Below are 288,358 nucleotides of genomic sequence, written 5' to 3'. Positions count from 1 at the left end.
TTTATGAGTTAATATCGTGTTGTCCAGACAGACGGGCGGACGGACGGACAGGCAACTCAAAATGGACTAATTAGATGATTTTATAAATATCTATACCAAAATTATGTTCGTAGCATCAATATTTTAAGGTGTTATAAATTTGGGACTAAAGTTAGTATACCTTGATACATTTCATATATACATGGTATAAAAAAAAACAACTATTGTTTCAAACATTTTTTCGTAAACATCACTGTTTACCCGTGAGAGCGCAAATTATATAATATATCATATATGAGAATATCAGTAATGTGTGTGTGACATGTATGTATGCCTGGCTATCTAAGAGTGGTTATCTTTCTTTACTTACATGACGTGAAAAACAAACAATTACATAATCAACACTATCTAAACTTGATATTTCAACAATTAACTCAGTCAATTCTTTGTTTGTTTTATATAAAAATAGTTAGTAAAATTGCCTCTTCAATTTTGACTTTAATACGATTCGCCTATTGAGCTGGGCTGTGTGAATCCGCTATGATGTACCTTTCAATGTTTGTATATGTCAAATTCTAGTTTTCAAGAATTGATGTTTCTAGATATTTTTATGCCCAAGAACGGAATCGTCGGAATTGAACCGCCTTTTTCGAATTCTGTTGTGAAATGCCTGATTGAAGGGTACATGCTGTTTAATTTATTAAGATCAAGTGAAAAAAATAACAATTGACTGAGTTAATTATTGAAATTACATGTATTGACAGTGTTGATGACGGAATCGTTTGTTTTTTGACGACACGTAAGTAAAGAAAGAAACTTTTTGATTTAGTCACACAGTCATAACTGATATTCCCATATAATACATACTATGTATAAAATTTGCATCTAATTTCCGCCCTCGTGGGTAAACAGTGATGTTTACGCAAAAATGTTTCAAACAAAAGTTGTCTATTTTTTTAAGGAACATTTTTTACATTTAAACTTTTGTTCTATCTCTAACGATTTACAAAATGGGTCCTACGGACCCAAGATCTAATTGACTTATATTGCTCATTTATGAACTCGAACTCACTTTTTACGCCCTGGGCACGCTGTAAGTTATCGCAATGACAGACGGACAGGCGATAGACAGACAGACAGACAACAGGAAATGGGCTAATTAGGTGATTTTATGAACACCTATACCAAAATTTTTTTCGTGGCATCAATATTTTTAAGCGTTACAAACTTGGGACTAAATTTAGTATACCTTGGTATATTTCATACACATGGTATAAAAACTTGTAGATTTAGCGCAATCTTTTTTAACTTATCGTAAAAAATAGCATTTAACGAAAATTTACAGAATTACGTCAACTAATTTTGATAACCTTTTTATGAACTACAAAATAGGTTCATGAACTTTCGGTTAAAGGTATTCCTTTTTTCCGTTATAATAAAGTGGAATGAGCCGACTTGAGTTATCGAAGAATAAATTACGACATTCAATGAACTATATCCCGGAAACTATTATTTTTACAGAATCGAAAAATAAATCGAATTTCTGTTATTTTATAAGCCTTATAATGAAATCATACTTTTTCGGTTGAATGTACGGTTTTTGAGTTATCCGCAAAAAACTGTTAGAATTTAGAGTTTCAAACATAACAGCCTACAAAATAACATGAAAAAAGGACTTGTCGTAAAAAGTAGCATATCTCAGCTAATTTTGATGCTACATAGTCGAATAAAAAACCAAAATGTGTAGGATTACGCCAGCTACAACTTTTATATGCAACTTTTTCTTAATTAAAATACACTTTTTGTTTCTATGCGGAAAACCGATTTTTATCATTATTTTCATTTTCCTAATTTACAGGGTCATTGATATTGTTGTAATAAATTTTAACAAATACATAAAATCCAATTAGAAAGTTCAATAAAGGACCCTGCAAAATTAGATAGGAAAATGGCATTCTGTGAAACTTTTTCTAAGCCACTCTAAAATGTTCTTTGGATCATTCTGATCAAAAGCTTTCACAGCCATAAAAATTTATAGCAATTTTCTTATGACTAGAAAAATGGCTTTCTGTGAAACTTTTTCAAACCATCCCCAAAATGTTCTTTAGAATGTTTTGATCAAAAACTCTCATGGCTACAAAACTTTTTAACGGGTAGTTTTCGAGCTATGGGCTATATAACTATAATGCTTGTGTAGCTTTGATCGCCCGTAGCCGTGGGAACTTTTGATCAGAACGACCCGAAGAAAAAAGAAAAAGTTTCACAGAAAGCCGTTTTTCTAGTCATATACTAAAACTATAATATATTCGTAGCTTTAGATCGATCGTAGCCCAGAATAATCTAATAAAGAACATTTTAGGGTGGATTAGAAAAATTTTCACAGAAAGCTATTTGCGGGATCCTTTTCAAGCTCAAAATTTCTATTGCTTAGATACAAATCTTCAATCGTAATTTACTCAATTTCTATGAAAATTTTTACATTCTTCAAATTGATTTTCTATAATTTTTTACGAACGTATCTTGTATGAAAGATAGATACTTTGTATTTTTATGAAACGTCGAACACTCTGAATGTAGGGATGGCAACATTTTAAATTATTTTATCTACAAGAAACGTTACATGCTAGCATGGATTTCAGTTTGTTCTTAATTTTAAGAGGAAAAAACTTAAATGACTGTTAAAATCCAAATAAGTCAAAATGTCGATTTTGTATGTTTTGAAAATACTTAACGTTTTTCAATAAAAAACAATTTATTAACGTTTAAGAAAAGTAAAGTTTCGATTGGATATTTAAAAATAAAAACAAAACAACAACAATAAATTTTGAATCGATATGTAAAGAGAATGGAAAAGTTTTTGTAACAAAGAGATAATTAAATATAAATATAACCTGTATGTGTTCTAAGATGAGCTTGTAACGACTTTTCTCTTGGAAACACTCTTTTACAAAAATCACATTTAATAGCACTGGGTGATGTTGATCCAACGATCATTAAGTTCGTTAAAGCTTCAGCCCTAGGTCTTCCACGGCGATTTTCACTTGTTGATCGCGCGGTAAACTCTGGACTACTACATGTACTTGCAGGACTTGGAGATTTGTCATCCCAATTCCAACTACTTATTAAATTATCACTACGAACATGATTTTCTTGTATGAAATTATCTCGTTTACCATTTTCAATACTATCATTACATTTATTTAAAGGGCTTAAAGCCATTTGGAATTATTTTACATTGCACTAATTTTAATGTAAGCAAAAACAAAACTCCAATGGCATTTTTTACATCAACACATGGTGCCAACTTAATATAAAAATATTTATATTATGTATTTAAATGTCGCACGTTTATCAGTTATTCCAGTTTTTTCAATTTTTCTCGAATATATTTTTATTAAAATTTGTATGATCTAAATTGTATGTTGTAATATTATAAACATAACTACTTTTGGTACATTTAAATTAACTTCTTCGAATAATACGTTATAATCGACTCTTTGGAAGAGAGTCCATTGCCCTTTAAATATTTTATGTACAAATTGTACATAAAAAAATGACCACTATTATAGCAGTACAGTCACTAAAATTACAATAATTTTCAAAATTAGTTTTTTTTAATTACAAGTATTTTCTATGTGTGTTGCGTCTACATCAGCACTGCTCAAAGAGAGGTATGGCCGCACGGCTCTTCCATTTTAGATTTCAAAGAGCAATATATTGCTCAAAAACGAAAAAAGATCGCAAGCTGAAATTTTTATAGCGGGACCCATCTTGTAAACCGTTAGAGATATAATAAAAGTTTAAGTGTAAAAAATGATCCTTATAAAAAAATTTACAATTTTTGTTCGAAAAATTTATTCGTAAACATCACTATTCCAACAATTAACTCAGTCAATTGTTTGTTTTCACTTGTCATTTTATAAACACCTCATCTATACCAAATTTTTTTTCTGCCATAAACATCTCTAAACGTTTAAAACTTTGTAGTAAAATTAAAATATTTCTGATATATTACATACATACATTCAGGTCATGGTAAATAGAGTGTTTGTAGGTCATTTATACGGACCACTCTGTTTATAAATCTTAAAAAATTGTACCTAAAGTTTTTTAAAAATCTTACGTCACATGTGTGTATGCACTGTATAGGTATAGGTAATATCATGCATGTATAAGTTACATTACGTACAGTCAAAATTGATTATAACGATATCGCTTAGAATGACGAATTGGCAAGGTCCAATATGTGAATATACCGTCTACCTCTACACCAACATTGGATAAAAGTATAAAACGGCAGAGCGGTATTATCCAATAGCAGCAGTAACGACCAACATTTACTATTTTGAACTTAGACCAAAAGGTCTAACTGTTGTAAATGACAATTGTTCTTTTTTTTTTTTTTGTTAAGAACAACTTTACAGTATTCGTCGAGTTCGTAAATGATCAACATTGGTCAATTGAGTCTTCGGTCCGTAGGACCCATCTTGTAAACCGTTAGAGATAAAACAAAAGTTTAAATGTAAAAAATTTTACTTATTCCTTATTTGTTTGTTTTTCGTCCTCTGATGGTGAAAATTATTAATTCGAAAAAACTATATATCCATATTGATTTTACGCTCTCAAACTTTGAGCGAGTGTGTTTTTTCCCTAAAATGCATATTTTTGAATAAATTCTAAAAAACTGCGGAAATACGCGGAAATTTTAGTTTTAATATTGATTTTTCCGAAAATGCGACAGATTGGGAATAATCAAAATATACAGATCGGTAGGAAATTTTATGTTTAACAATTTTTATCAGAAGTAATTTTTCCCTAAAATGCATTTTTTTTAAAAACCACCAAAAACATGAAAAATTGTACATTGATGTAAATTTTTCAGTAAAGGATGAAAGATAAGTAAAAGTTTATCCCTATATATTATAAATGTGAAAGTAAGGATGTTTGTTTGTTTGTTACGCTTTCACCCTAAAACTAGCGAATGGCGAATGGTTTTTAATGAAACTGTACAGCAATATAGCCCATACTTCAGAATAACACATGAGTTATAATTTATGAAGATATATTTAAAAAAAATCTGACATGTACCAAATATTTACCAAATTTACAAAAATCATTTTGAACCATTAATTACAGATTTCTGTAAAAATTTAAAATAGTAAATGTCAAACCATTCTTTTCCAACTTTTCTGATATACTCAATGAATTATGAGTATTTTACATTTAACAAAATTGAAAACTGTGTCCATCAAGAGAGGTGAAAGGTATAAAGCGGTATTTTTTACGTTTAAGCCCAGTGAAACGGGCATATATCAAGCTAGTATATACTAATTGTGCGTAAACTTGATGTCCGAATAACTTATTCAAGAAGTAAAAAGCTAAAATTGGCAAAGATGTCATTGCTGCCTTCAAAACTTCATTTTTTAATTTGATGGGAGTAATCGTTAGAACCGGTTTTGACTATATTTATATTATTTTGTATACAAACATACCATAGGTACAAATCTATGATATTTATTTCAAAACACTTAACAACATACTAAATCATATTACTTAGAAATTTATCTGGATCGAAAACATTAGTTTTACCTATAATTCAAAAAAGTTTCAAGAATTTTCAACACAATTTATTTTATGTGCTATTTTCCATATTCTTTTTATAAAAGTTTTGTTTTTTTCATGATAAAAAAAAATTTAGTGCAAAATCTGCATTGTAGCCTCCAAACATGTATTCCGGGTATAGTAAAACTAGAGAACAAACAATTGACTGAGTTAATTATTGAAATACCTTGTACAGACTGTGCTGATTACTCATAATCACATTACACATATACCTATACATGTCACGCATACATAACTGATAATTGGGGCGGAGGCCCAAATATAAAGAGCTACGTAGCAGCAACTTTTGTTTGCAAAGGTAGTTTGCAATCAGTCGGTTACCGTCATTATTTGCATCAATTTCATTTTTATACCATGCATATATGAAATATACATAGTATATTAAGTTTCGTCCCAAGTTTGTAACGCTTAAAAATATTGATGCTACGAAAAAAATTTTGATACAGGTGTTCATAGAATCACCTAATTAATCCATTTCCGGTTGTCCGTCCGTCTGTGGACACGATAACTCAAAAACAAAAAAAGATATCGAGCTGAAATTTTTACAGCGTACTCAGGACGTAAAAAGTGAGGTCAAGTTCGTAAATGAGCATCATAGGTCAATTGGGTCTTGGGTCGGAGCTGAAATTTTTACAGCGTACTCAGGACGTAAAAAGTGAGGTCAAGTTCGTAAATGAGCATCATGGGTCAATTGGGTCTTGGGTCCGTAGGACCCATCTTGTAAACCGTTAGAGATAGAACAAAAGTTTAAATGTAAAAAATGTTCCTTATAAAAAATAAAAAAAACTTTTGTTTGAAATATTTTTTTGTAAGCATCACTGTTTACCCACGAGGGCGTTAATTAGGTGCAAATTTTATAGTATGTATTAATATAGGGATATCAGTTGTGTGTGTGTCTATTTAAAAGTGAATGTCTTTTGTTATTTACGTGACGTCAAAAAAACAAACGATTGCGCATCACCACTGTCTATACATGGTATTGCAACAATTAACTCAGTCAATTGTTTGTTTTCACTTGTTATTGTCAAATTGTAAACAAAAGTTGTGGCCATGCGGGAAGGCAAAATTTAACCAGTTTTCCAATATCTATACAAGTGTGTTTAAATCAAAATCAATTTTATTTAACAAACATACAAAAAAGATTAAATTTTCATGAAAAATCATATTGAACATTTAATCATTTCCATAAAATGAATTAACAAAGCTTTTTTTTATTAATTGTTTATGCAAAATATGTAACATTCATATAATAACATTTTACTTTTACTTTTAATAATAATTAACACTTATTTTTAATAATAATAATAATAATAATAATAATATACACAATCAAAGTATTAAAAAAACAAAATTTTACCTAAATTTCAAACAGCTATATCTCTGCGAAAAATCATTGAAAACTTGTATTTATAGAAAATATTGTTCATAAAGTTTATCATCCCTTGCCGCTTTGCACGGATAGTTGAAAGGGTGAGATATGTTCAAAAAAATTTTAAGGTGATAGTAAACCTAAAGTATTGTAAACAAGTTTTGGTTTATTGCACGGTACATACATATAAACCAAATACATGCTTTGTAGTCAAATAATGTATTAGTTTTAGCTTTACAATACCACGCAACTACAAAAATATGTAATATATTGTGTGCAAGTGCTCCTTATAAATTTTATAATATAGATATCGCTCTTCAATCATCAATACTCTAGCTAGAGTCGTCTCTGTTCATTAAATGGTGGATCTTCGATGAACTCATAATTAAATAAAAATTTTGTTTTTATATCATCGGCAACCTTATATTTTTTTGATGTTATTATAAACTACAAGATTGTTTAAATATTTTACATAGTTTTTTATCACACTCTCTAGATTTTTTGATATAGAAATATCCAATTGAAAAGGGTAACCTATATGATTTTTTCATAAAAAATGTATTTATAAAGTTTTATTGAAATCCCTAGTATTATTCGATCCTTGCATATCTCCTTAAAATATTAAACAAAAAATTTTTTAAGAACAATCGAAAGTTTGCTTATTTTCCTTGAAAATGAGCTCTAAAATCTTCTCGTACAAGCTTTTTGTACCAAGATATTCGCTTTCCAAGCAAAATTAACACTTCTGGATTTAAAATCCTGTATCTTTTGAAATAATCATCACACTGAAGTATTTTTGATTTCATTTGAAAACTTAAACTGCCTTCTTTTAAACCATGAGATTGTTTTTTTTAATTGTACCATTCCCCTACTTTTCAAATCAAATTTTTCCATATTTTAAGCGTTTTTTCACCTGGCCGTTATTTTTTAAAAAAAGGCGTTATCAAAAATCTAGTTTTGGAATATATTGCTTAAAAAATTGTGCCACTTTGATTGGTCACAATCGATTTAAAAACTGGAATGTAAAAGTTTTCAAACGAGCTATTGCGGTTCCAAATTCGAAGATTTTTCGCAGAGGTATAGATGTTTAAAATGTAGATAAAATTTTGTTCCCTTAATTTTTTGGTTGTGTATAATCATAATAATAATCATATCTAATAAAAGGTATTATAAAATTAACAGTCATATGACAATAAAAAAAGAACTTAACGCTTTAGGGTTTTTAGGGAAAACAACACATTGTCTCGCAATTTTCATTCAAATTATGAAAAGAATAGTGATTTAACTTCATTAAATTCAAAGAAGTTAAACCATAATTATGTCCAAATCATGTGTCGTAATAGTCGTCTGTTTTTAATTGTTATTATCGTCACAGTCAATTTCTACACTTTCTAATTCACTTAAATTCGCGTTCATTAATATATTAGTTACCATATATGTACCCAGTATTTCGTCCTCGACTAACGATGTTTCTGTAGTAATTTTTTTTTCATTTTCCAATTGTTGAAATTTTTTTACAGTCATATAAATTTTATTTGTATTTTTTGTTTCTTGTTCCACCATTTCCCACGCCCATAAGGTAAAGGGATTCGTATCGTATGCCGTAATATCATCGTCATCTGTTTCATTTTCATCAACTAAATCAGTTATTATATTGTTATTGATATTAGCGACATTATCATATTCAATTTCTTCAGGGAAATAAACTGGTGATATGTTACCAAGCTCACTAAAACTTTTTTCTGGTGTTTGTTCCACCATTTCAGTCGTCCATGGGGTAAAGGCATCCATATCGTATGCTGTAATATCATCGTCATCTGTTTCATTTTCATCAACTAAATCAGTTATTATATTATTATTGATATCAACGACATTATCATATTTAAATTCTTCAGGGAAATAATCTGGTGATATGCTACCAAGCTCATTAAAAATTATTTCTGATGTTTGACTGATTGAATCTTCGTCGTCGTCTATAACGATTTCTAAATGTTCTTGATTGGCAAATGAGTTTTCTTGATTATAGAATGATGTTGAAAATTCCGATTCAGACATCTTTGATTTTCTGCCTGGCGTTGAATATTCTCTAAAATGATGACGATGTGATGATTCATTCCTCCGACTTTCTCCTGAAAATATCAAAAACAAATGAAAACAAACAATTGACTGAGTTAATTATTGAAATATCATGTATAGACAATGTTGATTATACTGTCACATTACACATACATACATGTCACATACATAACTGATATTCCCATATAATACAAACTATACAATTTTTTTTTTACGAAAAAATGTTTCAAACAAAAGTTTTTTATTTTTTTATAAGGTATACGTTTTATACCTAAACGTTTGTTCTATTTCTAACGGTTTACAAGATGGGTTCTACCTTCTACGGATCCAAGATCCAATTAACCTATGATGCTCATTTACGAACTCGACTTCACTTTTTAAGTCCTGAGCACGAGATAAAAATTTCAACTAAATATCTCTTTTCGTTTTTGAGTTATCGTGATGACAGACGGACAATCGAAAATGGACTAATAAGGTGATTTTATGAATACCTATGCCAAAATTTTGATCGTAGCATCAATATTTTCAAGCGTTACAAACTTGGGACTAAATTTAGCATACCTTGATATATATTACATATATACATGGTACAAAAATAGTTACTTTCGAAAAAACGTGACATTTTCTTTGTTTTCCATGGTCATTTTGGGTTTTACTTGGATTCAATATAAACGTCAAGAAGTCGACTTGAATGGAAAAAATGGTCTTGAATTTTTAATTGTCTTGACGACAATTTTGATTTAATAATATATGAATTAATATTTTGAACAGGGATATCTTCAAGTTTATATATTTGACCTTAAGTCGAGTCCTAGAAGATTCAAAAAGGACTAAGGTTAATGCCAAGTCCCGATATAGCTATTTAGCCACTCTGGACAAAAATATTTGCCGCCCTCTATACTCATACCATATACAGGATGTCTTTTTAAGATGACATATGCTTGAAACTCGATAAATAAATTTCATCGAGGAAAATGCCTCAAACGAAAAATATTAGTTTTCAAGGGACACATCTGATACTGGCATCGAATTTAATCTTAGTTTCTAGGTTCAATTAAAACCTCACTCTGATTCATAACTGACAAACATTAGATGAACACTTTAAATTAGAAAGTTGTTCTTTATAAATACGCAAACATATTTTTGTAAATCGAATAGTTTAGACAATAATTGATAGCAAAAAAAGATAGCTTTTTGTGCGTTTGTTCATTCAATTTGATCTAAAATGGTCTTTATAGAAAAACGAACCACTTTTATTGAATTAACAAGAATTCGCAGAAACAATTATAAGAAATGCCAATTCTGATATGAACAAACAATTTTGGGTAAAACTTTTTAGTCCGTTTGTGTCTAAACTGTACGGTTTGCGAAAAAATGTTTGGAACAAAAAATGCTACTTTTTTTAACCATAACAACTTTCTAATTTAAAGTGTTAATCTATCGATTACCAGTAATGGAGTAGAGTTAGCTTGAAAGTAAGATGTGCGCCTACACACCCAACATTTTTCGTTTGAAATATTTTTATCGATAAAAGTTATTTTTCGAGTTTCAAGCATATGTTCACTTAAAAAAACATCCTGTGAACAGTCATCATATCGACAACGGTAAGATTAGGTAAAAAAATATCATGAATCAAAAAGTGTTAAGAATTGTCCAAAATAAAAAGTCATACAGGAAAAAATACAGCGGGACCAAATAAAAAAGGCGGTTTTTTGGGTTTTTTTTGGGAGAACTATTGATTTTAGCTCATAACATTAAATGGGAAAGTTGAAGATAATTCATATTAAATAATAAAATACGTATTTTAAGCTAAATTTCGACCCTTTATTTTTCCTGATTAATAGTTTAACAGAACACATCTATTATTGTTTCTTCCACAAATCCTGCAGAAATATCTAATAAAATGTAAGTAATTATCGAACCAATAAATTTAACGTAACGTATCGTGCGCAACGTATGTTTCCGCACATGCACTCTACATTTCAACATATTTATTAATATTCCAAAACTAGATCTAGCAATAGATTCCAAAACTAGAAAGTACAAGTTTTCAAACGAGTTATGAACTGTTTGAAATTTGGGTAAAATTTTGTATTATTAAAATAAAGGACATTTCAAGTACTTTGGTTGGAGTACTTAAACTTTTATCAAAATCTCGCTATCCATTCTAAAGTAATGGAAATTTTGAAAAACGATTCCAAAATCTCAAATTTTATAGCGTATGGCGCCAAAACGGAGCAACTTTTACTAAGACAAGTTTAGATAAATCGACTTATTTTGATCTAGGCTATAAGTGGTAGTCTAGATCGTGGGTGGACACTCTATATTTAGCACTCATAATTCGGCACAATATGTATAGACCGTGAGACAGAAAGGGTACTTTGTTAAATGATTATACATATTTGAAGCTTCGTGAGTGACTTCCTTTTGACAAGCCTACCAAACTTCTCTCTATGACTTTTTTCGAAAGTGCTGCGATTTCAAATGAGCATGATAACGTCATATTTGAGCGATCGATCTGAAAAACGCAGCTGGGTAAATAAATTATTAAACAATAAAATATTTTGTCCGATAAAAATACTGCAACGATGAACTAGGGCTACCACCTCCAACATGCCGTACTTAAGTATTTTTGTTTTTGAATACAAACATGGTTCACATTAATGTTATCAAGTGATCATAGTGTCCGACAAATTCCATGCCGCGTTTTTTCAGACCGATAGCTTAAATATGCCGTTATGATGCATTCACTTTCGTTTGAAAACGCATCATTTTCGAAAAATGTCGTAGAGAGAAGTTTGGTAGACTCGCTCGCCAAAAGGAAGCCACTCACGAAGTTTCAAGTATGTATTAGTGACGGGACGAATATTCGCTTTCGCATTCGCGAATATTCGCACATTTTTTAACATTTGCATTCGCATTCGCAAAAAACGATACGAATGTTTTGTGAATGTTTTTGACAAAAAATCCAAATTTTGTATCATAAATTGCAAAATAATCCCAAGCTTAACTAATATGTACTTTACTCAAAATTTTATCTCACTTTTCAATCAAAGTTAAATTTGACTGTTGGACAAATGTAATTATAGCAAATAAGCCTTAATAGGATTTTAAATAGGGTTCCACACTAAAAGTTAAAATCCATTAAATAGTGAACAAAAGGGAAATTAAATGAAGGTAAAGAAATTGAATGCTATAACGTGAATAGATAGTTCTTTACATTGTTTAAACAATATTTGTGCAACTTATATATACAGAAGTTACTCAGTATTTTAACTAAATAACAATAAAATTAGATTTTAACTTTGGTGCGGAAACCTATTAAAAAAAATAAAATAAAATAAAGCCTATGTTATTTGCTGATAATGTAGCATTCTAAAGGTGGAAGAATTTTCAAAATCAGTTAAATAATGAACTCAAAAATGACGGTACATAACAATTTGCGAGCGCTTCATTTAAGACTTAACATTCGCATTCGCGAATATTGGAAATAATCATTCGCATTCTCATTCGCGAAATTACAAAATACAATATTCGCTCCATCACTAGTATGTATAAATCATTTAAAAAAGCACCCTTTCAGTCCCATGGTCTAGTATGAGACTAATTTTGGCGTTCGTTAATGACCTATCTTATCATTACCAAAATTTTTACATACACACAGCCAGGTCTGGATTTATATATTGGACCACATAGGCCACGATCCTAAGAGGCATATTAATCGAAATATCTAAATATATCATCTGATTGATGATATTTATCGTATTCAAAGTTGAGTACACAAAAAATTCGTATTCAGATTTTCGTATCCTTAAGATTAACAATTTGGCGGCTTTTATTGCATGTCAATATCAATATCAATATTAAAGGCTCCAACCTCTGACATAAGCAAGAAATAAAAAATGAATTTGCTAGATTTTTTAAAATGATTTAGATGATCTTTACTTACTTGTAAAATTCAAAATAGATTATGATCTAAATCAATTCCAAACTTCTTTAATTTTATAGAAATTCCTTTGAAAGCAACTCGACGTCCATTAACTTCGTATGTTGTATAAATAATTCTTCTTAAACATCATAAAAGACTTAATTCTTATGATCTAATAAAGTGAATTTAATTAATTTCACACTTTTAACTTAAATCATTAAATTTTTCAGAATTCAAAACAAAACTTGTTTATTGTTTGACTCACGAAGTATAGATACAGTTACACAAAATTATTTATTTCATTTTTGTTTCGTTCTTCTCACGCCAGTATCATCAGGATGGTGGCCATCTCGCGAGAGGAACACTTAAGGCTTTAGACTGCTGGTTTCCGATACGGGTTGTGTCGTAATCAGATTTTTTAATTTTACTCCACGTTACTCAATAGACTATATTTATCCCTATATATTTTAAATGTGAAGGTAAAGATGTTTGTTTGTTTGTTAGTTTGTTACGCTTTCACGCAAAATCTAGCAGATGGATTTGAATGAAACTGTACAGCAATATAGCTCATACATCAAAGTAACACATGAGCAATAATTTATAAAGATATATTTAAAAAAAAACTTAAACAAATTAAATTTATGCTGAAATTTTACTGCTCCATCTATGATAATCATTTTAAACCAAAAATTAAAGATTTCTGTAAAAATTTATAATAGTAAATGTCAAACAATTAATGGCCTTTTTTTCTGATATACTCAATAAATTATGACTATTTACACTTAAAAAAATTGAAAATTGTGCAAATATTTTAGCTGTATCAAACAATTATTTTGAGTGCTATGGAAGGGGAATAAGTGAGATCAAAAGAGGTGGAGGCTATAAAGCGGTGGGTTTTACTCTTAAGCCCAGTGAAGTGGACGGGTATCAAGCTAGTATAATATCTTTCCACAAAGAAAATTTCGGATGAATATCATTTACGATAACATCTCCGTTTTCTGTAATAGTATCCTATTTTTGAACGCAAGGGCTAAAAATTTCAAATCACTGAGGCTACTATAAGATATGATATTTATTCAGTATACTTCGAAGCCTTTCATGTTTAGTCAGCTATACTGGTTACTGGTTAAAACTGAACGCAGTCCAGTATACTGTTATCCCGTTTTTGAAACTGTTGTCAAACGAAAATAATTTTCATTAAAAAGTACTCTATTCAACGAATATTTGATGGATATTTATAGGGCGTGTTCCGTAATATTCACCAGTATACTGGCCAGTGCTCATGATGTCAGAAATTGACGCCATATTGTTCTGAAAAAACGGACATGATAATGTACATATGTTCGCTGAGTGTTGTGCAAGAAATTTATTTTTTTATTCTTCATTAAGAAGGAATAATGGCGTCTGAAAAAGACTTACTCGTAATTGACGAATACAATAAGAAATTTTATACGCTCAAAGTAGCTCCTGAAGAGTATCATAGTGCAAATACATTTAAGTTATTTTGTTGATTAACCTAAAATATGAGGTCAAGTACTGGCCAGTATATTTTGGAACGATTCACCAGTATGGCGTCGGCTTATGACGTCATAGCACTGGCCAGTATACTGGTGAATATTACGGAACACACCAATAATATATTCAAGATTAATTAAAAAAGTAAATTTCATTTTACATTATAATAAAAATATACCAATCTTTATTTCGTTAAAATGTTATATTTTCATTTAACATAAATGCAATGCCTAAAATTTTTATTAATAAAACAATATTATTTAAGATTTTATAATTATGATGAATAATTTATTTACATCAAGAATTGACGTGAAATATTATAAAACTGGTGCTATTTGAATTTGATCACGTGACCAAAACACTGAGAATACCTTACCTCTAAAACGCCAGTGCTTGCAGTAAAAAGTTTCCTTAGAGTACTGAGAAAATGCACTGGTAGTCTGTATCGGAACGATTTTCTCTACAGTAAGAGCACTGAGTGCTCGCAGTGTATATCGGAACGTAACCATAGATGACACCACGCTGTTTGTTATGTTTTGTATAGTGAAGCAAAGCCATACCGGCAAAACGTAAAATAAAAATAAACTTTTTATAATTAATTAACATTTTCGAAATAAATAATAATTCAATAATTTAAATAAAATAAATTAAAATATAAAGACAATTATTTATTAAAAAAATAATTATTAAAATCATTTGGCGAACAAATTTTCAGTTGTGTTTGCTAACCTAAATCTTCCATCATGTTAAAACTTGTCTGTGCAATAAATCTATTTTTATCAAAGAATTGAAAGTATCTACAATCAATAATACAAATTATTAAAGAAGTATAAATTTTAAATATAAATTCAGTGTATAAAATTGTTTGTGTAAATTATTTACATTATTAATGAACGTGATATTCAATGACTTCAAAAGACGTTTTGTTATAAAAGGTTTATTAACCAAAATAAAATGTTCGAATACTAACTTCTACATTTCAAAAGTCGAGAAATAAATTCATTTCGTACACTGTGTGGAAATTATTTAGTTGATACCACTTCCAATATGTCGTGCATTGATTGCCAAAAAAACAATTTCGGCTTAAGTGATATTTTGGGTATTGGAAAAAAAAATGGAAGTAATTTTAATAAAGAAATGGTTGTCATTTAAAAAGAATCGAAATTTCATCGGAGATTTATGCATCACCTCTATTTCACATTCGTGTCATTATGTCATGTAATGGTGAACAAAACTATTTGCTGGAAAAAAAGTTAAATAACGGTTACTTCAATATTTAGCTATTTTGCTGTTGATAACAATAATCACATCACGCAAATTGGTTTACACAACTGAAAAACAGGCGTTATTTCCTTAACAAAATAATTCGTTGCTAGTATTTTCGGAAAATATAATGGTTGTGAAAATTATTAACACAAATTTGGCAAATAGAAACTTATGCATCGATAACAAACGCAGAATAAACTTTTCTATATTCAAATCAATTTATTCATTCGTGGATGTTTGTAGCTGTTCGATTAATACCATTGTGAAAATAAGCTTACAAAAAAGATAATGAGGAGTTTAAAAGAAAACGGGCGGGGACGTTTTTGTGATCAAAAATCGAGATATATTTCTTCATTTTCTTATTTTTTATGGAATTATGGATCGATGTATGAATTAATTAAAGTTTGTATGCTTTTAACAGAACGCATATAAAATACACTGCGACATATTTGAAGATTACCATGAATTGTAAAAACTGAAAATAAAGTTTCAAAAGCAAAATATCTTTTGAAAATTAAAAGGGGGGAGACGTATTAGAATAAAGTTTTTTTGGAAATGTATACAATGGTTGAAAAAAATTTCGATAATTGATATTATAGATCATTAATTTCGATTTCAAATTGGGATTGTTGAAAATTGAAAAGGGGAGGGAGACTTTTTAGTTTTAAATTGAGAATTTTTGTCTTTCATTTTCGCACTTATTGATAAGAAATTTGCTGTTTGTGTTTTGGAAAATAGAATGGGAATACAAAGTCGGAAAGGAATTTCTAGATAAGCGTTTCTCAAACTTTCTTACCACTGTTTTTAACTTTTTCGTGACTCACCTTATGAAAATAAAAACCATTATTTGCAAAATAAATTTTATTTTTTCATAGAAATCAAGTTATTTGTTTGTTTATTTCATACACAAAAATTATCGTTTCATGTGCCTTATGAAAGTAAATAATTTTTCATTTTCAAAATCTATTATTAATTCTAGAAATTCAATCTTGACTTTCCAATTTTTATTAAACCCGAGTTTGGAATAGTTTCCTTATTCAAGTTCATTGTTTCATTAATCAGTTTTTTAATGTTGATAATTCATAAGCATCTAATTCGCTAGGTTGGTTATTGATTTTTAAATTAAATTTGTCGATTTTATAATCATTTTTGATAACGTGAGCGGTTACACACGCTATCGAAATTTTCGATATCGTGTTTTTAGTCTTCCATCTACCATGGTTTAATTCTTCCATGTTTTAAGTGTTGCTGTTACATGCTCTTTAAATCTTATAACAAATTGTCATCTACTTTAGCCCACATATTTTACCATTTCCGGTTTTGATGTTGTTTGAACTGTTTCTTAACATTCTGAATTTTGTTTTTCGGAACATATTTTTTTATTATTTTTTGATTAAAACCAGTGTTTATTGCGATCTGCTGGTACTTTCATTAATCTGTTCACTAAGAAATTGGAAATAGCCAATTTGAGCTGTGGTGGGTTGTTTGAATTTGCTTTAATGTACCTTGTAGTGTGTGTTGCTTTTCTGTATATGTCAAATTCTAGTTTTCTAGAATTGAAATTTTTAGATATTCTTATGTCTGGGAACGGGATTAAACCGTCTCTTTCGATTTCTGTTGTGAAATCGATTACGGGTACATGCTTTTTAATTTAATAAAAAAAAAATTGTGGATTTTCTTTACCTGTGTCAAAAATTGTAAAGATGTCATCGGCATACGTATACTAGATAGCTGAAAAGTAATTGATAGTCTGTTTTAACAACTACATAAAATCCAATTAGAAAGTTGGATAAAGGACCCTGCAAAATTAGATAGGAAACATGTTGTGTTATCCTAAGACATTATTTGTTATGTGTTACACAATTTAACCCCCCGCCCCCGTACTTATGTTAATATATAATTTGATACCTCCCACATATAAGTGTCACTGTATTGGTGAAATAATTTTATAAATAGGTATGTATTTTTTTTTTTTTCTTTATAGATAAAAACAACAAAATATTATTTTTAGTATTCGCTACCCAATTAAATCAATTTACAATAAAATATTGTTTTATGATAGTCCCCTCTATATTCTAAAGTGACACCTACTAATTTAATGAATTTGATAGGTTTGTGAATTCATAAATCTTTCTATTTTTCCCAGAGCCACATTTCCCGAATCAGGCCTCACATCGAAATTTGCTAAAGAGCTTTTCCATTTATCTTGATAAGCTTAATTTACTGGTATAATTTTCTGCTATCAATAACAGAACACCCTGTATAAATTTTCTCCGGCTTCGGTTTGATTAAAAGTATGTTCGTAGAATGCATATTTTCGGTGGGTATGTATGGTAGCATGCCCTTAAAATCTTTTAATTTTTCTTTTGAAATATTATTTCGAGCTCCAAGTAATGCAAAGTGTAGTTTTTAAATTGGTTTGGAGACAGCTGATATTTTTAACTTTGTAGTATTTAAGAAATCAATGGAAGCCTTATTTAGGTCTTAATAATTTTGGTTCATGATTCTCGTATCATATTTTCCACATCCTTCTGTTAAGAACATTTAACTACTTTCTTTTTGCAATTTGAACAAAATCCCCACATAATAGTGACCACTGACCAAGTATTTATGATCAATAATATCATAAATGCTATAATAAGCTGTTAAATAGATCAAGGCAAAAAGACCCATTTTGTTCTTGTTTTGTCCTATGCAGTTATCATTCCAAATAACTACATGTTTTTTGAAAGTTTTAGATGACATCATATTTAGTACCTGGAATATGGAAGAGTCAACTTCGTTCTCACATATGTACTCACCTCTTCTCGCATATGAAATTTTGTTGATTGTCAGCAATATGACCTCATAGATCAGGGGTTAGCAACCTTTATTGGCCGCGAGTCAAAATCAACTAAAATGCGAGTATTAAAGAGACATTTGAGTCAGAGTTATTTTCGTATTAAAACAGCATTTTAGTAAATAATAAGATATATTTTATTAAGAAAATAATTAAAAAAATAGTTGAATAAACATTATTTATAAACTTTCTCTACGATATCAATGGCTCCCCTGGTGTTAAACTTGTGACGACAATTCAGTCAAGTTTGGTTTATAGTTAGTCGTTTTAAGTCGAACACTAGCATCTGAATTTTCAATAGTTAATCTACTCCTGTCTTTGCTTAGAAAAAATTTCATTTGTGAAAATATTTGCTCACATTTATAAGTGAACCCGAATGTCGACAAAATGGCAAGGCCAATTTTTTTAAATGATTAGAACTTCGTAGGAAGTGATGTCCAACATGTTGATATCATGGGAAAATGATTATCTTCTGTATTTTCCAAATTATCTTTGAATTTATCCGTCCATAATGTTGAACTTTTAAAATCAATCATTTCTAAACTAAAATTGTCAATTCTTAGATATTCAAAATATTGCAAATTTATAATATTTTTTTCTATTTCATCTGGCTTTATTATAAATGTAAACATTTCTCCATGTTTCTTAAGACTTTGAAACCGACTCTCATATTCACTTTTAATGACCGAAATCTAACTTTCAAACATATTTAGATTCCGTTCATCGATATTTTCGTTTTTATGTTCCCCTTTTAACAAGGGAAAGAAATGAAATTCTTTAGTTCTTATGTCAGTTTCAAATAATATCAATTTTGAAGTAAAACTCTTTTATTCCTCATATATTTTTAAAATTGTGTGGTTATCTCCTTGGAGTTGTACGTTGAAATTATTATAATGGTTCATTATGTCTGTTAAAAACAAAAGTCTTAAAAACCATTGTTTATCATTGAGTTCGAGATCATTTTCACCGATTTCATTAAAAATTTTAGGTTAAGTTAGGTTAGAGTGGCTGTCCTGGGGTGGGACACACTTAGACCATAGGGTCCGTTGTGATACCGATGAACCATTTGAAGCTGCTTAAGAACAGCAGGGAAACTTAGACGTCGACGGACTTTAGGTGGGAGAGGTCGTCAAAGAGAGGCTGGCTCAAGTGAGTCCATTTCCTCATGGCAAGAGCTGGGCAGTGACAGAGAAGATAAGACATTGTCTCCTCCTCCTCACCACTGTGATAGCTCCTGCAGCAGTCGTGATACACTGCCAGGCCCAGGCGTTCAAAATAGTTTATGTGAAATTACTAAATTTCGACGAAAAAAAAATGTTATATTTATGTAAACCTTTTATCAGTACAACTAATCAACACTTTAATCTTTATCTTACTTATTAATCAGACTTTAATCAAATCACAATTTGTGAAGATATTAGATGATTTCTAATAACTCACTTTGGTCCGTTTTACCTTCATGCAGAAGGTAAAATGGACCACCCTTAAGGGCAAAACGGACTATCACTAATCAGAGCATCTTTCGCACACAAATATGACTTCATCATCGTTGTCGTCTACTCCAGCGCAACCGCAATGTGCTCTGGATTGGCAATCTTGACATTGCACCCACCCATCTGTTGATTCCGAATACATGTGGCCACAGTAAAGGCATTCCGCATCATCATCTTCGGAGGAACTGTCACTTCTGTTCTTTTTAGTTGCCTTTATATCACTTTTTTTACTAGCTTTGCCTTTCGATGATATTTGTATGGTGTCGTTCTTATATTTTGTCATTTTCTTCTTCAATCCCTTTACTAAAGACTTCTTTCCTTTGGTTGCTGCTTTTCTTTTCTTCGGTGTTTCGTCATCTCCGGAATATTCCATTCCGAACAAATCAACTTCAACTCGTCTCCAATTTTTGCCGCAGTGTGTCGCTCTTCTAGCATGAAAACTCCGATTGTCCCACTAAATATGAACTTGTCTTGATCTTCGTCATAAAAATGCACTGTCAAACTTAGAAAACTTCGGGTTTGGGGATCCACCCAAATATCTGTAGTTAATGTGCATTTCTTTTTACCTAGTTTTTGTCTCATGATAGCAGCAAGAACGTTTTGTCATTTTCTTCTTCGATCCCTTTACTAAAGACTTCTTTCCTTTGGTTGCTGCTTTTCTTTTCTTCGGTGTTTCGTCATCTCTAAATAGTCCTTTTTTCACCAGATCAGCTTTTTTATTTTGAGAAGTTTCTAATTCTAGACGGTACGGTGATGAAGTGATAATTGCTGTTTTACCACGTCTGATGTTGGCCCTTTTAGTCTTTGTTGTTTTTGGAATTGGCGTTATATCTTTAGGTCCGACCAGAAACGCACTTTTTTTAACATTTTAACAACATTTTTTGTGGCCATTGATGTAGAAGGTTGGGGCTCATCTACAATGTCTTCTGCATATCATATTGCACTTGCCGTGAGTGACGTAGAAGATAGGTTTTCATGATGGCTATCATCCAACATGGAGGGCGATGATACTGTTATGTCAGGGTCTTTAGCAATCAGTCTTGTTACATTGGTATCTTCCAATGGTTGGGTTTCATTAATGTTTGTGGCCAATACATTGTTTGCTCTTAAAGTTGATGGCTGAGGTCTTTGGATACTTGAATTATTATCTTCTTGGCGGGTATCAGAAGTAGACGCTACTGAACTATCACACGCAACTGCAATGTCGGTGGATGCTGCTGCTAAAAAGTCAGCTTCAGTGAAAATGTCACGATTCAGAGGCCAAATTCCTGTAGCGCGAAAAGCATTAAATGCTGTTGACATCGTAGCAGCCTTTTGAAATGCTTTATCAACCAATTCTGGAATCTGAAACTGTGTTATGATCCGACCACAGTTGGACTTCAACCAGTTTTGTGACGCTTCTGTATAATATGTTGACAAAGGTTTCATAAAACCCACATCTAACGGCTGCAGTTATGCTTATGATGGGCATTGAGGTCCCCCATCATAAAGAATCTTGGAATATTTGTAGGTTGTAACGAGTATTGTGGATAAAAACGTGGCTTACTATCTTTTTAGAAAAACAAAATGTATGTTAGACGTTTGATAATTTTTATTCAACTCACTGCTAGACGGTTACGGAAATTACAATTATTTTTACAAGAGTGACATCTGTTACTTAAACTGATTATAGTGACATCTATTACAAAATTATTTAACAAACAATTGGTTGATTATTCAAAATTCAAAACATAAATTAATTTTACTAGATGTTGTAAATAAAAGAAACTTAAATATAAAAACTAACAATATTGTGTGTTATTATGTAAAGATCAGTTTTATCAAGTACCTGTTTTGGAGTGTAGACAGCATAAAGGTTTGCTTCTAAGCTGTTGATGTAGATGGCGACGCATTCAATTGTGTTGACCTCTGGTACCAAGAGTTGGTGGTGTTGTATGGATTTTTTAATCAAAATGGCTACTCCTCCACCATTTCCTACGGCTCTGTCATTTCTATAAGTTTTGTACCCTTGGACACCGAACTTATGATAAGGTTTTAACCAGGTTTTTGTTAATACTAAAACGTCCACTTTTTCACACACTAACATTTTTTTAATTGAGTTTGTTTTGTTTAGTACACTTCTTGCGTTAAAGTTTATAATTTTCATTTTTCATATTTTGCTGCAAAAATGGCGAACGCTTGAATTTGGGTCGGTAGTTTTTTTCATAATGTTGATCAGTTCTCTTACGGCACTGATCATTTTTTGATATCAACTAGTTTGTTCAGCTCGTTCAGCTCCTTCATTAAAGTTGTGAAATCACTGCTGTCGACGTTGGAATTGTTTTGTTGTATATTTTCTTGTTGAGTTTTTTCACGTTCTTGTTGGATCATTCTTTGTTGCCAAACGTTTGTTGTAGGTGCAGGTGCAGCGATAAATTTTGGTTTGAAATTTTTTGCTTTTCTTTATTCAAGTTTTTCGATGTAACTGATGTAAGCTGGACATTTTTTGTAATTTGCTGGGTGTTCACCTTGACAGTTCGTGCATTTTGGGGTTGTTTCAGCCTCCTTTTTGCATTCATTGGTAATGTGATTTTCTAGGCATTTTACGCACTTTGGTTTCAAGTAGCAATTGGTTGCACTGTGGCCTGGCATCGAAAACATTGAGTTGGGCCATCACCCTTGCGGTATTTGGCCCAGTATACTTTTGTGTTAAGTATCGCGTACACTTTACGTACTTGTTGGTATGTTGTGGTAGCTGGAAAGTCTACTTTGTATAAGTGCCTACCTCTTGATTTGATGTTCATTTTGTATATATTTGTGACTGGTAGATTTTTTTTCGGCCAATTCGGCTTCGATATCTTCAATAGTTGCGTTGTACAAACCATGTAGTACACATGATAAAACCTTATCTTCTTTGGAAGTGAATGTATGAAATGGTAGTTTTTCGGCTATGAGTTGATTTTTAACTTTTATATAGTCTTCTTTTACGTATGCATGGATTTGTGTTGTAGGTCCAACATTTTTTAGATGAAACCCTCCTGGGCACAACGTTTTTATGTAATCTACGAATTTTTTCGGCTTTGGGACCGTTTTGTGCAAAATAATCGGTGGTGGTCTAGGTGTTTTTTTTGTAGTATTTTCTTGTTGTATGTTCCTAATTTTAAATTAAATAATTTAGTACAATTAACAATATAAATTACTTTTGTGAGTGAACTATTAAGGAATAATTGGAGAATTTAAGGAATATCTTTTGAAAAATAATAAAAATTATACAATTTTTTTATATATTTTTATTTTCCTTGAAAAAGAATGACTTTATTTAATAACTGGCGTTTGCCATCTTTTAAATTAAATTTTTTTGTTAAAAAATGAATTCTTATGTCTAAATATTTTTCACATATACTTATAATTAGTTGAACAATGTGATTAACATTTTGTGGAAAATGGTCAAATTGGTGAGTTTCTAAAGATGAAAAAATATTTTCATCGTTTACAAATGTTTTTAATATTTTCGTTGTGAAAAATTCTTTGCTGTATTTATGTGGAATCATATTATTTTTACTTTCTTTTAGTACATTTTTTATTAATTTTTCCATTTTCCAACAAATGTTTACTACATCAGAAGATGGGTAAACTAATCCACCTTTATCTCTCTGCATAATAAAATTATGAAAATAACTTTTTTCATCCGTTGACAAACTACTCACGCACTGCTCGCATTTAATTTTGTTCAGCAACGTGCGTACAACAAACCCAGCTATATAGTTTGTAATTTGTTTAGAAAATTCAGACAACTCGATATCATTAAATGGAATACACATTTCAAAATGAGTGTCCATATTTTCTGAATGTTCTTCGACATCTAAGCAACGAAAGTTTTCGGAAGTTTTATTTATTTTTTCAATAGCAGAACTGCAATCCATTAAAGAAATTTGTTCTAATGGAATGCAGTTTCCGCTAAACGAATCTCTTAATTCCAGATGTACTAGTAATTTTTTATAAATGGCTTTGAATTGAACTGATGTGGGATTATTATTTAATCCCCCGTGTGATCGTATATTGCCAAACAGTAATTCTAAATGATTACTGACTGAATTTAAATGTCGGGAGGTAATATAGTTTATTATTTTTTTGGATCAAATTGAAATACAATTTTTGCACACTTTCGATGCACACACATAAACCTAAAAATCCTGTTTTTTTTTTTCGTATTTACCATTAATTTTTGGTCATTCCCATTTTTCAATGTTAGTAGATAATGTTTTGCATCAGCCAAGAAATTTAAAATTTCTGTTTCGTTATTGGAATTAAGTGGTTTCTTAAATCCAAATTGTCTAATATTCTTTGAATTCATTATGTCAAAAAGATTATTAATGATTTTTAAAAATCTAATAGTACCACTAGCTCCTTGAAATTCGCGTAATTTTAAAATGTCTTGGCAAAATATTAAAGCCTCAGCCACGCTATTGCTTAGTAATTGGGTGGCATATTTTACTTTCATTTTTTTGTTTTGAAAGTTTATATGCTGCGATTTTAATTTATTGGCCAAATTCAACCCTTCTGCTTCTTGCAAATTGTGCAGTTTAAGAATGTAGTCCCATTGAATAGTGTTTTCTTCGTTATCTATAAAACATTTTACAGATTCAAAACTATTCCTAATTAACTTAACCATGTGGCAAGAATCCAAAAACACTACTACATTTTCTTTGGTGGTTGGGTGTGGAAAAACAGTGTTTATATTGTCTGGCTTTATAGAGCAGTTTAAATTTTCCAGCATGCTTACATTAGCCGGACAGGCATCGCAAGTTAATGAAACAACAGTTACGCCAGTTTTTGCCACTTCCTCTAAACACTGCATTATTAAGTTTGCCCGTTGATCTCCTCTAACACCAGCTACTAAAAAATATCCTAAAGGTATTTTCCAGCTCCCATTAATGGAATTTAATAGAAACACTAGCGCATCATGAGCAACTGTTTCAGAATCTCCACCGGCTTCGTTCCCAAAATCGACGTATCCGTGATACTTGTCCCGTCCCATTGTACATGTTTTCTTATGGCCATTTCATCTACCATTAATGCAGCATAAATAGGGTAGTTTGTGTTTTCTTGCTTTAATTTTAAAGCCCTTAATGCTTCTGTAGTGAAACCTGGATTACCATCTATTGTTTGGTCTTCTAGATATGATTTCAAAATACAATAATATGGGCTTGGAAGATGTTGTTTTAATTTTTACAGTAAGCCAGGGTGCCATACTTTATCGAACGCCTTGCTGACGTCAAGAAATGAAGCTGTACAATATTTTTTTTCTTGAAAGCTTTTGTTTATTGTGTTAACTATTCGATGCACTTGTTCTATAGTTGAATGTTTCTCACGGAACCCAAATTGGTGGTCTGGTATGATCTGCGACTCATTCAGTATAATCTTTAATTTTTGTAGAAATAATTTTTCAAAGAGTTTAGATAGTGTTGGTAATAAACTGATAGGTCGATATGATTTGACTTCGTTGATTGGCTTCCCTGGTTTTGGAATTAGGATTATTTGTGATATTTTCCAAGGACATGGAAAATAGCCCAGTCTCAAAATCGCATTGAAAATATTATGAATCATTTTTTGGTAACTCATTTAAAATTCTAGTTGTTATAAGATCAAAGCCTGGTGATTTTTTTGGGTTTAGTGTTTTAATTACCGCGCTTATTTCGTTTCGAGAAAAAGCCTCTATTGGTAGGGATAATTGTAGAGGAGCACTCAGGAACTGTTCAATTTCTTCGTCGGGTGCATCTAGTGAATTGGAAAATGTTTCTTTCAATTCTTGAGCAAAAAGATCAGCTTTTTCTTTGTTGCTCCTTGCCCATGAACGATCTTGATTTCTTAAGGGTGGAAGAGTTTGTTGCGGTTGATTGCAACGTTTTGTAGCTTTCCAAAGTGAGTAATCCGTCGCTTCTGTTGAAGGTAGGTTTTCTAGATAGTCTTGAATACAATTTTCTTTTAATTTTTCAAGCAAGCGTTTTAAATTTTTTTAAAGACGCTCTGTTGAAGCTGTTTTTGTTATTTGGAAACCTTGTTTGCTGCCAGATTCTTCTTAATCTGCGCTTTTCTGAGATTAGCTGCCTAACGTTTTGTGCAGCTAAGCTCTGGCTGCTTTTTGGATAGTTTTTGTGAGTTATTGTACAGCTAGGTCAATATCCTCTTCTGATTTTAACAGCATTTTTGGATTTAGGTTATTATCGAAATGTCATCGAAAATAGTCCCAGTCTGTGTGACGGTTAGTTAAAGACGCAGCACCTCCTCTTTGAATAAATTCATTGTATATTGATAATAAAACCGGAGAGTGGTCGCTGGAGAGTTTGTCGCATGATTTAATTTGCATGTACGCTTTAGACATATTTTTCACCACAAATAAGTCTAACAAATCGGGTAACTTATTTAAATCGGATGGCCAGTAAGTTGGTTCACCAGTAGAAAGCTGATCAAGATTGTTGGCTTGAATGGTTTTTAGTAAGTTTCGTCCTTTCGGATTTATCAATCTCGACGCCCAGAACGTATGTTTGGCGTTACAATCACCACCGGCGATAAATCTATTACCAAGATTACTGAAGAAAGTTTCAAAAGTTTCTTGGCTAATTGAATGCCTCGGTGGACAATAAACGGCTTACACTGTTATTGGACCAACCCAATCCTCAACAGTAACGCTTGTAGCTTGGATTTGCTCAGAAACATGTTTTTCCATTTCATGATGTTTTAGACTTTTTTTTTATAATAATTGCTGTTTCCCCTCGAGCTTTTCCACTTGGATGTTTGGTGTCATAAACGCGGTAATTTCAAATGCTTAAAAAGCTTTTCGCAGTGAAACGTGTCTCAGAAATTAGTGCTATGTCAATATCACGATCTATGAGAAACGCTTCGAGTTCAAGGCGACGGTTTGTTAATCCGTTAGCGTTCCAAAGTATAAGGTTGATATTTTTAACCATTTTATTTCATTTTACCAATGAGAGCTGTTAAGAGATGAATCATAACACTATTCTGTTTCATTAAGTCACGAAACATTTCTTTGAGTTCTAGAAATGATTCTTTCATGAAAGTAACGAGATTTTGTTCTTCGTTGCGAATGGGGTGGGGTTCTTCAACTGCTGACCTTTGATTATTTTGATTAGCATTTTGGGCTGCTGGCCTTTGGTTATTTTGATTGCCATTTTGGACTGCTTGGGCAAACGAAAAATTTTCCCGGGTTAAATTTGGTGTAGTTGCCCGGGAAATAGTAATGGGTGTGTCAATTTGTCATTTTCTTAATGTAGGATATTTCTTTTCTAATATTTTTTTGTAGACCTGACAAGCTTTGTAGTTAGCCGTGTGATGATCACCACAATTAACACAAGTAGCCGGTTCATCTCGAGTTTTCTTGGGACATTCACTAGTGGGATGATTACTAGTGCACTTCACGCATCTGAATGTCCTTCCACAGCTGTGAATTTTGAACCAATAAATCAAAATTAGTTGTAGAACAAAATATGTCAAAGGGCGTCAATGCTATCTCATCATCTTGGCAAATTTTCACCTTTCCGAACTCATATTCCACATCGTGAAAAATATTTGGTACATAACTTCGTTGGCTCCATTTGAAACTAGACTGCTGGTTACCATCTGCTTGAACTACTGGATCTGCTCTAGAAGTCGAAGGTTGAGGTGAAATATTTCTTGTATTCTGAGGATTAGGTGGTCCGTCATCAATTTCGACAGAACTAACTCCTTGGTCATCATCGTGTGTCAGAATCCTTTGGTCTTCTTCGTCAAGAAGTAAATCAGATTCGTCATCACTTTTGTCGCACATAATGATGAAAACCTCGTAGGAAGTGATGTCCAACATGTATTATATTATATAGTTAAGCCTAGTAGCAACGGCCCCCCCAAACTCTTTTTCGCGCACAAAATTTAAAAATTCATTGTTCTCCTCCTGCTGCAAAAACACATTATGCTTACACACCTCACACTTTTTTATTTTAATGTTTTTTAAAATCTACCCCCCTACATAAGCAATGGCATTTTTCTCTAAATCATTTAATATGTTACTCAAAACTTCAGATGGAATCTCAACCGCTGTAATCTCCGCTTCTCCTCTCTCCTGATTTTCACTCCAATAAGGAAAAAAAATACATTAATAAAAAATAAAAGTAATTTTTTGTAACTGTTTTCAGAAAATTTTAAAAAATTTTAAAATCGATAAAAAAAACAATATTCTAACTATAATTTTTTAGAAACGTAGAAACATAATCAAGTTCTTAAATAAATTTAACAAAAGTTATCAATAATTGTTAATAATCAAAAGTTATTATTTACCTGTAGGATAAATGTTTGCAATGGAATTAGCAAATCCGACCCATCATCTTCACAATTACCTCCCACAGAATGTTTACTAACTAAGTTAGTGACCAGAAGAGATTTGTAAAACGGTCCAAAAGCATGGCACGATGGATTCGACCACCGACTTCCTCGTTGACGAACTTTCCCGAAAAAATTCTCTAAAGGATCTTGGTTCAAAAACCTGGGAACCAACGTCTCAATTCCAAGACCCTTTAATTTATTCGTCAATAAATTAAATTTTCCAATGTAAAGACCCAATTTTTGAAAGTCGGTGGGCGTGTCATTCGTTTTCCACTCGAATCGAGGCATTCCATGCTTTTGAAAATGGGGATAGCCTCTCTCCAAAACTTTACTTGTAAGCTATCCCCTTCCTTAAGATCTATCTGAGTTTTGAGTTTTTTTCCTCCTTCGTTGAAAGGTCCGCAACCATTGACGCTATCGAACACATCATCCATAAATTTTAAAAAAACTGCCGTTTCTGTAGCGCGCCTCTCCATTTTGGTTTCACCAATAGTGAATTCTGAAAAATAAACCTCATTTAAGCTTTGTTTTATATTTACACTTAATTGGCAATAAAAGTTTTACGCAAACACTTACACACTTTGCTAGTGATGGAATGTAGAAAATCAAATTTTAAAAATTATTGTCCATTTACTGAAGAATTAAGAATATTTGTAAAAATGTGAATCTTTAATAAAATAAACTTTAACTTACCACTTTTGGCCATTAAATTGATTCCTGCCGCAACTGAACGACTAAAAATTTGGGCACAAACAGAAACTTTCATTTTTTTTTAAATTTGTGGATTGACATGATGCTCCGTCAACTTGTGCATAAACCTAAGATCGCCACTTGGAGAGTCCAATATCTAAGCCTTCAGGATATCGTCCCACTTCGCCACTTTTTTTTACCGTCTTTTTGGAATAAAATATTTTTTGATAACAAATTATTTCTTATTCCTTTTAAGAGATGGGGAGTGTCAAAGACAGGAATTATTATTGATTCCCCAATTTCAAACACTTGATGCCTGAGTTCCTCACCTCGGGCCAAATATTTTCCCCGCGTATCCTCTAGTAATCGATGGATCGCGTTGATATTATTTGACCCTTGGTCACAAATAGTACCGACAACATTAAATCCAGCATTTTGTGCAGCCAAAATAATTTCTTTAATGGCCTTTACTATTTGTGGCCCTTTTGCGGCTCCATTTACAAACTGGTATAGCACCGGCTGTTTCCAATTTTTGACAATTCCTCTTAACATAAAAACCTGTAATAATGAAAAAAAAAGTAAGTTTGAGTTAATAGATATCATAAAAAAAATTATAATATAAGATTTTTAGAATAAATGAAGAGTTGTGGGTACATTGATTAAATTACAATAATATAAATCGGCATTTTTGTCAACAAATTCGATCTATAAATATATTTTATTATATGAGTGAGTAATAAAAGAGATTAAAATGTATACAAATTACTAAATGACAACATAACCAACCCTTTGTAATTCTAAACAATTCGGTATTATTTGTACTACCTAAAGTTTTTTAATTTTTATTTTTACAAAATATTTTGTTATTACAGTTACCTTTCAAGTAGGCATAATTTTATTACTAAAACTGATGACGGTTTGTTCAGAACTATAATCAAGGGACAATTTATGGTTTACTTAAGTTTATCTGTCTTTCAATTTCTTAAATTCCACACCCATTTAAAAAAAATTATGTTACTATACTTTCCAAAACATAGTTAAGTAAAAAAGTGGGCGGGTGATATGAAAGAGATTAAAATACAAATTGGGCGGGTAAATTGTTATCATGATTATTATTTAAATATTATAACATATTTTATTTTGAAAAACAATAATTTAGAATAAAAATGTGTGTTAAAAATTTGTATAACGCGAAAAGTTAAATGTAATTGTAATATGAATAATAATGTAAACTGTAATTTTAAATAGCAACTTACTTGTACATGATCCGCAATCTTATTGGTTTGGTGGTCCCCAAAATCCTCAAAACCTTCAACGCAATCTTTATGGACATTATACGTCAAATTACGCGATAGACTCATTTCGTCAAAAAGTAAGACGCATGTCCGATTTGAAGGATCGAGTCTCTTCAACATTCGACTAAGTCCATTAAAGATTTCCAAATTAAGTCCTGGTGACACGGGTAAACGGTTTAAAAATTTCATCAGTGTGACTCTTGACGGAAGCGCAAATATCTTTGATAACAATCTGTATCCACTTGGGCTCTGTTTAAACAAAGCCAGAGACATAACCTTGGCATCTGTGGAAAATCGACGCCCCTTCATTTTCTTTTTTGAACAATTAATCTGACTCAAAAAAAACTTCCTGCAATTCTCGTTCAGAGTTTCTGTAAGTTTCTTGAAACTTGCTTGCGACGAGAATTGTTCTGCTTTTTTTAGACGAGCTTGCGAAGCTGGTATGATGCCCGCCGTTGAAATTTCCGTGCTGTAGTATACAATCGCTTTTTCTGAGGCGACAATCTAACTCTTCTTAATGAGTCCAAATACTCTGCACCTTAAAAATGAGAATATCATATAGCCACGACAAATTATTTTAATGGCATAATCTTTTAGTATACCTACTTATAAATTAAATGCGTGTCGTAACGGCATTCATAATAAAGCGATTAATTTTCAAGGTATTTAAATTTTGTTTTATTTATTCATTTCAAAATTTATGGAACTAGAATTTGAGGTTACTATTAAAAAAATTGTTTGAACTGAAAAAATGCTTACCATGTAGAGACACAGGTGTTTTAGGAGGTGATTTTTCTTGAACCAAACGACTCGGACCAGGAACGGCTAATTCTTTCAAACTGGCAGGCTCTTGAACCAATTCAATTGGCCTTGAAACATTCACCTCCAAAGAAGAATACGCCTCTTCTACATCTGCATTTCTCTGGACTTCTGGGAGAGTAAAAATAAATATGATATAAAAAACCATTTTTTGAACTCGAAACCTCTCCTTGAATCATAGTTTACTTGATTCGAGTTAAAAAGTCGGAAAAATTGTATTGATTTGGCCAATACTTCACGAAAATCCATTAAAAATGTAGAGTAAAAAAAATATTTTAATAATGAAATTATAAATAGACTGTATTCTTAAAAACAATTGTCAATTTAAACAAAAATTGAAATAATTGTTTTATTTTAGAAATACCGTTTTGTAATTTACTCAAAAATGAATTTAAAAGCTACATATTCTTAACTTAGGCGGTGTTTCAAAATGTATTTTATTTCTTTTAGGATACAACAAACAATACTCAATGTACAGATAAAAATAATACAACCCAAAACAATATGCAGCAATCCAATGTCTGTGCTACTCCATCGTGTTCTTCAAAAGTGGTCATACTCAGTGATGTTCCCTATCACGGTGATTTGTTAAGTCATAAAAAACGACAGAACAAGGCGTCAAAAGACCCAAAGAAATATAAACGCAATATTAATAAAGAATTACGGATGAAAGGTGAAAATTATTTGGGATACAGAAGAGACAGAAAAGCAAAGATTAATGAAACATTTAAAGTGAAACAAGACGTATTTAAGCCTGCAAGATCCATGAAACCACCGTGCACTTCTGAGTTTTGCAAGAAATCTAAACTCAGGTCATGTGACAACATAAATGAAGAACAGCGGAAACATTTGTTTGAAAATTTCTGGCAGAATATGAACTGGGAGCAGCGAAGATCATTTATAACTTCACACGTTAACAAAATACCAAAGAAAATTACTAAAAATCCAGAATCATCCAAAAGAACTGATAGTCGAACTTACGTTTTGACGATTGATAACGTACGTCACCAAGTCTGCAAAAAAATGTTCTTGGCCACTCTTAGAATTAAAGATTGGTTTATCAGATATTGGTTGACAAAAACCGATTGTGCTATGCCTCCCGATTCATCTACTTCAACCAGTAATCGCAGAAATCCAGAGAAAATTGAAGACCACAAATATATTGAAAAGTTTTTAGCAGATCTTCCAAAGATGCCGTCGCATTACTGTCGTGCTAAAACATCACGAGAATATTTAGAACCAGTTTTCACGAACATGACACAGCTTTATAAGACATATAAAGAGAATTGTGAATTAGAGGGTAGAGAATGCCCTGGCCGTAAATTATTTGACAAAATATTTTTGAAACTCAATCTGAGCCTATTCCACCCAAAGAAAGATCAATGCGATGTTTGTTGCAGTCATAAAACTGGAAACATTACGGATGAAGAACACGCTGAACATGTTCTGAAGAATGATCGAGCTAGGAAAGAGAAAAATACTGACAAAGGAATTGCACAGTCCGGAGCTTGTCACGTGTTCACACAGGATGTTGAATCGGTAAAATTGGCCCCGTATCTTCAAGCTAGTGCAGTTTACTATAAAACTAAATTATGCGTCCATAATTTTACACTATACAATATAGCAACTAAGGAAGTAATGTGTTATTGGTTCGATGAGTCAAATAGCACGCTTGAAGCCTCTGTGTTTGCTTCATGCTTAGTAGACCATTTAGAGAAGGTTTTGAGTCAGAAATTATTGCCTGTGATTTTATATTCCGATGGCTGTTGCGCTCAAAATCGCAATGCTACCTTAAGTAATGCTTTATTACGTTTAGCGATTGAAAAAAATATTGTGATTACTCAAAAGTATCTGGAAAAAGGCCATACTCACATGGAATGTGACTCGGTACACAGTGCAATAGAGTGCAAATTAAAAGGTAAAGAAATTTTCCTTCCACAACAATACATGGCAATAAGTAAAATTGCTAGGAGTGATCCTATGCCTTACGAAGCTCGTTATTTGGACTATAACTTTTTCACAGACTTTTCGAAAGAATTGATTTATAAATCTATACGTCCTGGTAAAAAAACAGGTGACCCAGTCGTCACAGATATACGTATGCTACAATACAGACCAAATGGCACAATTTGGTACAAAGTTGATTTTGATAACGAGCTACAGCCGTTACCACATCGTCCCACGCCAATTAACAACATTAAACAAATAAATGGCCTGCAGATATCTTCTTATAATATTAAATATATTTCTATCTTGAAATCAGTATTAGTGTGATACAAAATATTCCGTTAAAATACTTTCATGTGCAGTTGTTAGGATAGAGGGAACCTGTAAACAGAGTCTGAATAAGAGGCTGGTAAATGTTACGTAACCTGATAGTCTATATTGGAACTACTGAACAAGCGGCCCATTTACTGTTTTAATTAGTACGAATTTTTATCACCAGCTGGCGAGATTTATCTGATGGACATTTGAATATTTTGATTGGCCTTTAAAAAATGGTAAGTACAAGTTTCCCATCTGGCAGTCTAAATTTGTACTATCGAAAACGCGTCTCCTTCCTGTTAGTATCAATAGCAAGCTGTGATTGCTACGCCATGTTCATTTTGTAAAACCGAAAAGGAGAACAAACTACATTGTTATCTAAGTGTATGGTTACTACAGTAGAAATACCCAACCATTTGGACTAACCAACCGCTAGACATTGGCAGAAATTATTTCTGCCAATGTGTTTACAAAATATTCTATGAAATTACATCTAATTTTTAAGCATGGCTCAGTCATCAACACCTGGACTCGAAGCAGATGCAGGAGTGACCCCAGAAGCTGTACCTGGAGCTACCCTCCAAGCGATCCCAGAAGCTGCCCCCAAGCGGGTTTGGAAGATGCCCTCGAAGAGATCCCGGAAGCGGTCCCAGAAGCGTCCTCTATTGCGATGTGTCATCATTGCAGGAGTGAGTATTATTTACACAAAATTTACTGACAAAAATGATAAATTCCATTAATTAATTAATTAAACTTTATTTTTACAGGAACAACGAGTTGGGCATAAGTGACGCCGACGTGGATGGCAACGAATTGTCCGATTTTTGCCCAGATTATATATATATTATCTGAGATAATTGAGTTCAGTTCCTCCATAATACCGAACGGCTTGGGGCATTATCTTGCCTATACTAATTCAGTAAACGATAGATGGGTACAACTAAATGACTTGGAACCACCTCCAAAGATTTTAGGATCTAAGTAACCTAGTGTAAGAATAGCCATGCTGTTATATGCATTTTGTTAAAATATATCCCCTTAAGGACCCACAATAAAAATATTTAGCTAGATTATAAAATTATTAATTAGCTAGACCGGTTTCGATTGCTTTGGCAATCCTCTTCAGTAGCATTAAAACCTCTTAAAATTAAAAAAACTTAATTTTAAGAGGTTTTAATGCTACTGAAGAGGATTGCCAAAGCAATCGAAACCGGTCTAGCTAATTAATAATTTTATAATCTAGCTAAATATTTTTATTGTGGGTCCTTAAGGGGATATATTTTAACAAAATGCATAATACAGCCCACAGAAATGCTCATATTAATTTGAATAATGCTGTTATATGTTTTAGTTTAAATGTAAAATTTAAATAATAATATGTATATGTTTGTTTTAATAAATAACTTACTTTTTAAATAAAAATAATTTATTTTCAATAGATTTATATAATATGATTTCCACTCTTAATTTATGTAATAAAACATTAAACAACCGTAAAAAAAGATACATATGTGTATATGATTATTTACTTTCTATTATTATTTAATTAAATAAAACAAATATCACAACCATAGATAAAAACTACAATCTATAACTATATTTTTTCATTATTACATGTAAGATAATTTTTAGACAAATTCAAGCAAAACAACGCCAGGACATGAAGAAATGTGACAAATACTTACTTCCTGAAAGTGAACTTGGACATACTTATTATAGATTAAACACTTTACACAAAATTTAATCTGAACATAATGTTGCTCAAAGAAAAACTTTAAAATCAAATTGAATCGGTCATTTCAAAAACCACTTAAGTCAACATTTTTTCCAACATGCTTTTTTTACAGAAAATGATTTTTCAAAGGCAGATGTGTATTCTGGGTGAAAACAAATTAAGTCAAAACATTCCTTCCTCTTTTAATAATACCGCGTGAAAGACGTTCATTGCATAAACAACATTAGTCAGTGACTTAAGAGGTTTTTGCACGCACCACTAGAGAGGTTTGTTCAATGTTGATGCATTATATAAAAAATAATATTGGGCCAAATATTAAGTATTTATATCTTTTTCCCGACGGCTGCCCTGGTCAAAATAAAAATAATACATTGTTGAGACTTATGTTGGCTTTGACTGACCCTAAAAGATTTGAAAAAGTTTATCAGTATTTTCCCATACGTGGTCATTCCTTCTTACCAAATGACCGTGATTTTGGAGTCATAAAAAAAAATGTTCGAAAGCATGATCGTATCTACGTCCCAAGAGAATACATTGATTTAGTTTCGAACTCCAGCTCAACATTTACAGTCATAGAGCTTAAAACTGAAGATGTTTTAGAATATAAAAAATGGTGGCCAAATTTGTACAAAAAAACATGTTTGTCAACTGAATCTTATGGAAAAAAAGTCCCAAAGGACCAGAAAAAGTCATTTGCACCTTCGACATACATGAGTTTTTCATATGATTCAGATCGAAAAGGAACTATAATAGCCGAGGAATATATTGATGGATTGATTGAACATTCATTCTCATTATTAAAGAAAATAACAACTTCGTTTCACTTCCATCAACGAAAGCCCATAATTTGAAAGTGCCCATCAATAAAAAAAAAAATATACGATTTAAAACAAGTTCAAGATAGCATTCCGGAAGAGCATATGCCATTTTATAACAACATTTTTAGCTGGCCAACTGCAAATGTTGAAGATAATCCAGATGAGAATGATGGAGAATATGACTATGTACCATAAAGATATTAAAACATGACAAATTAATACATGTAAAATGTTAATAAGATTATTTTTAAGTGTAATTCTTAATTATAAGCAATAAAAAATATGATTACTACAATTTTTTTGGTTAAATTATATACCACTAAACCTATTTCTCGCTAAAACAACATAAGTCAAGTACTGTTTATCAGGTTTTTTTCATTATTTCTATTAATAAAGCGAAAAGATTATACGCTATTTTAATTTTTTACCACTCGAATACTAAATTAACCATAAAAAAGTCCTTCAAAACTCATTTGTTTGTGTATGAAACAGTTTTTATTGATTTCTGAAAAATTATAATTTTGTGACTTATGAGGTTTTTGAAATGACCGATTCAATTATATTTCGGATTAATATTACATAATTGCAGTTTTTATCACACAATACAAAGATCAGTTCATTCAACATAATACATTCATTAGCTTTGCAAATTATTTTGCACATTTATTGGTAGAGAAACGACGAAAACTGTTGTATGTTTTTTAATTGTATTTTTTAAATAGAATTTCTTAATATACTTTTTATTTGGAGTATCGTTTTATTTATTTCAATAACTATAATTAGAATATATAACAAAATTTTGCATGATCATGTATCTCAGTATCACAAAAAATGCACGGATTACATATAATACTATATGTAATCAGTGCAATTTTTGTGACACTGAGGTATACATATATATAAATTAAAATGATTTTAGTAAGGCACCGTCTCTATAATTTAAATTGTAGAGGCGGTAATGAGCGAGAATGTTTCTATAAAATCACATAAATCTGAGAAAAGTATAGATTCGACTGTAGACTTAAAACCATCGATTTCCACACGCGATTCCCATCATAAATTACAATGGTAAATAAGAAAAACAACAAAATTAAATGAGGAAACTAAAACAAACAAAAAACGTAATATTCACGTACATTGCCTTGGATCGTTTTTCACAACAACCGAAAATGACCCTACAGCAAATTACGTGTATAAAGAATTATAAAAAAAAATTTTCACTCAGGGATTGACAAAAATTCCTTGCACATACCATTTACGCCTATAATGGTGATGGGCGCAAAAACAATGAGGACGGTAAGATAATTTTTACACAAATTCGAGCTAAAAAACGCCAGGACATGATGAAGCTACTCAAATATTGTCCAGCGAAAAGTAGTTAAAGAACGAATAGAAATGTGACAAATTCGAGCTTACAAACGCCAGGACATGATGAAGCTACTCAAGTATTTTCCAGCTAAAAGTAGTTAAAGAACGAATAGAAATGTGACAAATTCGAGCTTACAAACGCCAGGACATGATGAAGCTACTCAAATATTGTCCAGCTAAAAGTAGTTAAAAAACGAATAGAAATGTGACTTACTCCCTGAAAGTGAACTTGTACACACTTATTATTGATATCTATGAACTTGATTATCATTATATTAATACAGTCGTAAACCGTAAGAAAAGAAACTCCCAAAAACAATGAAGACGGTAAAGTTAAATAGATTTGGCAAATAGTATTTTTATGGGTTCAAATAAATAATATTTGTATTTATTCGAATTTATATTGATTGTAAACATGCCACATGTTAAACATATAAAGCCGGTATTAAGTCTAAGCGGACATTTAAAAACGACAAAAGACGGTAGATTTTGTTTATTTGTGGATACTCCTATAATAAGTAGATATTATATTACTGTTAACTGTAAGAACAAATTCTAAAAGAACGTACATGGCAATCATTAAGAAACCATTTTAGAAGAACAATCTTAACAGAACCAGCATTTAGTTTACTTGTGAAAAAAAGGACAAGAACTATTAACTAATAAATAAAAAATAACTATCAAAATAAGTTGTTGCATCGTTTTAACACAATACTGCCCAACTACCGGCTACAGTTCACCGAATAAGAAAAAATCAAAGTAAACCATCTAGAATTTAAAATATTTTCAAATCTTTTTTTTTATAATAATTTTATTAAAGCAGTACGGAAAAAAATAGTGCTTTATGGAACCACTTTGACGAACCTCAGCCCAAGGTTGCGAAGTGTAACTACTGTACACAAACAATTTCATTGTCTGCAGGAAGCTTAGGAAAATTAAATCGACACCTGACGCGAAAGCATCCAACTATTATCATAAATGATCCTAATGACAAACAAACTACACCTACATCTTCGACTTCAAATGATTCCTCAACAATTACTGATTTAAGTTTACAATAACCAGTGTCACAGTCAAGATCGACAACCTCCAGTACCCAACTGAAAATTGATAATTTTACAGAAAGTAGTAAGCCTATGCCTCTAAGTAAAAAACAGCAAATAGATAACCAATTGATAACCATGATTGCTAAAGAATATCATTCATTTAGCTTAGTAGAAGAAGTTGAGTTTAAAAAATTGGTCCATCTGTTGTGTCCATCATATAAATTACCTACGCGTAAGACGCTTTCAGAAAATATGTTGCCACAGCTTTATTTAAAATTAAATCAAGATGCGAGAATAAAAATGGAAAAAGCGCAATCTATATGTTTAACAACAAATAACTGGACTTCAAAAAACAATCAAACCTTTCTTGCTGTCACAGCACACTACATTGATACTGAAACGATGAATATGAATTCATGTTTATTGGGCTGTGATAAAAATTATGATAATAGCCATACAGCAGAAAATTTGTGTAATTTAAAAAAAAAGTATAATCAAAGAATGGAATATCGAGAATAAAGTGAGGGCTATTGTTAGTGATCACGCAGCTAATATTATTGCAGCAGTGAAATTAAGAGGCTGTCGCTCGATCGGTTGTTTTGCTCATTTATTGAATCTGATTATACAATCATCAATAACACAAATTTCCAGTTTAATTCAAAAAAAGCCCAAAGCATTGTTGAATATTTCAAGAGAATTATTAAAGCTTCAGAAAAACTTCATGAAATACAAAAGCAGATGGAACTGCTTTTACTGAAATTGAAACAAGATGTACCTACTCGATGGAACTCGACATTTGAAATGCTGGACCAAGTGTATCAAGTGAAAAATTCAATTATTGCAACCCTTACCCTGACGAATAATAACTTATCTTTATCTACGGACGACTGGATTGTGATTGAGGAAGCACTACTTACAGTAAAAGTTTTTTACAATGTTACTGTTGAAATACGCTCAGAAACAAATGTCAGTTTATCTAGTGTTATTGGATGCTAAGATGAGAATTGAAAACAAATACACTTTGGGAATGGTTGATAATTTACTAAAGTTATTACACTTCGAAATGAATAAACGTTTAAATGGTTTCGAAAAAAATTTCCTTTATGCAGAATAAACAATTCTGGATCCCAGATTTAAGAAGAAAGAATTTCGTGACGAAATTAATTCTGAGAAGCTATTGAAGGCTAAAAATCACAAAAAAATTAAAAAAAAGAATATGGTATCGACAAATTTAGAATTTCTTCGTATAATTTTTCACTTCCTCTAAACTCTATATCTTCCGCATTGGGGGACAAATTATTTTTTTTCCAAAATGCCTTTTGGTACTTCATTTTTAGATTTTTCATTATAATTTTCTTTTCAACGTTTTGATCACCAAGTGTATTTGGCGCTTCTCCAGAACACCCCGGACCTTCCTCAGCATCGATCAATTCATCATTATCGCAAGACTTATTGACTACTAATTCATCGTCGATCATTTCCATTTCGAAGTCAGAGTCTCCGTCGTATTCAAACTCATCTTCGCTGCAATCTTGCCAATTTTCCAAAATACTTTCCAATTCTTTGTTGGTTGAATCATTATCGCAAGACTTATTGACTACTAATTCATCGTCGATCATTTCCATTTCGAAGTCAGAGTCTCCGTCGTATTCAAACTCATCTTCGCTGCAATCTTGCCAATTTTCCAAAATATTTTCCAATTCTTTGTTGGACAAGCCTTTGTTGGTTGAACCAGAACATAACAGAAATCTGAAAATTGGTTGTCCACCATAACTGCTTGGGATAAATCCACCTAAAATGTTTTCCGATTTCTGACACTTCCAGTTATAAAGGAAGTTGATCCTAAAATCGTTATTTCAAATGGAATGCTCTGTTTATTTTTACATAACTCGCTTAAGTCAATAATTCTGAGTATCTTTTATAATAAAATGACTCCCCTTAATCGTGAAGGTTTTCGAGATAAACGATATTTATTAGAAATTTTGCAGCAAATAGAAGTGTTGAAAAAGGCTTTAACTTTCAAACTAAATTAGATAAAAGGTTCCAACCAAGCTCATTCAAGAACTAAAGAATGGTGGTCCTATTTTAAAAAAAATGATTTTTGGCACAATTTAACACTTGTTGAATGAAAATGATATTTCAGATATTTCAAAGAGGAACTTGATACGTGGTTCGTACATGTGGCAGCACTTTTAAGCCCTTTAATAAGCCGAGTATGAACGTTCTACCTAATTCAGAATGGAAGTTACAGCCTTTTTCCACACGTCAAAATTTCCGATAAATATCGTTTACCTCGAAAAACCTTAGATTAGAGGGGGTCACTTTATTACAAAAGATACTCAGAATTATTGGCTTAAGCGAATTATGTAAAAATAAATAGGGCATTCCATTTGAAATAACGATTTTTGGGTCAACTTTCGGTATAACCAGAAGTGTCACAAATCTGAAAATATTTTAGACGGATATATCCCACGCAATTATGGTGGAATACCAATTTTCAGATTTCTGTTATGCCTGGTTCTCCGGAAACTTCCAATGGACGGTCACCGTGGGCATTCTGTATATACCTTCATTCAAATCTCCATGTGAACAAATCTGTAACCACATCAATTTGATTAATTTTTAGCCCATCTTTAGCTACGTAAGCCGTGAAGAATCTCTTGGAATTATATCGAACAACTGGTGAATAAGTCATAGCCTATTCCATATTTTTGACTAGATCCCTTAGCCACCAAACGCGCCGCATATTTTGTAACGTTTAATTTTCGTTACGCTTACCCTGAAATACTCATTTTGATTTAATTGCGGTATCGCCCTTTCGTAGATCCACTAACGTTCATTAGTTATTTATTTCCTTCAAACTCAACTCATCAATGTTTCCTTTACATTCCTCGGTTCCACAGGAAAAGCGAAATTAATAAGTGTGGCAAGCCCAGCATAATATTTTTATATTTTACAATATCTAGTTAGCATGATTGCCATACTTGTACAGAAAAAAATCAAACATTGCATCCCAAGAAAACAATCAATGTGATGTAACTCCAGGTAAAATTTTTAATGACTATCGACAAAATTCATAAATAAAGGAGCATAGGCGCCACATAATATATTTTTAGCAAAAAGTCATAATCAAAGCAACATAGGCCATGACTTCCTTTACTCCACACGTTGCTCAGAGAATCACATATTGTTTTAAAACCTAATAAACAAATATTTATGTCCTCTTGTAGGTCCAAGACACACCACTAGCAAAGACTCTTTCCCTAGTGGCAGCGAACTTGTCAATAAAAAATTATAATATCTACAATACAGGGATACAAGTAGGGCACACTAAATTCCGACAGAGCAGCCGTAGGCCTTATTACGCAACAAGATCATTCAGAAAGAAAGTTATTGACACGCTTCATGCGTGGTATTTTTAAGAAACGCCTAGTAGGGCAAAATACACAACAACCTGGAATATTGACGTCGTCCTCCAATACGTAAAATCCATTCCAGACGCAAAAAATTTAAAGAATTGACACAAAAAACAGCAACCGTCATGATCCTTGCAACAGCACAGCGATTACCAACTATGGCACTAATCACTACGGACAACATCAAAATAACCGACTCAGTAATTAATATCAAAATCCCAGATTTAATCAAAACATCAAAACCAGGAAGTTATCAACCTGACTTATTTCTGTCGTTCTTCGACGAGAATCGAAATGTATGTGTATCTAGATCTCTTATTCAGTACCTTAAATCGACCAAGGAGTTTAGAGGAAGCTGTAAAACTCTTTTCATTTCGACGATCAAACCACATAGAGCCATAGGCGCTCAGCCACTTCGGTATTGGATAAAGTCGTTCCTCATGAAAGCTGAAATCGGCAAGAACCAGTTTAGCGCGTATAGTGCTAAGAAAGCCACCATATCGAAAGCAAATGCTCGGGGGGGGGGGGAGTGATATAGACACAATTAGGCGAGCTACAGGATGGTCTAACCAATCGTTAGTCCTTGAAAAATATTACAACAGACCTATACGGAATCTAGGCGATACTTTTGCACGTAGTGTTCTTATATAAAGAAATACTACATACTTGTGTACATGATTCAAACAAAGAGAATACAAAAATAACAAAACTGAAGAGAAAAGAAAATTAACTTGAGAACGAGTAGCATAATAAACCGCGAAAACGACGCGTTGGAAGAATTTTGTTCGAAGAAGACTTTCCCAAAGCTTTTTTTTTTTGAAAATGAAACGGATGAATGTTTACTTCCATGTCACGAAAGATGGGCGACACATACGTTGCATTTGTTGTCAGTACAGATATAAAACAAATCCGATAACAAAATTATTCTTAGTGCCACGCATTTCGGAATTTATGCTCCAAAGCGTGTGAAACGCGATACCACAAGAAAACCATCAACCATCCTTTGTGCAACTCGAAGAAATTCCTGTTATAATTCGATTATAGATCTCTTGGCTGTGAAGGAGAACTTGAATGAAGCAATAAAAAATCTAAAATAAGCGATTTTCAAAGACAATGAACTGGGATTTTTTGAAATAAGTTAACCTTTTAAAGTCTCAGGTAGAAGCCATACAAAGTTTGGATAGTGATGAGGATACGTATTATAGATGGTTAATGCCAGAACTTAAAAATTTGAAATATTGTAGGGTTTTGATAGATATTATTGAAGCCAATATAAACAAGCGCTTCAAAAAATGTTTACAATTACAGCCAGCGTCAAGTGATTCAATATTAGCATTAGTGTCTCACCTACTTTTTTTTTTAATGAAATGGATTCCGAAAAAACATAGAGAAGATGTAGAAGAACTTATCCCAACTAGAAAAATTAGACATTCAAACGATGAAAACAGAGATGAATCATATTACATAGTTTTAGCAGATTCAGACTCTTCTCCTACTGACAACAATATTACTTGCATATCTGATCTGAAAACTCTGCAAAGTAACAAAACGTCTCTAACATGTTTGAATTCATTTCCAACAATCAACAATATACCAAGTCTCGTATCTGTAGAGCGTCTTTTATCTTTTGGAGGAATGATACGGAGATTCCATCGGAGAAAAATGAGTAACCAAGGTTTTGAAGAACTTTCCTTTTAAAATCATTTGAATCTTAAATATATAAATAACTTTTTTAATAGGAAAATCCAGTTTCAATTTGATTTTTATTAAGGTAGTTCTTTTCCAGCACGAGTTCGATTGACATCTAGGCATATAAATATCACGAGTATGACAAAATACATGCGTTAAGCAATGCATCTAAGTGAGAGGTATTATATACATGTGTTGAAGCTTCGATATGCGTTGATATAGTTGTAAGACGCTTGGAGTTTCTTAGTTGAATAGATGAGCTACAACAGATTAGCCATAATACAAATCACTTGCAATTTTATATAACACCTATAATACCTTTTACTTAGATGCATTGCTTAACGCATGTACTCTGTTATACTTGTGATAGTTATATGCCTAGATGTAACTCGAACTAGTGGTATATAAAGCTATACAATTACGACCAAGTTTTTTTACTGCTTACTATAGTCAAATGCAATACAATTAATACACACATATACTCCTCCATTAGAAATAATACTCTAAATAATAATAAGTGGGTTTAACCTCCGTTTTTTCAAATAACAGTCTATAACAGAGGCCACCCACAAAATTATTTTTTTAAATCTTTATTTATTTTATTTTAAACTACATTCAATATGCAATTAAATTGTCATGATGTGAGTGGAGCCGGCTACTTCGTTCTTATCCAAGCGACGACAGTGTGATGTAATTTCTCACACTGTCACTGCCTGGATTCGAATCCGCAACCTCCCAGTCAGTAGCCAAACAGTCAAAGACTAACGAATTAGACCGCTCGACCACTGAGCCGGTCTAAGGCGTCTTTAACTAGAAGATACAAAAAATTATAGCCATTTTCAACAAGGGTCGAGAATTCCATTCTAGCCATGCGGAATACGATTTTCCTTTATCCTCGAAAATTCGATGAAACTATAAGACGAAATGTTTCATTACAACAATTATATTTGCATGTTTATGATTCTTTAAAAGATTTTCATCCGTGAATATTTTATCACAATCATCACATGAAAATGGTGATTTTCCATAATGATTTCGTTTATGTTTGATGAAATTGATTTTCTTGATAAATGTTTTATCACAAGCACTACATGAAAATTGTTGTTTCTTACTATGGAGTCGTTTATGTTCAGTCAAATTATGTTTGTAAGTAAATTTTTTATCACAAATTTCACATGAAAATGGTTTTTCTCCAGTATGAATCCGTTGATGTCGAACTAAACTACTTCTATCAACAAATCTATTCTTACATGTTTCACATGAAAATGGTTTTTTACCACTATGTCTTTTTTTATGTGATATTAAACCGGTTTTTTGGGAAAACTTTTTATTACAAATATCACATGAATGTAATTTTTCACCGATATGTGTATATATATGAGTATTTAAAGTCCATTTAAGAGCAAATTTCTTATTACAAATATCACATGAATATCGTTTTTCTTTAGTATGAGTTAATTGATGCCTCTTTAAAGTACCTTTTTCGGTAAATTTTTGACTACAAATATCACATGAATAACGTTTTTCACGATGAATTTGTATATGTTTGTTTAAATAATCCGCTGTAAGAAATTTTTTATTACATTCATCACACGAAAATGGTTTCTTTCCCGAATGAGTTAGTTTATGAGTTTTTAAAGCGCTAGATGTAATATATTTTTTATCGCAATTATCACAAGAAAATGGTTTCACATCAGTATGGATTAATTTATGATGGTTTAAACCGCTGTTGTTCCGAAATTTCTTACCACAAACATCACATGAACACGGTCTCTCTTCGCTATGAGTTTGCTTATGTCTTTTCAGTTTATTTCGACCACTAAATTTCTTATCACAGACATCACATGAATATGGTTTCTCTCCGGTGTGTATTCGTTTATGTTGAGATAAATTAGAAACATAAGTAAACTTTCTATCACAAACATCACAGGAAAATCGTTTTTCTTCAGTATGAATTTCTTTATGCCGACTTAAACTGCTCTTTTTAGGAAATTTTTTATCACAAACATCACATACATATAATTCTAATTCAATTGAATGAAATCGTTTGCCATGTAAAAATAAATCTTCGTCTTTGTGAAATGTTTTATTACAAATATTACACGGATATCTTTCTTCGTCAGTGTAACGTTTCAGATGTCTACCTAAATCGAATTCTGTAGTAAATTTATTGTCACAAATATCACATGAAAAATATTTTTTAACGATATCAATTAATTCATGCTTGATTAATTTATGTCTTTTTAAAAAGCTTTTAAATCGAAATTTTTTATCACAAATATCACATGCGTAAGGTTTTTGTCCAGTGTATTGTTTTCCGCCATAAAATTCATCATTATCTGATGATTCTTCTGAAATTTCATCGTTATCTGAATAATTTTTGTCATCGTCGCTTGAACACGCATCTTGTTCTCCAATTTCATCACTAGTTTCTTCCATTAATTCATCATTGTCTTCATCTTTGATAATTAATTCGGAATGTAGTTTTTCAATTTTAATGTCATTGATATGTTTTTTTAGGTTTACTGTTTTCTCATTTTTATTTATATATTGATCATCAATATCCATCATTTCATCACCATTTGAATAATTTTCGATTTCATCAATATTTGAATAAATTTCATTGTCCTCAGTATCTGACTCATTGCCTTCATCTTTAATTAATAACCCTGAATGTAATTTTTGTATGTCCATTTTTTTATCAATATCATTATAAAATTCACCATCATTGGTATTTAAATCTGTAGTGAAAATAAATACGAAAAAAATATTAAAAACAAATAATTATAAAAAAAAAAGTGCTTCTATTGCCACCCGCTACGGATATCCGTGCCTTTAAGGATCACAGAATGGATGTCAACACAAGGTGAACGCAAAGACCAAAAAATCCTCAGACCTATGCTAACTCGACCCACGATGAGACCACGCGAGAGAAAATTCTCAATCCGTGACTCTAATTGTATAATCACGGATATCCGTGTCTGAAATTATAGACATGGGTTTTATTTTAGTTATATGAAAGGATATCAGTTGCGGTTGGCAATGGACACTCCGAATTAAAATTGATAAATAAAGTCTTGAAAAAGAAATTTACCAAAAAGTGACTGTTGATTGGGTTGGTTTAAATTAACAGGATCCATTCTACTTTTTAGATATTATATGAAATTTAGACAGTAAAGAATCCAATTTAATTCATAAATTTAATAACATTTTCACTATGTAAAATTTATTTTGTAGATAAACTCTTTCTAGTTTAACTTTATTTTTACATTCACAAACACTCCAAACTTAACCATAAAACTAAATACATGCATGACTCTTATTTTTTCAAAAAAACTTAATATACTTGTTTTTAAACTAAACTAAGTCTCATAATCTGTTAATATATATGAATAACAAATTGAAAAAGAAAAATAACTTTTATTTAAATACTTAATTCGTATATTTTTCAAAACGTGGGATATAAATATGTACACCATTTTTATCATATTTGTTAACAGAATGGTGCGTTCCGTTATGCACTGCGAACACAGTACAGTGCTCTTATCATGGATGTTAGAGAGAAGGAGAACGATCGCTACGCGCTAAAGCATTAGCGCGCCTGTCCCTGAAAATTCATCGGTAAGTAGTATCTGCGAAGTTAGCTGTTTATGAGTATAAGTAGAGGAAATTACTTGCATAATGTACAAATTTAACAATAGCCCGCTTTTATTGAGATAACTTAGCGATCGCAGCGCCTCACTTATTTTGTCCGTATTTCTGGGACACTATTTCCTACAGCCATCGTTCTCCTTCTTTTTAACCTCCATGGCTCTTACTGTAGAGAAATTCTTTCCGATATAAACTTTTAGTCATAGAGTGTATTATCTTGGTAAAATTATCATTTAATAAAATATTTTCAAAAATACAATTTTTTTTTCCTTACATCTCAGTAAATTGATAGTTTTTTTTAACGTTTTTGGCATCAATAAATGGCTTCCGTTTAGATCTTTCGGGATCTAATGATTTGGGTCGGGGTTAATGAGCGGCTAAGTAATTGAAGTTCAATACTCGGTATTAGATGGAGTACCCGAATCCGTTACTCAGTATGCGTTACGTATGGTTTGCTACAGCTGTAATCATAATAAATATCACTTTTTATTGATTTCACAATTTGCGAAAACTTTATTTTCATTTGAAACTGATAAGCCCTTAAGTAATTTCTGATTTAATTTTGAGTTTATGAATAGAAAAACATTATTTAAAATCCCATTCCTCACAGGAAGTTGGGAGTTGTTTTATGCGATCAAGACGAGACTAAATTAAATTTATTTTCGATTCAAATATTTTTATTTTCAACAATATTAATATTATAATAGTACTTACGACCCCAAGATTTCCTGTCGATTGAGTATCTGAAAGTCTATCTCCGATCAATTATAAATAATGTTTGGTAATCACAAGCTCATAATTAAAACCATTAATTTCTTTTTAATTAATTAGTCACAAACGAATCACAGACGATAGATGTCAATAAAATATTCAAAATTTAACATTTTAAATTTTATACCGCTGATCACATGACGGTAATTCTATGTATTATGGTATATTATACAGAATGTTCGATTTACATCTAGGTATATGAATATCATGAGTATGACAGAATACATGCGTTAAGCAATGCATCTAAATGGGTGATATTATATACATGTGTTGAAGCTTCCATATGTGTTGAGATGGTTGTAAGACGCTTGGAGAGTGGGAGTTTCTTAGTTGAATAGATGAACTACAGCAGATAAGCCACGATATAAGTCACTTTTGCAATATAACACCTATAATACCTCTTACTTAGATGCATTGCTTAACGAATGTACTCTGTCATACTCGTGGATTTTTATATGCCTAGATGTAAATCGAACATTCTGTATATTATAGTATATGTATAATTGATATTTGAAAAAAATATCAATTTTATTTCATCAAGTATGTTAATTTTCGTGTAACAATGATGTAATAGATAAATTATTTAAAAAAAATTACCTTAATTTAAAAATAGTATTTGAGAACATTCTATTTGGCGTTTGCATCAAAATGGCGTACAATCTTACTATTCATATATGTAGAGTAGACCTTAAGTTGAAGAATATGAAGATAAGCAGGGATATTTCTTGTGTAAATTTTAGGGGAAATTAAATGTTGACCTTTCACATAATTGTTTAACATGTAAAAATCAAGGAATGTAAAGACACTGCTTGTTATATTTTATATATCTTTTATTTATTTTAAAATATGAAAAACTTAATTAAAAATATGATTTTAAGAAAATGTTAACGATTTATGTTTTGTGATACTCAATTAGTTTGTATTTATTTTAAAAAAAATTTTAAGTGTTAAAACGTCAGGTAGGTAATTTTAATTTATGGTTAATTGATTTTGAAGTTGAACTAATTTTTAAAAAAACATTATATGTTTTTAGGTTTATAATTATGAATACACCAATAAAGGTGGAAATGTTAAATGAAAAATCCCGTAGCTCAGGGAATACACATTCATTAATTGTTGTTGAATTATGTGTGGTTTGTGGTGACAGAGCAAGTGGACGACATTATGGGGCAATCAGTTGTGAAGGTTGTAAGGGTTTTTTTAAACGATCTATTCGAAAACAATTAGGATACCAATGTCGTGGATCGAAAAATTGTGAAGTGACTAAACACCATCGTAATAGATGTCAATATTGTCGTTTGCAAAAATGTTTAGCCTGTGGAATGCGTAGTGATTGTGAGTATATTTTTATTATTTCTAAAATGCTAGTATTATTATAATAACAATATAGTGAGTCTTGAAAGGTCTGACAGGTCTGTTAATAATTTTTCGAATTTTAATTTTTGTCTCAATTTTGCTGCTACCAAAGATTAAAATTGCAAATTTTGAGTAAACTATGAGAATAATCGATGCTTATGCACCTTTTTTTGTAGTAAACAGTTAGGCTAAATCAAGTTATATTGGCTGTCCACGAAGGACACACTTAGGCTATAGAGCCCATTGTGATACCATATATGTGTTTTACCACCTTTACGCTGATAATTCCACTTATCAGCTGCTCAATCACAGAGGCTGAGTGCACCTCCTTCATGCATATACCATGCACTACACCAGCTCATCATAAATATTTATTTAATTAATCGAACCCGCTACCCTAAGCATACCGCAGACGGAATTGGTTACGCCTATACCAACTGAGCTAATAGGACGACTATTAAACAGTTAACTTCATCTAAATTCCATACTAAATTTACGCCCACGAATTGATATTATATATAAGGTTGACTTGAGTTGTTTTGTATGAAAAATAGTGTCACCACACCAAATTTTATCAAAATCGCATTTATGAAAGTTATGAAAGAATAGGCTATTTCAAAATTGCAACTTTAAGAGCGTATACCGCCAAAATGGAGCAATTTTTACTGGTGCATGTTTAGCTAAATCGATTTATTTTGGGCTAAGCTATATGTAATAGAGCGTTGTAAAGATCCGGTAGATAACACACGGTGACATCAGAGCTACCTACCTTTTAGTAATATGTCCTTCGTTTTAAATTTATAAAATTTTTTTTTTTGTAAATGGTTACTTTAAAATCGCCTGTCGCTCGAATGAAACAACTTTGTATCAAAGTAAGTTCAGCTTTAAAGCCTATTTACAACTGGAGTCGTATGTTGGATAATAGGAACATGCGCAATATAAATCATTTTTTACATTTATTTAACGTTTTCTACGTTAATGGTTGTATAAATGTCTAAAATAATTCAAGTAATTTACAAGAATCTGTAGATACTACTAGGGTTTAAATATCATTGTTTTCCCATAAGGGCTCTAATTTCTAGGTAGCTTCAAATAGAAAATCATTTAATTTTAATTTCATACTAAACCTATCCGTTAATATTAAACGAATCAATCAGCGGAGAAACATTAATTTGTTTAAAAATTAAGTTCAAAGCATTTAGATTTAAAAAATACAAAAATAAAGGAAATTTATAAAAAATAGTACGAAGAGTGATTCAAATATCAAAATGGCGACCGATCCTATGTAGATGTTTTTAAAACTTATGTAATTTATAAAAATTAGTACAAGTACTGATATTCTACATTGCCTATAAAGGGTAATGGGTATTTCAATAATTTATTAATCAGTCAATTATTTATTTCCACTCGTTTTCTTAATTATATTAGAAAGGTTGATTATTTTGATACAGTAGGTAGTACAGGAGTTTCACGAATGAAAAATTATGCCATGGAATTAACTAAATTCTTGCCTAGAAGATGCAGGAGAGTAAAATAAAAAGTGAGTTGTTGACGGAAAACTTCGTGACGTTATCGGAATGTGCTTCAAAAACTTAAAAAGTTGTGCATCGATTAATTTCAAATATTGACAAAATATACAACCAGCGTCAAAGATTGTTTTTAATATATCACCCAAATGTGTACATAACAAAACTGCAACTCCTACGCAAGGGGATATGGGGAGGAGGAGTGAAAGTAGAGATGCTGATGACAGCTAACACTACTGAAATTTAAGTAAATTTTTGCGGCCATTTTATTTATTGCTGGGGGAAGGGGGTGCTACGAAGTAGAACCCATTTGATTTTTAATTTTTGATTGTTTATTTTCTGTTTATTTATTTATTTATTGTTTTGTTTAATTTGCCGTTTTGTTTGTTTATAGCTGTTCAACATGAACGAAAACCTATGCCCGATAAAAGAGAATATCAGAGTAATAAGAACGCACTGTCAATGCCATTTTCACAAAATTCATTAAACAAAATATTCATTAGAAAAGATTTAGGATTGGAAAATGTTCCCAGTGTTATGTTTTCAGCGTTCAATTTGAATGCATTAGGTATGCTTTTTGTTTTTAATTTTTGTTTTTTTTTTTTTTTGTCGAATTTAGTCTAAACGCTAGTCTATGTTACGTGAGCAGTTATATGTCCCCAAAATTTAAATCGCAGAGCTTTGTCATAGATCTAAATTTAAAAAAAATACATTAATCACATGATCCAATTAATTTTTTTTAATAAAGAAACAACTTCATGGTGAAATTGGCTTCTAATGTCCTGTTAAATAAAGTGTATTTTTATTAACATATAATCATATTTTTAAAATTTAAAATTTCTTTGGTCTCTGTTTTTAATTATAGTGACTCAAACGGCTGTGATCTGAACAAAGCCCCGAAACAAAATTTAGAGGACATAAGACTGCAAACGTGACGTGGGCTAACGCCTACACTAATATTATTTATTTTATATATTTTTAATTTATTGAAAAATATCAAAATTTAATCCTATAATACATATATTGAAAACAATTGTCGCTAATAAAATACTAACACTGCAAAAGGGATTAGATAGGACGCAAAAAAACCAATATGTCATAAAAAAATAAACAGGCTTGAATAGTATTACCAGCCATGTTAAACGATACAGAAATGAATAATAATAATAATAAAACAAAAGAGGGGTACCGCAAGTGGGTCCTTAGCACCTAGACCTAGAGTTCTCTGTACCCTCCTTGAGAACGACTTGTCACACGAAGACGAGACTAAAAGATTTTGTCGAGGCCAGACGCCACGCAGAAAGCTCACAGCTTCTCCGTCGGGATCTCTCTCAGGATTGACGAATCCAAGGTATCGAATCCATTTTGAATCTAACACCCTGTAGATTTCTGTATGTGCAAACGACATCTATGGAGGTTTCGTCATCGTTCATACAGGCTCTACAAGTGGGATCATTAGAGATCCCCATGTTATGAAGGTGATAGTTCAATCGACAGAGTCCTGTCAAGAGTCCCACCACTCTTCTCACTTAAGCTCAGTAAGTTTCAGACGAGTACAGTCGAATTGCCTAGCTGTGATTATACTCAGTTTGTCACAGTTTATAAAGTTAGAATAAATTTAAGGTCACCAAAAATGTCTCTTTCGATCAGTTATAACCTTTGTTTCTTACATAAACCTCTAGCTTCCGATATTTTCATAGGTTTCCAAATTGTTTTAACGCCGTATTTGCTTCTTCTAGGTACGCTTTGATCCAATGTTGTGTAAAAAATTACATTTTTAACAATTTTTTCAGGTACCATACCTCGTGATATGCCTTATAATGTATCTCCAAGTCGCGTTGCTGTGGAAGATGATGCATCGATGGATAGCGAAGTTCAATGGGAAACTGCTGATACAATAACTCGAAAGAATATAATATCAAAAGCGTTAGAATCAATGGCCCGTGTTCAGGGATATACAAACAATAATTTACCGCAAGTGCCTTCTGAAATTGAATCAAATATTGATGGACCAATATTTACCGATCAACATGTATCATTTAATTTACAAACACCTGCCCCAATGCCTGCTTACTTAAATGCCCATTATATATGTGAGAGTGGTTCTCGTCTATTGTTCCTTTCTATACATTGGGCAAAAAATCTTCCTGGTAAGCAAGCTAGTCATTTATAAAAAATTAAAAAACTATATACAGTCGTAAAGGATTGTAACGACATAACTTACAACAACAAATTGTCAAAGTACAAACTGAATCAAAATTTAAACGTATATATAAACATATATAGCGTTTAAAACAATATCGGACAAAACGACATAACGGTTATAGTGACCCACCATTTTGAAAATTAGTCTTCTATAACGAACAATATCTGTTACGTATTCACTTTACTTTGAACCTTATAAACAATGAGTTCTCTCACAATTTTACGAATTTCTATTTACAATTAAATTAAATTATTATAATAATGGAAAGGAGGGGTTGTGACTTTTTCTCTAAAATAATCCTTTTCCAAGGAAAAATGAAAGCTCGGTCGTCATAAAATAAGCTGAGATATCAAAAGTCGAGAGAACGAAAAGTTTTGGAGAAAATGGACACCGAAGTTATGTTCTAATTTGCGTCCTCGCTGATAAACAGTGACGTTTACGAAAAAATGTTTCTAACATAAGTTGTTTATTTTTTTATAAGGAACTTATTTTTACATTTAAACTTTTGTTCTATCTCTAACGGTTTACAAGATGGATCTTATGGACCCAAGACCCAATTGACCTATGTTGCTCATTTTCGAACTTAGCCTCGCTTTTTACGTCCTGAGCACGCTATAAAAATTTCAGCTTGATATCTATTTTCGTTTTTGAGAAATGGATTAATCAGGTGATTTTATGAACACCTATACCAAAATTTTGTTCGTAGCATCAATATTTTTAAGCGTTACAAACTTGAGACTAAACTTAATATACCTTGATATATATTACATACATACAGGGTATAAAAACAGATTTGTTATAAAACTGATATGCAATTTTTCCATTTTTGTCAAAAATATAAATTTTGATCAACTCAATTATATTTGAATCCATTTTGTTCATTGACAATTCGTCGTTTTAAGTGATGCCGATTTTGACTGTATTTCATTTCTTCGATAAATGTGTAAACTTTCTTAACTAACCCGAATTTTGCAGCATTAAAAACATTAAACTCGGATACACAAATCACATTATTACGAAATTGTTGGACGGAATTATTTGTATTGGGTTTATCACAATGTGCTTCGATATTATCATTATCATCAATATTATCATCGCTAATGACACAATTACATTCAACGGTATCGCAAGATAAAGTAAAAATAAAACAAGTGACTGATCACATATGTAAGATACAAGATTATGTACAATCGATGAACACGTTAGAAGTTGATGATCATGAATATGCATATTTAAAATCATTAGCCTTATTTCAAACAGAATTATCGGATTCAACACAACGATGCTTTTTGGAGAAATTACAAGATAAATCATTTCGTGGTTTACGCAGTTATGTACAAACAAAATCACCTGACAATATTGATAAATTTCCTAGGTAAGCTTTCTATTTTTTTTAGTATTTTAATTTGTTCGGCCCCAAATGACTCACCACGGTAGGACCAGTCAAGTTTTAGTGTGAGGTTGGTTGAAATTGGGAGGTTATGGATTCAAATCCCGGCAGTTTGTCAATTTGAATTAATGTAGCGGTTTATTGAACAAACTGTCTTTATAAGGATAAGACGAACTTGTGCTTTTTCGATTTGCGCCCATAAAGTGAGCCAAATGACTCCCTTACCAGGAAGAATTTTGATATAATCATTAAAAAAGTAATTGTTAATGTACATTTTTTTTTCAGATTGCTATTACGATTACCGCCTTTGCGTGCCTTTGATGCAACTGTACTGGAAGAATTATTTTTTGTTGGATTAATTGGAAATGTAGAAATTAATAGTGTAATACCTTATATATACGCAATGAGTATGTATTTATTTTTTAATTCTTAGACTTTTTTATGTTTTTATGTGATCTATTTTGAGCCAAGACTCGACCCTGTATCTTTATCCGTTCTCTAATTATAAGGAAAAAAAATTTTGAAATTGACATAAATTTTTCTCTAGGATTGGGGGAGGGGGGTAGTTTTATAATAATAGTATGAAAAGGTAGTACTTTTTTGGTACTATTTATATTTTTTTCGAATTTGTATTAATAATAGAAACGGGTCTATACCTGTTTATTTTTGAAAATCGATGGACCGTCACTGATAATTGAGGGGGCCTCATTATTACTTCGGTCTGAGGGGGTTTATTTTAGTTGCTGACCCCCTCAATTGTCGGAGGTGTTCCATCAATTTTCAAAAACAAATATAGGTCCGTTTGTACTGTTAATTCAAAAAAAAAGTATCATAAATAGTACTACATTTTCATACTATTACTTGACACACTAAGACCAAAGGATTCGTTCAGATACCGACAAGGATTGAACCATCATCGGCCACTACTCCATGAATGATTTTGAGCTGTTTAAGAACAGCTGATGTCAACGGACTTAAGGTCGCAGACGTTTTCAAATAAAGGTTGGCTTATAAAGGTTGGCATTAATTATTGAACGCCGATAAAGGTTTTTGTGTTGTTTCGTTTTAAGCGTTGAAAATTATAAATGTTTCATTAAATATGATGATGGGGTTTTACCTCCGTTCATCAGACATTTATCAGAGGCCACCCACATCATTATGTTTTTAATCTTTATTTATTTCAAATACATTCGAATATATACAATTACATTTTCATGATGTGGATGGAGTCGGTTACTTCGTTCTTACCCAAGCGACGACAGTGTGATCAATTTACCACCCCATTAACTATTTTTGTTCACACTGCCGCTGCCTAGGTCCGAACCAGCAACCTCCCAGCCATTGACCATAGCAAGCTAAGACGCCTTAGCAAGCTCGACCACTTGACCGGTTTCATTAAATATGTTTTAGAGCCTTGAAAAAAGTAATAATGAATAATCAAGAACCTAATAACTGTCATTTTGAACATGTTACGCCAAATGTTATTTATTATATTCTACAGAAAAGTGTTGAGCTAGCCTTTCTTGGACAAAAGTCAAAGCACACTTATTGTTCCTTAAGGTATTTCCAGCATGGTATTTGCAGTTTCTATGTTAAAGCAATGGTACAATTTTTTTTTCGACAGAATTTAACGAAAAATTAAATTTAAGAATTTAATAATGCTTACTATTAATTCCCAAAGTTTCAGAAATTTTGACCGTTTAAAATGGGAAATAATTATGCCAACGTCCCAATTTCGATCAATTTACGTCAAAATTAATATCTCGAAAGTGAAAATTAATTTCTAATTTTTTTTTTTAGAATTGTATTGTATAAACATTTTTTTCTACTTTTTCTTCAATATATAATAATATCATAAAAAATAGTTGGAGAGACCGGACATTTTACATGCTTTAAATGGGACATGACCCTCAAAATCGCGAACTTTGTCTTTAAATATCTCGCGATCTAAACGGTCAAAAATTATGAAATTTTAGGAATTCATAAATAAAGCTATTATAAACCCGAGAAAAAAAATTCGGCCAAATCTGTCGAAAAGTGATTTCATGCTGGTACTACCTTAACAGCTCCAAATGGTTCATGAAGTAGTGGTCAGAGATGGGCCAACTCTCTTTCGGTATCATAATGGACCCTGTGGTCTTAGTGTGTTCCACCCCAGAACAGCCACTCTAACCTAACCTAACGTAACCTGATGTGCTACCTTAAATAATATTCATTTATTTAAAAAAAATTCATAATTTCCTTAAATATAAATATGTAATATGTTTATTTTCTTTTTATCAGATGTGATGGCATCATCGTATGCAGCTGGTTGTTCAATAAAAATGGAACAAACTGGACAAAGTGAAGATGAATTTATATATAGTAAAAAATAATTTTATAAAATAAAATAGGGATGGATGCATATTGTATAGGTTAATAAAACAGGAAAAGTATAATAAAAATGTAAATTATAATTATTATTATTGAGCGCGTTCAAAATAACTTGACCATGCTAGTTAAGAAACTCAGCGAATCGGTGGAGTATCTAATCAAAATGGCATCGAATTTACCCTTAAGCTATGTAATAAAGTAATATTCATTAATACACTTACCGAAAAAAAATCACAGTTTTTGAGAAATCACATCTTCAAATTTTAAATATCTGTATCTCAGAGAAAAATATTCGAATCGGGATGATCTACAGCCTATTTGAAAGCTTGTACTTTCATTCCCTACCACTTTGTGTCGACGGTTGGAAGAATAAGAAATTTCATCCCATAAATTTCCATGCTGAGTGTCTGAGCTAGGTAAAATAGACTTGAGTTAGTTTGAACGCGTTGATTATATATTTTTAATTTTAAAAGAGAAGTGGTCGGAAAGTTATTTGTTATGAATGTTAAAAATTATTGAAATTTCTACATTTTAAAAATATATACAAAGTATTCAGTATTTTTTATTAGTAAAAGAAAATATAAAATATTTAAGAATTTTCTACTTATTTATTATTAAGTAAATCAAAATAAAATTATAAATATGAAATTTAGATAATCATATTTTTTAAATATATTTTTTGTTTTTATTTATCTACCATATTTTTTCCAGATCTTCCATTTGGTGGACCATTCATAAAACACGTTAATCAAAATGTAATCTTTTCTGATCCTCCCTTTTGCTTCGCCACCCTGTGTCACATTTTCTGTAACCTCTGCAAATGTAACGCTGCAATTGCTATTTATAGATCTTCCTAAAATTATATTAACGGTAAATATTTTTTTATAAAAATTATAATTTCGATGAAAATTGGCAGCAAAAATTTATCTGTAATCTGTTATCTGTAAAGTATTTTCAGATAGCTTCTGTAAAGTATTTTCAGATAGCTGTACGGAATCGAATTAAGCTTAAAAAAATTTTCCTATAATAATGGTTGGTTTTTTTAAAAAGAGAAAATTTTTCTCCATCTCTAAAAATTACAAAAAATTTAATACATTGCAGACTTTATGTAGTCTAAGCAACAAGTTCTCATTGATGAAATATAGCAATAGTGGCCGTAAAAATACGTGTGATAACTCGCTGGATTCGGAACACTGTGCCTAATTCCGGGACCAGGACTCCAAATTCTTGAAATTTATTAGAGCTAGGTTAATTTTGATCACAAATATGAAAAGTATGGCCCAAATTTAGTAGGATTACATACTTGGTTTATCAAAATTGGATAAAATTTGGATGTGATCGAGCAATATTAAATTTTTTCAATCTGATGATGTCATAAAGTTTAAAAATTTAATACTTTCATAAATGTAATACTTTTATGTGGAACAAGCCCTAAATGTGGTGTTAGCTGCCGGCTGGTGGCACATACCTATTGTTTATGTAGTAGTTGTAACTTGTAATAAAATTGACATAAAAATGTAAACAGCCATTAAATACATAATTTATTATATTAAATCAAAATGTTTTTGGACATCAATCAACTGATAGACTCAAACGTTTTTCATGCGAAGCCTGTGAAAAAACATTTATGCGTAATAGTCATTTTCTTCAACATAAAGCCATTCATACGGGAGAAAAATCTTTTTAATGTGAAATTTGTGATAGGAAATTTACTCTTAAACAAAGTTAAATGTAACATAAATTCATTCATGCTGGTGAAAAATCTTTATCCTGTGAAGCTTGTGATAAGACATTTAGTCAGCAAAAAAGTTTAATTGTGCATAAACTTACTCATTCTGGAGAAAAACTTTTTTAATGTGGAATTTGTGACAAAAAATTTACTGTGAAACGAGAGTTTAATACAGCATAAATTCATTCATTTGGAGATTTTCATACTGGAGAAAAACCTTTGTCATGTGAAGTTTACGATAAAAAATTTAGGGCTCCCCAAATTTAACACAAAACAGAATTTAATTCAACATAAACTCATTCATTCTGAGAAAAAAAATCATGTATGTGAATTATGTGGTAAAACCTTTACACAGCAATGTAATTGACATTGTTACGAGTTTTTTCATGATGTATAAATTACATGAACAATTCATCCCTTATACATATTATAACGCATCATAAAACGAATTCACAAGATCAGACGTCGACGTCGAAATTTTGTGGCTAATTTTGAGGACTTCGTTAGGATCCACTTATAATCCCAATGTATTGACAGTATGACAAGTGCTCTTAGTCTTTCGTCGATCATAACGCTGCGCAGGAATCTTTCTGCTCAAATCTGTAAGATTTTATTTTGGATTTGTAGGCTCAAATTCGTAACATTTTTAGGACATCTTGGGCTCTTCAATCCTCAGCCGCAAACATTTCCATCTTTTTTCTGGTTGCGTCAGCTCTATTCACTTCTATTTCTCTTGCTCGATGAGGATCCAACGCAGACATAATATCTTGACTTTTTTTCGATTTTTGAAATTTCGAGAAAGTTGGTGGCTAAAATATAATCTATCATTGTGGTATTCTTTATTCGCATGGCTGGTGAAGATTTCTTTAGCTTTCGTCCAATCTTGAAAAGACCTGGTGACCAATTTTCATGACTTCCTTTACCGCCTCCTTTGTGAAAGAACATCCAACATGGCTTGCAGTAAACACCATTTTCTTCTTTAGAATAGGCGAGAAAAAGGAAGTCCTTGAGCCATTTTTTTGGAATCATCTCTGGTTATTTCCATCTATCGTTGGGTAAGAGAATGGTTGTTTGGGTGACAAAATTGAAGTTTGTATCAGCCTCTCCACGTAGTCATTAAGATGGATTTGTCCATAATTCCAATGTCGAATTTATCGGCTTGCCAAAGTGCGAATTTTGTTGAAAACGCTTTTATCATCAATTATTTTTTATTAAATATTTATACGTATACCGATTTCACCTTGTGCAATTTCAAAATGGCATCTTTTGTAATTAATAATTCAAAAAATTTTAAAGAAATTTCTATAAATTAAAAAAAGTGAGAAAATTTTTTAATACCTGGTACATTTTATAGATTTTGAGAACATTGGAAAATTTACCAATTGTTTATAACAATTTAGAGACTGTCAATTTCAAAAATCCAACGATTATTTGGAAAAATTGAGTTTCAAGAAATTTATTAATTCGAGAAAATTGATCTTTTTTGAAATTTTATGGAATTTAGAAGATTTACAAATTTTAAATCAAGATTTCCAAAATTTTTAACCTTTTGTTCGGGTGCATTTGACGACTGTATATTTGCCATATACATTGGTGTACACTGAAAATAATTTCCAATTGTAGTGTTGGAGAGGTGAAGTAGAAGATAGATAACAAATTTTTATGAATTATTGCAGGATTCATTTTGTGAAGATAGGATATTGCTCTACTTATTTGTAAGTTGATGTAATAGTTTTTTCTAGGGAATACCATCACTGGGAGTAACGCTACTCCACTCACACTGACATCACTTGCTACTTTGCCTATATTTTTACGATCTTTTGGTACAATTACTTTCTGCGGTTTTTGGACCTTGGTTGTAGAAGTTTCTTCCCGATTAAATATTCTTGTTCCCTCTGCAATTACTGGGCTTCTTTTCATTAGGTTTCTAAGTTGTTATAGAATTTTTCTACATTTGTTAAATTGAATATCGTTGATCTTGCGAGACTGCACGCCTCAAGTTTTTTTAAAGTAAGTTCTGGATTTATCTTTTTAAAATTTAAATGCCAATACTTTCCCGCCAATTCGTTTTTTTCATGAATCTGGCATTTTTAAATTATTGCAAAGAGCCATTTGATACGCTATCCTTCGGCATTCCTTCATACTCAATCCGTAAAGTAGTAACGCACAATATTTAAAATAATCTTTTAACATTTTTTCTTGCTCTTCACTGAAAAGTTTATTAACGCTATAGTTTGGCGTTAAACGAGCCTCGTCGACATTTAAATTTCGGGTTTTAAGGTAATAACGTCTCATTGAAGTGAAAGGAATGCCTGAATCTTTGGATGCTTTTCTTACTCTCATACCATTTTGTATTTTCTTTAAATTATTCATATTTTCAGCAGTATGTTGAACGATATGCTTTGCACGACGAGCCATCTTAGAAAGGAAAATTAACAAAAATTTAGCATTTTGTTATTATAGCATTATTATCAGTAGAAATAGTTGATATAGTTGATACACAGTGGATCATGAACCACTGTGTCCTCAAGTGATTTGAACTACTGTGTACAAAACCGACATTTGGTATTAAACCTATACCACGCACCACAGTTTTGCGTGAGTTGAAGTTCAGTATTTACCAAAATGACCTCAATTAAAAATATTCACCAGTAAAACTATTAACAAAGTATATCCTACCTTAAAACTCAATTTTTCTTTCGTCAAAACAAAAAAAACGATCATAACACGAATAAGTAAGAAAAAAAAGAAGATATATATTTATTTTTTATAATGATTTAAGTAAAAAATTTTATAAAAGTATTCATGATTAAAATATTTAAACAAGTGGGCTCATATCTTGCAATTTCATTATCACCAAAATTATCCAAATGGTCTCTTCCAAGCAATCTTGATGAATGATACATCTTTAATACCAAAATCCATTAAAAGCATTCATATTGAACGCTGCTCAAATTTTAATTTGACGCAAAAATAAAAAATCAGGGTAACTCGACACGATAATGCAAAAATTCTCAACAATAACCGCTTAGAAGGTGATTAAAAAGTGAACCACCAGATTTTATCGCTGTTCGAAAAACGACATACACATTGTGTAATTTTTTAATATCAATAATTTAGCTCAAATACTGGTTTAATGCCTCTCATTAAAATTTTAAAGCGAAGATGTGTAGCCGTGTCTCTTCAATATGCTGCATCGTATAGACATAGCCGTTTTTCAGGACTTGAACCAATCAAATTTTTTAAAAATGACTGGCTTGTATATAGTCAATTTTAATCCAAACTGGTGGGTTCCGAAATCAACCAACTGTAGATTGGCAAACGCCTTTCACATGGGTATGAATTGTTTTGGATTTCAAAAAGAATGCATGAAAGAATTGTATCGATTGAAAATTTTACAACTTTGTATTGGAGTGTTTTTTCTCTAAAATGCAGTTTTTGAATCAATTTTGTATTATTTAATTGTATTGTGTTAAAACGATGCAAAAACTTATTTTGATAGTTATTTTTTATTTTTTAGTTAATAGTTCTTGTCCTTTTTTTTCACAAGTAAACTAAATGCTGGTTCTGTTAAGATTGTTCTTCTAAAATGGTTTCTTAATGATTGCCATGTACGTTCTTTTAGAATTTGTTCTTGTTCCATTCGTTGCCATATTTTGTTATCCATTACTTGGTTTTCATATTTTTTTATAAAAATATATTTTAAAATTTCTCTTTGTCCCCACATTGTGTATGACTTTGATTTTGTTTGTCGCATATCTTTCATTGCATAATTAACTTTACATTCTTCTATTATTAATTCATCCATTATTTCAATTCTATCGTTTTTTTCTTCTATTTCATTTCTATTCTGTGTTTGTGAATTATCTTTATCTCCATCATCAACAAAACCTTCTTTATAATCTAAATTGGGTTCTGTATGATTTACCCATTTTCTTATCATTTCCATTTTATATTCATCTGTTGTTTGTTCATTATTATTATTAATATTAATCATATTTTCTTATTTATTTAAATATTCTTTATAATAACGAATAAAATAATTATTATAATTATGTCGTTTTTTAATTAAATTTGTTTTACATGATTTATTTAACATTTTACTTGAATCCATAATTTATTTAAAATGGTGACTGATTCTGATTACTTTACAGATTCACAGATCACAACTCTTGTTTGTATGAATCCAGAGAATATATCGGTACAACTACGAATAAGTAACATCTCAGACGCAATTGAACTGGAAATGAAATCTACCTATAGGGAGGCCGTCTTAAGCATAAAGAGATACGCCTTCTGCCTTCTACGCAGAAGTTGCCGCTATAGTCACTATTGCCGCCTTAACCTTACCCTGAAAATGACTTCCAATTGTAGTGTAAGAGAGGTGAAGGAGACGATAGATAACATATTTTTGTGAATTATTGCAGGATTCAATTCGTGAAGATTGGAAATTGCTCTACTTATTTGTAAGCTGATGTAATAGTTTCTGTTATGCTTATCTTCATATACAATTTTTACATTATTATTTAAAATGAAATTTCTCAAATTAAAACTTTGAAAATACTATATAATAATATAAAGATTATCATAAGTTTTACATGTAGCCATGAGTGACACAATATCAGCATGACTTACTTGACTTAATTCCTTTAATCCCTATGGGGGCACAGAGCCGCAACAAAGGATCTCCAGCGGGCACGATTGATGGCCAGACTCTTGTCTTCACTCCTTCCAGGTCGGTTTTACCTTCCTGCCTCTTTTTCTACGGTTCTTCGCCAGGTGATGCGAGGTCTTCCTGATTTTCTCCTGCCAATATCAGTATGGCGAACTCTATCTAACGCATTTAATTCTCTAACCGAGTATTTGTGATTTTGAAATACTGATATTTTTTAAACTCAGATCCATTCCGTTTTCATTTTGATAATATCACGCTTCCAAAAGATCTTTTACCTAAAACATTATCAGTAAATTCTAGTTCATCTATATCGATGAACTGTGCTGATCAAGTGACAGTCAGTTCCTTTTCAGATTGTTAGCAGATGATGTCAACTGCTTACTACTCCGATCTTCATTTTGTGACTAGCCATTCCTTCCCTGATCGAATTGTTTGGTTTCTCTTTATTGTGTTTGCAAGATAATACAAAATTATTTTTACTTGCAGATGAAATTTACATAACTGAATGTTTATATTTGTTGCATAGTACAAAATTATTTTAACTTCCAGATGAAATTGACTGCACTGAAGGACTTCAAAACATTTATTGGGAACTTCTTTACCAACCATGCTTTTAATCGTGTTGGTTACCTCCAGCGCTCTAGTATGTAAATAAAGACGTAATTGTTCATTCTTTTGAAAGAATTTTCGTCTTTTAAATTCAAAGTCGTGAACAAATTGAAATTACCAAATTACCCAACGAGTTTATTTTTGTAATATATTTTTGATTGTAATTTTTGCAAAATATATACCCACGTACTCTATGTGTATCTAATTTTCTTCTGGAAAGTCCCAACGATGTATCGGTACTTAAGGTGGATTTTTTTCCTTTGCGCAATTTTCACAAGATTTTACTAATCTTTCGATATCTTTGCCAATGCCGTGCCAGAAGCAATGACGTCTTGCTAATTGATTTATTTTCGTAATACCTAGATGTGTTGAATGTGTAATTCGTGAGGATTGATGGTTAAAGAGGTTTTGTTATGCCACTCGATTGTTCCTTAAAATTATGTTGTTCAAAGTATATTCACTATTTATATTTATTGACTGAAGTTTATTTTTCAGATTTGATAAATCGGCATCTGTGTTTGTCTCCCTTATTTTAATTTATAATCATAATATATTTTTTTTCTACATAATAAATTTCTGTATTCTGCTATAAAGCTTTACAGTGGTTGGTACAATTAAATTTTGCAACAAAACATGCCATGAATATAATAATTTAAGAAAATAATCATAATAAATACTGATCAACGAATAGCTAAATCAGTCAATTAGCGGGTATTTTTAACAACAATGTTATTCTTTTATTTACTGTATCTTCGTTTAAATAAACTTCAGGTTTTGTTATTTTGTTTTGGAGTTTTTTAAAGTATAAAATGGTACTGTAAGAGCTTGTTCTTACATATTGAAGTTGGAATATGGAGATGAAATAAGAATTCTGGGGGTTATTGGTTGTTTGTGTAACCAAAGTAATATGTACGAGATGGCAACCATGGATCTCATTGATCTTGCATACGATTAATAAGAAACAAGAATCGCCAGCCCGTTACAGTACCTAAGTAAGCAGAGTTTGTTGTATGATACTATCCCCTTTAACTTTTTACTCTTCCTCGGAGGATTGTGCAAATGGCTTTCTATGTCACACTAACAGAGGTAATTCAGTGCCAAAATGTAGGGATCTCAGCATGAGTTCCAGTAATGGAGGTTTCTCACTTATCCAGATCCCAATGTAATATAAAAGACATTAAGTCTGAAAAAATAATTCAGATCCGTGTACTCAACAGTGGAACGCCTGAAAGGTCGAATACCAACATGGCAACATATGAAACATATTTAGTCGTTCGTCGAGTAAATACTGTTATATAATAGCTTCTAGTAGTTGCCCCAATTTTAATTTGGAAAAGTACTACATACTACAACTTAAATTAAAAGAACCTGATTTGAAATTCGTAAATGTTAATTAAAATTTTTGTTTTAATGAAACAAATATCTTACTGAAGCGAATGATTATATTTTTAGTAACTTTAGATACCTAATTTAAAAGTGATTGAAAACTTTTTCAAGTAATTTAAAAGGTTTCTGATATTTGAGTGCATGTTAAAATGTTATTAAATATAAGTACTTGATTGTGTCAGGTACCATACTTGTCATAAATCTGCACCTGTTGGAGTGATACTATGCATATCTATATTTAGTACAAAAATTTTCTACCGCACTGTTTTTATCAGATACGGCATTAACGTATTGTATTTGTTGGTCAGAGTTTGTTGGTCATCAAAAAAATCAACTTCCAGCGCTTTATGTGACCTCTCTTCCTATGTTTACAATTTTATAGTATCCATGGGCTACACCTCTGTGGGAACGCATTTGATTTATTATCGATACATTTACAAGCCCAGTTCCATTAAAACTTTTAGCCTTGAATATAATATTTATGATTTTATTACGATCGTAATAAAATTCGAATTAATTTTGAATTTCTTCCTTAGGATCAATTAATTTTTAAAATTTTACGTTTCATACCAAGCTGGCATATACGGATTAGTACTTTTTCCAGCCATTAATCACTTTGGCTTCTATTTGATGATTCTGGTAAATTATATAATTTTTTTCTAAATTCTTATAGTGTCATGATCTAGACATCGTTCAAATATGAATTAACATTTATTTATCTTCAAACAATTCATTTGTTCATTCAACTGATTTTCACTAAACAATTATTTTAACATATTTTGTGTAGGCCAAATGTTTTCAAAATATTGGGCCTTGGACTGCTTGGACTGCTTTCGTTATGTTCCACTTCACAACTTTGCATGGAAATCTATGACCGAAATGTAGCATTTTTGCATATTATAATAATTGTACTAAAAGACTTGTACATTTCCAAAAAAAAAAAAAAAAACTAAAAATAATCCTTCAAAAACTCCCTGCAAAATTAGTTTCAAAGACAGTACAACAATTTTTGAAAATTTATAAATTCATAGTAATTCAACTCTGTATTATATACAGGTTGATACATCAACCAAAAATATTAAAAAAAAAAAAAAACTGAAAACATTTTCGCTGCAACCGGCTCTCAAGTCTTTATTCAGGCTAGCCTGAGCAAGGCTTGAATACTAATTTTCATTAAGAGCCCTCAAGTTTTGTATGACATTATATTAAATTTTTTTGTATTTCATAGTAGTTCCTTAAAAATGGTAACCACAACTTCGCTTAGCAGCGAAAGAAAGTTGTAGTTAGTTCAGGTAGTTTTGTTAAAGTTTGCAATATTATAATATTAAACGTATTAACAGAGCAATAATCGAAAATATTTTTAAAAAAATGCGTAATTCATTCAATCTTAAAGAAATTAAATGGCAAAGAACATAAGTTGAAACTGTCTTGTAATGATAATATGTAAATACGTCATCCATAGATGTTGCGATATTTTTCATATTGGTATTCGCAACAAAAAGGGTGATCCAACTGTTAGTTTGCTCGTAATGTGTATATTAAAGTAGTTCGGCCGTCACATGACTAATCAAGTTGCCAACTAATTAATATTCATTGATTTAAATCTAAGTTATGAATAAAATCAATGAACACTGACAATGAAAATATACGTATCACAGAAATGTAATAAAATGCTTTAAAAATATCGTAAACGATGAAATTTATATGTCAATTTGCCTAGTTAAGTGACTGAGCCCACCATGATTATAATAATCTTCGGATAAAGTCGCATAAAAAAAGTAATATTTCAAAGGATTATCGATGACAATTTCTTTGAAAAACTTCATTCATTCATGAAAAAAAAAAAAACAAATATCGATTACTTTGAAAATTTCTCGAGAAGAATTTGAAATTCTCGCGATTTCCGACTCTGCCCGAAGCTTCATTCAGCTGTTTTTAGCAGTGACACGTAATATCTGACATCCGCTTTAGAAACGTCAAAAATCTTAGTTTTATGTTTTCTTTTTGGAAAGCGCCATAATGATTTTTTTTTTTGCATAAAAAGAATCTGTGATAAATTTTCTTCACGATAAAAACTTTTTTGAAGCTCATTCACCGATCAATTTTTGTACAATTAACATTATTGTGAGTTCTTCCATAATGATGGAATTAATCTTCCCCGCTATTGCTCAGATAAAATTCCAAATTGATGGAATTAATTTTTTCAGGGACGATGCCATGAAAAATAGTATAGACATATGTTTCAGACATGTATCAGAAATAATTTTTTCATAAAAGAAAGCATAACTTTTTCGATGGGAAGCCTGTATATAAATATTATATATATCTTCCTTTGAACTGATACTTAATAGGTTTACATCCACACAATCAAAACATAGTTTTGGAAACATTTAAATATAATAAACAAAGTGTTCGAGATAAACATCACAATAATTTATTTGCATTCACATAAAACAAGACTTTAGATTAGATTGTCATCCAAATATAGAGATGTAACCCTCAATAACTTTTAATACTCTGAATATTTATCATTATACCTTTTATATATGAAATATCTCAAAGTATACTAAGTTTAGTCCCATGAACAAAATGTTAATATAGGTGTTCAAAAAATCAATACAAATTTAATGATTTAAAAAATTAAATACTATAATATAAAAATTTAATTAATTAAATACAATATATTCGTTGTGTGTGTAGTCATGGTAGAGACAATAAAATCGATGCCAGCGTTTCAGAGAAAAATTTTAGCGTTTAAGGAGGCTATTATGACTAATTTGCAATTCTTTACATGTTAATGTTATAGAAAATGTCAAATTAAAATTATTGAAAAACACTAATTAATTAAACTTAATGCATTAAAAATTGTGAAAATAAGAAATCAAATTGCACAAATATTATTTTTCAAATGTAAATTATCATAATTATTTATTTAAATTTGTGAGACAATAATATTAAATTTTAAATGTAAGTCATAAATGCAATCCATACAATTATATATGCATCCATACAATTCTATAATTAAATTAGTGTATCGTTACCATGGAAACGACTTCTATAAAACTCACATGGTGCGAATACATTAAAGTGTGAAAACCTGAAGTAATAGATGGTATTCTTTACAAATGCATCGGGGTGGCACATAAATACTGCCATAAATTTAGCAGCATATTACTAAAACTATTTGTAACTATGATGAAAAACAAAAATTTTCCGAAAGTTTGGAACACAGGCCTGATTTTAAATATTTACAAAGGCAAATATGAAATAAACTGCCCTGATAACTATCGAGGACTTACTCTTTCGCCTAATATAAGTAAATAATACACCAAGCTATTGGCTAATCAAATACACCAATAGTGCACAGGTCATGGATAATATATTAGTTTTGAAAACGATCATCGACAATAATTTATTAATCAAAAGACATTTCAAAATTTATCTCTGTTTTATAGATTTTAAGAAAGCATTTGATAGCATTGATCGTGTTATGCTGTGGAAAAAACTGGCAAACATGGCCAGTAATGCTACAGCCATACTCAACTGGCCAGTAATACTATAGTCGTACTCAATCAATATACTCCAACTCAAATTGTTGCGTTATATCGTGGCTTAAAACAAGGCTGCCACTTGTCTGCACTCTATAATTTTGCGCCTAATTTACGCCCTCACGGGTAAACAATGATGTTTACGAAAAAATGTTTGGAACAAAAGTTGTTTATATTTTTTATACTTAAAGGAATATTTTTATACTTAAACTTTTGTTCTATCTCTAACGGTTTACAAGATGGATCCTTCGGACCAAGAATCAGTGGACCTATGTTGCTCATTTATAAACTCGACCTCACTTCTTATTACACCTATACCAAAATTTTGTTCGTAGCATTAATATTTTTAAGCGTTACAAACTTGGGACTAAACTTAATAGTATATTTAAATCTATATATGATATAAAACTTATTAGCATGAAGTGGGAACTCTTGCAAATAATTTTCTAGTCAACTATCAAGTAAATATTTACATTAGTTAAAGAAAATGATTTATTTGGTACAAATATGAAATGCTTTTTAAATTGCCTATTTAGAATGTAGAACATCTTATAGAAACACTTTATGAAGGTGTTATTTGATTTAAACATAGCTTTAGATTTTCACACGGCAACATATAACTTATATTTTTAATTGTTTGATCGTTGAAAATGTCGGTAACCATTTTGTTAAAAAAACACGCTCAAAATTTAATACCAAAAAATACTATTTTTATTTCTCTTTGAGGTATAAATTTAAAATTTGTATGAGTGAGCTTTTACGGAGTGCGTTTTGTTTTTTGTGAAAAAAATTATGTTTAGTTAAAAGTGCTTAAACTTTGTATGTTTGCTGAACTGCATTGGGATAATTAAATACATACCATTTGGTACGTAAAATGAGCCATATTTTTGAGAGCTTTTATTGAATTTGTCTGCTTTTGATACTAGACTGTCTTTCCGGTTATTATTTATAAGTTGAAACTTGAAAGGATGTGTAAATTGGGTGACAGTACAATATTTTGATAGACGATTAATTAGTACAGTAAAAGATGTTACAAATAAAGGAAAATGGAAGAAACCGCTCGCATTTTGCTAAAACCTCATGGAAAGTGTTTCTTAGGTGTCAAATATCACTAGCAAGGCATGAGTTAGTGGTACAAATGTTCTATTTGTTAATAAACACTAAATTGTTAATTCAATGAAATTATCAATGTTAAAGTTGACTTACAAAAATTAGTAAATAGGCAACTTGAATTACGTATACGTTATACATATATAAAAGTTTTTGATTATATGACAAACACTTAACATTTACGTAATTTGCCTACTTACTGATTTTTTAAGTGAATTTTAAAATTGAACGTTTCATTGAATTAAAAATTGTTGATTAAAAAATAGAAACATTTGCACCACTAATTCATGCGTTACTACTGAAATTTGACACCTAAGGAACACTCTCCATGAAGTTTTAGCAAAATGCGAGCGGTTTCTTTCATTTTCCTTTATTAGCCGATTTTTATAACATCTTTTACTGTAAAATAACTATTTATCGTTGAAACGATAAATAAATATTTATTATAATAAAAGTATAATGAATGTGTTGTTAAATTATATGAATTATATTAATGAAAATTAAGATACTTATGATTCCTATTAGATAGATAGTTCGGACATAAAAAATAATAGAAATATGATGTAAGTGTTGAAAAAAGAAATTAAAAAGGTGATGCAGGCAAGTTAAGTAAAAAAATAAGGGCTTTGGATAAAACTTGCGGAAATTGGTACATCGCACAGGGTTTAGTCAATAAAAAGTATAGTTTGAGTCAAATTAAGTTTTAGATAAAATATTGTAAAAAATGAAATGTTAAAGGACTTCACACTTAGATAAGTTAAGGTGCAATTAAACTAAAAATATTCTTAATTAAGTGGCGATTATATTTTCACTTAATTTAGGATATTTTTAGTTTAATTACACCTTAACTTACTTTATAACAGAAATAAACTTAAAACCCGTGTAGTACAAGTCGAATTTAGGGATTGCTCTAACACTAGCTAGAAATAGGAATAATTGAAATTTCAACATCCATAAGACATTTCTGATTAGTATTTTGAGATCTACACAATCCTGAAATATGAGCAAATTTGATCGAAATCCAATTACCATAAGTATGAGGTCCTTAAACATTTCATTTTTTACAATATTTTATATAAAATGTAATTTGACCCAAACTATACTTTATTGATTAAACCCTGTGCGATGTACCAATTTTCGCAAGTTTTATCCAGAGCTTTATTTTTTTAATTAACTTACCTGTATCACCTTTTTTATAGTTATCGTGAATCGACCCTTTGTTGTTTATGGAGTCCCGTTACAAAAAACTTGTCTGTACAATCTTTCTTTAGGTCAATTAGTATCTTAAAAGTATTTTTTAATTATCATTAATCCACCGTCTGCCTTTTTATCGAATATGACCGCCCTCATCAAAACTCAATATCAACTGTATATTTCTATCATAATAAGCGGGAAATTTTAATGATAAAAAAGCACCATCATGTTATTAAAAATTGTATTGTCGAAACTCCAATACTGTTTAGAAATTGCTGTGTTTTAAAATTGACTTAGCTATCGTGGTTAGTTTTGTGGCTGCGAAACTTTCACCATTTTGATAATCATTATTCATAATGAGAATTTGTCTGGATGAATCACTGCTTTTTCTGGAGACACGAGTTCTTGTGATATTTCTGATTCTAAATTTACTGCTTCTTCTGGAGAAATAATTTCATACAGTGTACGGAAATACCCGAAACCGAATTCAAATTTCAAGAATGAGTATTTACCTAAAAAAAAGTCAATAAAGGGATTCTTTGATCATAATCTTATTATAAAGATATTTATAGTCCGAAATATAATAAGTTCATTATAAAATTTAATAAAAATAGGATCTTACATCTTATTTTATGATGTTTAAAAGTTGTAAAAACGAGCGCCAAATCACATAACATTTATTCATACCAAAATGATTACCCTTAATAACACAATAACTTAAGAGGCTACACTAATACTACTGCGCTAATGATTGAAACCAAGCAAACGCACGCAGCTCAATTCCTTCAGTATAAACAGTGATGTACGGAATTAGCCGCTGTACGGTATTAGCCTCCGCTCCCCTACGTTTTTTAGTAATTACAACTTTTGTTCAAGTAAAAAATGATGTTTTAATTAAAGTATACGGATTTTTTTGATATTTTGTATAGAGTCATAATTGTTAATTGCTAGCAACTTTTCTTAGTAACATGTTGTCAACTTATAAAAAGGAAGGGTAGTTAACCAAAAATAAAAATAGTGATTCCAAATTTTTGGCTATCCTGTACATTATTTAGAAGTTTTAAACATGCCTATATACTTTACAGAATAAGAAAAATTTGTTTTAAACAATTACTTTTTTTCTTAAAATGCAAAATAAGAAAATTTACAAGTATAGTTACCTCTATGCGGGAACACACTGTATATGGATAAAAGATTCATGTATATTTATTATGTGGTATATGGTTGTTATGGTTTTTCAGTGCTGCATGTCATGCTATATATCCCCATCGTATATGCAGACATATTAGCCACTTATATAAGAGATGAAAGATGAGATATAATTAACAAAATGTTGTTGATGATGATAGATCGATTAGGTACTATTTAAACTAGTGGTCGAAAGCGAATTTTCTAAGTGGTAGGCTAAGCGAGAGTAAGTGATTTGAAGGATATTAAACGAATTAATGATTCACTAAAGTAATCCATGACTCAATAAAATAATCATTGATTCATTTAGTCATTAATGATTCACTTACTGAAAGGACAGACCTTACACATTTTACTACTATTGTGAATTGTTTCAATATACACATTTTACCTGGTTACCAATTAGTAACCAGGTTGGAATCATTGTATCAAATAATAATCAAAATGTATATGATTTATAATAAAGAATACTCATTAAATAATGATTCCAACGTGTTAATTAAATCTTCTTGATCACGGTATTTACTAGCTCTTGTTACTGATAGAGCAAAATTTGAATTCTAATGACGTCATAAAGTTAACACAGGCAAATTTGATCCGATCTGTTAAAAATTTTTTCTGAAACCCACTAACTTTGGGTAATTTTTTTCAGTTGTGATGTCAGTTTTTCGCTAGCTATCACTTATGTGCGTAATTCCGGGACCAGGACTCCATATTCTTAAAACTTATTAAAGTTAGGTTTATTTTGATCACAAATATGAAAAGTATGACCCAAATTTAGTAGGGTTACATACTTGGTTTATCAAAATTGGATAAAATTTGAATATGATAGAGCAGAATTAATTTTTTTGATTGTTATGACGTCATAAAGTTAAAAAAATTGGAATTTTTTTTTAACCCACTAATTTTGGGTCATTCTTTTCAGCTGTTATGTCAGTTTTTCGCTAGCTATCAATTATGTACTGAATTCCGAGACCAGGACCCCACATTCTTGAAACCTATTAGAGTAAGGTTAATTTTGATCACAAATTTGAAAAGAATGACCCAAATTTAGTAGGATTACACACTTGGTTTATCAAAATTGGATTAAATTTGAATGTGATAGAGCAAAATTAAATTTTTTGATTCTGATGACGTCATAAAGTTTAAAAAATTCGATTTTTTTGATAACACAAGCAAATTTGATCCGTTCTTCTTGGAATTTTTTTTGAAACCCACTAATTTTGGGTCATTTATTGCAGTTATGTCAGTTTTTCGCTAGCTATCACTTATGTGCTTAATTTCGAAACCATGACTCCAAATTCTTGAAACCTATTAGAGTTAGGTTAATTTTGATCACAAATTTGAAAAGTATGACCCAAATTTAGTAGGGTTACATATCGTGTTTATCAAAATTGGATAAAATTTGAATGTGATAGTCTTGTTATACAAATTTAGTTGACCGTAAAAGTCTCTGGATTGTAATTTTTTTTTTTTTTTTTAAATACAAATAGTGTAAACTATACAGAGTGTTCTATAATTGACTACGAAGCCCTTCAATTTCCTAAATTGAAGGGACCCCTTCGTTTCCTAAATTAGATGAGAAAATGCTCTTTATTAGGTTTGGATATGAGGCCTAGTTTACGAGATAGCTAACACCATCAAATAATAAAAAATACATTCATCAAAATAAAATTCATTCAATAAAACAGCACTTAACAGAGGATGTCTTTTATCATAATGCGAAGAAGTGACCTACATGCAAAATTACTACAAATCTACTGGAAGCTTCTACAAAATAAAAATAAATAAAAATGAAGCTAGCAATAAAGATTTTTAAAAAATTTAGATTTAGTTATGTAGAAAAAAAATTTTTCTTAAACCAAGAAAAAATAATTTTTAAAAGAGATGTCAATCAATCATAGTTTATTCGAGTCTCAAATGTTTTCATAATTTCTTAGCCAATTAAAAATTTTTATTTCATGCTGATGGAAAATATTTATATGTTCCCCATCATATCTGGATGTCGGGTCCCACTTTTTTTTTAGACACCACTCATTTACGGAACCAAATGTTTTCTGTATCATGTATTTCAACACATTATAGTACAATATAGTTTAGCAAAGCATTTCTAAAAAGTTTAAATTAATTAAAAGTCTGTCTTGGATAATACATTTTGTTAATTGTTTATGTTACGAAAAATTTAGTTTTAATTCGTTGAAAAAATACGTAATGTTTTCAAAAATTATAAAGTCCATCACCAATGAAGGCACATTAAAGACAAACGTTTATTTGCATTTATTGTTGTAATTATTTAATGTAAATGTCGCAGGCAACTCTTAATTAGCCGTTCAATTAACATCCTAGCCTTTTTACTAAACGGCGCCGTTAAACAAGGGGTCTGAATGATGCTCAGTCATAGCGTCTAATACAACATTAAATGAACTGGCTGATTGATGCTTAGGCCATTCATAGAATAGGGTGACCTTTTAACAAAAATAGATTAAATATCTGTTTATTTAATTTATTTAGAAATGTTTATTTACGGCAAGTATAACATATTGTTTTTTGGAAAGCATGAGATCAAACAACTCAATAACAAAGTACACATGTAAGTAATTAAAATATTATTTGTTAACGCAAATTAAACTCTCATAACTCTCACTTTTAAAACAATCACATGATTCAAAGCAGGCGTACAACTATATTTTTTGGAATCCCTGACCACCAAAAGATAATTGATTTACCGAAACCACTTTCAAAGAAATTAGACCTTCTGAAATTTGGTCACCATTGCTTGTATCTGAGTACTGCAACTTTGGCTGTGAAAACCAGTTTTAAATAAAAATTTTCTTTTGCGTAAACTTAATCAAACTGTGAGAAATATCAACAATATTGTTTCTAGCTGACGCCATACTCATAAATCTATACAGTGCAGAAATTACAGTACCAGGTGGTAGAAAATGGAACTAAATTGAAATGACTAGGCAAGTAATTATACTCACCCATTCAAGTCATTTGCCTAACTGTTTGATTGAATGACTGAATATTGTTCAGGCCAATAGTCATTGGCGCCGTTTAGTAAAAAGGCTAGGCTGTTAATTAAACGGCTAATTAAGACTTGACTGCGACATATATACCACATAAAATGAATTTTGTGCGTGCAGAAATTATGTCCCATATCTTGAATAATCTTTACAGTCATTCGTTCTTAACTATAATATTCGGTCCAAGCGCAAGCCGGTACACAATAACAGTACATTGATTATATCCCCTATCCTAGTTCATATCGGCCTAACCTTTGTTAAATTCAATTTTATATTTTAAGTATAATATACATGTTTAATCATGACCAGTATTGATTTTAATGTATTTAATGAGTTTCATTATAGTGGAGGCGCTGAGTGTGTTTCATGTGCTTTTTCAGGTCCTACTGAACAAGAAGTGTATTTCGACGTATTTTTACTCGCTGAATCCGAATTTACAACTTGCTAATCTCTCAAAGAAGGGATAAATTGACTATAAACATATTTATTTTTTATACGGCCATAGCTCCTAAACTATTGAAAATTTACCAAAGGTCTCAAACAATGTCTAAAAACAAAAGTTTTTTATTTTTTTACAGAGCACATCTTAAACTTCTGTTATGTCTCTAACGGTTTACAAAATGAAGTTTTGTGAAAAATCGTATATAACTTGAAAAAATAAACAAATTTTGAAAAGCTGTATCTCCGAAATTATCGGTTCTATAAAAATCGGGTTGATCTCAAATTGTTACCTTCACACCTTCTTTATAAATAAATACTACAGTTTCTGCTGAAAAACCAGTTTTTCCAGATCACAACAGGCAAAAACTGAAATAAAGTGAAAATGATCGAGGTTTTTCTTATTTTTCGATATGATCCGGTCGTTTGCCGAGGTCAAAAACTTGGATTTGACATTGCCTTTACATTTCAAACAACATACCAAAAGACAATCATATCTGATTTGATGCAACGTTCATTGTCTTTTCATGTTTAATTTGATTGAATCAGAATTGATTTATGCATTCGCGTTCGTTTGCAATAACTCAAGTTTTAATAGAGATATTTGAAAAAATGAAAAAGATTCTTAAACAAACAAAAAATTTACAATTTTTTCATATATAATTATATCGAGTTTTTTTCGCTAAGGGCTCGGTTTCGACTTGATAAAACTGAATACCTAAAATCGTGCTAGCTTCGTTGTTATTGCATAAAACGTATTTTTATGTGCAATAACATTAAAATATAGACTCATTACCTTTAAAATGAGTGGGGCCTTACAAGCACAAAACTATTAGATATTGGCCAATCTAGGGACTTACAGTCTGCAATATCCTTTTTATTTACTATTTTAACCATATCTCCGGTTCTATTATTCGCATCAAGACGAATAAAAAAAAGTAATTTTTGTTTTTTCTTGTGGGATAAAATTGTTTTAGTAAATTTTAAATAGTTTTGGAGCTATGGCCGTATAAACAATCAATTTGTGTATAACAAATTCTTCCCACTTTTAGTGATTTGAAATACACTTCTTGTTCAGTGGGGCCTGAAAAAGGATACGAAATCCACTCAGCGCCTATACTATTATCTATCCATCCATTACTCAGTTTTTACTGATTTTTTTTTTTTTTTTTACCATAGGTAATTTTTGACTAATTTAAATATAATAATTGTTTTGCATCATAACAAATATTTTAATTGGTTTAAATGCATTTGGATTTAAAATATTAATCGTAGGTACAAATCAGTTGGATAAAAAATAATCTCCTGTAATCAATTTAAAAAAGAAAAAAAAATTAAGTGCATTAAATTAGAAAAACAGTTTTGAATGTCATGATTAAATAAATGTATTTTTTTAATAATAGTAAATAGTTTGTTATACTAAATGTCTTGCAATATGCAGTACAAGATATGTATATGTCACCGTTCTATTGTAAGATTGTAAACTGTGGATAAATTGTGAACGCACAATAACATTTAAAATTTATCGTTCTTGTTTTCGTTAGATAATAAATAAACAATGTTTATCAATCAAATTGTAATTTAGTGTTGAAGAAGTTATTATTCTAGAATAAAGTGAATGATAGATACAAAAATAACGTTCAGGGGGTCACCAAAGAGGGTCAGATAAGGGCAGCTGCAAATAATATCACCCAAAGACCAAACAACTAGAGAAATCAACAAATGAATAGCCTGTGGCTAGCGAAAATATTGGTCGCTAAAAGAGGTCATGAAATCTAGAGACTAATATAGAAAAATGGAGCAAAATAGTGACAGAATGGTACTCAAGAAATAGTAAAAGGAGCAGAGGGAAACAAGTGAGGAGATGTGAGGACGACCTTAAGTTTACAGCGGGCCCTCGCTGAAGAAGAGTGGCTCGTAACAGAGCTCAATGGAAAATGCTAGAGGCGGCACACTGAATTGAGAGACTTTTTATAACAACATATCCAAGAACCAAAAGCAATTCAGGATACAAGGGCATTATTATTATTATTATAATGACTCTTACAAAAATTCGGTAACATATACATGTTTGTCTTTACAGAGTTTACAGAAACAAATAGTATTACATCATTTTAACAGATATAGGTACTGATAAACTGTAATCGAGAATTGATTTTATAACTCATTTAAGATTTTGCTCCAGCTTTTCAAAATATATAACTCTTAAAAAATTAAAAAGGGCACTGTCTATTTGAGCTTTCAGAATAAGAATAGTTATTTTCGAATTTTCTTATATAATTTAGTTTGGTGGACACTAATATTATTCTAATGTGCATAATTGCTCGAACGATCAACATGAAATGCCATTTTCGTTGTGTTCATGATGACAAATCTTCATTGCGAGCTATTTCAGCTCGATTCCATGGAAGCATTACTTTTATTTTGGATACCGAATTGAATAAACATATTATAAATTCTTTTATAGTAGTTTCTTATTAGTTTCTAATCCGCATACAAGACCTGCTTGTTGTAATTTTTTGTTGCCATTTTTAACTCTTCCATAGTAAGCCAAAGATAGTGCATGATGCTGTTGCATGATGATTTTGCTATCCCTAATATTTCTTTATAATATTTATTACAAAATATTTCATTTTCATATTCAAATTTTTGTGCTCGCCAAATTTGGCTGCCATACGATAGAATTGGCATCAGGTATGAGCGCATTAAAATAACATCAGAATAATCTTAACCGGTTTATAAATATACTTTCTCAGAGATATGAGGGCTTGTTTCGATTTAAGTATCATTTGCTGTTGATGAAATTTCCAGCACCATTATATGATAAAAATACTCCTAAGTATTTAAATTTATTAACTATTTCGATTTTCTTTTCTCCAATGAAAAACATTTCTTTTATGCTGATCCTGCTTCCTTTGCTTATGATTAGCATTTTGGTTTTCTGGGCGTTTATTGTAAGACTCCACTTACTGCAATATTCAGAAACTGTATTTAATGCTTGATTCATACCGCCTGGCGATTCAGAAAATAGCACTATATCATCAGCATACATTAAAATTTCATAGTTTTTAATACAAGGTGCTAATGTATCAACTTCTTCTAGGGCGTCAGGTAGGTCATTCATAAACAAAATGAACAAAATCGCTGAAAGTTGGCATCCTTGTCTCAGCCCTTTTGGGGTTTCGATGCTTTTTGACACGGTGAAAGAGTTTATTTTAGTACAGCAGCTCGCACTATCTCCTATCTTCAAGTAAAATGAAGTTCTCATATTTAGTTATATAATACATGCCATTTATTTGCAACTATGTATATGAATATATTAAATAATGAATGAAATAATAAATATATATCGTGTATTAACAAAATATTTAGTTAGTTAACTAATATTATAATAATAATAGTTATATATATTATGATAGTTCATCATGGAATATTATAAAAATGTAGTTATATTATTATTTTTAATATTTCTCTAATGTTTTGAATTTCAGACATTCTATATCTTATTCCTATAGAAAAAGGTGTAAGACAAGGGGACACTCTCCCAAACTATTCAAAGATGTACTAGAAAGCATCTTTAGAAAACTTGACTGGGATGATTATGGCATTAATATCAATGGCAGACGTCTGAGCCACTTGAGGTTCGCTTACGATATAATATTAATGGAAGAAGATCCCAAGAAACTAGAGCAAATGATTCAACTACTTGATATGAAAAGTAGAGAGGTCGGCCTAGAAATGAACCCTAGTAAAACAAATTGATGATTAACTTCACAATGGTACACATAAAAAAAAGATGATATTAGTTTTGAAGTTTAGTCCAAGGAAATCGACGAACGAATAGCAAGTGGTTGGCGAAAGTTCTGGTCACTTAAGGAAATAATAAAGAGCAAAACACTAAGCAGTAGAATTAAAAGAAAAATATTTGACGCGTGTATTCTTCCTTGCATAACGTATGGGTGTGAGTCTTGGGCACTGACTGAAAAGCATCGCCTGAACCTACTAAGATGCAAACGAGCTATGGAGAGAAATATGCCTGGAGTAAAGCTCAAAGACAGAATCAGATAATCTGAAATAAGAAACAGAACAAAAGTAACCAATATACTCTACCGTATTGATAACCGAAAATGGAGTTTTACCGGCCATATGTAAACAGCTACAGAGATGCAAACTATAGTACGTTTTTAAGAATTTTTTAATTTTTTTATCACGACCCTATTTTTTGTTTCTGGGTAGCATCAAATTCTATTTTATCATTGGTTCGTTTATAGAATTATTGGACTATTCATGATTTTTCAACGTTAGATAAGTTGAAATGGTAATAATTAATATTTTTATATTTCTATGTGCCCAAAAAATAAGGTGACATTGTATTTATAAGGTGAAAATTCTTTATTTATTCTTCCAAATCAATTTCATCCCCTTCAAAGTAATTCCCTCCCGATGCAATGCACTTATTCCAACGGATTTTCCAATCTTCGAAAAACTGGTTGTAGTCATTTTCCGTAATTGCCTTCAGTTTCGTCTTCGCTGCGGCTTGAATCTCCTCTATCGTATCAAAACGGTGTCCCCGGAGCGGTCTTTTGAGCTTGCTGAACAGCCAGAAGTCGCACCGCGCTAGATCAGGTGAATACGGTGGTTGCGGTATGTAACGATATGTGTTGAGTTTTTGACGAAATGATCACGAATTATGAGTGCAGTATGGGATGGTGCATTATCGTGGAGTAAAAACCATGAATTGTCTTTCCATAATTCCAGCCTTTTTAGGCGGATAGCGTTACGCAAATGACGTATAACGTTCAAATAATATTCCTTGTTGACTGTTTGGCCGGGCGCAAGGAATTCATAATGCACAACAAACGCGCGCAGTTTAAATTAAAATGTTACCTTATTTCTTGGACACAGTATATATTAATATGAATTTTGAATTCCTATTGTTTTCATGACTTTCACAAAAATCCATTTTAAAAAGAGGTAAAATATATTCGCAACAACGAAAAAATAGTCATTGTCATAGCTTTACAAGTCTTGCGAAACCAAGGTCACGGCTGATTTGGCCCATCATTAATATTATTGGACTGAAAGGAAATATGAAAAATATATCACAAATTATAAAATTTATAAAATAAAATGTAAAACATTTGTTTGGTACTTATTTATTTATCTACAATATCTATAACCTAATCATGATAATCATAACTATTTATAAATTTGAGTTTTAGAGTTTGTTATAATCTATGTTTTATACAAATCTAGACATTTGTATGTATCAGTGTTTATTTTTTAGTTACCTGAAACTTTTGTTTACATTCATTCATTTATTAAATTTCAAATATTATTATATACATTAGCGTTAATTAATATTACTACTAATTATAATGATTATCTAAATTTTATAACAATTTAAAATATTTTAAAGTATCATTAACGTCAATTACTAAGTGATTTATAGTTTGTTGTGCTACTATCTACTAATTATCTATATATTTAACGCAAAATGGGGGACGCTACCGATGAGATACTTAATAAGGTACGTGTGCTAAGTATTCCATCTTTTACAGTGGCACTAAACGCTTTATAGTTCTTGTTATTATTTCGAGTTCCAATTTTCATCAATCATTAGATCACTTCCACATGAAGTTCTGAATTTTTTTGTTAAACAGGTTGCAAACCCACAGCTCAAATCATCGAAAAAACTAAAAAATTTCTCTTGCGCATTCATTTATCAATTCATTTTTCTACAAGATTTAATTAAAATATGTTCAATGTTCAAAAATTATTTAAGAATACAAGAAAACAAACTCCCAAATTTCATTTTAACATTTTTTTAAATTTTGGAAAACGTATATTTATTAAAGGAATATTTAGTCTCGGCAAAATCCGCCATTGAGCATGCTTAATTTTCGCGTGGAAATTTTTGCAGAATCTCGTTTAAAACATGCTCCTCCTGAACGTAAAAATGCAGGTTGTCAATGGGTAACCCGGTAGGATATTGTTAAAAGTAATTTTTTTTTAAATACAAATAATATTGACGGAATCGCTTTGGAAAAAATTTTATCTTATAATTGGGGTCAAAATTAACAAAAAAAGTTCTTAGAAATTTTCTCTAAACCATCCAGTTTTTGAGCAAAAAAATCGTAAAATTTGAAAAAAAAACGGGGTCGAGTGTGTTCGAATATTTATAAAAATTAACTGCTTTTTTAACAAAGATACGAATGAAACTAAATTTATTTATTAAATTAGATTGACTTATATAGTATTTTAAATCGATTTTGTGTTAACGAGTAATTAATGATTTTTTTACATTTAATTTAAAAAAAAATGGTATTTAAAAATCATACACTTAATTTATTTTTATTTAATTATTTTTTTGCAGAAATGACTATTAAGTATTTAAGGTAGTATGGGTAAAATATAAAAATAAACTTAGAACAGTCAGCCTTTTATTATATTAAAGATAAGCATCTAAATAATGTTTTATTCAAGTTTGAGGATGCCTTATCGACTTTTTTTAATGAAATATTGAAAATTAAAAATTGTAGTTTTTACATTGACTCAATGGGATTCCGTGCGTTATTCTTTATACAAGACCAGAATTCTCATATTTCCAAAAAACTGTGTTCACATAATAATGCACCAAAAAAAGCTTAAAGTTTAAAGAATTAATATATGTATATATAAAAAATACATGTTATCGATCATTATCAAAAAATATTAACGATTAATCATAATTCACATTGTAATTTCCGTATGTTTGATTATGAGTATGATAACTTTAAAAATCATTAACAGATGTCGTTGACATCAGTTGACAAGTTTAATTAATGTGTCACCAAAAAATTGTTTTTATAAAGTAGACAATCAACTCCGAAAATTTTAAAGAACCATAACTCTGCGCTTTAAACCGTTTAACGTTGCCAAATCTATTAATTTCATTATGCCACAGAATATTTCTAGAGTATAATTTGTCAATAATATAGGAATTATAAATACAATAACTAATCAAATTAATGGTCAAAATACTATTTATTTTTTTTTACAGAATTAAATTTTGTACGCTATTTAAAATTTTGAAATAAAAGATGGTCTGTTGACTACCCATACTACCATAATTACCCTATTAGATGGATATCTTATTTCGTACCATGCAATTTTGTACCTTTGTACAACCATACACCGTCGATATACTAGTTGTTTAATTTACATCTTTGCATAGTACATCTTCTACGAGTATGAGAGAGTACGTATGTAGTATACACTAATCAATGCGTACAAGAAAGAGGAATGTGGCTTTGATCGTACAAGAATGTAGTTATATACGCCTTGAGTTATCCGTAGAAACTTCGTACAGCTACAACACTTCCAAGAAACATATAATACCTATAAAACCTCTTTTTTACACGCATTGCTTAACGTATATAGAGCAAAATTAAATGGGTTTTTGATTCTGATGACGTCATAAAGTTTAAAAATTCTATTTTTTTGATAACAGAGGCACACTTGATCCGATTTAATTGGATTTTTTTTTGAAACTCACTAATTTTGGGTCATTTTTTTTCAGCTATGATGCCAGTTTTTCGCTAGCTATCACTTATGTGCTTGATTCCGGGACCATAACTCCACATTCTTGAGAGCTATTAGAGCTAGGTTACTTTTGAAAAGTGTGACCAAAATTTAGTAGGATTACATACTTGGCTGATCAAAATTTCCAAAATCGTACTTTTTGATACATTCTAATAAACAGTGAAAATATTAATAGTAACTACAATTTTAATCGAATTTTGTTTGTATTACTCTATATTATTTACTCTATTTATTATTTCAAAATTTTAATTTTGGAGATTTATCAGTTCCTTATACAAAATACCCCAGTATTATTTAGGAAAGTAATGAGTTCCTTAAAAATATGTTTTGCTCGAAAACGTAGAGAGAAATCAATTCTTTAATTTGATACTCTATCATTTGAATAAATTAAAAAAGTTTATCCATTAAATGTTCACAGATTTCTTTAAGGTAAAATGACACAGTTATGGCCTTTACTCTTATGTTAAATTCTATCAGTATACGAATTTTCATCAAAATCCTTAAAGCCGATCCTGATATATATACGACGCAACCTAAATACTTGTCACCGGCGCTTTGTACCCTTGTTACGGCCCTGAACACATGTACTCTGTCATGCTCATGAGAGATGCCTATGCCTAGATGAAAACTAAACGTATTGTATATAATCAGTCGATAATGAATTTCTTACTTTGTAGTTGATTTGTAGTATTTTCAGGAGATTTCATCTTCCACCATAAACCTCTACTACATTGTAAAGTGAAAATTGCTTTTTTGGGAGTAAAAACTTTACTTTGCGAGTTAAAACTTTACTTTGAAAAATTCAAGTTTAGGATGCCAATTTAAACATATTCGAAGTCGCATTAAACTCGATTAACAAAAAAAATTCTAAAATTTCTTAACTGAGGAAAGTTATTTTATTTTAAAATGGTGTGGTGGATTTTGGAGCATCCTTTTTTATCAAGATTGATAATTGATATATTTTTCTGAACGGCTGACATTTCGATTATCGATAAAGTTCATTTTTATCTTCAAAACAAAAAAGGAGGAGGTTCTCAATTATACTGTATTTTTTGTTTAATATTTGTTACATCAGAACTTTCGAATAGGTGAACCAATTTTGATGATTTTTATTTGAAAGCTGGTGCTTCCTGTGTGGTTCCATTTTATTTTGATCAAGTTCTGACAATCACATCCATGAGAAAACCATATATGTCTGAAATTTGCACAAAAAACTTTTAACAAAAAAAAAAACCGAATCCAAAAAAAAAACTTTTCCAAAACAAATTAATATGATCTAAAAAGTAAAAAAAAAAAAAAAAAAATAACGATAATATAATGTAGTTACTATTTAATATAAAGTTATTATATTATCGTTATTTTATTTTTTTAATTTTTAGTACATATTAATTTATTTTGAAATAGTTTTCTTTTTTTTTAATTTTTTTATATTTTTGATTTCCAAATTTTGTCGCCATTTACATATTTCTTTAAACGTATTCGGTTTTTTATGTTTGCATAAATATATGTTTGCTTCCCGCGTTGGGCTTCGGCCTTGACTCGGCATCACAAAAAATAACATTCCATGAATTTATACTTAGTTTAAAAGCTCCTCAAAAAATCTCTTGAAGAAAATTTTTCTCGAAAAACCTATAAGGGCCGGACGTTTAGAACTCTTCTCAATAAAGAACCCAACTTAACTCTCCTATATAAAATCTTACTAACCTGAAAGTATCATTCACTCCCATTCCGAAATATAGCATTGGGGGTTTCGACGAATTACGTATAAATACGTATAATAGATGATAAGCGACGTATTTCTTCTCAGTATTGGAAAAGTGTGTACATGTTGTTTTTTAATAACGTATGTAACGGTTTATCTTACTAGCAAAATTGTTTATATCCAATTATCTCATAGCAACAGTTGTCATAGAAATCTTCGAAATACGTGTGTATTTTCAGAGACAGGGTTTATCAAATTTATAAATTTTTCGAGTATTGAAACTAGTAAATATTAATTTTTACTAATGATAAAACTGTGCACACGAAATAATGCTAGAGTTGGTTAATTTGATGGTAGATTCTAAAAAACTTATTTAAGTCAATTTTGTTTGTATATTCGGATAATTCTCCTCCGAAAGAGAATAAAGCCTATAATGATTTTTTAATTTGCTCATCCATGAGCACGAAGCCACTGCATTTGTTATAGATGTTTTTAAACTGGTTACGAATAGTCAACACGAATTCTGTAAGGGAAAATCGACGGAAAATGTGTGTAACAGCTTATAAATGGTTAGGAAGCTATCTTAGTCGCAAATATTAGTATATAAATATCAAAGGTAGTAACTCAAAGCTACTTAATCTCTCAAATTATTCTGTTCCACAAGGATTCATTCTAGGATCCATCTACTCATGGTGACTTATGTGAATTTCTTTGCAGAAGCTCGATCCAAGCTTGACGTAACAATTAATATACTAGACAATTACTGTCATTCAAATAGCTTGAGATTAAATCAGCTTAAAACAAAAATTCTACCCTTCTCTTTGCGGGGATCGATCAGCAGTCAAAGCTTTTGGGATTGACTTTCAAGAGCAATTTAAGTTGGAACCTGTACATAAATTATATCTGCAGCACAATTTCAAGATATATTGTACCTGTTCAGTCTGTTTTGATCACTTTCTATTATCCATATATTTATTCTCAATTAAAGCATTCAGAATGCTTTAATTAAACAAAAAATAACCCTCAGATATATTTATTCCAAGGACTTTTTTGTAGGATTTGTTTCATCAATCCTAATCTTTAAATGTTGCAAATAAATTTGCGATTTTTTGCGTTTTGGGTGATACATAATTTTTTTCAGACACAACACTCCGATTCACGAGGAAGAAATGTTTTGAAGAGTGAGCTAAGTTTCCCAAAAAAAAAACCGCCATGATCACTTGCTGAAATTTGTTCCTACTTCCGCTTAAATTAATAGTCGGAGATGTGGAGATTGGCCTTTGAAAATTAGAATTTCCCGTTTTAGATTTTAACAAATAAATTTAATTTTTGATAACTGTGCGCTCACCAATCGTGTCAAAAGATGAATTCTATTTTATTTTTTATTTTTTCCGTTATCTGGAACCCCAAAGGTTAAATATGGATTAAGTTTCAGAATTTTGTCCACCTAAATCGGTCATATTTTAGACTGTGCGCCCCTTGGACCGTAGGCTCAAACCTCGTTTATCTTCCGTAACCTGCCACTGAGTTGACTACATATAATATTTAATAGTTTTGGTTTTATTTAACTATTTACTATACGTTTGATCAACCCTATCATATTAAATATAAAAAATAGCTCAATGTATAGATTTATAGATTATACAATTTATAACACCTTATAAATAAATAAATATTTGTAATATTTAGTATATGTATTTCTAGTGTTGCTTGTGAGTTTGTGTTATATTTACAAAAAAAAAAAAAAAAAATTTTAATTTTGTTTATAACAAATGGATAGCGATTTAACGAACATATCATCGGATGAAAATGAATTTTCTGAAGATACAAATACAAACACTGATACTAATTATAGTGAAGTAAATGTTAAGTACAATAAAAACGATGAGAAAATTAAAAAACCATTAGCTCGTGTTTATTCGCGAATTTTACATTTGGGTGAATTGCGCAAGTTAGAACGAAATGAATCTACTCAAGTATGCATAATTTATTATCTTATATATAACTTTATTAATATTATAACTATTACTTATATTAAAATTTTAAAAATATAGTATACTTTGACAATTTTTAATACGGCTAGCTTTTTTGTATGATTTACCGACAATGGTCCTAATAATTATCCGGTCAAATTAAATAAAACAAGTGTAATACAAAATTTAAAAAAAAAAAAAAAAACGACAAATGCGATTTATTCCTTTAAAAACCGATTTTTGGAACCTTAGCTATAAAATTTTCTCAATCAAGTCGATTTGGCCGTTTAGGGGCTAAGATGCCACTGAGAAACACATAGACGCACAGATAAACACTTTAAACTTATAACACTCATCATTATTAAAGTGATGGTCAAGGACATCAGATGAGATGAAAACGATACTTAGAGAGTATCATTTTTTGGGACAAATTTTTGGAAATATTTTAATTGAAATATTTGAGTTGAGTTTGTTCTTTTGAATTATTGTTTTAAATTAGATAATTATTTTACCATTTCAGTTTTCAAAATGAATTGAGCCAGGTTTATTTAACCATTCATTTCCATAGTAGTTATTTATGCGTTAAAATTATACGTCATTCCTTTTCCAAATTTCCAACGGAGTTCCAACGGAACTATAAGCTCGCACTTGAACATAGCTAAGAACAATTAGAATCGGTTCATCCGTTTAACAGACATAGTGATCAAACTTATAACACCCCTTTTTTTAATTCGGGGGTTAAAAATATGAGTCAAGGTACTAACATTTGCACCTGACTGAAATTTGGTAGGATTGTTCAAAACATCATCAAATGAACTCTCAAAAGTCCTCATCTATCCGAGACGTGGAACAAAATTTACGTTGGCTAAAGGTCACAAAAACGGGTTTTTCGTGATTTTCAGCAAACGGTAAGTTTTATCATAAAATTAGTTCAGGCGATAATTGTAGATCAGATAATTAAATATAAAAATGCCTCAATACTTTTTTTCTAAGAGCCACCGTTTCTGAGATATAACGATTCAACAAGTTGGAAGAGTTGCAATCGTCATAATAAGCATAAGTACGCCACGTACATCACTGAAGCTGTAATAAAAGTAAAATATTTTTCAATCGGTCTGTGTAACTTACATATATACAATTTTTACTTACTTATATCCGTTGGGTGCGCAGTCATAGTAGGGACAATCAAATCTGCTGTTATGACTAATTTTCAATTCTTTACATGTAAATGTCCAGTTAAAATTATTGAAATATAGTAATTAATTAAGCTTGTTGTATTAGAAAATGTGAAAATAAGATATGAAATTGAATAAATAATATTTTTTAAATGTAAATTCACACAATTACTGATTTAAATTTGTTAGAAAATATTATTAAATTTTCTATGTAAGCCATAGAATTTTATGTCCATCCATAAAATCATATGACCATTACAAGTCTTCCAACTTTTTGAATCATTTTGGCATTTTTATATTTAATTATATACAATTTTCCTCTGATCTAAAATTATGATTAAACTTAGATACCGTTTGGATGAAAATTTCCAAAAACTCGTTTTTGTGACATTTGAATCCGGATAAATTTGTTTAAACTCCTCAAATCGATGAGGACTTTTTAGATTTCATTTATTATTAGTTTGTTATTCAATCCTACTAGTTTTCAGCATGGTGCGAATTTTTGAATCCTTCCGAAAGGGAGGGGAAGACCCTCCCTTGACCTATTTATTGATTTAACATTTTGACCTTTTTAAAATGTTTCAAAAGATATCTGATTTACTATACCATATAAATCCTCTTCACCACAATGGCGCGAGGGCTAAAACTAAATAGTACCGCTTTAAACCATATAGACTTTTTTTTAGGATAATTTTCTGAGGCCATTGCAAAACACCGCAAGTCTATACAACCAGCAAACAATTTTTTCGTGATAATAAAAAAATTCTAGGTTCATTTGAATATTAAAAGAAAATTTTAAATACAAAAACCATTCTTTTCCAAAAAATAATCAACATTTTTAAACATTTTTTTCGTTTAACATTTCTGTAGGTAGTCTCAAACCAGATTATTTTCAAACCAGACCAGTCGGATATTATTAAGGATGTCAAACAGTCAATGTTTGTGGAACCATTTTCTTTTTCACAAAACGAAAATATTCCTAGAAAATGTTAAAAATTTTTTAATATACATGTTTATTTTAATTTTTTAAGGTAGTATGGGTCGTCAACAGACCATCTTTTTTTTCAAAATTTTAAATAGCGTACAAAATTTAAACACACATTACCATAATTTATCATAACTGATTTCATAACAACTAATAATACATGAAATTCTAGTACAAGAAAAAAAAAAAGTATTTGGACCATTAATTTTATTAGTTATTGTAGTTATAATTCCTATATTATCGACATATTATACTCTAGAAATCATCTGTATCATAATGAAAATAATAGATTTGGCAACGTTACAACGGTTTAAAGCGCAGAGTTATGGTTCTTTAAGGTTTTCGGAGTCGAATATCTATTTTTTTTAAACAAATTTGTGACATATTAAGTTATCATACTCATATTATTTATCGTTAATATTTTTTGATAATGATCGATACAGTGCAACCTCGATATAACGAATCTGAAGGGAACCAGTAAATATTCGTTATATCAAGTAATTCGTTGAACTGAGGTTCGTTATGTTGAGGTTAGATTGGTCTAAAATTCGTTATAAAGAGGTAAAAGAATAGTTTTATTCACCTCAATATGTATTACGTACTTATACTAATAAATGATAACACATTTTTATCAAATTACTACATATGTATATGTATTTGCTATGTATTTATACTATTTCTTGATAGTTGAAAATTCGTTATATAGAGGTTGTACGCAAAGAATATTCGTAATGTAGAGGTATATTTTATATTGACTCTTATGGACAATTCAAGGGGATTACGAAAAATTCGTTAAATCGAGGAAATCGTTATATTGAGGTTCGTTATATTAAGGTTGCACTGTAATAAGTATTTTTTTTTATACATATAAATTCTTTAAGCTTTAAGCTATTTTTTGGTGCATTATTATGTGAACACAGTTTTTTTGGAAATATGAGAATTTTGGTCTTGTATAAAGAATAACGCACGATATCTTATTGAGTCAATGTAAAAACTACAATTTTTAATTTTCTTTATTTCATTAAAAAAAGTCGATAAGGCATCCTCAAACTTGAATAAAACATTTTTTAGATGCTTTAATAAAAGGCTGACTGTTCTGTTTATTTTTATATTTTACCCATACTACCTTAAAAATTAAATAAATACTTTGAACACTTGAAACAATCCACAGAATAAAATATAAAATGTAAATTACAGACAGTATTAATGCTAATTACACCTTTACACTACAGTTGCCACTTAAGCATTGTTCAGAACTGTTATACAAGCAAATACTGTTCATAAACTTTGTTTACAAATAAAATTGTTTATGGATTGGAATATCTTTTTAGCAACAAACATAACGTAATATAGATCATATGACATACGGTTTAAGGAAGGAATATGTTATTAAATTTATTTGTTTTTATTCATATTTTCCCCAAAAATATAGACTTATACACGATATTGAATATCAACTAAATAAAACTTATTAAATTTCGACTTTTTCCTTAATTTCTCATATCAATTTTGTATTATATAAATACGTATTTCGACCATGTTATCTTTATCTTTATAGTCTGAATCGAAATTTAATTCGAAATATCTTTCAGAGTTTTCATTTATTATCTTAGGTAATAAAAATAAAGCTTATTAATAGCAATTATATCATTTCTTCATTTACTTTGGAACGATTATTTTTCATTTGATTACTCTCAAACGTTGATAATTTATTACGTATAGTCTGTAGTTTAACACTTAATACATCAAAATATATACAGTGGTGCATCGTTCTCACAGAGTGTCCAATGATACCTTATATACTTTTTATACCCTATAATATACTAAATATATTTAATATATATGAAATATATATATTCAATTTAGTAGTAGCGTGTTTGTAACGCTTATTTAGTAGTTTTTGGTCATTTTTAAGATTTTGTGATGACGTAGGACGGGCGGATAGAGAAAAAAATATGAACTATATATAAATATTTATATATATATATATACAATGAGCAGACTAGCAACTGGCAAAAATGAATTCAGGAGACATGAAAACATCAAGATCCTCGACAAAATCTAACTCTACCTTTTCCATGGTGGCAAATCTTAAATATTTATTTTCTTTAAAACGTTGATGCTGCGCGTGCTTTCTGCCAAAGCACCAATCAAAAACAGATACTAATAAATGGTCACTGTTTCTAAAGTTCTTTTGAAGATTTCGTGTAAAGATCCTTGCGAATAAATGGCTACATACACTTATTTTTAACCCCCAAACCAAAAAAGGGGTGTTATAAGTTTTCTGTCTGTGGCATCGTAGCGCCCAAACGGATGAACCGATTTGAATTTGTTTTTGTTTTTTTTGAAAGGTAATTTTAAGCTTAGGGTTCCGTACCCGAAACAACTATAAAAAAGGCAATGATCCTCAAAATCAGTTCAGTATGGAGAAGGCTGTAAGGAAACATTTAATTTAATGAAGAGTGTTTTTAGATACGTTTCAAGTGCGAGTTTAGAGTTCCGTACCCGAAAACTTTGTCGGGGGTTTTTTAAATTTTGTAAACTTCACTTGTTTTTAGGTAAAAATGCTAACATTGATAGCTATTAATTGATAAACTAATTGTTAAAGTTTTGGTATCGTTATCACTTGTCATGGTTAAAGGTATGTACCTTCCGGTATGGATGAAAATATAATATTTCTATCTATGATTTGTTATTAATAAAGAAAGAAAATAATAGTAACGGAAGTTACTATTTTATTATATTTCCGTTTCATTTCTTTATGTTCAGCAAAGGGCCAAGATATGGGAAGATAATTCACCTTCACCCAACTGTGATAAAAATTATGTCGATATATGCTTAGAAGTAGTAGTTGGAAAACTGCACAAAGCCTCCACGAACATACTTAGGTTAGGTTAGGTTAAACTGGCTGTACACGAAGGACACACTTAGGCTATAGAGCCCATTGTGATACTATATATCTGTTTTACCACCTTTCCGCTGATAATTTCATTTATAAGCTCCTTAATTTCAGAGGCTGAGTGCACCTCCTTCATGCATATACCATGCACTACACCAGCTCATCATAACTATTAATTAAATTAATTTTGTTACGACGGCGGGAATCGAACCCGCTATCCTAAGCATACCGCGGACGGAATTGGTTACGCCTTAACCAATTGAGCTAATAAGATGACGAACATACTTATAGCTCCACAAATCATTTACTTCCCTCTTTCTTCCCGTGTCTCAGTCAGTGTAACTATTCAAGTTAAAAAAGGCCATCCGGTAGAAATACTGCCAATATGTATAAATACAATATTTTTTAGTATTTATGATTTATTGTTTTTATTGTTTATAAATATAAAACTTTTAAAAATAAGTATTGATCATACATTTTGAATGATGTTTACAATAAATACTTTTTATAAAGTTATACATATGAACATTGAATTATTTTTATGTATGTAACAAATTTTTTTTTTTCATAGGCTTTCGTACACAATATATGAGGAGGCTGTTTCTTTAGAGCAGTCATGGGCAAATATGTCTCAGAGAAGTCTCTCGGACTCCTAACTTAAAATACTAGTAAGACAGTGATAAACCAAAATACGAGTAAGATAGAGAGACAACATTTTTTTTTCTACCTATCTCATTACTATAAGAGAAACTGAGATAGGTATAAGAGTCGTATACCCGTCTCGCTTCCTCCTCTATGAGCCATGTGGACTTGAATAAAGAGACACACAATAAAGTTTATAACACACAATAAAGTTATAAAAATGGTGACTTTGACTTAAGATAACTCGCCCATGCCTGCTTTAGATATGCAAATATTGACAAAGATTTTTTACTCTAAATTTGGAGAAACATAGTAACTATAAATGTGAAAATAATTTAATTTATTTTATCGGTAGTAAATAGAGAGCATTCATAAAGAGATTACCTAATATTTAAATCGTAACATATTATGCTATGACTAGATCGAGCCGTGCGGAATTTCGCTCCCGTAGGTACCGTAATCGTGGCTAAAAACAACAAACAATAAATTTCGCAGAAAAGTGGTGAAAAAAATCAAAAGTTCTTAAATTAATATTAGGAGAACTTGTATTAAAAATAGTAATTATATGTCTAGAGTATTAGGAGAGCATCTGTAAAAACTAATATGTTTGTCTAATAATGTTTTGAGTATTATATGCCAAGAGTATTATGAGAGCATCTGTAAAATCTAACATGTTTATCTAATAAACTTATTATTTAAAATTATGATATTTTTTCGTTCAAGTTATTTGTCTAGCGTGTTTTTCCCTAAGCGGTACATTTTTAGACCGTGAGTATAGTTTTCGTCAAACCTAGACATAATAAGCTTGAAAATGAGAGATGAATCATGGAATTTTGATAAAGGAATAAGGAAGATAAGGGTAGGACAGAAAAAAAATTGCTAGAGTAATAATATATAAGATTAGAAAATCAGAATCAAGAAAAGGAACCAAGGAAAACATTTTTTTGATGGCTACGATGGACAACTGAATAAAAAAATACCACCACCCTAAATATTCCGTTCCCGGTGGACTGGCCTTCTACTCTTAGTCTCCTTGGACACCATACAGGCTTTCGTTATCAGTACCAATATGGTATAGACATTTAGGTTTAAATCCCTTAAAGTCAATAAATCAACACTTTAATGGGAAACTTCGATTTTAAAAATAATGCGTGGCGTGTTTTATCCTTCACCTTCATTTCCCCCACTTTAAGACCCCCTCCTCTATCCATAATACTCAATATAGAGAATGCTTATTTTAAATACAAATTCACTTCATGCTTCTGGAAGTTTCCCGAATATTTTCAATTTTCCAGATTATGGAACCGTCTATACAATTATATAATTTTCCAAAACATTCGGGACCGTTCTCTCGAGCTTTTGGGATGATTCTATGATATTCAGACATATTCTAGCATTCAAGATGTAACGTTCTGACCAGGAGTCGAAACTGAATTAATATCTGCTGTATGATTTTCCCTCGGAAGAGGGTTGAAGGAGCGGGCCAAGGTAGGCCACGGACTGGCTTGACTATGCGGCTAAAGACGCCGCTTCGTCACATAATGGTTAAGATGTCTAGATTAATCCACGCTGATAAAATTGTGTTGTTACCAGCCGATGTAAATTACGTTAATTCCGTTTACATATTTTTTACTAGCGATGAAGAAAATTAGACTTGATCTTGGTCCAACAAAAAATGTAGACGTGTAGTAATAGGTATAGCCTGACAAAAGAGTTGTTTTCCAGTGCTAGATGCTTTTATATTTAAGTTAATTGCTTTTAAAGTGTTTCCAGATATTCAACACTTTGAGAAATTAATAATTTTTAGAGAAAATGACGGTTTGAGGTCGTTACATGATAAAACAATTAGCATTAGATGATATGTTGGGTTATTTAACTTGTAGGGGTTATTGTTGGACTACATGCAAAGATCCCAAAACGAAACTTGCGGTTTTCTCGAAGGTGCAAACACAAGATGTCCTCCCGATACATAAAAAAATCGTTGAGTAAGTAACATCCTTGAGATATCTACGGGCAATAGTGTGTAATAGTTGCGATTCGACGAAAAAGGAACAATTATCAAGAATTTAACAGGCCAGGAGGACGTTATCGACATGAAAAACTTTTTTATTAAGCGTGTACTAGACTTAGGTCTTAGAATTCTAATGCTACCCTGCTTTGTATTCTCCATCCACCATTACGACTGCGAAAACTGGATCGTCAACTCCTCGCTAGAAAAACGCATTGAAGCTTTCGAAATGTATCTATATCTGGATCGAAAGAGTAAGAAACACCGAAGTTCTCAATATAATGCAGAAAAACAAGGAGATGATGCTAACAATCAAAGAGCGCAAACTAAGGTATATTGGACATATATTGAGAGGAGATGTATATGAAATACTTCGGTTGATCGTCAAGGAAAAGATTCAGGGGAAAAGGTCAATAGGGAGAAGGCAGAATTCTTGGCTGAAGGATCTACGCCGATGGCTCAGTAAAACATCATCCGAAATCTTCAGAGTAGCTGTGTCACGAGTAACTATTGCCAGTTGGATCGTCAACCTTCGAAGGGAGACAAGTAGCATTTGGGATATCGTTTATATAATACCAAAAAAAGCGGGGGCCAAGGAGAGAACCTTATGGTATACCCTCCTTGACAGATATTGATTAAATTTAATTTGACGGAGGTGAATCTGGGATTCTGTTTGATAAATAAGGCATGAAGCATCTCAAGAGTTAGATGGGTATGTCATATTTGTGAAACGCCAATGCTTTTATTAAAAATCTGAACTTTTTTTTATATATGTCAATCCAAACAATAATATTTGTAATTTATTTGTTTATTAAAAATGAATATATTGTGGAATTGCATGTTTTGAGGTTTTACATCTGTTGTCTCTATAAAGTCTTAATACTACTAAATATATATAATATATATGCATACCTTCCGGCAAATCCTACATTGTTTGGTCTTCAATCAGAGTTAGTGTCATCGGCAAACATCACCTTTAAAGTCAACTAGACCACATAAACAAAATATATTTTAACAAATTGAATATATCTATATATAATTAAATATATAACAATAAAAATTGAAAGGAGTTAAAAATATCGCTTTTGGTGCATCGTAGTGCTACGTACCCCACAAATATATACATCTATCACCTTCTTAGTGTTAAAGCTGCTACATAAATAATATAATGTCAAATATATTATAAATAAATTATTCAAGAAATGATCTGGTTTAAATTGTAATAATTCTTGTACACATTATTCAAAAAGTTTTCTCAAAATGTTTTTAAGTGCAAAAAAAGTTAAAAATAAAGGTGTTTCTTTTATATGTTTGATCTAGATTAAAATTTAATACACATAAAGTGATTACTTAGAATCTTTAACTTATTTCTATTAAGCAGTATAATTATAATTTTTGAATCTCAAATAAAAACATGTGAAGATAGAGTTCTATCAAAACTAAGTGGCACCGAGCAAGAGAGAGTGTATGATGTATATGTATGTGCACTCGTATCTATACTCTCTCTTGTTCAGTGCCACTTAGTTTTGATAGAACTCTAACAACTAGCCCAATAAATTAGTGAAATAGCTTGTATATGCTTTGACATGAATGCTTAAACTACACTAAGCAAACAACGCTTTTTAAAAAAAAATACACAGTCATTGCAGGCATGTAACTTTGTTATACTAGGCCCTTTTGAGCTCTGCCAGGGTTTATTTTAAAAATATATAAGTGAACTGGAACAATTTGTTCACAAGTGATATTCTAATTAGAGTAGCTTTTTTCATAAATAGAGCATCACACGTCTGTTAGGATTACCATGCTAATAAATAAATAAATATTTTCCCCTGAAATTTGAGTATATTGTGTATCTTCAGTTCTTAAAATGAGTCCTGGTACAGGATCAAGGAAAACAAAGTTGCATGCCTGTAAATGTTGTGTTAAATAGGGGAGCAACGTGCGTTCTGTGTAAATTATTTTTTAATCAAATAATGATTTTTTTAATAATGATTTTGTTCGAATTTTCAATTAATTCAATCAAATTAAACATTGGACCTTGCATCAAATCAGGTATTTTTGTTGTTGTTTTTTTTTTTTTTTTATATGTTGTTCTGTGTAAAGGCATTAAGTCCAAGTTTTCGATCTCGGGAAACGACCGGATAATGCCAAAAAATTAGAAAAATCTCGAAAATTTTTACCTTATTTCAAGTTTTGTCAATTGTAATTCGGAAGGACTGGTTTTTCAACATAAACTATAATACTTTTTTTTGCAACAAATGGAGATCAATTGTTATTATTACATATAATTGAGATTTTCTTATTCAATTTTTAATTATAATATTAAAAAAATTATACACCGTGTTCTGTTATTGACTGCAGAAACTCGGCTTGCCCAAATAAGCTCATCAAGAGCAACAAAAAAACTATTTTCCAAAATTGATTTATTTGTTCATTCACTGACTATCATTCGATAACCAGTAGCCAATAATAATCAGTAGATATTAGTAAATTTCACCTAATAATGGAAGGGATTTTAAAAAAGTATAAAATTATTTAATTGATTTGAATTGGTCAAATCCCACTTTTTATATTTTTGTTATATTTGTGCGAGAAAACATTAGATTATTAGTAAATAAACAAATTACGACACAATGGGCGTGGTTTGTTTGTTTACGTCCAATGATACAATGTTAACTCAGAATTGTTATTGTTTTCTCCCAAAAATATAATAAAATATAAAAAGTGAGATATTTTGACCAGATCCAATTAAATCATTATTTATTTTTTTTAAAATCCCTTCCATTATTAAGTGAAATATAGTAATATCTACTGATTATCATTGGCTACTGACTATCAAATAATAGTCAGTGAATGAACAAATTTATCAATTTTTGAAATATTCGTATCTCCCAAATTAGGCCTCAGATCCAAATTTGGAAGAGTTTTTTTGTTGCTCTTGATGAGCTTATTTTGGTAAGCCGAGTTTCTTCAGTCAATAACTTCCATAAATTAATGCTCACTGAAATTTATAGAATCTACGAGAGTTCAAATATATTTGATTTTATGCATAAAATACATCAAATATACTTTTGCACTATTTTTTTTATTCACAAAGTTGGTTTAGCAGCCATTAACCTAGTGTTATACGAGGTATAAGACGAGGCGAGATTTTGATATCTCCTCGCCTCGTCTCGCCTCGAATCCACCTCGACCGAGGTACAATTTTCAATACCCTCGCCTGGTCTCACTTCGGCCAAGGTAGAATATTGACTAGCCTTGCCTAGTTAGTAAAATTTTTATTAACTTTGACTTATTTTGTCGGAATAAAAGTTACTTTTTCTCTAATTCTCTAAATTTTTATGACCCGTCGAATGAAAACAATAAATTCAAAAAAGGGCTCTCTTTTTGTCTCTTTGTTTCTCTGTTTCTCTCCCTGTTTCTTTTATAAAATCTTAATACTAAAATGATATTATCTTTTGTTTGAAAATAAAACAACAATTCTAATTTCCATTTCTGTAAATATTTTTCATTATATAATATTTTTCATTATATATGATAATATTGTAATAATTAAATTATATTATAAAATTATAAAAACAAAAAATAATTTATATAATGAGATTTGAAAAAACTTTGTCATGAGTATTTATTAATTTTTGTATCATTTACCATTTATTTAGTATTTTCTATTTAATTTTTAATAAATAAATATCCTTCCTGAAATAATAAATGCAATTTGGAGAGAAGGGTTCGCTTCGACCGAGGCGAGGTTTTTGGGACAATTAACCTCGCTTTGTCTCGGTTTTAGGAACAATATACCTCACTTGGCTTATTAACGAGGATTAAAGTTTTGAAACCTCACCTCGTCTCGTTCCTCGGCTACGAGGCGCGAGGCTACCTCGTAGCTTGGGTGAAACACTACATTAACCAAAAAAAGATAAATATAAACATTACGAATATTATATTTTTAAAATATAAAAGTAGTTGAATATCAAATTAATTATCATGATACGTTGTCAAATATTAAATTGATACCAATTAGTTCATTATAATTATTATGTTCGCATGCAATCGTTTTATTTTAAAATTTTAATTTTAAATTGAGTTACAAGTTATTTAAAAATGCGTGTTTTAATTATTCTTTTTAGAACAAAATTGTACGCTTAAATTTGATAATTTATTCGAAAAAAGATGACACCAAAAATTAATTTATTGAAATTCAGCCTAATTAATTTCAACTAGATGAATCTTGATGATTTTTATGAAGGACACAGAACTTGAGAGACTAGTGATGAGCAAAACCAAGACCATAAATCTTAGTGTTTAACATTTTATATTGGGTCTTGTTTACTTAGACTCGCTGCCAAAAATATTGAATCATCTAGGCTCCTCGTAATTTTATTAAAAAATTTAAAAGGTTTCAATGGGAGGGATTTTTTGAAATTTTTATTTTTAAATTTAATAGTTCAAATAATAATTTCACAGAAATTAAAAAAGTTCTAATCACTTTCACAAACCTCCAGAAGATCAATTTTTAGGATTCATTCAAAATCTGTCTCCTGTAAGATTTTTTGGAAACTGCGAAATGGTCTTATTATTTCTACCGTAAGTGTAATCAAGACTTACCTCTTTGGCAACACTAAGACTAATTTTGCTCATCAAAAAATGGCGCTAAATGAAAAACAAATTCAAAAATCTACCATAAAACATAAACGAAAACTTGAAGGAAAAATTGTCTTTCAACTTTTTCAACCAACAACTTTTTTGAGACATTTTTTCATATACCCAGTAGTTAGAAAGTAATGTCTTCGTATTTTTTGCTCTAAAAACATGATCATTAGAATAAAGATTTTAGTAAAGTTTGTGAGAAAAAGAGTTAAAGAGTTTATGAAAATAATCCTTTTTATGAAAGATCTCTCCATTATCAACAATTACGTCTATAAGAGCTTCTTTTCGTATTTTAAAAATCTACAAAATTTACATACTAAAAACCATTAAATTGAATTTAGAAAACCATTTATTTTGTTCATCATTTTTAATGACCAAAATAAAGTCAATTTATATTTGAATATTATACACTGTTAAAAATGTTTATGCTTATTTTGCAACTAAATAGAAATACATCAAAGCAAAATATTATTTATATTTTTATTTCGATTTATATTGACGATTTGTTGGTAGCAAAGGTAATTGCTAGCGAGATAGCAAGAAAAGGTGCTGTCATAAATATTTTTACTATACCTTTGAATTCTTCTTGAATTTTAATGAAATTTATGTTTTATGGTAAGTTAGTATAACCTTCGCAATAGGGAATAATCCGAGTCTCGTCTCCGTGAATTCCCGACCCCGTTGCCGTGATTCCATTCTTTATTAACCATGGTACGGTTAGGTTACATTAGCTGTCCACGAAGGACACATTAAGGCTATAGAGCCCATTGTGATACCATATATGTGTTTTACCACCTTTTCCCCTGATAATTTATTTATCAGCTCCTCAATTATTTTCAGAGACTGAGTGCACCTCCTTCACGCATGTACCCCTTAAGAACGAGTTCTTATCATCAAAACATTCAGATTGCTCGTCAAGAATTGACTAAATTGAGTTCTCATAGCAAAAGTTGGGCTGGTCTAAGCTAACGTCGCTATTGCTTTCTCTTTGCAATAGATATAATGTTTAAATGGACATGATGTTTAAAATTAAAACCCACTCGGACCATTTATAACTTGTAATACCGAAATTACGTTCTCACCTCGATTTTTTAGCTAGTTTCAATCACTAGTAGCTTGCAGTTCACTAAGGCTGTGATATTTAGTGAAAATGGGGTACGATAGCACTTCTAAAAATTTCTCATTGATATCTCTGTAACGTGAAATGAAGATCATTCTCAGTCAAGTCCCTATGGTATGGAGTCCAAATACTTCACATTAATCGGTAGTTGTATGTTTCTTTGGAGGGTACATAGACTGAGTCTAGGGATTTAGATGATATTCGGCATTACCATCACATTTTAGAGCATGTGTTTAGAGTTAATATTTATCACTTCCGCTTAATAATAAGATAATTAAAGAAAATAATTGTTTGACTGCTCAAAATTTAATTTCCTTGGATCTAGCTTTATTTAAATCATTATGTCTCAAATAAAATTTACTGGAAATAAGAATTTATTCAATGTAGTAAAAGACTTTCACACCAAGTCTGAAACATGCATATCTAACTCTGCGATACCTACAACAAGTAAAGCGCTTCCATCAATATCATTTAAAGCAATCTTAGAATTGTTATTTTCGGATGTGCGACATTATTTTTTAGATTTAAAATTTGTAACAGACTAATTAATTTAAGTTGCGAAGATCTCACATTGACGAGAGGCCGTTAGACTAGCATAAATAATACTTAAATAATACAGAATTTTAATCAAATAATAAATAAAATAAAAAATATTCTTGAAACAAGAATTTACTGATTTTTCTAACCAAGTAATTTACACTGTACTACGTTATTTCTAGCTCAAGTGTTACTTTGGCAATGAAGGTTCAAATAAAACTAACGATTTAATAAATAATCTAATAAATACATATAAAATGTTAATGTTAGTACGTGAAGACAGGGTTTTTTCTATGACCACCAACTCCAATCAACTTCCCGTTGGGGCGCTAAATACCACTTGGTCTCCCGGTGAAAGTAAGGGAGTTTGGTTGCGGTGGGTGGCAAAAATGGGGAAAAATATATATCTGTCTTTTTCAACTATAATCATGATCAACTTTAAACTGATCGCCGAGAGCTGTTAGCGCCTTCTCTAAACGACCAGTAGAACTATAAAGCCAGAATCGGGCACGAACTTTCTGGGCCTTCTTTCGAAATTTAAATATTTTAATTTCAACTAAGTTTAGTGTCTTTTCAAGGGTTTTATTGTTAAAAGTAAGTGATTTATATTAAAATATTCTGTCTGGATATAAATTTTATTAAACTAAACGATTTTCTAACAAGAAAAAGGATAATAGAAGCTATTAGAATAGAATTAAACCCTTATCTCGAACATTCTTTTAACCATAAGCCTCTAGAACAACCTCATGGTATAAAAGGAGGCTCTCTCGGCGACTTGAGTCAGTCTTTCTTGAGAAACCACAGAGTTTGGATTTAAAAAGAAGCGAAAGCAAGAATAAATGGAAAGCATATTAATCAAAGAGTGTTCTGATACTAGAAATTTCGAAATTCGACGATACATAAACCAAAATCCAGTGACTTTCCGTTAGCCTGATCGTGTTTACAGTCTAGTCGAGAGAAATTAAGAGTGAACAGTATCAATATCTAAGATAGAAATCTATAATATTTACGTTAAAAAATGGATCCTTAAATATTATTCATACCATTAAACATGATATATTTATTTTAACCCGAGCAACGCCGGGTTTGGCTGTTATAACTAAATAATTAATTACATTCTTGAATTTTTTGAATGATTAATTATCGTGATTGTTAATCTAAACAAATATATCTTTAGAATTCAAAATTAGGACAAAGTTAAAAGAGTTGAATCAAGATATAAAATTTTGTAACAATGTGTACTTTTTAAAATAATTACCTATACAAATCATTTTTATAATGTGTTTCATACTTACAGTATATATATGTTATTTTGTGGCTTTGCTTTTGTTCCTACTTTATCTATTCGAGTATTCGAATAGAAACAGTACCCCTAGTTTGTTTCTAGTACTCTTTGTGTAAAGACCATGACTAAAATTTTAGTCTAGATCTTAATAATTTTTTATTTCATTGTTTTTATATTTAAAATACAAACTCATCATAATAATTAAAAAATGTTTGTTCATGTAGAAGCTCTTTTTGGAAGTGAGTCATCTTCAAGTGAAGATGAAGAAGATCTTGTGCAGGTGCTCATCTCAACTAAAAGAATTCAAAAATCTTAATTCATGTGTTTTGATTGTGTGTGTTTTTGCTTACAGAGGCGTCGAGAAGAATGTGAGCGGAAAGCTCGCCGTGGTGAAATGGATCCACGGCTCGAGTATACCTTTCAATTATTAATTGATGCAACAGGACTTCCTAGACATGAGATTATGGATCATGTGTTTGAGGGAAATATGTTGGATGAAATCAATCAGCTATTTTTACCAAATATGAGGAAAAGATTAATATGGTTTTATCAAGAAGTTCCTGACGAAGATGAAGGTGAGAAACTTATTGTGTAAACAACGTCAAGAAAAATATTTTTTGACTTATCGTACCTTATGAGTTGACTGATTTTGATTCTATCCGGTAAATTAAATTATTCTGAACATATTCTGAACTAGCGCATTTACTTATTTAAAGGTTAAAAGCTGAATTTGTTGACGATTTTTTTTTGGCTTTAAGCTTATTCAAACGTGGGCGATGTAAAAACTTTCGAAAGTAGTTATTAAAATGTTATCAAACACAATTGATGAAAGATATTTGGAATAAAATTTCAAATCTACTCCAATTCGGTTACAATTTACCCCTTATCATTATCAATTAGTTAATTCGTTAATTGGAGCGCTATGAATCTCCTAGCGTGAACCAATCAGTATTTTATTTGACCAACTAGTGTTAAACAAGTGATTTTGTGTAAAAAAGTTCAATTCAACAAGTGAAAACAAACAGTTGACTGAATTAACTGTTGAAATACCATGTATAGACAATGTTGTTTACTCTGTCACAATAAACATACACACATGTCACATCTACATAACTGATATTCTCATATAATACATATTATATAATTAGTGTCCTAAAGTAAACAGTGATGTTTACGAAAAAATGTTTCAAACAAAAGTTGTTTATTTTTGAATAATATTCTTTTACTTTTATTTTGAATAATCACTAACGGTTAACAAGATGGGTCCTACGGACTCAAGACCCAGTTGACCTAAGTTGCTCTTTTACGAAGTCGATCTCACTTTTTATGTCTTAGGTACGTTATAAAAATTTCAGCTTAATATTTCTTTTCGTTTTGCGACAGACAGACAGACAATCGGAAATGGACTAATTAGGTGATTTTATGAACTCCTACACCAAAATTTTGTTCATAGCATCAATATTTTTAAGCGTTACAAACTTGGAACTAAAGTTAATATACCTTGATATATATACATGGTATAAAAATACATGATTATGAACAGCATAATATAAGTATCGGTTAGTATCAAAATTAGATATTTGTAATAGTTAATTGATGACTACAACAAAAATACCTATTACTCATCTAATATAGATGACTCACCCGGAGATAAAACGAAAACATTGCCATCAATAAGGGGACCTGGAGTACCTGGATCATCTGGAATACAAGCAGTAACATCACCAACTACTTCGGGAGCGGTGTCATCAACACCCCCTGGTGTGGCTTTATCAGCAACACCAGAGGAAGATACAAACACAGCACATAAAAAGCTATTTTTAACTGATGGCTATGATACAGCACTAAATGGAATTTGTATTTATATGTTTCGTATTAATACATCTAAACAATTGCCAGAAGAAGGTTTTCAAAAAGATCTATACTGTGGTATATTGGATGCAGAGAAAATTGGTTTAGTCACGTGTATTGAACGTATTATGGAAGTGGTATTTATGGAAGCATTAGCATATCCAGCATTAGATGTTGACGATGATGACTGTTCATGTCCAATGATTAAAAATCAGTTATTACCTGGATTAAGATCATTTTGTAGTGCGTTAAAAGGTAAGTCTTTATTATTATAGGTAGAAAATTTCAGGAACAACTGTAACCCGATCATCTTAGGCAAAAAAAGTGGTCAATCTCGTAATTTAACGGAATAAGCTGAATTTTTATACAAACCTTTATTTTGATAGTACAAATGTTGTCTCAAAAGTCACATATGGTCACGTGTGCGCGTAGATATTCAAAGTCAACGGTAGCGAAAATCAGTTTTTCTGAATATGTCCTTTCTTTTTCCTTCAAACGTATTAACATTTATTATAAAAGTGCTAGAGGATAAAATTTTCTACAAATTTTGCCTGAAACTTTTTTTGTACGTTGAACCGTTTTTGAAATAGAGGGCGCAGAAGATGGAGCACTCAGCTTAACGTACTTCAGTGCTGGATCAATATTTATAAATATAAGGTATTCAATAATTATTTAAGTAGTATTTAATGAATAATTAAGGAAAAAAACTGCATAATAGACTGGGATTCAAGATTGACCATGTCTATTATAGGGTTTTTTTACTTACTGATTGAAGCTACTGGCAAATTTTCAACTGTCTATCTTTTATAGTTTTGGAGAAAAAGAATACCAAAGTTTTGTCCTAATTTGCGCCCTCACGGGTAAACAGTGATGTTTACGAAAAAATGTTTCAGGAAATAGTTTTTTTATTTTTTATGGGAACATTTTTTACATTTAAACTATTGTTCTATCCTTACAGACCCAAGACCCAATTGACCTATGTTGCTCATTTACGAAGTCAAACTCACTTTTTTCACCCTGAGCACGCTATTAAAATAAGCTTAATTAAAATATCTGTTTTCGTTTCTGAATTATCGTGTTGGCGAACGGAAAGATAAACGGAGGGGGACTAATTAAGTGATTTTATGAACATCTGTACCAAAATTGTGTTCGTATTTATCAATATTTTTACAGTTAAAAATACTTGGAACTAAAATTAGTATACCTTGATATATATGTCATATATATCAAGTATAAAAGTACAAAATATTTACCTATGATTTATTTTAACAAGAGTTTATATATACAGGGTCAATCAGGAAAATTAGTCAGGGCGTTTTTTTTAAAGGAGTAGCCTCATTGATTTATACAATATCAAAAGAGCTGAAACAATATTCTTATTTAATCTATTTAAATAAACACTTTTATATGATGGGAGATTATTTTATTTAATAAGCAATTAACTTATACAAACAAAAAAATATTCTCTATCACCTCTTTATTAGTTTTTTTAATACTAAATTTGTACAATGAGTTTATTGCTATAAATAAACAACAAAATGATAAACTTGTTTAAGGATGTATGAGCATGACAGCAATGTTTGATTTAAAGGCTCAAAATTTGTTTGTAGGTAGTCTTTTACTCAAAGAATATGTGGTTAAAATTTCAGCTTAGGTATCCGTGCAAATTTTTAAGAAAAAAGTCATTAAAAATCGATATAAAATACATTGGCTCTTATGGAGGAATCTCAAAAAACGACATATTTTGGAAGTTTTTGATAATTTTCATTTGGAATGAATGATTAAGGGTTGAAATTATTTTTATCTTATTTTCAACTTTGATGATGAATTTTGTTATAACTTCATGAATGTAGACGAAAAATAAGAATAAAATTTTTCGATATGTGTCTTGGTTTTCGAAATATCGAAAGCTAAATAATTAAACAAAATTTTCAATTTTCGATATTTTGAAAATTAAGCCAGATATCGAAAAATTTTATTCTTACTTTTCGTCTTATATCGTCAAGTAATAATATAAATTTATCATCAAAATTTTAAAATATCTATTTTTAAATTTGTGCCCCCACTACCATGCTCATACATCCTTAAGTATTAACTCCTACATTAAAAAGTGCCTATGACGTGCTTTGCCGAAGGACCCGGTATATAACTATGTACATAGTAAAATATGAATGTATAATGAAATATATATGTTTGTATTTTTTAAATAGAGGTTTACAAGAAATATAACTATTTACTGTAACATTTATGTGAACTGATTTTTTGTGATTAAAATAGAGTTGCACACATTGCGGGTTTAATCCAAAATAGGATGCCATGTCTCGAAATTGATTCTATGCAACATTGGTGATCAGATAATTTGTTGGTAAAAATTTACCAAGCGACAACATCCGAAAAATGTTTTTGCTTACTTTACAAATCAAGTGAACAACGTGAATCTTAAAATTTAGATTTTTATCATGAAAAAATACCAAACAATTTGATCTCCCTGTTTAATGCTTACCAAATACGTTAGTGTCAAGGATTCATATATTTCGCTTATATTACTCATCTATGTTACTCCAATTATTGGCTAGTAGATAATAGTTGTATCATCGGCGAAAAGATAAAGAAATATAAACTTAAAACAGTAGCGATTCCAAAACCGAACCTTGTGGTACTCCTCCGAAAACAGTAAAAAAAAAATTAAGCATTGTCATTTTTAAAGTTTCCTTGAATAACTGCTCATATTAATTAACTGTTTATTGTTCTGTTTTTGAGATAGTAATTTTTAAAACATTATGCCACATGCATCTAATTTCGTAAGATCTAATATCCATCTCATTTTGTAAGTAGAAAATTAATAGCGACACAATCAAATGCTTTGATTAAATCTAGGAAAACTTGATTAAACCATTGCTCGTGAATAATTCAGATGTTACGTAAATATACCCCAATTCAGAGGGGGTGGTTGAAAATTTTACACCTAAAGTGGAGGAACGTGGCCAAGGAAATTTGATTCAGCTTGTTTGAAACAATAATTCCTCTGCATTTTAAATACTTTGACTAAAACACATTTGCCACCATAAGAATTGTGTAAGAGCTTTAGGTACATTCAAAAAACTTCCTAATAATTTTTATTTATATCGCACGCACATTGATGTCAGGTTGCAATTAATGCACTTTTTTTTCAGTTTGTGAAGAAGTTTGCAAAGAAGAAAATGTCTTAGAAATTGAAGAAATAATTGTATCAAATTTAGATGGTGAACAATTACGCGAAGCTGCATTCACACCAGAAACAATTAAACGTTTAGAAGAGCGAGTAATGAATTGGGCAAAACGCATATCAGATTTATTACATGAAAGTGAACAACTACGACAAGAAAATCATTCTTCTGGGCCACAAGATGAGCTGGAATATTGGAAAAAACGTGCTGCGCAATTTTCACAATTAGTTAAACAATTGCAACATTTAGAAATACAACGTAGTTTATTATGCTTACATATATCTAGATCAAGAGTTTTCAAATATTGGAAAACATCTATTGATAAGAAAATTACTCTTTGTTATAATGAAGCCAAAGATAATGCTAAATATATTGAAGCAATGGAGAAATGTTGTCATTCATTATATTTAGATGAACCAGTAATGCAAAAATATTCTATCAGTTTTATCAGGGCCGTAACGAGGGTACATAGCGTCAGTGGCAAATATTAAGGTTTCGTCTTATATTTATCGAGATCGGCTCTAACGATTTTGATAAAAATTCGTATACAGATAGTATTTAAAATAATAAATTTAATAACAAATATAGCAAGTTAAGTCATACACCACAGTTTACTTTCGGCTTAGAGTGTTAGCTTTCATTTATTTTTTATATGTTTATAATTTTATTTTCTATAGTATGTTTTTCTACAAATTATGACATTTATAATATTGTAAATTAATAAGCGCATTTTACATGATTCTTTACTAACTTTTTGTTTTGGGACTCAATTTCGGTTGTGTCAGTGACGAGTGCCTCCTTTGCCACGCCCAAGTTACGAACCTGAGTGTTATTATTTTTAAAATTTTTAATTGTTTCTAAAATTTTTAGACAAACATGAAAGATTCAATTTTGGGTATGTTACAAACTGTTAGACTTATACATAGTGTGTCACAGTTCTACAATACATCTGAAAGAATATCCTCTTTAATGGTTAAAGTGAGTATGTATTCTTTTATATTAATGCACCGGAAACGCGTAACAATAAGTATGAACGAGGAGTGTTATTCTAATCAACTTTATTATTGTGATTTCTTATACAAGCAAATTAAAAAACAAATTTACCCCATTACAGTCATTCTGAGCAACTTTGAGCGATGCCTGGTCAAACATTTTCCATTCTTAAAGCCGAACAAAATATAATAAATGCATGTATCGAACAAAAAGTAAGCAGTTGATAGACAATAAAAGCATCGGATGGTCGCCATATTGAATTTTCATTACTGCCATATCTGCAAATCGCGTTTGGATGCGTTTGGTCTCTAGTGTGCCACATAGGAACACACAAGTATTCTTTTTCACAATATGTTGTCTGGAGGTCGCCAGATTGTAGGAACACAAACTTTCACAATATGGCGTCTAGTGGTCGCCATATTGAATTTTCATTACTGCCATATCTTCAGTAGGGGGGTAGATAATATTTGTTTGTGGGCGTATATTATTAAATTTATATTATATCCGCCAAAAAATATTATCTATTCCTTCTCTAAGTTTTTTTTTTCAATACTAAATCTATACAATGATCTTATTGACAAGAAAATGAGCTTGTATAAACATGAAATTTGTTTTTTACACATTGCAATGTAAAAAGATGATTAAAAATATAGTTGTATGTTATCTTATTAATCTTCCTTAAAAAAAAAAACGTCTTAGACTATGCTGAAAAACCCTGTATATGGTATAAAAAATAATTAAGGCATTGGGGTAAATTTGAAGTTTTACCGTTTACTATATTTAAATTAATAAATGTTGTTGTATAGATTACAAATCAAATGATCGAAACATGTAAACAATATATAACATCACGTGGCAAAGATACTATTTGGTCACAAGATCGAGATGTAGTACAAGAAAAAATATTACATTGTATCAATTTAAATCGAGTAAGTAACGAATATATATTTAAAAGACGCAATTAGTCTAAGTGTTGCCGTATTTATAAACATCAAAATACTAACCACCAAACTTTTGATAATTAAGTTGTAGAGAGAAAAAAGAAAGGGTCATGGCTAGGGATGCGATTTAACCCGTAAAATATATATTTAACTTAATTTACCAATAAACTAGAGGTAAATTAACCGGGCCATTCACCAATAAGCTTTTAATGCCATCTAGAATATCTACAACGTATTATCGGAGCTATTAAGCATAACGCGGGATATATAAATTATAAATATTAAATGAAATTTTGAATTCCTATTATTAAAAAAACGGTTTCGAAATCACGGGTGTAACACATCAACCGCGAATGCCTTTCGCGTGGTCCTTTTGCCCAGTCAATCTTCTTTGCCCGGTCAATATTGAATACGCGAAAGTCTTTTTTTTTTTCTTACAGCCAATCATTAATCGACGGAAACCGTTTTTTCTCCAGACATTTTGAAATCCATGACATGTTTCTTACAATATACTTTTTTTTCAAATCTCCCGAAACGATGTATTTTTTTGATCCGTGTTGCTTAAGAAAAAATATCTTGGATCTGCACAACGACCAAAAACACACGGTTGATATTTTGATGTTTATGACCACACCAACTCTCAGATTAAATAATAATAAAATTAAATAATTTAACAGGTGTACCGACGTACATATACGATTGTCAAATCTCAGCCTTTTATTCGTGGAGCAGAACCATTAAACTTCTCCGAAAACTACGTCTTTGGAAAATTTGATACATTCTGTAATCGTCTATCAAAAATTATTGCTATGTTCAAACTAGTTGATGATTACACAAAATTATTTGAAAAGCGTGTTGAAGGCCTCCTTCTAGGTGAAACATTGGAAGATGTTTTACAAATCTTTGATGAAACCAAAAAAGTTGTTACATCGAAACAATATGATTATTTGGATCAACGTAACACAGAATTTGATAAAGATTTTACAACGTTTACAAAACGTATCAATGAATTAAAAGATAAATTATGTGATTTAATTGAAGTGAATTTTTCTACGGTTTGGGAAACACCACAGGGATTACGCTTTTTACCTCGTTTTGAAAAAGTTAGTGAAAAAGTTCCACTAACTGATATGAATGATAAATATGATCGTGTTTTAAGGTAAATAGATCAATTACAGTGGAATCTGGTAACTGCGACCTCAAGGTACCCGAAAATTTGTCTCACTTATAGTGATATTCCATTTACCCAGTGTCTCAGATATCCACGTTTAGCATGTTTTCCTAAAAACTGTTCTTTAATCACAATTTTCTTTTATTCAGGTATTGCGATCACGAAACAGATCGTATATTGAAATTATTTAAAAAACAACGTGATAATCCACCACTAGCTAGAAATTATCCACCAATAGCTGGACGAATTAGATGGTGTCGATCATTACAGATACATTTAAAAGAATTAGTGGACAGTATAAGTTCCCATCCTGTTCTGAGTACAAAACCTGCAACGTCCGATATTTTAAAACGTTATGACGTAACGTCAGAGACATTAAAAAATTATGAGAATGAGATGTTAGCCATTTGGATGGATCAAAATGTTTGTGAAGCTGATGTATGGTTAACACAACCATTGTTAAAGCTAGATCAACAAACAGGATGTATACGTGTCAATTATTGTACTGGAATTGCGTTAGTTATACGTGAAGCTGATTGTTTGGCAAAATTGAATTTAGCAATGCCAATTGTTGCACGAACGTTATTAACAAAGCGTGAACATTTTGAAAAAATTAATAATTATTTACATGTAAATATATTGCCATTATTTATATTTTGAGATTTCAAAAAAGATGAAAATATTGAGTTTGCCAACAAAAATAATATGTTTTTATAGTTAAATAAAACAAGAAATTCACTTACCGTCGAAATTAACCACTCATCCCCCATTCACTTTGTTAATATTAGTCAAATCGCGAAGAAAAAGAAGCGTTTAGAAGTTTGAAATGTCTAATTTTAATATTTTGAAAGAACAAATGCTTTTCAGCATAGCGACCAAAAGCAATATTGGGTACAAAATTTATTTTGTATTGCCGTGCAGTCCGACACCAAATTAACAACGAGAAACATACATAATAAGAGTAATTACGATTAGCTAATTCATATTGATGATGACTACTTGGTAGTCGAAATACGTATTTTTAAAACACAAAAAACTTATCTAGGAAATTGGGGCAAAAATAGAAGTTTATTTCAAAATATCCTAGAGTTCTCATTTAATATGTTCGATAATATTTATAAAGTCCTATATACACTAAAATAAGTCCCATAAACACTAAAATCATGAACAAAATCAATCCTCACTACTCTAGTTACTGAGGTCAAATCCATCGTGGTTGGAGTTCAGCAATCATAATGCTAATTTTTGCTTTTTCGACCCTGATCACGCGATAGCCCGGCCGCCCTGCAAAGCCTTCTAAGCCCGTCATTACCGGGCGAGCCCGAGCAGGTGGCAACCCTAACTTTAATTGAAAATGAAATACATTATTTTCAATTTTATTTGAAATCCCTTATTTGTTATAATTATTGCAATTTTTTATTACAATAGCACAAAAATATAATTTAATTTTAGTACATGGTAAAAAGATTTTTAACAACTGTTAAATCGGTAAAATTAGAAGTACGTCCATTATTTTTACCTCATTTGTTACGCTTGTCTTCAATGTTAACACCTGCATTTCAATCCTTAAATTGGGCTGGAAGGAAATGGGAACCTTTTGTTGAAAAAACTATTGAGGCTATTAATAATTTTGAAATATTGGTAAGTACTTAAAGATGATACTTGGATTATAATTTTTTTTAACTAAATATTTGACATTTAAATTTGAATAAATAGATGAATCGTGTTCATGATGTCTACTCAAATCGAATACTCGAAGTTCTAGCAACAATGCAAGAAGTAACATTACATGCATTACCTGCAAATGGTGAACAATGGACTATTGAACAATTTATCGAACAATCTGAAGTCATAAGCCGTACATCAGCATCTACATTACACCGTAAAAGTTTAATGGTAGAAGAAGCAGTTGAAGAAATTTTACAATTAGTGAAAAATGCAGCAAAATATTTTGAAAGTGAACAACCTTCAGAGCTTGATGCATTGTTTCAACCAGATGCAAATCAAGATAGCAATAAATCAATGGATGTTGATAATAATCAGACGTCTAATCAAAATCAAGATTGGAGTCAAGTTTATCAATGTTTTGAACAACCACACATTTTAGGTGAGGAAATAATGGGCGTCGCCAAGAGAAGGGGAGCAGTTAGGGGCAGCTGCCCCCTCTAGAGATTCACAAAAATGGTTCAAAGCACCCATTTGCTTAAAAAAAGTAAAATTCTACTGAATTCAAAATTTCAGTTATCGGATGAGTTTAGTGAGAAATTAGAATCAGTCGGCCAATCTTAGGTGGACGGAAGAACGTGGTACTACAAGACAGATATCGTCTGAGTACAATCGTATGCGTACCGAAGATCACTTTTAAGGGCCTCTATTAGCAAAATTGTTTTGGATACTACAGGACAGTGGCTACGTGGCAGGCATGCTGAGCGCCTGGGCTGGACAGTGTACCATGACTACTGCACTTGTCACGAGGAGGTGGACTCGCTTGAGCCTCAAGTTCGTTGACGTCAAAGCACTCTTGTTGTTCCTAAACAGCTCCAAATGGTTCATGAAGTTGGCCGGGGATGGGCCAACTATCTTTTGTTATCACAACGGACTCTTTGGTCTAACTGTGCCCCATACCAGGAAAGCCACTCTAACCAAACCTAACCTAGCAATCAAGCTACCTACAAATTTTCAACTTACCATCAACGAAGTAACCGACTCTACCCACAAAAAAATTAGCTGGTTAGCCATCCGGCAACAACTGGTCACTAATTCGTTTTGTTTAATTTTTTCTAAATTTTAAATTTGTTCCTAATCTATTTTAGTAACTGGTGGTGCAGGTGTACCAAAAGCTATACGTGATTTAGTTCGAAATGCAGCAAATGAAATGCGACGCTACTACAGTCGTAAAGTTATTGATGTATTAATAAAAGTTACACGAAACTCTTTGGAGATCATACGTAAAAAATTTTTACCACCTGAATCTATGTCGGATGGTGGAGGAGGGATTGGTGGAAATGGCGATGGGAATACCGAGACTTCATCTGTATCATCGAGTGTAGTCGGAGATACATCGGATTCAAAAGAAAACAGCGAATACAATGAACCGTTATTTATTGTACATGCAATATTAAATATACCAAATATATGCTTAAAACCAAAATTAGACGAAGTGCAGGAAGCTTTAGTGATTGCTAGTAAACATATTACTGGAGTATCACGAGGCGTAGGTCAATGGACCGGGGCTAAAACTAAACAGGTATGTTTATCAATGATTTTTTGTTTTTTATACTATTATAACGTATAGAAAATGTCTAAGCAAAAGAAGAGATGATGTTTAAAACTGCCTTATTCATATTTTAAAGTGCTTCGGCCGTCACGTGACTAGTCAACTTGGCAATTTGTATGGCGTAAATGTAATCAAATGCTCTAAGAATATCGTAAACTAGGTAATTTGTGTGACGTAAATGTAATAAAATGCTCTAAGAATATGGTAAAAGCGTCAAAAACGAAAGTTTTTTTATATTTTCTTTTTGGAAAGCGCCGCAAGGCAATGTTTTTTTTTTCATAAACAGAATCTGTGATAAATTTTATTCATGATGAAAACTTGTTTGAAGAAGAATCACCGATTAATTTTTATACAATTAACACTATTGTGAGTTCTTCCATAAGATACTGTGTTAAAAATCCCAGTTTTAAAATGAAATAATTCAAAATTTTGTCCCACAAGAAGCCTCAAAACTGTGTTTATTGTGATCACATGTATATAATTTAATAAATGATAAAAAAGTAATCGTTTGTAATAAGTACTTGCTAAATCATCTCTTCTTATTAACCAAAGTTGTAACACAATGAATGTCAGTGGTCTTTAACATTAAGTTGTTATTAAGTTTTAAATTTTTGTGTTCTACAATAATTATAAAGTATAACTATTCAAGAAATATATAATAATAATTTTCACAAGCCATAAACATTTTCTGGGTCCGACAAAAGATATTTGTCTCAATCAACATATTTTCTATGGGAATTATTTTTTTATATGTATCTTCTACTGGGCGTTAAAAGTGACAAGGAAGGTGGATCATAATTCCTTTTTCCTTCCGACTGTTAAAGTTTCTGCAATAGTCCTACTATACTGCTTCAAGTATTCAGCATGTTTGCCTCTCAGCTTTTAACTTCTCAAAAAATCTCAAGAGTCAAAAACTCTTTAGAATGGCTCAAAATACAATTTGGGCAAAACACTCTTCTTGGGACACTCTTCGAGAAAAACATCTTCCACCAGCTCCTATAAAAATCTACCGGCACGGAGTTTTTTCCTGGGTTGGACTGATTTCTCGGTTTCGTTTCCTACATTATTTGGGGAGTAAAAATTTTGAAAAATTAGATTTTATCCCACTGACATTCATTTCTTATTTACTTAGTTCTAGAATAATTATTAAGTCCATGTTTGTTTATTTTTTGTAAATACAATACACAAAACTAATTTATTTAGAGTGGCTCTGTAATATTCACCAGTATACTGGCCAGTGCTAATGACGCCATAAACCGACGCCATACTGGCGAATCGTTCTGAAATATACTGGCCAGTGCGTGTAATTACGTCAATTACGAGTGAGTATTTTTTACAATATGGAGCCGACTTCTGACGACATGAGCACTGGCCAGTATACTGGTGAATATTACGGAACACCCTTAAGTTCTACAAATAAAATATGAATGAATGTTAATCCCACACATTGTCATGTACTTACTTTTATTGCTGATCACATATAAATGCAATTAAAAAAAAAAAAAATTGTGTTCGTCCACTAAGTTCAGCATTCAACCTCTTGTTTAAATTGTTTAACAGCATGTAAGTTATGAACGGTTATGAACTAGGAATGTTTTTTAATTCATGTAATTTGATTCGCACTATATTTAAATCTAAAACAAATATTTTTAAAACACGATGGTAATGTGAATTTAAAAGGTAGATTTCGAAGTTGAAGTAGAGTAAAAATCAATAAATAATATATACAACTGATATTGACATGAAATTGACGTTAGAAATTTAACTCGTGATATAACTTCTTTTTCAACAAAAACAACTAAACTTTATTTATTAAAAATAATTACAGAAACTTAACAAAATAAAATAAAATATGTAGAAAAGGTTTATTTTATGTTGGGTCTTACAAACAAAGAGAGTAAATAATAATACATATATACATGTAATAATATTTATTCTCTTTGCTTGTAAGGTCCAACATAAAATAAACCAACTCTACATCATGTTTTCTGTCAAATGTTATTAGCACATTGTGCTTTCATCCTTATATTATTCTTTTTTTGCTTATGCTTTAGAAAATTAAGGATATATTGATGTTTTCGGCATATCAAAACACAACACGCGTTGTGTTGAAGAATATTCCCGATTGCGAATTGTGTATTATAAAGTATTACAAAATTTGAACATTAGTATAAATCGGGAATATTCGTCAACACAATGTGTGTTATGTTTTGATCTGTCGAAAACATTATAAGTATTGCATTATTTCAATTGGAATGTGTTTATGGGATAAGGTTTGGTTTGTTTTACAAGAAAAAATGGAGGGAAAACCTGTTTTACTTATTGTGGATTACTTTATTTTATTGCGAATATTGAAAAAAATTATAACACTCTTTCTACCTATAAAGCTAATCACGCTAATCGCGTTAAATCAGTTTTCGAAATCTACCTAAAATTTACCATTGATTAATAATATTAAATTGATTAGTTTTACCATCCTTTACCTTCAAAAGCGATTATTACAAAGAATTATAAAAAGAGTTTAAGGTTTTTGAGCAAAAAAGTCCAAAACTTCAAAGTACTAGTTTTCTAATGAGCCTGATAAGATTTTAGATAACGTCTTTTTTTTTTTTTAAATGGCGGCCAGGTGAAAAAACACCTAAAATACGAAAAAATTTTATTTTTTTTTCATGTTTTAAAAACGAAAATTAGGGGAGTTATACAAGTTTTTACAAAACAATATGCCAGGGCTTAAAAAGAGGCAGTGTAAGTTTGCGAATGATATAAAAAAATTTTTAGTGCTATGATTATTTCAAAAGATGGAAGATTTTAAACCCAGAAGTGTCAATTTTGCTCGGGAAGTCAATATCTTGGTCCAAGCCCGTACGGGATTTTGTTTATATACTCATTTTCAAGAAAAATATACAAGCTTTCCAGTGCTTTAAACAAATTTTTTGTAAAATGATTTAAAAAATTTTGGTACGCTTTTAAACTTTACATAAAATTTGGAGAAAACATTTCTCACCCTTTCAACCCTCCGTGCAAAGCGACAATGGGTGCAAAATTTTTTACCAGTAGATGCCAAAACTAGATTGTACAAGTTTTCAATTGAGCTATTGAAGTTCTGAATTCGATGATTTTTCGCAGAGATACAGCTGTTTGAAATTTAGATAAAATTTTGTGTAAAAATTTTGTTCTCTTAATAAATTGGAGCAGTTTATTTAACAAATGACAACTACCCGTGTTTAACCTTCACCATCTAACAATTACATGTTTCTTAGTACCTATATGTACTTGCGGCATATTGGACGACTTTATTCTCTCGATTATTCTATCAACCACCATAAAAGCTAAAAATAGGAATAATTATTAAGAACAAACTTGGTTAATTCACTTTGACCAATATATTAGCCTTTGCCCAGACATGGGCAAAACATTCTAAACTTTCGCTTCATTCATTAGACTGGTTGTGGCTTGGGTAATGATTGGTAAATCAAAACTGGGAGAGGCTTGGGAAAAAACTGGTAAACCAAGTCTTTATTAGTTTTAGTTGGAGCTTAGCCAGCAGTTGAAATTCTAATGCTATATTGGATTGTTCAATGGTGGTAAATCTTGATCCGGACACCAGTCTTGTGATTCCCAATTTGTTTGCCATAATGGAAACATTTTAAAAATCATATGGCTTGTTGATTTTGATTCCTAGTCAAAAGTTTATAAATGAAATTGTAGCTTCTGACTACTGAACAGCAAACAGAGGGAAATACTTTTTACCTCGTAAAGCTATAGGTATCTGCTGATATATTCTAAAATTGTATAGTTTGTTATTTTTTTGAAATCAAATATTCTTTTGCTTGTTTTCTTCGCTTTGATTTTAAATCCCGGGCTTGGAAAACTATGCAAATAATAGTACCTCTTAAAAAAAAAAAAAAAAAAAAAACTGGGATGGTAAAGTTAATTAATTACTACAAGATATAATCAAAAATTTTCCTAAAAATGATATTCACAAAATGAATTTTTATGTTTAATTCCTGAACCGAATCCTGTTATTCCTCGTAAATCCAAAACACACATGTGTACATATCACCCCAAATTAAATAACTACATTTTTGGGAATTTTAAATATTTTTTGCACAATTGCAACTTTGATTAAAACAATTTTAATCAACCGGCTTGTGTTTATTTTTTGAACGGATATTTTTTTTTATTCTTGATTTTTTGAATGATTTTTTTGTTAAACATCTATGAAATCGTTCGAGTTAATTCCTTATATCCTTGTCACATTGCTATCCCTGATTGTAATCCCTAATTCATATCATATGCATGCGGAATGAACTGACTGCAATCTGAATCAAATAAAAACCTGCATGTGGAATGCAACACGTACAGCGTCCAACTTGGAAGAAACTTGCTGGACGCAAATCTCAAGCAATATTAGAAGTTGTCTCTCGACTGGAGCAGGCTAGTGAAAATGTTGGCGGCGTTCAAGGCGGCGGCCATCATCATCACCGTGTTCATCAACAAAACTCTCAACAAATACCACGTGAAGGAATTCGTGTGTTTCGTAAACGCTTTTATCGTATGGCAGATGACAAAGAACCAGAATTTCCATTCCAACAACGTAATTTTTATAATCAAATTATGGAGAATAAGGAAATTTTAAAGTCAGTTACATTAATTACAACATGTACTGATAATATTAAAAAAGTAATTAATTATCTATATATATTTAAAGCACATTCAACAATTACGTTTAACAATTATACCTCCGAGAAAGATTGAACTATGTAGTTATAGTAATTACAAAAATTGTTGGCCCTTGGCGCAGGATATGGCGGAAAAATGAAATTGAGTGGGGCTAGGGGTTTGTTTAATATTCAATAATAATTAATGCATCATACTTAAATGCATCATAATAATCTCTAAAATAAAAATTTTTTACGCAAAGGATGTACTCTGAGTTTTATTCCTTTATAGAGATAATAATTTCTAAGCAATTTGTAGAGAAAGTAACGCTGTTGATGTTAACAAATGTAGCCAATGGATTGAAGACATGCCAGTTCTTCTGCGAAATTATTCTGCATATTTTTTACGCAGACGAAGCGGGTTTATTTCATAAGTGTCTACCCAATAAAACTTTCACTTTCAAAGGTGAGTTCTGTCATGGCGGAAAACTTAATAAAGAACACGTTACAGTACTACTAAATGCTTACATGTCAGGGACTGAAAAGCTGCTTATTCTATTAATCAGAAAATCTAAAACTTCAAGATGTTTGAAAGGTTTTAAAACATTGCATGTGAATTACCAAAATAATAAAAAATCATGGATGCCATTTTTTGATTCGTAATTAAGATTAAAACTCATTACTTTATACATTATTTTATTTCATAATCGCACCTCTATAACTGAAATAACCTGTATTCTGGCCTCTATTAATAGAACCCTCTGTAAATGACACAGATATTTATTTATACCTGATAACTAAGACACTGGTTAAGTGAAAATATCTTTAAGTAAGGCAAATTTGCATTTCAATTGATGTCTCACTTAACTAGGCTCCACTGTATTGGTAAAAATCATGTTGCCAAATACGCCAAAAATTGCAATTTTGTCGATATGAAAAACAGTTTAAAAAGACTTAACGCAATTGTTGAATGTTCCCTAATAAAAATGCATAAAAAAGGAATTACAAAGTTCTTGGGCACTCGAAATTTATTTAAGTTTAAAAGTAAAAACCAAAACAATTCAGAAAAGAGAAGGAACATTGTTTTGTCCTGAGTCTATTCAAGAAATTTGTATACAATTTCTAAAACAACCAGTTTAATTTATTTAGTAATAATAATTTTTACATTTTTATTAGGATATAAATGATTTTATGAATCGTTTCAAACCATATTCATTTTTATGGCGTAATGAGAAAAATAAACGCGAAATGTTGGCAGCTGGTTTAGCTGATTTTGATCGTTGGTTACGAAGACATAGTGAACTTGAAGCACGTTTAGAAACTGAACCACAAACAATTGGATTTTATAACAGTTTAAAAGTATCTGCAGATAAATTAAAAAGTGCATTATTACTTGAAATTAAAAATTCCACGCAAAGGTTAGTTTTAAATGTTATATGTTTATAATAATTGACACAATTTTAAACAATCTAAGAACAATGTGTCGCATTTAAGATGAAGACACCCTCATATTTTCCTTATTTAACTCATTAATTTTTATTTCTTGTTTGCAATGTAAAAGCAATGTCAAATCCAAATTTTCGATATCGGGAAACAGCCGGATGCCGAAAAATAAGAAAAACCTCGAAAATTTTGATCTTATTTCAACCGATTTTGACCCAAAAAGACTGATTTTTCATCAAAAACTGTAATATTTCTTTCTAAAGAAGGCTTAATTTGCAACAATTTGAGATCAAGCCGGTTCTTATAGGAACAAAAATTTCGAAGATACTGCTTTTCAAAGTTTGTCTATTTTTTCAAGTTATACGATTTTTCGTCAAATTTTCTTCTTGTAAACCGTTAGAGATAGAACAAAAGTGTAAATGTAAAAAATGTTTCTCATAAAAAAATAAACAACTTTTGGGTGACTCGTGAAGGCGCAAATTAGGACTAAATTTTACATTTAAACTTTTGTTCTATTTGTAACGGCTTACAAGACGGATATTTTTTCATTTCATTGAAGCTGAAAAAAATTCCATTTTAAAATTGGCATATCTCGGTCAATTTTGAAGCTAGTAAGTCAAAAATAAAACAAAAATGTGCACAATTAAATAAACTAGATCTTTTATTTTAACTTTTTTTATTTATTAGTTTTTTTTTTGTAATTTGTAAAAAACTGTAAAAACCAAACAACTACCCCACCCCCCTCAAAAAAGGGGTTAGGCGCACCCCTGAGAGGTCAAATGTAAAATAGCTCCACATGTATTTTAGGATTGGTCTGGTAATGAAGAAAAAATATCGTCGCGAAATGGATTACGTCTATGCAGTAATGGGTGAAATGCAACGTAAATTAGAACGGCAAATAAAAGATTTAGATGATGTACGTGTAATTATGGATACATTAGGTAAAATACGTCAACAAGAGGTTGATATGGAACTACGCATTGATCCAATTGAGGTAATTATTCCACTTATTGATCCAACCTTTCCATAAGCAAGTTTTTATATAGTAGTCGACTCGTGCGTAATTCTGCAGCTCACGGAAACTTCTAATTAGTCAAAATCGAAATGGATGGCTCGACAAACGGAAGTAGACTAACTAGATTAATTTTATGAACACCTATATCAAAATTTTGTTTGTAGCATCAATATTTCTAAGCGTTACAAACTTGGGATTAAACTTAATATACTCTAATATATTTCATATATAGGGTATAAAAACTAAAAAAATCATTTTTTACAAGTTTTTAGGAAAAGAGCCGCCATACGATAAAAGGGGGAAAAGGGGAATAGTAAAAAAAGAAATTTTTAGGTAAATCCTCCACACGAAAACACAAAAAAAGACCACGGGTCTCACCAGTATAAATCCGGGTTTCATTGTCTGTGACCCCCAAATGGTAAAATAGGTCTAATTTTAAAATAAAAATGTATTTTCGCGTTTTATATATACCTACAATTCATACTCTTGCCATTCTTCATAAAGCAACTTGCTCCCCTCTTTGATATAATACAAAGATATATTTTTCAAATATAATTTTAAATTTTTAGGAAGCATTTAATATATTATCGAGACATGATATACAAATTGAACGTGAAGTAATGGAACAAGTGGATAATTTACGTTACTCATGGCGTACATTACAAAATCGTGCGCAATCTGTACATGCAGGTCTATTAGCAATGCAACCAGGATTAGAACAAGAATTGAAAGATAATTTAGAATTGTTTCGTATTGAAAAAGAAACATATTGTTTTGAATATGAAAATGCTGGACCAATGCAAACAGGTTTATCGCCTAGAGATGCATCTGACCGTTTAATACTATTTCAAGTGAGTTATTTATTGTCTTTTTTAATTTGTATATTCAATTCTATTCATTCTGATTTAAAATTTTGAATCAGTATCAATCGGAATGAATACTTTTTTCAAATTGTTTCTAATTTTCCTTTTTCATTTCTATTAAACTAGAATCGTTTTGATGGTATGTGGAGAAAATTACAAACATATCAAAATGGCGAAGAATTATTTGGTCTGGATGTGACTGATTATCCAGAATTAGGACAAATACGTAAAGAACTAAATTTATTACAAAAATTATATAAATTATATAACGATGTAATCGATCGCGTGAGTAGCTATTATGATATACCTTGGAGTGAAGTAAATATTGAAGAAATTAATAATGAATTAATGGAATTCCAAAATCGTTGCCGTAAATTACCAAAAGGTTTAAAAGAATGGCCGGCGTTCTTTGCATTAAAGAAGACAATTGATGATTTTAATGATATGTGTCCATTATTGGAATTAATGGCAAATAAAGCAATGAAACCACGTCATTGGCAACGTATTATGGATGTGTTACATCATACGTTTGATTTAGAAAATGAAGGATTCTGTTTAAAAAATATATTGGAAGCTCCATTATTAAAATACAAAGAAGATATTGAGGTGAGTATTTACTCCAAATTAAAACAAAACTACCAAATTAACCGTTTTTATGAAAGACACACAATTAAAAAGCTTGATTTTTGATATGAAGTTGGACTAAGTCTAAATCAATTCTGAAAATTTTAAGGGCGGGGGGGGGTAAATAATCCCTATATATTATAAATATGAAAATAAGGATGTTTGTTTGTTTGTGTGTTTGTTACGCTTTCATGCAAAAAACAAAGTAATGGATTTAAATGAAACTTAACAATAATATAGCTCATAAATCAGAATAACACATGAGCTATAATTTATAAAGATACATTTAAAAAAAAAGCAAAAATTAAATTTAATTTGATATTTAAAATAGTAAATGTAAAACAATTCATAGCCATCTTTTCTGTTATACTCAATGAATTATGACTATTTTATTTTAAAAATATTTAAAACTGTACATAGATTTTACGTGTAAAACAATAGGACATTCTAAAATGTTTGAAAAAGTACTTCAAAAGGTTGATTTTCCTAATAAAAAGCCACAAAAGTTATATTCTGGTAAAATTAATACTCTTTCTTGCCATATATTTAAATTAAATTTTAAAACTTTTTATTCTATCAAAAACGCTGTCATCCATTTTGGTGATAAGAGAGTTGGGTGCGTTACATCACCGCTTCCAAAGTATGAAAGACGGAACCCTAAGGTTATGCGTGACCAACAAGTACTTGTCTCATTTTTACTCTTATACTGGAAGACAAAATTATTTTCAAACACTTAGACCAAATTTTGTTTATAGCTTAAAATTCCTTACCAATATTTCTATTGTTTTAAAGGATATTTGCATATCGGCAATGAAAGAAAAAGATATTGAAGCGAAATTACGACAAGTAACAACAGAATGGACAAGTCACGAACTAACCTTCATGACATTTAACAATCGTGGTGAACTGCTGTTGCGTGGTGATACGACCGCTGAAAGTATTGGCCAACTAGAAGATAGTTTAATGATATTAGGTTCTCTAATGTCCAACCGTTACAATGCACCATTCAAAAAACAAATAACACATTGGGTACACGATCTGTCCAATACAAATGAAATTCTAGAACGGTGGTTACTTGTACAAAATATGTGGGTATACTTAGAAGCCGTATTTGTGGGTGGTGATATTGCAAAACAATTACCAAAAGAAGCGAAACGTTTTTCAAAAATTGATAAATCTTGGCAAAAAATTATGCAACGAGCACATGAAACACCCGGTGTTGTATCGTGTTGTATTGGTGATGATATGTTAAAACAATTGTTGCCGCATTTGCAAGAACAATTGGAGTTGTGTCAAAAATCTTTGAGTGGATATTTGGAAAAGAAACGTACAATGTTTCCACGATTCTTTTTTGTGTCAGATCCAGCTTTATTGGAAATACTTGGTAAGAATTTCAAGTATTTAATATACACCCATTGGCATAAAATTGCGCCGAAATATAGGGTTTCCCATTAAGGGTATGACACTTTCATAAAACAATTTATTTATGAAATATTATTTTAAAAATTTGTATTTGACGAGTATTTCATTTCATTTTTTGGAATAGCTATAGAACAGTAACCAAATGGTCTGCGGCGCAGTTTTGTCGGGCACTGAGTATAGGTTAAAGTGGCTGTTCTGTGCTGGGACACATTTAGGCCATAGGGTCTATTGTGATACAGAAAAGAGGGTTGGTCCATCCCCGGTCAGTTCTCGATCGGAGAGATTGTCAAAGACAGGCCGACCGAAAAGAGACTTTCTTTGCATGGCAAGAGCTGGATAGTGACAGAGAAGGCATCGTTTCTTGTTCCTCCCCACTGTGACAGCTCCTGAAAAAATTTGATCTACTGGTAGGCTTAGTCATTCAGCGTGCCTGAAACCTACTCAGTCTCCTTTAAAAGCCGAAACGACTTTTCTTATAGAGTCCCTTTGAAGCGATAAAAGATATCCTCATTTAGGAACAGTTTGCAGGTCGCAAATTGAACTCCCGGATGCCTATTCATTCTTATGTCCGACAGCCTCGTGCAATTTCTAGCAAGTTCCTCAGTTACACGAATAACTGGAATTCCACGGCGTCCCTAGACCCATTGCAGGTTTTCATTCATTTGTTTCGCCAGCTGAACTTAAGGACATTCGGCAGTCCTGTGGTACCTTTGAGGTTAAATAGGCTGAGCTTTAGGTTATATTGGCTGTCTATGAAGGGCACACTTAGGCTATAGAGCCCATTGTGATACCATATATGTGTTTTACCATCTTTCCGCTGATAATTGCATTTATCAGCTCCTCAATTTCAGAGGCTGAGTGCTACTATTGCAACCATTAATTAAATTATTTTGTGCATAAGCATACCGCGGACGGAATTGCTTACGTCTTAACCAACTAAGCTAATAGGGCAACTAACTCAGTAAATTGTTTGTTTTCACTTGTTTTAATGTTAAATTTATGTTTAGGTCAAGCATCTGATTCACATACAATACAAAACCATTTGTTGTCAATATTTGATAACACACGTTGGGTAAAATTCCATGATGCCGAATACAATAAAATGACTGCAATTATCTCATGTGAAGGAGAAACAATACCATTAGAGCGTGCTGTACGAGCTGAGGGTTCCGTTGAAACATGGTTAACAGCGTTATTAGTTACCGCTCAACAATCATTGCATGGTATCATTCGGACAGCGTACACAATGATCAATGATCCAAATTTTCAATTGTTAATATTTTTGGACAAAATGCCAGCACAAGTGGGTTTACTTGGCATACAAATGATATGGACTCGAGATGCTGAATTAGCATTGATGCAAGCACGTGGAGACAAAAAAATTATGGCTGATACAAATAACAAATTTTTGGAACTGTTAAATACGCTTATTGACCAAACTACGCGTGATTTAACGAAAATTGAACGCACAAAGTTTGAAACATTGATCACAATTCATGTTCATCAACGAGATATTTTTGATATATTGGTAATTATTGGATATAGAACTCTTCATTACGGAAATAATAGTCCCGACAAAATTCGTCATTGAGCATTTCACATGATTCCGTTTAGAACTTGCTCCTGAACGTAAAAATATAGGTTGATGATGAAAAATGTTGACCGAAACGCTTCGGAATCAATTTTATCATATATTTGGGGTTAAAACTAACAAAAAATTTTCTTAAACCTTACAATTTGCGAGTAAAACATTCGTAAAAATTGAAAAAAAACGCGAATTTTTACGAATTTCTTTCAAATTCTATGAAAAATCAAATTTTTAATATGTATAAAATTTTTACTTGAAGTGTAAAGCTTACTCAACAACATCCCGCAAAATTTTTTGGCTTAATTGCATTTTTAGTGCTTGGTTGTTAATTGTTAAGAGAGCACGCGAAAAACCGCCCAAAAATAACGATTTTCTGTTCCCTGTTACGAAAGCGGTGCAAAGTACTGAAATCGCATTTAAAAAATGCCAAAATTAGGTACTCTTTAGGTATAAATTTCGATTTTTGCCCCAATTGCCTAGATCAATTTTTTTATTATATTAATACGTATTTCGACTACCAAGTAGTCATCATCATTATGATTTAGCTAATCGTATTTACTCTTATTGTGTATGTTACTCGTTGCTAATTTGGTGGCGGACTCCACTCAGTGATTAGCTAATTCGAGTGAATTTTCGGCATTCCGCCCGGCAATGCTTTTTCACCAAAGTTGAACTTTGTCGATCCAGATGTCATGGGAATGAATATTCTAATTCAAAAAGATGAGCAAGAGTTTTCATCACAATTTTTCATTTATTGAGGAACAGGCAAGCTAAATTAGATAAAATATTTCGATGATTCAAAATTCGATTTATAATCTTCAACTGAATCAGTCTGTATATTCGAGCATAGAATCTGTTATGACGCGAACCTTGGTTTTGGTTTTGAAAATTTTCCTAAACTCTTCTCCAACGTTTACTCTTCTTTCAATCAAAATATGTTACGCAACATCAGTTAGTTCGATAGCCTCGCCAAGACTCAAAGACAAAGTCAAAGAATGTACCACGAGCTCAAAATATCTATGGATATGTGATTCGTCAGTGAAATGCATCTCATAAATAGATGCATTTACAGAACTATATTGTCAGTTCAAAATTTATGTGGACAGATTCTTAATGGAAGGGATTTTAACCCCAAAAATCCTCCTTTGGACACGGGCCTGAGTTGCGGATTAAGTTACACAGTACCTAATTTAAATGCGATTTCCGTACTTTGCGTCGGTGGCGTAACAGACGTCATATACTTTATTAAATATTTAAATTATAGTGTCGAATGAATATCCGCTCTGCAAATGACTTCGAATGGTTAAAACAATGTCGATTCTATTTCAAAGAAGAATTGGATAAAACTTGGATCTCAATAACAGACGTAACATTCATTTATCAAAACGAATATTTAGGATGTACAGATCGTCTCGTAATTACACCATTAACTGATCGCTGTTACATAACATTAGCACAAGCTTTGGATATGAGTATGGGTGGAGCACCTTGTGGGCCAGCTGGAACAGGTAAAACTGAAACAGTCAAAGATATGGGAAAAACACTAGCGAAATATGTTGTGGTATTCAACTGTTCCGATCAAATGGATTATCGTGGTTTGGGACGAATATATAAAGGCTTAGCGCAGTCTGGTTCATGGGGTTGTTTTGATGAGTTCAATCGTATTGAATTACCTGTGTTGTCTGTGGCTGCACAACAAGTTGCTGTCGTCTTAGCTGCGAAACGTGAAAAACGTAAAGAATTTCCATTCACCGATGGTGATGTTATTGAAATGTGCCCTGAATTTGGTATATTTATTACAATGAATCCTGGCTATGCTGGACGAAAAGAATTACCAGAAAATTTGAAAATACAATTTCGTACAGTTGCTATGATGGTCCCTGATCGACAAATTATTATTCGTGTGAAATTGGCTAGTTGTGGATTTTTAGAGAATATTACGTTGGCTAGAAAATTTTATACTTTATATAAATTATGTGAGGAACAGTTAACAAAACAGGTAAATTTTCTCAAATTTGAAATCCGCCAACCCAATATGAATATGTATACTACCATACGTAGATCCGGTTAGTAGCCGAGCTTGTTAAGGCGTATTAACTTGCTTTGACCACTGGCAGAGAGGTTGCGGGTTCGAATCCAGGCAGTTTCCGTGTAAAAAAATAGTTAATGGGGCGGTAAATTGATCTCACTGTCTTCGCTTGGAAAAGAACAAAGTAACCGACTTCACCCACATCATAAAAATTAATTTGCATATTAGGATGTAATTTAACAAAAGAGAGTGAGAGTGAGTGGTCTCTGTTATAGACGTGGTCTGGGAAACGGAGGTTAAACCCCATTGTTATTATTATTAAAATACGTATTTTAGGCCAATCAAATTAAACATTGAAGGTTGGTTGCATCAAATCATTTATTTTTGTTTTTTTGCCGGGAAATAAAAAAATCTCAAAAATTTTGACTTTACTTCAGTTTTTGCCGATTTTGAACCGGATTGAAATAAAACCGGTTTTTATAGGACCAACAGTTTTGGAGATACAGCTTTTCAAAGTTTTTATATTTTTTCAAGTTACAAGATTTGACATTTTTTGAAAATTTCATCTTGTAAACCATTAGAGATAGAACAAAATTTTAAATGTAAACAACTTTTTTGTGGAAAATTTTTTCACTGGTTTTCGGAATTTAAAAAAAAAAAAAATTTTTTTTCGTTTTTACAGAATATTTTATAAGACCACTATTTGAAGCTGCCTGAAAATTTTCAACTCCCAATCTTTTATAGTTTTGGAGAAAATGGACACCGATTTTGTACTAATTTGCGCCTTCACGGGTAAACAGTGATGTTTACGAAAAAATGTTGCAAACAAAAGTTGTTAATTTTTTTATAAGGAATATTTTTTATACTTAAACTTTTGTTCTACCTCTAACGGTTAACATGGTGAAAATTTGCGAAAATCCTATAACTTGAAAAAATAGACAAACTTTGAAAATCTCCAAAACTATCGGTCTTATAAAAACCGGCCAAATCTAAAATTGTTGTAAATTTAACCTTCTTTAAAAATAAATACAACAAATTTTTGATGAAAAATCAGTCCTTCCAAGTCAGAAAAAACTGAAACAAGATCAAAAATTTCGATGTTTTTCTTATTTTTCGGCATGATCCAGTCCTTTTCCGAGGTGGAAAACTTAGATTTAGCATTGCCTTTACATCACAAACAATATATCAAAAAAACAAACATATCTGATACCAGGTTCACCCCCTTTTCATGTATAACTTGACTGAATTAATAGTATACTTTTTAAAACTGGTCTAGGCCATAGACATATAAGAATACACCATGCTAGTAAGGGACAATCGTGTAAGTGGGATTAGAGATTCGGTAAAAAGAGAACAATGCTCTGACTCACGTTTTGTCTCCTTTTTTGGGCGTGACTTACTGGCGCACTTGTCCACTTACAGTAAGCACTTGTCCAAGACTATTAATGTGCAAACGCAACTAAAAAGAAACAAAACGTACGTCAGAGCATCGTTCTCTTTTTATCGAGTCTAAGCTGATCACGCCCGCTTCTTTAGTCTATTCTTATATGTCTATGGGTCTAGGCAGTGGGGTGGATTAGAAATCCCTTTTCAAATGTGTCCCATTTATAGTTTTCATTGATCATTTTATATAATTGAATAGGTGCATTACGACTTTGGACTACGTAACATATTATCAGTTTTGCGATCACTTGGTGCAGCGAAGCGAGTGAACTCCAAAGACACAGAGAGTACAATTGTGATGCGGGTATTACGTGATATGAATTTATCAAAGTTAATTGACGAAGATGAACCGTTATTTATATCTTTGGTGGCTGATTTATTTCCAAATCAAGCATTGGAGAAAACAGCTTATCCACAACTGGAAGAAGCAATTAGTGAAGAAACTGAACTTGCTAGTTTAGTTTATCATCCTCCATGGGTGCTAAAACTCATACAATTATATGAAACGCAGCGAGTTCGTCATGGAATTATGACATTGGGACCAACTGGTGCGGGTAAAACAACATGTATTCAAGTATTAATGCGTTCATTGTCAAAAATTGGTAATTTTCATCGTGAAATGCGAATGAATCCAAAGGCAATAACTGCTGCACAAATGTTTGGTCGATTAGACGTCGCAACAAATGATTGGAATGATGGAATATTTTCAGCACTTTGGAGGAAAACTTTAAAATTGAAAAAAGGTTAACATGTAAACTTGAAAATTGAAAAAAGCTAAACTAAAATCATGGTTTTTCTTTTCCATTTTTATCTATTATGGGGTTATATCTAGCAGGGGCGTAGCTACCGCCGTATCAGCCGTATCAATGATACGGGACCCCCGGGCTAATTTTACGCAATGTATATATGCCCATGAAAACTCACAGGAGCATATTGATTGCATCCCTATTTATAATAATTGGTTACAAGTAAATACCATCGATACTTTATTAAAAAGTGAAATCAATAGTCAATTACATTCTGGATAGCTATGCAATCTACCTTTAAGGGACAATGATTCGGATTTTACGAACTATCAATTTCTGATCCTGTTTTTAAAGAAGGTGTTTTAAAACCGAAGGGGCCCAAACCTTCATTTGGGCCCTCAACTAATTTTGATACAGGGCCCTTCGAAGGCGAGCTACGCCACTGATAATTAAGTAGAATTTTCAAAGAATCGATTTGTTTTCTTGCATTTCCAGAATGTACCAAAAAAAAAAAAATAATAATAATAATAATAATTTCACGTGTAAACGTCTTTTGAAACTTTAAACGCATTTTTTCCGAAACAGCGTTTTCAAAGTCGGTGAGCAAGATTTCTCTAAAACGGCTGAACCGATCGGTTTCGAATTTTTACACATTTTTCTCGGCTATTTTCTCCAGGTATTAGTCGATAAGGACTAGCGAATAGATTGAATCATGTTTATAAATTAGACAGATTATGATTTAAAAAGGATCAAATTTATCTTATGTAAACCGTAGAACTTATTGTCAAGCATAAATTAGAGATATTATGTTTTAATTTTAGAGATATGGTCTTCCAGTTAAAACTGTAGTGATCAGATATCAACGAGAATCGTGCGATAATCGATCCTAGTTGAGTGGGTTCTAATCATTATGATCATTTCCCAATTTCATCATTTACTACAGTGTGGATCAGTTAAGACCCTACTGAAGACAAATTGTACACAATAATCTGAATGTACTTATATAAAATGTTTCAACATAGTACTATCAAGATAATACTAACATAACGAACATTTTATGTACTTTCTGTTAAACAATGAATTTTAAAAAAAAAATTTTTCAGCTAAATTGTGTGCGTTGCTTTGCTTTTACTGACGCTTAAAAAAAATTATTTTTTATTAATAATTTTATCTAGAAATAATCGAGAGATTAAACTTTTCTATTAAATCTACCTGATAAAATGTTTCAGTTTGAAGTGATTACGTGTTTTAAATCTCCGAAAAAAAAGGAATGCCATACTTTTGTACACTTTATTCACTATGTATATGTGGAATTGTAGTTAATTATCGGTGTATTATATGATTAGGAACAGGTCCGTGCGTAGGAATAATCCTTGGGATGGGTTCAAACCTTTGTTCGCCACGTTAGGTCATAAAGTCATTAAAAACAGAAGGAATGCTTTGTTCGAGTAAGAGAACATTTAATTAGATCAAAATGTGATATTCAGTCACTGTTATTCAATTAGTTAATTCTGCGAGGCACTAATAACGTTAAAATAATATGCTATTTTGTGATACAGGTGAACATGTATGGCTAGTATTAGATGGCCCAGTGGATAGTATATGGATTGAAAATTTAAATTCCGTATTAGACGATAACAAAACACTAACACTAGCCAACGGTGATCGTTTAGTAATGGCACCTACCGTCAAGATAATCTTTGAACCGCATAATATAGATAATGCATCGCCAGCTACAGTATCACGTAATGGTATGGTTTATATGAGTTCAAGTGGTTTAGATTGGGAACCAGTTGTTGCTGCATGGTTAAAAACACGTGCAAAAAATTCTATTGTTCTATCACCATCTACAATTAAATTACTACAAGATCCTGATCCAGAACAAACTGGGTTAGATGCAACTATTCCAGATATAACGACACCTGTTTCAACAACTGCAGTTAATATCAAATCTGAAGCTGATGTTTTTCGAATTTTGTTTGAGAAATCATTTGCACAATTGTATTCGTATATTACACAAAATTTAACATTATCGATAAATGTGTTACAATGCAATATTACGTTACAAATTATTAATATATTAGAAGGTGGGTTTCATGTTTTAAATAAAGACACTGCAAATGATATTTTCCATTCCGACCAACTTCTATATTAATTTAGCATCTTCTCTTTCTTAGAAAAAAAATTTTTTTTTGTATTTTGATTTTTGGTTTCGGTTAAAATTTTTTGAAAACAAAGGATTAAGGTAGTTTTGACACCCAAAAATTCACCCCTTCCGAGCTACGGCCCTTCAAAGGTTATGCCTACATGAGATATTAATTTTTGATTTCGGTTAAAATTTTTTGACAACTATAAATTAAGGTATAGACTAAGGCACTGAGAATTATGTTAGAAATATAAAATATATATAGGTTAGTTACTAAAAATATTAATCTTAATACCAGTAACATACTATATTAAAAATATGTTTCAATCAATAAAAAAAAATAAAGCTAATAATCACCATCATATTCCTTGTCATTTCACTCCCATTCAGTAGAGTCTGACAATAAATAATCCTCCTCATTAAATTCGCGTACCGATGATTCTGATGGTATTGAAAGTGGGACAATTAACTGCAGAATTTCCGCTTTCAAAGAAGTAAAGTTCTTCCGCACTCTATAAGTGCGTTGATTACATAATCGGAAGTAATCAGAAGCATTCTCAAAAGATATTATAAAAAGGTATTCGTAGCATTACGTGGTCGCTTTCTGATGTGTCGTTCTCTCGAAACTCGGTACGAAATTTACGAGTTACTTCAACTGTAGAATGATAGATACTAGTAGATTTGGAGTCTACATAATAAGCTAACGCTTCCTCTGGAGTTAATTGACTACTTTGTTCAGAACACGTATTCTTTTTTAGACGTTCATCGGCTTCTCTAATTTGTTTAGCAATATTTCGATACCCTTCCTTTATGGTGATTAATTCTGCAGCTGTAATTATAGCTCACTCGCAGATCGAGTTTCCAAAAGATCTACTATTATCCGTTTCTTCGATCTCATTGATGAGCCATCAAATGACTTATTGGGTCGGCCTATAGGCTTACCTCCTGAGGACGTTGAAGGGCATGGCTCTTTACACATACTGTCAATTCTATACTGCTTCCGTCATAAACTTTAAAGTTTAATTTACGAAAAAAATATTAAGTATATCTATCATAATACTCTAAGTCATGGTACACTGAAAATATGAGATGATTTAATATAGAAGAATACATAAAAATAGAGTACATACCTTTAACAAAATAATCCATCACGAAAATTACTTCCCACTGTTCCACAAATTTTGAGAGATGATATCGTAGGTGTGCCAATAATGCAACTGATTTTAATGCAAAGAAATTCGTTCAATTTTGTTGGTTTTAGCTAGTTAAAAATGAAATTTATTTTAGGTGTTATTGCACAACAATTAATAAAACCAACGGAAGAAGAACCGAGTTCTGCACGTTCACCACGTGATTTTGATGATGAAGCTGGCGACGGTGAAGATGAAGAAGCTTTACGTATTTTAACATCGGATCATTTAGAGAAGATTTACATGTTTGCATTAACATGGAGTATGGGTGCATTATTAGAAACCAATGATCGTTTAAAATTTGATCAGCATTTGCGTGGAAATTTTCAATATTTAGATATACCACCGGATAAAATTGAAAATGATTCTAGAATTGTACGTATACTTTATTACTATTTTAAGGTGCGCGGCGGCGAAATTATCGCAGATTATCGAGCTCTAAAAACTTACGTTTTTAGAGCTCGAAAAATGAATTATATTATTTTCAGAAAACTATTTTTGATTATGTTGTAAATTATAATGGTATGTGGGAACCATGGTCCGCATTAGTACCAGTTTATGCGTATCCAGAAAGTAGTACTCCAGAATTTTCCACAATATTGGTGCCAATTATGGATAATGTTCGTATTGATTATTTGATAAATATTGTATCGTCAGAACATGTTTCAAAGCCTGTATTGTTAGTCGGTGAACAAGGTTCGGCTAAAACTGTTATGATGAAATCATTTATAAAAAAGGCAAATCCTGATTTATATTTAAATCGTGCCTTTAATTTTTCATCTGCAACAAGTCCGTATCAATTTCAAAAAACAATTGAAAGTTATGTGGAAAAACGGATGGGTAGTATATTTGGACCTCCGGGTGGTAAAAAAATGTTAATTTTCATTGATGATGTTAATTTACCGGAAATTAATGAATGGGGTGATCAAGTAAGTTACAATAAATATACACAAATGAAATTTATAAAATTAAAAAAAAAAAAACCCGAAAAAATATTCGAGTACGGAACCCTAAATTCGCATTGGAAACGTATCTAAGAACGCTCTCCATTAAATTAATTTTTCCTTAATTTTAAATATTATCAAGTTAATCGATTTGTCTATTAAATAGCTATTCAATGATACCCTAGTGGACATAGTTCTCCGAAATTAATTTCTTCTTTTTCACAATAAGGCGCCTGGTGGTCACCATATTGTATTTTCATTACCGCCATATCTTCAGTAGCACTGGTAAGACTAAAACAAATCGATTGATGTCAGACTCAGCAAAATCGGCCACGCGTTTGGTCTCTACTTTGCTTGATAGGAACACACATAAATTTTCACAATATGGCGTCTGGTGGTCGCCATATTGAATTTTCATTACTCCCATAGCTTCAGTAGCACTCGCAAGGCTATGGCAAATCGATTGACGTGATGTTAAAAAAATTTCCTTAAATTGGGAACAATGCAATCGATCGATATGGAACTCGTGTCCTCTCAGATATGTTGTACTTGCACAGTGAGACGATCAAATAAAAATTTAATTTTAAAAAGAATTCTGAATTTATGTATATCATTAATAATATTTGGTAATTTGTATTATAATTTTTAAATTATTTAACAGATTACAAATGAAATTGTGAGACAAACAATGGACATGAAAGGGTTTTATAGTTTGGAAAAACCAGGTGATTTTACCAGTGTTGTTGATATTCAATTTATGGCAGCGATGGGGCAGCCTGGTGGAGGACGTAACGATATTCCACAACGTTTAAAAAGACAATTTGCAATATTCAATTGTCCATTACCTAGTAACGAATCAATCGATAAAATATTTAGTGTGGTAGGCGAGGGTTATTATAATGCCAAACGTGGTTTTACACTTACTGTACGGCAATTGGTAAAAAAGATGGTTAGTTCTGGTTATGGTGACGTATTTTGATTATTTAATGTTTTGTTGCATTTTTAAGACCTTATTTTTAAATCACAAAGGGTGAAGAAAAAATGGAAATTCTTATCTCTTGTTACAAAAATTAACATGTTCAAAATAAGGCTATTTCAAGGAATTCACCTGGTCTTCATGGCAGGCATGGTCGAATTATTTTAAGTCAACTTTGGTTTTCAAATTCCAAATTAACCCGTATATGTCTCACTAACTCTGGACTTATCTAAACGTAAAATTTTTCCCTCTTTCTAATTCTCTAACTTCAAAGTGGCTTTAAAAATGAGGTTCAAATTCGTGTGAGATTTCTAAAAGTTTTATACTTTCTTCTTACCTTTTAAGAACTTTTCCATAAAAAAACTATCACTTCTCACTAACATCCGAATACGAGGGATTTATTATATAATAGCTGTATCCTGGGAATTTGCAATTTACCCCGGGAGTTTAGAGTTTCCTTTTTCGATTACCATGTCACATAATAGCTAAGCGAATGCCGAAAGTAATTAATCTAAATCTTATAATACGCTAATCACAATTTCATGTCAATTTCTCAAGTTACGCCTTATAACATCAGCTATCTGCCTGTGAAAGTCTCGTCAAAATTAATCCAGTCGTTTCGGAAATTAGTAGGATTGCCACCTGCTCGGCAATGAAGGGCTTAGAAGATTTTACCTGGCTGCCGCGTTTTTTAAAAATTTTCCGAGCCACCGCAAGTGTCGAAAAAGCAAAAATTATCATATTGCTGAATCGCCACCACGATGGATTTGACCTCAGTAACTAGAGTAGTGAGAATTGATTTTGTTCATGATTTTATTGTTTATAGGACTCTTCAGGTTATTTTGTTGGTATCACGATAAGAAGTAAGTTTTAAAACTTTTATATTCGCTCTATTTAAGTCACGTTCGTGCAGAATTTTCATGTTTGTTCGTTTTGGTCGAGTCATGCTTGTGTAAAATTTTTATGTCTTGAAAGATACTTAACGTCTAATGCCAAAACAAACTGACTGATAGTTGTGCGAATTTCTGTGCAAATTTCTAATATATTTATATTACTTCATACTTTTCCAATTTACCTTAAATTTGACAAAACTACAGAAGTTCCAATAGTTTTAAAAATATTTGTCAAATATTTTATTTATTTAGGCACAAACGTTAGTTTTAAAAGTTAGTTTTATTTATCATCTTAGAAATGCAACGAAACAAGAATTATCCAAATTCGATCCGAGGTTTAAAACATTTCTCATTTATAATTTATCCCAACTAGGTTACCCTAACACGAATAATATGGCAACAAACACGTGCAGTTTTATTACCGACTCCAGCAAAATTTCATTATGTATTTTCGCTGCGTGATTTATCACGAGTATGGCAAGGCTTAGTCGGCACACTTTGCACAGTTATCGAATCTGAAGCTTGCTTGTTAATTTTGTGGAAACATGAATGTATGCGAGTATTTTCCGATCGGTTTACGACCCTAACAGATCGTGACTGGTTTATAAAGAATCTTTTGACATTAGTTGAAAACGAACTAGGTGTCAATTATAAAAATTATATAACTGAAAAAGATCCAGTATTTGTAGATTTCATGCGAGATGCACCTGAACCAACTGGAGAAGAAGGCGAGGACGCGGATGCTGAGTTACCTAAAGTTTATGAACCTGTGGAAGACTTACAAATATTACGTGATCGCTTGGATATGTTCTTAGCACAGTTTAATGAAATGGTACGAGGTGCGGGAATGGATTTAGTATTTTTCCCAGATGCTATGCTACATATTGTTAAAGTATCACGAGTCATCCGACACCCTCGTGGTAATATGATGTTAGTTGGAGTTGGAGGGTCTGGTAAACAGTCATTAACAAAACTTTCGTCGTTTATAGCTGGGTAAGTACTTCATGAAAACTGGCCATCTGAACAAGTTTCATAGTGAATATTATCAATTTCTCTACATTATCAACGTTAAAATCTTAAACACCTGATAATAAAACCAGAAACAAACCAAAACAATCAATTTTGGCGACTCGACTCAGATCAGTCTAGATCAGGCATGGGTGAGTTATTTTAAGTCGAAGTCACCATTGTTATAACTTTATCGTGCGTCATAAACTTTATTGTGTGTCTCTTTATCCAAGTCCGCATTGAAGAGGAAGCGAGACGAGTATACGACTCTTCTACCTATCTCCGTTTCTCTAATAGTAATGAGATAGGTAGAAAAAAATGTTGTCTCTCTGTCTTACTCGTATGTTTGGCTGTCACTGTTTAGGTTGTCACTGTCTTACTCGTATTATAGTTAAAGAAGTATGAGGGACTTCTGTGAGTCCCGTTTGCCCATGCCTGGTGTAGATCACTGATCGTTAAATGAATTATGAAGATCAACTGATCAATCAAACTTGTAGGTATAGGTACTTAAGTGAATAAGAAACGAAGTTACTTCGACAAATGTCGTAATTTGTCGTGTTGTTAGACAGTGACCTTTTTAGTGGCATTTTATTGTATTTATACGAACGCACATACACTTAAGTTACAAACACGTATGGCTATTGCTATGGCTCACATATAAACATTTAGGCACGATTAATTTTTGTCTTTCCCGAGGTATTCTCAGCAGCGCTAGTGCAGGGAAAAGCGAAGTTACTTAAAATTGAATGAACAAGCTTGCATAATCTGTATGCCGTATAGAATTATAGATGATACTCGTTAAGATTTTTAGTACTTGTAGATAAATATTATTAGATATCAGAACAAGATTATACATTTTTACCTGAATTATGTAGGGTAGGCCCGACACCGCCACTGATATATTATGATATTATCATACGTAACATGTATGTAGAAACAGAAGCTAATTGAAATCTGATGATTTTAATTTTTTTCTATAGATACAAATCATTTCAAATAACATTAACCCGTTCATATAACATTGCAAACTTTCTGGAAGATTTAAAAGCTTTGTATCGTACATGTGGTGCCTCTGGAAAAGGAACAACTTTTGTATTCACTGATTTGGACATAAAAGAGGAAGGTTTCTTAGAATATTTGAATAACATTTTATCATCCGGTGTCATCTCGAATTTATATACTCGTGATGAACAACAAGAAATTATAGCTGAATTAACTCCCATCATGAAACGTGAGAATCCAAAACGTACACCCAACACTGAAGTAGTTATGGAATATTTTATGACTCGTACCTGTCAAAATTTACATGTATGTTTTTGTTTCTCACCTGTTGGTGAAAAGTTCCGAAATCGCGCTCTACGTTTTCCAGCATTAGTCTCAGGCTGTACGCTGGATTGGTTCCAACCATGGCCACAAGATGCATTAGTTTCGGTTGCTAGACATTTTCTTGCAGAATTTAAGATTGATTGTACTGCTGAAGTGAAAGAGGAACTAGTGAACGCATTGGGATCAATACAAGATATTGTGTCTCAAACATCTGGAGAATATTTTCAAAGATTTCGACGTGCAACTCATGTGACACCGAAATCTTATTTAAACTTTATTGGTGGTTATAAAAAAATCTATCAGCAAAAACAAACTGAATTGGGTCAAGGTGCTTTGAGAATGGATACTGGATTGGAGAAATTAGCTGAAGCATCACTTTCTGTTGAACTATTAAAGGTAATACTAACTAATAAAGGTAATGTAGAACTATTAAAATGATATCTTCTCATATACACCATTAATCGGAAAAAACAACCATGAACCAAAAAGCTCTGGCTTTGTGTGCAAAAAGCTTTCTTACCCATTCTTGGTTATTAACTCATGATACGGCGTGTAACGACAATTTGACGCAACTGAGAAGGTCCTTTTTCGCAATGAGAGTAAAATTTTCGATAGACCTCAAAGATCATTGCTTGCATATTCTCTCACTCTTGCATCGAATGATGAAAGAGTGAGAGAACGATTTCTCTATCACCTTCATAGTTTTAACGATCAAACGCAGAAATCACTCAAGAACCTGCAAGTTTCATCAAGTTTACTACTTTTTAACATGCGCAACTCATCCATATCCGCTATAGTAATACCATAACCTAATAATTAATGTTGCGTTAAAGAAAACCTAATTTTTCATATTCAATTCAAATTTCGCGTTTAAAAATGACCAAATAAAATGACTCAATTTCGCATTCGCATTTTTCTTTGGAACGGGCTTAGTTGCTATTATATTCAGCGTGGATCTAAGGAGATTACGAGTGATGACTCCCCACCGTTATAACAAAGCGCCAAAACGTAACAAATTTTCCAATTATTAAATTTTATAAATATTTCACAACTTTTCCGGTTGTTTGATTTTTTAACAATTAAGACCGCGATTTGTGTTGATACCAAGACGCTAATATAAATAAGCTGTCTTTGCACTAAAACGTCAGTTAAATACAGTTTGTCGTTATACATTGGGGGGGGGGGCGGGACACCATTTTGGAATATCGCATCACGATTAATTTTGTCCATTTGTAGAAAGAATTAGCAGTAACAGAACAAGAGTTAGGACAAGCATCAGAAAAAGCTGCACTTGTACTTAGTGAAGTAACAGAACGTGCCGAAGAAGCTGAAATTGTTAAGAATCAAGTACAAATTGTTAAAGAAAAAGCGGAAATACTTGTTGCAACGATTGCAAAAGAGAAAGCATTAGCTGAACAGAAACTAGAAGCTGCAAAACCAGCATTAGAAGAAGCCGAAGCTGCCTTAAACACAATAAAACCTGCTCACATAGCTACAGTTCGTAAATTAGGTCGTCCGCCCCATTTAATCATGCGTATTATGGATTGTGTATTGATATTATTTCAACGAAAATTACATTCAACCATCGCAGACGTTGCTGCCCCATGTCCCAAACCATCATGGCCAGAATCGTTAAAAATGATGGCGTCAACAACCTTTTTATTGCAATTACAAAATTATCCAAAAGATGTCATCAACAATGAAATGATTGATTTATTGCAACCATACTTCGATATGGAAGATTATAATATGGAAACAGCAAAACGTGTTTGTGGTGATGTAGCTGGTTTATTATCATGGACGAAAGCTATGGCTTTCTTTCATAGTGTGAATAAAGAAGTATTGCCGTTAAAATCGAATTTGGTGTTACAAGAAGCGCGTTTAAAAGTTGCCATGGCTGATTTGGCTGCAGCTGAACGAGAATTACAAGATCGAGAAGATGCTTTATTGGAAGTGAAACAGCAATATGATTCAGCTGTGTCAGAAAAACAACGCCTTATGGATGCTGCAAACATATGTTTAAGAAAAATGAATGCGGCAACAGCGTTAATAAATGGGCTAGGTGGTGAAAAGGTAAAATTTTCTAATAATCATGTCATTTTAATGTAAAAAATATTTCAAATAATTTGCCGTTTTCAAGTAATACCTTTCATAATGGGTGTTCCAATAAGAACGCCGGTTTCACCACTATACTGGTCAGTTCTCATGACGTCAGGAATCGACGCCATATTGTACTGGTATACTACGCCATTTTGTACTGGCAAAACGGGCATTATAGTGTACATGTGTTCACCGAGTGTTTGTGCCAGAAATTTATTTATTTATTGTTCATTAAGAAGGAATAATGGCGTCTGAAAAAGATTTACTCGTAATTGACGAATTCAATTAGAATATATATTTAAGAATATATATACACGCACTGGCCAGTATATTTCGGAACGATTCACCAGTATGGCGTCGTTTTATGGCTTCATTAGCACTGGCCAGTATACTGGGGAATATTACGGAACATACCCTAAGTCTATTTAATGTAATGCCAATGAACTCCATACAGGTACGATGGACCGAACAAAGCAAAGAATATAAAAAACAATTAACACGTTTAGTGGGTGACGTTTTATTGGCGGATGGTTTTTTATCATATTGTGGTCCATACAATCAACAATACCGTTCAAGTTTAATACAAACATGGATGAAGCTATTAAACAAGCATGCAATACCATATACGTTAAATTTAAATATAATTAACATGTTAGTAGAGAGTGCTACAATATCAGAATGGACATTACAAGGATTACCAAATGATGAATTATCTGTACAAAATGCGCTAATTGTTACCAAATCAAAATCATATCCATTATTAGTTGATCCACAAAGTCAGGGTAAGATGTGGATTAAAAATAAGGAATTAAATAATAATTTACAAATAACAACACTGGATCACAAATATTTTAGGTGGGTAATATCTTGAAACTTGAGATCAAATTTAAATTAAAACTAAATGATCCCCTTTTGAGTCCAATACTCCCTACCAAGTTTTTCTCATTATCGATTCAAGAGTCCATCCAATATAATTTTATAATTTATCAATATTACGGGTATGTTCCAATATACACTGAGATCACTGTAAGATGTGACATTTATTTAGAATACTGCAAAGCCGTACCTTTTTAGTCAGCTTTATTGATTACTGGTTAAAACAGAACGCAGTTCAGTATACTGATACTCCGTTTTTGGACACCGTTGTCAAACGAAAATAATTTTCATGAAAAAGTTCCTGTTCACCGAAATAAATTATTGTTTGAATATTGTTATAATTAAACATTTTATGAATATTTATAATATATTCACGATTAGCTGAAAAAGTTAAATTTTTTTTTACTTATAACAAAAATATATGAATTTTTATTTAGTTAAAATGTTATATTTTCATTTAACATGGATGCCTAAAATTTTATTAATAAAACAATTTTACTTAACATTTTATAATTATAATGAATAATTTATTTTTATTAATAACTAGCTTGATACCCGCCCACTTCACTGGGTTTAAACGTAAACACCACAGCTTTACCGCTTTATAGCCTCCACATCTCTTGATCTCAGTTATTCCCCTTCCATAACACTTGAAAGGATTGTTTTACGCAGCTAAAAGATATGCATAGTTTTCAATTTTTAAAATTGTAAAATAATCATAATTCATTGATTATATGAGAAAAGGTGGTTATGAATTGTTTGACATTTACTATTTTAAATTTTTGTAGAAACCTTTAATTTATGGTTCAAAATGATGATTATAGATGGAGTAGATCTATATTATATTAATTAAAGATTTCTGTAAAAATTAAAAATACTAAATGTCAGATTAAATTTATTTTTTTTATATCTTTATAAATTATATCTCTTATTCAGTTATTCTGATGTATGAGCTATATTTCTGTACAGTTTCATTCAAAACCATTCGCTAATTTTTGCGTGAATGCGTAACAAATAAACAAAAAAACAAACATCCTTACTTTCACATTTATAATATATAGGGATTGACGTGAAATATTATGAAACTGGCGCTATTTGAATTTGATCACGTGACCAAAGCACTTACCTCTCCAGTGCTTGCAGTACTAAAATGGTGGTTCTGTATGACGTTCAATGACGTCATTAATTTCCTTAGAGTACTGCGGCAGTGCACTTGTAGTCTACATCGGAAAGATTTTCTCTCCAGTAAGAGCACTGGGCAGTGCTCGCAGTGTATATCGGAACACATCCTATATATAATTAATTTTTTCATTATGTATATTATATTTTTTTTTTAAATATAGGACCCATTTAGAAGACAGTTTATCATTAGGCCGACCATTATTGATTGAAGATGTTGATATTGAATTAGATCCAGTCATCGATAATGTATTGGAGAAAAATTTTATTAAATCTGGTTCAATTGAAAAAGTAATTGTTGGTGACAAAGAATGTGATGTTATGCCTGGTTTTATGTTATACATCACTACGAAATTACCAAATCCTGCATATTCCCCAGAAATTAGCGCTAAGACGTCTATCATTGATTTTACAGTAACAATGATTGGTCTAGAGGACCAATTATTAGGACGAGTGATCTTAATGGAAAAAACTGATTTAGAAGCAGAACGTGTCGCTTTATTTGAATCAGTTATAAAAAATCAACGTAGTATGAAAGAATTAGAATCGAATTTATTAGGACGTTTAAACTCAACTCAAGGTTAATATTTTTACATCAATGTAAGATCTGAAGGAAAGTACACCTCGATGGGAGATCCGAGTCACACTCTTATCGAATGAGAGAATTATTTTTGTATATTATACCTACACGACGGGGCAAGTGTGCTGATTTTTGTTTGCCTCCAAACACCAATTCAAAGCTGCTAGTATTTTTATAGTAAACGAACGTGTATTGACTTGCGGTTTTTTGTATTGGCTTCAGAAAATGATCCTAAAAATAGTCTATATGGTTTAAAGCGGGACTATTTAGTTTTAACCCCCGTGCTATTGGGATGAAGGGGGTTTATATCATAAAGTAAATCCGATAACATTTAAAAGATTTTAAAAAAGTCGAAATTTCAGATTTTTTTATTAATAAACTCCTTTATGCACCCCCTCCCTCTCCCTTTCGGGAGTCCAAAAGACTTTCAAAATGAAAAAGATAATTTTTTTGTAAATTATGACATTTAATGTTGTATAAGAAATAGATCAAAAATAAAGAGGCTTAAATTTAAAAAAAAATTATTTTGTTTTGGGGTTCTACTTATGTAAGCTAAAAGAGGGGGGGCTAGAAAAATTTAACGATCGAGCAATTTCAAAAACAAAATTTATATTTGGAAACGTAATTGCTTCAGTGTGGCGATTATGGGGGATATTACCTGTATGATCTATGTCTATACTCAGCAAAAATTGAAATGCATTGATTTCAGGTGCCTATTTTTGAATTGATTTTTCAACCATCAACTTATGCAACCGTATTTTGTATTTTTAGTTCAATTTTTTTCAAATACGGCTTGAAAAACGGAGATTAGCTCTTATTTATTTTGACATTAATCTGTATATCTGATCGCAAATCGAACTAATAACTTCAGATATTACGGAGCAGTGCAAGTGTATTACTTACTCAGCTATCCAGTGTCTAGTAGTTCTGTACTATTCTTTCATTATCTTCTATTTTTACTTTTATTCATTTTCAATCATTTTGTATAGTTTAAATTATTGGTAACTTCTTATAGGTTCTTTGGTTGACGATGAAACTTTAATAACTGTTTTACAAGTGACAAAAACAACATCGCAAGAAGTCAATGAAAAATTAAAAATTTCTGCCGTAACAGAGAAAAAAATTATGATTGCGCGTGAAGAATTTCGTGCTGTGGCTGCCCGAGGATCAATATTGTACTTTTTAATTGTTGAAATGTCTAACGTTAATGTCATGTATCAAAATTCATTAAAACAATTTTTACAATTATTCGATAATTCGATAACCAAAAGTGAAAAAACAACAATTACTGAAGATCGAATAAATATTATACTGAAATATTTAACACGTGAAGTATGGAGCTATACGTTACGAGGATTGTACGAACGTCATAAGTCGTTATTTACATTAATGTTGGCAATGAAAATTGATTGTCAACGAGGTAAAATAACGCATAATGAGTTTATGGTATTCATAAAAGGTTAGTATTTATTCGGTAAAGAACTTCATAAAACCCACAATAATTTCAGGCGAAAAAACAAATATATTAGAATAAATCTAATCGAATTTATGTACAAATCTTAAATCTAGTACACTTTGTCTATTTAGTCTTTCACTATTGTCTAAGAAGCTGATTACTTCAACGTTTGGGTGCCTTTCAAGGCGAGTCAAGTAACTTTCACTGAGCCGCGTAGTTTCTTCACGCACTGCGGGCACTTCGAGGCTACGGTGAATATCACCATTACGCACATACCAGAGAGATCCACTTGTTGCCCGTAGCACTTTTGATTAACACCGTTGAAGAATTTCAATGTTACTGTTGCTAGCGGTTTCCCATAGTTGGATTCCATAAGTCCACACTGGTTTAAGAATTGTTTTATACACTAGCACTTTATTGTCTAATGATAACTTTGATTTATGGCCTAACAGCCAGTAAAGTTTTGAGAACTTTAAATTTAATTGTTTTATTTTAGACCAGATGTGTTTGTGCCAAGCTAGCCTTCTGTCTAAGTGAAATCCCAGGTATTTTACTTCGTTTGGCTGTGGAAAACTGACATTGTTCATTTTTACAGCTAGGCAAGTTTCTCTGTTTTAAAGTGTATGTTACTTGAACGGATTTTTTTTCATTTACTCGAATATGGCACTTTCGTAACCAGTTTTGTATTTTATTTATACTATTTTGTAGCCTTTGAGAAGCTAAATTTGGGTCCACATTTATGGATAATATAGTAGCTATGGTACTTTTTCCGTCGACTATTAAGTCCGCGATATAAATCAAAAAGAGAGTTGGACCTAGAACCCTGCCCTGTTGTACGCAAAATTTAATAGGAAACAAGTCAGATAACTTGCAAATCAAAATGCATGGAGTGGTATTTTTTAGGTTAATTTAAAAATCCGAAAATTTTTTCCATGCTTCGGACTTTTTAGATTTCATTTATGATGGTCTTTTGAACAATCCTATCAAATTTCAGCCGGGTGTAAATTTTTGCCCCTTCACTCATATTTTTTTTATTTAAATTGATAATATCTCGAAATAAGAACTTTAAGGAAAACTTTGTCATACTAAAACAGGTGGTGCATCGTTGGATTTAAATGCTGTTCAACCGAAACCGTTTAAATGGATATTGGATATTACATGGTTGAATTTGGTTGAAATCAGTAAATTGCAAATATTTAATGATATTTTACACAAAATTGAAACAAATGAAAAAGAATGGCGCTCATGGTACGAAAAAGAGAAACCTGAAGAATGCGATATACCCTGCGCGTATAATACAAGACTTGATGTTTTTCGTCGATTATTATTGGTAAGGATAGTGTCATGAAAAGGAAATTTTCGATGAATCAATCAATTGGAAAAATCAGAAATAATAACAAATTATATTTTCTATCTATTCCGATTGAGATCGATTAAAAATTTTAAAGCGTTAAAAATTTCCTAATCGTTTCCATTGTTCGTACCGAAACCGTTCAATCCTAAAATTTCCTATTCAAAATTTTGAATAAGTTTCAATCGGAATTTATTCAGTAGGATCTCTTTTTTTTCTTGTTTCGGTGGGATCTTTTTTTTTTCTTGTTCTTGTAGTCAGTGGCCAAACGTTTTAAAGACGCCTTAACTCGCACGATCACAGAGCCGGATACAAAAATATATACAGGGTATCTAGCTAAGTTGGCTACATATGGAAACCTTTTTTATTATAAGGTTTACGAAAAAAATTTGTTCTTTATCAAAAGCTGTGCTTTCAAAAATATTAACATTTGGAAAATACAGATCAGTTGGAAAAATTGGTAGGATTTTTTTTACAATCGTTTTAAAATCGAACACTATTCTGCTTCACTCTTTAAGTCTTTACGTGAGCAGGGTTTCATTGCATATGATTATATAATTTTAGGTGCGATCATGGAGTCCAGATCGTACTTTATCCCAAGCACGCCATTATATAATTGATTCGTTGGGTACTGAATATGGTGATTCAAATATACTGGATTTGGAAGCAACATGGTCCGAATCTGATGCCCAAACACCGTTAATATGTATTTTATCAATTGGTTCCGATCCATCGCCACAAATAACATCATTAGCCAAAGCAAAAGATATACCATTACGGGCTGTGTCCATGGGTCAAGGTCAAGAAGTACACGCTCGACGTTTTATTGATGATGGTTTGGTCAACGGAGGTTGGGTTTTATTACAAAATGTACATTTGTCATTACCATTTTGTACGGAAGCGATGAATTTAATATTGGACGCTGATGTTAGCACTGTTCATGAATCATTTCGTTTGTGGGTAACGACAGAGGTATGTGCAATCATATATTAATTTACCAGTAAAATAAGTGATTCAATCAAATTATACATGAAAGGGTGGTGAACCTTGCATTAGATACCCGGATCATGGAGAAAAATAAGAAAAACCTCGAAAATTTTAACCTTATTTCAGATTTTGCCGATTTTGACCTGGAAGGGCTGATTTTTCATCAAAAACTGTAGTATTTATTTTGCGGTTGCCAATATGCGATTGTTTCCACTTCATAAAGATTTTTGTTATTAATTTACAGAGAGTTTGAAATAAACTTATTGATAATTTTTATAATATATAACATATTTTTATAAAAATATGTTAACCATCGGTTGCCTAGTTGGTACAGCGGTGAACTTAAGACACTAAAATAATAACACTTAATAAGTCGCTGGTTCAAGTCCAGGTATCTAACTTTTTATTTAAATAAACCTTATTTCTATTCCAAGAATAGAGACATAACCTAAGTCGTCTCGGTCTGCTCGTGCGGTTGTGTCAATCACATCACCATTTTGTTATAATATTTATAAGTGGTAGAACCAATTAAAAAAAAAAAAGATTGTTTAAAATTATGTTGCATTTCAAAACAACAATGTTTAATATTAGTTAGACATTATATTACTTTCATACAAACAACTCATGCGGTTGTGTCAACTTCACCACTTAACCCCGTACGGTAATTGTATCACATTCGTTGCCCCATTCGCCATATTTGCTAACGCGACGAGGTTGAGACAAACTAATATCGGTTGATATTAAGAAGTTTTTTCAGTGTATGAGTTAATATTTTATTAAGAATAATTTTTTTATTACAGGTACATGAACAATTCCCTATAGGTCTACTTCAAATGTCTATAAAATTCACAAATGAACCTCCGCAAGGTATTCGAGCCTCCCTGCGTCGTACATACCAAAGTATCAACCAAGATACCTTAGACTATTCAACACAACCCCAATGGCCTCCGTTACTATACGCTGTAGCATTCTTGCACACCGTTGTACAAGAACGTCGTAAATTTGGTCCATTAGGTTGGAACATACCATACGAATTTAATCAAGCTGATTTTGCAGCGAGCGTACAATTTATACAAAATCATTTAGATGATATGGATCCAAAAAAAGGAATATCATGGCCTACTGTATGTTATATGTTAGGTGAAGTACAATACGGGGGAAGAGTTACGGATGATTTTGATAAGCGATTGTTAACCACTTTCACACATGTTTGGTTTTGTGATATATTGTTACGTAATGGATTTGAATTTTATAAGGGATATAAGGTACCCATATCAAGAAATGCGAATACCTATGTTGAGTATATCAATTCGTTACCATCTACGGACACACCTGAAGTATTTGGTTTGCATGCAAATGCTGACATTACATATCAAATAAATACAGCAAAAGGTAAGTTCTTTGAAATTGGCGTAACTAAGAGGAATAAATGCAAAAAATTGCTCTTTTTGGATTCGGCATAGGAATTAGTAACCGGCTCAGTAGTCGAGCGGTCTATGGCGTTAGTCTTTGACCGTTTGGCTCGTGACTGGGAGGTTGTGGGTTCGAATCTAGGCTGGGGCAGTGTGAACAAATTATAATTAATGGGGGCGGCAGAATTGATCACATTGTCGTCGCTTGGATAAGAACGAAGCAGCCGATTCCACCCAGATCATAAAAATGTAATTGTATGTATACGGATGTAGTTAAATAAATAAAGATTAACAAATGAGGATGTAGGTGGCCTCTGTTATAGGCATATGTCAGAGAAACGGAGGTTAAACTCCATTATTATTATTATTATTATTGGTAAGTTCAATCACTTCGTTGCAATTTCACAACCTCATAATTTGACATTTTTAGAATTTTGACGGCTTCTATGCTTGTCATGTTTAGAAGATTGAATTTTTTATTTTTATCAAAAAGTATCAGAAAACAAGTGAAATTTTCAAAATTGAATCCTAAACTCGCACTTGAAACATATATAAGAATTCAATCGGAATGAATTGGAAATTATTGTCCAATTAAACCCGATTCATTTCAATTAAATTTTTGTTGGTTTTAATTGGAATGAATCGGAATGAATCGAAAGTTTTTTTTATAATGGAATCCTATTCATTCCGATTGGTTGAATTGGAAATTTCCGATTCATGAATCTGATTTTTTATCAGGGTTTCTTCGTCAAATGCTAAAAGGGCAAGCTTTTCTTATTTTCCTAAAAATAAACGTTTTTAATCTAATATTGATGCATTAGGTATATTGGATACGATTTTAAATGTACAACCTAAGGAAGGTGGTGGAGGCGGAGGCTCATCTAAATCAAAAAATGATGATAGTGATGCTGAAGAGGAAAAAGCAGAACCTGTAGTCGCTGAAACACGAGAAACAATAGTATATAAATTAGCTGAAGATATGTTACATAAACTACCGAAACAATATAATAGTTTTGAAGTGAAAGATGCCTTGCAACGTATGGGAGCTTTATTACCAATGAATATATTTTTACGACAAGAAATTGACCGTATAATGCGTGTTATACATGAAGTGCACAGTACATTGTCTCAATTAAAATTAGCTATTGACGGCACAATTGTTATGTCACAAAATTTACGTGAATCATTGGATGCTATGTACGATGCTAGGATACCTACAAGATGGCAAAAGGTAAATATATTTCTCAAGGGCGTCGCCAGCAGATGACAAATAGGGGGCAAGTTGGTTTATAGAGATAAAACGCAAAATTTATTTATTTATAAATTAGACATATTTAACCATAAATTTATCGGAAAACAGGCGTGGGCTTAGAGTTAAATTTTGGAGTTTCACAGAAACTGTAGTCCGGATTTATACTGGTGGAAATCGTTTACCCAAAAATTAATTTTTGTACTATTTCTTTTTGCCCCCTTTCATCTTATGGGGGCCCTTTTCCTAAACACTTATTTTTAGAAATGATTTTATTTAATTTCTTTACCCTATATATGAAATATATCAAAGTATACTAAATCTAGTCCCAAGTTTGTAACGCTTAGATATATTGATGCTAGAAACAAAATTTTGATTTAGATATTCGTAAAATTAACCTAATTAGTCTATTTCCGTTTGCCTGCCCATCAACACAATAACTCACAAACGAAAAGAGATATCGAACTGAAATCTGTTTATATCGTGCTCAGGGCATAAAAAGTGAGTGAGTATAAGTTCAAAAGTCCATTTGGTCTTGGATCCGTAGGACCCATCTTGTAAACCAGAAGAGATAGAACAAAAGTTTAAATGTAAAAAAGTTTGATATAAAAAATTAAAATTTGTTTGAAACATTTTTTCGTAAATAACTTTGTTTTCCCTGAGAGTCCAAATACGGGCAAAAATTTAGTTTCTTTTTTCTCAAAAACTATAAAAGATGATGAGTTGAAAATTTGTAGGTAGCTTCATTGATTCCAATTTCATACTAAACCAATTCGATAATATTAAGAGTGTTAAAGGCGTCAACTTTTGGGAGAAAATTTTTTGATTAAAAATTCGTGGGCGCTTTGAACCATTTTTGTATGAAACTTTTTTTTAAATTTTCTTTGTGCTCGTACATCCTTAACTGTATTTTTTCTTTAATATAGATATCTTGGGAGTCGGCCACGCTCGGATTTTGGTATACAGAATTATTAGAAAGAGATGCACAATTTCGTATTTGGTGTCTAAATGGTAGACCAAAAGCATTTTGGATGACAGGTTTTTTTAATCCACAAGGATTTTTAACTGCAATGAGACAAGTATTAATAACAATATATTTTCTAAAGTATTTATAACAATAACAAGTAACTCTTTATAGGAAGTAACAAGAGCACATAAAGGATGGGCGTTGGATTCAGTTGTTTTACAGAATGTAATAACACGACAAAATAAAGAAGATGTTAAGGAATCGCCTAATGAAGGTGTATATGTTTATGGCTTATTTTTGGAAGGGGCTGGATTAGATCGTCGTTCGTCAAAACTAATTGAGAGCAAACCTAAGGTACATTAACCTTTTTTAAGCTTGGACCATACATGAAAATTTGAAAAAACTTTTTTTCTACTTAATAACATTAATTAAAATCGTGATTTGGACAGGGACAGATTCCATTGAAAAAAAGAGCAAAGTGTAACCATGCCAACGCTAAATATATTAGGGACTTTCCAATGAAATTTGAATCATTTTAATTTTCTTCAATATTTTTTCCATTAATATTATTGTTTCAATACGTTAGTAGATCAATATTAACCCCAAATTTTACCATATATTGACCCAGTAATATTGGCTGCGTAAAGCGGGCCGCAAGGCTGGCCTGACACGGCTAATATTATTGATTCACCATATGGTAAAAGTCGAGTGCCCTCACATGAGTCAATAATATTAATAAATAAAAACCTTAATTCGTACAGAGAAACGTTTCCGCTTCAATAGAGAGCGGAGTATAAAAAACTAGCCTCACATGAGATCTGCCACTATTGAAAATCCACCAAGGATTTGCTAATAATTAAGTATTTTTCATTTAGGTACTATATGAACAAATGCCAGTCATATATATTTACGCAATAAATACGACAGCTGGTAAAGATCCAAAATTGTATGAATGCCCTATATACCGGAAGCCACAACGTACGGATCAAAAATATGTTGGATCTATTGATTTTGAAACGGATCATAATCCAAGACATTGGACATTGAGAGGTGTAGCTTTACTATGTGATATTAAATAAATTGATAAATATATTAAATATATTCATGTATCGTGCTGTTATTCTTATTATTATTGCTTTATTATTTACTAGCCTTGTACCCGCCCGCCCACTTCACTGGGCTTAAAAGTAAAAACCACTGCTTTATAGCCTCCGCCTATCTTGATCTCACGTATCCCCCTCCTATAATACTTGAAGGGATTGTTTTACGCAGCTAAAAGATATGCAGAGTTTTCAATTTTTTAAATTGTAAAATAGTCATAATTCGTTGAGTATATCAGAAAAGGTGGTCATGAATCGTTTAAATTTTTACAGAAATCTTTAATTTATGGTTCAAAATGATGATCATTCTGCTCCATCTGTGATCATTATTTTGAACCATAAATTAAAGATTTCTGTAAAAATTAAAAATAGTAAATGTCAAATTAAATTTAATTTTTTGTATATTAAATATCTATATCTTTATAATTTATAGCTCATGTGTTATTCTGATGTATGAGCTATATTGCTGTACAGTTTCATTAAAAACCATTCGCAAGTTTTGGAGTGAAAGCGTAACAAACAAACATCCTTATTTTCACATTTATAATATATAGTGATAGGGATTTAACTACTATAGATTTCAGTATAATAGGTTGGCTGATAAGTCCCCGGTCTGACACATAGATGGCGTCGCTAGTATTAAATGCATATTATTTTTATATAGTACCAACCTTCAAATGATTCGTGTCAAAATTTGACGTCTGTAAGTCAATTAGTTTGTGAGATAGAGCGTCTTTTGTGAAGCAACTTTTGTTATTGTGAAAAAAATGGAAAAAAAGGAATTTCGTGTTTTGATAAAATACTGTTTTCTGAAGGGAAAAAATACAGTGGAAGCAAAAACTTGGCTTGATAATGAGTTTCCGGACTCTGTATTTTTTCCCTTCAGAAAACAGTATTTTATCAAAACACGAAATTCCATTTTTTCCATTTTTTTCACAATAACAAAAGTTGCTTCACAAAAGACGCTCTATCTCACAAACTAATTGACTTACAGACGTCAAATTTTGACACGAATCATTTGAAGGTTGGTACTATATAAAAATAATATGCATTTAATACTAGCGACGCCATCTATGTGTCAGACCGGGGACTTATCAGCCAACCTGGGGATATAAGGGATAGCGATGGAGTGGTAAATTGATTTTATCAAACACATATTACAGTAGTTTTAGCTGAAATTCTATATAGTAAATCGCATTTTTGGGGGGAAGTCCGATTTTTTGGTTACGATTAGGATTGTGAAAGATAAGTTTAAATTTGGACAGGCGAGATGCTACCCCTTGGGAGAAGGCCGCCATCTTGGTTAAAAGGGGTTAGTTGGTTTTTTGCAATAACTATTGATTTTCGCGAAAAATGTGCTGAGAGAATTTTTGTAGAGAATAAAATTCCCTTCAAAAAAGATCCCATGCGTTTTTTGCGTAAGTCATATATTAAACAATTTACTGAAAAGTTAGTCCAAATTTGAGGTAGTCTAAACAATTGTTTACTATGACTTGTTGTTCTCGCGCCAGAGGTCGCCAAAGTTGCGCACCCCCGAACAAAGCGCATATAGAGCAATTTAGAAGCAGCTTATGCACCTTTAAAACATTAATAACGCTATTTGAGAGTAAAAAAAAATGCTCGTGTATATGTTGCGGTTATGGAATTATTGCCATGTGAACATCGTAAACTTTCCAGTAGATTGTTTGTACTTTAAAAAGATGGAAATAAATTAAATTTTGTAATTAATCAGATTACATTTATGTTTTTGTTTTTCCAGAAATCTGTTTATTATCATTTCATCAAATTCTTAAGAAAAGTGAGTTTAAGATCTTCGCTGGGCAATTTCTATTTTCAAAAGTAAAGACCCACCGCACTATAGCCTTCACAGACAGCCTTCAAACAAACAACCTTTCTTTCGCATTTATAATATATCGGGAGCTATGTTATTGTAAAGTTACATTCAAATCCATTCAGTAGTTTTTACATGAAAGCTTAACGAACAAACTCACTTTCACATTTACAATATATTGGAATTGGATTATTATACCATGTATATATGAAATATAAATAGTATATTAAGTTTAGTTCCAAGTTTGTAACGCTTAAAAATATTGCTGCTACAAAAATTTTGGTAAAGGTGTTCATAGAATTATCTAATTTGTCCATTTTCGGTTTCCGTCCGCCTGTCCGTCTGTCAACACGATAACTCAACCCGTAGGACCCATCTTGTAAACCGTTAAAGATAGAACAAAAAGTTAAATGGCAAAAATGTTCCTTATCACAAATAAACAACTTTTGTTTGAAACATTTTTTTGTAAACATCACTGTTTACCCACGAGGGCGCTTATTAGGTGCAAATTTTATAGTATCTATTAATATGGGATTATCAGTTATGTATGTGTGACATGTATAGGTATATGTGTAATGTGATAGAGTAATCAACACTGTCTATACATGGTATGTCAACAGTTAACTCAGTCAATTGTTCTTTTTTAAGTTTATGATGTTTGATAATTTTATTTGTATAAGTCTGTGATGATATTTTGGAATTATATCTATTTTGTAACATCTTTGACGTTTATTGACATGACAGTTCATTTATAACCTACAGACGTAATAACAAATTTTTGAAAACGAAATTTTAAATGATTGTAACTAACTTTATAAAAGTAATAGAAATTATTGTCCGATTTCGGCGATTTTATATTTATCTATTGAATAGTAAAGCGACTAAAGGTATAAACAAGGAAAAATTGATAATCCACTAATTGAAGCAGAAAATATGGATACTCAAAATATAAAAGAAGAATATGTCGATGCAGATTTTCCGCCGATTAAAGAAGAAAATATTGATGGAATCGTAGAACTTTATTCATGTGATTTTTGTGCTCAATTATTTCCCACTGAAGAAAGTTTATACGAGCACGGACGAATTCATTCCTTCGAGGATCTTCATTCAAGTACCGATGCAAGACCTTTTTCATGTAATTATTGTGGTAAAACATTTACACATCGACACCATTTAGCTGATCATCAACGAACTCATACCGGAGAAAGACCTTTTACATGCGGTTTTTGTGGGAAATCATTTTCGAATTCAAGTAGTTTCAGTCGACATAAAAAGACTCATAACGTAGAAAAACCATTTTCATGTAATTTTTGTGACAAAGCTTTTAATCAACAGAACAGTTTAGTTGATCATCAACGAATTCATACTGGTGAAAAACCATTTTCTTGTGATATTTGTGAGAAAAGTTTTACGCATCGACAACATTTAGTCACTCATCAACGTTCTCATAATTGGGAAAAATCGTTTACATGTGATGTTTGTCAAAAAAAATTTACTTTAGAGTTAAGTTTAATGGAACATAAACGAATCCATACTGAGGAAAAATCATTGCCATGTGATAATAGTGATAAATCGTTAAGAAATCGACGAATTAATAATGAAAAACGATTTTCCTGTGATGCATGTGATAAAACATTTCTCTTACATCATCATTTAGCTGATCACAAACGAACTCATACTGGTGAAAAACCATTTTTTTGTGACACTTGTGATAAACCATTTTCCACCGCAAGCAGTCTAGCCAGACATAAACGAATTCATGGTGGTGAAAAACCATTTTCATGTGATGTTTGTGATAGAAGCTTTCTTGCCCAGAAAAATTTATTCGTTCATAAACGTCTTCATACGGGAGAAAAGCCATTTTCGTGTGATTTATGTGAAAAATCATATCCAGATAATGGTAGCTTAACACGACATAAAAAGAGTCATAATAGACGTGAAAGTGTCATTTTTGATAAACGAACTTATACGGATTGTGAGGGAAAATCTTTTTTTTGTAATATTTGTGATAAAAATTTTCCAGATTGTGATCATTTAGATCAACATAAACGAACTCATGAGGAACATTTGAAAATAGAATCAGAAATTGAAGCTGAAACTTGTGCCAATCAGGAAAATTCATTTTCTTGTGATTTATGTGAAAAAATATTCGCAAATCGGGAGGATTTATTTGAACATACTCAAATTCATATTGAAGAAAATTCGTTTAATCTGAAAATTATACCAAAAATTGAATCTGAAACGCATTACCTTGAACCTGAAACAAATATAATTCAGAATGAATTATCTCATCACGCAAAGGAAAAAGAATTTTCATGTGATGTATGTGGAGAAATATTTACAGATCAAGGAAATTTAGTTAAACATAAACAAATTCATAGTGAAGAAAATTCGGATAATCTAAAAATAGAACCGGAAAATGAAGTTGAGACACATAATTTTCAAATAGAACCCGACCATGAAGAATTTGAAACTGAAACGATTATAATTCAGCCTGAATTTATTCAAACAGGCGATAAATTTTTCGAATGTGATATATGTTTTAAGATTTTTAATTTTCGGCATAATTTAACGGATCACAAACGAACTCATACGGGGGAAAGACCATTCTCTTGTGAATTTTGTGATAAAAGATTTAATCAACGTACTGTTTTAACGAATCATAGACGTATTCATACTGGGGAAAAACCGTATCCGTGTGATGTTTGTGGGAGAAAATTTTCGGCTCGAGGAAATTTAATGAAACATAGACAAACTCATAATGGAGAGGAATCGGATCATGAAGAAAATCGAAACAAAACAATGAAAATTCAACCTATATTCACTGAAACGGGGGGGAAATTTTTCGAATGTGATGTTTGTTTTAAGATTTTTAATTTTCGAAATAATTTAGTTGATCATAAACGAACTCATACGGGAGAAAGACCGTTTTCGTGTGAATTCTGTGATAAGACATTTAATCAACGTACTGTTTTAACGAATCATAGACGTATTCATACGGGGGAAAAACCATTTTCGTGTGAATCGTGTGGGAAAACATTTGCGGCTCGAGGAAATTTAATGAAACATAAACAAATACATGTCGGAAATGAACCGTTTAATTCGATAATGGAACCTTTAGATCATGTATTTAAAAATGAAGCAAGTATATGCTAAAAACACTTTTGTTCATTCGAACAAAATCCGTCCTAAAAAAATTGAAAAATATTATATCGAGAAGAAAAAAAATTTGATGTTTTGGAGTTTACTCCTTAAGAATCAATTTGCTTAAAAGAAGCTCGATATGAGAAAAATATGAAGAGCAAACTTCGTTATGTTTTTTGTGCGCAACCTTTCGTGCGCACTTTCCACTTTTTAGTAATGCGTGTGATTAACTTATGTGTGCTGTCGACAAAGCATTTATTCTTTGAAACTGACAATAATCAGACGGACACAGCAAACTCTAAAACACATACGAACCGCGTACAAATAGATGTGTAGTTGTTACTCACCAATACAGAATTATTAAGATAAAAAGCTGGTTTTTATGACGAAAGTGGAGGAGGGGAGTATAACCTCAATTTGATCGTCCTATATTTTTACTGGATGAAATTTGACACGTTATGGAGCTAAAATTTTCAAATATTTGAAGATTGCTTGAAAATTCTAGTCTATTGGATAACGGTGCCAAAAATACATTTTTTAATAATAGTTATCTAATTTGTAAATTATTTAATAAAAGGTTATTTATTATATTTACGTTTACATTTTCTTTTATTTCAATTACTAATCGTAAGAAGAACTTCTAATACAAACCGTGGTAAGAAAAAAACTTGTCAAACGGTGATCTTAAAATATCTAAACTGGCGTATGTTAGAATCTTCTCTTAAAAAAAGCTCATTTTAGCGCTTCTATTTGGGATTATTCAGAAGGAAAAAAATATTTAAGTAAAGGTAGGTAAAAGAGAAGTACTTAACTAAAGAGAGGTAAGTAGAAAAATTAAGTTTTGTATTAAACTAGAAATTTAAAAAAAAAGGCACCGAAGAAAATCACTTTCAAAAAAGAATATCAAAATAGTATAGTAAAAGGAACAGATAGTTTCAGATAGAAATTGGTAGGAAGTTAATGAAACTTTGAATGTTGTTAAGGAGAATCACTTTCAAAAAAGAATGTACAAATAGTATAGTAAAATCGACAAATAGTTTCAGATAGAAAAAGGTCGTTAATGAAACTTTGCGATGTTGTTAAGGAGAGTCATTTTCAAAAAATAATATTAAAATAGTTTAGTACAATCGACAGATAGTTTCAGATAGAAAAAGGTCGGAAGCAAATGAAACTTTGGGATGTTGTTAAGGAATAGTTAATAGTTAATAAACATTTTCTCAAGTTTTGGACCTCGAGACCCCTGTTCGAAAAGAAGTTAGGAACCGAAAAATTATCGATCTTCCTCCGTTTTTCCCCAATACCTTTTTTCCCTTACGTCGTACGGCAAAAGCATTCCTTACTATTCATATGTTTGTATGTCAATTCGTTATCCAAATATTACACTTCGAAAAAAAGGTCGTTATTCAAAATTCGCTTAGAAATGCAGAATTCCACCTTATTTCTTCTGGTGTACCTGAATTATGATTGTAATTATGGCTTCTGCTTACAATCACCAACTTTGGAAAGAAAAGGTCAGTAATTAAGACAGATATTAATATAAAAAGGATTTATTTACAAGAATAATAAAATGTGATACAAATTTTGAACAATAAATAAACATTTTCACATGAATATCATTTGTTTTTTTGTTTTTTTTTTTTTAATATTTAAAGCACGGTGTACTCCGAGAAGACAGTTATTAGAGTTTTCTCGATGTTCATTGTCCTTAAGTCAGTCCGAATATTATAGAATTTTTATACATTTTCTTTTTATTTGAATATATGGTATTTGTAGTGTAATAATTTAATATAATATTGTTTATTGTGTAACATGTATATGTACAGTAAAACCTCATTTAACTTAATTAACGGCAGGCCCTTGAGCAGGAATTCTCCAAGGGAGGGGTTCAAACTTTTGTTAGGTCATAAAGTCAATAAAAACAAGAAAATTTTTTTTCGAGTCAGAGAATATTTTAGTCAAAATGTGATATTCAGTCACTATTTTTAATTTAATTTAAGTTTAATAAGTTAATTCTGCGAAGTACAGGAAAAAAATTTTCCGAAACTCTGTGTGCATCCACCTCTGCACCGCGATGTATATTGAGCGAGGTCTAAACCGTTTAGCCGATATTGAGACATTATCTAAAGGTATGTTTTGAGATGACGCAAGGTTGAAAAGGAGCGTTCATTCGTCGCTGTTGTCACAGTGTAAAACTGCCAGAACATCTTTATTGCAAATATCGAGTGATTCGAGTGAATTTTTGGCACACCGTTCAGTTTTCACTAAAGTTGAACTTCGTCGACTCAGATGTCACAGGAATCATCGTGAAAAATTGAATATTCTAGTCAAAAAAATCGAGCAAGAGTTTTCATCGAAATTTTTCATATCATTGAGAAAAAGACACGCTAAATTTGATAAAATATTGCGATTCTTCAAAATTCGATCTATAATCTTAAACTGAATTCATCTCAGCGACAAGGAGTATTTTTCATCACACTCCCTGACCTGATATTAAAATTTCCGGACTTTTTATGAATCTCACAATTCCCTAATATTTCCAGAACGATCGCCACCCCGATTGACGTCTAAAATAAATACTCTCCAATTTAAAGAAGTGAAAGGATCTTTTCAGATAGCCAAGGATACTTAAACCTGCTCTATATTTCGTGCTAATTAAAGAAGAGCAATTTAGAGAGGCCAAGAACCTCGGCGTACATCAAATAGGGGATGATAATAAATTTTCCTGGTCATAGGCACATGAATGAAATTAATGCACGAGGTTTTACTGTACAATGAATTAATATAAATATATACCCTATGACAATTAATTCCAAGAAAGATATGTTTCGTCTTTGAAATTTTTAAACTCACTGTATTCGTAAAAATGGCGGATTTTTAACTTGTAACTTAACGGTAAAATTGTTAAGTGTTAATGTTATGAATTTGAAAACATCAAAGATGAACTCACATTCAAGATTCATACTGAATTGAATCACACGGAGTTTTTAATACTGTTGCCATGAAACTCTAAAATTGTGAGATAAATTCATTATTTCTGTAAAAGAATTAATTGAAAACAATTGTTAAATAAAAAATAAAACAGTATTTGAAGAAGCAAAAATAAAAACGTGACACTTTTAGTTTCGTTAAAAGTACTCAATATTTGCAGGCTTGCAATTGTAATTTTGTTATTATGGGATCTACCAGGCCTTATTTTTAGCCAATATGCGACGGTTTTTCAATTAGAAATCTTCACTATGCTGAAATGTATTCAGATCTGTAAAACGAAAGGTTACAGCGGAGCAAATTTCAACACCTTCTCAAATAGTGAATCCGCACTTCGAGACTTTGAGGCGTCAATCGAGAGTAGTCTACGAATGTTTCGAGGAATTGAATTGTCTGGCAATGAATAACACAGTTAAATGGATCTGGGAACCAGTCCACTCTGGCGTTGAAGAGAATGAAGCAGCGTACTTATTGGTACGAGAGAGGTCGCCTCAAACGCCCTTTCAAAGTTCAGCCTGTCATTTCCATAGCAAGAGGTTCCGTAATTTACCAAATCAAGGAATGGCTACGACAAGTAAAGTAAATTGAAGTAGAACATCTTCAAGTTCTCTTCTTTGACCTTAAAATGAGCACTGGTAGAGCCCAAAAAGATCAAAGATAACAAAGTTACAAATCTGATTTGCCGAAAAGTTTCACATTTTTATTTTTACGAAATATATTTTGTGTAACTGATTGTACTTTCATTTCCATTGATTAAATACTTTTGACAGGCTACATTTTAATTCACAATTAATAAATTTAATATACAGTGTGAGCAAAAAGTATCGAGACGAAATTTACTACACATTGAGTTGCAACAATAAAATCAAATTTACTACAGGATGGTCCATTTTGTGTCCAAAAAGGGTGTTTGTACTTATGTAAGCACGTAAGAAGTTATACTTCTTCAGTAATAACAAGTATGTAAGCACGTAAGAAGTTATACTTCTTCAGTAATAACAAGTATAATAATTTATAAATAATGTAAACAAATACATACTCCAGTTAACTTATCTATTGTGTTTATAGATGAAAATCTATCATATATCTATCCTTGTCTATCGTGAGTGACATTTCGTTTATCAGTCTCTTCATAGTGTTAAAATTTTTTTAACTTACTTCACCATGTAGTTATCGTGTTATCCTGTGACCTTTGATCCCGCGTAAATTTTTCTCCACATCTCGGATCGATAAGGACTTTTTACACCATGTATATAAAAAATACCAAGGTATACTAAGTTTAGTCCCAAGTTTGTAACGCTAAAAATATTGATGCTATGAACAAAATTTTGGTATAGGTGTTCATAAAATCACCTAATTAGTCCATTTTCGGTTGTCTGTCTGTCTGTCTGTATGTCGTCTGTCTGTCGTCTATCTGTCCATCTCTCATCACGATTACTCAAAAACGAAAAGAGATATTAAGCTGAAATTTTTGATAGCATACTTAGGACGTCAAAGTGAGGTCGAGTTCGTAAATGAGCAGCATAGGTTCGTCAATTGAATCTTGGGTTCGTAAGACCCATCTTGTAAACCGTTAGAGATAGAACAAAAGTTTAAATGCAAAATGTTCCTTATAAAAAATAAACAACTTTTGTTTGAAACATTTTTTCGTAAATATCACTGTTTACCCGTGAGAGCGCAAATTATGCGCAAATTGTATAGTATGCATTATATGGAAATATCAGTTATATATGTGTGACATGTATGTACGTGTAATGTGACAGAGTAATCAACACTGTCCATACATAGTAGTTCAACAATTAACTCAGTCAATTGTTTGTTTTCACTTGTTAGATTTCATTTAAGATGGTGTTTTGATCAATCCTACCAAATTACAACAGGGTGCGAATTTTTGTACCTTCGAATGTTTAAATTGACTAGAAAAATTACACCTAAGAGAAGTATAACTTTAAAAAAAAAGTTGTTTGACCGTCCTTTGAATAAATCCCGCCTCGATAGTTTTTACCCTCATTTCATTTCATACATTTATCGGTTAGTGATTGGTTATCTATTAGTATTTGATAATTGCATACGTGATTTCTTCAACGTGTTCGTATTATTAATATATTGTTGTTGTTGTTGTTTATTCATGATTGGTGTTGGAGTTGAGATCAATGATAAATGATGATAATGATGTTTAGCTTTCTGTTTACATCGATCCATTGATGGATGACTATTTGTGCTCGTAACTAGATCGTTTGAGGACTCAGTACTTGAGATTTTATTTAATAAATCGTCTACAACTAGATGATGACCACCACCTCCACCACCACCGCTACCACTGTTATCACTGTGGTAATTATCATGTGCACTCACAATACTACCTGTAAAAAAAAAAAATTAAAAAAAATTTTTATCTAAATTTCCGGAGAAAAGTCAGCAAACTCAACTGTTTTGTTTTGCATTGAAAGTTGTTTTTTGGTGTAGTTAGATAACCACTTCATCACAAACAGGCCACTTGAGTTACCTTAACCTCGCCCCCTGCCTGTTTTGCAAGCCGCAATCTACCTGCTCTAACGGATGCATGTTATTATTGCTGTTACTCTCGATTTACCGTATCATTCAATTTATGTTTACTGTGTTTGTTAGTGCAATTAAGTAAGGATTTCTTTTTATATTGAAGACGGAGGTTTGTGCTTTATTTATTAGTATTTAATGTTAATGTTTCTATTAATATAATTAAATATTTGTGATTCATATTTGCTCTTAAAAAAGGTAACTTTTTGTCATTAAATTTCTCAAACTCAAAGCTTTTTGTTAATGTGTCCTTTTTTGTCCGGTAAAATTTTTTTGTAACAGGACGTAGTTTAAGTATTTAAAAAGTGATATTGGCAAGCTTATTTTTTTCTGTCAAAGTGTTATTAACTGTCAACTTTTGACTTTAACCCTTTTGTGAAAGACTAGAGAGCTACCCGGGTACCTTTTTGTATTTACAATTAAAAGAAAAAGTATATTTTACGCATTTTAAATAGCTGTGGTTTCCTGAGAGCTCTTAGCTCTTTGTAAAGCATAGTTTTTTAATATTTTGACCCTGTCAACATATTCGCAATATTTTGAAGAAGCTAAAACATTTTATATCCCCATAATAGAGTGGATGGGACTCGGGTGCCTTCACTTCATTATTAAACAGAATTTGGTTGTTTATATTATGTTTGAAGATACCCGGGTGCTTCGTCACTCTGATAAACTCTGATTGTAACTCCAGAGGAAAAAATAGAAACCCATATTGTGTTCAGGAACTAAAATTCTAATAATAACTTCGAGTTGTCTTTACAATTGCGATTACAATTTTTCTAAACTATCTTGACAGATCAGTCAAGCAATTTCAAACACCAAATACTCGACAATTTTTCGCAGAAAACTCTTTTAGTTTTCGAATGTCCGGTAGACTTTTATACGACACTTAATCCATAAGATACAGTAATTTAAAGTTTAAAGCACCAATTTTCCTTTGACAAAAACAAAGAAATTTGTATGATTTTCCCGATTTATTTCAAAGGGAGTAAGAAAATGCAATGCTCAAATGCGATTTTTTATCTAGAAAATAACGTACCTGTTCTAGTTTTAATTGTAGACATTCGATATGTGGATGCTGAACTAATTATACAGTAGTTGCATGGACTGTCACTTCTAGTGTCATCGGTGTCAGTATCATCGTGTTCATGACCTCCTAAATGATCGCGTTCATGATGATGATGTCGTCCACAAATACGATTATTTCCACTTTCATTTAATTTATTCTTATATTTATTCTTATCTAAAATAGAAGAAAAGTTCAACTGTCAAATCTGTTAGGCCAATATTCTACGTTGAGTTAACTTCAAACAAACTTTATTTTCCCTTGTCAGCTTTAAATTTTGAATTAGCTCCCATAAAACAGACCAAAAACGGCACATTCTTAACCAGTACCGGTCGCGTAATGGCCTCCACAAACCAAAATTCTATTTGTGTTTATTATGACAAAGTTAAAAAAATTTTTGGTAATAGGGTCCCAAGAAAAGTGGACAAATAGAAGGAAAGTAGAACGAAGTATATACATTTTTGGTTACGGCGGGGATTCATGTTCAAGACAGAAAAAAAGAGGCGGTGGGCCTATACAAAAAATCTAGCTAGGGCCCACAATAGTTGTTAATGGGGTACGGTCCTTAACATTAACTTAGTTCATAGGTTGTAGAAATACGATATAATCTTAAAAACGGGACAACTGGAGATGCTCAACTGATCCCCAAAGTATTCTAGGGAACGCAGAATTAAAATGCACTACCTCCTTTATGAGTCTAAATTTTTAGGGAATATATAACTAAAAAATATTACCTGGAACCGCATCATTATCACAATGTTTGCCGGTTGGTGTTGATAAATAAATTTGCTGATAATTCTTGGTACGATGCTCAACTAATTTATCATTGATCTGATTCTGTTGTTGTTGTTGCTGATAATAAAAATGTTGTTGCTGTTGCTGATGATGATGTCTATGATGTTGCTGATGTAAATGTTCATTCAACTCAATATCATTATCACAATTATCGTTGTTATTGTTCTGCTGACCCGTGTCCCCACCATGGCGTATCAAATGTGATAAACAGTAGGATTTTATGATAATATATTTCCATACCTAGTTCAGAACGATTAATTATACATTAAAAAAATTATTAATTTCACAAACCGGTTATTGTAGCTGCGATTTTGATAACTACTTCCTTTTTTTATATTTTTCAAATCACTACCGCCCTTATGAAGCAAGGGTGGTAGTAGCTTAGTTGAAGGATGATCCGAGATTTTATTGTGTCAAGCATTAATTACTCAGTACTCGCGTCAACCGTTCAGTAATTTTAGTCACGCGATGAGGGATTTTCTCACGAGTTCTGCATATGCGTCAAATATTTCATGCGTTAAATATTCTTTAACTTTGTAAATGATAACCTCTACATAATTTTATTAAAATTTACTTTTTAATGCACTAGCTAATCCTTACTAATATTATAAATGCGAGAGTAACTCTTCCTGAAAATATTAAACCGATTTAAATAAAATTTGGTACAGAGAGAGTCTACAGTCTGAGAAAGGACATAGGTTACTTTTTAATGCAAAAAAAGGGCTGTAAGGGGTTGAAATGGCGGTGCTTCAAAAATGTATAAATTCTGCATCGATTAAGCTCAAATTAACGATACGATTGTAAGGGGTACATATTATTTTAGTAACGAATACATAAGGGTACTCAATTCCTCGTTACTTTTACAGCACTGGAAAATTGCGAAAGTTCAAATTTTTGGTTACAACTTTACTCTCGTGATGAGATAAATTCTCATAATTTCTGAAGAACTTGAAAAAAAAGTATTAAAACGAAAAAACTGTAGATAGGTTGAAAAAATTTGAAAAATTCATATTTCAGAAAATAAATAAAATTATATGAAAATAGAAAAAGTTTCAAACACATATACCATTTGAAAAAATAAAATTTATCTATATTTGAAATCCAGCGTGAGCAAAATTCTCATAATGTGCTGACGAGTAATCAGAGTTAAAATCAATAGCATTTTAGTACTAAGTACCCCAGGGAATGTACGAATAAAAATCTCTGCTATCGAGAAGCAAACAATTTGGTCGGATAGAAGAAAAAATTTCCAGCTGATGCAGAAGATAACCTAACAAAAATCAGAAAACTCAAAAAAACGGTTTTTCGCGTTTATTAAAAAAACAAAGCTACAAGCAAAAGTTAAAAGAAGTTGTAGAAAATTAAAAAAAGCTTTCGAATGACATAGACTGGATACTATACATCGTTATTTCCTCGAGAAAATCGGAAATTTCATCGAACATCGTTACCAAATTAAAATTATCAAAATCTACTATTATAGCCCGGTTTCGATAAAAAATTCATTAGGACTTACCAGAATGATCACACCGAACGTGATAATGATAAAAATCGTGATAAATATGTAAATATTCAGCAAATAAGTATGCTCAGCATTAAAGAGCGTATTATCATCCTCAATAAACAAGATCTTATTATCATTCGAACTATCTTTAACTGAAGATGAAGACGATGTAAAAATAAACGAACCATCATCACTATTCACATCGTTATCCGATAATAAAATCGACGGGATATGCTGACCATTCCAGGTTGTTGTCGCAAAATTATAAACATGACGTGTGAAGCCTGCGTCGTTGTAGGCGCTTATTTGAAGCTGATAGCGTGTAGCCGGTGATAAATTATTGAAACTGTACATTTCATTTATGTTGACGGAATTGGAAAGTAAGATCCATGCTTGGGTGTTTAGCAGACGATATTCGAGAATGAAGTATTGAATCGGACATTCGATGTTGTTCGGCCACATGTAAAGATTGATTGTAGCGGAAGTTGAGTTGGTTTGAATGAAATAGTTGAATTGTTCGGTGTATGATATGTTCGGTAATGCAGGTATTGTTCCTGAATCATATATACTTCAATTAATTCATACTTGGTTTATTAAAATTGGATTTAATTTGGATTTGATCGAGCAAAATTGAATTTTTTTGATTTTGATGACGTCATAAAGTAAAAAATATTTTTTTCATAATGCACCCAAATTAAGATAAATATAAGTCATAAAGATGACGTCATCAATTTTTTTCAAATTAAACCCAAATTTTATCCGATCTGAATGGAATCATACTAATTTTGGATCAAACTTTTTATTTTTAGCTAACATTCACCTTTGGCCGAAATATTGGTAGTAGGATTGAACTATCTTCTAAAATTTTAAAGGTAGGTTAAATTTGAAAAGTATAACCCAAATTTAGTATAATTCCATACTTGGTTTATTAAAATTGGATCAAATTTGGATGTGATAGAGCAAAATTAAATTTTTTGTATTTTGATGACGTCATAAAGTTCAAAAAATCGATTTTTTCATAAAACACCCAAATTTTATCTGATCTGGATGGAATTTTTTTTGAAATCCATTAACTCTGGCACAAACTCTTCATTTTTTATGTTATTTTTTTAGCTAACATTCACCCTTGGCCGAAATATAGTACTAAAGTCCCAGTATCTTCAAAATTTTTACAGGTATGTTAAATTTGAACACAAATTTGAAAAATATGACCAAAATTTAGTACAATTCCATACTTGATTTGTTAAAATTGGATCAAATTTGGATGTGATAGAGCAAAATTAATTTTTTTGGATTTTAATGACGTCATAAAGTTAAAAAAAATCGATGTGTTCGTAATATACCCAAATTTTATCCAATCGAATGAAATTTCTTTTGACACTCACTAATTTAGGGTCAAAATTTTCATTTTAGATGTTATTTTTTAGCTAATTCACCTTTTGGGCGAAATATAGCTGGATTCCACTATCTTCAAAACTTTTATAGGTGGGTTAAATTTGGAAAAGTATAGCCCAAATTTAATACAATTCCATCCTTTGTTTATTAAAATTGGATCAAATTTGAATATGATAGAGCAAAATTAAATTTCTTGGACTTGGACCATGTCATAAAGTTCAAAAAATCAATTTTTTTCATACCCAAACTTTACTAATATTTTGCGACTACTTTTTGTCTAAGTTATAATTTAACTTTAGATTTTTGCTCATATTTAGTAAAATACGTAAAATACTGATATTTCCAAGTTTCCCAGGTCGATCGCTATCCACAGGATATGAAAAAAATCGATTTTTTGAACTGCATCCCGACTTCCAGAAAAAACAAGTTGCTTTGAAAGATCCTTTAATTATCATCACTTACCTTTCGTTTTAATCGACAAAACATTACTCGGCGAACTCTGTCCAATTCGATTATACGCAATCAAATAAATATGATAAACCGTTCCACATTTTAACGAATTCAACGTGTACGCATGTATATCCGACGATAAATCCACATTTATTGACGTCACATTACTATACTTATAATTTAAAATATACCCCTCAATATGAATCCCCCCATCAAATAACACCTTCCATTTCACATTTATGCTAGATGACGTTACATAGTTTAGTTCAATAACTGGCGCATTTGGTTCGAATAAAATCGAAATTTGATACGTAATATGATCCGTTCCGTACATGTTATTTGCTGTACAAGTATAGTTGCCGATTAATTGTTCGTTGAGTTTGAAAATATGAAGATGTCCGTCATTGGTTATTTTGTAGCTATGGTGATGGTTGTGGATAACGATTGGTGTATCATTCAGTAGCCATTTTACATACGATTGGGGAGTTCCAACCGTTATACATTTTAGTACAATATTGTGATTATTATTTATCGAGTAATACAGCTGTTGGGAATACGATAAAATTCGTGTCGGTATCGAATGAACATGCGAAGGTTGTATCGAGTGTTGAAGACTTTTACTTGGACTTCCCTCGCCAATTCGTGTCGTGGCCGTTGTCCAATATTCGTACAATTGATTAACAATTAAATTATGAACTTTGTAGATGAAGATGTCGTTCGATTTATTGATGTGGGTATCGATTTTGAAGTTTTGAATGGTCGTGTTGTTATTGACGTCTTTTTTGAATAGAGTATAGTAGAGGATATGTCCATTCGGTTGGTTTGGTGGGAGCCATGATACGATCATTGAGTCGCTGGATAATACGGCGACTTTGATGTCAGCTGGTGCATCTGGTACTACAAAAAAAAAAAAAGATGTATTAATTGTTTAAATATCGTGTAACCAGTGCTTATTTTAAGGGCAAAGAAGTGAACTTGAAGATGCACTACTCCAAGAGGTGATGGCAATTGTAAATTCAATACCGTTTTTAAATGGAAAAGTTGGTCGTCTTTTTTGTCTTTCTGTGTGGTTAAATGACTTTTTTGATTATACTTACAATCTTCGTCGGTTGTACAAAAAATAGGAACACTTAGTGGACCATCTCCAGCGTTTGTGTAGGCCAGTACACGTATCGTATAGTTAGTATACTTGTATAAAGTATGCAGATATGTTTCAGTACTTGTAGTTCGCTTTACTTCTCCAGTCGTAGAAATATCAACTAAAACAGAAATAAAAAAAAATTATAAGAAATCAAATATGAGCACTTAAAGCAATGCAGGGTCGGATTAACTATTAGACAGAGTAGATAACTGTCTAGGAACAAAAGAAATTGGATCCTCAATGACAATCATATACATTATTACTCTAGCAAGATTCACTTTCATGATTCACCCCTCATTTTGAAGCTTATTATGTCTAGGTTTGACGAAAAATATACTATCTAAAAATGTACCGCTTAGGAAAAAACACGCTAGACAAATAATTTGAACGAAAAAATATCATAAATTTAAATAATAAGTTTATTAGGCAATCATGTTAGGTTTTACAGATGCTCTGGGCCACGAGTACAGCGTAGCCACAGGTTACGGTAACTACGGGAGCAGAATTCCTCACGGGTTGATGAAATACTATATACTTACAGATACATCTAGTATCGAGTTGTAGAACTAAAAATATGGATGCGTTATATCGAAGAAAAAAAGCAATAATACCTATTGTTATTGAGGATCCACATTTTCAAATTAAATTTTCTCTCTATGAAACATTTTACGTTGCGTATTAGCGTAAACACTCGTGTGTCATTTTACTCACATCCCTTCATCAATTTGATAAGAGCTGGTCTTCAAACAGCTGGAAAGGAGCCCAAAGAACAAAAGAGGGGGTTTTTTGTTTGTTTTCGTGTGGCAGAACTTACCTAAAAATTTCTTTTTCTACTATTCCTTTTTGCCCTCTATCATCGTATGGGCACTGTTTTCCGAAAAATTTGTTCTTAAAAATGATTTTATTTAGTTTTTATACACTAGTTATGAAATATATCAAAATATGTTAAATTTAATCCCAAGTTTGTAACGCTAGAAATATTGATGCTACAATAAAAATTTCGATATAGGATATTCATAAAATTAACCTAATTAGTTCATTTGCGTTTGTCTGTTCGTTAACACGATACTCAAAAATAAAAAGAGATATGGAGCTGAAATTTTTTTATATATCGTACTCCGGACCCAAAAAGTGTGTTTGTGTTCGTTAATAGTCAAAATAAATCCATTGGGTCTTGTAAACCGCAAGAGAAAGAACAAAAGTTTTAATGTAAAAATTGTTTCATATAAAAAAGTACACAACTTTTGTTAGAAACATTTTTTCGTAAATAACTTTGTTTTCCTGGGAGAGTCCAAATTAGGGAAAAAATTTAGTACCCTGTTGCTTAAAAACTATAAAAAATGGTGAGTTGAAAATTTGTAAGTAGCTTCAGTGATTCTAATTTCAAACTAAACCCACCCGATAATTGAAATTTTGAATTCAGTAGAATTTTTTTAGAGCGAGTGGGTGCTTTGAACCATGTTTGTGAATCTCTAGGTAGGGGAAGCTACCTCTACCTGCCCCCTCTCTTTGGGGGCGCCCGAAATGGTTAATTCAGCTCTGAGGGCATGAGAATTCACAAAAAAGTATCCTTTGTGAAAATTTTCGCGAAACTATCCTAAAATTGGAAAAAAAACCATTTTGAGAAGCGTTTTTAGTACGAAAGGTATCACGATTAATGCTCGTAACTTAAAATTAACAAAGTCAGGACTGTCCGAACTTCGAAAACGACACAAGTGTCAAAATATGATTCCCCCCTTTTTAAAAAGTAGACTTACTATTAAACAAAATCGGTATCGGTCGATAATAAACTTTATATCCTTTAATAAATCCTCCATGATATTTATGCAACGGCGGAATCCACGATATCTTCATACTTTGCGACGATATTTGCGAACATTGTATATTCAACGGCGAAGCTTCTGGAACACCTTCACTTGTAGTTCCAATTACTGGCACCGAAGGTGGTCCACTTCCCACACTATTAAACGCTTTAATCACAATTTTATATCGATTATACTTCCGTAATCCCGTTATATGAGCTTTAGTCGTAGACCATCCGTGAATCGTTAAGGTATTCGTTTTATTATAATTCGTTATATTGTTATTATATTCGTTCCAAATGATGATATATCCGATTAAATCACCGTTCCATGATTGTTTCGATGGTATTTGCCATGTTAATAACAGTTCACCCAAACCCCCAGCTTCAACTTGGACGTTTTGTGGCGCTTCAACAGGAGCCTCTTCTTGAGTTTTCACAACAATCGGTTCCGTGTACGTACTTGTATCGATGGTATTAATCGCTAGCATTCGTAAGCTGTAAGTTGTAGCCGCTTGTAAATTATTAATTAATGCCGTTTCGATTATATTCTCATCGATAACATTGTTGGTTGTAATTGTGGATTGCATTGTTGTCGTCGCGACTTTTGAGGTTAACGTTACACTAAGTGTAACGTTATAAATGACGTTATTTAAATTATTGTTGTTAAATTGATTCCAAATATTGATGTAATCGACACCGATGTAATTATTTGGGACAACTTGATATTGCAATAAATAATGAGTTAATGGGGTATTTCCGTCGTAGCCTCGTAACCATTGCAACCGTATAAACCGACTGCCAATCTCAATTACATGTAAATTTAACGGTGGATCCGGTGGTTCTTGAACGATTAAATATATAAACATATCGTTTCGTCCATAAATATTCGAAGCCACACATTTATACGTTCCGGAATCGTCACGTTCGCTGTTATCCAGTTGGATGATGGATTTTAAACCGTTCTTGTTATTGTATTCGTTGATATGATAGATTCGGTTTCGGTTGTTCAAGTTGTTATTGTTTATGATACGTTTATTGTTGTGGAACCATTGGATTTGAATAGGAAGATCGCCAAGAACCTCGCAAACGAGATGAGCTTGTTCGCCACGTTTTATTGAGATGTTGTGTGTTGTTTTTTCAAAATGCGCTGGTTCTAAAACAAATTGTTCAAGTTTAGATTTAAAATTCGAATAGTGTTGAAGGGAAGCTAGACTTCAAATCAAACCCACAAGGTCATATTTCTCCCTAAATCCTTTTATTGAAATGATATTTTAAGGACGAGAAGGGGGTATGGGGAGTTGATAATACCACAGCCTTACAACCGCTAATAAAAAAAATTATTTCAAAAAACCCGACTGAGTTAAAGTTATAAACTAAAAGAAAAAAACAATTCCAGCAGTTTACACAGCGACTGTTACAATCGGGACCCATTATTGGAAAGACTTGAGCCAGTGTAAATTTGTGTGAGTCTCGACTGTTAAAGTTGTTGCAAAGCAATTGTTTTTTCTTTTCAGTTTATATTTAACACCGGTCGGGTTTTTTGATTTTTTAAATAATTTTTTTTTATTTTACCCTTTTTAGTCAGGTTTTTCAAATACCTATTCAACGATACTCCCACTTACCATAGTTTGTCGACTTTCATTTTCAGCCTATGCATGTATGTTTGGTTCTTTGAGACCAATTAGGTGAACCGATTTTAATGATTGTTACCTTAATCGATTTTTCTATTTAGTAGCTATTCAATGATACCCTTCCTGACATAGTTTGCTGACATGCATTTTTTTGGCGTCTGGTGGTTGCCATATTGAATTTTCATTATTGCCATATCTTATGGAAAATCAATTAACGTAAGAGTCACCAAAGTCGGCCCACGCGTTTAGTCTTTAGGGCGCCACATATTTAACTTTCATTACTACCATATCTTCAGTAGCACTCGCAAGGTTAAGGCAAATCGATAGACGCCTGAATCATCAAAATCGGGTAACACGTTTGGTCTCTAGTGTGCCATACAGGAACACACATATAGACTGATAAACACATTACCACTCCTTTGCGTTGCTCAGTCGGGTAAAAAAGATGATTCTTCGATACAAAAAGTGGAAAATGGGACGGGAAAGTTGACCCACAAAATCTCCTTTGACACTAACTCAATTTACATACAAATCTTTACCCCTCTAACTATATCTATAGGGGCTGCGAAGGTGTAGGAGTTCGCTGTCGTCTAGGAACTTCAACACGAGAACATGTGGCCGTAAGTTTGAGAAACCCTGCCATATTGTATACTTTATGAATCAATAAAAAAAATTTATAACTTTTAATTTAAAACCTGTGTTTTCAATCAAAATTACTTCTTGCGTTCATTTTGGGACACCCAAAAATACTTACCATTGATGTCTAAGTAAATAATTTTGCTTAAACCAGAACCAATATCATTTGAAGCTCGACAGAGATAATACCCTTGATCTTCGGTGATTACATGATTGATGTATAAGGAACCATTTCCAAATATCTGGACACGATCAGTCTCTTCAATACCGATATGAAAATCAGATGGTAGCTTAGATGAATTTGATGAGGGTGAAGTGGTTGTGGTCGAACGTAGCCATGTAATATTTGGTACAGGATATCCAGAAGCATTGCAATGGATGATAATCGAATGACCTGAAACAAAAGGAAGGTATTAAAATGGTTCGGTTGTTTGAGCAAATACGGTGAATGTTAATTTTTTTTTTTGCCACCTAATAAAGTTGTTTGATCATGAGGTTCCACAGTCCATGTTGGCGGTACTTTAACCATTAACGTTGCTGTATAATTCACTTTCGCAGCATTATTCCGAGCAATGCACGTATAATCTCCACTATGTTTAGCATTCACTGTTTTAAATATTAAAATACTAAAAAATTCCTCGGTACGTTCCTCGATATTCAAATGCAACTGCGATTGAACCAATGACAACGGTTGTAGATCTTTTAACCAATAAAATTGAATCGGCATATCCCCACTTGTCACGCTACAAGATATTTGAGCACGACCTCCTTCTTGTAAATTAATCGGAAATGTAAATGGTTCCAAAACGGGTGGACTGTGTATGATTAATTCAATGTCCCGTTCGACATATTCGCCATTATGGTTGATAACAATACATTTATAAATTCCACCATCGATGTTTGGATCTATGTTCTTGATGGTAAGCGATCCAATAATTGAATTCTCATTGATTTTTTGTCGAATATCAATTGGTAATTGTTGTCCATGTCGTTCCCATTTTACAACGTTGATTGGATAACCAGAAAATGGACACTGGATGACGACATCTTTATGTGCTACAACTTTTATGGGTCCTATTTTTCGAATACTAGGAGGGCCTGTAAAAATAATTGAAATATATACGAAACTTTAAACATTTGTATCTCTTCTGAGAAAAAAGATCTAATCGAAATAATCTACAATTCATTTGAATGCTTGCAGTTTTGTAGTTTTTGAATACGAAGGCGAAATTTTATCAGCATGAGAGAAGTTATCTTAGAATTTTCTAAGAACTTTGAATGCTTGCACGGGTTGTAAAAGTTATTTTGCAAGAAATTCAATATAATAAAATCGACAGGTAGTTTCAGATCGGAAGTTAACTTTGGAATGTTGTTCAGAGATGGTTAATTAACATTTTCTCAATTTTTGGAGCAAGAGAGCAAGAATTTTTGCAAAATTTTCGTCCTTACTCCGACTTTTTTTCAACAATTTTTTACCCTTATGCCCTACGCTAAAAGCATTCCCATACTTTTTTCTAGAACGTTAAATTTTCTATAGTTTTGACAATTTAAACATGTTTGTATATCAATTCGTTATCGAGATATGGTGCTTCGAATAAAAGATCATTATTCAAAATTCACTAAAATTGTAGAAAATTAAGCGTTCTACAAAAAAGAATGGGGATGTTTTTGCCGTAGGACGTAAGGGTAAAAATTTGTTGAGGAAAAATCGGAGAAAGGTCGAAAATGTTGCAGCTTTCTCCCCACTTTTTTTGCGCATAGGGTTCTCGAGGCCCAAAACTTGAGAAAATATTAATTGAGCATCCCTGAACAATATTCCAAGGTTTTATTTATTTCCGATCTTAGAAAGATCCAATCTACGAAAACCTGTACAATTGTCTGTCGAATGTGTTTCGAAGTATTCTCACACGAGTATTTTTGATCAATGTACGCGTTGTCAATGCAAATTCGACTGAAAACTTATTCGAAAACTTCATTTCTTTGTAGAATGTGCTTTTACGCATTTTCGTGTGAGCCTTTTTGGCTGAATTACGTACTTTTTAACTAAATTCGAAAATGTCGAATTTATTTTCACTCTGCATAACTAAGTTTAAAAATTTCGAATATCTATAAAAGTACATTCGAGAGGCAATACCGAAATTTTTTGAAATTGGTATATCTAGAAATTTTGGCTCAGATATAAGGAAATCTTACCATAAATATTCAATCTGGCTTCATGTGAAACTGTTCCCAATGAATTAGTAGCTTGACATGCGTATAAACCTCCATCTTGGGTTCGAACCGATGTAATATTTAAATAACTGATTACATCACCGGTTTCATCCACAAATTGTCCAATAATATATCTTGAATTTGTTGAATGTCCGATTCCTACAAAATAATATAGACATTTTGGAAAAAACTCTCGAAAAGATGATTATTGCAAAATTGATGACATCATACAACATGGCGACAGTGTTTTTCGCCAAAATCACATTTAATTCTGAAATTATTCAGAAAAATTGACAGTTTTGATCGAATCCTACTTTCGCTGGGTACTTTTTTTCAATGAGTTTCATCAATTTTTAGGGTTTGAAAATATCCCAGGTGGATTTAGGAAAAAATAGACCGAAAAAAATTTCTGTAAGTGTCCCATTTTTAAATTTCAGAACCCAACCAAAACTCTTTTATAGTCGACAAACTCAACCCACCGATTCGTAATTACAACAATCCTCTGGGTCTGTTTCCCGAGTCTATTTTTTCCGATTACCATCCCAGGTTTAATAAACTCTAGAGTTAAGGAACAAGCTAGCAAATTTCCGTAATTTCTTACCTATATTATGTTGTTTATTGTTGTATTGATATTGCGGTTGTAAATTTGCAGTTGTAGTTTTAATAATCGGTTCTCCATCTAATAACCAAATAAACAGTGGAGGTGGCGATCCAGTAGCTGAACATCTTAAAGATATCGGTGGTCCAGAATGTAATGATTGTTCAATAAAAGTATTTTGTAATTCAGGTACGGTATCTAAAAAATATTATAATAGATGAAAAAATCGATTTAGTGACACAATTTCCAACATAAGCGCTGTTCGGGAGGCTAAAGGTTGTGAGTTCACCGAGTTTACAGATAGTCATGTATGAGTGATTCAAGAAAAAAATTATTTTCTTATTTTTAGTATAATAAAAATTTGGTCCGTAAAAATTGTTTTTATGGTAAGGCTACTTGGACACTATCGTGTGTCTAGCGACTGTCTACCCTTAACGCTACCTTTAGCGTCTTTTCTTAAAAAAGGTCGTAAAAACATCAGATAAAAATTCAAATTAGGAGCTGGTGAAAAATTAATAGTTTTTCCCTGTGATTGCTTTCATTCACTAATTTACGGGTTGGTCATGCCTTCAATGCGCTCGAGTTAGCACGGGTCTACGAGTTTTTTGACTTTTTGGTTAACCCAGTGGTTACATTCATTCACTGATCCTCAGAAAATCTGAGAAAAGTTCGAAAAACTTATAGAGCAGGCAATTTATTCTTGTTGAAAAAAGTTTATTCCTAGTCATGGTAGGGACAATAAAATCGACACAAGAGCTTCCAACGCATACTTTTGGCGTTAAGAAATACTGTTATGATTAATTAATAAAATAATTAATTAAACTTGTTGCATTAAAAATTGTAAAAATAAGAAACCAAATTGCACAAATATTATTTTTTACATGTAAATTATTATAATTACTTATTTAAATTTGTTAGACAATAATATTAGATTTTCAATGTTAGCCATAAATGATATCCATACAATTATATTATTATAGTGTGTATCGTTACCATGGAAACTCCTCCTATAAAACTCATGCACGGTGCGAATAGAATAATATTCCCGAAGTTGCCAGAAAACTTGTATCTCCAATCAGAAACAGTTAAATGTTAATTTTTGGAACCAAATAAACCACCTGAGGTTTTTCAGGTAATTTTACATATTTAAAAACTTATTTGAAAAACACATGTTTTTGTTTGAAAAACGCACATGTTTTTTTTGACAGATGACTGTTGTGACATTTAAAATAAGATGGCGTCCTATATAGTAAATTTATTGAACATTGATAATACAGTCAACTATTTTAGTGTAAAAATATGCTTACAGATGGCATTTTTTATGTATCATATAAAATTGGAATATAAAATATGTAAAATATCACACAACCTCCGTATACAAGCTCAAAGCTTAGGTAATATATTTTCCCATTTTGGTTTTTTGGAAAATTAAAATCTGAACAATTTTAGACCAATCTCAGGTTTGTACGTTAAGAGGCTTTACAGTATCTACGGTCTAAGCCTATTTTTCTAACGCTTTTTAGCTGGTAAAATTTAAAAAGAATTCGCTTGGTAAAATTTAGTATACTTTTACTCCCTATCGGCTTAACACCTCAAACTCAATATTGCAATTGAAAGGGCGGAAACATGTTAAATCACATTTTTTGTTCTTTTAACTGAAAATGACTACAACATATCTTCATAAACATGGAAGTAATAATTAATAAGATTATAATAAAATACAATTGAACTTACCTCCAAGACGTAATTCAGCACTAGCTTGTGCTGTTTCCAAATGATTTCGTACAATACATTGATACATTCCACGATTTAATCGTGTTACATCATTCACTTGTAAAATATAGGGCGTTATTAATTTGATTTTGTTATTTAAAAATGTTGATTTATTTATAAATTGTCCATTATGTAACCATTTTACAGAATCAACAGGTGAGCCCAACACTGTACAATTGAATAGAGCGCTTTCGCCAGAATTTACAATCTAGAAAATTTTATTTAAATAACAGTAAACAGTCAAAACATTTTAAGAGTCACTTCTAGGGAAGTGGTCATTTCCTAGATGATCAATTTTGATGGTGAATTCTGTTAGAATTTGATGAAATTAGACGATACATATCAGAAAAATTTTTCAATATCTAGAGAAATCTAAGTCTAAAAAAATTCAAGGGCTAGAAAACCAAAAAAAAGTGATAATCAGTCATGAGAACTGTTGAAAGAAGTAAAAACTGAAAACTTTGTAATAACTGTGTCGTTTTTTTTTTTTTTAATTTTTTAAATTAATTATTGTATGATTAATTATTGAATGAAGATATCACAATTTGAATATCATATTTAAATATCGATATCTATTAATTATCGATATCAATATCAATAATAAAACAAAACTTTAAAGTAAATGTAGAGTGGAGTGTGTCCGTCAAGTCATCGTCAGTTTCGAACAATATATGCTTGGTATCTTATATGAAAATCCATGTATGAAAATCAAGTCTTAAGTTATATCAAAAGAATTCATGGTCAAAATTTAGCATCCAAGAAAGATTGCCTAATTTTTTTTTGTACCTGTAATGTTGGCAACACAATAACTTTTAAATGTGCCGTAACAGTTAAATGCATTTGAATACGTTGCTCTCCAAATTGATTGGTCACATGACACACATAGGTACCAGCATCATCGAATTGAACACGTCGAATATACAAGACATCGTTCGAGGGATTTATTCGAATTGTACTGAGAATTGGCTCTAATTCATTATTACCATTATCTCTATACCAACTTTAAAATGAAAAAAAAAAATTAAAAATACAATTAATTAAATGGATATAATATCCTACAGTCAAACCTGTTAAGACTAAATTACAACAAAAAATTTGTTAGGAGTAACATTTAAGTTTTTCCAAATTGAACTAATAGCACAGATAATAAAAATTTCTCTTTCTTATTTTATGTACTTTATACTGATTTTTTTTTTGATTGAATGTACTATGAAAAAATGTTAGAATTTGCAGTTTAGCACTTTTACAGCTTATATACTAGCATGCAAATTTTAATGCTAGAAAGTTGCATTAAAAACAGAAATGTGCAGAATTACGCTAGCTATGAAACTTTATGATACTTCTTTGTGAAGTTTTTTTATTGTACTAACAATAAGTATAATTAATTGATGTAAAAAATATTAAGAATGAGTGTAAATATTTGTATTAAATAGGTTTGACTGTATACCATTAGTAAATATACGTACGTAAATGTCGGTAGTGGATATCCTTGTGCAGCGCATGATAAATGTACATCAGTACCTTCCTCCATCGATATTTTATTTTGTGTTCGTGCCGTTAATCTAGGAGGCATACTACCCGTAGCAGCTATAAATAATACGATTATTAAATAAATTAAATATCAATAGCTTTAATTACAGTACAATCTCTTCTTTATTCATTTGTGTCTACTAACATTATGAAAATATTACTTTAAATGTTACTATTAATTTTAATGTCATAATAATTGATAATTATTAATTAACTTTAATGATAAATTTAGTAAATACAGATGACTGACTATGATTTATTTATAATTTTTATTGAAAGCATTCTTACTGGCACAGTAGATTTATTTTCTATATATATTTCGCCATTTTTAATATGCAATGAATTAATTGAATAAATAATTACAGTATAATTAATGAAATCGTTTGACGGTCATTCTATGCACCTTAATAGTCTAAGATGAAACCTTAAAACACTCCGCAATACTCGTTTTAAGTCAATTGAGCCAATAAGTCAAAATTCGTTGAAGAAACTGAAGGCTATACTGACAAAAAACGCCAGAATAAATTTGTTAGATCATATTGGTCGTCTTTTTTGTCTTTCTGTGTCGTTAAATGACTTTTTTGATTATACTTACACTCTTCGTTGGTTGTACAAAAAATAGAAACAGTCAGTGGACCATTTCCAGTGTTTGTGAAGGCCAGTACACGTATTGTATAGTTAGTATACTCGTATAAAGTAAGCCGATCTGTGTAACTTAATGGTACTGGTACTAAGATCTTTTATCAAAGAAAACAACAATAATAATAATTGTGTTGGAAGAGGTTGTACTGTAATTAATGAAATAAGTATTTTAATTTGTATATAAATACATATACATACCAGATATTGTTAATTGTATTGATGGACTCCGTTTACGCTCATGTGTTAATGAGTGTATTGTTAAACAACTGTACAATGATTGAGCGTCATCTTCACGCACCGAACGTATATGTAAATTACCAGTACCGGATGTCACCAGAAAACGTCCACCAGCATCTGATCGTCCAGCCAACAGCATGTTATCATCTTTGAACCATGATGACACACTTACATAATTACGTACAAATTCTGGTATGTGACATGCAAGCACAGCTGTGTTACCCAACACAACATGTGTACGAAACACTTGAACATCGTAATGTTGTTTTAATACTGTCAATGTGCAAAAGATCGTTTCAATATTATTATTAGTGATGAGAGAAATTAGAATGATTCAGTTCGATTTAATTCATCGTCGAATCATTTATTAATATTGTAGCTTACATCAGGTGTCTAAGACAGGGATCGGCAACTTTTTGAGTCGGAGGAGTCAAAAATTACGATTTACACGTTTTTAAAGAGCCACCAAAATTTTTCTTACCAACAATAAATAGCACTTGATTTATGCTACAATAAATAGTAGCATTTTGATAAAAAATCTAATCTATTTATTCATACACTGGTCGCCCTATTAGCTCGTAAGCAATTCCGTATGCGGTATGCATAGGATAGCGGGTTCGATTTCCGCCGCCGCAACAAAATTAATTTAATTAATAGTTGTGATGGGCTGGTGTAGTGCATGGTATATGCATGAAGGGGGTGCTCTCAGCCTCTGAAATTGAGAAGCTGATAAATGAAATTATCAAAACACATATATGGTTTCACAATGGGCTCTATAGCCTAAGTGTGTCCTTCGTGGACAGCCAATATAACACTGCACTAAATTATTAAATGAACAAAATTTTTATACAAAATTTAACCTAAATTTCAATCAGCTGTATTTCCGCGAAAATCATCGGAAATTTGGAACATCAATAGCTCATTTAAAAAATTTTACTTTCTAGTTTTGGAATCTATTGTTCAAAAGTTTTTATCACCCCTAGCAGCTTTGCAAGAGTTGAAAGGGTGAAAAATGTTATCCCATAATTTTAATTTATATATTATTTTGATTATGAATTAAATAAAACTTATAATATATATTAGTAATAAAAGATGGCATTTAATTATGATACCATTCATAAACGCGTTATATATAATCTAAAGAATTTTTTCAATTCTTTGTGCGCACAATGCGTTTTAATATTTCCGATTAAAAATAGCGACAGAAACTAAATTATGATAATAAAAATTAAATTAAATTAAAACTATATGTAACTAAATATTTAAATCGTTCAGAGTTTTTTTCCAGTGTACTTTTGAGACGTAATTCTATCTATTGAATAGTGTTTTTGTGGAATCAACTGTCTCAATTTTTCACAAACGATCAATTTTTGGCCTTGAACAGAGACTCTCATGAGAGTCCATTTAATTTGCTTAATTTTAATTAATTATATCGCGTAAACGGTACGATAAAAAATGTTTTTTCTCTTTACCAACTAGGATCTTTTGAATTTAAAAAAATATAGTATGAGCACCAAGGCAATTTTGGATAAAAGCTTTGATTTTTTTTTATATAAAGTTGGACTAAGTCTAAATTAATTCTGAAAAATTTAAGGAGGGGGGGGGGGTTGACCCATTATTTAAATAAATAAATGACTTCAAAAGTAGCCATATTTAACATTGATTTTATGGTAACAGTAGATGGATGATAAGTTTTCATAGATTTCTCCAAAACTAATCGGTTGAAATAAAAAAAATTATTTAATTTAAAGTTAAAATCTTAATAAAAAATTAAAAACAAAAAGAAAACCCGTCGTGGGACACAAATTACAAAAACAATTTAGAGTCAGTGTTGATTGTCTATACATGGTATACGTTAGCATGCTATGCAATCGTTTTTATTTTTACGTCATGTAAGTAAATATTTAAATAAAGATAGTCACTCTTACAAAGGCACATACATATATATAACTGATATTAACATATAACACATACTTATAATATGCGCCAAATTTTGCCCCCTCACGGGTAAACAGTGACGTTTACGAAAAAATATTTCAAACAAGACATTTATTTTTTTATAAGGAAATTGTTTTATATTTAAATTTTTGTACTATTGCTAACTTTTTACAAGATGGTGAAGACCCAATTGACCTACGTTGCTCATTTACAAACTTCCTTACGACCTCACTTTTTACGTGCTGAGCATGCTATAAAAATTTCAGTTGGATATCTCTTTTCTTCTTTGAGTTATCGTGTACACAGACGGACAGACAGAAAACCGGAAATGGACTAATTAGGTGATTTTATGAATACCTATACCATAGTTTTGTTCGTACCATCAATATTTTTAAGCGTTATAAACTTGGAACTAAACTTAGTATACCTTGATATATTTCATATATACATGGTATAAAAAGTAGTTAACTGTGACCCTTGATACTGCTATATTACCTTAAAACCAGGTGCGGATTCAAAGGGGAGGGTCATGACCCCTGTCATGACCCTCCCTCCAAAACAGCCCGCATTTCAAAAAATAAAACTAAACCAATTTTTTAAAAACTGAAAAATAAACCAAACGAACAAAACCTACTTTTTGCAAACTAAAAAAACGGAAACTAACCAAGCGACCAAAATTAACTCACTTCTTTGCACTTCTGGAAAAATTGGAATCGGAATCGGAATTGGAATTTAAAAATGACAAAATTCACTGATTGTCTTGTAGCTATACTTTATATACTAACATCTGTTTACAAGTTTTATTTTGTTATTTTTGATTTTTTTTTATCCTGTGACCCTCTCCGGAAGAAATTCTAGAACCGCGCCTGCTTAAAACTGTATTTTTTCGCAAGTTTTATGAAGTTAAATAAAAGCTTGTAAAAAAGAATTAAAATCATGAATCTATTTTAATAAATTGTACAAAATGAATCAAGGTTTTTGAATCAGAATCATAAACTTCTTAATACTCATATAAACATTAAAATAATAACAGTAATAATATAGTAGGTAAGTTATAATAACATTAGTAAGTTATTTTATAACTATCTGACTCCAGGAGTACTGAGTAGTGAGTATCATGTTATGATGTTATAATGTTATGTTATTATCATCTTATGTATATAGTATGCATGTTATGTATATGTTTTCATGTACCTGTTGAATAACACACTAAACTAAACTGCACAATATTACGAAATATTATGTACACACTAGCTTGATACTCGCCCGTTTCATTGGGCTCTCTTGATATACACAGTTTTCAACTTTGTTATCAGAAAAGTTGGCCATGAATTCTTTAATTTATGGTTCAAAATGATGATAATAGATTTTATGGTTCAAAATGATGATCATACATCTGGTCCATCTATAATCATCATTTTGAACCATAAATTACAGATTTCTGTAAAAATTTAAAATAGTAAATGTCAAAATAAATTTTATTTATTTATTTTTTTAATATATCTTTATAAATTATAGCTCATGTGTTATTCTCAAGTTTGAGATACATTGCTGTACAGTTTCATTGAAAACGATTCGGTGGTTTTAGCGTGAAAGCGTAACAAACAAACAAATAAACAAATGAACAAACAAACAGACATGCTTGCTTTCGCATTTTTAATATATAGAGATAGAGATAGAGATAATGAGTGATTCGCTTAGAGGTACTTTATAAAAACTAAAAAAAAAAATTATTTAAACCATCAAACTGAAAACTGAGTTAACTGAAAAAAAAAGTTTGAAAAAAAACTAAAACTCAAATGCTCTTACAAAATCGTGCTCTTTAGAGTATGAAAACAAGAGAATATTTTCATCTGATATTGTTATAAAAGGTAAAATCGTCATTACAGTCGGGGGAGCTCTAAGATTAAAAAGTCTACCACAGGACGGAAAAGAGGTCCCCCGATTGTAATGTCGATTTAACTTTAAATATTTTTATGTTTTCATACTTTTAAGAGCATGATTTTGTAAGAGCGTCGGAGTTTAATTTAATTCACAATATGGCGTCTGGTGGTTGTAATATTGAATTTTCATTATTCCCATACCTTCAGTAGCACTTGTAAGGTTAAGACAAATCGATTGACGTCGGAATCATAGTTATGTAGTCATATGGCGTCTGTTGGTCGCTGATTGAGGTGATTTTACCAAAAATTTTTTTGTAGCATCAATATTTCCAACCGTTACAATCTTGGGACATAAAAGTACCTCAAATTAATCACTTAAGACATTATATTTATGCATATCGCATCCAAACCACTCTGTAAAATACATATCTTATTTTTCACAAAATAATGGAGAAATTTCTATACAAAGTGGCCTATAAACAGACATTAGTTGTTCGCTTATGAGTTAGCGGACTAAGAATGTGCAGTCTTGAATTTACATAGAAACATAAACCAATTTCAATCCGCTAAGATATGTAACGGCATAAAACAGAGCGCGATATCTTAGAAAGAAATAAAAAATAGTTCTCTAAATACTAGTTGTATTAGCGCAGTAAATCTGTCAACGATATACATAATACTATTATATATTGCTCAGTATAACAAGCAGCACATTTTAGCAGGTAGGTAAATTCTACAACGTTGCCGTTTGTTTCCCTTCTGGATTAGACTAAATATACGTAAAAAAGTAACCTTTGTTTCTTTTTCCGTAAACTAAATGGTCTATTACATTCTAATTTGTTTATTTACATATATCTAGTTATTTTTGTAAAGTTAATTTTTATAGCAAAAATATATATTCACTTATGTTGCACTCTGTACACATTGATAGCTACAAGCAAAGTGTATACAAGCATGTCATCATATTATACATTGTCATACACAGATATACATATCTATATACATTATAAATATATCTAATATATAAAAATCTCGTGTCATGGTGTTTGTGCCGATTTATTTTATCTCATCTAGAACCGGAGATATTGATCAAGATGTGTTTGGGATTATCCTGGGTACAATTTTGAGCCTAGGAAAAAAATTCAAAATATATGCGGTAGACAGAATACATACGTTAAGCAATGCATCTAAGTGAGAGGTATTATATACATGTATTGAAGCTTCGATATGCGTTGAGATAGTTGTAAGACGCTTGGAGAGTGGTAGTTTCTTAGTTGAATAGATGAACTACAACAGATAAGCCACGATAAAAGTCACTTTTGCAATTTCATATAACACCTATAATACCTCCTACTTAGATGCATTGCTTAACGCATGTACTCTGTCATACTCGTAATATTTATATGCCTAGATGTAAATCGAACATTCTGTATATCTAAAAGGTATTCCAAACAAACAAAAAGATAGCAATTTTGTGAAGCTCGATTACTTTTTTTGTTCTGATCTTTCTGTTCAAAGCTAGGTTCAAGAAAACCGAAATTCCCATGTTCAATTCAAATTTCGCGCTTAAAAATGGCCGTATTTTCCTCACTTCAGAGAGCAAACTGACACAAATTCGTGATATGAGCACAAATTTACCTCTTAAAAAAGTACTTTTAGCCATTCGCAATTTTTTTTGAAACGGGTTCGATTTTGAGACTGGCATATTTAAATATTCTTTTGCAACAGTTTATTTTATCACTGTACGAAAAATTGGAAACGATGGTTATAATTATTTTACGTACAAAACTGACAGGTGTTCTAGAAATAGGAAGGAAACTTTGTGTTTAGCGGACAGGCGCTAATCGGGGCGTGAACTAGCAGGTGGGCTAAGCGGGCTATGAATAATTCTGCCGATGTCAAGATTAATAATCGCTGATCAAAAGTTATAATCAAATAAATGAATTGTAGATGAAACGAAGTTTACGGAGTCAGCTAGTACACATATATGATATATATGTGATGTATTCTATACAGATGACTGAAACAGTCACTTGTGTTCAATGTTAGAGGAGGGAAATCATTATTTAATTTTCAATATTCTTTTTATTTGTATACTTCAATAATCAAATTATTATCAATATCAATATCAATATCATTTTCACGTTTTGTTTATTACTATTAATAGTCCAAGCAAATTAGCAGTTGGTTATTGTAGCGGGCTTAACGTAATCAAATTTGTGTAATGAAAAAAATGAACTGTCTATACTCAAATACTCATACGAATTTTTATTGTTAATTTTTTTTTACTACACACAAATACAATATAGTTCATAATAATTTTATTTTAATGTTATTCTGTTAGATGATAAAACTTGACTGTAGTTAACTTGAAGAGTCTGTATTGTAATCTGACGCTTGTTTATATAGTTACAATCAATTGTTGCCGTACAGTCTAGCAAATTCTAGAACTGTCACGTATGTTCTATTGCATTGTTTGCATTATTTCTTTTTTGAATTGTCTAGATTACATTTGTTTTTAAGATATGTGTGTGAACCGTTGAATGAATATATCGTCAGGCTGTTGATAATGACGGATTATTTATATTGTGGGGTTAATTGTTAACACCACAGTGTATTTTCCTTAAATTCTGAAATAAGTAGTTTTTCAACGTTGGTTCTTAATTTTTTTTTAATTTTCAAAATCCATACTCTTACATCACAGTGAATCTGGTTAAGTGAGATATGAAGGTGCCTGCAGAGTCCCACTTATTGAAGTATTCAGTGTCTCAGATATCCAGGTATAAAAAATATTTGATCAGAATACAGGTTATTTCAGTTATAGAGGTGCGATTATGAATTAAAATAACGTATAAAATAATGAGTTTTAGTCTTTATTAGGAATCAAAAGATGCCATCCATGCTTTTTTTATTATTTTGGTTATTCGCAGGTAAAGTTTTAACACCTTTTAAATATCTTGGAGTTTTAGATATATTAGAGATATTATAACGCACTCATCTAGAAATATTATAGCGACCTCTTTATTAAGTGTTCCGCCATGACAGGACTCACCTTTTAAGGTGGAAGTTTTAGCGGGTAGACACTAGAGCAGACAAAATAAACCCGCTTCGCCTGCGTTAAAAATATTATCAACAGAATAATTGCGTAGAAGAACTGGCAGGTCTCTCCACAAATTGCTTTGAAATTTATACCGTTTCTTTTTTATATCCTTCGAAAAAACCATTGCTGCTACAAAAATTATGCAAAAGCGAGTATTCACGCGAAATCTTGCCCATTTCTTTAATCATCGGTGCACTTGCTGGAACTTTTTTGTTACGAAGTTGCTTGATCTATGTTATCAAACACTGTTCAAGTTCGGGATATTCTGATAAACGTACACGTTTTAGTTTTCCTTGTCCTTCAGAACAATGTGATTGAATTTTACTTTTATTCTGAATTATTCTACAAGTGTCGGATTCGTGAGATTGTACCGTATGTAGTTCATGTTTTATTTGAACCGGTAAACCACTAAAAAGGTTTTTAGCCCTTATTGTAGCTTAAACTATTTTGTAAAAAAGTCTAAACATTTTAAAATTATTTTTAACACATTTGTCTAAAGAAATAGCTTATACTTAAAAACTTTTTGAACGCAAAAAAGGTCTCTATATATACAAAATTTATAGGTTTTGTTGAAACATTTACGGTCATTTTATGGTTAATATACTTTACAATGAGAAATTTATTGTTTCGGAATTTAAGAAATAAAATCTCTAAATTGTTTGGACTATAAACATTTCGATTCGATTCGATTCTATATCGTCATTTTAATGATAAAGACGAATGACGAACTTAACGAGTAGGGTCGAATTTAGGGTGAATCGAGTGAAATTTTTCTCTACCCAAAATAATCTGCAATTTAGTTTTTGTAATACAAAAGTGGCACTTCGTAATTATTTATCGATAATGGTAAATAATTGCAGTGGAGAAAGATCATTTTCAAAACAAAAGATTATAAAGAACAAATTGTGAATGTCAATGACTCAATAATGCTTGTAGAATCTCTTCTCAGTTTGGAAAGGAACATTCTTCGCGATATAAATTTTGATGATATTGTCAGTACTTTTGCTAATCAGAAATCGCGCAAGGTTTTCATTTAATTAGAATTAATAAATGATTGTCAGTGTGCAAATATAGTACAAGAATAAACTTTTTCATTGCTGTAAGTACTAATACTCAATCAAGCAGCACTCAAAGCGCTATCAAACTGTACAGTGTCATCGCGACTCGTCAAGGAGACTAGAAACAGTCTAAAGAACCTGGCGAGGCACAATAAAGTTAATATTACCTGGATCCCCGGACACGCTGGTTGGAACGGTAATGAGAGAGCAGACAAGCTGGTCAAACTGGGAACCACCATGGCTCCCACTCAAAAAAAGCTTGCGAGGATGCCATATCAAGAAGGTCTTAACAGATTAGGAGATAATCTGAAAAACCAACAATTAAAGGCATGGACCAGCTACGAGGGAAGGCGAATCGCCAAAAGCCTGTTGGGTGAAGGAAACTCGCTCGGTAATAGAGCCGAGAAGATCTTGAAACTAAACAGAGCTGATATTAGAGTCATCGTAGAGTTACTGACAGGGCATGATAACCTGAACAAGTTCCAACATCAGATTGGAAAAAGACAATCTCCCGCGTGTGACAGATGCGGAGAAAATTTAGAAGAAACATCGATCCCCTTTCTTTGTTACTGCCCGGTGCTCATACAGCAGCGAAGGAAATGGCTTGGTCCGGCCATTGTCGAACCAGAAGAAATTAGGAAACTCAGCGCTAGACAAATCCTGGGTTTCAGTACATCAGTTGGTTATAATAGCCACTGAAAAGCGTAGCGGGGATAGAGTACAAGGGTCATTTGGCTAGGTGCTCTGAACCATTGCTTCGAGGCGCGATGCTCGAGCATGGCCCGCTAACCTCCATACCATACCATACCAAGTACTAATACTTGGTATTGGTATAATATTTTTCTTGAGCACTCAACTGTATACGAACAAATTTTAGGGGCCTTCACCAAATTTGGGAACCGGGGCCTCCGAATTTTAAATGCGGCCCTGGATAAAAGTCAGTTTTGTTCTTCAGAACCAAATTACGTTATTTATTTTTACAACCTTTTACGAATATGCTTATCTTTTTCAAGAATGCAATATTATGAAATTCAATATCTATCAGAATAGTTATCTAGAGATTAATAACTATCGGAATATCAACCTAAGAACTATTATAAACTAACGATTCTTACAATAATTCGGTGACATATACATGATTGAAATATATGGGGATAGAAAATTGTTTTTCAATTTCAAATTTCAATATTCTTTTTATTTGTCTACACTTGAATAATCAATTATCTGATCAGTATCACGCTTGTTTAAATTAGTGGAATACATTCGTTTTCAATGAATCGATAACGATATTTAAATTAATGATGTTATATCTATAATAATTTGAAAATAACCTAATTTTTGTAAATTAACATACGACACGCAATGTTGATTTTTGAATGTTTTCAACTGTGTGCTAATGTTGTTAACTTATTATCGACAATTCAATTCATTTAAAATGCCAACATGCAATGCACCTTTCATTTTTATACCCTGTATATACAAAATATATATCAAGGTATATTAAGTTTAGTCCCAAGTTTGTAAAGCTTAAAAATATTGACGCTACGAACAAATTATTGGTATAGGTGTATATAAAATCACCTAATCCATTTTTGGTTGTCTGCCTGTGCGTCTGTATGGCGGTAAACACGATAACTCAAAAACGAAATAAGATATCAAGCTGCAATTTGTATAGCGTGCTTAGAACGTAAAAAGTGAGGCTGAGTTCGTAAATGAGCAACATAGGTCAATTGGGTTTTGTGTCCGTAGGACACATAATGTAAACCGTTAGAGATAGAAAAAGTGTAAAAAATGTTCTTTATAAAAAAATGAACAACTTTTGATTGAAATATTTTTTCGTAAACGTCACATTGATCCGTGAGAGCGCAAATTACGACAAAACTTGGATGTAAATTTTCTCCAAATATATAAAAGATAGAGAGTTGAAAATTATCAAGTACCTTCAACTAGTGGCCTTGTGAAACATTTTCGAAAAACGAAAAAAATTTTAGAAAATACTTTTAAAAAGGTTCGGAATTTTCGAAAACCAAATAAATGGTTTCTAAATTATGTTGGTATAAAAAAATTATGCAAGCACTGATATTCAACACTTTCTATACAAGGTATTTCAACAATTACCTCAGTTAATTGTTTGTTTTCACTTGTTTGTATTATTATTTTTGTTGTCAAGTGTAATTTTTTAAACCAATTACGACCTATCTATTAGAGAGAAAAATTGTCACGAAAGGGCGAAAGTTAACAAGTAATGGCAATTTTTTAAGATGAAGTTGATAGCATATGAAGGGCACAGTTTGTTTTTTTAAGCAAAATATCATTTTATAGTGCAAAGATAGGAGAATTAAACGGCAAAATCTGTTTTGCACTTACAAGCGAGTCACGGGTAATCGGGCCTTAAAGCTAACTCAAAGCCGGGCAGGCTAAAACATGCTAAGTTCTTCGTTTGAGACAATTAAAATATGCTATTATATAGGGAAATATTATACAGGATCTTTTTGACTATTTAAATTAAGGTCTTAATTATGCAAGGGTCTCGCAGCTCAGAGGGCTGCCTAAGTATTGAAAATAAACCTCAAGGCGTCGAGGATTACTTAAAATTACAAGGGATCATTTTACACTAAGGGATGATTATGGACCACTTTCCCCTAGACCTATATAATAACTCCAAACTTTATTGAAAGTAAAGGATGTTTTTCTAAACTTAGTTAAGTGCTTTTCCCAAACCCAAAGAAGCCCAACGCGTGTAAAGAAATTTTCACTTCAAAAAGGTGATAGCGCGCTAAAAACTGTCACCCTATATATATACATATAAATAATGTTGTAAAGATACATGTAGATACATTAATTAATTACCTTATCTTATAATAATTAATTATAACAACAGTAAGCTTCACTAAATATATCGGTGTATAAATGATGACTTATTTATACATCATGTATATTATACCATGCATATATATATTATATATGCAAGGTATACTAAGTTTAGTCCTAAGTTTGTAACGCTCAAAAATATTGATGCTACGCACAAAATTTTAGTAAAGGTGGTTATAAAATCACCTAGTTAGTCCGTTTTCGGTTATCTGTCCGTCTGTCCGTTTGTGCGTGTGTCTGCCAACACGATAACTCAAAAACGAAAAAAGATATCAAGCTGAAATTTACAGCGTACACAAGACGTAAAAAGTGAGGTCAAGTTCGTAAATGATTAACATAGGTCAATTAAGTCTTGACCTATGGGTCCGTAAGACCCATCTTGTAAACCGTTAGAGATAGAAGAAAAGTTTAAATGTAAAAAATCTTCCTTATCAACAAATAAACAACTTTTGTTCGAACCATATTTTCTTAAACATCACTGTCTTCCCGTGAGGGCGCAAATTAGGCGTAAATTGTATAGTATGTATTATATGGGGATAACAGTTACGTATGTGTGACATGTATGTATGTGTAATGTGATCAACACTGTCTACGCATGGTATTTCAACAATTAACTCAGCCAATTGTTTGTTTTCACTTGTTATATTATAAATTTTAATTAATAATTGATATTGAATCTAACAAATATATTTTATTTTTTATTTTATTAATTAATGTTCTATCAATTTTTAAACACAATACACGGATTTAGTTTTATTTTAAACTAGCAGCCAAACCCGGCTTTGGCTTGGGTTAAAATACATCGCATGTTTAATGGTATAAATAATATTTAAGGATTCAATTTTTAACGTAAATATTATAGATTTCTATATATCGTCGAATATCGAAATTTCTAGTATCAGAACACTCTAGAATATTTAGTTGTGTAACATTTTCAAAGTAAGAAACATTTTCAAAAATTTAATTTGATTAAAATTTTTTTTTTATTCTCGCTTTGGCTTCTTTTTAGATCCGAACTCTGTGGTTTCTCAAGAAAGACTGCCTCAAGTTGCCAAGAGAGCCTCCTTTTATACCCTGAGGTTGTTCTAGAGGCTTCTGGTTAAAAGAATGTGCGAGAGAAGGGTTTTATTCTATTCTATAAGCTTCTATTGTTCGTTTTCTTGTTAGAAAATCGTTAGATTTAGTAAAATTTTATATCCAGACAGAATATTTTAATATAAATAACTTACTTTTAACAATAAATCCCTTGAAAAAACACTAAATTTGGTTGAAATTAAAAGATTTAAATTTCGTAAGAACGTTCGGTTCTGGCTTGATAGTTCTACTGGTCATCGAGAGATGGCATTAACAGCTCTCGGTGGTCAGTTTAAAGTTGATTATGATTAAAGTTGTCGGTTTAAACAAACTTTCTAGATCATTCTAGAAATTTCTAGAAAATTTCGAATCGATTTTGACCGTTAATGAGTCTAAAATTACCTTGGCGCTCCTACTACATTCAGATACTGAAAGCTCAAAGTACTAAAGTGTTGGAGTATCATACTAAAATATTTTTACCATAAAAATCAGTAATATTTTTTTTCATTCACGGTACAATTTTTCATGGAATCACCCTACACATGGAATACACTACATATTTGTAGTATTTTTTTACCATACCATTTTTATATGTTATATATATATCAAGATATACTAAGTTTAGTCCAAGTTTGTAACGATTAAAAATATTGATGCTACGAACGAAATTTTGGTATAGGTGTTCATAGAATCACTTAATTAGTTCATTTCCAGTTGTCTGTCTGTCCGTCTATCTACACGATAACTCAAAAACAAAAAAAATATGAAGTTAAAATTTTTATAGCGTGGTCAGGACGTAAAAAGTGAGGTCGAGTTCGTAAATGAGCAACATAGGTCAATTGGGTCTTGGGTCCGTAGGAACCGTCCTGAAAACCGTTAGAGATAGAAGAAAAGTTTAAATGTAAAAAATGTTCCTTATAAAAAAATAAACAATTTTTGTTTTAAACTTTTTTTCTTAAAAGTCACTGCTTACCCGTGAGGGCGAAAAATGTATTCGTTGTGTGCGTAGTCATGGTAGGGACAATAAAATCGATGCCAGCGCTTTAAGTGAAAAATTTTGGAGTTAAAGGGGGTGTTATGACTATTTTGCAATTCTTTACATGTTAATGTAATAGAAATGTCAAATTAAAATTATTGAAAAACACGAATTAATTAAAGTTAATGCATTAAAAATTGTGAAAATAAGAAATCAAATTGAACAAATATTATTTTTCAAATGTAAATTATCATAATTATTTATTTAAATTTGTGAGACAAGAATATTAAATTTTAAATGTAAGTCTTAAATGCAATCCATACAATTATATATGCATCCATACAATTCTATAATTAAAGTAGTGTATCGTTACCATGGAAACGAAACTCACGCACGGAGCGAATAGTATGTATTATATGGGAATATCAGTTATGTATGTGCCATATGTATGTATGTGTAATGTAATCAACACTGTCTATACATGTTATTTGAACAATTAACTCAGTCAATTGTTTGTTTTCACTCGTATTTCCAAAATTTCACTTTACGTTCAGAAACTGTTCGTTTCAGAATTTAACGAAAAGATAATAAATTTCCAATTTGTTTGGACTAAAAATATAATCATATTCATCTAAAATAAAATGTACAGATAACTGTGCGGGTAATTTTTCCAAAGATATAACTTCCAATTACATATTGATTTATTAAACTTTTCAGCTAAATTGAATAAATGCAATGAATTTATGCAGATTGAAGAGTACTTTATGTGTGTATAATAATCTTGCAATAGATAACTTCGCATGTTTCAATACTATCACGTATAATATAATAAAGATATTAAACAAGCAATAAGTTAATAGATATGTTCTCTAGCAATCGAGCCAACGACTTTCTGAATTGAATAACTAAGTGAAATACAATATTCATTTTATTTTAAATAACTTTTACAACGTTAAATCACTAGGGAACAGGGCTTTGGCAACCAGAACAGTAATGTACAGAACGTTCGATTTATATCTAGGCATATAAATATCACGAGTATGACAGAATACATGCGTTAAGCAATGCATCTAAATGAAAGGTATTATATACATGTGTTGAAGCTTCGATATGCGTTGAGATAATTGTATGACGCTTGGAGAGTGGGAGTTTCTTAGTTGAATAGATGAACTACAACAGATAAGCCACGATACAAGTCACTTTTGCAATTTCATATAACACCTATAATACCTCTTACTTAGATGCATTGCTTAACGCATGTATTCTGAATATTTTTGTTGCACTACCCTCACCTTTCACACATCAAGTCATCAAAGTGTTCGGACAGGTCTAATATCAGTTTTATTTGTTGTTTCATAATTTCACAAGAATTGGTCTACTGTAAACAAGGTATGACAATAGATTATTCAAAATATTAAGAATCAACAAGTTTTTTTGTGTTATTACATCAAGTTACATTATACAGATGTTTTATTCATAAAATTATGGCTAGTAATCAAAGAAGATGTTGTAAAAATCCAGCAAATAAATTTTGTTAGGTGTGCAGATGTTATGTAGTGACAAATCTAATAAAAAAAGTGGTAAAAGCAGCTTGCTGTTGCTATTATGGTTTTAGGATTGAAGATCTTGAAGAGTCGTGGACATCTCAAATGTATTTCTTGTTACAAGGAAAAAAAAACCTTTTGCAGTTTCTATGTTGTGGCAAGAGCCTTCCGATCATGTAAATGATTGCTATTTTTGAACGATAAGTGTCTCCGTATACTCGAGAAGAAAAATAATAAAATAAAATTTCCAAATTTGCCATCAGCATCGCGACCTATATAATATCGCTCAAAATCCATTTAAAACATCCTCATTTAGACTTTTTTTCTGATAATCTTGGTACGATCAATGGCGAACAGAGAGAGATGTTCCATCCAGATGTGCGAACAATAAATAAGATACCAAGAACGATGGGATTCAGCTATGATGGCAGATTTTTGTAGGTTCCTCAAAACTGGTGCAGTCCGCCATCAAATTAGCAAAGAGTAACATTCATAATAAGAGTAATCACTAGCTAATTCTTACTGATGATGACTACATGGTAGTGGAAATACTTATTTAAACAAGTGAAAACAAACAATTGACTGAGTTAACTGTTGAAATACCATGCATAGTCAGTGTTGATTTCTTTATCACATTACACATACAAACATGTGACACATACATAACTGATAATCAAGAATAGTACATATTATAAAATTTCCGCCTAATTGGCGCCCTCACGGGTAAACAGTGATGTTTACGAAAAAATGTTTCAAACAAAAGTTGTTTAATTTTTGATAAGAAACCTTTTTTATATTTAAACTTTTGTTCTATCTCTAACGGTTTACAAGATGGGTCCTACGGACCCAAGACCCAATTGACCTATGAAGCTCATTTACAAACTTGACCTCACTTTTTACGTCCTGAGTACGCTGTAAAAATTTCAGCTCGATATCTTTTTTCGTTTTTGAGTTATCGTGTCCACAGACGGACGGACAACCGGAAATGGACTAATTAGGTGATTTTATGAACACCTATGACAAAATTTTTTTCCTAGCATCATTATTTTTAAGCGTTACAAACTTGGGACTAAACTTAATATACTATGTATATTTCATATATACATAGTATAAAAATACAATAAACTGATCTCGGAAATTGGAACAAAAATCGAAATTTATGTATGTGTTTGTTTGTTTGTTTGTCTTTCTTTACTTACAAGACGTAAAAGAACAAAGGATTGTGTAATCAACACTGTCTATACATGATATTTCTACAACTAACTCAATCACTTGTTTATTTTCATTTTCAGGATGAAAGCAGTAACTTTCTTTTAGAAAGTTAATAGTATTAGGTATTAGTATTTAGTATTTGAGTATTAGTATTAGTTTTAGTATTAGTATTAGTATTAGTATCATGTAGGTATGAATGTATGCATTTCATTTGTTATAATTCCAATAGTTATCGATCGATTGTTGACCATTCAATGAGGGTATTATATATGTGTGTTACTATGGTTACAAATACATTTATCTACTTCAAAACTCTATACCATGGTGTATTCCAAGTACCAACCAGATAGTATATCTCACGGGCGTCTCCGCCATTTATTCCAATGGAAACGAAATGGAAACCAATAATTATCAAGAAAACTTAAAGAGTTAAGTGTTGAAATATCATGTAGAGACAGTTTTGATTACGTAATCGTTTGGTTTTTTTACATCATGTAAGTAAATAAACAAACACATACATAATATATGTAACGTATAGATTTAAAATATAAACAAAAGGTTCTTGTATATACTATAATAATGTCTCTAAGCTAATTTGCGCCCTCACTTGTAAACAGTGATGTTTACGAAAAAATGTTTCAAGCAAAAGTTGTTAACTTTTTTAATAAGGAACATTTTTTATATTTAAACTTGTTCTATTTCTAACTGTTTACAAGATGGGTCCTACGGACTCTAGATAAAGGCCCAAAAAATTATGCTTGACAACAAAAATAATAATACAAACAAGTGAAAACAAACAATTTACTGATTTAATTGTTGAAATACCTTGTATAGAAAGTGTTGAATATCAGTGCTTGCATAATTTTTTTTATACCAACATAATTTGGAAACCATTTATTTGGTTTTCGAAAATTCCGAACGTTTTTCAAAAGTATTTTCTAGAATTTTTTTTGTTTTTCGAGAATGTTTCACAAGGCTACTAGTTGAAGCTACCTGATAATTTTCAACTCTCTATCTTTTATATATTTGGAGAAAATTGACATCCAAGTTTTGTCCTAATTTGCGCTCTCACGGATAAATAGTTACGAAAAAATGTTTCAAACAAAAGTTGTTTATTTTTATAAGAAACTCAAGACTCAAGACTCAATTGTCCTATGTTGCTCATTTACGAACTCAGTTTTTATGTCCTCAGCACGCTATTCTTTCAGCTTGATATCTCCTTTCGTTTTTGAGTTTAACGGACGTCCAGGCGGACAGACGGACAGACAACCGAAAATGGACTAATTAGGCGATTTTATGAACACCTTTACCAAAATTTGTTTTGTAGCATCAATATTTTTCAGCGTTACAAACTTGGGACTAAACTTATTTAAAAAATACGTTATTAAACTAGTAAATATCGGATAGTTATTTATGCGGATAATTAAACTATTTAAAAATTTGAATAATTTGCTATCAAATATTTCAATTTTAATCAAAATATTTCAAAAAATTGGTCCCCTACAAATGATAGCTCTCTAAGTATCCTTTTCATCTCATTTGATGTCCTTGACCAACACTTTGATATTGATTTCAGAAGGAGTGTTATAACTTTTAAAGTGTTTATCTGCGCGTCTGTGTGTTCAGTGACATTGTAGCCCTTAAACGGTCGAACCGACTTGATTGAGAACGTTTTATAGGTAAGTTTCCAAAAATCGGTTTACAAGAATTAAATCGCATTTGTCGGTTATTTAAATTTTGAAAATTTCACTTGTTGGGCGCTCATGTCACAGTAACATACACAGGAATACAAGAGCAGTGGTAGCTATCTATATCTGTCTCTAATGTTATTAGTATTTGATTTTAAATTATTTTAGTATAATTGTATAAATGACTAGTCATTATATTTTATTTGTGTAAACGATATCCATGTTCAACGTTTTACCTACGAGTACGACTTTCTAATGCTAAAATCGATTTATTTTTAAATTAACAGAAAAATGTCTTTATTGGTTGTTTACTTTTAATCTGCATCTTCATTCACGTGAATTTGTATTGCTTTGCTAATTTGTATGCTTTATAGTGAATGGGAGCGAGTCCAAAATGGACTTCTCTAATGCCCGTAATCATGTAAATGAAGTCCAAGTGTCTTTGTTTATGTGTGATAGAGCTAGCCTATAGCGCAGAATGACTGAGTTGCACTCTCATTCAGTTGTACGAGACGATTGTTTGTTTTTTGCTACACTGTTATAAAAAATACAAAAGAATAAAGTCCCAGGTCAGCATTAAAATACATACGTTTAATATTGTATTCACGTTAAATCTAATATACATATATAAAATGATAATGTAAGTACGTGAAGACAGGGTTTCCTCTATGACCAGGTGGTTGCGGTGGGTGGAAGTGGATGATTGTGAGTGGCAAAAATGTGAAAAAATAGATATCTGTCCTTTTTGATCTAGAAACTGACTGCCGAGAGCTGATAGCGTCATCTCTCGACGACCAGTAGAACTATCAAGCCAAAACATGACACGAACTTTCTGGGAATTAAATCCGAAATTTAAATCTTTTAATTTCAACCAAGTTTAGTGTTTTTTCAAGGGTTTTATTGTTAAAAGTAAGTTATTTATATTAAAATATTCTGTCTGGATATAAAATTTACCTAAAAGAATAATAGAAGCTAATAAAATATAATTAAATCCTTCTCTCGAACATTATTTTAACCAGAAGCCTCTAGAACAAAATCAGGGTATAAAGGGAGGTTCTTTCGGCGACTTAAGTCGGATCTTAAAAGAAACCAAAGCGAGAATAAACGAAAATCATATTAATTAAATTAAATTTTTGAAAATGTTTCTAACTTTGAAAGTGATACACAACTAAATATTCTAGAGTGTTCCTTGACTGACACCGACTCCAAAAATAGCAATAATTGTAACTACTTTTTAGTGCATATTAATTTGTTAAAACTTTATTTATTTTGTGTTTTTTAGTGAATCTGAAGTACACTAACTAATTTTTTACTAAAAAAAGAATCATCGAAATCGGTTGACGTGATAAATGCAAATTTAAGACTTATTTGGTTTCCTCGTGGTTGCCATTGTCGGAACTGGGCCAAATTGAACGGCGACAACACGGGAAGTACCAGATTTCAAATAAAAATCGGTTCACCGAGGCGAAAGCTGTCAGGTTAAAATCATAAAAACGAAAATACAGTCGAATTGAAAACCTTCTCCTTTTTTTGAAGTCGGTTAAAAATCATGTCACTTTAGACGTAAAATAATTCAAAAAAAAAAAAAAAAACTTTCTTATTTATAATATTAGTATATAGATTATCAAAATTCTTCATAAAAGAAATGGAATAGTTTCTGAGAAATTGATTGATTTTTATATACATAATTCTGAATAAATGTGAAAATATTTACAAAAGCTGTGAAAACCAATAGATTTTCTTTTCAAACTATTTTTATACGTTGATTTTTATGAATATACATAGTCATGGCAGTAGTGAAACTTATTTAACGGAGGCTTTATGGTTAATATTATGAAAGAATGTGTTAATATCAGAAAGAAAGTTCTACAACTATACGTATTAGTGGAAATCTCTTAAATAATATCCGGCTTTAATTAATCGTATAAACAGTAAATCAAGAACCATACACTACTCACTCATACACTCTAAGAAATGTAACTTTTGAATTAATCAATAAATATTTTTAAAAGTGTTAAGGCTTGATCGGAGGATCGGACATTAAGACAATGCAAAAATAAAAATCTGAATTTTTGTTATTTATTGCTAAGTCATTGCCTACAATTTTTGAAAAAAATCTGACGAAGGGTTTTCATGGAATTATTCATTGAAAATTGTAATTTTAACATGCTATGAATTGCAAATGTTTAAGGTAGTAGGAGCGCTAAGGCAATTTTACATTTAGGGTTGAAATTATTTGTACCTTATTTTCTATTTTCAATTTTGTTATCACTTCATGAGTTAAGACAAAAACTAAGAATAAAATTTTTCGTTATCTACCTTGGTTTTCGAAATATCGAAAGCTATGGGTAAATAATATAATGATACAAGTAGATACTTAGTGATGTTAAATACTATCTGAATTTAAATTGCAGTGTACAATCAACCTTAAAAGCACTAAAAAAAGTTCTTCTAAATATATTGATGTACTGATTATTCTGAGGAAATGCTTTCAAATGGTTATAGTAGGTAAAACTAGTATGTTTCTTAAATTTGAGTACGTGTTTGTATGTAAAAAAAAGTATTTAGTTTCTTTCACGGCGCTCTCCCTATTAGAGACAAAGAACACAAAAAAAAAACATATAAACTCAAATTTTCATGGGTATTAATTTGGTGTTAACTTAATTCGATATGAAACGATTAAGATATTTCAGTAAACGTTTTCTAGGAAATTTTATAATTTAAACTCAGTGAAGTGGAATTTCTATAACTATGAGTTTCATATAAACTTTAAGTTTATAAAATTCAATTCATATACTGTTGTCGATTATGAAGAAAATTAAATATGTTAGAAATTCTTAAACTTTTTCGAAATGTTTAGAATTTTCTGCATGGATCTTCCCTAACAATACTAGATATTGTTAAAAATAATCTATGGGGTGATTCCATATGTGAGTGACACTACATTTGACCTGAAATACGTTTTATTTAACGTCATATTAACGGTTTAAGTTTTAGTTGTGTTTTATGATTGATTCTACATTTATCTCTGTAGTAAAAAATATGCTCATAAAACTATGATATATGATTTATTTAACAAAATTCAAATATGACTGACACTACATGCAAAAGGAAGTCGTGTTCGACCTTAATATTTTAGAATCAAATTTATTAGAAAAATAAATCGTGACTGATACTACAGAGCAAAACGTGACTGACACTACCGTCACTTTGGATTTGAAAATAGTTGTATTTTCAAAGAAACTTTAGAAATAAATATTACAGGACACAAGATAAGAACTTCAAAACCATTTTAAAGATATAAAAATGTACTAAATTGTCATTTTTAGTACAATTAATAAGAATCAAAAAGTTGCTAATACAAAATTAAATAATTAGAACTTAACATTTACGAAGAAAAAATATTTTTTAAGTACTAAAGTTAAGATACTGAAAGCTAAAAGTACTACAGTGGCATCATACTAAAGTATTTTTACCATTAAAAACAGTAATTTATTTACCTTTCTAATTTTTTCTGTTTATTATTTTTTACTTAATTTTAATAATCGCAATTGCTTAAAATAGACGAATTTCTCGCTTTTAGAAAGATTCGCCCCCTCTGAATCCGCTCGTGAAGATATCTATACATATTTTATATACAAAAAGTGTTAAAAAAATATATATTTTGAAATAAAATCGCTAAAGTCAAAAGCATAGAAAATTTACTAAGCTTGGTAATAAAAAGAAGAAATCTGAAGAAAATACTAAAAATATTTTAAAACCATAAAAGATTGTTTACAAATGCAAGTAAGAAAGCTTCTTCTTTTAGTATATTTTATGGTCACAGTAGCACTATAATCTTAAAACACTCGCGACCAGCAGAGTGTTATCGTTCCGGTCTTATTTTCCCCTCGTTAGTGCGTAATCAACACTGTCTATACATGATATTTCAATAATTAACTCAGTCAATTGTTTGTCTGAGAAGAACGCCTTAAAGTGGTTCGGCCGTCACATGACAAGTTGACTACTACTTTATATTCATTGAATTTAAAAAGTTATGAATAAAAATAATATTTGTATCACGTAAATGTTTTTTATTGCTTTAAAAATATTGACAAAGATGAAATTTTTTGATGAAGTTTTCGGCGTTTACTAAAGTTTTTGTATGTTTTCATTTTGGCTAGCGCCGTAAGTTAATGATTTTTTTTTTTCTGCATAAACAGAATCTGTGATAAATTTCTTTCATGATGAAAACTTTTTTGAAGCTCAATCATCAATTAATTTTTTGTACAATTAACATTATTGTGAGTTCTTCCATAAGGTACTGGGCTAAAAATCACAATTTTAGAATGAAATAATTCACAATTTTACTTCGTAAGAGGCTTCAACTGTGATTATTGTGATCAAGGGACTTTGAATTATCATTTACCGCAAAAAAGTGAACAATCACCGTACTGGCTCAAACAGTCAAACTACTTTAAATGGTGATTGATTCACAAAACCCCGTAATACATCCCCACCCTTACTTGTTGACCTTCGATACAGTGTCTAAGTCTATATTTTTTTTGGAGGAAATATAACTAATAAAAATATGTGTCTTATGTGCCATGTTGTTGGTTGCTATGATAGTGACGTAGTGGTGGCTATGGCCATTCACAATTGATATTGAAGAATAAAATATATATATTTATTTATATTATATATGTAATATAATTTGATAAATATAAATGGTTGTATACATGTATAATATTGTATGTGTGTTTATATGATGTTACTAGTTGAGTCCCACCCGCTTCGCTGGGCACACTAACCATGAGGATGTAAATCTATACTTCTTTTATTAACGAAATCTTCAATTTCGATTTGATATTTATTGTAAATTTTTCAAATTTTAAATAGGAAAATATAGTGCCAGTCAGTGAATACACAGATTTCCACATCCCCCATGAGGTACTGTGTATTGGGATGCGTTACCGTTATATATTGTGGCGGGATCCCCAGTAGGCCTACACCACGAAAAAATTGCTACCATAAAACTATGGACTTTTGGATTTTTTTTTTAATAAAATATTTATTTATTTTTTAAATCTATTAAATTAAATTTTGTAATCAATTATATTTTTACGCCTTTTTAATTTTAACATTTAATAACATTTCATGAACATGAAACTCATAATAATGGATAAAGATATATAAATCTGTAAAATACTTTACTTACATTCACAAAACTTCTCTGTAAACAACATTCTTCGTACGTTTATCTGGTAGGAGAACGATGAGATCCTCAGGTGAACTCACTCTTGAACACGCCACATTAAAATGACCATGAGAAAAACTTCGTAAGTCTACACCGGCTTATTTTAAAGTCTGACTTTGTGCTTTATTGGTAGTCATCGCAAAGCAACATTTTACTGGAAACTGCAAACGCTTAAATTCAAAATGATAGTCCCATGGAATCAGAGGGATTCTCGGAATGAAAACACTTTTAGCCTCATACTTTCCTGTAAATATTGTTCCTTCGATAACGTTTCTTTGCATGGTTTTTACTTGTAGTCTGATGCTTTTACACAATTTTGGGGGATTTAAATTACGCAACAACATTATTTGTGCACTAATTTTTCGATGAAGAATATGAAGTGGTATTCCCGGTGGATTGTGTGTGTAGAAACTCGACAGGATAGTGAACAGTATCTTCTGCCGCTATGACTGTATCTACAGACTTATAAACTACAGAAAATTTGTTGAAATTTGTTGGGATAAGAATTCCGTAAAATCTGTTCTTAGTGGACGTCTATGTCACGAAAGAGGTAAGTATGCGAAATTTGAAGTTAATCGGATCGGACCGATAGTTTCGAAGATTTCGTGATGAGTCAGTCAGTCGTAAATCGCTTATATATATAATATAGATATGTATGTTCAATGAATATATATATATATGTATGTGAGTGTGTGTGTTATTTGTTTATTTGTGGCTAAAATAACAATAAAAAACAACAAACATATACCTACTGTTATTGTGATTTCCCAAGATACCAACAATCATGTATATTCTACTACAATATACAATATACAAAACAAATACGTTTGTACAGGAACCACCCTATATATTTTGTCACTGGAGAGTAAAAACAGTCATGCTAAACTTATATTAAACATTTTTAAGCCAATTTGTCACCTATAAGGTATAATGTCCGTTATTGTCTTCAAAATTTATTTAAAAACATGCTGCTATACTGTTCGTAAGCCGTATCGTTAGCCATTTATGTAATATGAAGTAAGAAGAGTTCCTTGTTAACGGATGTGCAGACGGACAGACGGGTAGACAGACGAAAATGGACTAATTATATGATTTCTTGAACATCTATACCATAGTTTTGTTGATAGCATCAATATTTTTAAGCCTTACAAACTTGGGATTAAACTTAATATACTATATATATACTAGATATATTTCATATACAGGGTGTTCTGTTATTGACTGCAGATCGTTGGCCTACAGAATAAGCTCATAAATACGAAGAGGAAAGTTATGTACCAATTTTCAATCTGAGACATACTTTGATAGATAATTAACCAAATAAAATAAATTAATATGAATACAAAGTAAATAGTTTTATCGAATCACAGTTCACTTAAATATTAAAGGCAATATTAGCTTATTACATAAACTAAGTGGGCTGTCTTATATTCTACAAACACAATAAAGTAAATAATAAAAATTTTATTGTCTTTGTTATGTCAATCAGCCAACTGATTCAGACATGTTATTGTATACTAAGGCAGACATGTTATTGTACTTTATTGTATGTATGTATTATGTAATAGGCTGGTATTGCCTTTAAGGATGTATGAGCATTAGACGAAAAATAAGAATAAAATTTTTCGATATCTGGCTTAATTTTCAAAATATCGAATATTGAAAATTTTGTTTAATTATTTAGCTTTCGATATTTCGAAAACCAAGACACATATCGAAAAATTTTATTCTTATTTTTCGTCTACATTCATGAAGTTATAACAAAATTCATCATCAAAGTTGAAAATAAGATAAAAATAATTTCAACCCTTAATCTACCCTGCTCTTACATCCCTTATATGGACGGTGACACTTATTTTTTTTCTTTTCTAATTTATTGCTAATATGTTTACTTTCTATTAAAAAGTTTTTTTTAAAATTGTTTTCATTCATTCCAAATGAAAATTATCAAAAACTTCCAAAATATGTCGTTTTTTGAGATTCCTCCATAAGAGCCAATGTATTTTATATCGATTTTTAATGACTTTTTTCTTAAAAATTTGCATGGATACCTAAGCTGAAATTTTACCACATATTCTTTGAGTAAAAGACTACCTACAAACAAATTTTGAGCCTTTAAATCAAACATTGTTGTCATGCTCATACATCCTTAATATCTAAGTGAACTGTGATTCGATAAAACTATTTACTTTGTCTTAATATTATATTAATTTATTTTGTTAACTATCTCTTACTAAGTAGGCCTCTGATCGAAAATTAATAAGGAACTTTTCCCTTCGTATTTATGAGCTTATTCTGTAAGCCCACGATCTGCAATCAATGACAGGACGCCTGTATAACAATTTATCTAGAAAGATTACAACATGACTATCTTTTATCCGTTGTCTATAACATAACATATCCCATCTTTATACTATTAGTATTCAGTACAATTCAATGGTCGTACATACACACATATTACATACCTATAGATGTATAGACAATAAATAGTATAGAAACAACAACCAAGTGTTATCCATGGACGAACACTGTACACACAGAGAATAGAAACACTATGGTACTTCTATACCCTTTTAGAGGAGCACATTTGGGCGCATTCAGCGGGAAAAAATTGCATACTCGATTCCTTTGCAATTTTTTGTTAGAGATGTCTCTTAATAAGGATCAAGAGTTTGCCAAGCAAAAATATGGTCCAAATTTTTATATAAATTTTATTTTTGAAGATAATATGGGGTCCTGACCCCGAGATCTTGCACAAAGATCAATTGTAGATAAAAACTAAAATCAAAGATGAAAAGCTTTACCCAAAATTAGTGAATTTCAAAAAAAATACCATTCACATCGGATAAAATATTGGTGTATTAAGAAAAAAAATCGATTTTTTCAACTTAATGACGTCATCAAAATCTAAAGAATTTAACTTTGCGCTATCACATCCAATTTTAATAAACCAAGTAGTGAATTGTACTAAATTTGGGTAATACTTTTCAAATTTGTGGTCAAATTTAACCTACCTATAAAATTTTTGAATACAGTGGGGTCCTGATACCAATATTTCGATGAAGGGTGAATGTAAGCTAAAAAATAACATCAAATATGAAACGTTTGTCCCAAAATTAGTGGATTTCAAAAAAAATTCCATTCAGATCGGATAAAATTTGGGTGTATTATGAAAAAAGAAGGTTTTTCGAACTTTATGACGTCATCAAAATCCAAAAAATTTAATTTTGGTTCATCACATCCAAGTTTTATTCAATTTTGATGAACCAAGTACATATTTTTATTAAATTTTGGTCAGACTTTTCAAATTTGTTGTCAAATTTAACCAATTTTTAATAATTTGCCATAATGTGGGCCCTTGGTCCCCCGCTCTACCACCTTTTTCGCGGGCCCTCTTAACAATTAACAATCAAGCATTCAAAATGCAATTAGGCCAAAAATTTTTGCGGGATATTGTTGAGTAAGCCTTACACTACAAATAAAAATTTTATACATTTTGTTCATTGAGTTTTTGGGAGATAAAAATCGTAAAAATTCCGTTTTTTCAAATTTAACGAATTTTTTACTCGAAAACTGAAGGGCTTAGAGAATAGAAGAATGTCGAAGTACATTTTTGTTTATTTTGACCCCAAATATATGATAAAAAATTATTTATATTTCCGAAGGAATTCGGTCAATATTACTTATTTGTTAAAAAAAATTAGCTTAAACAATATCCTACCGGGTTACCCACCTCCAACCTACACTTTTATGTGCAGGAGCATGTTTTAAACGGGATCTTACAAAAATATTCCATGCGAAAATTAAGCATGCTTAATGACGGGTTTTGCTGGGACTAATACGAAATTCTCATATATTTAAACGAGCAATTCTTGTATATATATCAGTAATTCCTAGACACGGGTTTTTTTGGGGGAATAATCGATCTAGCTAGATTTTAGCTAGTGTTTTCCTAAAAAACTAAAATATTGACTGTAAAATATGATTCTTCCTGGATACCGGGACATTCAAATTGGTATTTGTGTGGAGACATTTTAAATGATTCTTATATTAGTGTTAATTTTCTATATTATAATAAAATTGGTGCCTTTTTAACTCAAAAGGACCAATCAAAGGAGGAATGTACTTGTGGTACTACAAGACAGATATGGTCTGAGTACAATCGTAGACGTTCCGAAGATATTATATCGCTTCCAAGGGCCTGTTCGCAAAGCTGTTGCGACTATTAGAGGACACTGGTTGGGCGGCAGGCATGCTGATCGCCTGGGTCTGGCAGTGTATCACGACTACTGCAGGAGCTGTCACAGTGGTGAGGAGTAGGAGACTATGTCTCATCTTCTATGTCACTGCCTAGCTCTTGTCATGAGGAGATGGACTTACTTGAGTCAGCCTCTCTTTGACCACCTCTCCGACATAAAGTCCATCGACGGCAAGCCTCTCCTGTTGTTCTTAAACAGCTCCAAATGGTTCATGGAGTAGTGGCCGGGGAAGGGCCAACCCTTTTTCGGTATCACAACGGACCCTATGGTCTAAGTGGTTCCACCCCAGGACAGCCACTCTAACCCGACCTAACCTAATTCAAAAAATACCGAGTAAAGCTCGGTCATCCAGGTACTGTTTTTAATACGATAAGTGCGGTCGTATCCTCCTCTATCTATACAGTACACACACCGCTGTGTCTAGTGGGTCTAGTGGGTCTAGTGTACACACACAGCCACTCTAACCCGACCTAACCTAATTCAAAAAATACCGAGTAAAGCTCGGTCATCCAGGTACTGTTTTTAATACGATAAGTGCGGTCGTATCCTCCTCTATCTATACAGTACACACACCGCTGTGTCTAGTGGGTCTAGTGTACAGTTGTACAGTTGTACAGTTGTACCAACAGAACATAATGTAAGTAACATATTGTAGTATATTTTATTCACTAGTTTTATAAATAATAAATAAATGTATGGTGTTTTTGTTTTTATTTAGCTTTCTTATTCTTCTATATACTTACTTCTTCTATTTTGTTTTCTTTGCTTGTTTGTTTGTTTGTTTGTTTGTTTGTACTCTGATGTCTTTCTTATTTCTTTTATTTATTTATTTACTTATAAAAATATTGATATATAAATAATTGAAGTGTAAAAGAATAGTTGGAATGATAATAGATAATATTTGTTTTTGTTTGATTCTAATTAATTGAAAAATTTGCTTTCAATTAAAATTTTATTATATTGGTTTATTTTCTAGAAAATAAGGGGGGAGGTTCTTCTGTCACAGATAATGAGCGTAAATATGTGAATCAATAAACTTTCACGGTAGGCCAGTCATCTGGTAAGTTTTGTTGATTGTTTTTGCCAATGACTGAAAATAAAGGGATAATTTTTGTGCGCTTATCACGAATTTTGGTGTGTAATAATTACCCTTCAGAAAAGTACTTTCAGCTATTCGCAATTTTTTTGAAACGGGTTGGATTTTGACTACCAGGGGACTGGCTTACAGTCACATGACATTATAATAAACAATTTTTTCTTGTACAAAATTGTTAACCCGTCAGCACTCGCGTTATGAGCATTTTGCTCACGCTCGATTTAAAACTTAAATAACTTTTTCTCTGAAACATCTTCACATAATTTTCTGAAATTATGAATTATGAATTTCTCAAGTTTTTTCAACCTATCTACAATTGTTAAAAATATATTTTTTACAAGTCCTTCAGAAATTGTGAGAATTTCTTTCATCACGAGAGTAAAGATGTAAGCAAAAAAATTTGTACTTCAGAAGTTTTCGAGCCTGCCCGTGTTCTTTTAAAATAAAAGTCGTACTCAGAAAATTAAAAAAACTTGTGATAGAAATATTTTCAACCTCATTCAATAATTACGTAATCAAACTATTTTTAATTAGTTAGGGCATTAAAAAATAAATTTATATAAAATAATATAGAGGCTATGATTTACAAAGTTAAAATCTCTAATCACTGGACTACAGATTAAGCGGTTGTTGCGAGTGCTGACGGGTTAAGAAAAGATGTAAGATGGATGGTCAAACCACCTTAAAAAATTAGTAGATACCATTTCAATCACCCCACAACATTTTTTTTTAGTTTTCTACCTAATTTTGTGTGTCAGCTTTAGATTAATATTTTTGATTGCTTCAAAAGACAGAAATACTAGCTCGAAAAGTTTTGTACAATTCTAAAAAGGATTTCTTTCATCACTTACTACACTTTTCTATAACTATACATAACTGAACGTATGATAGATTTTCTCCACAGAAGACAAGACGATTTTCTCCATAGAATACAAGACATTTTTTCTTGTTCGCTGTCATTCTATGTGTGGGTAGTTCTACAAACTAAAGAATTTTGATCGTCTCAGTTAAAATATCATGAAAAACGTGTTTAAGTAGTTCGGCTGTTTGAGCAAGTGCGGTGAATGTTCATTTTCTTTTCGCGGTAAATGATAGTTCAAAGTTCTTTGATTACAATAAACATAGTTTTGGGGCCTCTTGTGGGGCAAAATTGTGAATTATTTCATTTTAAAATTGTGATTTTTAACACAGTACATTATTATAAATATTATCGAAGATAATAAATGAGAACTCTAGGATATTTCGAAATAAATTTCGATTTTTGCCCCAATTTCCTAGATGAGTTTTTTGTATTTTATAAATACGTATTTCGAATACCAAGTAGTCATCATCAGTATGAATTAGCTAATCGTAATTACTCTTATTGCGCATGTAACTAATTTGGTGGCGGACTGCACATTGATATTTTCGTGTACCTACAATTTATACTGTTCAAAGTATCTGTCAAATTGTAGTGTCAGTGACGCGAGCCAATCAGCTTCCTTCAGTTGACTAGTGCTTGGCCAATGAGCATGATCTTTATGCACAAGAGTATTCGAGTATTTTTGGACGTTTAAAATAATAAATTATAAATCATGAAAGTATATAATCTTTCATTTTCACAACGTATTTACAATTTTAGAAATTTAACCTTGATTTTGCAATTTTTATTAAATCCGAATTTGGAATAGATCCAAGTTCATTGTTTCATTACCCAGTTTTTGAATGCAGATGCTTTCATAAGCGTGTAATTCGCAACGATTGGGTACTGATTTTAGGAGTTTTATAGGTTCGATTTGTCAATTTTATGGTCATTTTCGATAACGTGAGCGGCTACACATGATTTTTCTATTATTCCTTATTTTAAATGTCTCATATGTTCTTTAAATCTTGTAATAATTTGTGTTCTACTTTTTTCTTCGAACAATTTTGACATCCAATGCAGTATATTCCCGATTGTTGTTTGATGCTAACTTTATCTTTCGGATATCCAAATAATTGTTTCAATTTAGTTCTATTAAGTATTTCAACTTATTCTAATCCATCGTGGTGGCGATTCATCAATCATAATGCTAATTTTTGCTTCTTCGATCCTGACCCGACAAAATTTTCAAAAGCCCGGCCGCACGGCATAAGTTTCTAAATCCGTCACTGCCGGGCGAACCCCGAGTTAGTGGCAACTCTAAGTGCACTGCACTAGTACAAAAAATGTCGCGACGTAATCAAACTCATTTTCTTCTTTAGTTTGTAGAATATCCCATATCCCATGTTTATTTGCTTCAATGATATCTTGATTTATTTTTTTTTATTAGTATTTACGTTTTTGAGATATAAAAATATCGAAATATATAAATAATAATTGAAGTGTGAAATATAGCCAATTTTAATAAATTAGGTATAATATTTATTATTTGTGTGATGTATATTATGATATATGATTATTATGATTATTATTATACAAATATATATTTTATAACATATTAGTATTAGTATCAATTGGCTAAATATGATTATATATTTTTATACATTTATACAGGGTAAATCAGCATATATGGTACATCAAGTACCATATTGAATTACCAGTATTGAATTTAGTATTTTCATTGGATGTTCATATATCCAATAGTAGGAGATTTTTAATAAAAAATAATAACAATTAGTCCTGGAGCCATGGCTTATAAATATTCGGGATCACCTAATCTTTGAGACTGCATGTATGTTCTTTATGTCTAGTTGACTGCTTCTGATATGAGAAAATTTTTGATTTTTGCCTGGAAAAGTTATTACGTTTGAAAGTTTACCTAGTCACAGTAGATTTTTGCAAAAATATCAAAATAATAATACTTGTTTCAAAAGTTTTTGAATCAAAACATTAAAAGTGGAAGAAAAAAACTAGACTCGTACTTTTTTGTAAATAAAGGTATTTCATCTTGTATAATTTTTATTTTAAGTATAATTTTAAGAGTAACAAAAATAATAATACTTTAAGGTCTATTGATTTCATGGAACATTGAAATAATGTATGCGTTTTAAAAAAGCTCACTACTTTTATCCAAACAGGCAATCAGACATATTACACGCTTGCATTTATATCGGAAATGATGAAGAAAATATAGGAATAAACAAGCTCTTAGATATCCGACGTCTAACAGTCATAACAAATTTTTTCAACTTACTATTTTAATTTATAAATTTTTATTAAACGATACAAAAATATTCAACCGTGAAGGACTAAATTGTCTGTAATAATAACTTTTTTGTATTTGAAGAATCCTAACAAGTATAATGACTGAAAATATTTTTCCCGGCAAAGTGTTTTTTTTTCCTCAAAAATTAATATTTAATGAAAAGCGATTAAAAGAAAATAACATTTTCTTATGTCCAACAATAAAACACATTTACAACACTACCTGTTTGAAGTAATTTCATTTATCATATGCCTGGCCCCGGGAACATAAAACTATATTTTTCAAATATATTATTTCTCTCATTTACTTGTAAAGCAATAAAGCAATAAATATTTCATGTTAAAACGAACCAATAAAGGTTAAAATTTATCTAAACGGTCAATTACAATTTTGAATTATTCAAAAATCTCCTACTATTTAAAAAATATTTGTATAAGGGTAAACCCTTATGTATGTAAACTCCGCCTCCTTAAATCACGTGATGTACCAGTTATTCTGATTTACCCTGTATACATGAGTATATATTTATATACTGCACGTATGTAGGATATAGAGTCAAAATCGCATGTAACGATATTGATGGTATTCACAATTATGGTTATAAGGATGAATTTTTGTTGACACATAGTTATTGAAATAAATATTACGATACTCGAAATAAAACTGTATATTAAGAAATTCTATTTAAAAAATATAATTAAACAAGTGAAAACAAACAATTGATTGAATTAATTGTTGAAATACCATGCATAGTCAGTGTTGATTTCTTTATCACATAAAACATACATACATGTGACACATACATAACTGATAATCAAGTATGGTACATACTATAAAATTTCCGTCTAATTGGCGCCCTCACGGGTAAACTGTGATGTTTACGAAAAAATGTTTCAAACAAAAGTTGTTTAATTTTTGATAAGGAACATTTTTTACATTTAAACTTTTGTTCTATCTCTAACAGTTTACAAGACCCAAGACCCAATTGACTTATGATGCTCATTTACTAACTTGACCTCACTTTTTACGTCCTGAGTACGCTCGATACCTTTCAGCTCGATACCTTTTTTCGTTTTTGAGTTATCGTGTCCACAGACGGACGGACGGACAATCGGAAATTGAATAATTAGGTGATTTTATGAACACCTATGACAAAATTTTTTTCCTAGCATCATTATTTTTAAGCGTTACAAACTTGGGACTAAACTTAATATACTATGTATATTTCATATATGCATGGTATAAAAACATACAAAAGACTTACTGATTTCGCTAAATATCGATACTTCGATTGCAATGCAATCATCGTCAGAAGCTAAATTTATACATATAACACATTACAAAAAGTTTTACACAAAATTAAAAATTAAAAATAAATATGCAAAACATTACCAACAATTAGAGTAACGATTTACAAAATAAAAATATAAAAATTATACAAGGATTTGGATGAAACAAGATAGATAGAATTTTGAACAAGTCTGGGATCACAGTTGGTTTTACATCTCAGAAATTACAACACGCCTTGGGTCAACCAAGGATCTAATTCTGTACGCACAGAAATTGGGTATCTACCAAATTTCTTGCTCGAATTGTCCTAAATTTATTTTAGGACAGACCAAGAGACAAATTTCTGTTCGCGAAAAAGAACATATAAGCAATGTCAAAAATCATCGAATCAGTAAATCTTGCATTGCGGACACTGTTATAAATACAGTTAGACATCACAAAACAAATCAGTTAGACATCATAAAACAAAAAAGCATTTTAATCCATAAGGCAGGCAATAACACTCTGAACTGGGATAATACCTGACTCTGAATTGATAAAATGGATGTTGACTAATAATGGTCAACCCATAAAACAATTATCGTCAGTTATCGGCCCCTTATGCCGATTTTTACCGTTTTGTTTATGATGTAATGTGTTTTATAAAATTATTTACATGTTTCTCACTTCCAACCCCACTTTTCAACCCCCTGGGGGTTAAATATAGATAAAAACCTTACTCTAAGTAGGTAGTATATCGTGTAAAAATTTGATCTTAATCGTTGCAGAACTTTTTGACCCCATAAGCAATACATAAAATTTTTATATATATAGATAATATTATTTTTGAGAGATTGAGTTGTTCCGATTATCGAGATTTCACTGTATACGTAATGTTATGATATGGTGATATTTAAATTGATATGAACACAATCATATTTATACTTCATATACATCTCTTGTACATTTGTTTGATTGCCTTGGTTGCTGTTATCTACTATGTATTGATATGAACAGGCTGGTCCGACTTGAAAAAATTGCAAAAATTAAAAAACAAAAAATTGTCTCTTTTATTAATTTTCTAGAACAAGGGTCGCCAACCTTTTGAGTCGGAAGAGTCATAAATGACAATTTACAAAATTTCTTAAATAGTCACAAAAATTTTACCTAAATTTCAAACAGCTGCTCCGCAAAAAATGATCGACTTTGGAACCTCCCACTTTTCGTTTTTAAACATGTCCAAAAATAGAATTTTTCCATATTTTTGGTGTTTTTTTACCTGAGCGTCATTGTATAAAGAAAGACGTTATCCAAAATTTTATCGTACTCATTAGAAAACGTTTACTTTCTAGTTTTGGGATTTATTGCTCAAATTTTTATCACTTCCTGCCGCTTTGTACTGAGGATTGAAATAGCGATAAATTCGAATATTGTCGAATTAAACTAAATGCTAAAATCCAATATGTATTTAACCTGCCGGGAGGATCAGAGGTATCGCTGCTAGACTGCCATACAAAACCCTTTGCATTCGAAATCCAACCCAGTCAATAATTTCAATTTACAAATTGTGGAATATTAATTATTCATGCTATAATTAATTTAAAAGTTAAAAAAAAATCACAGTTATTCTTAAGTTTTAGGGCTGTTGTCTGTGGGCGTATAGATAGAATATTTTAGCTTTTTATACCATGTATATATGAAATATATACAGCGTACTTTACGTTTTTACAACGTACTCAGGACGTAAAAAGTGAGGTCAAGTTCGTAAATGAGCATCATAGGTCAATTGGGTCTTGGGTCCGTAGGACCCATCTTATAAACCGTAAGAGATAGAACAAAAGTTTAAATGTAAAAAATGTTCCTTATCAAAAATTAAACAACTTTTGTTTGTAACATTTTTTCGTAAACATCACTGTTTACCCGTGAGGGCGCTAATAAGGCGGAAATTTTATAATATGTACTATACTTGATTATCAGTATGTGTATGTATGTGTCACATGTTTGTATGTGTTATGTGATAAAGAAATCAACACTGACTATACATGGTATTTCAACAATTAACTCAGTCAATTGTTTGTTTTCACTTGTTTTTATACTTCTTATGAATATAATAATACAATCACCATATAAATTTGAAATTAGAGTTCTGAAAATTAACATGGAAAGCATAGGAGAGGTTTTTAATTCTAGAAAAAAAACTAGATGAAAGATATTTTCAAAACACTAACTGAACATGTATTTGTTACCTGTTAGTGAGTTAAAAAAACCAAAATTATTGACGATTCTTGCGATATAATTACTTAAAATTATTTAATTGTATTGTTGAACATAAACAATTATATTTAGAATATAAGTAGTTGAAGAGAGACATCTATTATCATACAGACTTTAATACGATATGACAGAAGTTTGACTACAAGAATACCTCCCGTTTGTTCACTAGAGTTAAAAAGAATACTTTATTTGATCAAATATATAATATTGTACGGAGACAAGGTAAGGTTAGTTACTGTTACTGAGTGACTGTCCTGGGGTGGGACACACTTATACCATAGGGTCCATTGTGATACCGAAAAAGAGTTGGTCCATCTCCGGCCATGAACTCCATTTGGAGCTGTTTAAGAACAGCAGGAGTGCTTTGACATAGACGGACTTTAGGTCGAAGAGGTCCTCAAATAGAGGTTGGGCCAAACGGAGACAAACACCATAAGCTTTTACTTCTGTCAACAATCCCCATGACTGACTTTTTTTAACTACCCGCTAAGAAAATAGGGAAGTTATTGTTTTCACCCCGTTTTGCCAAAATGGAGTTTTCATCAGATCTCGACGTTTTAAGGTGTCAGGAAGCTTCCCTGACTACTTCCGAGGGTGTCTGTATGGCTGTATGTATGTATGAGTGTGTGTGTGTGTGTGGATGTATGTAGACCTCTCATAACTTTTGAACGGCTTTTGTCCGATTTGATCGCGGTTGGTGCCATTCGAAAGGGCTTGACCAAACTTAGATTTTGAGGCCTATTTGGACCGATTCGAACCGATAGATCTCGAGAAATCTCAAAAAAACTGCAAAAAAAAAATTTTTTTTAAGTGGTTTTTTTTGAATAACTTTTAATCGGCTGTAAAAAACGGTTGTTTTTAAAATTTAAATTTTTATCAGAATAGATAAAATTTTTTACACGTTATGAGTCAATACTTAGCGGGAAGTTACAGGGATGACCTGCAGGGTCAACCGTTTTCCAAATTTTTTATTGTAGCGATAATAGGTGACACACTGTAGGATCTGTATTAAAGTTTATTATACTGTGTATATGTATGTATACATTCAAATAGCAATAAGTAGATTGATAGTAAATTGATTTAGTACAATTGCCAAAAGGGTTTCGTATTCAATCAATAACAAATAATATTATTATATATATCATTACTATTTAGAGTTTAGAGATATGTATGTCGACTCACAACTCTAACGACAATACCACGTAATATTTATACCATGGGGTAGTTTAAAAATACCGCATTGCAAGAGCAGACCGATAAAATTCAAATAAAAGATTCTTTGCAGTTTAATGTACCCTTCGTGTGATACATTTTTGTTAATAATGGGATAGCTTCAAAATGGATACAAAATGCATTGCTCTTGTGGATAAATCTCAAAAAAAGACATATTTTGGTAATTTTGAACGAATGAAAACAAATATTAAAAAAAACTTTTAAAAAGAAAGAAAACGTATTAGCAATGATAAAGAAAAGAAAAAAACCAATTGACTCCATCCATATAACGGATGTACGAGCAGGCTAGATTTAGGGTTGAAATTATTTTTATCTTATTTTCAATTTAATTATAACTTCATGAATGTAGACGAAAATTAAAGTGGGCTTAAATTTTCACATTTTGTCCATCATTTTGCACGAAAACTATCAGTTAGTTTGTTTTGACATTAATAATTGAGTATCTATCATCACTTAATGACAAGGTACAGACATAAAAATTTACTTAAGGTAGCATGACTCGAACAAAACCAACAAAATAAGCTGAAAAGTCCCATAAACACTAAATAATGAACAAAATCAATTCTCACTACTCTAGTTGCTGAGGTCAAATTCATCGTGGTGGCGATTCAGCAATCATAATGCTAATTTTTGCTTTTTCGACTCTGACCACGAGGTGGCTCAGCAAAACCTTCTAAATTCGTCACTGCCGGGCGAGGCTCGAGCAGGTGGCAACCCTTAACGTAATTTATGGATGGTCCCATATCTCGTTAATAATTAATCGAATATAAAAACTTTATGGGAGCTCTCTTTTTAGAATTCTACCCTCTACAACACCCTGCTCTTCGAATGCGGTTATGTTGCAACACCCTATATACAATTTCCAAGTAAATCAGATATGTGTATAATGTAGTGTGTGTTGTTAGGCGTAGTATCTACGCGTACATTAAATCGGTCGTTGTACGTGTTTACCACAGCTCCGCACCCTGTATCTAGTACCCAGTACTTTGCCCCTGTATATATATATATATATATATATATATATATATATATATATATATATATATATATATGTAATATCCGTTCAATAGAATTGCATTTAGAACAAACAATTATATAATAATAGAATCAACATTATTATATACATTATTATATATAATTTCTTAATGTATTGTATAATTCCTGGCATTAAGATAACTCATAGATCTTATATTCCTAGATAATTCTTAATAATATACTTTACACCCAATTTAGAAATAAGGGATCATCAAAGAATTACGTAAACAAATTACGGGGTTCAATTTCATACTTTTGTTGTCAAAGGATGAAAGGAGGCAAGAAAGAATTGTTAAAAATCTTACGTAAGTAAAAAAAAATTATAAAACCATAAAAATATTTGTAAAACTAATAAACAATTTTTACTTTCTTATCTTACAAATATAATGAAGTATTAATTTTTCCGATTTTCAACCGATTTTTCTCAAACTTGGTACATAGATTCAGTTTGGCTATAATTCCAGACGATTTGTTCATTTTTTTCCTAGGCGTTTTTTCAAGGGTACTTCCCTTTAGACCAAAACGGGATTTTTGGGCTTTTCTCAAAAACAGCTCTAACGATTTCGATTAAACTTGGCACAAGGCTAGACCTTAAGGTTTCCTAGGATTGGTATCAGCCACATATCCGGGAAAATTCGAGAAGGCCCACACCCTAGGGAAAACCTTTCCAAATACAGGAAAATGGGATTTTCTAAGGAGAGGATAAGGAGACAGCAGTGAAACTTCGTATCAGGGTTTATATCAATAAGGTCCTACGTTTGATATAACTCCCCTCTGGGACCCCTCCCCCTGGAGCCGTGGAGCTGGAGGGGATGAAATCATCATAAGTGATCAAATCAACCCTACCCAAAATTGATAAAATATTATTTAAAATGTCTTTTTAAGTAATTTTTGTATCTTGGTAATCTTTGTTTAGCCTCATCCTTACCAAACTCCATCCTTCTAAATATTATATTAAATCGAATAAATACCTAAGCCTGTTCCTCATTACCGTATGATTAAAAATATACCACTATGCTTGTATCTATAGCTGCTATAAAATAAAAGAAAGATGTGGTGTCGTGGGACACCAGGTAGGAACGAAGTTCCTTCGGCTAATGTAGAATCGACACAATTTGCAAAAAAAAATCGTGCTCAATTTTATGTAGGTTTTCTTGATTTTTCTCTTAAATTTTGCTGATTAGTTTTTATTTAAGTACAGGAAAGAAATTAGGAAATTCAGTATTTTAGGAAATAATAATAAATTACGTAAAATAAAAAAAAATCGTAATTCAAATTGGCTACTATTGAATAAACGTGGCTACTCACGAGTAAAATGTATCTATGATGTGAGTATTCGCCACGTGCTTGTCCATGAATTCATGAGTATATACTATGCATTGGCGTGGTGGGTGGTAATAGAGAGGGAAGGGATGAGAGAACGAAAAGAAAGAGGGAATAAGAAAAAGATATTATACACTACTCGCTTGTGTATACGACTGTGGCGCTGCGCACGTCTCATCTAACGGTTTTATTCCACGGACTTTTTCTTACGGTTTTACTATCACATTTTTTTCAGTTCGGTCGCGCAGAAAAATCCCTATCTCCTCCAAGCCTGCCGTAAGGAACTTCGTTCCAAAAATTTGGGAAGAATAATAAATTATCCAAACATTACCTACATTTTATCAAAAAATTATTTTGCTTAAAAATTATTGCATCATAAAGTTTGTAAAAAAAAATCGAGAAAATAATATATCAATTTTATAATATAATAAAGCTTTGTCCGATGTTTCGGACCGTTTATTATTATTTTATAATGATATATCAAATTTATTTTCATAGTTATTAATAAAAATAAATTTACCTGTTTTCCGAGAAGTGACAATACTCTACAATACGTTCAATTCGGGGAATTCTCTCCGTACTAACATGGGTTCAAATAAATAGATAAAACGTTCTTTGTTCTCTGTTATGACACTGTCTATATTGACTGTTCATTTTTTAGTTTACATAAAACTAATAGAGGAAAGTCAGCAAATTTGGAATACTGCAGATAATTTGGAATATTCAGTTAATTCAATTAATATTAATGTCATCTGTGTTTTGGTGCCGTAAACATAATGTCACATGGCCTATAAAGTCAATGAGTACTGAAAACGCTTTCCCATCTTGACATTTCTGGTGTCAGCCACACGGAACCAAACTTCTGCTTTGAAAATTTTTTTCGGTGATAATGCAATCATTAGCAATTATTTACTATAATATGAAAAATCTCCATTGTAATTGTTTAAACTATAAAGTGACCTTATTAGTTAATTATTTCAATTTGATTTGGTGAATTTTTCAGTTCATAGATATCTGACATGGAGTTTTAGACTAGGGTTGGACTGGGAGTGTTAAATCAGAACATTACGTTTCGTCTGTTTATTGAGACTTCTTCCGCAACTATAAATTTTAAAAAATACGTCTGAAGCTTTAATGAGAGAAGCACCTGTTGTTTCTATAGGAAAAGCACATTCATCGGGATGGATTCAAACTAACTTATTTACGCAATGATTCAAAACCTCGTAGAATTTGTAAAACCAATAGAAGCATCACCAGTGCACTTGGTTCTCGATGGCCATTACATTCATACCAAAAATATATTAATTTCTTAATTAGGAGTGCAGAAATAGAGAAAAAAGTCAAATATAATTTGGAATACTATATTCCAAATTACCTGCACCGTAAGTAAAATCACGGTTTTTTAGATTTTTTGCTTAATGGTAATTTTGAGAATGTTCATCCATAAAATGACGATTAAAACTCTTCCAACTTTTTGAATCTTTATACCTCAAAAATGGTGGCTCTTAGGAAAAAAAGTTCTGAGACATATTTATATTTAATTATCTGACCTACAATTTTCGCCTGAGCTTATTTTATGATAAAACTTACCGTTTTGGTGAAAATCACGAAAAACCCGTTTTTATCGATCAAGACTTTTTAGATTTCATTAATGATGATGTTTTGAACAATCCTACCAAATTTCAAGCGAGTTCAAATTTTTGCGCCTTCACTCATATTTTTTTGTTTTGCCGGGTGAATGTATTTTCAGTGAATTAATTAAGAATCAAGATATATGAATGTTTCAGAACCAATATATGCAATGGTTACTACATAAATCAGTTTAATTTGTTTCGACCAGATATTTGTGGTATTATGTTTGACTAATCTCCGAGTATAAGATCTATTATTTACTATAAAATCGGGTGGAGGACTTGAGGGAGCTACAAAAGCTCAAAGGTTGGGTTGGGTGTGTGGATTGATATGATGCAGTATAGTTTTATACAGTGTGTCGCATTTAAGATGAAGATATCCTCATATTTTCGTCATTTATAGGAATATCGATTTGAAAATTTGCACAGTCATATAGAGGACAGGGTCACATTTTTTAAGATATTAAACCGAAACCTGAACCTGAAATCTGAAAAATTGCGAATTTTGTCAGGAAAATCGGTAAAAAATATTCTAAGCTAAATTATAATAATTTTTTTATATCTATCTCTAACCATCTCTGGCGCTACACAAAATTTTAAGGATTTGCCCTATTTATCAATTTGTAGTGCGCTGAGTTTAAGGTTCAGGCTTCGGTTACATCTTAAAAAATGTAACCCAGCCCCTATATTACTGAGCAAATTTTTAAATCGACATTCCTATAAATGACGAAAGTGTGAGGGTGTCTTCATCTTAAATGCAACACACTGTATAAGAGACACCAGATGTAAACTACAAAATAAACATATGAATAAAATACTAGAATACTAGACTCACTTGCTTGCACAGCAACATCACGACTTAGAATAACACCAATTTGATTTGTAGCTCGACATCTATAAACGGTATGATGTATATCTTTACGATAGTCTTGTGCTCGAAACGGTGGAAAATATAGTGTTCCATTACCTAATGTTTGTCTACATACGATATAGATCGAAACAATTAATTAGTATATATTCTGTATATAAACATAACAAACTTAATCAAGGGTTTACCATTAAGAGATGTCATTTTAATTTTTATAAAAATAGCACTGAGAAGAAAGATCATTTTGAGTCAAATGATTATCTGTTGTCTCAGCGCGGCGGAGTTGGATACGGTTTACTCAATTGGCAGGTCAATATTGTCAATATTGAGATACGTCATTAGCAGTTCATCCTATTAATTATTAATTTTGTTTGATTATTATTTTTATTGATTCAAAAAAATATATATACTTGATTCAATTTAAGAAATGTGTTCAATTAAATCTATTAACTTTTGCAACAATAAAAAAAAAATTGTTTATGCAACTGTTGGTAGCTTTGATTAAGAAGTGAAAGCATTTGACGTAAATTCGATTCGATTTGAATATCAACTATATAATGGCATGCACTTTAAAATAATACTTCTTAATGGAAAACCTTATATATTACTATGAGACGTTTAGTATCGTGGAATTATCTAGTAATTACTTAGTTAAGAGACGGCCTAGGCGGTGGTTATTAGGGTCATGATCCCTGATAAATTGAATAAAAAAGTTTGCTGAATCTGGTTTTCTAATCAAATATCTTATAAGGAAATCGACAAAGGTATCTTAAAGTAGTTCGACAAGCAAGTACAGTGAATTATTTCATTTTAAAATTGTGATTTTTAACACAGTACTTTATGGAAGAACTCACAAAAATGTTAACTGTGCAAAAATTAGTCGGTGATTAAGCTTCAAAAAAGTTTTCATCATAAAGAAAATTGGTAGCGCATTCCAAAAAAGAAGTCTAAAAACCTTTGGCTTTGGACGTTTCTGAAGCGGATGTCAGACATTACATTGCACTGCTGGTAACAGCTGATTGAAGCTTCGTGTAGAGTCGGAAATCACTGAAATGTCAAATTCTTCTCGAGAAACTTTCAAAGTGTTCGACATTTGGTTTTTTTTTCATGTATGAATTAAGTTTTACAAAGAAATTGTTATGGATGATAATCTTTTAAAATATTACTTTTTTATCTATAAAAAATAAATTTGTAAAAGGTAGGTTATGCTGTCAGCAGTTTCAGTTTTGAATGCCAAAATCACCAAAAGTTTGTAGAACTGACTCAGGGACCGTGGTATGTTGAACGCTGCTTTAGAAGATCATTACATAATTTCAACATGCTACCCTCTTATTGAGCTAGTTTTGATACTAAACGCCTCATTTGTTTAAATACAAATCGAATGTGACGATTGATAAGGTATAGGTTATGCATGTAAGTTCGTATTTCATACCTTAAACCAGGTACAGCAGTTACATCTGCACCATCTTCTAGTAACCAATCAACTTGCGGTGGCGGTGTACCATGAGCGGAACAACTCACTTGTGATCCAGTTGTATTTGAAAATACAAGATTTGCTGGCGGTTCCATAACAAAGACAGGTCCTTGTGCTGACATTCCATTATAACCTAGAAATTAAAATTTTTGTCTTCATTAGAATTTTAAGTATACCTTTTTTACAAAATCGAAATTCTGGCAGAATAGAATACAAACAAGAAAAAACACACAATTGACTGAGATAGCTGTTGAAATACCATGTATAGACGGTGTTGATTGTGCATTCGTTTGTTGTTTTTACGTCATGTAAGTAAAGAAAGATAAACAAACAAACACATACATAATATATGTAATGCATACATTTAGAAAATAAACAATAGGTACCTGTATATATATACTGTATAATGTTTCTAAGCTAATTTGCGCCCTCACGGATAAACAGTAATGTTTGCGAAAAAATGTTTAAAACAAAAGGTTTATTTTCTTATCAGGAACATTTTTTATATTTCAGTTCTATCTCTAACGGTTTACGCCCTGAGCACGCTATCAAAATCGCTTGATATCTCTTTTCGTATTTAAGTTATCGTGTTGACAGACAGGCGGACAGACGAAAGATCAACCGACAATGGATTTTATGAACACCTATACCAAAATTTTGTTCGTAGCTTCAAAATTTTAAGCGGTACAAACTTGGGACTATGGTATTGCAGATGGTATGGCATTTGATAATATACAGAATGTTTGATTTACATCTAGGTATATAAATACCACGAGTATAACAGAATACATGCTTTAAGCAATGCATCTAAATGAAAGGTATTATATATTTTTAAATGAAAGGTATTTCAAGCTTCGATATGCGTTGAGATAATTGTATGCTTGGAGAGTGGGAGTTTCTTAGTTGAATAGATGAACTACAACAGATAAGCCACGATACAAGTCACTTTTGCAATTTCATATAACACCTATAATACCTCTTACTTTGATACATTGCTTAACGCGTGTACTCTGTCATACTCGTAATATTTGTATGCCTATAGAAGGTTACAACCATCTAAATATACAATTAACACTGTAATATACAATTAACGGCAAAAGGTTATTTATAGAGGTTTTACTGTATGGCCGTCTTAGAAATATAAGTGAGACTCATGAGGCGTTTTCTTCATCGAATAGTTCACTTCAACGAATTTATATTGAAACAACTATTAAAATAAAAATAAAAAAGACATTTTCAAATAAACATTTTCTCTATATTTTTCATATTATGAGAAACAACAAGGGATTATAAATAGTGTCAGTTATTTTGGGTTTACAGCGACATTAATAAAAATGATGTAATTATCGTTATCCACTATCTGAGTCGTCATATGAATAATACTTGCATTTTTTTTTCTTCAACAGTTTAATTTTCCATTCAATTCGTCTTTTTACGCTTTTTGAGTTTTTCTAAGAAGGGATATATTAAATGCTAGGCTGTATTGATTACGTATTCACTTTGAAACTTCAAGTATTTATTCTCTTTGATCCGCGCTCTTAGTCTGCCTGCGTTATAAGCGCTTTGCTCACTCGCTTAAAAAAATTATTTCGTTCAAGTTCTTCAGAAATAGAGACAATTTCTCTCATCACGAGAGTAAAGGTGTATGCAAAAAATAATTAACTTCAGAAGTTTTCAGTCCTGTTCGTGTTCTTTCGTTAGTTTAATACATACTCAGGAAATTAAAAAAATTTTTGATTTAAATTTGGTGAACGTAATTAAAATGAATGTAATTATTTATATTCTTTTTCTGCTCTAATATTTTCACTCTCAACCATCATTCTATAATCACGTAATTAAACTACTTTTAATTAGCTAGTGCATTAAAAAATAAATTTATATAAAATGATGTAGAAGTTATGTTTTACAAATCTCTCACCACGCGACTAAAGAATACTGAAAGGTTGATGCGAGTGCTGATGGTTTAATATTTATAGAGAAATTTACTTTCAGGGGTTTAAGGTATGAAACTTAATTTATTAAAGGTTTGTCTTAAAAAATTAATTTTTTTAATACTGGACATAGTCCCGGGGAAAATTGAGCATGTTTAATTTTCGCATGGAAAATTTTTGTAGGATTCCGTTTGGAATATACTTCTGAACGTAAAAGTGCAAGTTTCCGGTGGGTAACCCGGTAGGATATTGTATAAGGTAAGTTTTCTTAAACAAATAAGTAATATTGACCGAATCGCTTCGGAAAAAGTTTAATCATATAATTGGAGTCAAAATTAACAAAAAATGTTCTTAGACATTTTACTCTAAACCCTCCAATACTTGAGTAAAAAATTCGTAAAATTTGAAAAAACTTTTTATTTTTAATTTATATTAAATTTTTATTTGTAGTGTAGAGCTTACTCAACAACATTCCACCAAATTTTTTACTGATTGCATTTTAAGTGCTTGATTGTTAGTAGAAAAGAGAGCGCGCAAAAATGTTAGATGATGTTCTTACATATGTAGAACACATGTTCTACATATGCTACAAAAATGGGATTTTCACCGATCGACTCTCATTAAAGTCAATGGACATTTCGTTTTAGAATTTCGTTATTTATAATTTTTGGGTGGTACAGTGATTTAAGGACATCCTGTGCATTGCTTCCTCATAACAAACTCTTTCATTTGATATGTCACATTATATACTTGACAAAATTGAAAATTGATTGTGACAGTCGGACGCATAGACAGATGAGTTTCATTCTATAATTCAATTCAACTCAATACTCATGCTTTTTTTAACAATAAGTACATACAATTGTACAGAACATGTCAAAATAATAGGTCAATGAACTGAAGTGGTATTATTATTATCGTAGATTTTTGAATTTTAAGGCATATTTCTTTCATCTTTTACAAAGTCGTTCGTAGCTTCCTAAGGGGTAATGTTATGCGCTGATCACGAATTTAGCTCTCCGAGGTGAGAAAAAATAGATATGGCCAATTTTAAGTGCGAAATCTATATTTGTACATGGAAATTTCGGTTTTCTTGAGTCTAAGTTTGAACAGAGGGGTCAGATTAAAGAAGTTTTTAGGCAAAAGTTGTAGCTAGATGTACATACGCACAATTTTTTGTCAACCAAAGGTCATTGGTCCAGGTATGTCCATTTTTACCGTTTTTTTTTCGATTAGTAGGTTGACTTAAAATGTTCGCCGGGAGAGATAGTGGTCTTAATGCTGTTACCTCTCGTTTTTGGTTCTTTTGAATAGGGCCGCTTCCGGCGTCAAAATTAAGCATTTCCTGAAAATCTTAAATTGACTTTTTAGGCCAAAAAAAAGCAGTTATTTAAAAAAAGTCTTGTAGATTGCGGCCTATAATCTAAAATCTAAAATCTAAAATTTTTCGAACTTTTCTGTTAATTTGATTTTATTTCGAGTCGATTGGTGAAAATCTCATCTTTCTAATATGTATAGAACAGAAACTCTTTATTGATGGGTGGTTTTTCGCGCGCTCTCTTAACAATTATCAATCAAGCACTTTAAATGAAATGCTGTTGAGTAATCTTTACATAACAAATAAAAATTCTATACATGATTAAAAATCAGATTTTTTCATTGAGTTTTTGAGAGATGAAAATCTTAAAAATCCCATTTTTTCAAATTTTATGAATTTTTTACTCGAAAACTGGAGGACTTAGAGAAAAATATCTAAGAAGATTTTTTGTTAGTTTTGATCTCAATTATATTATTAAATTTTTTTCAAAGCAATTCGGCCAATATTACTTATTTGTTAAAAAAAACAAGTGAAAAGACATAATTGACTGAGTTAATTGTTGAAAATCCATGTATAGACTGTGTTGATTACACTGTCACATTACATATACATAAATATCACACACACGTAATTTTTCAAACAAAAGTTATTAATTTTTTTATAACCATCATTTTTTACATTTTTTAACTTTTGTTCAATCTCTAACAGTTTACAAGATACAATTGACCTATGATGCTCATTTACGAACTTGACCTCACTTTTAACGTCCTGAGCACGCTATAAAAATTTATTTTCTTTCTAAACTTGATATCTCTTTTCGTTTTTGAGTTATCGTGATGACAGACAAACAGACAGACAGACAGACGACAGACAGACAAAAATGGACTAATTAGGTGACTTTTTGAACACCTATACCAAAATTTTGTTTGTAGCATCAATATTTTTAAGCGTTACAAACTTGGGACTAAACTTAGTATACCTTGATATATATTATATAATCACATGTTATAAAAATAGTTTAAACAATATCGTACCGGGTTACCCATCGGCAAGCGGCACTAAACGGAATAAAAACGGAATCCTGCAAAAAATTTTCTTGCAAAAATAAAGCATGCTCAATAACGAATTTTGCCGGGATAAAGGATGTATGAGCATGGTAGTGGGGGCACAAATTTAAAAATAGATATTTTCAATTTTGATGATAAATTTATATTATGCCTTGACGATATAAGACGAAAAGTAAGAATAAAATTTTTCGATATCTGGCTTAATTTTCAAAATATCGAAAATTGAAGATTTTGTTTAATTATTTAGCTTTCGATATTTCGAAAACCAAGACACATATCGAAAATTTTTATCTTATTTTTCGTCTACATTCATGAAGTTATAACAAAATTCATCATCAAAGTTGAAAATAAGATAAAAATAATTTCAACCCTTAATCTACCCTGCTCTTACATCCCTTATATGGACGGTGACACTTAGTTTTTTTCTTTTCTAATTCATTGCTAATATGTTTACTTTCTATTAAAAAGTTTTTTTTAAATTTGTTTTCATTCATTCCAAATGAAAATTATCAAAAACTTCCAAAATATGTCGTTTTTTGAGATTCCTCCATAAGAGCCAATGTATTTTATATCGATTTTTAATGACTTTTTCTTAAAAATTTGTACGGATACCTAAGCTGAAATTTTAACCACATATTCTTTGAGTAAAAGACTACCTACAAACAAATTTTGAGCCTTTAAATCAAACATTGTTGTCATGCTCATACATCCTTAAATGGTAATATTTTCGAGTAAAGTGAATCAAAAGACTCAAATTACTCAAAATTCTATGAATCGTTATTTGTAATGATTAAATCCATCACATAATCACAAAGGGATTATAATAGATATAGATATAGCAGAGTAACTTGAACATTATAACGTTATATTGAATTATTTATAATAAATATTATTTGATAACATTGTATTATACATACATTTATACATGGTAGATATGTGTAAGTAGATTGGATTTGAATGAAACAATCTATAGATAGATATACAATACAATACTCGTACCAGTACAATATACACAGAAATAAATATATAGAAACATAGAAACATACAATACAAAGATAGAATTAGATAGAAACAGATAGATATAGATAGACTTACATAAACAGATATCAAATAAATGAATTATCAAAATGTTCTGTTCTGTGTTATGTTACATAGCATTAAATAATACAGTACAAACCCTTTAATCTGTCACCAAACACATTAATCGTTCGGTAAGATTTGGTCGCATAACCTCTACATAATTTTATATGAATTTTTAATGAACTAGTATAATAGGATACTTTCGGTAGCGAAAAATATATTATGAAATTTGAAAAAAGTTAAAATTTATGTAAAACAAGTGAAAACAAACAATTGACTGAGTTAATTGTTGAAATACCATGCATAGTCAGTGTTGATTTCTTTATCACATTACACATACAAACATGTGACACACACATAACTAATAATCAAGTATAGTACATATTATAAAATTTCCGCCTAATTGGCGCCCTCACGGGTAAACAGTGATGTTTACGAAAAAATGTTTCAAACAAAAGTTGTTTAATTTTTGATAAGAAACATTTTTTACATTTAAACTTTTGTTCTATCTCTAACGGTTTACAAGATGGGTCCTACGGACCCAAGATCCAATTGACCTATGATGCTCATTTACGAACTTGACCTCATTTTTTACGTCCTGAGTACGCTGTAAAAATTTCAGCTCGATATCTTTTTTCATTTTTGAGTTATCGTGTCCACAGACGGATGGACGGACGGACAACCGGAAATGGACTAATTAGGTGATTTTATGAACACCTAACACAAAGTTTTTTTCCTATCATCATTATTTTTAAGCGTAACAAACTTGGGACTAAACTTAATATACTATGTATGTATAAATATACTTTAATATTCTGATTTTGAATCATAAAAGCACATTTTTCTTTTATAATGTTAAAATTAAAACTCGTAATTTTTAAACTGTATATCACGTGATCTAAAACTCGGGCAAGTCCTGATGTGATGTCACATCGGTATAAACCAGAGACCTTCAGTGTAGACAGCTGGATATAATATATCTATAGATAATTTATATTTATATTTATTATAATTAGTTTATTTCATGTAATAATAACGATATTACGTCATTAAATAGGATGCCCGCGTTTTTGACAGTTTAACAAAGGTTTAAAATTTAATTTAAGTTTTTGGCAAGAAAGTGTGTGTCTTTTTTCGAAATAAATTTTTGGTGGCTTTTTATAAGCAAAATCAACATTTTGAAATACTTTTTCTAATATAGTAAAATACTCTATTAAAAGTAGTTTGATTACGTGATTATTGAATGATGTTTGAGACTGAAAACATTAGGGCAAAGAAATAATATAAATAATTAAATTCATTTTAACTAATTTCACCATATTTTTACCAGAAGTTTTTTTTTTTAATTTCCTGAGTACGAGTTATATTAAATTATCGAAAGTACACGAACAGACCTGAAAATTTCCGAAGTAAATTTTTTTTGCTTTTAATTTTTGAAAGACTTGAAAAAATATATTTTTAACAAGTGAAAACAAACAATTGACTGAGTTAACTGTTGAAATACCCGGTATATTTTTTTTTTATAAAATAGAAGAGTTTTAAATACTAACATAGTTATGACTGCCTTTCGGGCGCTATTTATGTGGTTTTCGAAAATTTCAAACATTTTCGAAAGTAAGAATTTTTTTTTCGTTTTTCGAGAATGTTTCATAAGGCCACTAGTTGAACCAACTTGAAAGTTTTCAACTCTATCTTTTATAGTTTTGGATAAAATGGAAACCAAATTTTTGTCCTAATTTGCGCCCTCACGGGTAAATAATCATGTTTAGGAAAAAATGTTTCAAACAATTTTTTTTTTTTTTTATGCGAAATTTTTTTACATTTAAACTTTTGATCTCTAACGTTTAGAAGATGGGTCCAAAGCCCAATCCATCTATGTAGCTCATTTACGAACTCAACCTCACTTTTTATGCCCTGAGCATGCTATAAAAATTCCTTGCTTGATATCTTTTTTCGTTTTTGAGTTATCATGATCACAGACAAACAGACGGACAGTTGGAAATGGACTAATGAACATCTTTAGCCAAATTTTAGTGCGTTACAATACTTCTGGGTATAAACATGTCTAGAACTGAAAAGCTGCCTATCCTATTAATCGGTGAATCTAAAACTTCAAGATGTTTGAAAGATATTAAAACTTTGCGTGTGAATTACCAAAATAATAAAAAGGACGTATGTCATCTTTTGATTTCCAACAAAGATTATAACTCATTATTTTATACGTTATTTTATTTAATAATTGCAACTCTATAACTGAAATAACCTGTGTTCTGACCTCTATTAATGGAACTGTCTGTATATGAGACATATATTTATTTATACCTGAATACCTGAGACACTGGGTAAGTGGAAAACCTCAATAAGTGAGAAAAATTTGCAGGTACCTTGATGTCTCACTTGACCAGGTTCCACTGTAATATGTCTTAATATGTCTTCCAGGCAAGAGAAAATAATAATTCATCTGTTAATCTTTGAATCCAATATGAGCTCTATTGATTTGCCTCCACCCTGCTTGATCCGGGCCTGATTCGATACCGCCTTACAAAACGTTTGTCGGATTACCGTGGTTCTACTGTAGTATAAAACTGTAGGAGGTAATGAATGCATGAATGACCGCATGATGTATATTAGTAGATACATATAAACATACAGAATGTTCGATGAACATCTAGACATATAAATATCACAAGTATGACAGAGTACATGCGTTAAGCAATGCATTTAAGTAAGATGTATTATAGGTGTTATATGAAATTGCAAAAGTGACTTGTATCGTGGTTTATCTGTTGTAGTTCATCTATTCAACTAAGAAACTCCCACTCTCCAAGCGTCATACAATTATCTCAACGCATATCGAAGCTTCAACACATGTATATAATACCTCCCACTTAGATGCATAGCTTAACGTATGTATTCTGTCATACTCGTGATATTTATCTGCCTAAATGTAAATCGAACATTCTGTATGTGTGCTGTACTAAACGTAATACAGTACAAAGAGAACATAACATTCATACCAACATGAATATAATAAATAACATCATGTTATATAACATTACATATTATATAATATTGATTGGGCAGTTATAATGTACGTGTGTGTACGAGAGTGTATGTGAGATATGTTTGTGTGTATGTGTTAGGACCATAAAACGATTTTAGGGATTGCTTAAGGTAGAACGAGAACCAAGAAAATTGCGGGTATTGCTTAAGTTATTGCTGCATAATTCAGGGATTGCTTAAGTTATTATTTATTCAGTTAAGGAAGTATGAGCGCCAAAGCAATTTTGTTGAAATTATTTGTATCTTATTTTCAACTTTGATTACGAATTTTGTATGAGTCCCGATGGACTGTTTCCTTACAGTCAGCCCCTAGTTAGTGTCGGCTTCAAAGCTTAATTGCTAACATAGCACGACAAAATTAAGTAGAATATCGTGGTAATAAAGAAAAAATTAATGCACGTTTGAAATTTTCCACAGTTGTTTATTAGATTGTAAGAAATTCGTAAAAAAGGTAACCTCACAGGGGGGTTGTTGGGGGTTTTTCAATCACTATTTTTCAATAAGTGAATTCTGTGAGGTATGGAAAAAACTTTTCCAAAACTCTGTGTGCATCGACCTCCAAAACGCAGTGTATATTGCACGAGTACTAAACCGCTTAGCCGATTTTCAGACCTTTTCGATCTAAGGTGTGTTTTGAGACAACACAAGGTTAAAAAGAAGCGTTCATTCGTTACTGTTGTCACAGACAAAACTTCCAAAACGCAAAGCATTAAGTTGGCATTCGGAAACGCATCTTCATTAAAAATATAGAGTGCTTCGAATGAATTTTTGTCCGTCTACCCAAATGTCAAGGGAACCATCGTGCAAAATTGAATATTCTAGTTCAAAAAGTCGAGCAAGAGTTTTCATTGAAATTTTTCATTTTATTGAGAAAGAGGCAAGCTAAATTAGATAAAATATTGCGATGATTCAAAATTCAACTTAATCAGTCTGTATTTTCGAGCATTGAGTCTGTTATGACGCGAACATTGGCTTCCGCACTTCTATTTCGTATTCATCGCAGATATCGCTCATGGTTTTGAAAATTTTCCTGAACTCTTCTCCAATATTTCCTCTTCTTTCAAGCAAAATATGTTTTGCAACATCTGTTAGTTTGATAGCCTCGCCAAGATCCAGGTTTTCAGTTTGAAGTACTCGACTCAAAGACTAAGTCAAAAAATGTACCGAGCTTAAAATATGTATCAATATTTGATTCGTTAGTGGAAAAGAGTGTTATAAATGGGTGCAGGAGTGCAATTTACAGGACTATATTGTTAGAGCAAAATATATTTGGACAGATTCTCAATGGAAGGGGTTTTGACCCCCAAAACCCCCCTCTTGTGCACGGGGCTGACAAAAACAATGTATAAAAAAAAAAAGAATTCAACTCCTAGTTGATTTAATTGAGCACTTTGCAAATTGATCGAGATATGCCAATTTTAAAACCAATTTCAAAGAAATTTTTTTTACAACCTAATAAAAAACTGTGGAAAATTTCAAAGATGCATTAATTATTTCCTTTGAGATATTTAGTTAATTGTGCTAACCAGTGATGGATTTAGGCCTAGGCCCGTGAGGCCCGGGCCTAGGGCGGCAAAATTTATGAAATGCCAAAATTTTAGAGTCACAAAAAAGTAAAGACAATCAATTTTAAAAATTGGTTCAGAATAGTTTTCATAAAAAATTTTTGATAGAAAATATTATAATCCAATTCATTAATCTACTTCTCAATCTGTGTGGGTAAAATGTTAATTTTTTAATCGATCAATGATATTCTTTATCGAATAGTGTTCTTTACTTTCTGTTCCTTTAGTGAGATTAATCTCACGTGTATGAAGCATTTTGAAATTATTTAATCCAAATGACTTGAAATTATTTAATAAAAAATTATATTTCAATCAATTAAGTTACTTTAAAATAAAAAACTGGATCAAAATTAATGAAATTCATTCTATGAAAAAGGGCGGCGCATCGAACGGGGCCTAGGGCGGCAGCAAGCCTAAATCCGTCACTGGTGCTAACAAGGAAATTATTGATTGGACATAAAATTTGGTGAATATTTGATTAAATTCTATTTACAGGTTATGGGTTAAAAAATTCATACAATGATCAAATTCTGACATAGCTCTTAGCTTTAGATATGTGTACATATTGTAATGTTGCTGGTTGCTGGTTGTTGGTTGGAGTTATTTATGATGTGTTCTTGGTATGGATGATATGTTGGTGATTTACATGTGAAAAGAGAATTTATTACCAATTGAGACTCTATAACCTAAACCTATGCAGATGTGCAAACAAATACAAACAACAATCCACTACTATACGACCAATAACTATACTATAACCATTTACTACAGGGTGCTACAAAAGTGTCGAAAATAAATAATTGACGGAATTAAATGTTGAAATATCCTGTATGATTCAGTCAAAGTCTACATGGAAAGTATGTTTGTTTTTTTGATATGTTGTTTGCAATATAAAGGCAATGTTTTCGACCCCGGCAAACGATCGGATCATGCCGAAAAATAAGAAAAACCTCGAAAATTTTGATCTTATTTCAGTTTTTGCAAATTTTGACCCGAAAGGACTAGTTTTTTAATAAACTTATTTATTTATTCTATAGAATCAAACTTATTTATTCTGGTTTTTATAGCACGATTAGTTTCGGAGATACAGCTTTTGAATGTTTTTTAATTTATACAATTTTTCGGAAAATTTCATCTTGTAAACCGTTAGAGATAGAACAAAAATTTAAGTGTAAAAATTTTCCTTATAAAAAAAGAAGCCACTTTTATTTAAAAATTTTTTTTCGTAAACATCTCTGTTTATCACCCATAAAGGCTCAAATTAGGCCAAAATTTTGGTGTCCATTTTCTCCAAAACTATAAAAGATAGGGAGTTAAAAATTTTCAGGTAGCTTCAACTAGAGGTCTTGTGAAATATTCTGAAAAAACGAAAACGAAACGAAATTTCTAGAACAACCAGTAATGTTTACAAAAAATGTTCCAAACGAAATTTGTTTATTTTTTTTTATAATATACATCTATTATATTTAAACTTTTGTTCTATCTCTAACGGTTTACAAGATGAAATTTTGCGTAAAATCGTGTTACTTGACAAAATATATAAACTTCGTTCGTATTTTAGAAGAAAAGCTGTATCTCCGAAACTGTCGGTTCTATAAAAATCGCCTTGATCCGGTCGTTTCCCGAGGTAAAAGCAAAATTTTTTTTTTCTTCTTAAATTTGAGACAACAATTTTTTTGTGGTAAAATGTGTGAGAAATAAGACGGAAATTATGATGTTTTTTTATGTAAATGTTTATAACTTTTATAAAAATAAAATTCATTACTTCAAAATTATTTGTTACATCTTGTATAAACGATTAAAAAAAAAAACAAGTTGAAAAATTCACATTTTTTATAAAGGACCTCGCAAGATTAGAAGGGAGATTTGCTTTCTGCAAAACCTGATTGGTATAAACCACATATCCGGGAAAATTCCTGAAGGCCCACACCGTAGAGAAAACCTTTCCAAATACAGGAAAATGGGATTTTCAAGGGAGAGGCTGAGGGGACAGCAGTGAAATTTCGTATCAAGATTTATATCAACAAGGTCCTACGTTTGATATAACTCCCCTCTGGGACCCCTCCCCCTGGAGCCGTGGAGCTGGAGGGGATGAAATCGTCAAAAGTGGTCAAATCAACTCTACCCAAAATTGATCAAATATTATTTAAAATGTCTTTTTAAGTAACTTTTGTAACTTAATAATGTTTGCTTAACCTCACCCTTACCAAACGACATCCATCTAAATATTATTTTAAATCCAATAAATACCTAATTGGCTACTTTCAATAAAAGTATTACAAGAATAATACATCAATTTTAAAATATAATAAAGTCTTGTCCGATGTTTCGGAGCGTTTATTTAAATTTCATTCCTGCTCCTCGCCTCTGCGAGAAGATATAGTTAATTAACAAAGTTTCATTGTGGTACATATTTTGCCGCTAAAATGTCATATTTAGTCTTACTTTACTTGCACTAAAAGGGAATATTATAAAACTTTTGTTTTTATGGGTTAGTGTTTTACTGGACTAAAAAAGCATAAGATTGAAAATATTATTATTTGTTAACAATCTATCGTCATTTTACAATATGACTAGATTTATTATAACCTAACGATTTTTACAACAATCCGGTGACGTAAACTATACCCTATTATATAATACACACAGGATACGTGTATGATGAAAATGAGATGATATATTATTATATAATGTTTATTTGTACGTTTGTTTACATGTACATGTTTGTTATATTATACAATATAAACATATATAAACAATATGTTTATATTTATACTATACAATATATTATATCTACCTACTCTATTATATTATATTATATTATATAAATTATATATAAATATATTAATTATAATCAAATAAAAATTATATTTAACATCAATGTTATACGTTTAATTTGCTATATAATGACCTTTTAATATATAAATTGGTGTTTATATGTTACAGGATGTTTAGCGTTCATCGAGGAATTATATACAACTTGTTTATATTCAACGTGTTATGTTATTGACTGCAGAAACCTAGCTTCCGAAAATAAGCTCAACAAGAGCAACAAAAAATCTACAGATGTTCATTCACTGACTCATTCGATAACCAGTAGCCAATGATAATCAGTTGATATTAGTAAATTTCACTTAATAATGGAAGGGATTTTAAAAAAAGTATAAAACTATTTAATTGAATTTGATCAAATTATCCCACTTTTTATATTTTTATTATATTTTTGCGAGAAAACATTCGATTATTAGTAAACAAACAAATTACGCCACAATGGGCGTTGTTTCAATGACATAATTTTAATAGAGTTGTTATTTTTTTCTCACAAAAATATAATAAAAATATAAAAAGTGGGATTTGCCCAAAACCAATTAAATAATTTTGTACTCTTTTAAAAATCTCTTTCATTATTAAGTGAAATTTACTAACATATACTGATTATAATTGGCTACTGGTTATCGACTTATAGTCAGTGAATGAACAAATGAATCAATTTTTGCCATACCCGTATCTTCCAAATTAGGCCTCAGATCCAAATTTGGAAAAGAGCTTTTTTGTTGCCCTGTATGAGCTTATTTTTGTAAACCGGGTTCCTGCAGTCAATAACAGAACACGGTGTATATTTGGAATCACGGAAACGGTTCCAACGAGTTTCATGAAATTTCGTGTGCAGGGGTTTTCCGAGGCTGTTTCTGACATTTATTGGCGAGTGTATAAATTGTACGTGGCTCATTTCGTATGTATTGTAAAGTGTGCGATCCTTGTGGTTATGTCAGTTTTGATTGATACATGGATGCTTTGATATATGTATATCGCAGTTAACGAACATCCAGGTACTAATATAACACAGTTAATTGTTTAAGCAAAATACATGCTTAAAGATAAATAAACATTATGTAATGTGTATAAATCTTCCAGGAAAGTCCAGTAATCGGAGTATTTTTCGCCCATTCGCACTTTTCAAACCGCTCTACCAATCACTCAAAAATGATATTGTTTGCTTGTACATATCTGCTTTGATTCTTTTTTATGATTCTAAAAAGACAATAGCATCACAATAACACATTTTTAATGCTGTGTGTACAGTCTCACTTAAATACCATGAATTCCAATTTTTCAATGCTTAAATTTTATTGATAATTAATTTTTCCATATAACGTACTTCAATATAACGATTTCTTCGATTTAACAAATTTTTTGTAATCCCCTGGAATTGTCATTTTTTGCGAACAACCTCTTATAACGAGTTTTAAAAAAGTGAAAATATTATCAATTATCAAAAAAAGTGTAAATACCTCTAATTAACGAATTTTGTTAACCCAAAATCTATATATAACGTTCCCACCAATATACGACCCTTAATCGCAAAGAATGTGATTCATGTCGCGACAGGTTCTGACACGTTGTTTTCGTAAAATAGTTATTTTTGTTTGATTGAAAGTACTGTAAGCACTGCTGCTCGTCACTATTGTTAAAGATTCAAGATTCACTCTTTATAACAAATTTTAGACAAACCTAACCTCAATATAACAAGCCTGAGTTTAAACGAATTACTTGAAAAAACGAATATTCATTTGTTTCCTTCCGATTTATTATATCGAGGTGGCACTGTAATTGCAATGATCGGAACATCCATGTTTTTTACCGAGTTCCGATTGTCGTGACTCTACAGTATATGACAAAAAAGCTCTTGAGAAGTAGAGCTTCATCACTGAAGTCATATTTCTCCCTCAGTATACATTTTTCTTTATAAAAAAATACTTTTTATTGAAATGGGATTTTCAATTTCTTTTCCAATTTTTGAAAACAGGCAATATTTATATAAAAAAGCCGTAATGGGGGCTGAAAATTTCTCACCTCCAAAAGGCACATCCTTGAAATATATCGATCTTCAACCTTCTAACTATATTTAGGGAAGTTGTACTATACGGGAAAAGAATATGGGGAAAAAACGGGAGAAGAATGCTGGGAAGTTGGTTCTCCCAAAAGGAACATCCTTGATACACTTTTCAATCCTACAGACCAATTTGAGGAGACTGTATTCAAGTTCGAAGCCATAAAAAGATTTGCCCATAGAAAACCGTCAAATATTTCCCAAATCAGCTCGCTCCCTCGCTTTTATAACATCGATCTACTTAGACAACACCTCTGCATATACTATCCTTCAATATAATGCATAAGTCTATATTTTTGGAGATAATGGAACTAAAATCATTGATTGAAATATAATATTAATTCCCCAATTTAATAAATTTAATCAAACGTTTCAAAATGATTGATAGTTATTTAGACCACTACATACATACATACACACAAACACAAGGTTTTCAAAAAGTTCAAGACCCACCTGAATTTTAGAAAATAGTGACTGCAAAAATGATCAAGACAAAAGTTTTAGGGTTTTGATGGTGGATTTGGATTTGATCTTTGACCAAGAAGGTCACTTCAAAGTCAAGTAGATTTTTAAAATGGGAATTCAAAATGATTTAATGATTAAATGAATTATCTATAAAAGTGTATTAGGATGAAATTGCAGAATGGTTTTCAATACATTTAATAATCAGACATTTTAACTTTTGTTTTGGAACACTACATTGCTTTTTCATTAAAGATGTACAAGCACCAAGGCAAGTTTAGATAAAAACTTGATTTTTTTTAAATATAAAGTTGGGCTAAGTCTAAATCATTTCTTAAAATTTTAGGGGGGGGGGTTGCCCGATTGTTTAAATAAATAAATGACTTCAAAAGTAGACATATTTAACATTGGTCTTATGGGAAAACGGTAGATGGATATGTTTTAATAGATTTCTCCAAAAGGCTGTATGAGCATGGTAGTGGGAACGCAAATTTAAAAAAATATATATACTCAATTTTAATGGTGAATTATGTTAAAATTTGACAATATAAGCTGAAAAGTAAGAATAAAATTTTTCAATATCTGCTTAATTATTTTGCTCTCGATATTTCGATAACCAAGGCAAATATCGAATGAATTCATCATCAAAGTTGAAAGTAAGGTACAAATAATTTCAACTGTAAATCTAAAATTGGCTTTTCACTCGTACTACCTTAACTGAATAAATAATCATTTAAAAAAATTGATTCGACTTTGAACGGACCTTCATGGACAAGGCTAAATCCAACCATTAGCTTGTACGAGCGAATTTTTACAACTTTTGTTTTGGTCTTTTTTTTGTTAGTCATTATTTTCCAAAATTCAAGGGGGTTGGTCTCAAACTTTTTGAACACGGAGCTAGATATTTTCGTAGAGGATAATAAAACAATAGTATGAATTCAGTTAGTAATACTAGAACTATATTAATAGATTTGTAGCATATACAGTCAAAATCGGCTAAGATGACTTAGCCGGTTAGTAAAAAATCTACTCTTCGTAGAAAAGTTTAGAATAAAGATAAAATTCAATGACACTTTTCTGAAGGATAAAAAAAACTAAAACGTGTACATTTATCAGAATATCCAGAACTTGAACATTGTTTGCAAACATCGATCAAGCAACTTCGTAACAAAAACGTTCCGGTTAGTGGACTGATGATTAAAAAAAGGCACAACTTTACCCGCTAAGGCTTGATTTTCATAATTTGGACAGCAGCAATGGTTGGTTGGAAGGGTTTAAAAAAAGAAACGGTAAGATTTTCAAAGCAATTTATGGAGAAAGAAATCTGAGACACTGGGTAAGTAAACTCCCTGAGAAGAAACTGAGACAAATTTGCAGGTCCCTTGATGCCTCACTTAACCAGGTTCCACTCTATTTGGATGTTAAATATTTTGCTTTTTCCAAATCCGCAATAAAAAAATAGGAGCTCCCATTTTAAAAATCGATTTTTGGTTCGCTTTAGCTTTAAGGTTATATTCAGGGTCAAATAAATATAATATATATAATATATTTTTCATTTTTCCCATGCTGACTCTGCGAGATCTCCAGGAGTTTCCATAATTTGGGACTCCATGTATATGCATTTATATAGGGAACCTGTCGGGACCTTTCAATTTTTTCGTTATCGATGTAAATAGACCTTTTTCACTTTTTTTTTTTTTTAATGAAATTAAATGTCTTGATAAATGGGCTAATTTTTTCCCCGATTTTTTTGGAGTCCTATGACCGAGAAAACAGACAATGAAAATCATTAAAATTCAAATTGGCGAAAACGATCCGGAAACTCACGAAGTTATACGAATGGCGCTGTGACGTCAGTTAGTCAGTTGACTTTTATTAATTATCATAAATATACGAATTGCGAATGAAATAAACCGGCAATGACAGATAAACCGGTCTATACTAACGATGAAAAATCGCGCATAAAAATATATCGGGCGTGTTTTGCGACTCTGTGCCCAAATACTACTTCAAACAGCCACAAAAACTTTATTTTTCCGTTTCCACTGGATATGGCTATTAGAAAAAAGTAGATTAATCATCGCAAGGGTCCGATTGGAAAATCTAATTATTATTGTTGCGATTGTCCGATTCTCACTGTCTTGATGAACATTTTAATTTACTATACATGATGAAATTTACCAAAATTCAACATGCTACAAAAGTCCCCATAGCCCTCCCTCGAAGACCTAACAATTTTTTTATGAAATTTTTATTAATCACATTTTTTTCTCTAGAAAGTTACGCATTTTCTTATTAAAATTAGTACTCTCAAAGTTGCTTTTATTTCACGAACTTCGGGGCATTCAACGTCATCTTGCACTAAAAACTCCCATACCATTAAAATAGTTATTTTCGGTAGATTTCCTTGATCTGCCTTAGAAAATCCTGGGTCGATTTTTGGTGGCATTTTATTCTTCACTTTCAGAAATGACATACCCTTTTAAAGTTGATTTTAACGATATATTAATACGACTGTTGACACTGTTCTATTGTCATTGCTTGCCGAATTGACGTCACAGATCACTTGTGCGGTGGACCAAAAAATAATCGTTTTAAATTATTTCAAATATTGTGACGTTTTTACAATTTTTTTCATAGTTTTTTATTGTTAAAAAAGCATAATTTTCGAGTTACAGTCTCTACTCGACCTATATTTTGATAAAAAATTAACAAAACGCATTTCTGTTTTTCATGAAAAAGGTCTATTTAACCGATTTAGCCTGTAGTAAATAATACTAGAGCTATATGAATAGACTTTCCAGTATATGAGATATAGTACAGTTAGCATAATGTGTATTGTAATGTAAATAAAACAAATGTAATGCTGAATATTGAATATTTATATTGAAGTTCTATGCATTTGTAAATTTAACATCATATAACCAACTATCACATGCAAAATTACTAATCTATATTTATATATCTATGTATATACAGACAGGATGACTCAAATTCATGGGTGTGGGTACATTAGTGGTACCTACTTATTGACTACTAGCTGTGAACTACCCGCTTTGCTGGGCAACATCCCCACTTGCACCCCTCCCTCCACATTTCCTTGCGTGGGATAACAGTTTTGTAATGTACACGTCATGCTCTTTTATTTGATACCTCACTTAGGTATATTTGTAAATATTCGATAATTCCTCCCCACTTGCTCGCTACACCTTTCTACCCTCCGAAGGTTAAAAGCAGATAAAAACAATAGATCTTTGAAGCTGGTTGTATATCGTGTCAATATTTTTTTCGGATCGTTCTGATCATAAGCTTCCACTGCACGGGCACAAAATTTTGAGTAATGAGTAGTTTTTGACTGTATAACTATAATGTATATGTGTAGCTTTGGTCGTCCGTTGCTCAAAGTACCCTTTAAATAATTTTATCACCATGAGAGCTTTTGATAAGAACGATCCGAAGAGCGCCTTATGGGCGGTTTGAAAAAGTTTTACAGACAGCAATTTTCCTATTCATATACTAAAACTGTAATATGTTCGAAGCTTTGATCGACCGTAGCTCAAAAACTTCTTGTAAAGTTTGTTTTCCACGTTTTCCTATAACTCCTTGAAAATTTTTTAGTAGCCACGTGGAAACAAAAAGAACAAATAAATTATGTTCTTAGAATTTATCTTTTATATAACAATGTTTTTCTAATACAATATTTTTAAACCATTCTGTACACATCTATGCGTGTATTGGTATGTATTAGTAGTATAAATATAATGCAGTCGAGTCAATATAAATAAAGTCAATGATTATAGATCAGATAGACAGTCATAATTATTACATTTTATAATATACTAGCTGATTCCCGCCCACTTCGCTGGGCACACTAACCATTTGGATGTAAATCTATACTTCTTTTATTAACGAAACGTTTAATTTCGATTTTATATTTATTGTAAATTTTTCAAATTTTAAATAGGAAAATATAGTGCCAATCAGTGACTACACAGATTTCTACATCTCCCATGAGGTACTGTATATTGGTATGCGTTCCCATTATTTACTGTGACGGGATCCCCAGTAGGCCTACACCACGAAAAAATTGCCACCATAAAAAAAAGGACAAATTTTGGATTTTTTTTTTAATAAAAAATATCCGTTGGGATATGAATTCCGTAAAATCCGTTCTTAGTGGACGTCTATGACACGAAAGAGGTAAGTAGGCGAAATTTGACGTTAATCGGATTGATAGTTTTGGAGATTTCGTGATAAGTCGGTCAGTGTAAGCGCTTTAGCAAACTACATTAACTACATAACTATATTATTAACTACATTAACTACATTAACTATAAACAGTGATGTTAACGAAAAAGTGTTTAAAACAAAAGTTATTTATTTTTTTATCAGGAACATTTTTTACATTTAAACTTTTGTTCTACCTCTGACGGTTTACAAGATGGGTCCTGCAGACCCAAATTCCAATCGACCTTTGTAGCTCATTTACAACTCAACCGCAGTTTTCACGCCCTGAGCACGCTATAAAAAACTTGATACCTTTTTTCGTTTTTGAGGAACTATTTTTCCTCAAATGAGCTTATAACAAATGGATGATTGTTAGAGTATAGATAGGATTAATGAATTTACAAAAATGAAATAGCCTCATTTATTTAAAAAGAAAATTTGGTGAATCTTTACATCTCCTTAATTTAACCTCTCTTTAAGACAAATCTCTATAACTGTATTTTTTGAACTTTCCCATTGAATTTTAACTAATCGAGATTCCACTTTGATTGAAAAAGATATTAATGTTGTTTTTTAGTCGTAATTTTCTCGAAACTTTTGGGAATCTTCGTTTAAACCAGTGCAGGATCTAGGCTTAGGTCCGTAGGGTCCAGGCGGCACAATTTTAGGGGCAGCAAAATTTTTAAATATTTCAAAGGCGAACCAATTCAGGAGCAATCTGAATTTTTTCAATAAAATGTATTGAATAATCAAATGAAATTGCCACAATGTTAATTTTTTACTAGATCAAATGGTTTTTATCAATATTAGTCTTTATCAAAAAATACTATGGATTATTAAAAAAAAAAGAAAAGATGAATTGAACAATTTTGAGAACCCGTTTACGTTTCTCGATGTTTTCAACTAGTGATCTTGTGAAAAAGTTATCGAAAAATGACAGAGAGTTTTACATATCAAACCGTGCCTAGGGCGGCATCAACCCTAAATCTGCCAATGTTTAAAACCTACTTGAAAAGTTCTATTACGTGAAGTAAGTTCAACTCGATCAAACGAATAATAATTTTAAAAGATTCATATTTTTCTGTCATTCATATTGATTAATCAACAACGCAAAATGACTGACCATGTTTTATCCATAAAAAAAACAATTAATTATAGATAATAGCCTTGAGATAATTGGTAATAAAATAAATTAATTGGCTTATTTTATACAATTCCCAGAATTTATAAATTAAACCATGCTTAATTTTATACATTGATATTCGAGATTTATTAATTTTAACAAGCGAAAACAAACAACTGACTGAGTTAATTGTTGGAATACTCTGTATAAAATGTGTTGAATTCCATACTTGCATTATTTTTTATCCAAAAATATTATTTTCTAGAGTTATTTTCTAGAATTATAGTATTTTCTGGAACTTTTCTTCGTTTTCTTCGAGAATATTTCACAATACTACTAGTTGAAGCTACCAGCAAGTCCAACTGTTATCTTTGATAGTTTTGGAGAAAATGAACACCGAAGTTTTGTTCAAATTTGCGCCTTCACGCTAACTGCGGAGAAATGCTTTAGCCAAAAGTTTTCAAAGGCAATAGAGGACATTTGCTTGTGTCAATTATCTAACATTATCGATAAACTTTACGCGTATTTTCTTTCAATTATATGAAAAAATGATATATTTTTAAATTGCATTACCTCCAAAAGCTAACGTTTTTCGAACAAATGGTTTGGACTAAAATTGTAAGTTTTATTATGATGATCAACTTTTTAATTTAAAATGTTATTCGATCTCCTACCGTTTGGGATCTAAATTGTCTATTAAAGAAACCAAAAGAACTAGTTCCAATCTGATGTCAAAACATGGTGTCCCCCATTAAACTATACAATTTTTGTTATAGTTATTTTTTTATTGGTGTAGTACCAAACGAGCTATTAGCTATTATAGATTAAAATGGTACACCCTGTTATATCCGTAAAAAAATTTTTGCACAGAAATATTTTTATAAAAAAAAAATTTGAAATTTGTTTTGTTTTTCAAATTTTGCTCAAGTTTATTCATTCAATCCATCATTTTTCATAAAGATAAATGAAATAAAATGAAGTGATTTCGTAATAAATGTATTTTATCACAACTCTATGACCATCAATCACTTATAAAATCACTTGTTATCTACGTTACGTTTACAGGGTTCTTCAGCAAAGCTAGTCTATGGTGCGTTTTTAAAAGAAGTAGCTACATTTACCTATATAATATCAAAGTAGCTGAAACAATATTCTTATTGGATCCATTTAAACATACTTTTTTATTTGGTGGGTCATTACAAAAACATTACAAACATTTTATACAAAATTAAAAAATTAAAAATAAATAAGTAAAACATTACCAACAATTACACTAACGATTTACAAAAAATAAAAATACAAAAATTATCACAAAATTTTTTTCAAGACCACCAATTTTTTTGTAAACATTTCACAACAAATTATTTAGTGGGTTTGAAAAATTCTTTTATCGACCTCAATTTATATCTTAAATTTGGTATCGTTTGTGAGATGGGTATGTCCTAGTTCGCTATAACTGGCGAGAATTGTTTTATGGCTTGACCTTTGTCCATTTTATCAATTGTCCATTTTATCAATTCAGAGTCAGTTAGAGAACCTTTATCGAATCTTATTGCCTGCCTTGTGGATTAAAATGCTCTCGTAAGCATCTAAACTATCAAACAGATTTAATTAATTAGGCAGGTAGAATTTTGTGTTCTGTATTTAGAACATGGTCCGCAATACAATATTTCTCGATTCGATGATTCTTGATATCGCTTATATATTCTTTTTCGCGGATTGACATCTGTCACTTGGTCTGCACCAAATAAATTTTAGGATAATTCGAGCAAGAAATTTGATAGATACCCGATTTCTGTGCATCCGGAATTGGATTCTTGGTTTGACCCAAGGTGTGTTGTAACTCCTAAGATGTAAATCAACTGAAATTCCAGATTTGTTCAAAATTCTATCCATCTTGTTATTAAAATAATGGTTAAATATAACTCTAGTCCACTCATTATTTTCGGAAACTTTCTCAAAGGAGTTTGTATCCCTAATTTCTTTACGCCATTGGTATTTTCGGAGGATAGAATCTACAGCATCGGTTGAGTAAACATTAAAAACGGCAACGTTTTTAATGTATTTTAATTCCTTAAGATGAGAAGATCTAGAAAGTGGAATATTTATCAATCTATTTATTAAAGAGTGAAAAACTGCAAATTTTTTTATTTCAATAACTATGTCTCAACTCGAAGTCAACAAAAATTCATCCTTATATAAAACAGTATATTTTAACGGATCCAATAAGAATATTTTTTAGCTACTTTGACATTGTATAGGTAAATGTAGCTACTTCTTTTAAAAACGCCCCATGGATTGGCTTTGCTGAAAATCCCTGTATAAAGTGTGAGTGGGTGTGTATGTAGGTGTGTGTTTTCATGAACTAACTATGGTAGTGAACTGATACAAATCAGTACTGCCAACATAATTCGATAATCATCAGATTTAGTACAAGCAATAGAGAAATTAATTAATTTTGATTTTAAACATTGAAAATACGCTGAAAATTTTTTTTTTGGCTATTCGAAACAAATTAAATAACATTCGGAGCTTTTGGAAAATTAGGAAATTGAAAATGAAAATAACAGTTTTTCCGCCAACAACTTGAAAGTTATACATTAACTGAAAAAAGTTGAACTCGGCTTAATTATACCCATTTGCATTTTTCATTCGACTTACTAGGATAAAAATTGACTGAGACTTTTTACGATAAGTAGGGGAAAGTGTTCTATAATGATCTTCTTTAAAAAAAATTTAATTTATAACCAAAATATTCGCGATATGTGTAACGTTCAAATGTTTTTGGTTTCTTAATTCGAGTGTTAAAATATTGGCATGTTAATTTCATTGGATTTGTTCAAATTTTTAGAATTATCCAATATTTCGTTTTACCGACCTTGTGAGAATAGTGGGTGAAATGATCCCATTGTGTTTTTTACCAAACAAAAATCATCTGAATCAACACATTCAAGACCCCTTTCACAAAATAGGGATCATTTAAACCAATATAAAGGAGATCATTTTAACCGCAACGACATATTTGAATATCGTCATAAAAACCGAACTTAAAATTTATTAAATTTATTATACGCCTATAAATATGTTTTAATATTATTAAAAATCAACAGAAGCTAAAAGTAAAACAAGTGAAAACAAACAATTAAACGAGTTAATTGTTGAAATATCATGTATAGGCAGTGTTTATTACGCATTCGTATATTTTTTTATGTCATGTAAAGTAAGATAAACAAGCAAACACATACATAATATACGTTATGTATAAGTTTAAAATGTCAACAATAGGTAATAATTTTTCTTAGTTATTTTATATATAATAAACTGTTTGTACATTTAAACTTTTGTTCAATCTCTAACGGTTTACAAGACCTTGACCAGTTGCTCATTTGCGAACTCGACCTAACTTTTTACCTCTTGAGCACGCTATAAAACTTTCAGCTTTTGAAATCTCTTTTCGTTCGGAAAACCGAAAATGGACTAATTATGAACACCTATATCAAAATTTGTTCGTAGCAACAATATTTTTAAGCATTACAAACTTGGGACTAAACTTAATATATATATATATCTTGATATATTTCAAGCATACATGGTATAATAGCCAGCCGGTGAAAACTATGAAAACCTTAAAAGTTTCAAGTTGTTGTGAAAAATCGTAAATCTATTATTTTCATTTTAAATTTCCCAATTATCACCCATCATTCCCAAGCTTCACATCACAACAAATTCGATTGTTATTTTGCATATTTTTCTCATAAATAAATGTGAATCGAATTGCTAAAATTTTGTTGAGCTCAAAATCTGTATTACTAGAACTATTATGCTATAGTGAGTGATGCAAATCAGTAATGTCAACATAATTCCATATCCATTCCATTAAAATTACTATATATAATAAATGTTTGACTTATTAAATTTAAATAAAGTTATTTAAAATGAACTGTACAAAAATTACAGCTACACTTGTTAGAGTTAACAGTGTTGTAGGTATTACAATACCATACAGTTACAGTTCTAGTGAAACTGATGTATAGATAGGGCTCAGAGAAATAACATATTATGTCACATTTTATTTTAACGGAAAAAGTCATTTTATAGTGTAAAACTAGTAAAATGCAACGGTAAAATCCTTTTTGCACTAACAACCGTAATAGAGAGTCCAACAAGTCCAACAGACGTAAAATATGTCCATGGTTTTATCTAACTAATACAGTGGTACTTGATTAAATGGGACCTGGATAAGTGAGAAACCTTCATAACTGGAACTCATTCTGAGGTCCCAACACTTTGGCCCTGAATTACCTCTGTTATTGGGACGAAGCAAATCTATATATCAGGGATTAGTTCTTTCGATTTTATCGTCATAGTTACCTCTATAACAAAGACAGCGAGTGTATTTTATATGCATTAACCTCTGTAACTGAGAACTGAGATAACATCGTTTTGTTTGTTTACTTACTTATTCTTATTATACCCACAAATTCCGCACTTAACTAATTTTGAGCCTCAATGACCTTCGCTTTTAGTTTTGCTTAACTATTACTCGGATATTTATTTAAAAAATGCTGAACGAAGGCTCAAATCGGTATCAATGCGTCAAAAACTGAAGTTGATATCCGTTTATGAAAGTGAGAAGGCACGCGATAGTCTTTGTAGAATAATTTAGAATCAATATTCTGAAGGACTTGTACCTTTTTCAGAATATTCTGAACTTGAACAGTGCTTGCTAACATAGGTCAAGCAACTTCGTAATAAAAACGTTCCGGTAATTGGACCGATGGTATTCATAATATTTGTAATTTTTCTCGGTACTCTTGTATTTTTGTAGAAGCAATGATATTGATAATACGTTATTTTATTTAATAATCGCACCTCTATAACTGAAATAACCTGTGTTCTGACCTCTATTAATGGAAACCTCTGTAAATAAGACAGATAAGTGAGACAAATTAGCAGGTCCCTTGATGTCTCACTTAACCAGGTTGCAGGCATAAACTTTTAGACAGGGACAAATTTTACACGGTTTTTTTAACAAGTATAATTAAATTCTTACAATATAATTATTTGCTATAAACTACTCTTTAGGACTTTGTTAAAAGACAATTATTCAAAAACTTTGGAAACGTGAAAAATTTCTTTTTTTTTCATTTTATTCAGAATTGAAATGGTTATTTTTGAGTTTTTCAATCATTATCCAGAGACCTTTTTGTGTAAACTTATCTTCAAAACTTAAGCGGCTTAAAAAAATAATTAATAATTTTCTTTTAACTAGATAAATATTTTCATTTTTTTTTTATATTTCACAATATGTTAACAAATATATTACAAAAGAAAATTCATGGATTTTTCTGTTAATTTGCGATTAAAAGTGCATTTCCCAAACCTTTTATTGCAAATAACTCAATTTATGAGCATGTTCTTCCCCTGTACCTTTCGTATGATGATACTAGTGATGATGTAAAGGTGATACTCTGACTATAATCAAAATATCAAAAAATATGAAATATAATATAACAAAAAAAAAGTATAGATGATCATATGAAGGATTATAAATAAATATATAATATAATTTTTACAGTTAAACCTCTTTAATTAAGGAAGTGCGATTTAGAAAACTTTCAATAAAAGGCTTGAATTAGTTTATATGTAATTTAAATAAGTTGAATTCTGAAAATGAATTCTGAAAATTTGAGGGTGGGTTATCCGATTATTTAAATAAATAATTGGCTTCAAAAGTAAACACATTTAACATTGATTTTGTAGCAAATTTCAGAACTTTCATTCAGATTTGTCCGTTGAAAATGAAAAAAAAACTATCTTATTAAAAGCATGCTTTTGCATGGAAAATTTCTCCAGGAAACCGTTTGAAACATGCTCTTGAACGTCTTAAATGCAGGTTGCTGGTGTTTAACCCGGTAGGATATTGTTTAAACTAATTTTTTTAAGCAAATAAGTAATATTGACCGAATCGCTTCGGAAAAAGGAGTCAAAATTAACAAAAAATGTACTTAGAACATTTTTCTTTCATACCCTCAAGTGTTCGAGTAAGAAATTCCGTTTAAAAGTGTATGACAAAATTTTTAATATGTTTAAAATTATTTGTAGTGTAAAGCTTACTCGATAGCATCCACCAAAACTTTTGATCGAATAGAATTTTAACGGTTTTTGCGATTTTCCGGGTAATATCACTGTTTACTCGTTATGGCGCAACTTAGAAAAAAATTTTGGTGTTCATTTTCTTCAAAACTATAAAAAAAAAGTGTCTTGAAAATTTTCAGGTTAACTTCAAATAGTGGTTAGGTGAAATATTCTAGAAAAACAAAAGAATATTCCAAAAAATATTTTCGAAATTTAAAAAAATAATTTAGAGACGCCCGCACGCGTGTAGATTCTAAACATCAATCACAAAGGCTGTTTAGAAAAAAATATCTTTTTATAAGAAACTTTTACATTTAAAGTTTTGTTTTATCTCTAACGGTTTACAAGATGGTTTTTTTTTTTCATTTGAGTGAATGAGAAAAAAAATTCTAGAAAAGATTGTCAAAAATTTTTGCAAGTATCTTCTGGAATTTTTTTTTGTTTTTAGAGATTTTTTCACTAAACTACTAGTTGAAGTTAACTTAAAAATTTTCAACACACTTTTTTTATAGTTTTATGACATATGCGATTAGTTTCAAGATTGTAAACAAACATTTCCGTTAGATTTATGTATCTATGGGCGTTCTGACAATAAGTCTTTTTTCTATCGCTTGATAGAGTCATTCTTAGCATTAAAATACAATAGATATATCACAGATGGATTAATTATATCGATTAGTTTTTATAGATTTTATTTTGAATTGAGTAGAATTTTCTGAATTGACTATATATATTTATTTTTACAAACTACCTTAGGTAAATTAGATCCGAAATCCTCAAGTCGTTTGATGTGTAATATACGAAAAACGTAATAAAGTTAAATTAGCATATTTAAAAGCAATTTTCTTTCTCCGCCCACTTCTTCTCAATTCGAATTGATCGAAGTTCGACTGTATATTATTATATATATATAGATAGGTTTTCTATCTATAACATAGTAGAAAGTTCAGGAGCTGACTTACATTTTATATAAAAATCAATTCGTCTGATGTTTGGTAGATTCATGAGTTAAGACTTTGATTTCCTCTTCCTCGGGTTGAGAAATCCGTCTTTTTCGATATCTTGAATGGAATGAAGATAAAGTTAACAGTTTACTACAAAAAAGGTGTTCTTCATAAGCATCGATTATTCGCATGGTCTTCTCGCCTCTGTGACAGCTCCTGCGATAAGCGCCATCTACTGATAGTTCCAATCGTTCAGTGTACCTGCCACGCGGTAAGACATTTTTTGCCGATACCGCTATGTATGTATAGACGTGAACGCAATACTGTATGCTCTCGATGATTTTAATTTGCTATAAAATTTTAAACATAATTTTACCATTAAATGTATCGGAACATGACCAACATTTAGAACGCATGAGCCGATGTCAGTATAGATGTCATCCCCACACTGATTGGTGATACTTCTGGCGAATAGTACTATATAAAACTTTAATGTCACTGATATTAATAATGACATACCAGATATATTTTTTAAAACATAGAAGAAGTTAAGTTTTTAAAAACTTAAGTTTATTGTAAAAGTTTTTACAAAACAATATGCCAAGGCTTAAAAGGAGGTAGATTAAGTTTTCGAAAAATATGAAAAAAATTTTAGTGTATGGTTATTTCAAAATATGGAGGATTTTAAATGCAGAAAGGTCAATTTTGTTTGGGAAGCAAATATCTTGGTCCAAAAAGCTCGTTTGGAAACTTTTTTAAGCTCATTTCCAAGAAAAAAAAACAAGCTTTCTAGTAATTTAAACAAGCTTTCTAGTTATTTAGAGAAAATATTTCTCACCGTTTCAATCATCCGTGCAAAGTGGGTGGCCAGTGGTGGTAAACATTTGTGACCAACAGATGCCAAAACTAGAAACTAGAAGTTTTTAAGTGAGAAGTTTTATCAAGTCGATGATTTTTCGCGAAGATGCAGCTGTTTGAAATTTAGTTAAAAATTTGTGTAAAAATTTTGTGCCCATAATAAATTGGCGTAGTATACTTCACTTATAGATGCCAAAGACGCGATATAAAATCGAAATGCCTACGATTGTACTCAGATCATATTGGTCTTGTAGTATCACAAGTACATGTCAGCTCCTTAACTAAATAGGAAATGTAACGATGTATTATGTATGTAATGCTTATGTAGTTATATCGTAAAAGGAGTGTAAAAAAGGAGCATACAAGTTGATGAACTCACTCTTAGCATTCACGTTTTTAAATACATCATCACTGCTACACTGTTAGTACTGTAGTACTGTAGTACTGATAGTACTGCTTGCTATAGCATTATACTTTATACATGGATAGCATCATAGTATTTGTGACAGACTTCTATCACTATCACATGTATCTTGTTGTGACTGACTACATAGCTCACTGACTAGTGACTATATGACTGCTTCAAGTGTATAATGATGACTGACAAAGATAACAATCTATATGAATTGAAATTGAATATATGTGTAACGTATAGCTCTTAGTCCACGAGCTCATCACATCATTAAAAAAAAAACTTGGTCCAAATTTTAGAGATATCGCAGAAGGATTTAAAATCAGGTGTTTTACATAATCGTTAAAAAAGTTCCGTTCTATAACAGAGCTGAAAGGCCGTACAAAAGTCAGAAATGTCAACTCTTTTGTTTTGCATTGAAAGTTGTTTGGTGAACTAGATAAACACTTCATCACAAACATGTCACTTGAATAACCTTAACCTCGCCCCCGTCTGTTTTGTAATTCGCATTCTATCTGCTCTTACAAATGCATATTATTATATTGTTGTTGCTCTCGATTTACCGTGTCATTCAATTTACGTTTACTGTGTTTGTTAGTGCAATTAATTGAGAATTTTTTTTTTATATTGAAGACGAAGGTTTGTGCTTTATTTATTAGTATTTAATGTTAACGTTTCTATAAATATAATTAAATATTTGTGATTCATATTTGCTGTTGATTTTTGGTCAAAAAATTTATCAAAGTCAAAGCTTGTTGTTTATGTTCCCCTTTTTGCCCGAAAAAATTTTTTGTAACAGAGCAAAGTTTAAGTATTCTATAATATTATATTCTATAACATGGAATAAAATCTTGCGCGCCTTTTCTTTTAAGATAAGGATAGAGATTAAGACAGCCTAAGTTAAAAGTCAAAAAAAGGAAGTTTACCAGTGAAAATCTGTAACTGATAATTCCAAAATCAACTTACGTGGCAACAAAAGCAAGCATAGATAAGAAAAAAATTGAAGAAGAAAATGAAATAATTAGGTTTTAAGACAAATATGATGAAGATGAATATGACTAAAAATTATTTAAATATATTACGGGCTGTACAAGATTATGACAAAATACAAAGACAATTCAATTGAAATAACAATTAATATACAATTTTATGATTTGTGGATAGTATTTGCATTTACATAAATTTCAATGTACTTGTTATATGCGCTGACGTATTGCGCAGCGCTAATGTTGCACAATACGTCAGCTTTATAGCTACAGATATACTGCTATAAGCTTGTCGGTAGCACGAACGCACGAGATATCACCCATCCAAAAAGCGTCTTACGCGCACAGCACAGTCACACAGCATAACGGTGACGCGAACCCATAATATTTTCCCCAACCTAAAATTTCCAACGTTTCTAAAGAAGTTTTCACTTTAAAAAAATATTTTTTCTTCGAAATTTTTCTTTACGTGTTTTTGCCAACAGCTTCCAGACTATGATGAATTCTATTTTGTGTAGTAAGTATCTGATATGAATATATAGTATAGAAGAGAAGCACCTCAAACAACAAACAATATCATATATATTTAAAATGCTATATGATCATCATATATAAAATCTTGATAAACGATATCTAACGATATCTGACGATATCTGACGATATTATCATATATGTGGATATATTATACCTATAATATGATATGTTATACTTTTACCCTAAATATTGTAAATAGATATTATATTACAATTTTACTAGTACGATTGTAATCTGAGTATTTATTTATCTCTATCCCTAAATATTATGAATGTGAAAGTAAGGATGTTTGTTTGTTTGTTTGTTTGTTTGTTACGCTTTCTCGCTAAAAGTAGCAAATGATTTTTGATGAAACAGCAATTTTACTCATACTTCAGAATAACACATGAGCTATAATTTATAAAAAAATAAAATTTAATCTGACATTTACTATTTGAAATTTTTACAGAAATCTTTAATTTATTTTTCAAAATCCTGAATTATTTTTCACAGATGGAGCAGAGCTATGATCAACATTTTCGATCATAAATTACAGATTTCTGTAAAAATTTAAAATAGTTTGTATTTTTACGTCATGTAAGTAAAGAAAGATAGCCACTCTTACATAGCCTCACATATATGTTATTATCACATAATTCATACTATATAATTTGCGCCCTAAAGGGTAAACAGTGATGTTTACGAAAAAATGTTTCAAGCAAAACATGTTTATTTTTTTATAAGGAACATTTTTTAGATTCAACTTTTGTTTTATCCCTAACGGTTTACAAGATGTTTACAAGACCCAAATGATCTAGGATGTTCATTTACGAACTCCTTCTCACTTTTTACGTCCTGAGCATGCTATAAAAAAATTTCAAATGGATATCTCTTTTCGTTTTTGAGTTATCGTGTTAACAGATGGACAGACAGACAGGCAGACGGACAGACAGACGATCAGATAGATGGACAGATAGACAACTGGAAATGGACTATTTAGGTTATGAACACCTGTACAAAAATTTTGTTCGTAGCATCAATATTTTTAAGCACTACAAACTAAAATTAGTATACCTTGATAAATTTCATTTATACATGGTATAAAAATGCCTAAAATATAGACTTCTAGACCAGAATACCCCCTTACGGAAAATAAGATGTTATAACGCACTATCTAAAGTTATTGGATTTAAAATAAATCTCTATTCTCTATTCTCTATATATTACAAGTGCTAAAGTAAGCATGTTTGTTTGTTTGTTTGTTTGTTACGCTTTCACGCTAAAACTAGCGAATGGTTTTTAATGAAACTGTACTGTAATAAAGCTTATATATTAGAATAACACATGAGATGTAATTTATAAAGATATATTAATAAAAAAAATTTAATAATTAAATAAATAATATTACAGATTTCTGTAAAAATAGTCAATATAAAATATTTCACGACCATCTTCTCTGATATACTCAATGAATAATTTCTATTGCTCTTTTAAAAAATAGAAAACCATACATATGTTTTATCTGTGTAAAACAATCCTTACCATTATTTCGAGTGTAATAGAAAGGAGATAAGCAAGATCAATCTTTATCAATCCTTACTTTTAAACCCAGCGAAGCTGGTGAGTATCACTCTAGTGTAGATTATAATTTAGCTAGCATAATTACAGCAAAACTGAATTTACACAATGACTATCATGTATGCATGATGTGGTGATGATCTATGGTAACATAGCTATCAATGTTTAGTGATGATGATGATGATTATGATGATGATGATGATGATAGAATGAATAAATGAATGTGAATGAATGAATGATAATATATCATCATCGTTGGCGTTAGCGTTAGCGTTAGCGATGCTTCTTCTAACATTATATCTTTTTAACATTCATTCACTTTACTACCACCACCTATACATCCATACATAAATATATAGTACTCATACACATATAGTCAGTACACTGTTTACCTATCAAAATTAAAAATATTAAACAGGGACCAAGTTCATAGTATAATTAACCCTTCATGTTAGCACTAGCGTCAACCATTCCACAGTGCAGTATTTTTACCAAATTTCCGGAGATGAAGGGATTTTATGCTCAAAATTGATTCAAAAGACTATTTAGATGCAAAAATACCTTTTATTTGACTATTATTTTTGTCTTCATCATATTCGTCTTCAAACTCGTTTATTTAATTTTCTTCTTTAATTTTTTTAAGTTTTTTGCTTCCGAGTCACTTTTTTTCTTATCTATGCTTGCTTTTGTTTCCACGTAAGGTGATGTTGCAATTATAAGTTACAATTTTTACTGGAAAACTGATTGTTATAGAAACTATACATAAAGATGTTATAGAATACTTAAACTTTGCCCTGTAGCAAAAAGTTTTACTGGACAAAAAGGGGCACAAAAACAAAAAGCTTTGAGCTTGACAAATTTAATAAAAAAAGTTACCTTTTTTAATAGCAAATATTTAATTATAATGCTAATAAATAAATCATAAACCTTCGTCTTCACTATAAAAAAAAATCCTTGCTTAATTGTACTAACAAACACAGTAAACGTAAACTGAATGGCACGGTAAATCGAGAGCAAGAACAACAATAACTGGCATCCGTAAGAGCAGGTATAAATATAACAAGTAATATAGCAAGTATAACAGTTATATACACGCATCTTTCGTAGCGCACCAAAAACGTAACGAGGCCATTCGATCATTAGATTTTACTCCTCATATTTTTTTATACCAATCAACTCCAATAAAGAAAATTATCGAGTTAAAAGAAAATTTAAAAAATCTGAGCTAAGTCAGAAATTACATGTAAACAGCATACATGTAGTTAAGTATAAGTGACTCATTGGAAAATTTTTTTTACTTTTTAATGAAATAAAAATCTCTGCCATAAAAAGTATTATACACCATGAAATATATATATGAAATATATCAAGGGATACTAAGTTTAGTCTCAAGTTTGTAAGGCTTAAAAATATTGATGCTACTAACAAAATTATGATGTAGGTGGATCTTGAGTTCCATCTTGTAAACCGCTAGATATAGAACAATAGTTTAAATGTTGCTTATAAAAAAATAAACAAATTTTGTTTGAAGTATTTTTTCGTTAACATCACTGTTTATCCGTGAAGGCGTAAATTAGGAATTACAAAGTATGTATACAGGTACCTATTGTATATCAGTATATGTGTTTACCCACTGAGAAAAGGAGAGCAAAGATACTCTTATTACTTTGTGTGTAAGAGTGACTATCTATCTTTAGTTACATAACGTAAGAAAACAGACGATTGTGAATTGTTTAGTTATTTAAATTTTTTTAACTCTTAACGGTATTCATACCGGTAGCACAGTACTCACATGCACATAATTCTGGCTATAAAGCTAGGTTTTCTACTTGTATATTCATAGTAGAATACATTGACTGCTACCATGTAATGTACGTGTACCATCCATCTACAATCCACCATCAGTAGTACCTTCAGTAGATAGTTATATACTGGTATTGAATGCTTGAACAACAAAATACATCTACTTCAGCTTCAAACACTTCAACTCTCAAGTTTTTAGTATTTTTTGTGTGTTTGAATACACTCTTTTTTTTATATATATACCTCACAACGCAACGTTAGTATTATCTAACAAATATTTTTTAATACTTACAAAATACACACCATAGTTACATAATACCACACCAAACCAGACTTTAATACTAAAGGCTTTTAACACTAAATAGTAAGTGTGGTATATACACATAAGTATAGTGTTAATATAATAGATATACTGTCTAGTGAATATATGACGTGAATGGTATATTTTTAAATATAGCATCTATTTATTAGAAGATAGATAAAAAATGGTCTATTTTTATATCGATTAAAAAGTAATTTTTATTTAAATTATTTGTCTATTATCTTAGTAGTCAAAGATCAAAAGACGATTTATATATTATGTCTTTTCATCAAAATTTATGATTTTCTCTAAATTGTAAAGTTTGATGAATTCAGAAGCAAATTCTGTTTTGTTTTTGTAGTGTATTTTCGAATTCTATAGTACTTAAAAATTCAATATGATAAGACTAGAAAAGACCTCATACAAATTATATGTAATCTGCATTTCGGTCAAACTTTTTCAAATTTAGGGGAATGATAGTTTAAGTCATTCTGTAAAAGAATAAACTAATAAAAGTGTCCAAGTGTACACAAGTCAAAAACCATATTATTGTCAAAAATCATGTACATACGTATATGTGTAGCTGAAAATATTGATCTTAACACTTCATATTATTGATCCACTAAACATTTAACACTGCTTCTTCTTTGAATTTCGTAACATATTCTTTAAAAAAAACAAGAATTAAAAAACAACACTCTTACATTAAAAAACACACGTATAAATGCAGTTATACGTATCTGTATATGTATTTGCCTATACACATATAGGCATATATTACACAAATGAGTACATTTTATAACTTTAATTTAGCTATAACATGTAATCCTGTCATTTTCATGACTTGTGACCACGGGAACTTTTCTTTAGAATGACTTAAACTATCATTTGCCAAAATTTGAATGAGTTTGACCGAAATGAAGATTACATCTAATTTGTGCCAGGTCTTTTTCAGCCAGATTTGACGATCAAACTAACGTGGATCATTACCGCGTTTGTGAATCTATGAAAAAGTTTACCATGAAGGAAAAAAAATTGCTTTTTTGACGGGAAAACTACTTTAGTATGGTGACAAAACTGTAGTACTTTAAGCTTTCAGTATCTTAAGTACCTAAAACCAGCATCTTAAGTATCTTAGGTACCGTTGAAATTCCAATTATTTTAAATTTTATAAGTGACTCTTTGATTCTTATTAATTGTACTCAAAAAAAGCATTTTATTACATTTTTATAACTTTAAAATGGTTTTTAAGTTACTATCTTGTGTCCTGTAATATTAATTTTTGAGATTTCTTTTAAAATGCAACTATTTTGCAATCCAAAGTGACGGTATTGTGAGTCAAATTTGGTTTTGTAGTGTCAGTCACGATTTACTTATCTAATAAATTTGATTCTAAAATACTAAGGTTATAATAATTTGTTTTATGTAATTTGGCCCCAGATACAATTTAAAATCATAAATCTAGCATAGATAAGAAGATATTCAAAGTTAAACACTATCGAAAGTGACTTCTTTTTGTATGTAACGTCAATCATATTTGAATTTTGTTAAAAAAATCATATATCATTAAGTTTTATGAGCATATTTTTCTTCGTACTAAAGAGGGATAAATGTAGAATCAATCAAAAAACTTTATTAAAATTAAAACCGTTAACGTATTCATAATGTGACGCAAAATAAAACGCATTTTGGGTCAAATGCAGTATCAGTCACACATAGAATCACCCGTATAAACATTTTAAAGCGACAGTAAAAATTTTTAATTTTAAAGCGGCAGTAAATGAAAACTTTAAGTAGCCCTTATACAATAAAGTATCACTACATAGTATAAAACAAAGTCGCTTTTTCTGTCCCTATATCCCTTTGTACGCTTAAATCTTTGAAACTACGCAACGGATTTTGATGCGGTTTTTTCTAATAGATAGAATGATTCAAGAGGAAGGTTTTTATGTATAATACATCCATATTATAGTAGAGTAAGGGGTTGAAATAGGGGTTGAAAGGGATATGCTTCAAAAACTAAAAAAGTTGTGCATCGATTAAGGTCAAATATTGACACGATATACAACCAGCTTCAAAGATCTATTGTTTTTATCTACTTTTAACCTTCGGAGGGTAGAAAGGTGTAGCGAGAAAGTGGGAAGGAATTATCGAATATTTACAAATATACCTAAGTGGGGTATCAAATAAAAGAGCATGACGTGTACATTACAAAACTGTTATCCCACGCAAGGAAATGTGGAGGGAGGGGTGCAAGTGGGGATGTTGCCCAGCAAAGCGGGTAGTTCACAGCTAGTATGGTACTAAAAAGAAGACAATAATTATTTCTATGCGAACTTGATTTTACCGGGAAATATTTTTTACGAAAAAAACACACGAAAAATATTTTTTATTTACAAATGATATCAACACGATCTGACGAATCATCTTCAGCGTTATAAAATTCAAAATAAGACTTGAAAACTTTATTTTTGGAAATTTAATAAATATAATAGAAAGTTCAGATTTTTTATCAATTTTCTTGTAAGTAGTAACGACCATTTGATTTAAGGTTCTCAAAAATCGGTTTCCTGAAATTCATTTCAATGTTTCAACTTTCAAAATTATGTAACGTATTCTTTTCGAGAAGTTTTTGCTTGTTTCTAGTTAATAGTTTCTAGTTATATTACATAAGTTAATTCCACCTATAATTTAATTATGAGTAAATTCATAATTAAATTTTCTATAGTTTGATATGTTATAAATTATATTTAAGGTGTCTTTCAATTTAAAATAGAACGCTTTTTTAATTTTTGTATTGTTTAACGATGTATGAGCATGACAGCAATGTTTGATAGGATCAAAATTTGTTTATAGGTAGAATATAAAATTCATTGCTATTGTGCAGAAATCTCAAAAAACGACATATTTTGAAAGTTTTTGATAATTTTCACTTAGGTTTTGTTTGGTTACATTGGCTGCCCACGAAAAACACATTGAGGCTATGGAGCCCCATTGTGATACCATATATGTGTTTTACCACCTTTTCCGCTGATAATTTTATTTATCAGCTCCTCAATTATTTTCAGAGGCTAAGAGTGCACCTCCTCCATGCATACCTACCATGCACTACACCAGCCCATCACAACTATTAATTAAATTAATTTTGTTGCGACGGCGGGATTCGAACCCGCTACCCTAAGCATACCGCGGACGCAATTAGTTACGCCTTGACCATCTGAGCTAATAGGGCGATAATTTTCACTTGGAACGAATAAAAAAAAATTAAAAAAAAAAAAACTGTTAAAAAAAATGTTGTGTCTCCTTTCATATAAGGGATGTACGAAAAGGCTAGATCTAGGGTTGAAATTATTTTTATCTTATTTTCAGCTTTAATGAATTTTATTATAAATTCATGACGAAAAATAAGAATAAAATTTTTCGATGTCTGCCTTGATTTTCGAAATATCGAGAGCTGAATAATTTAAAAAAAAAATTTCAATTTTCAATATTTGAAAATTGTGCCAAATTTCGAAAAATTTTATTCTTACTTTCGTTTTATATCGTAAAGTTACAGGATAATTATCTAGTTCTTTTATTTGCTAACCTGGAGTTACTGGAGTTGCTTGATCCTTAAATACATGTCCTTAAATCCAAAAAACGTTCTAAACAAACTGAAAATACTCCTTAAATTAATTCACTTCTATAAAAAAAAATTAAAAATCTGTAAACCTTATAAGAACAGGTAATTTACTGCATATGAGGTAAACAAGTGAAATAAAATCCGACAAATGCGATTAATTCCTTGTAAACCGATTTTTGAAAACTTAGTTATTAAGTGTTCTCGAACAAGTCAGTTCGACCGATTAAGGGTTACGATGTCACTGAGAAACACACAGACGCAAAGATAAACACTTTAAACTTATAGCACTCCTTCTTAAATCAATATCAAAGTGATGATCAAGGACATCAGATGAGATGAAAAGGATACTTAGAGAGCTATCATTTTTTCGGACAAATTTTTGGAAATATTTTAATTGAAATTGAAATATTTGAGTTGACTTTGTTCTCTTGAATTATTGTTTTGAATTATCTAATTATTTTACCATTTCACTTTTCAAAATGAATTGAGCCAGGTTTATTTGACCATTCATTTCCATAGAAATTATTTATATGTTAAAATTATATGCCATGCCTTTTCCAAACTGAATCGATTTTGAAGATCATCGTCGATTTTTTTAGTTTTTCGCGGTACAAAACTCTAAGCTAGCACATAAAACATAGCTAAGAATACTCTCTGTTACATGAACTTTCAAATGAAACCAAAATTAAAATGGATTCATCCGTTTAGGCGCTACGATGCCACAGACAGACAATTACACGGATACACACAAATAGCGGTCAAACTTATAATACCCCTTTTTTTTAATTCGATGGTTAAAAAAAGTGAGCGTAGATTCCATAAAAGTGTGCCAAGTTTACGTACAAGCTGTTTAATAACACCAAAAGTTGATCAGACTTGACTAAAGGCTTTTAACACTATATAATGCATATATAAGTGATGAGTAGTAGAGGAATCTGCGATAGGTACTATAAAGTATAGTATTATATTAATATAATAGAAAATAATAGCAAAGCATAGCGTCTAGTAATTGTGAATGAATATATGAATGTATAAATATACCATCAATAATTATAATTGTTATATCATGTACAGAATAAACTATCAGTTAAGGAGCTGCCTTATGAATTTTAGTAAAAACAAGTGAAAACAAACAATTGACTGAGTTAATTGTTTAAATACCTTGTATAGGCAGTGTTGATTACTCTATCACATTACACATATATCTATACATGTCACATATACATAACTGATAATCCCATATTAATTCATACTATTAAATTTGCACTTAAGGATGTATGAGCATGACAACAATGTTTGATTTAAAGGCTCAAAATTTGTTTGTAGGTAGTCTTTTACTCAAAGAATATGTGGTTAAAATTTCAGCTTAGGTATCCGTGCAAATTTTTAAGAAAAAAGTCATTAAAAATCGATATAAAATACATTGGCTCTTATGGAGGAATCTCAAAAAACGACATATTTTGGAAGTTTTTGATAATTTTCATTTGGAATGAATGAAAACAAATTTAAAAAAAAACTTTTTAATAGAAAGTAAACATATTAGCAATGAATTAGAAAAGAAAAAAACTAAGTGTCACCGTCCATATAAGGGATGTAAGAGCAGGGTAGATTAAGGGTTGAAATTATTTTTATCTTATTTTCAACTTTGATGATGAATTTTGTTATAACTTCATGAATGTAGACGAAAAATAAGAATAAAATTTTTCGATATGTGTCTTGGTTTTCGAAATATCGAAAGCTAAATAATTAAACAAAATTTTCAACTTTCGATATTTTGAAAATTAAGCCAGATATCGAAAAATTTTATTCTTACTTTTCGTCTTATATCGTCAAGTAATAATATAAATTTATCATCAAAATTGAAAATATCATTTTTTAAATTTGTGCCCCCACTACCATGCTCATACATCCTTAATAAGCGCCCTCGTGGGTAAACAGTGATGTTTACAAGAAAATGTTTCAAACAAAAGTAGTTTTTTATTTTATATGGAACATTTTTTATATTTAAGCATTTGTTCTATCTCTAATGGTTTACAAGATGGGTCCTACGGACCCAAGACCCAACTGATCAATGTTGCTCATTGAGGAACTTGACTTCACTTTTTACGTGCTGGGTACGCTGTAAAAATTGCTTGATATCTTTTTTCGTTTTTGAGTTATCGTGCTCACAGACGGACGGACGGACAACCGGAAATGGACTAATTAGGTGATTTTATGAACACCTATATCAAAATTTTGTGCGTAGCATCTATATTTTCCAGCGTTACAAACTTGGGACTAAACTTAATATACCTTGCATATTACATATATGCATGGTATAGAAATTATTTTTAGGCATTTTACCGCATTTTTTTGTAAACAAAAAAAATTTTTTTTCAGGTTATAGAAAAACTTCTAATGAACGAAAAGTTTCATAAAACCACTATTTGCAGCCGTTAGAAGGTTAGTATTTTTACATAAAAATGCATGTCAGCTCCTAATGTGTATAATTTAGAGTATAGACCGTGTATTATAAAGGTTTGATTATAGACAACTCCAAAAGAAACGTATCAATATTTAAATATTTTATTGATTTTGTATACATGGTATAGTGATGGTGATGCATAGACTGTATAGTACCGGTATTATCGTACTGATAGTACTCTATAGTACCTGAATGAATTATTTATTATAAAGTTGATGGTGTCAGAGCCTATTTAAATTTATATGATATATCTTCTTTTTTAACATCCATATATATAGAACCAATATTAGGTTAGGTTAGGTTATATTGGCTGCCTACGAAGGACACACTTAGGCTATAGAGCCCATTGTGATACCATATATGTGTTTTACCACCTTTCCGCTGATAATTTCATTTATCAGCTCCTCAATTATTTTCAGAGGCTGAGTGCACTTCCTTCATGCATATACCATTAATTAAATTAATTTTTGCTGTGACAGCGGGAATCGAACCCCGGCATACCGCGAATAGAAAGGGTAACGTTTTAACCAACTCAGATACCAGGGTTGACAGAACCAGACAACCAAAGTATTAAAGGAAAATTGTTTTCACATAAAATTTGACTAAAACTTCAAACAGCTGTATCTCTAAAAAAAATCATCGAATTCGGAACAACTATAACTCGTTTTAAAATTTGTATTGTTTAGTTTTGGAATCTATTGGTCAAAAATATTTATCATTCTTTTCCGCTTTGCACGGAGGACGATAATGGTGAGAAATGTTATCACTAAATTTTATACAAGGTTTAGTAGTGTACCAAAATTTAAAAAATTGTTTTGCAATAAATTATTTAAGATTTCTATCGAATTCTTGTTTATTTTTTATGAAAATGAGCTAAAAAAGTTTCCAAACATGCTTTTTGGACCAAGATATTCGCTTTCGAATAAAAATTGACACTTCTGGATTTATAATCCTGTATCATCTGAAATAATCATCGCACTGAAATTTTTTTCTAATATCATTTGAAAACTGAAACTGCTTTCTTGTAACCCCTTGCATATTGTTTTGTTAAAAATTTTTACCACTCTCGTAATTTTCGTTTTTAAAACATGTCAAAAAACAGCTTTCTCCCGTATTTTCGGAATTTTTTCACCTGGCCCTCATATTGTAAAAAAACGCGTTATCTTAAATCTGATTATATTTATTAAAAAGATTATTGCAGAATAATTTTTATCAACCCTTGCCGCTTTGCAATTAATGGTGACAAATTTGTTAAAACCACTCGAAAACTTGTTTATTTTTCTTGAAAAATAATGAAAGCACTGAAATTTTTTTGATATTATTCGAAAACTTAAATTGCTTTCTTTCAAACCCTTGTAAATTGCTTTGTAAAACAATTTACCAGTCTCTCAATTTTTGTTTTTAAAACAAGTCAAAAAGCAGAATTTTTCCATGCAGTTATGGTTTCATGGTTTTTAAGAGATTTTTTAGTTTTAAGATAAATAATTGACGTTTATTGAAGAAATTTTATTATTTATGGCAAAAAAATCCCAAAAAATGCTTTTTTGGTATAAAATTGTTATCAAAATTGCCAAAAAAATTTAACTTTTTCAAGTTTTTCAGTAATTGTGAGAATTTCTCTCCCCACGAGAGTAAAGGTGTAAAAATATCAACTTCGGAAATTTTCCAGCCTATTCGAGTACTTTCGTTAGTTTTGTATAAGTCGTACTCAATAAATTAACAAAACTTGTGATAGAAATACGGTGAAATTAGTTAAAATGAATTTAATTATTTCTCTGCTCTAATGTTTTTACTCTCAAACATCATTCAATAATCACGTAATCAAACTATTTTTAATTAGCTAGTGCATTAAAAAATAAATTTATATAAAACTATGTAGAGGTTATGATTTACAGAGTTAAAGAATATTTGACGCATTTAATCGAAAAAATTTGGTATTCAATGTTTAAATTTCTATTTCTATTTATAATATGTATTCGTTTTTGGAAATTTGATAGGATAATTTGATTTACGGTATATAAATTACTAGCTGATTCCCGCACGCTTCGCTGGGCACACTAACCATGAGGATGTAAATCTATACTTCTTTTATTAACAAAATATTTAATTTCGATTTGATATTTATTGTAAATTTTTCAAATTTTAAATAGGAAAATATAGTGCCAATCAGTGACTACACAGATTTCTACATCTCCCATGGGTACTGTATATTGGTATGCGTTCCCGTTATTTATTTTGGCGGGATCCCCAGTAGGCCAACACCACGAAAAAATTGCATTGGCAATTGAACTCACTCTTGAACACATCAAATTGATCATGAGAAAAACAGTCACTTCGTAAGTCTACACCGGCTTATTTTTAACTCTGACCTTTGATTGATAGTCATCACAAAACAACATTTTACTGGAAACTGCAAACGCTTAAATTCAAAATGATAGTCTGATGGAATCAGAGGGATTCTGGGAATGAATACGCTTTCACCCTCATACTTTCCTGTAATAATTTTTGATTCGATAACGTTTTTTTGCATGGGTTTTACGCGCAGTCTGGTACCATAACACAATTTTGGGGGATTTAAATTACGCAACAACATTATTGGTGCAATAATTTTTAGATGAAGAATATGAGGTGGTATTCCTGGTGGGTTGAGTGTGTGTAGCAACTCGACAGGATAGTGAACAGTATCTTCTACCGCTATGACTGTATCTACAGACTTATAAACTACAGAAAATCCGTTGGGTCAAGAATTTCGTAAAATCCGATCTTAGTGGACGTCTATGTCTAGAAAGAGGTAAGTTTGCAAAATTTGAAGTTAATCGGACCGATAGTTTCGGAGATTTCATGATGAGTCAGTCAGTGGTAAATCGCTTATAAATATATAGATTCTAAGGAAATTCAAATAAACTGTATTGCTTGTCCATGCGAATTTTTTTCTGGTTTGATAAACTTATTTGTACATCTTCGAATGATATAAATCTAAAGTGAATAATTTCAGTATTTTCGAATGTGCAAATAGAAATGAAAAAAGGGTATGAAAATGAGGGTGAAAGTATTTGTTAAAGAAAGAAAAAAACAAGGGAAGAAAACAATTGACTATAGTTAACTATTTAAATATCCTGTAGGAGTGTAGAAGTGTATAAGTCGTAGATAAAAGAAGTATATTTATCTATAGATATTTTTTATCTTTGAATTAAAATTCTACACAATTGCATGTGCTTAAATTTTTTATCGTTTAATTAATAAAATAGTATGTGGGAGGGGAAAGGAATAATAGTGAGTGGAATTTTGTTAATTAACGAACTACAAATTACTTTTTCCATTACGGTCTCTTTATTTTATAGTTTGCATAGTTTACAGGCATACATGGATTAGTTTAGTGTTTCCCAAACTTTCGATCACAAGTAATTATAGGGGTCGTACTCAATTGATCAAAATAATGCAAAATTTCGTGATGTTTACGAAAAAATGTTGCAAACAAAAGTTATTCATTTTTTTATAAGGAACATTTTTTATATTTAAACTTTTGTTCTGAGAACGGAACGGTTGTTGAGAAAGGAACTCTAAGCTCGCACATAGCTAAAGACATAGCTTGAAACATGAAGAGAACACTTTCCGTTAAATTACCTTTCAAATGAAACCAAAAAAAATTAAAATCGGTTCATCCGTTCAGGCGCTACAATGCCACAGACAGACAAACACACAGACACACAGACATAGCGGCCAAACTTATAACACCCCTTTTTTTTAGCTCGGGGGTTAAAAACCCGAAAAGTCGCAAATAAATCTTCCTCCCATAACCTATGTTTGAAAGGACCCCGGACACAATACATTGATTTTGAAATTTTTTTGAAAAATATGGATTAAGGTATGTACATAGTTTTGATCATGCTTTCAAAAGTTAGACTCAACCCTCAAAAACCTTTAGTATCCTAGGTATGACCATTCAAAGGTTATGTTTACATGAAAAGCTAGAAAGAAAAGGGTGTTTGAAGGTTGAACCCATAAAAACTTTAGAAGATCAAAACTACCTTAATCCAAAGTTTCCCAAAAATTTTAACCGAAACCAAAAATCAATGTATTGTGCCCGGGGTCCTTTAATTTATTTTGTCCTACCATTGGAAACAGAGAAACGTAAAGATCGTAAAAGAACGTATTGATTGCATACCAAAATGATTGAGAAGCACTGGTTTGGTTTATTAACATATGCATGAAGTTATTATATTGCTGGATAGATTGACAGATATATTAGTATCTAATTATGTCATAGAGAGACCGTTACAAAGGATTAAATCACAATACCCTTGATAGCTACAAGGGGAAACAAAAGCGAGGTCACATTCAATCCGGGTGATTGATTACACTGGTCAACATAAATTTTGTCACAGAAACATGAATTTACTTTTTGAAAGGTTTTTCAAAAATTACTTCAGCACGTTACGTTCTTGAAAAATTCGCCCCTTAGTAAACTAAATTCGAAGTCATGTTTCACTACAAAACAATTTACGCCATCAGAAAATACCATTTATTCCCCTTAAAAAATCTTTCTGAATTTTTCCAAAATTTTTTCACAGGAAATAGTACCTATAAATAGTAGGGGAGCGTGGGGTAATTTTGTCAATGCGGTATGCCTAGGGTAGCGGGTCGACTCCCGCCGTCAGAAAAAAAATTAATTTAATTAATAGTTGCGTTGGGCTGGTGTAGTGCATGGTATATGCATGAAGGAGGTGCACTCAGTCTCTGAAAACAATTGGGGAGCTGATAAATTAAATTATCAGCGGAAAAGGTGGTAAAACAGATATATGGTATCACAATGGGCTATATAGCCTAAGTGTGTCCTTCGTGGACAGACAATATAACTTCACCTAACCTAAGGAATAATGTTAATAAAACTCATAATTTCTATAATTTACTGCACGACCGTGACTCAAATATAACGAATAAAAATGTTTTTCAACTGACTTCTTACCGTGATACCAACAAAATAAGCTATAAACACTAAAATCATAAGTCCTATAAACACTAAAACCATGAACAAAATCAATTCTCACTACTTTAGTTGCTTAGGTCAAATCCATCGTGGTGGCGCTTCAGTATTCATAATGCTAATTTTTGCTTTTTCCCCCTTAACGATAACGGTCGTCCGTCAAAACTTTCTAAGCCCGTCACTGCCGGGCCAAACTCCAGTAGATGGAAACTCTATTTAGATAACTATATTTTTCCTCTTTCTAGGATATCTCTTTCTCTGTCACTCTGATGGGAAAATCTCTTACTATATTAGGCTAGCCTCATACCGGCAATATTATTGAGCAATAATTGATAATAAATATTGATAACCTGATGATTATATTGATACAATAATAGTAACAAAAAAAAAATTTTTTTGAAGATAATAATAAAACGATCATTTTGAATCTCACAGTCAATATTATTGAACCAATATTGATATTAAACAATATATTGATCGCCTGAGGACTATATTGAAACAATAATATTTACAAAAAATTTTTTGAGGACCACGCAAGACAATTTTTGGATTCATCTGCTGTACTATAACAAAAATGCGCTTATGTCGATTTTAATTTTTTTAAATGATTGATTTTTAAACAAAATTTTTCATACATTTCCTATAATTTTTAATGGGTTCTTGGAAATTCTCGTTTAGTACATGATTATTCCGGTATTTACGAGCAAAAACATTTTAGTAAAAGTAAAATTGAATATTCCATCCATTGGACAGTAGTGAAAATGCAAATACAAATATAACGGATATGAAAGTATGAAAATATAATATCATTTTTATAATTTACATGTTCTAAAAACGGATATTTACGTATTTTCCATATAAGTGATTGACTGTTTAGAAATCAATTTTCATTCATGTACAATGGTGGTATTTTTCCAAGGCATTTTCTAATAAAACCTGAGCTCTTTTTACAAAAAATTTGAATTCTTTTTTATTTCTCAATGTTTGAGCCTATGCCCATTGATAACTGTAAAATTTCGGCATTGCCATGAAAAATTTAAATTTCTGTAAGTAATTAAAACGAATTCGTCCGTAATAAGATCAAGCTCAGACCTCTTGGATTCATGCCAAGCATCTTAATCAACTGATATGTTTATCAAAATTTTTATGTTTTTTAAAGTTTCCTTAGAAAAATTGTGAAAAAAAAAGAATTTTTTTACTCTCGATGCTTGTGATATTTATTTTCTAAGGTCATTTTGACCCAAATATTACGAAAATCGTATTTATTTAAGATACAAAATCTTCAAACTTTACATATTTGGATTTCAGTACCATGGAACGGATATCTGAAAAACGGCAAATCAGATCATATTTTTAATGACGGCATCGTTTTCGGTAGGTGTAAATTAGTCTAACATGACGTTTTCATCTAAATTGGACGAAAATGATTTTTCTTGAATTTTTCCGATTTTCTTAAGGGATACTCCTAATGTAATTTAAATTTATTTTCTAAGGTCGCATTACGAAAATCACGTTTATCTAAACATTCGCAGTTTACTTTCCAAGATACAATATCTTCAACCTTGGATTTCAGTTCCATGCCTTCATCAAAATTGGAGGCAATTGATTTTTCTGAAATTTTTAAGATCATAGAAAAATTGCGAAAAATATGACATTTTTTTGTATCCAATGTTAGGGAAATTCATTTTCTAAGATAATTTTGATCCAAATATTACGAAAATCATATCCATTTAATCCACCGACCCTCGATTTTTCGAATTTCGTTTTAACACTGAAGAGAGTTAAAAATATTTTGTATGAGAGACATTGACTTATATAAAAAGTACACATTGAAACAAATTCATAATACTAATATGAAATATTTTGATTTAAAGTTAAAATAAATTTAACATTTGCATGGGAGTTAGTATGAGTATTTAACACCAGTAGAAAGTTTTTCAAATAAAACCGCCATCAATTCAAAAACAAAATAATAACGTCCATTATATCCATATGAATATAACATATTTTTGACGTTGACCAATGTATTGAACGCCATCACCAAAATAAAATAAATGAACAGCAGCATATGCTTTTTGACTATACATACGATGCGATGTGTTTAAAACTATCTTTATAATATAAACTAAATTAAACTAATATATAAATAAATAAAATTATATAACATGACGTTTTAAATCAGGGGTTTGTACATCTTTGAAAATTTCCTGTTTTTAACTAATCGGGAAGTTTTTAATTCAAACCGGCTCAAAGTAGTTTGGCTGTTTAAGCAAGTACGATGAATGTTAATTTTTTTTTGCGGTAATTGATAGTTCACAGTTCAAAGTCCCTTGATCACAATAAACACAGTTTTGGAACTTCTTGCGGCCCAAAATTGTGAATTATTTCATTTTAAATTTGTTATTTTGAACACACAAAAATTTTCATCATGAAGAAAATTTATCACAGATTCTGATTATAATAAAAAAATAAATAAAAGTCAAATTAACGTATAAATTTTATCTTTCACGATATTTTTAAAGAATTAAAAAACATTTACGTGATACAAATATTATTTTTATTCATAACTTTCAATTTAAATTCAATGAATATAAATTAGTTGCTAACTTGACTAGTCATGTGACAGTCAAACTACTTTAAGTATATTCTTTACTTAATTAATTTGACCTAATAAAAAAATAATAATAATAATAATTCTGTTTTTTTTAAATGGTCAGTTATTACAAGGTCAGTGTCTTTTTACAAGTAGCAGAAGTGTTCGGCTGTTTAAGCAAGTACGCGGCCCAAAATTGTGAATTATTTCATTTTAAATTTGTGATTTTGAACACACAAAAATTTTCATCATGAAGAAAATTTATCACAGATTCTGATTATAATAAAAAAATAAATAAAAAAAGTAGTCAAATTATCGTTATAAATTTTATCTTTCACGATATTTTTAAAGCATTAAAAAACATTTACGTGATACAAATATTATTTTTATTCATAATTTTATTCATAACTTTCAATTTAAATTCAATGAATATAAATTAGTTGCTAACTTGACTAGTCATGTGACAGTCAAGCTGCTTTAAGTATATTCTTAAACCTAATAAAAATAATAATAATAATAATAATTCTGTATTTAAATGGTCAGTTATTACAGGCTTAGTGACTTTTTACAAGTAGCAGAAGTTAAACAAATATTACCGTTTATTAAATAAAATATGCATGTAAAAAAAGAAAAAAAGAAAAAAATTTTTAAACTGAGAAAATATATATAACAAAAAATAGGTTCTATACTATATTTTAAAAGTTGAACACGATGAAACAATTCAGTAATCCGTTGCAAAGCTGCGAAGCTTGAAAGCATTATCGCAATAGTTATGTATGTCAATTGTGTTTTCGATATTTAGATTTGATAGCAAATTAGACAATACGAAAATCAGCTATCTGGGAATAATTTTCTCAAGTTTAGGTCTGTTCTCTGAAACAGCCAAGCATAATATGAAGAAAGCTGACGCTGAATGTGCATCTGTACTAGATTTGCTAGCTGCTACAAAATCTGATTCATGGGAAAATAACCACTCTTTGATACAATGATTTCTTCAACAATGCTAGATGGCGCAAAAAACTGGGTGTCTTAATTACTTGGATATGGTCGAAAAGATTAAAAGCAACTTTTTAAAGAATATCCCGTGAGTACCTGTGAGGTGCAGAAACCGGAAGACAACATTTAGGTACGCGGGCATTCAAAGTGGTATACGATTGGTGGTTAAAATTACTAGCATTACCAAACGATAGACTTGTTGTGAAGAAAAGTTATCTTAATATCTTAGAATCTAAAAAAACCTGTGTGAAGGTATTTGTAAACTTAATTGGGCATCACAAGTAAGAGGGATTTTGATACCTTCTATATAAATGGAATCCTCAGGAGCTATGTATCCTATGCAATATGGAAGAAAACGAAACCCTCGAACATTTGTGCTAAAATTTCCAATTCTTTACCCTGTTAGAAACGCTATGTTTTCTACATAGACACCTTCTAAATGAGAATCAAAGTGAGTTCGTATTGCCTTATATGCTTATGTGTCTTATTTCTTTTATAAGTGATTTCCTGGAAATCTTTATTCATCGGTATTTCATAAACTATGGTATATATCGAAAAATTTTACTTTTAATTTTCGTCTTACTTTCTAAAGTTCTAACAGAAACCACTCTTAAACTTTGAAACGTCTCAAATATTTTCATCATACATTCATTTTTCTGGGAACGTCCTTAATAGGCGAGTAACGGCTGGTACTACATAACCTAAAATATAAATTTATTCGAGAGTAATATAATAATTGTCACATTGAAAGTAGAATTAGAATTTTTCCTAGAATTGAACAAAGCCCTGCAATATAACATATAACACATATAATATAATATAGTTGTAATATAATATATATGTCTAATTTTTAGACAATGATTTGTTAGTATGGTCTCTATCTAATATATATCCATACAGTTTAGTTTGGTATATACATAGGAACTAGATAGAACTAGTAGGTACTAGGTAGTATGTAGGTAGGTAGGTAGGTAGGTAGATAACCTGTATTTGGTGTATTTGATATATTTGATGTATTTGGTTTAGTTGGTTACTATACAGGGCGTTCTTTTATTAACTGCAGATCGTTGGCCTACAGAATAAGCTCATAAAGACGTATGAAAAAGTCATTTACCAATTTTGTATATGTTTATATTATTTTGAAAAAAACATTTAAACAACACTATTATACATATTATCTCATTGGCTTGTTCAATTCCCACTTTTTTTTATTATTATATTTTTGCAAGAAAACATTAGATTCTTAGTAAAAAAACAAATTACGTCACAAAAAGAATGTTTTTAATTTAGCGTAAATATACAAAAAACGCCTTCTTTGTGACGTTATTTGTTTTTTTACTAAGAATCTAATGTTATCTTGCAAAAATATAATAATAAAAAAAAGTGGGAATTGAACAAGCCAATGAGATAATATGTATAATAGTGTTGTTTAAATGTTTTTTTCAAAATAATATAACCCAATTGAAATCAGTTCATATCCCTTCTTTAGTTGAATATTATCAAATGACATTTATTAATATCTACTGATTATCATTGGCTACTGGTTATCGAATGATAGCCAGTGAATTTACTAATTTATCAATTTTTGTCATACCTGTAGCGCCCAAATTAGGGCTCAGATCCAAAATTGGTAAATGACTTTTTCCTTCGTCTTTATGAGCTTATTCTGTATGCCAACGATCTACAGTTAATAACAGAACACCCTGTATATATCTACATACATACATTATATTACATATACTATAATACCTATAGAATATTAAGATAGATAGGTGTATACAGTCGAAATTCGTTTGACTGAATATTGATAGGACCTAAAATTAACAATCATTTCAGCTTTGTTCAAATATATGTTGAACAAGTGAAAACAAACAATTAACTAAGTTAATTGTTGAAATACCATGCATAGAAAGTGTTGTATGTATGTCACTTTACACATACATACATGTCACACATTTTCAACTGATATTTCCATATAATACATACTATACCTACAATTTGCGCATAATTTGCGTTCTCACGGGTAAACAGTGACGAAAAAATGTTCCAAACAAAAGTTGTATATTTTTTTTATAAGAAACATTTTTTGGCCGGCCACATTTTTTACATTTGTCTATCTCTCATTTGTCTACAACTTGTTTTCATCTCTACCGATTTGCAAGGCCCAATTGACCTATGTTCGATTGACCTGGGGTCGAGCCTGAAACCCAATTGATCCATTCATTTCTTTCAACAGTAGTCAAAGCAACTAAGAACGCCTTTGTCACTCGGCTACTGAGCTGATTATTTGTCTGTACTTGAAATAAGTAGTGAATGTATTTGTAAATATGTTATAACAAAGGCCACCCTCATCATTATTTTTAATCTTTATTTATTTGTTAAACTACATCGATTATTCTCCAAGCGACGACAGTGTGAGCAATTTACCGCCTCATTAAGCCAGTAGTTAAAGCAAGTCAGGACGCCTTACTTCAATCGGCTACTGAGCTGCTTACACTGGTCAATACAAATTTTGCTACTGAAGCATAAGGTTACTTTTTGAATGAGTTTTAATGTGCGGAATACGAATTTGAGCACAAACTTGTACGAACATGTCACGCTTTCGGGAAATTCGTCCTAAGCACGAAAAAAAACTTGTTTTTTCCCTAAAGACAGCATATTTCACCGGTGAATAATTATTTCTCACAAAATAATTTACGCTATCAGAAAATACCATTCAGTCTTCTTTCAAATAACATTTCGATTTTTCCAAAATATTAAATAAACAAATAGAATAAATAGGTAATATATAAGTAAAATTAATTAATTATACCAAAATATTTATATTAATAGTAATAAATTATGAATTTTAACTATAATAAATATCAAATGATTTATCGAAGAGCAAAAACGATATCGAAAAAATTCAAAAAATATTTTAAAGAAAGAAGTAAGGAAAAAGAAAGCTTCAAATTTCTATATGAGCAAATAATTACATAATGGTGTTACAGAATTTCTAATATAACCCAAAAACGGATTTTTCACTTGTTGAGGTACAAATATTTCGAAAACCTTATGTATTAGAGAAATTCTGAAGCTTAATTCGAATTCAACACCCCAAAAACTATAAGAAATGCTCTATCGCATCAATGTGGCAAAAAAACAATCAAATTTTGTTGACCAGTGTTATTTGTCGTTATAAGCGATGTCATTATAAGATATTTAGACTGTATTTGAAATAGGTAGTGCATGTATTTGTAAATGTAAAGTAGAGCTTATCAAATAAATGTATCAAACGTACATCTAACCTATCTAACCTAAATGTATTTGATTCAAATATAGGTAGGTATACACATAGAGCTTACAGCTTACTACACTATCTACACTATAAATGCTGCAATATGTTTATATGTACATAATATATATTATACAAGATGTCCATTGATCGAAAATTCCAGGAAATATAACGGTTATAGTCTTCTTACTAAATTTATTAATAATTTACAACACACTCTGATCAGGCTAGATAAACTTCTGTTTATAAAAGCTCTTTACCGGGTGGGGGGGGGGGGGTAGTGCATAATGAGTTCTTAGTATTCATATTATATTAAAGATTTAATTAATGAGAATTCTGGATAGAAAAACCTCAATTTCGAAATCAATTTTAGAGTAAAGTAGCCTATTATAGCTTTTTCGTAACGGGCGGCTTTTCTGAAAACTAATAGGGAATGTCGATGATTTTTGTTTTAACCCGTCAGCACTCACGTTATGAACAATTTGCTCAAGCTCGACTTAAAGTAAAAATAAATTTTATTTTTCCAATTTATCTCCATATAATTTTATCTATTTTCGAATTATGAATTTTTTCATTTTTTTTCAACCTATAGAGGTTATGATTTACAAAGTATAAGAATATTTAACCCGCGAAATATTTGTCGCATGTGTAGAACGCGTGAGCGAATCTCTCATCATGCGACCATAAAGATTACCGATCGGATGAGGAGTGCAGACGTATAGCATATGACGTCAAATACTATGTCCGATCTCTCTGTCGAAAAATTCGAAAAATAGTATTTAAAAATGCTCATATAGGTAATCCGTTTTTCTTGGTCCGATTTTAATTTTAAACTTTTTGTTATCTCTTTTACGGTATTTTCTTATTTTATTAAGAATTGCGAAAGAAAAACGCTCGATTCCCTATTTATAAACCAAATAATACATCGGTAATATTAACTATAAGTTATAGTTTAATATGGCTATTAAATATCAAAAATAAATGGCTTCAAAAAGCTAAATAAATTTTATAATAATATTTTGATATTTTATTTAGCTCTCAATAAAAATAAACAATAGGTACCATTCTGATATTTTTTAAACGTTTCAACATTTTTATAAATCTGCGATGTTTTTGTTTGATAAGATCAATTTCATAAAATATTTGTAATTAAATTCAGAGGTTATTTTGATTATTTTAAAATTTTATCCTAAATGGTTTCAACACAGAGTTACTAAAAATACAAAACATACAAGCCAGGTTTATTAAATTAATTTTTTGTGTACTTTTTTGCCAAATAAACAATCAAAATGATGAAGGTTGTATTATTTATTTTAATTTATTATCAACAAGATAAAGATTGAATTAAGGAACCAATAAGTTGCCAAATGAAAGTTGTTGCCAAAATGGTATTTTTTGATGTGTGTAAATAAACAGCGAAATTTTAATAATACAATAAAGTTTGTTTAAGGATGTACGAGCGCCAGGGCAATTTTTTATTTTTGTTTTATATGAAGTTGGACTAAATTGAAATCAGTTCTGAAAATTTTAGGGAGGGGGGTAGCTGTTTTGCCAGATTATTCAAATAAATAAATAATTTCTAAAGTAGACATATTTAACATTGGTTTTATGATAAAACGGTAGATGGATGGTAAGTTTTTATAGATTTCTCCAAAACTAGTCGGTGGAAATTAAAAAAAAAACTATTTAAATTAAAGATAAAACCCTAATAAATGATTGAAAAAAAAAGAAAACCGTGGTGCCTGACTAATTAAGGATGTATGAGCAAAGATAGTGGGGACACAAATTAAAAAAAAAACTTTTTTTTTAAGTTTCTTAGTGAATTATGTTATAACTTAACAACATAAGGCCAAAAGTAAGAATACAATTTTTTGATATCTGATATAATTTTATAATTATATTCATATCAAGTTATAACAAAATTCATCATCAAAGTTAAGAATAAGGTAAAGTCTAAACTTGCTTTGGTGCTCTTTTGATATGAATATAATTTTATAATTATATTCATATCAAGTTATAACAAAATTCATCATCAAAGTTAAGAATAAGGTAAAGTCTAAACTTGCTTTGGTGCTCGTACAACCTTAAGTAATACTTGTTATGACCCTTGATGAGATATAATAGCTCTTGAAGATGAGTTCTTAGTATTCAAGTTATTAAAGCTAATTCACTAGAATTTTATGTAAAATATTCCAGGAAAATTGGTTCTAATTTCTAAATCAATTTAGTATAAATAGCTATTTCGACTAAAAGATAGTCATTATTAGTATGAGTCAGTTGATCGTTATGATACTGCAAAAGCGTTAAATGAAATTTAATATATTTTTGAATGTGTAAGTTTTGTATATAAACGATTTAACAAAAATTATACGGTTTGCGCTTAAAAAATTTGATCATATCTATGCAATGAAAGATCATACGGCTATGAAACCCACATTAAATTGAAGGAGATAAGTAGGAATTTTTAATAATCATAACTATTTTCAAAAAAAGGACGTGACACATGCCGTGTCAGGACAAACATTGAACCATTTTCTTTCAAGTTGTCTTTCATTTCCGATTACCATGACAGCATTTCGATTCTTAGAGTAAATAAATCTGCAAGTTCCTAGCCAGTTCCCTTCTTTATCCTTACAAAGGAGCCCTGGTTTCGGCCACAAAAAGTTTTACGTTTATATTATATTATTTTCTGTAGGTGTTTTTAGTGTGTTTTAGATCCAGACAGTCCCTCATTTCCAACAATAGTCTGGCATCATATGGTTGTTCCATCGGCCTTGGTATCTTTCCTTGATCGTTCCGATTTATTGGTTAAACCATTCTCCTTGTTCCTCACTGTAATCGCCCAGATTGTCCGGGAATCGTCCAAATGGCTCGGTAATACTTCGTAACACTGGGGGTTTAGCCGATTCAACAATAGAATAAACCCAGGTGGGGTTTTATGTACCGAAAGTAAAAAGTATGAACTTTTTACTTTCACAGCACAAAAGTATCAATAGTTAACATGATTGGTTAGCTCTGTCCTCTTTAGCTCCAGTAATGCAGGGATTCCACACACGACTTACACATGATATTGGGCACCGTATATTTTTCCTTTTGTACAAGATTTATTCCAAAATATGCTTCTTACATATGAACCAGAAACTGTTGGGATCGTTATCACAAAATTTTCGCGACGAATTGATATTTTTCAATGGGAAAACGCAATTTTACACGAAATAGGGCACTCACTGATAAGCAATAGTTCTAATATTTTATTAACGGAATTGTTTAAGCTAACTAAGACAATAGAAAACAAGATTTAGCTGAGAATATACAACTCAGTAGGATAGATTTTAATATAAAATATTTGTTTTCGTATCATTTACCTCAAGAACCACAGCCAATCTAAACAAAGCAAACACGTAGTATAAATAAAGTAGGTATTATCAAAAATAATTACCAAAATTACTGCCCAGAAAAAATATGCTTTTTTATTGCCCAGTGTCATTTAAATGTCTTTATAAAATAATTATAGTATGTTTACGATCTCATTTTCGAGACTATAATCTACTATGGAAACGACTGGTTAAAAAATTAACTATGACCACACCGGAAATATATAAACATCCGTGTGATGGACACCTTGCACATAACCTGTACACACAAGTTGAAATGCAAAACGTTATCTCAATCCACGTATTAAGTAGGTATGTATTTATATATATATATATATAAATATATGTCGCATATGGCCTCTGAATCAGCTATTTTACATAACCACTAGTTTTTTTTACAAATAGTTCCTTCACTAAACATTAACACGCAAAATTTCATAAACTTTCATGTAAAATACAGCGGCACTTGGTTAAGTGGGGTCTGGATAAGTGAGAAACCTCCATAACTGGAACTCATACTGTGATCCAAACACGTTGGCACTGAATTACCTCTGTTAGTGGGACGAAGCAAACCTTTCTATATGGGATTCGTTCATTTGATTTAATCGTCAAGACAGCGAGTGAATTTTATATGCATTAATCTCTGTAACTGAGAACTGAGATAACATCGTTTTATTTGTTTACTTACTTATTCTTATTCTACCTGCAAATTCCGCATTAAATTAATTTTAAGTTTAATGTTTTAGTTTTGCTTTACTATCAACGAATGTTTATTTGAAAATGCCGAAACGTAGGCTCAAATCAGTGCGTGAAAAATTGGAGTTAATATCCGTTTATGAAAGACACGCGATGAAGTCGAATTAAATGTACCAAAATCTACTCTTAGTAGAATAATTTGGAATAAAGATAAAATTCAATCACAACGATCTGAAGGACAAGGAGAACTAAAACGTGTACATTTATCAGAATATCGTGAACTTGAACAGTGTTTCCTAACATGGGTCAAGCAACTTCGTTACAAAAACGGTGCGGTAAGTGGACCGATGATTTAAGAAAAAGCATAAGATTTCGATTGGAAGGGTTTAAAAAAACAAACGGTATAGTTTTCTAAGCAATTTGTGGAGAAAGTAACGCTGTTAATGGAAGCCTATGTAAATGAGACAGATATTTATGTATCTGTCTCATTTATATAGGCTTCTCATATTTGTCTCAGATACCGGGATATCTGATAGAAATCTCTATGAGACAAATTTGCAGGCCCTTGATGTCTCACTTAACCAGATTTCACTGTATATTTGCTTGTAACATTAATTATTTACAATTTTTTTATTTCATCATGATTACCCTACACCAAGTGCTTATTGTGATTCCAAATAAGCCGTTCTGCGCTACTTCTTAACTTGGATAGCAGTTAAAATTTGAACAATGGCAATGTATCTAAACAATGCGCAGCTGTTTTGCATTACGAAACTGGTTTGTAAAATAACTAAGAGTTTTGTATATGAACTGATTTGGCTATCCATCTGCGACATATACATATACATATAGAATTGACCAATCCAATTCAGTAACAACTCACACTTACATGGTAGCTAAGACACACACGATAGGTAGGCAACCAGAAGTTCTAACAGAATATATATCGTATTATAATACATCAGTTTATATCATTTAGTTTATAATATAATATGGATATGGATATTAGTTTGGATTAAGGCTTAACTATGTCCACGGACGCTTATGGCAGAGGGCAAGAAGGAGTATTTACCCTCCAACTTGAAACCAAATTTATATTAATACACGTCAAATTTTTTGTTTAATTTTACGTATTTGTCTAAAGGGCCCCGTTAGATTAGACAGGAAATTGGCTTTCTGTGAAACTTCTTAAAACCACCACCAAATTGTTCCACTCCCCATTTATAACATGGGGAGTGGAACAATTTTTATTATTTTAGTAAAAGAAAATATTTTGTGTTGGATTTACTTTAAGGAGATATGCAAGGATTGAATAATAGTAAGTATTTCAATAAAACTTTATAAATAGGTTATCGGGCTTTTTTTTATTATTATTTTATCGTTCAAAGTTGGCTGAAAAAATGATGAATCATATTGGTTATCCTTCTCAATTGGATAATTCTATATCAAAAAATCTAGAGAGTGTGATAAAATACTATCTGAAATATTAAAATAATATTGTAGTTTATAATAATACCATACGAATATAAGGTTGCCGATGATATACAAACAAAATTTTAATTTAATTATAAGTTCATCAAGGATCCATCATTTGGTGAACAGGGACGACTATAGTTAGAGTATCAATGATTAAAGAGATATATCTATATTATCAAATTTATAAGCTTGCACACAATATATAATACATTATTGTAGTTGCGTGGTATTGTAAAGCTAAAAATAACACATTATTAAGTATTTAATGCTACAAAAAAGGATTGCTAAAGCAATCGATCGGTCTGGCTAATTAATTTTTAATAGTGTTGCCTTGTCAGCTTATTAGGTACATTTGAATTACAAAATTCTATTAAATACAACATAAATGTCTAAAGTCATCATTTTATTTAAAATAACCATGCCTTATTTATATTAGTTTGGTTATTCCCAACACTTACAATATCTTGATTGTCGTATAACGTGGTTTATGTAAAACTAATCATAAATATTTTAAACTAATCATGAATATTTTATCCTTTTCCAGAGCCTAAATGGCCGAGCGGTCTAAGGCGTTTGTCTTCGACTGTTTGTCCATTTAGACTTAGGTTGCGGGTTCGAATCTAGGCAGCGGCAGTGTGAACAATTTATAATTGTCCCATTAATTATAGCAGAATTGATCACATTGTCGTCTTTTGGATAAGAACGAAGAAATGTAAATATGTTTGTAATTAAGTAAATAAAGATTAACAAATAATGATGTGGGTGGCCCCTGTTATAGGCGCATATGTCAGAGAAACGGAGGTTAAAACCCCATTATTATTATAATATTTTATCCTTTTCCTAAACATAATAAAATGATTGTCTTTTTTTCTATAAATGCATAAAACTCAGGGTGTATCCATTTTTATTTTAGTGATAATTATTGGTTTAAGGATGATGCATTAACAAATATTGGATATTAAATAAAACCGCAAAATCAATTTCATTTTTCCGCCATATCCTTCGCCAAGGGCCAACTAATTTTTGTAATTACTATACATGCGCTCCTGATTATATTATTATATATTATATGTTTGTAACATATACATAAACATACATGAACACACATATAACAGACCTGTTTATATGATATATGCATCACCATTAATACATTATATTATGTTTGAATATAATCTATTATCATAATATTCATTATTATACAAACAATTACACAAATAATAATACTACATACATGTTGTATGTATGTTTATATGTGAGATTGCTGTGTTTGTATATAATGGTTCTCTCTGTGAGTCTCTAATCGATATTTGAACCGAATTGATTACATGCAAATACATATATATATATACAGTGGAACCTGCTTAAGTGAGACATCAAGGGACCTGTAAATTTGTCTTACTTATATAGAGCTATTCCACTTATCCACTGTCTCATCACTGTGCTCGGTATTTTTTGAGTTAAAAAGGCACCAATTTCTCCCTAATATAAGAACCATTTAAAATGTCTCGGCACAAATACCAATTTGAATATCCCGGCAATGTAATTTATTTCGTCGTCAATAGATGTCAGCAAGAGTCATATTTTGCAGTCAAAGTGTCAGATTTTCCTGCAAACACGGATAAAATGACATTTTCTAAAAATAAAACCTAGCTAGATCGATTTTTCGCCTCAATAACCCCTTGCATACCAATTTTCATCGGAGCCGTTTCCGAGATTGTTCGTGAAGAATTGCACGTTTAAATATATAAGATCTGTCTCATTTACAGAGGGTTTCATTAATAGAGGTCAGAATACAGGTTATTTCAATTGTAGAGGTGCGATTATTAAATAAAATAACATATTATCAATGTCATTGCTGCTTCAAAAATTATGAATACCGAGAAAAATTACAAATATTATCAATACATCGGTCCACTTACCGGAACGTTTTTATTACGAAGTTGCTTGACCTATTTTAGCAAACACTATTCAAGTTCAGGATTTCCTGAAAAACGTACACGTTTTGGTTTTCAGTATTTTTTAAATAAACATCTGAATGATAGTTAAGCAAAACTAAAATAGAAGGTCATTGAGGCTCAAAATTAGTTAAGTACGGAATTTGCGAGTAGAATAAGAATAAGTAAGTAAACAAACAAAACGATGTTATCTCAGTTCTCACTTCGGAGGTTAATGCATATAAAATTCTCTCGCTGTCTCAGTTATAGAGATAACTATGTCGATAAAATCGAAAGAACGAATTTCAGATACAGAGGTTTGCTTCGTCCTACTAACAGAAGTAATTTAGTGTTAAACTACCAGGCATGAGTTCCAGTAATGGAATTTGCTCACTTATTCATGTCGTATTTATCCAAGTTCCACTGTATATATAGAGCTTATTTGGAAATATATGTGTTGGTAAAGGTTGAACAACTTTAAATCAACATTGAAAAGATTCATCATGCTCAAGGGATTATTAGAAAACTACTTTCATCATTACAAATAAAAATTCAAATTTATATTTGCTCTTTTTTTTAGTACTAAACCACACAGTTAATTCACATATCGATAGAAAACTCTAAATTTATATTTATTTATTCTTATTAAGGATATTATCATACAATTACCATAAAAATTATAAATGTCTGTCGATCGACCGTCTCTAATTCGAGATAAATTTAATTAAAGTTCGAACTATTATCATGGATAGTATAGGAGAAGTTGTAATTCTAGAAAAAAGAACTAGATTTAAGATATTTTCAAAAAACAAACTAAATATTCATGTATTGAGATTAAAGTAGGTGATTACTCTGAGATTAAAAAAAAAACAAAAACAAAAAATATTGACCGTTTCATTCTTGAGATATAATAAAATTAAATAATTAAATTTTAATGTTGAACAGAAACATTTATATTTAGAAGATAAGTAGTTGAAAAGGGATATCTATTATCATAGACTTCAATCAAACCAAAGTGGCACCGAGCAAGAGAGAGTGTATGATGTATATGTATGTGCACTCGTATCTATACTCTCTCTTGTTCAGTGCCACTTAGTTTTGATAGAACTCTACAGACTTTAATACCTATGGTAATGCAGAAGTTTGATTACGAGAATACCTTCTGTTTGTACATTAGAGTTAAAAAGAATACTTTATTTGAATATGTATGTGTACTAAGCATGTGTACTATTCCTGTTCATATAATACACAACATTTTACAATATTGTACGGAGACAAACACCCTAATCCATGTAATATTAATATGATTATATAAATAATTGTTTTTAATATTTAAGGCATATTGCATTAGAAATAAACGGTTTTTCACCACATTTTAAAGAATGATAGATTTTTATTTAAGGGTGTATGAGCATGTCAACAATGTTTGATTTAAAAGCTCAAAATTTTTTATAGATAGGCTTTTGTTCAAAGCATATATGGTTAAAAAAAACATTGAAGAATTATAAAAAAATCTCAAAAAACGACAAATTTTGAAAATTTTTGATTATTTTCACTAAACGAATTTCAAATCTAATGATGAATTTTATTATAACTTCATGAATGTAGACGAAAAACGAGAATAAAATAAAAAACTTTTAAAAAAATAAATAAATAAATAAAATTATACATTAAAAATGGGTGAACCTTGCATAAAATCAGGTATTTTTGTTGTTTGATATGTTATTTGCAATGTAAAGGCATTAGAAACTAAAAGTTTTCGATCTCGAAAAAACTCAAAATTTTGGTCCGGCAAACGACCGGACCATATCCAAAAAAAAAACTCAAAATTTTTGACATAATTTCAGTTTCTGACGATTTTAACCTGGAAAACTGATTTTTCATCAAAAACTGTATTTATTTCTAAAGAAGGTTAAATTTACAACAATTTGAGATCAAGCCGGTTTTTATAGGACGGATTGTTTCGGAAATACAGCTTTTCAAAGTTTGTCTATTTATTCAAGTTGTACGATTTTACACAAAATTTCATCTTGTAAACCGTTAGAAATAGTAGAAAAGTATGTTTCTTATAAAAAAATAAACAACTTTTGTTTGAAACACTGTTTACTCACGAGGGCATACATTAGATGCAAATTTTATAGTATGAATTATCAGATTATCAGTTATGTATATATGATATGCATATGTGTAATGCGACAGACTAAGCAACACTGTCTATACATGGTATTTTAACAATTAACTCAGTCAATTGTTTGTTTTCACTTGTTTAAAAATAAATTTGATTTGTTTTTAATGAAAAATCAGCTCTTCCAGGTCAAAATCAACAAAAACTGAAATAAGATCAAAATTTGCGAGGTTTTTCTTATTTTTCGGCATGATTCGATCGTATCTCGAGGTCGACTGTGACTTCACATTACAAATAGCATATCTAAAATACCAAAAATACCTGATTTTATACAAGACCCAATATTTAATTTGATTGAATTAAAAATAATTGTTCGATCAGTAATGAGAATATTCGTTCGTATTCGCATTTTCAATTACATGTATGTATTTAATTAGCAATAGACAAATCCTCATACTACAATAATAAAAACAATCTCTTGTTTTGATCATGGTTGATAGCCTTTACAAGCTATATAGAGTTCAGTTCTACAGCTCCAATCATTTAAAAAGTACACCACATATAAATATATGTATATATCTATACTATTTTGTATTGTTTTATACATAAAAACAAAACAAAAAAACACGAACAAAAAACAACCAGAAAAAATAATACATGAGTGTGGTTCACTATAACAATTTGGTTGGTCAATATATGACAATGAGTATGTTATGTATATTATGGGCATGCGAGCATGTGAATGTGAATGTCAATGTATTCTATTTGTGTGAATATATGTATGGTTGTATATGCATGCACAGTCAAAACCGGTTATAACGACCAATCGGTTATTAATAATAATAATAATAATAATACACGAAGGCCATTGGCATGGAATTCGGTTTCGATAAATGTGCCTTCCTTCACTGTAAGCGGGATCGTATCCCTGACTACGATGCAGACGTGCAGCTCACAGATGGAAGCATCGTGAAACATCTCGATGAAGAAGAGCTTTACACATACTTGGGTGTCAGTGAAAACCGCATTCATAGTGTGTCTACTGTCAAGGAAGCGGCAGGTATAAGCACCGTCTTCGACAAATCTGGCAATCAGAATTGTCTGGGATCCATAAGGTCCGTGCTACTAATATACTTGCAATACCCATCCTTCTCTATTCTTTGGGTTCCATCAAATGGACAATAGAGGAGCTCAAGGAACTCCTCTATTCGAAGTTTTCACCCACGTGCTTCTGTACCTCGTAACTACCTCCCTAACTACCGCCAGCAAGGAAGTAGAGGTCTCCTATCTGGCGAATGTCTACATGATAGGGTAGTTTTAGGTTTAGCTTGTCAGGTCATAAATAGTTCTAGCCCTCTTATAGAACTCGTGCGAGATAACGAGTTACAGGATGAAGGAGATTTCTTGTTCTATGCAGCACTACATGCAGCGTCTAAATTGAGCCTTCCTTTTGATTCGTCTAACCGGGATCTTGATGATAACGAGGTCCTTCTCCCCAAGTCTCCACTTCGTTCAGCTGTGAAACGAGCTTAAATACGCTTTGAAGATCATCGGAATCACGACCATCAGGGAATGTTCTACCGTCATATAGACAACTGTAGTCTTTCCGTTGATCTTACGTTCTCTTTTCTCCGATCAGCTGGACTCAAGTCCGAAACAGAAGGTTTCATCATCGCTGCCCAAGATGGTATGATAGCCACGCTTACTCACCCAAAAGTATGTATGTAAGAAAGCAGTCTCCACCACTATGTGCAGAGCGTGCAAATCTTAGCCGGAGACGCTGGTGCACCTCATCTCGGCATGCCCTTCTTATGCCTCGAACACCTACATACATCGCCATAACGCTGAGACACAAGTATGAAATGGACCCTACGCCAGTCTTACCATATGCTCCAGGCGAAATCGAGAAATTCATTACTTTCTGAGCCTGATATAGTGTTCCAGAATATCTCATCCAAGACTATGTACGTCATTTAGTTCTCTGCGCCTGGAGAAACGAACATAGTCTCGAAGGAGGAGCAAAAACGGACTAAATACCTTGATCTCTTGCAAGAACTACGACAACTACACCCTGGCTACTCAGTCAAAATGGTTGTTCTCATTATCGGTTGCCTTGACGGAATTCGTCCCACTCTCGAGACGAATCTTTCTCATATTCCGGTCTGCATATCTCATCTTCGTCACCTTATCTCTGCCACGCAGAAGGCTGTCACTATAGGCACCTATCATGTTAAAAGTTCGTATATGAGCAACATGGATCATTTGGTCTTGTAAACCGTTAGCAATAGAACAAAAGTTTAAATGTAAAAAATATTCCTGATAAAAAACTTTTGTTTGAAACATTTTTTCGTAAACGTTACAGTTTGTCCGCGAGGAAGCAAATTAGGACAAAATTTTGGTATCTATTTTCTCCAAAACTATAAATGATAGAGAGTTGAAAATTCGCAGGTAGCTGCAATTAGTGGTCTTGTGAAACATTCTCGCAAACGAAAACAATATAAAGGGCGACCGCTATACTTGGAAAGGCCGCTATACTTGTAGTGTTTTTCTTAAACTCTTCTAATTTATTAAAAAAAAAAAAGTTCAGGCAGTCGTAGGGACTGCCGATAGAAGTGAAAATGGAACTATTAAATTAAGACTAATTGAAATTATATGCAAAAATTATAAGCGTCCAACGCGCACATAATACAGTCAGAAATAGTCCATGTATTAGTGTATACGTGTACACAGGCTACTGCGCGTGCGCTAGTCAGGCTCCCCATAGCTATAGATATACTATTATCATTAAGGTGTCGGTGACGCCAACCGATGATTTTACCCTCTACCAAAACGCTCAACGCGCCTAAAGAAGTTTTCACTTCAAAAATGCAAACACTTTCGGTACAAGGTATTTCAGCAAATAACTCAAAAAATAATTTTTTGTTTTCACTTGCTACTTATTTGATTTGATCGGGTAATAATCAGGACAAAAGCCTATTATGAGTGGGGCCTTTCAGTGTCATTATAAAGAGTTTTGATTGTATATATAATGTATAATATGTATATGTATGTTATAAATAGTATGTGAATCTATCTATAAAGTATAACGTTTGTATTTTGTATTTTGTAAAGTATAAAGTATAGAATTGAAGGTAATATGTATATTGTATGTAGGTTTGTATGCATCATTAACACTACCATATTTATAACCATTCATCTATAACCACCATCATTTTTTAATTTATACTACCTATACATACATACATACACACATACATACGTACACACGTACACATATACACTACAATCAATATTAAACAGATACCGAGTGATCAGATAACTCTGCTTGTACAATCCGACAATACCTATTTCATGAAAAACAGAAATGCTTTTTGTAAATTTTTTTATGAAAATATAGGTCGAGTAGAGACTGTAACTCGAAAATTACACATTTACACACTTTGAAAAGAATTGTAAAATATTCACAATATTTGAAATAATTTAAAACGATTATTTTGGTTCCGCCACACACGTGATCTGTGACGTCAATTCGACAAGCAATGACAATAAAACAGTGTCAATAGTCGTATTAATATATCAACTTTAAAGGGGTATTGTCTATATCATATTATTTCTGAAAGTGTAGAATTAAAAGGCACCAAAAATCGACCCAGGATTTTCAAAGGCAGATCAAAGAAATCTACCGAAAATAACGAATTTTAATGGTATGGGAGTTTTTAGTGCAAGATGACCTTGAATGCCCCGAAGTTCGTGAAATAAAAGCAACTTTGAGAGTACTAATTTTAATAAGAAAATGCGTAATATTCTAGAAAAAAAATGTGGTTAATGAAATTTCATAAAAAAATTGTAAGGTCTTCGAGGGAGAGCTACGTGGACTTTTGAAGCATGTTGAATTTTGGTAAACATCACGTATAGTAAAAGAAAATGTTCATCATGACAATGACAAACATTCGTACTGTACTTACTACAAATTAATCTTCGCAACAATAATAATTAGATTTTACAATCGGACCCTTGCGATGAGCACGATCAAACCACTTTTTTCTAATAGCCATATCCATTGAAAACGGAAAAATAAAGTTTCTCTGGCTGTTTTGAAGTAGTATTTGGAAATAAAAGCACAAAACACGCCCGATATATTATTATGCGCGATTTTTCATGGCCAACATTGACCGGTTTATCTGTCATTGCCAGTTTATTTCATTCGCAATTCGTATATTTATGATAATTAATAAAAGTCAACTGACGAACTGACGTCAAAGCGTCATTCGTTTAATTTCGTGTGCTTCCGGATCGTTTTCGCCAATTTGATTTTAATGAATTTCATTGTCTGTTTTCTCGGTCATATGGCTCCAAAAAAATCGGGGAAAAAATTAGCCCATATATCAAGACATTTACTTTCATTTATAAAAATAAAAAAACAACAAATTGTGAAAAACGTCCAGTTGTTAAGATAACAAAATTTTACCTAAATTTCAAACAGTTGTATCTGCGCGAAAAATCATCGAATTTGGAACTTCGAAAGCACAAATACAACGAAAGTACAATTTGGAAACTTGTACTTTCTAGTTCTGGAAATAAAACCCTTGCCGCTTTGCACGGAGGGATGAAAGAGTGAGAAATGTTTTCCCTAAATTTTATATAAAGTTTAGAAGCGTACCAAAATTTTAAAAATTATTTTGCAACAAATTGGTTTAATAAAAATAAGCTATCGATGAACATTTGAAGAAATCGGCAATTCACTAAAAATGACTTTTAAAAGTATTTTTACTTTTCGAAAAATAAAATTATGATAGTATCAATAGTTTAAAATCACACATTACAGAACAGATAGTACAAATTAATAAATTTATTCGAATAATGATCAATACAAATAAATGTTTAAAACAAATATTAGAAATTATGAAAACAGAATAAATAGAAAACAGAATATTTGCACCTAAAATTAATTAAATTGCATTAATTCAATTAAAAAAAGTTATATAACTATTCATACAATATAAAACTATATAAAAAAAAAGTTTTACCTATAAAATAGAATAAATATTTAAAAAATTAAATAAATTTAATATAAAGTGTTATTTGATGATAACAAA

General features: G+C 31.0%; 8 protein-coding genes across 9 annotated transcripts in view; 4 read left to right on the top strand and 4 right to left on the bottom strand.

The window, feature by feature from the left end:
* The window catches only part of LOC123302215 (zinc finger protein 367-like), a 7,021-nt gene extending 3,785 nt beyond the window's left edge, over positions 1–3,236 (bottom strand). Inside the window, exon 1 of the mRNA XM_044885057.1 lies at positions 2,871–3,236. Within this exon, the coding sequence (XP_044740992.1) occupies positions 2,871–3,198 (328 nt within the window). The 5' untranslated portion in view covers positions 3,199–3,236. The remainder of the gene's footprint in view (positions 1–2,870) is intronic.
* A 24,687-nt stretch (positions 3,237–27,923) lies between these two features.
* LOC123302228 lies at positions 27,924–28,921 on the bottom strand. The gene is made up of 2 exons (XM_044885072.1): positions 28,398–28,921; positions 27,924–28,194 (listed from the first exon to the last, which is right to left on the bottom strand). The coding sequence occupies exons 1-2, from the start codon at positions 28,728–28,730 to the stop codon at positions 28,078–28,080; spliced, it is 450 nt and encodes a 149-aa protein (XP_044741007.1). The 5' UTR covers positions 28,731–28,921; the 3' UTR covers positions 27,924–28,077.
* Positions 28,922–31,702: 2,781 nt separating this feature from the next.
* Positions 31,703–34,511, top strand: LOC123302218. Its single transcript, XM_044885061.1, has 4 exons — positions 31,703–32,989; positions 33,054–33,747; positions 34,017–34,200; positions 34,279–34,511. The coding sequence occupies exons 1-2, from the start codon at positions 31,751–31,753 to the stop codon at positions 33,060–33,062; spliced, it is 1,248 nt and encodes a 415-aa protein (XP_044740996.1). The 5' UTR covers positions 31,703–31,750; the 3' UTR covers positions 33,063–33,747; positions 34,017–34,200; positions 34,279–34,511.
* A 5,141-nt stretch (positions 34,512–39,652) lies between these two features.
* On the bottom strand, positions 39,653–47,392 carry LOC123303003 (zinc finger protein 154-like). Its single transcript, XM_044886097.1, has 6 exons — positions 47,362–47,392; positions 46,163–46,324; positions 45,873–46,042; positions 44,945–45,806; positions 39,805–40,270; positions 39,653–39,662 (listed from the first exon to the last, which is right to left on the bottom strand). Exons 1-6 carry the CDS (start codon positions 47,390–47,392, stop codon positions 39,653–39,655), a joined length of 1,701 nt encoding a protein of 566 aa, XP_044742032.1.
* A 1,441-nt stretch (positions 47,393–48,833) lies between these two features.
* On the top strand, positions 48,834–57,389 carry LOC123302209 (nuclear receptor subfamily 2 group C member 1-A-like). 2 transcript variants are annotated; one of them, XM_044885050.1, is made up of 7 exons: positions 48,834–48,964; positions 49,039–49,340; positions 51,282–51,455; positions 52,681–53,037; positions 54,069–54,468; positions 54,769–54,890; positions 56,767–57,389. In XM_044885050.1, the coding sequence occupies exons 2-7, from the start codon at positions 49,049–49,051 to the stop codon at positions 56,856–56,858; spliced, it is 1,437 nt and encodes a 478-aa protein (XP_044740985.1). In that variant the 5' UTR covers positions 48,834–48,964; positions 49,039–49,048; the 3' UTR covers positions 56,859–57,389. The 2 variants fall into 2 exon arrangements, with proteins under 2 accessions (XP_044740985.1, XP_044740986.1); XM_044885051.1 differs by lacking the exon at positions 51,282–51,455.
* A 45,138-nt stretch (positions 57,390–102,527) lies between these two features.
* LOC123303001 (dynein axonemal heavy chain 5) lies at positions 102,528–151,311 on the top strand. The gene is made up of 40 exons (XM_044886096.1): positions 102,528–102,599; positions 102,672–102,894; positions 103,599–103,613; positions 104,033–104,425; positions 107,344–107,795; positions 108,247–108,354; positions 109,176–109,298; positions 109,988–110,469; positions 110,631–111,111; positions 111,934–112,122; positions 112,198–112,588; positions 113,295–113,455; positions 113,570–113,728; positions 118,124–118,441; positions 119,596–119,837; positions 120,670–120,856; positions 121,447–121,728; positions 121,867–122,346; positions 123,157–123,748; positions 124,794–125,314; positions 126,639–127,373; positions 129,046–129,589; positions 131,152–131,409; positions 131,533–131,679; positions 133,026–133,303; positions 133,417–133,857; positions 134,534–134,821; positions 136,115–136,734; positions 137,730–138,471; positions 139,312–140,148; positions 140,630–141,030; positions 142,395–142,810; positions 143,826–144,269; positions 145,361–145,596; positions 146,182–146,589; positions 147,405–147,996; positions 148,838–149,247; positions 150,192–150,344; positions 150,404–150,586; positions 151,108–151,311. The coding sequence occupies exons 1-40, from the start codon at positions 102,528–102,530 to the stop codon at positions 151,309–151,311; spliced, it is 14,208 nt and encodes a 4,735-aa protein (XP_044742031.1).
* Positions 151,312–153,932: 2,621 nt separating this feature from the next.
* Positions 153,933–156,825, top strand: LOC123302202 (zinc finger protein 62-like). Its single transcript, XM_044885041.1, has one exon. It carries the CDS (start codon positions 154,097–154,099, stop codon positions 156,317–156,319), a length of 2,223 nt encoding a protein of 740 aa, XP_044740976.1. The 5' UTR covers positions 153,933–154,096; the 3' UTR covers positions 156,320–156,825.
* A 4,336-nt stretch (positions 156,826–161,161) lies between these two features.
* Positions 161,162–221,586, bottom strand: LOC123303000 (Down syndrome cell adhesion molecule-like protein Dscam2). The gene is made up of 17 exons (XM_044886095.1): positions 221,423–221,586; positions 219,958–220,100; positions 179,217–179,528; positions 178,313–178,433; positions 177,633–177,846; positions 176,808–177,054; positions 175,133–175,271; positions 174,458–174,624; positions 172,736–173,362; positions 172,383–172,658; positions 169,951–171,150; positions 168,150–168,311; positions 167,065–167,949; positions 165,220–165,761; positions 163,646–163,946; positions 162,885–163,088; positions 161,162–161,655 (listed from the first exon to the last, which is right to left on the bottom strand). Exons 1-17 carry the CDS (start codon positions 221,584–221,586, stop codon positions 161,336–161,338), a joined length of 6,024 nt encoding a protein of 2,007 aa, XP_044742030.1. The 3' UTR covers positions 161,162–161,335.
* Between the last annotated feature and the right edge of the window lie 66,772 nt (positions 221,587–288,358).

The sequence above is a fragment of the Chrysoperla carnea genome, chromosome X, assembly GCF_905475395.1.
Source record: "Chrysoperla carnea chromosome X, inChrCarn1.1, whole genome shotgun sequence".
NCBI classification, from domain to species: domain Eukaryota; kingdom Metazoa; phylum Arthropoda; class Insecta; order Neuroptera; family Chrysopidae; genus Chrysoperla; species Chrysoperla carnea.
This window is presented reverse-complemented; position numbering and strand designations above follow the sequence as displayed.

What these genes read in the sequence shown, in the direction of transcription:
- LOC123302209 (XM_044885050.1), top strand. Translation starts at nt 49,049, where the DNA reads ATGAATACACCAATAAAGGTGGAAATGTTAAATGAAAAATCCCGTAGC. An exon ending in TTGGGCAAAAAATCTTCCTG is followed by an intron (nt 53,038 to 54,068) that starts GTAAGCAAGCTA and finishes CGAATTTTGCAG; the next exon opens with CATTAAAAACATTAAACTCG. An exon ending in AATATTGATAAATTTCCTAG is followed by an intron (nt 54,469 to 54,768) that starts GTAAGCTTTCTA and finishes TTTTTTTTTCAG; the next exon opens with ATTGCTATTACGATTACCGC.
- LOC123303001 (XM_044886096.1), top strand. Translation starts at nt 102,528, where the DNA reads ATGTTTGTTCATGTAGAAGCTCTTTTTGGAAGTGAGTCATCTTCAAGT. An exon ending in GTACTGATAATATTAAAAAA is followed by an intron (nt 118,442 to 119,595) that starts GTAATTAATTAT and finishes CATTTTTATTAG; the next exon opens with GATATAAATGATTTTATGAA. An exon ending in TACGCATTGATCCAATTGAG is followed by an intron (nt 120,857 to 121,446) that starts GTAATTATTCCA and finishes TTAAATTTTTAG; the next exon opens with GAAGCATTTAATATATTATC.
- LOC123302228 (XM_044885072.1), bottom strand. Translation starts at nt 28,730, where the DNA reads ATGCCTCGATTCGAGTGGAAAACGAATGACACGCCCACCGACTTTCAA. An exon ending in TGCAAACATTTATCCTACAG is followed by an intron (nt 28,195 to 28,397) that starts GTAAATAATAAC and finishes TTTCCTTATTGG; the next exon opens with AGTGAAAATCAGGAGAGAGG.
- LOC123303003 (XM_044886097.1), bottom strand. Translation starts at nt 47,392, where the DNA reads ATGGAGGTTAAAAAGAAGGAGAACGATGGCT. An exon ending in AAAGAAGGAGAACGATGGCT is followed by an intron (nt 46,325 to 47,361) that starts GTAGGAAATAGT and finishes TTTTCACTACAG; the next exon opens with ATTTAAATACCAATGATGGT. An exon ending in TCATATATATACACATATCG is followed by an intron (nt 40,271 to 44,944) that starts GTGAAAAATTAC and finishes AAAACATTTTAG; the next exon opens with GTGGATTTATCCCAAGCAGT.
- LOC123303000 (XM_044886095.1), bottom strand. Translation starts at nt 221,586, where the DNA reads ATGTCAGCACAAGGACCTGTCTTTGTTATGGAACCGCCAGCAAATCTT. An exon ending in TATCCACTACCGACATTTAC is followed by an intron (nt 177,847 to 178,312) that starts GTACGTATATTT and finishes TTCATTTTAAAG; the next exon opens with TTGGTATAGAGATAATGGTA. An exon ending in GATACCGATTTTGTTTAATA is followed by an intron (nt 168,312 to 169,950) that starts GTAAGTCTACTT and finishes TTTCTGTTTTAG; the next exon opens with TTGATATTTCTACGACTGGA.
- LOC123302202 (XM_044885041.1), top strand. Translation starts at nt 154,097, where the DNA reads ATGGATACTCAAAATATAAAAGAAGAATATGTCGATGCAGATTTTCCG.
- LOC123302218 (XM_044885061.1), top strand. Translation starts at nt 31,751, where the DNA reads ATGCAGCAATCCAATGTCTGTGCTACTCCATCGTGTTCTTCAAAAGTG.